The sequence below is a fragment of the Dendrobates tinctorius genome, unplaced genomic scaffold (genome assembly GCF_039654945.1).
Source record: "Dendrobates tinctorius isolate UK_male_01 unplaced genomic scaffold, ASM3965494v1 ptg000040l, whole genome shotgun sequence".
Lineage (NCBI taxonomy): Eukaryota > Metazoa > Chordata > Amphibia > Anura > Dendrobatidae > Dendrobates > Dendrobates tinctorius.
Window position 1 is genome coordinate 15994714 of NW_027361708.1, and position 226565 is coordinate 16221278.

At 45.2% G+C, this 226565-nt stretch overlaps 1 protein-coding gene across 3 annotated transcripts; it reads right to left on the reverse strand.

Moving 5' to 3' along the window:
* Positions 1 to 67706: 67706 nt before the first annotated feature.
* OGDHL (oxoglutarate dehydrogenase L) lies at positions 67707 to 209789 on the reverse strand. 3 transcript variants are annotated; one of them, XM_073574835.1, is made up of 23 exons: positions 209667 to 209789; positions 184646 to 184871; positions 179081 to 179272; positions 175944 to 176046; positions 163433 to 163548; positions 163130 to 163284; positions 162583 to 162729; positions 162043 to 162133; positions 161767 to 161946; positions 161471 to 161599; positions 161213 to 161392; positions 160924 to 161076; positions 127883 to 127985; positions 127669 to 127797; positions 113079 to 113229; positions 102816 to 102943; positions 80307 to 80485; positions 78088 to 78159; positions 77675 to 77800; positions 77515 to 77587; positions 72801 to 72964; positions 70920 to 71074; positions 67707 to 68481 (listed from the first exon to the last, which is right to left on the reverse strand). In XM_073574835.1, exons 2-23 carry the CDS (start codon positions 184847 to 184849, stop codon positions 68358 to 68360), a joined length of 3054 nt encoding a protein of 1017 aa, XP_073430936.1. In that variant the 5' UTR covers positions 184850 to 184871; positions 209667 to 209789; the 3' UTR covers positions 67707 to 68357. The 3 variants fall into 3 exon arrangements, with proteins under 3 accessions (XP_073430936.1, XP_073430938.1, XP_073430939.1); XM_073574837.1 differs by lacking the exon at positions 175944 to 176046 and adding an exon at positions 176126 to 176225; XM_073574838.1 differs by lacking the exon at positions 179081 to 179272.
* Positions 209790 to 226565: the final 16776 nt, after the last annotated feature.

Below are 226565 nucleotides of genomic sequence, written 5' to 3' on the forward strand. Positions count from 1 at the left end.
CCGTTATCCTCTAGTGACATTTTTCACACCTGTGCCATCGAGCCTGTGACATAGCGCTCTGATATTCAGTGGGCCTCACACAATCCAAAAGTGTCCAGTGTCCACTAGTGTGTGCAGAAATTCAAAATCTCCGTTATCCTCTAGTGACATTTTTCACACCTGTGCCATCGAGCCTGTGACATAGCGCTCTGATATTCAGTGGGCCTCACACAATCCAAAAGTGTCCAGTGTCCACTAGTGTGTGTAGAAATTCAAAATCTCCCTTATCCTGTAGTCACTTTTTTCACACCTGTGCCATCGAGCCTGTGACATAGCGCTCTGATATTCAGTGGGCCTCACACAATCCAAAAGTGTCCAGTGTCCACAAGTGTCTGCAGAAATTCAAAATCTCCCCTGTCCTATAGACACCTTGTAGCTTGTTTTACATTACTATATAGTTTGTTGGATTTTGTCTACATTTCTACCAAAAATGAGGAAGGCTGGTGGAAGAGGCCGTGGAATTGGGCGGGGGTTGGCAGCTGGTAATGATGGTGTTGGTGGTGGATCTGATGGTAGTGCAAAAGCAAAATAGGACCGAATGCAGGAGGTGTTGAGCCTGCGTCATCGTCTGGCTCCACAAGGCCTCGAAGGCTTAGTTTTCTAGGAGTTGGCAAACCACTTTTAAAGCCAGAGCTTCAGGAAAAAGTTTTGTCTTACATTGCTGACTCAGCCTCCAGCTCTATCGCCTCCTCTTCTGAAGTTGTAAAAAATAAAAGCACTGAGTCGTCATTGGAGGCTCATGTTCATGAACCACCCCTTTCCTTGTGTCCTTCACCCCAACCAAGATTGAAGGATGACGCAGGCCATACTACTGATTACTCCATGGAGCTGTTTTCACATACCATGCCTGGATTATCAAGTGAAATGGTGAATTACCCAGGCCAAGATGAATCTGACACGGAGTGCACTGATGCACAGCCGCTGATAGATGATTCTGCTGGTACATTCACTCAGAGCACTACATTGTCCTCGCAGTGTACAGAGCCAGATTCTGACCCTGATGAGACTCAGGTGCCCCTTCCCGCACACTATACCACCATACACGGTGACACAAAGGAAGGTGCACATGACATTGAAGAGGAGGTGATGGATGACCCAGTTGTTGACCCAGATTGGCATCCATTGGGGGAAGAGGGTGCTGCTTCCAATAGCTTAGATGAGGAGCATCCACAGCAGACCGACATCGCAACAGCTGTTATCTGGCAGGCCCGGAGCACTCCAAAGACAGGTTCCAAAAATCAAAAGAGTTGCTGGACAGCTTGTCCAGAGGGTCAAAAGATCACAGCGTGCTAGGCCGCAAAATGTCTGCCAAAGTAGGAAGAGTGCAGTGTGGCACTTTTTTGGACAAAATCCTCATGATCAGGCCAAGGTTATCTGTAAGAAGTGTGCAAAGACCTTTAGCCGAGGGAAAAATCTGAAAAATTTGAATACCAGTTGCATGCTTAGACATTTAACCAGCATGCACTTGCAAGCGTGGACACAACACCAAACCTCAAGGGCCACATGTGCAACTGATCACAAAGAAGGTAATCAGCAACGCTACATTGTTTCCCCCACTGTAAGCCCACCGGTTAGCACAGCAGCAAATGTTGAGGTGTCGTTGCAAGGCCACAGCAGTCAGGGAATCCCACTGTTATATCAACGAAATACTGAATCTAGGCCATCAGAAAGAACACGAACTCCATCCCCATCATCAACCCTCTCTCAGTCCGCCCTGTCCACCGCTACTTCCACCATATGCAGCTCTCAAGTCCAGCTCACCCTCCCAGACACTATGAGTAGGTCAAGAAAGTACTCAGTCTCTCATCCTCGTACACTGGGTTTGAACGCCCACATTGCAAAACTAATCTCGTTTGAGATGATGCCCTATCGGTTGGTGGAAAGCGCAGCTTTCCGCGAACTCATGGCCTATGCAGTACCACGCTATGACCTACCCAGTCGCCACTTCTTCTCTCGCAAAGCCATCCCAGCCCTCCACCATCATGTAAAAGACCGCATTGTCCATGCACTCAAGCAGTCAGTGAGTGGAAAGGTGCACCTCACAACTGATGCATGGTCCAGTCGGCATGGCCAGGGCCGTTACGTGTCCATCACTGCGCACTGGGTTAATGTGGTGGATGCAGGGTCCACAGGGGACAGCGGTGGTGGGACAGTGCTGCCTAGCCCACGGTATAGGAAACAGTTGGCTGTAGACGTTCGACCCTCCTCCTCCTCCTCCTCCTCCAGAAGCGAAAGCTCGTCCACAGAGCGCAGTCGTACGAGCACTCCATCTGCAGCTGCCACTGTTGCACACGAGGTGTCCCCCTATCGAGCAGCTAGTGGAAAGCGTCAGCAGGCTGTGTTGCAGATGATGTGTTTGGGCGACAGACACACCGCCGAGGTGCTGGCCGAGTACTTGAAGCGACAAACTGAGTCATGGCTGGGCAGTGTACATCTTGAGGCAGGCAAGGTAGTTAGTGATAACGGCCGTAATTTTGTGGCAGCCATAGCCCTTTCAAAACTCCGCCGGTCGCCTGTACACTCCGTTCGTATGCAGAAGCTGCAGCGATTGCTCCACCTTCCCAACCACCGCCTCATTATCGACATTGCAACAAGGTGGAACTCGACCCTGCACATGGTGGAGCGGCTGTGCGAGCAGAGGCAGGCCATAATGCATTTGTGGGAGGATACACGGCCAGGCACTTTGAGAGCAGACATGGAGTTGACAGGTGTGCAGTGGTCGAAGGTGAAAGACCTCTGTAAAGTCCTTCAGTGTTTTGAGGAATGCACACGGCTGGTAAGCGCAGACGACGCCATCCTAAGCATGAGCATCGCACTTATGCGTCTGCTCATGCAAACTTTGACGCACCTTAAGGAGCAGGCGTCTGCAGCCAATGTTGATGAGGAGGAAGAGGAGGAGGGAATCCTTGATGACATTCAGCCATTGTCTGCTCAGGGACCTCTCCTGGACGAGGTGGAGGAAGAAGAGGAGGAGGAGGATGATGATGGGGATGATTACTTAGGGGAGGAGGATGCATCTCGTGGGACAAGTGAAAATGTTGGCGTTTCAAGGTCTGGTACAGGGTTTGTGCGTGACTGGAGGGATGTGGATTTGCCAGAAAGTGCTCCTCCAACCAACACTCACAGTGCATCATTGACACCGGGAACATTGACCCACATGTCAGATTATGCCTTGCAGATCCTAAAAAGGGACCCCCGCATTGCCAAAATGATGAACGATGACGACTACTGGTTGGCCAGCATCCTGGATCCACGCTATAAAGGCAAATTACAAAACATCATGCCACAGGAGAACCTTGACCTAATATTGGCTAATAAACAAGCAACTCTGGTAAATCGGTTGCTTGAGGCATTCCCAGCACACAGCAGCGGTGATGGTTCTCACACGAGCCGTACGGGCCGGGGGCAGCTTGGCAGAGGTGTTCATGTTGCACACAGCAGAAGTGGCGTTGGAGACAGGGGTTTCATGACAATGTTGTGGACTGATTTTTCAAGTACTGCTCACACAACTGGTAATACTGCATCGATGGAAAGTGACAGGAGACAGCAGTTGTCAACTATGGTTACAAACTACTTTTCCTCCCATATCGATGTTCTCCCACACAGGTCATTCCCCTTTGACTATTGGGCCGCTAAACTGGACACCTGGCCTGAATTGGCACAATATGCCTTACAGGACCTCGCTTGCCCAGCTGCAAGTGTGCTATCGGAAAGAGTCTTCAGTGCAGCTGGATCAATCCTGACAGAAAAAAGGACCCATCTGTCAACCCAAAATGTGGATGATCTAACCTTCATTAAAATGAACCATGCATGGGTTTCCAAGGATTTTGTCCCACCTTCCCCTGATGACACATAGGGTGACAGAAAAATGGCTTGCTTTGGTCCACCTCTTCCTGGGACTAGACCTATTTCGCCTTTTGCATCAGCTGAATGTCCAACATCAACATATGCCACTTTCTAAAACTCCCTAACTGTGCTGCCTCCCCCTCCATGGCCGGGGTCACCACCTAGCGCACGACACCGTGCGAGTGCCGTTGCCCTGGACAGGTGGGTAGGCCGACTCTTGGGCGCGGGCACTGGCACAGGGTCCCTCATAGTGCAATCAAGTGTCTCTGACGGTGGTGGTGCACACCCGCCGTCTGACACACCGCCGTACTATGAGGGGCCCAGTGCCAGTACCGACGCCCACGAGTGGGCCCCCCTTGCTTGGGCAGGGCCCCAGCATTTGCAATCTTTACCTCTCCCTGCTCCTCTGCTGTGTAGTTTGGGCCGTCAAATCCATACTGTGCCTGACACCGTCTGAGCCTGCCTCCTGATGTATAGACATATATTTTGAATGTGTACGCTATCCATACATGTTATCCGGGGATACGGTACCCTTTCTCACCTTTGTGCAATCACGTGCAATCCATACTGGGCCTAACACCGTCTGAGCCTGCCTCCTGATGTATAGACATATATTTTGAATGTGTACGCTATCCATACATGTTATCCGGGGATACGGTACCCTTTCTCACCTTTGTGCAATCACGTGCAAGCCATACAGGGCCTAACACCGTCTGAGCCTGCCTCCTGATGTATAGACATATATTTTGAATGTGTACGCTATCCATACATGTTATCCGGGGATACGGTACCCTTTCTCACCTTTGTGCAATCACGTGTAATCCATACTGGGCGTGAGAACGGCAGGCGAGCTGTTAAGCAAGCTACAGCACCTGTGGTTTGCACACGTAAGTTTTTCATTTTTTCAGGAATGACGGTTAGGCCTAATTCCGGAACTGCGGTTGACCTGCACTTACTGGGAAATCATCGTTCGCAGGTAATAATTGTAATCAGTGATCCCCATCACTAACGTTGTTCAGCGGGTTATCTGCACCTGTAAGCGACAAACGCTGGCCTTTTCAGTGTAGCGCACATGCAGCCACGGACATGTAAGGGCATGACACACCAGTTATTGGCCAATCTCATGTGCCAGAGCCTCACGTGTCCCTCTAGTAAGCCGGACTCGGACCGCGGGGCATGACGGAGTCTCGTTCGTTAACGGAATTAAGCTTGCAATGTGTGCATCTGTTCTGTAGCTGGCATGGTTGAGGTTTCCCAGGTGGAGTCAAATTTAACCGTAGGCTCCACTCCTGGTGGTGCCCTTCTGGACATTGCTTTAAGGTTCAGCTTTGCAACCATACTGCCCACGTAAAACAAACACTTTGCCTTCATGAACGCTGTTTGGAGGGTCATGACTCGTGGGAATAACGCCGCCCAATCAGTTAACCTGCTAGAGAGATCCTTCGTTGCTCCCAAGCATGACATCACACTCCCTAGGAGGAAGGTAATGCCACTGTGGCGACCGTACTCCTGGGGGCGACACAAGTGCACTGATGCCCAGCCACTGCTCGATGAATCTGCTGGTACATTGACCCAGACCACTACATTCCCCTCGCACGCTACACGGCCTGAATCTGACCCTGATGAAACTCAGGTTACCCTTCCCATATACAGTTCCATCTTACACGGTGACAAAGAGGAAGCTGCAGATGAAAGTGCAGGTTCGGCCCACCCGCCATCAGACACACCACCGTACTATCAGGGGCCCTGTGCCAGTGCCGTCGCCAATGAGTGGGCCCCCCCTGCTTGCTCAGGATCACAGCACTTGCAAGGTTGAAATACTGTGCAGTGAGATGGAAGATGGGGACGACGAGGAGTCCAGACTAGTACAGGGATTCCCTAGCGAGGAGACTTATTTGATTGTTTTCAATGTTGGGACAGCAATTTTTGGGGAGCACTATACTCTGGAGAATGATAGATGGGGCCCACCATACACTGGAACATTCCAAAGGTGGACATCAGACACTGGAGCAGCATTTACAGGGCCCATTATACACTAGAGCATTAGAAATGGGGCCCATTATGTTTGGAGCATTATTTGGGCCCATAAGACAGTGGAGCTTCATCCATGGGGACCAACATATACTGTAGCATTATGTGGAGCTCATCATATACTGTTTCAAACATTATATGGGACCAATGATTCTGTATGGAGAAATAGATGGGCCTCGTCATGAGATGTAAAAAGTGAAGTATTTTTCATTGTACTGTACCGCTATTTCTCTGCCGTATCGGAGCATGATGAGTTGTGGTATGTGTTAAAGGGGCGCTCTTTCGCCCAGGGCACATGAAAACCTGGAGCCAGCCCTACCCCCCCACAACTTTAGCCAAATAACCCCCATTTTTCAGTGCGTAACTTGTATTATGAAGTTAATTAAGGTTGACAAGCTTAAGTAAGAAGAATTGATGCTTTTGGCATTCAAATGAGCACTGTAGGTGTGTTTCCTGTCCTCCTCTCACTGCCGACTTTTATTCCCCATTGACTTACATTGGGTTTCGTGTTTCGGGACGACCCCGACTTTTCCCTATAATCGGACGATCTTGCTCGACCCGACTTTTGGAAAAGTCGGGTTTCACAAAACGAAACTCGACCCTAAAAAACCAAAAGTCGCTCAACTCTACCCACATTACATTTGTGCAGTATGTTTAGGCTGAATCATCAGAATCTTGAAATTGCACAAGACTTCAAGGTCTGTTTGTTATAGCCTACTACAATCTTAGAGTTTGTTTGCACCAACCAGAGATTCGTTTGCCATTAGCATGTCTCTTAACAATAGCACAATGCATCAGGGTTGTTTTGCTACTGATTATAACCCAAGATCTGTTTGCCTCTAACAATCAATGCTGCCTGTCCAGGTCCAACATATGTTGGTTGTTATAAAGTTAACTCTTCATGCTCATAGCATAACGCTCTAAGATGGTAGCATATGGGCAGCATGACTTCCATAATCACCTATTCTGAAAACTGGATACCTATCGTAACCCAGGCACACACGCATACTTGTCCCATGTGTATCACAATTGGTCCTTGATGATGTCATGCATGATCATTGCTACACGAGACCATAAAACATTTTGGTCTCCCTTGTCTTCGAGCATCATACTATTATTGAACACAAGACTTCCTTGTTCAAGCAGCATAAATATTCATTAAAGAAACAGTTGTTATTCCTATTGTCTTTGTAATTTTCCTAGCACATGTGTAAGAATACACCACACAGAATTAGTTGGAAAGCTCCTTCCCATCAACCACCCCACAATTGGCAGGGTATAGTAAAGAGAAAGTATTCAGTCAAAGCAATATCACTTGTGTGCAAATCAGGATAAGGAATCTTTGAAACACACAGCTTCAAAGACCAAAGAACAATAAACCTTATCAACCTTGTCTTACGGTATTAACACAGAGCAAACACTTTGTGGTTCAGTATCTAAGTTCATCTTTAATTATATTACACCATAGTATATTGCAATATATACGGTTTGGATTCAAACAACCATATTTCATATTTGCAATACTTTCCACCCTTGGTCTAATGACCACACTATATCAAAGCATATAAATAATATATTACAATATGTAGGCTATAAGATATCCATATTTTTATTAGCAGCACAGTGCCTTACATGGCAGGTGTAAAGGCCGGTGTTTGGCCCCTGGTGGCCATAACAACTCTTTGGCACACAATCGTGGGGCCTACTGCCGGCCTTTAGGCCTGCCATGTATGGACACCTGCTGTAGTTCTTAGTGGAGGGGATGCAGCGCTAAATCGGATGTGATACGTAGCGGAATATGTCTTCTCCCTCAGGACCAGCTGCAGTCATGGATACGAGGAAACACCAGTAAGTGTGCCCGCTCCATATTTATATTTGATGAAATGGACAAGCTCCACTCTGGTCTTATCGACGCCATCAAGCCTTTCTTGGACTACTATGAGCATATAGATGGCGTCTCCTATCGCAAAGCCATCGTTATTTTTCTCAGGTACCCCCGCCATCTCCACGTGTCACAAGTTTCCATAGAGGCAACTAAAACTTTCTCTTCCAAAGAACAGTAAAGCAGGCCCTGTTGCTCACAGCAACCAATGAGAACACAGGTTTCATTTCTTAGACTGCTTTGAAAAAATGAAAGCTGTGTTGTGATTGGTTGCTATGGACAACGAGGCCTAGTCTTCATCTTTGACATTTGAGACCCACTGATCGTGGTGAAAAGGCCAATTGTAAGGAACACTGTTTCTTAGTAAATTATGGATGATAATGGGCATGGCTGTCACTTGTAACTAATGCCCTGTGCCCGTCTGGTACTTGCCATTTTGGCTGTAGTAAAATTAGGTGGTGAGCACTGTGGACTGACAATTTTCCCAGAAACGGATATAATTACTGACTAATGTACTAAAATATTGACCAGTTGTGAAATGGCAAGTCCTGGGAGCTGTAGACTGACAGGACATGCTGGGAATTGTAGTGTCAGACAAGTTAGAGGGCCGCAGGTTGAACCCCACTGAACCTGACAAAAGGGGAAGCGTCAGGGAATTGTATTCACTGGGAGATTGTCAAACGCCTATTTGAGTATGTAAAAATGTAATAAATGTATAAATCAGATTGGAATATAACCCTTATCGGGGCATTTTCTGTGTCATTTTCCCTCAGCAATGCTGGTAATGATCTCGTCAATAGACTGATGCTGCAGTTTTGGGGTTCTGGAAAAAAGAGAGAAGATCTGGAGCTGAAGGATGTGGAGAATGTGCTGTCAGTCGAGCTGTTCAATAATAAAAACAGTGAGTGCGTCCATGCAAGATCTTAGAGAAGCCCTCCTCCCATCAACGTATCCTCTTAATATAGTGCAATCATCATATTATATAGCACTGTGTACTTACAATTGTCATTTTCTACCCAGATTATTCATCTCTTTTCTATGCTCTATGTAGAAAAAGGAAGTCTCTTGTCCCTGCATTTATCTTTCCCCTCTACAACTCCTGACTCATCTTCCCCCCACTCTGCCTGCCAGGGACTTTTGCAGTGACTCATGACTCATACAGGGAAAATTGACCTCCTGTTTCTACATGGAGTTTAGAAGGATTCAGCTGGTCAGTTATTAACCACGTGATGTCATAAACCTAATGGAAAAGAGAAGAATTATCTAGGTAGAAAGGCAAAATGAGCAATTTTAAGTACACAGTGCTGTATAATATGATGACTGCAATATATTAAGAGGATAAAGCCTTTGATAGGAGGAGTGCTTCCTTAAATGGTTGCTGTATGTTGTTGTAAACTCTAAATTGTTTAAGTAAACTTTTTATAAATCAATAGTACAAGTGAACATAAGCCGTGTAATATAGTTTATCAGAGAAATCTACTTCTACACTTATGAGCCGCTTCTCCACTCCCACCTCCTTTTAAAATAATCAATCGCTCGGAAAAATGGTTACTTGGTCAAAACAAGATGGAAAGCCAGCTTACTGAAGGTCCAATTTACAGTGAGGAGGAGAATAGTTAGTCAGCAGGCAGAGAGAGCCAACTTACCTTTTTAGTAAATGTTTTATGTCACCCCAGAGCTGGATTCACAGCTACACTCACTACTGCTGTATAATGTCCTCCATGCTGCTGCTTCTGAACATGTACTGCATAGAGACAATAGAGTAGGAATCCCTCATGCCTGTGTTTGCTGTGTATGGTAGACATAATAGCAGCTAGTCTCTATCCACTAGGTCAGTGACAACTGATAATCAGAAATAGAGCCTGCAGGGGAAAACTGGTGAAAAATGCAGGATACAAAGTATATAATGTCCTTCTGATGTGCTTTATACATAAAGGTGTCTCATTGTTTACAAGATCTCTGATTACTTTCAGTGAATGGGAACCTGTCCTGATCACGCCCTGCTGACGGGTAGTACGTTTGTTGAGAGCTGTTTGCTTTGATGTGATCAGGACAGGATACCAGATTCTTCGCTGACAACAAGCAGAAATCTTAAAACCTTAACAACCGCCGATACACCTTTTAATAGCGGCAGTTAAGGGTACTTAATGGCGCTGAGAAATAAGGTTATAGCAACCTCCCCGTCCCTTCAGTGTTGGAAAATCTCTGGGGTCTTGGCTACCGCAAAAAAAAGTCCCATTTCCTATTTATTTCTCTCTCCCCTGATATGATCTAGCACATCAGAGGAGAGAGAAATGGGGCCCCCCCACCCCCAATACCTGCGGTGTCCTCTGGTCCCTCCGGCTGTGTCCCCCGGCCCTTGGCATTGTCTTCCGGGAAGAGATCTGCCGGCTGGCAACAATAGGAGATTTTTTTCTATTGGTTCATTTTGATCACTGTGATAGACCCTATCACAGTGATCAAAATAAGAAAAGAAAAATAGTAAATCAAATTCCCCTTCATCGCCCCCTTAGTTAGGGAAAAATAATAAAGCAAAAAAAAGTTTTCTCTTCCGTTATGGTTGGGGTTATAGCTAAGGTTAGGACTGGGGTTGGGGCTATGGTTGCGGATGAGATTAGGGCTGTGTTAGGGTTGCAGTTAGAATTGGGGTGGGGGTCCACTAGGTACATCATGGGGTCTCCAAACATGACATGGCACTCACCAATGATTCCAGACAATTTTGTGTTCAAAAAGTCAAACGGTGCTCTCTCCATTCTGAGCCCTGCCATGCGCCCAAACAGTAGCTTTCCCCCACATACGGGTTATCTGCTTACTCAGGAGAAATTGCACAACAAGTTTTGTGGTCCATTTTCTCCTGATACCCTTGTGAAAATAAAAAAGTTTGGTTCCAAAGTAAATTTTTTTTGTGAAAAAATTAAAATGTTCATTTCTTCCTTCCACATTGCTTTAGTTCTTGTGAAGCACCTGAAGGGTTAACAAGCTTCTTGAATGTGGTTTTGCGCACCTTGATGGGTGCTGTTTTTACAATGGCGTCACTTTTTACGTATTTTCTGTTATATTGAACCCCAACTCTCTTCAAATGAGAGGTGGTCCCTAAAAAAATGGTTTTGCAAATTTTGTTGGAAAAATGAGAAATCGCTGGTCAGCTTTTAACCCTTATAATTTCCTAATAAAAAAAAATTGTTTCCAAAATCGTGCTGATGTAAAGTAGACATGTGGAAAATGTTATTTATTAACTATTTTGTGCAATGTGACTCTGATTTAAGGGCACAAAAATTAAAAGTTTGAAAATTGCAAAATTTTAAAAATATTTGCTAAGTTTTCACTTTTTTCATAAATAAACGCAAGTTATATAGCAGAAATTTCACAACTTTCATGAAGTACAATATGAAAAAAACATTCTCAGAATCAGTGGGATCCGTTGAAGCATTCCAGAGTTATTGCCTCATATAGTGTCAGTGATCAGAATTGTAAAAACTGGCTGGGTCATTAAAGGGAATCTGTCACCCCATTTTTGCCCCATAAGCTGGGGCCACCGCCATCAGGGGCTTATCTACAGCATTCTGTAATGCTGTAGATAAGCCCCCGATGAAACCTGAAAGAGAAGAAAAACACGTTAGATTATACTCACCGGGGGCGCAGTCGGGTGCGGTGGGTGTCGCGGTCCGGTCCAGCACCTCCCATCTTCATACGATGATGTCCTCCTGCTTGCTTCTCCTTCGGCTCATGCGCATGCGTACTTTATCTGCCCTGTTGAGGGCAGAGTAAAGTACTGCAGGGCGCAGGCGCCAGGAAAGGTTAGAGAGGTCCGGCGCCTGCGCACTGCAGTACTCTGCTCTGCCCTCAATAGGACAGAGAAAGTACGGTACGCCTGCGCAGGAGCTGAGGGAGAAGCAAGGAGGAGGACATCATCGTATGAAGATGGAAAGTGCCTGACGGGACGGTGACACCCATCGGACCGAACCGAACGCCGGGGTGAGTATAATCTAACTCTTTTTTCAAATCTTGCAGGTTTCATCGGGGGCTTATATACAGCATTAGAGAATGCTGTAGATAAGACCCTGATGGCAGTGGCCCCAGCTTATGGGGCAAAAATGGGGTGACAGACTCCCTACATACTTATTCTAGAATACCTGATGCATTAGAATTTCTCAGATACTGCTGCAGTGGTGACTAGAGTTGAGCGAAACTGGTCGAAAAATTTCAAAAGTCGCCGACTTTTTGCAAAGTCGGGTTTCATGAAACGAAACCTGACCCTAGGATGAGGTCGGCCACGAGGTCGGCGACTTAAGCGCCAAAGTCGCGTTTCAAAAGTTTGTTTTGCGATCTGTTGTGAGTTCATTTTCCCCTTCATTACTGAGGCCCGAGGAACTCCCTCTTCTGGTAAAGAAAGGTAGTGAGCCTGATTATCAAACACCTGAGGCTGATGATGATGACTGGCTGAGTGGAGTTACTGACTGGATATAAGGCTGCCGACGCCCTTCTGCCCTGCGGGTGATTTCTCTGTGGGATCCTTGGAGACCAGTCTGAATTCCTGCTCCTCTAAAGCTAAGTTTGCTGCTCGGCCTTTTGCATTGGTGCTTGACTTTGTTTTGCTTTGTTTTTCTGGATTTCTGCCTTTCCCTGCTGGGGTGTGCTGAATTCCTTTAGCTCTGTTTTCTGAAAATCCCTGAGTGCTGATTTAGTTTTTGAAGCCTAGCTGCTTCAGGGCCTTTTTCATATCAGCTTGTTGGCTTATGTCTTTGATAGGGTTTTTGCAGATTGCAGACAGCAGCCTTCCTGTCCTTTCCTATCTAGGTAGTTTTGGGCCCCGGCTTTGCTCAGTCTATCTTTCTGTCTGTGTTGGTGTTTTCATCTTGCTTCACCGTCATTATATGTTGGGGGCTGCCTATTGCTTTGGGGTCTGCTCTGAGGCAGTTTAGATTTCCCCTTTCTTTCATTAGGCCTATTTAATTCTCCGGCCATGATCGAGGGGTCTAGGGCATCGTAGGAACCCCCCACGGCTACTGCTAGTTGTGTTGATAGGTTCAGGGGTCTGCAATCTGATAGTTTCCAACTTCTCTGGTTTTCTGGACTTAGCTTGTATTTCTGCTTTTGCCTCCTACGGTGACTCATTCATAACAGAATCACCCGCCATACCGCAGATCCTAGGGTACTCAATAGCAGGAAAGAATTGTTAAAAAAAAAAAAAAGTGTGTTTATTTTTTCCTCTATATCTCTGAGGCCGTAGGGGGAATTTTTTTTTCTCTCAATGGAGATAAAGCAATTGTCTGATCGTGTGGAGCAGCTCGCTGCGGAAGTGCAGGGAATTTCCACCTACCTTGCTCATTCACATGCTGTTGAACCAAAGATTCCTACACTTGATGTATTTTTTGGGGATCGGTCTAAATTTTTGAATTTCAAAAATAATTGTAAATTATTTTTTGCCTTGAAGCCTAACTCGTCAGGGAGCTCCGCGCAGCAGGTTAAAATTGTCATCTCTTTGCTGCGTGGCGATCCCCAGGATTGGGCATTTTCTTTGAAACCAGATGATCCTATTCTGACTAATGTGAACGCATTTTTTCAGGCCTTGGGGTTGTTGTATGACGAACCTAATGCCATTGATCAGGCTGAAAAGACCCTGCTGGCATTGAACCAGGGTCGTGATTCTGCAGAATTGTACTGTCAAAAATTCCGAAAGTGGGCAGTACTTACTACCTGGAATGATAATGCCTTGGCTGCTCTCTTTCGGAAGGGGTTGTCAGAAGCCGTAAAAGATACTATGGTGGGATTTCCTGTTCCCTCTGGTCTTGACGATTCTATGTCATTAGCCTTTCAGGTTGATCGGCGTTTGCGCGAACGCATAGCTGCACGAGAGGTGTTGCCACCTGTTGAACAAATGTCTGAACCTATGCAATGTGATAGAGTTTTTTCCAGAGAGCAGCGTCAGGAGTACAGAAGGCATAATAAGTTGTGTTTTTCCTGTGGAGATGCCTCGCATATTATTTCTGTCTGTCCTAAACGAGAGAAACGCTTTGCACATACGTTTTCTGTTGGGGGTGTTCAACCTAAGTTTCTTCTGGCTATTACTCTGATCTGCTCCCTGTCCACATTTTCCGCCAAGGCTTTTGTGGATTCGGGAGCAGCCCTAAACCTAATGGACTTGGATTTTGCTAAACGTTGTGGATTTCCGATGACACCTCTGCAGACGCCTATCCCTTTGAGAGGGATTGATGCTACTCCTTTGGCTAAAAATAAACCTCAGTTTTGGACCCAGGTGGTAATGCGGGTCGCCCCAGACCATCAAGAAAATTGCAGATTTTTGGTGTTGCATAATCTGCATGATACTATTGTTCTGGAGTTTCCCTGGTTACAAATTCATAATCCAGTTTTGGATTGGAAATCTGTGTCTGTGGTGAGTTGGGGTTGTCGGTGTGCCTTTAGTGAGGCTCCGGTGTTTTCCACCTCTCCTCAGTCGCATGATGTTCCTGATTATTTGGCGGACTTTTATGATGTATTTAGTGAGAATGAGTCTGCGTCTCTGCCTCCTCATAGGAGTTATGACTGTGCAATTGAACTGAGCCCGGGGTGTAAATTTCCCAAGGGTCGGCTCTTCAATTTATCTGTACCCGAGCACGAGGCTATGCAATCCTATATTAAGGAGGCGTTGGAGAAGGGTCATATTAGACCATCCTCTTCACCCTTAGGTGCCGTTTTTTTTTTTTGTAGCCAAAAAGGATGGATCATTAAGACCTTGTATTGATTATCGTGCCCTCAACAAAATTACTGTTAAATATCAGTATCCGTTACCCCTGATTTCGGATCTATTCTCCAGAGTTAAAGGTGCTTGCTGGTTTACCAAGCTTGACCTCAGGGGGGCGTATAATCTTATTCGCATTAAGCATGGGGATGAATGGAAGACGGCGTTTAATACTCCGGAGGGACATTTTGAGTACCTGGTGATGCCTTTTGGGCTCACTAATGCCCCTTCTGTCTTCCAGTGCTTCATGAACGATATTTTCCGAGATTTTGTCGATAAATTTTTGATTATCTATCTGGATGATATTTTGATCTTCTCCAAGGATTGGGATTCTCATGTGAAACATATTCGGACTGTGTTCCGGATCTTGAGGGAGAATTCCCTGTATGTCAAAGGATCTAAATGCCTTTTTGGAGTACAGAGGATTTCTTTTTTGGGATTTATTTTGTCCCCGTCAACTATTGAAATGGACCCGGCCAAGGTACAGGCCATTTACGATTGGGTTCAGCCCACTTCTTTGAAGGCCCTCCAGAAGTTTTTGGGTTTTGCTAATTTTTATCGGAAATTTATAGCAAAATTTTCTAGTATTGCCAAGCCATTGACTGATTTGACTAAGAAGGGTGCTGATGTGTTAAATCGGTCTCCGGAGGCTGTTTCTTCCTTTCAGGAGCTGAAGCGAAGATTCACCTCCGCCCCGGTTTTGCGGCAACCTGATGTCTCACTTCCATTCCAGGTAGAGGTGGATGCTTCTGAGATTGGTGCAGGAACTGTTTTGTCCCAAAAGGATCCTGTAACATCTAAAATGAATCCCTGTGCTTTCTTTTCCCGAAAGTTCTCTCCATCTGAACGTAACTATGATGTGGGGAATAGGGAACTGTTGGCCATGAAATGGGCATTTGAGGAGTGGAGACATTGGTTGGAGGGAGCTAAGCATCAAGTTGTGGTCCTCACTGACCACAAGAATTTGATTTACCTAGAGTCGGCTAAGCGCTTGAACCCTAGACAGGCTAGGTGGGCCTTGTTTTTTACACGTTTTGATTTTTTGATTTCTTTTCTTCCTGGAATGAAGAATGTCAAGGCAGACGCCCTCTCTAGGAGCTTCTGTGCTGATTCTCCTGTGGTGGCCAAGCCTGCTACCATCTTAGGCGAAGGGGTAGTTCTTTCTGCCATCTCGCCTGATTTGAGACGTGCTCTGGAAGAGTTCCAGGAGGACAAACCTGAGCGTTGTCCCAGTGGAAAGTTGTATGTTCCTGACCAGTGGAAGAAGAGAGTGATGAGTGAAGTTCATTGCTCTGCTTTGGCTGGTCATCCAGGTATTTTTGGTACTAGAGATCTGGTGAGTCGGTTTTTTTGGTGGCCCTCCTTGTCTCGTGATGTCAGGAATTTTGTGCAGTCCTGTGGGACGTGCTCCCGGTCTAAATCGTGTTCTCGCTCTAGTGGGTTGTTGATGCCTTTGCCTGTCCCCAAGAGGCCATGGACCCATATTTCAATGGATTTCATCTCTGATATGCCAGTCTCTCAAAGGATGACTGTTATTTGGGTGATTTGTGATAGGTTCTCTAATATGGTTCATCTTGTACCACTCCCTAAGTTGCCGTCTTCCTCTGAGTTGGTGCCCCAGTTTTTACAACAGGTGGTTCGTTTGCACGGGATTCCTGAGAACATTGTATCTGACAGAGGAGTCCAGTTTGTGTCTAGATTTTGGAGAACTTTCTGTTCCAGGCTGGGAATTCAGTTGTCCTTCTCCTCTGCTTTTCACCCTCAGACCAATGGGCAGACAGAGAGAAGAAACCAGACCTTGGAGTCATATTTGAGATGTTTTATTTCTGCTGATCAGGATGATTGGGTTTCATATTTGCCCTTGGCTGAATTTGCTTTAAATAATAGAGCTAGTTCTGCCACTTTGATGTCATCTTTTTTTTGTAACTTTGGGTTTCATCCTTGATTTTCTTCAGGGCAGGTGGAGCCCTCTGCCTGCCCAGGTGTTGACACTGTGGTGGAGAGAATGCACCAGATCTGGGACCAAGTGGTGGATAAGTTATCTCTCTCCCAGGAAAAGGCCCAGCGGTTTTCCAATCGACATAGGACCATTGGTCCCCAGTTTAAGGTTGGTGATATAGTGTGGTTATCATCAAAAAATATTGCTATGAAGGTGGCTTCTCCTAAGTTTAAGCCTAGATTTATTGGACCTTACAAGAATGTGGAGATTATTAATCCGGTCTCTTTTCGTTTGGCTCTTCCTGTCACATTTAAAATCCATAATGTGTTCCATAAATCTTTGTTGAAGAGGTTTGTTGAACCTGTTGTTCCGGGGGTGGCACCTCCAGACCCTGTATTGGTTGAAGGTAACATGGAATATGAGGTAGAGAAAGTACTGGATTCCCGTCTGGCTAGACGGAGACTCCAGTATTTGGTTAAGTGGAAGGGTTATGGTCAGGAGGATAATTCCTGGGTCTCTGCCTCTGATATTCATGCCAAAAGATTGGTACGTGCCTTTCATCGGGCTCACCCAGATCGCCCTGGTGGCGTAGTTGAGGGTTCGGTGACCCCTCCTCAAGGGGGAGGTACTGTTGTGAGTTCATTTTCCCCTTCATTACTGAGGCCCGAGGAACTCCCTCTTCTGGTAAAGAAAGGTAGTGAGCCTGATTATCAAACACCTGAGACTGATGATGATGACTGGCTGAGTGGAGTTACTGACTGGATATAAGGCTGCTGACGCACTTCTGCCCTGCGGGTGATTTCTCTGTGGGATCCTTGGAGACCAGTCTGAATTCCTGCTCCTCTAAAGCTAAGTTTGCTGCTCGGCCTTTTGCATTGGTGCTTGACTTTGTTTTGCTTTGTTTTTCTGGATTTCTGCCTTTCCCTGCTGGGGTGTGCTGAATTCCTTTAGCTCTGTCTTCTGAAAATCCCTGAGTGCTGATTTAGTTTTTGAAGCCTAGCTGCTTCAGGGCCTTTTTCATATCAGCTTGTTGGCTTATGTCTTTGATAGGGTTTTGGCAGATTGCAGACAGCAGCCTTCCTGTCCTTTCCTATCTAGGTAGTTTTGGGCCCCGTCTTTGCTCAGTCTATCTTTCTGTCTGTGTTAGTGTTTTCATCTTGCTTCACCGTCATTATATGTTGGGGGCTGCCTATTGCTTTGGGGTCTGCTCTGGGGCAGTTTAGATTTCCCCTTTCTTTCTTTAGGCCTATTTAATTCTCCGGCCGTGATCGAGGGGTCTAGGGCATCGTAGGAACACCCCACGGCTACTGCTAGTTGTGTTGATAGGTTCAGGGTTCTGCAATCTGATAGTTTCCAACTTCTCTGGTTTTCTGGACTTAGCTTGTATTTCTGCTTTTGCCTCCTATGGGGACTCATTCATAACAGCGATCTTTTTCAGCCAACCAGGATCCACGGACACTGTGGGCAACGTCATGACATAGGCAGGGGTCACCACCATCTTTCAGAAGGGCATGCAAGTGATTGGCTTGCTTTGGTGGGCGTCACAGGGGGTATAAAAGGGTGTGCATGCCAACGGCATTGTTACTCATGCTGATCTCAGAATAGGGAGAGCTACTGCTGCTGCTGATTTTGTAGGGAGAGCGTTAGGCAGGGAAGAAGACACCAAAAACTGCTTCTGCTGCTAGCGATTTTGCCTGTACAACACACCAGTCACTGTGTGTGCAGTGCAAGTGGAGGCTGTATTTTGCTGGATCAGCGGTGTTGGTTGTTAGGCTGCCTTCTAAGGCTTCCTGACGGCTGCATTGCTGTTTACCCACTGCTCTACAAACTGCTTTTTTAAAAGCAATCCCAATTTTTTTTTTGTCCTGGTGAGGTACTGAGCATGCATTTTTTCACACCATACAGCGGTGCACACTCCTCACCCAGTACCGTGTAACGGCTGTTATCACAGCCACAGTGAAGCTATCTGTGTATCACTCTGTAAGGATAAGTCGAGGACATGTTCCGTTCTTACAGACCTGCACCTTCTAGTTTTGTCTAGCTTTCAAACAGTTAAATATATTTGCTGTTTGATCACATTCCAAACTATAGAGAGACAGCGTGTGTCAGTCTGTATACTTAAAAAACACGGAGCTTGACAATTTTACGTACACCGGACAGCCGTGTACGTGCAGGCTCCTCTCTCGGTACCGTGTAACGGCTGTTATCACGGCCACAGTGAAGCTATCTGTGTGTCGCTCTGTAAGGATAAGTCGAGGACATGTTCCGTTCTTACAGACCTGCACCTTCTAGTTTTGTCTAGTTTTCTGTTATGAATGAATCACCGTAGGAGGCAAAAACAGAAATGCTAGCTAAGTCCAGAAAACCAGAGAAGTTGGCAGCTATCGGATTGCAGACCCCTGAACCTATCAACACAACTAGCAGTAGCCGTGGGGGGTTCCTACGATGCCCTAGACCCCTCGATCACAGCCGGAGGACTATATAGCCTAAAGACAGAAAGGGAAATCTAAACTGCCCCAGAGCAGACCCCAAAGCAAAAGGCAGCCCCCAACATATAATGACGGTGAAGCAAGAAGAAAGAACACTAACACAGACAGAAAGATAGACTGAGCAAAGACGGGGCCCAAGCTAACTAGATAGGAAAGGACAGGAAGGCTGCTGTCTGCAATACGTGAAAAACCCTATGAAAATAAGAGCCCCCAAACTGACAGTGAAAAAGGCCCTGAAGACGCTAGGCTTCAAAAAGGCTATGTCAGTACTCAGGAATATTCTGAAGACAGAGCAACTGGCAAAAGGAGATTCAGCTCACCCCAGCAGGGAAATGCAGAATCCAGAAAAGCAAGGCAAACAAAAACAAAACAAAAATGCTAACAGGCAAAGCAGAAAACTTAGCTTTAGAGGAGCAGGAATCAGACTGGTCTCCTAGAAGTCAGAGAAATCACCAGCAGGGCAGAAGGGCGTCGGCAGCCTTATATCCAGTCCGTGACTCCACTCAGCCAGTCATCATCATTAGGCTCAGGTGCCTGATAATCAGGCTCATTACCTTCCTTTACCAGAATAGGGAGTTCACCAGACCTCAGTGACGAAGGGGAAATTGAACTCACAACAGTTTTCAAACAGTTAAATATATTTGCTGTTTGATCACATTCAAAACTATAGAGAGACAGCGTTTGTCAGTCCGTATACTTAAAAAACACGGAGCTTGACAATTTTACGTACACCGCACAGCCGTGTACATGCACGCTCCTCTCTCAGTACCGTGTAACGGCTGTTATCACGGCCACAGTGAAGCTATCTGTGTGTCGCTCTGTAAGGATAAGTCGAGGACATGTTCCATTCTTACAGACCTGCACCTTCTAGTTTTGTCTAGTTTTCAAACAGTTAAATATATTTGCTGTTTGATCACATTCAAAACTATAGAGAGACAGCGTGTGTCAGTCCGTATACTTAAAAAACACAGAGCTTGACAATTTTGCGTACACCGCACAGCCGTGTACGTGCACGCTCCTCTCTCAGTACCGTGTAACGGCTGTTATCACGGCCACAGTGAAGCTATCTGTGTGTCGCTCTGTAAGGATAAGTCGAGGACATGTTCCATTCTTACAGACCTGCACCTTCTAGTTTTGTCTAGTTTTCAAACAGTTAAATATATTTGCTGTTTGATCACATTCAAAGCTATAGAGAGACAGCGTGTGTCTGTCCATATACTTAAAAAACACGGAGCTTGACAATTTTACGTACACCGAGAGCCGTGTACGTGCACGCTCCTCTCTCAGTACCGTGTAACGGCTGTTATCACGGCCACAGTGAAGCTATCTGTGTGTCACTGTGGAAGGATAAGTCGAGGACTTGTTCCGTTCTTACAGACCTACACTCTAGGGAGATTCCTATTCTGCCCAATTCTATATACACCTTGTAGTTTGTCATACACTAGCCAATTTCTGCCTGTGACATAGCGCTGTGATATTCACTGGGCCTCACACAATCCAAAAGTGTCCAGTGTCCACAAGTGTGTGCAGAAATTCAAAATCTCCGTTATCCTCTAGTGACATTTTTCACACCTGCGACATCGAGCCTGTGACATAGCGCTGTGATATTCAGTGGGCCTCACACAATCCAAAAGTGGCCAGTGTCCACAAGTGTGTGCAGAAATTCAAAATCTCCGTTATCCTCTAGTGACATTTTTCACACCTGCGACATCGAGCCTGTGACATAGTGCTGTGATATTCAGTGGGCCTCACACAATCCAAAAGTGTCCAGTGTCCACAAGTGTGTGCAGAAATTCAAAATCTCCCCTGTCCTATAGACACTTTGTACCCTGTTTTACATTACTATATAGTTTGTTGGATTTTGTCTACATTTCTACCAAAAATGAGGAAGGCTGGTGGAAGAGGCCGTGGAATTGGGCGGGGGTTGGCAGCTGGTAATGATGGTGTTGGTGGTGGATCTGATGGTAGTGGCAAAAGCAAAATAGGACCGAATGCAGGAGGTGTTGAGCCTGCGTCATCGTCTGGCTCCACAAGGCCTCGAAGGCTTAGTTTTCTAGGAGTTGGCAAACCACTTTTAAAGCCAGAGCTTCAGGAAAAAGTTTTGTCTTACATTGCTGACTCAGCCTCCAGCTCTATCGCCTCCTCTTCTGAAGTTGTAAAAAATAAAAGCACTGAGTCGTCATTGGAGGCTCATGTTCATGAACCACACCTTTCCTTGTGTCCTTCACCCCAACCAAGATTGAAGGATGACACAGGCCATACTACTGATTACTCCATGGAGCTGTTTTCACATACCATGCCTGGATTATCAAGTGAAATGGTGAATTACCCAGGCCAAGATGAATCTGACACGGAGTGCACTGATGCACAGCCACTGATAGATGATTCTGCTGGTACATTCACTCAGAGCACTACATTGTCCTCGCAGTGTACAGAGCCAGATTCTGACCCTGATGAGACTCAGGTGCCCCTTCCCGCACACTATACCACCATACACGGTGACACAGAGGAAGGTGCACATGACATTGAAGAGGAGGTGATGGATGACCCAGTTGTTGACCCAGATTGGCATCCATTGGGGGAAGAGGGTGCTGCTTCCAATAGCTCAGATGAGGAGGAGGAGCATCCACAGCAGACATCGACATCGCAACAGCTGTTATCTGGCAGGCCCGGAGCACTCCAAAGACAGGTTCCAAAAATCAAAAGTTGCTGGACAGCTTGTTCAGTGGGTCAAAATATCACAGCGTGCTAGGCCGCAAAATGTTTGCCAAAGTAGGAAGAGTGCAGTGTGGCACTTTTTTGAACAAAATCCTCATGATCAGGCCAAAGTTATCTGTAAGAAGTGCGCAAAGACCTTTAGCCGAGGGAAAAATCTGAAAAATTTGAATACCAGTTGCATGCTTAGACATTTAACCAGCATGCACTTGCAAGCGTGGACACAACACCAAACCTCAAGTACCACATGTGCAACTGATCACAAAGAAGGTAGTCAGCAACGCTACATTGTTTCCCCCACTGTAAGCCCGCCGGTTAGCACAGCAGCAAATGTTGAAGTGTCGTTGCAAGGCCACAGCAGTCAGGGAATCCCACTGTTATATCAACGAAAGACTGAATCTAGGCCATCAGAAAGAACACCAACTACATCACCATCATCAACCCTCTCTCAGTCTGCCCTGTCCACCGCTACTTCCACCATATGTAGCTCTCAAGTCCAGCTCACCCTCCCAGACACTATGAGTAGGTCAAGAAAGTACTCAGTCTCTCATCTCCGTACACTGGGTTTGAACGCCCACATTGCCAAACTCATCTCGTTAGAGATGATGCCCTATCGGTTGGTGGAAAGCGTAGCTTTCCGCGAACTCATGGCCTATGCAGTACTACGCTATGACCTACCCAGTCGCCACTTCTTCTCTCGCAAAGCCATCCCAGCCCTCCACCATCATGTGAAAGACCGCATTGTCCATGCACTCAAGCAGTCAGTGAGTGGAAAGGTGCACCTCACAACTGATGCATAGTCCAGTCGGCATGGCCAGGGCCATTACGTGTCCATCACTGCGCACTGGGTTAATGTGGTGGATGCAGGGTCCACAGGGGCCAGCGGTGGTGGGACAGTGCTGCCTAGCCCACGGTATAGGAAACAGTTGGCTGTAGGCGTTCGACCCTCCTCCTCCTCCTCTTCCAGAAGCGAAAGCTCGTCCACAGAGCGCAGTCGTACGAGCACTCCATCTGCAGCTGCCACTGTTGCACACGAGGTGTCCCCCTATTGAGCAGCTAGTGGAAAGCGTCAGCAGGCTGTGTTGCAGATGATGTGTTTGGACGACAGACACAACACCGAGGTGCTGGCCGAGTACTTTCAGTGACAAACTGAGTCATGGCTGGGCAGTGTACATCTTGAGGCAGGCAAGGTAGTTAGTGATAACGGCCGTAATTTTGTGGCAGCCATAGCCCTCTCAAAACTCAGCCACATACCTTGCTTGGCTCACACCTTGAACCTGGTGATGCAGTGCTTCCTCAATAATTATCCAGAGTTAACAGCCCTGCTCCAGAAGGTGCGAAGACTGTACGCATACATCCGCCGGTCGCCTGTACACTCCATTCGTATGCAGAAGCTGCAGCGATTGCTCCACCTTCCCAACCACCGCCTCATTATCAACATTGCAACAAGGTGGAACTCCACCCTGCACATGGTGGAGTGGCTGTGCGAGCAGAGGCAGGCCATAATGCATTTGTGGGAGGATACACGGCCAGGCACTTTGAGAGCAGACATGGAGTTGACAGGTGTGCAGTGGTCGAAGCTGAAAGACCTCTGTAAGGCTGGTTTCACATTTGCGTTTTTTAGCGCTGGAAAAAAACTCATACCTGCGCATGCGTTTTTCCCCTATATTTAACATGGGTGCGCATACCTGCGCACTGGCATGCGCATGTATGCGATTTTCATGCGCTGCGTTTTTTTGGGGTGTGCGTTGGTATTTTCCAGACGCAGCATGTTGCATTTTTTGGCCCTGCAAAAAAGCGCATGCGCACATATGCGCACGTTTTGCGCTAAAAAAGGCCATTATAGCCTATGGGTGCGCATATGTGCGCATTGGCATGCTTATGTATGCGTTTTTTTGCACAAGCGTTTTTTTTTTAACCATGGAATTTAGGGGTTTGGGTTAGAGTTAGGGTTAGTTAAAGGGGTTTAGGGTTAGGGTTAGGGTCAGGGTCAGGGTTAGGGTTGGGGTTAGGGTCAGGGTTAGGGTTAAGTATGGTTTGGTTAAGGGTTAGGGTCAGGGTTAGGGTTAGGGTTAGGGTCAGGGTTAGGGTTAAGTATGGTTTGGTTAAGGGTTAGGGTCAGGGTTAGGGTTAGGGTTAGGGTTAGGGTCAGGGTTAGGGTTAGGGTTAGGGTTAGGGTTAGTTAGGGTTAGGGTTAGGGTTAGGGTTAGGGTCAGGGTTAGGGTTAGGGTTAGTTAGGGTTTAGGGTTTGGGTTAGGGTTAAGTATGGTTTGGTTAAGGGTTAGGGTCAGGGTTAGGGTTAGTTAGGGTTAGGGTTAGTTAGGGTTAGGGTTAGGGTCAGGGTTAGGGTTAAGTATGGTTTGGTTAAGGGTTAGGGTCAGGGTTAGGGTTAGGGTTAGGGTCAGGGTTAGGGTTAGGGTTAGGGTTAGGGTTAGTAAAGTCATGGTTTGGGTTAGTGTGAGGGGCCACCTAATGTTGGAAAAAAACGCAAACGCGGTAAAAACGCACTAAAAACGCATACAAACGCATAAAAACGCTGCGTTTTTTTCATGCATGCTCATAAAAATGCTTGAAAAAAACGCAGCAGTTGTATGCTTTTGTATGCGTTTTTTTAATGCGTTTTTTTGCGGGAAAAACGCGCTGCAAAAAAAAGCAAGTGTGAAACTAGCCTAAAGTCCTTCAGTGTTTTGAGGAATGCACATGGCTGGTAAGCGCAGACGACGCCATCCTAAGCATGAGCATCCCACTTATGCGTCTGCTCATGCAAACTTTGACGCACCTTAAAGAGGAGGCGTCTGCAGCCAATGTTGACGAGGAGGAAGAGGTGGAGGGAATCTTTGATGACATTCAGCCATTGTCTGCTCAGGGACCTCTCCTGGACGAGGTGGAGGAAGAAGAGGAGGAGGAGGATGATGATGGGGATGATTACTTAGGGGAGGAGGATGCATCTCGTGGGGCAAGTGAAAATGTTGGCGTGGCAAGGTCTGGTACAGGGTTTGTGCGTGACTGGAGGGATGTGGATTTGCCAGAAAGTGCTCCTCCACCCAGCACTCGCAGTGCATCATTGACACCGGGAACATTGGCCCACATGTCAGATTATGCCTTGCAGATCCTAAAAAGGGACCCACGCATTGCCAAAATGATGAACGATGACGACTACTGGTTGGCCAGCATCCTGGATCCACGCTATAAAGGCAAATTACAAAACATCATGTTACAGGAGAACCTTGAACTAATATTGGCTACTAAACAAGCAACTCTGGTTAACCGGTTGGTTGAGGCATTCCCAGCACACAGCAGCGGTGATGGTTCTCACACGAGCCGTACGGGCCGGGGGCAGCTTGGCAGAGGTGTTTGTGGTGCACACAGCAGAAGTGGCGTTGGAGACAGGGGTTTCATGACAATGTTGTGGACTGATTTTTCATGGACTGCTCACACAACTGGTAATACTGCATCGATGGAAAGTGACAGGAGACAGCAGTTGTCAACTATGGTTAACAACTACTTTTCCTCCCATATCGATGTTCTCCCGCACAGGTCATTCCCCTTTGACTATTGGGCCGCTAAACTGGACACCTGGCCTGAATTGGCACAATATGCCTTACAGGAGCTCGCTTGCCCAGCTGCAAGTGTGCTATCGGAAAGAGTCTTCAGTGCAGCTGGATCAATCCTGACAGAAAAAAGGACCCGTCTGTCAACCCAAAATGTGGATGATCTAACCTTCATTGAAATGAACCATGCATGGGTTTCCAAGGATTTTGTCCCACCTTCCCTTGATGACACATAGGTTGCCAGAAAAATGGCTTTCTTTGGTCCTCCTCCTATTCAGCGAACTTGACCTATTTCGCCTTTTGCAGCAGCTGAATGACCCACATCTACATATGCCACTTTGTAAACCTCCCTAAGTGGGCGGCCCCCCCATGGCCTGGGTCACCACCTAGCGCACAAAACCGTGCGAGTGCCGTTGCCCTGGACAGGTGGGTAGGCCGACTCTTGGGCGCGGGCACTGGCATAGGGTACCTCATAGTGCAATCAAGTGTCTCTGACAGTGGTGGTGCACACCCGCCGTCAGACACACCGCCGTACTATGAGTGGCCCAGTGCCAGTACCGACGCCCACGAGAGTGCGCCCCTTGCTTGGGCAGGGCCCCAGCATTTGCAATGTTCACCTCTCCCTGCTCCTCCGCTGTGTAGTCTGGGCTGTCAAATCCTTCACTGGGACTGCCACTACAAATTGATTGAACTGAAAGATGATGGTTAAGATGTAGCTATGCCCTGTCCTGCTGGCCGGGCTCTAGCTCCAGATGATCAGTGGCTTCCATTTCTTATGGACGTCGACTCACAATTACATGCAGTGGTGGTTTATCATCAGCTTTCACAGTTTTCCTACTCACAAACGTGTGACATTCCAGCGCACATTTCAAAATGTGCCCTCTCATGCCAATCAAATAGAATCGCCTACGGCCTGTGGCTTCTGTCTTTTGCACTCCAAAGTTACGTGACAGATCATGATAGCCAGTGAGCACCATGTTTACATCACTCCCTGTGATAAAAATTGGATTGAGATGAGTAACATTGATGGAATCAACAGAAGTGCGATACAGCAAGACTTTATTCACAAAAAAATGTTTTCACTATCTCAACACACAAATTAATTGAGGGTCAGCATCGCCTATGAGAATTGTGACGGAAGTTTTTCCCGTGAATAATAATTCCTAGATTTCTGCAATCAATAGCCTTTATGTCACTAATTGTATGCATCTCATTTCCTATTGCGGAGAGGCTGTACTGTATTACTGAGATATATATGAAAATGTAAAAATAACACCAAAAGTATATAGTTGTGTACGCCTTAGGCTGGTTTCACACTTGCGTTTTTTTCGCGGTATTTTAGCGCATGCGTTTTTTTTCCTATACTTTGCATGGGATGCGCTTATGTGCGCATACACATGCGTTTGTACGCGTTTTACCGCGCATGCGTTTTTTTGCGGTATGCGCTCGGGCGCACAAAATGCAACCTGTTGCATTTTTTGGTGCGTCCGACTTGCCTCAAAAAAACGCATGCGCGCGCAATGCGTTTTTTTACAGCAAGACACCCATTATAGTCTATGGGTGCGCATATGTGCGCATTGGCATGCTTATGTATGCGTTTTTTTGCACATGCGTTTTTTTTTGTTAACCATGGAATTTAGGGGTTTGGGTTAGAGTTAGGGTTAGTTAAGGGGGTTTAGGGTTAGGGTTAGGGTCAGGGTCAGGGTTAGGGTTAGTTAGGGTTTAGGGTTAGGGTTAAGTATGGTTTGGTTAAGGGTTAGGGTCAGGGTTAGGGTCAGGGTTAGGGTTAGGGTTAGGGTTAGGGTCAGGGTTAGGGTTAGTAAAGTCATGGTTTGGGTTAGTGTGAGGGGCCACCTAATGTTGGAAAAAAACGCAAACGCGGTAAAAACGCACTAAAAATGCATACAAACGCATAAAAACGCTGTGTTTTTTTCATGCATGCTCATAAAAATGCTTGAAAAAAACGCAGCAGTTGTATGCCTTTGTATGCGTTTTTTCAATGCGTTTTTTTGCGGGAAAACGCGCTGCAAAAAAAAGCAAGTGTGAAACCAGCCTTAAATGCATTTCCTTTTTTCCACTTTTTAGATTGCTGTGTAATCCATACTGAGAACACGGAGATTTTACATGTTTAAACTATGCTATATATACCTGCTATCCAGTGATAAAGTACCCTTTCTCAACTTTGTACAATCTGGTCAAATCCATACTGGGCCTGAGAACATCTGAGTCTGCCTCCTGATCTATAGACATATATTTTTAATGTGTAAACTAGGCTACATATATACATGTTATCCGGTGAAACTATACCCTTTATCAACTTTCTACAATGTTGTTGAATCCATACTGGGCCTGAGAACGGCTGCCGAGCTGTTAAGCAAGCTACAGCACCTGTGGTTTGGACACGTAATTTTTTCAGGAATGACGGTTAGTCCTAACTCCGGAATTGCGGTTGACCTGAACTTACTGGGAAATCATCGTCTGCGGGGAATAATCTGAATCCCAGATCCCCATCACTAACGGAGTTCAGCAGGTTATCTGCACCTGTAAGCGACAAAAGCAGGTCCTTTCAGTGTAGCGTGCATGCAGCCCCGGACATGTACTGGAATGCTAGACCTGTTATTGCTTGATCTCACGTGCCACAGCCTCGCGTATCCCTCTAGTAACCTTGACGCGTACCGCGGGGCCATGCCGGAGTCTCGGTCGTTAACGGAATAAAGCTGAGAAATCGCTAGCACAACTACTAACGGACATACCACACCACACACAGAATCGACAAAGCTTGCAATCTGTCCATCTTTTCTGTAGCTTGTATGGTAGTGGTTTCCCGGGTGCAGTCCAATTAAGCCACAGGCTCCACTCCTGGTGGTGCCCTTTTGGACATTCCTTTAAGGTTCAGCTTTGCAATCATACTGCCCCCGGAAACCAAAAACTTTGCCTTCAGGGATGCTGTTTGGAGGTCCGTGGGAATAACGCCGCCCGATCAGCAGTCGACATATGGGTCGCCCTCCCAGGGCTGTGGGGTACTCGGTACCGGGCTGGTGTCAGTGGGATGTGTCACAGCAGCGGTGACCCAGACGGTGGCCCTGTGCGCCCATGTAAATGGCGTGGTATAATGGTAAAGAGTTTATATAGATAGTTTGACGCCACCTGTGGTGTTCGGCAACATAGATGTTAGGCCGACACTGCATGCAGATCCTCTGGGACTGATGGTGTTGTGCAGCAAAGATGGTGAAGCTCCCCACAGGTGGAGCTGGAGTCCCAGGGAAGTGTAGATGTAGTGATGGGGGAAAGGCACAGGCGGTGTAGGTGCTGGTACCCAGATGTAGCGGTGCTGGAATAACTGTAGGACACCAGAGCGTGCAGTTCCAAAGCTTTACTCACAGTCTGCAGCAGGTTACACAGATGCCTGCCTCCGTGCTGTGTCCTCCGGGTCAGGACCTCTGCCAACCTCCAGGACCAGAATGGAAAGCTCCTTTCCAACACTCCGCCAACATGTACCTTCCTGAACGTCTCCTTTCTAGCGCTTGTGGGGGAAGCACTCACAGGACCGTGGTTCACTGAAATGCCTCCTGTCTAACAGATGTTCCTCAGACTTTACTTGTATGGCAGACAGCTGTAGCCTTTTCCTTCTGCCTCGCACACGTCGATGCTGGGGCCTCCAAGCCTTAGTTGGGTACAGAGCATTTATAGCTGCTACTTCCCCCGGTCTCTGCTGCAGGAACGTCAGTGTCCCTACAAACTCGAAGACCGGAATCCGGACCATGCGCTCCAGCTAGGAGTGAGCCTTAACTCTGCTCATCCTCCAGCTCCCCTTCTCACGTCCACACACTTCCCCTTCCCTGCACAGAGTGCCCTAACTTACCTCCTCCCGACCACAGAGAGCAGCTCCTCAGCAGTCAGGTTCAGAGGTCTCCCTGCTGGCCTGGAGTGGAAATGTGTTGTGTGTTGGTTTCACTGCTAGAGAGATCCTTCGTTGCTCCCAAGCTTGACAACACACTCCCTAGGAGGAAGGCAATGCCACAGTGGCGACCGTACTCTTGGGGACGCCACAAGTGCACTGAGGCCCAGCCACTGCTGGATGATGCTGCTGGTACATTGACCCAGACCACTACATTCCCCTCGCACTCTACACAGTCAGAATCTGACCCAGAGGAAACTCAGGTTCCCTTCCCGCATACTATACCACCTTACACAGTGACAAAGAGGAAGGTGCAGATGAAAGTGCAGTTTCCTTGAGCAGGTGGGGGGGCATACTCATGGGTGATGGCACTGGCACAGGGCACCGCATAGTACGCAGAAGTGTCTCTGCCGGTGGGAGGGCCTAAACAGCCAAGTGCAGTGAGATGGAAGATGGGGACGACAAGGAGTTCAGAGTAGTGCAGGGATTCCCTAGCAAGGAGACTTATGTAATTGTTTTCAATGTTGGGACAGCAATTTTTGGGGAGCACTATACTCTGGTGAATGATATATGGGGCCCACCATACACTGGAGCATTCCAAAGGTGGATCAGACACTGGAGCAGCATTTACAGGGTCCATTATACACTAGAGCAGTAGAAATGGGGCTCATTATATATGGAGCATTATTTGGGCCCATAAGACAGTGGAGCTTCATCCATTGGGACCAACATATACTGTAGCATTATGTGGAGCTCATCATATACGGTTTGAAACATTATATGGGAATAATGATTCCGTATGGAGAAATATATGGGCCTCATTACTCTGTATAGCGTACTAAGCGCTGGCCATAATACTGTATGGAGTTATATACTGTCCGTTTTTGGAGGTATTGGAGAATTTAAAATGGATATCAGTCATGAGATGTAAGAAGTGAAGTATTTTTCATTGTACTATACTGCTATTTCTCTGCCGTATCGGAGCATCATGAGTTGTGGTATGTGTTAAAGGGGCGCTCTTTGGCCCTGGGCCCACGAAAACCTGGAGCCAGCCCTCCCCCCTCCCCACAACTGTAGCCAAATAACCCCCATTTTTCAGTGCGTAACTAGTATTACGAAGTTAATTAAGGTTGACAAGCTTCAGTAACAAGAATTTATGCTTTTGGCATTCAAATGGGCACTGTTGTGTGTTTCCTGTCCTCCTCTCACTGCCGACTTTAATTCTCCATTGACTTACATTGGGTTTCGTGTTTCGGGACGACCCCGACTTTTCCCTATAGTCGGCCGATTTTGCTCGACCCGACTTTTGGAAAAGTCAGGTTTCATGAAACGAAACTCGACCCTAAAAAAACAAAAGTCGCTCAACACTAGTGGTGACTTCATGACTGTAGCAGGTGACTGCTGCTGCTAATTGGAGGAAGACGGCATGAGACATCTACCTTGGTATTACCCCTGATCCCATTAGTTGAGCACTCTGCGGGATTGTCAGCATAGATTGGGGGCAGCGATGGAGCGATCTGGGGCAGTGTCAAGCATATTTTTCTTTTTAAACAGAACATGCCTGTGCAATTAAAAGCTGAAAGAAGAAAACCCCCATTAACCTTCTGGTGCACCATGCCGCTGTCATTGACCTGTCTACAATCCAACAGGTGGCCAACTTTAACTGTTTACAATCTGACCACCTGTGTGCCATGGTGTACAAGAGCACTTACCTAATGGGGGTCTTCAGTCATGTCATGCAAGTGCACAGATCTCCACTGTACCCGGGTATAAGTGGGACTAATTGTGTTAACTTCCTTGCCCAGGTGGCTTCCGGCATAGTGGCCTCATTGAGAAGAACCTGATAGATTACTTTGTCCTGTTTCTGTCACTGGAGTTCCTTCATGTGAAGAAATGTGTTTTGGCGGAGCTCAGACTTAGGGGCTTTTACGAGGATGAAACGTTGGCATCTCGGGTCGCTAAGGAAATGACATATTTACCAAAAGAAACAAAGCTGTTTGCTGACAAAGGCAGTAAAACCGCGTCCACCAAGCTGGACTTCATAATTTAGCTGCACTGACCCGTGCTGCCTCAAACTTGCAGAACTTTACTGTGCCCCAACACTTCACCTCCCTCTGTTCTGTTTATGAATGGCAGGAATTGAGGAGGGTTTTATTCACATTGAATGGCATTTTATACCTACAGATCTCAGAAAACACTACACTTATTGTGGGTATCATTAGTTACCATTTGCTTCAGTGATTTAATGAGTTTTTGATGGCTCCTCCGTTGCCCCTTTGGACTTACAGCAGAAGCATTCTGGTACCCTGGTGAATGCCACCTAGATACAGCGCTGAAGGAGCAGAGGAGCGATTACTGGACGACTTCCCCTTTCCTTGCCCAGCTCATGTGCAGGACATCCAAGGACCACCCTACCAGTGCTTCAAGGGTTGTTCCTATCAGATATTTAAGGCATAACCATCAGATATGCCATGAATGTATAACAGATGAGGTCCCCTGCCTGCGGCTGTGAATGGAGAGGTGGTCGTGCATATGACACTCTCTAGTCACTGTTATTAGAGCTGCAAAAAGTAGAGCTTGACTTTTTTGGAGGGACTCCCATAAAAGTGACCAGAGAGCATTTCTGTGCAGCCACCTCTCTATTCACATAAGCTCCAGCTGTGAATGAAGGGGTGAAGGCTTCCCCCGTTCTGGAGATAGGTGGGATCCGCACTGATTTAACGTTTATGGCTTTAGATCCACAATGGCTGGGTGGGCATGATTGGCATTACCTGTACACTTGTCCTGTAATCCTCTACAGCACCTCAACTAGAGCCGGCACCAGTGGACAGGAGTGATCTGGGTTGGCATCAATAACCACTTATGTATACCACTACCATTTAATGGATAGTTTGCTTCCTACTCAACACAATCTTCTTATCCATTGCTTGACCTCTGCCATCCAGCCTTGTGATGCTGGATTCCAGTGGGTAGTGCAGCTTGTTTTTTATTAAATGGTTCCCTGCACTTTTTATCTTACAGCCCCCCCACCACCAGTAATGAGTGTGGGGGATATCAATATAGAAGCAATACAAGCTGCCGCCTAAATTGAACTTGTGAACAGGCCAGGTCTATTAAAGCTGTATAATGGGGTGCCCTTCAATCCTTTAACAACTCCATATATCCCAGTAGGAACCAGAGGAAGAGGACAGCCCCTCTAAGTTGCACTCCTAGTGGCATGACCGAATCCTGTATCCTATAGATGCCATTATCGCATGACTTTGGGTGTCACTACATTTCAGATTATGTTCTACCTAAACATTATAATCAGGAACTTGTTAATATATATAAAATTTTGATATATGCGTAATAACGGATTTTTACGGATTGGATGCTGCACATTTCCACTGAAAAGCAAGAGAATGTAGAATATGGCACTCTTTCTGTGGGATAAACTTGTTTTGGGGATATATATATGTTTTTTTCTCATACATTTCATGAACTACTACAGGTAATATATACAGTACAGACCAAAAGTTTGGACACACCTTCTCATTCAAAGTGTTTTCTTTATTTTCATGACTATGAAAATTGTAGAGTCACTCTGAAGGCATCAAAACTATGAATTAACACATGTGGAATTATATAATTACCAAAAAAGTGTGAAACAACTGAAAATATGTCTTATATTCTAGGTTTTTCAAAGTAGCCACCTTTTGCTTTGATTACTGCTTGGCACACTCAATGTTTTTAATTTTTCTTTATTGCATTTTTGTAGGTAGGAGTGACCGAAAAAAATTTTTTTGCTTTTCATTACAGCATCTTGTGTATGGGATAATTAAATTTATATTTTGATAGACCTGACTTTTTCGAGACTCTACGATTTTAAATATCTGCACTTTTTTTTTATTTCTTATGGGAATGATTTTGCATTTTTGTTTTAATTTTTTTTATTTTTGCGTCTCTTCCAGGTACTTTTAATTTGGGGATGGCTTTATCAAACACTACTGTGTGCAAGAAAGTAATGAACTTCAACGTAGCAAAGCAACTCTTTTGTAGTTATTTCTGTAGTAAGCCAGCCATGATGGAGTTGCTGTATGGAAAACATCTGTATCGAAATCATAAGTTTGCATACATTATCTCCATTCTAGTCAATCCTTTAGTAATACCGCTAGATTGGAGGTGCTGTATGGAGGATGTCCTATAGACACCACTGTGTGCACAGAAATCATGAGCCTCCATACATTATCTCCATTCTAGTCATTCCTATAGTGATACCGCTAAATTGGAGGTGCTGTATGGAGGATGTCCTATAGACACTACTGTGTGCACAGAAATCATGAGCCTCCATACATTATCTCCATTCTAGTCATTCCTATACTGATACCGCTAGATTAGAGTTGCTGTATGGAAGGTGTACTACAGACACCACTGTGTGCCCAGAAATCATGAGCTTCCATACATCTTCTCCATTCTAGTCATTCCTATAGTGATACCGCTAGATTGGAGGTGCTGTATAGAGGATGTCCTACAGACACCACTGTGTGCACAGAAATCATAAGCTTCCATACATTATCTCCATTCTAGTCATTCCTATAGTGATACCGCTAGATTAGAGTTGCTGCATGGAAGGCGTACTATAGACACCACTGTGTGCACAGAAATCATGAGCTTCCATACATCTTCTCCATTCTAGTCATTCCTATAGTGATACCGCTAGATTGGAGTTGCTGAATGGAGGACGTCCTATAGACACCACTGTGTGCACAGAAATCATGAGCCTCCATACATCTTCTCCATACTAGTCATTAGTGAGCCAGCTAGATTGGAGCAATCGTCTTTTCTCTTTGTTCGTGGCGCTCTACGTTCTGCTTCTTCCATAGCACACTATATTCTAGAAATGATTGCCTACAAAAGCATTGCTTCATGGGTAGAAGTCCGCATCTCCTGGACGGTACCAGATATGTGTGGTTTTGTAATACGAGTCTGATGGGCTCCGCTGATTTTATGTATCTCACCACCTCAGCATTAATATCTATTTAGTAAACCACAGTGTGACTCCACCAGTAGAAGAGAGACCCCATGCTTGGACTCCAGTTAAGAAGAGGTTGTTAATGATTACAAAAACTTAGATGCTCGGTTCCGTTCTGCGTGTGGCTTCTGCTGCGGCTGGCTACCTGCTATGTTCTAGTTCCCCTGCACAGTACTTGGCTAGGATTATCTTTGTGGAGGTCACATTTGTAAATGAGCCAAGCGCTGCTCCCACAATCTGAAAGTGATTGGACATTGTAGCTGCCCCACAGAAATAATTATGACCTCTCCATAAACATGCACAGAGTAAAATGATGTAACCTTTCTAAGGTTGTAATGTGGCCGGACGGATCAGAACCACTTTTATTGAAATGCTTAGAAAAGCAATAAGAAATTAATAAAAGCAGAGGAAGCCTCATCTTTTCTTCCTGCGAATTTTGGTCTTTATATTTTTCTTCAGCATTGTGGTCTTCAGTTTCTTCAGTTTGGGACGCTTGGCCATCTTTATTTCCTTTAGAATTTTCTGCTTCCTTTCTTGTTTTGCTGGTTTCGCTTGCTTATACTCTTCTGACTTTGTCACATTTTTATCCTTTCTTTTGGAGGTCCCTTCAGTTGTCTTCAGAAGTTTCTCTGTCTTTCGTGCTGATTTATTGTCTTTTTTCGATGTCTCGCCATCTTCTTTCTTCTTGTGGTCACCTTTATCTTTCTTTTTTAATGGATCTGACATGTCAGAGCTTCTCTTCTGTTCTGTTTTCAGTTTTTCCTTAACCTCCGTCATATTCCGATCTTTGCCCAGCTTTCTTAGGTCTCCATCATCGAACTGCCTGTCATCTTCGTCGTCGTCTCTCATTTTTCCTCTCGTCTTCCTCCCCAATATGTTTGCCAGGCCTTGAAATGTCTTTTTACACCGAGTATAGCTGTCATCATCTTCGCTGTTATCACTATCCTCATCCTCTTTTTCTGTTCTCCAAAATGTTCTTAGTGGTGCTCTTCTGAAAGGAACTGCTATATAAAGTACAGTGGTTAGTTTTACAGGTATATGTAAAGCAGAGCCCCCCACCTTTGTTTTAAAGGATTGGTCCATAATCACAACTTAAGATAAGTGTCTGATAAGTGGGAATCCACTGGTTAGGGAGATGGGTGTCATGTGTGACCTGTTTGCATTTGGTTGCTGCTACACTAGTGTCTTTGTGATGGATGAAGATAGCTGAGCTATATACATGACTGTCAAGGATCGCAGTCTGGGAGGTCCCGCAGATCCACCCGCTGTTATCTTTGGAGCAAACAGCTCTATGCTGTCCCCTATCGCTTGGACAATTATGCGACTGACCGGCAATCAACAGAGGAGGCCGCAGGCTGTTTCCACTAATGGGAAGCTGACAGTGAGCATATGGTGTATATATACCTCCGACTCCAACTCATGGAATATATGTATTTACCCTTGTTACGGTCACTGTGAACCCCACGACAACTCGCTGCCACCACCAGTCGTGTTTTACAGGCTGACTGGAGGCCTGGTTCTGGTAGTGTAAGGCTTTGGTAAGCGGGTTACAGAACAAAAGGAACAGAACTATTAAAATTTATATAAAGGGGACAAAACAATACAGCATATACAGTTACATAAAATGAATAAAACATAAGAAACTTACTGCGCTGATCAAAGATTTGATTTGGCCTAGTGAAGGAGAACGCTTCAAATGAAAGACATCCAGCGAGTGAAAATCACGCATGCACTGATATGTACAGTTGAAACCAGAAGTTTCCATATACTATATAAAAAGACACATCTGCATGTTTCTCTCAATCTCTGACATGAAGTCAGAATAAACCTTTCCCGTTTTAGGTCAATTAGGATTACCATAATTATTAACCCCTTCGCGACCCAGCCTGTTTTCACCTTTCTGACCAGGCCAATTTTTACAATTCTTTGTCCCTTTATGAAGTTATAACTCTGAAATGCTTCAACGGATCCCACTGATTCTGAGATTTTCTTGTGGCATATTGTACTTTATGGTAGCAGTAAAATTTCTTCGATATGACTGGCGTTCATTTGTGAAAAAAACTGAAATTTGGCAAAAATTTCGCAATTTTACAACTTTTCATTTATATGCCCTTAAATTGGAGTGTCCTATCACGCAAAATAGTTAATAGGTAACATTTCCCACATGTCTACTTTACATCAGCACAATTTTGGAACCAAATTTTTTTTTCGTTGGGGAGTTATAGGGGTTAAGAGTTGACCTGCGATTTCTCATTTTTTTCAACAAATTTTACAAAACCATTTTTTTAGGGACCACCTCACATTTGAAGTCACTTTGATGGGTCTATATGAAAGAAAATACCCAAAAGTGACACCATTCTAAAAACTCCACTCCTCGAGGTGCTCGAAACCATATTCAAGAATGAACCCTTCTGGTGCTTCACAGGAATTTTTGGAATGTGGAAGAAAAAAATAAACATTTACTTTTCTTTCACAAAAACTTTAATTTAGACCTAATTTTTTTTTACTTTCGCAAGGGTAACAGGAGAAAATGGACTATACATTTTGTTGTGCAATTTCTCCTGAGCATGCAGCTTTATTCTTTGGGTCAGTACGATGAAACAGTACGATGATTACAGTGATGCCTAATTTATATCATTTTTAATGTTTTGGTGCTTTTACACAATTAAAACTATTTTATTGGAAAAAATATTATTTTTGTATCACTTTATTCTGAGAGCTAAAACTATTTTTCTGATGGAGCTGTATGGCGGTTTGTTTTTTTTCGGGACAAGATGACGTTTTCAGCGGTACCATCATTTTTATTTACATCCGTCTTCTTGATTGCGTTTTATTGCACTTTTTATTTGGTATGATGTTTTTTATTATTTACTGTGTTTACAGAAGGTGTTAGCTAGTTTTATAGAGCGGGTCGTAATGGACGCGTTGGTACCAAATATGTGTACTTTTATTTATTTATTTTTTATTTACATGTATTTATTGATAAACTGTTTTATTTTTTTTATTTGGGGATTTTTCACAAAAAAATTTACATTATAAAAGTTTTTTTTTTTTTAATTTAGTTACATTGTCCCAGTATGGGACATTACTATATAATGTCAGATCACTGATCTGACACTTAGCACTGCTGAGTGTCAGAGCAGTGATCTGACAGGCTGGGAAGGAGGCATGCCGACGCAATCCACCTCCCTGCAGGACCCGGTTGGTCCCCGTGGCCATCTTGGTGCTGGGGGTCTCCATGGAGACCACCAGAATGACGCAATCACATTGTGTTGTTCTGATGGAAGCGCGCAGGGAGCCCCCTCCCTGCACGATGCTTCTCTATGCTGCTGTCACTGACAGCAGCATCAGAGAGTTTAAATGCTCACGATTGGTGCTAGTGCAGATCGTGAGCATTGATGAGGGGTGTCTGCTGTCACATACAGCTGATACTCGCACCTGATCGCCGCGATGATCGTGCTGCCGTACACTAGAACTGCTTCGGGCAGAAATACAATTCCCGCAGAGCAGTACTAGTACGGTGAAGGTCGTGAAGGGGTTAATATTTGATAAATTCCACAATAATGAGAGAGAAAATGTTGTAATTCATTTTTATTACTGCAAAGTCAAATGTTTACAAACGCTAAGATTACTATGTCTTTAAACGATTCTGGACCACCCATATGATGGCATCATGTTTATGGAAGCTTTTGGCAACATCTGAGTTAGATACACACGTGTGGATGCATTTTAATGCACATCTAAAACACAATGCATCTTTGTTTAGCTTCATGGGAAAGTCTCAAGAAATCATCCAAGATACCAGGAAGAGAATTGTGGACTTGCACAAGTCTGGCTCATCCCTGGGTGCAAATTTTAAGATACCTGAAGGTGCCTTGTTCATCTGTATAAATAATTATATGCAAGTACAAACAAGATGGGAATGTCCAGCCATCATACCGCTCAGGAAGGAGATGGGTTCTGTGTCCCAGAGATGAATGTGCTTTGGTCTGACATGTGCATGATGATGGCGGAAGCATGTAAGATTGTGTCAATATCCACAGTGAAACGAGTACTGTATCAACATGGAATGAAGGCCACTCTGCCAGAAAGAAGCCATTACTCCAAAAGAAACATAAAAAAGCCAGACTAATGTTTGCAAATGCACACAGGAACAAATACCTTAATTTTTTCAGACATGTCCTGTCGTCTGATGAAACTAAAGTGGAACTTTTTGGGCATAATGACCTTCATTATGTTTGGAGGAAAAAGGGAGAAGCTTAGAAGACAAAGAACACCATCCCAACTGTGAGACACGGGGGTGGCCGCATTATGTTGTGGGGTTGTTTTGCTGCAGGAGGGACTGGTGCACTTCACAAAATAGATGACATCATAAGAAAAGATTATGTGGCAATACTGAAGCAACATCTCAAGACATCAGCCAGGAAGTTAAAGCTTGGGCGGAAATGGGTCTTCCAAATGGACAATGACCCGAAGCATACTGCCAAAATGGTAACAAAATGGCTTAAGGATAACAAAGTCAATGTTTCGGAGCGAACGTCAAAAAGCCCTGATCTCAATCCTATTTAAAATTTTTGGGCAAAGCTGAAAAGGCCGGTGCGAGCAAGGCGGCCTGCAAATCTGGATCAGTTACCCGTTTTGTCAGGAGGAATGGACCCAAATTTGGACCAACTATTGTGAGAAGCTTCAGGAAGGATATCCCAATTGTTTCACCCAAGTCATTCATTTTAAGGGCAATGGTACCAAATACTAATGAAATGTATATGTAAACTTTTGACCTTGCAGTGAGAAAAATGCCTTAAAACATTCTATTTCTCATTATTCTGGCATTTGGCAAATATTAATAATTATGGTAATCCTAATTGACCTAAAATGGGAAAGGTTTATTCTGATTTCATGTCAGATATTGAGAAAAACATGCAGATGTGTATTTTTATATAGTGTATGTAGACTTCTGGTTCCAACTGTATCTCTCTACATTGGACACAGATCATAATATGTCTTGACTTTTTTTCAGCACCTGAATTACATCATTCCCCAGTGATGACGTCCCGTGGGCCGGGTTGTCAGATGTTCTCAGCCCTTCATGATTTTATGAAATTCCCAACTTATGCAATCACTTCACTTCTGATGATTGCACGCCCATCCTTTTGTTTTCAGCGTAGATTAGCCGCTGCCAAAGGAGGCTGTTGACAGCTCTCTCCATTGAAAAAACAAGATTGCTAAGCCGAGTGCTCGTGTATATGGAGGAATCAGGAGAGGTATCTCTCAAACTAACAATTAACTAATAATACAATGTAATTAGCTCAAAATAATTAATAGAACAAGTGGTTTCTCCAAAATTCAGTATAAAATGCCACTTTTACTGACTACTCCATTCTCAGGATTATTCTCCCCTTTAGTAGCAGAGCCCCTCTGGCTGTTATAACCTGCGGCAGACACGGTACAAGTGCTTCTCAATTAAATTAGAATATCGTCAAAAAGTTAAATTCAGTTCTTCAATACAAAAAGTGAAACTCATATATTATGTAGTCATTAGAGAGTGATCTATTTCAAGTGTTTATTTCTATTACTGTTGATGATTATGGCTTACAGCCAATGAAAACCCAAAAGTCATTATCTCAGTAAATTAGAATACTTTTATAACACCAGCTTGAAAAATTATTTTAAAATCCGAAATGTTGGCCTACTGAAATGCATGTTCAGTAAATGCACTCAATACCTGGTTGGGGCTCCTTTTGCAGCAATTACTGCATCAATGTGGCGTGGCATGGGGATGATCAGCTTGTGGCACTGCTGAGGTGTTATGGAAGCCCAGGTTGCTTTGATAACAGCCTTCAGCTCGTCTGCTTTGTTGGGTCTGGTGTCTCTCATCTTCCTCTTGACAATACCCCATAGATTCTCTATGGGGTTAAGGTCAGGCGAGTTTGCTGGCCAATCAAGAACAGTAATACTGTTTGTTTGTAAACCAGGTAGTGGTACTTTAGGCAGTATGGACAGGTGCCAAGTCCTGCTGGAGAATGAAATTTCCATCTACAAAAGGCTTGTCGGCAGGGGAATCATGAAGTGCTCTAAAATTTCCTGGTAGACGGCTGTGCTGACTTTGGTCCTGATAACACACAGTGGACCTACACCAACAGATGACATGGCTCCCCAAACCATCACTGATTGTGGAAAGTTCACAATAAACCTCAAGCAACATGGATTGTGTGCCTCTCATCTCTTCCTCCAGACTCTGGGACCTTGATTTCCATATGGAATTCAAAATTTACTTTCATCTGAAAACAACACCTTGGACCACTGAGCCACAGTCCAGTTCTTTTTCTCCTTGGCCCAGGTAAGAGGCTTCTGGCGTAGTCTATTGGTCATGAGTGGCTTGACACAAGGAATGTGACACTTGTAGCCCATGTCCTGGATACATCTTTATGTGGTGGCTCTTGAAGCAATGACCCCAGCAGCAGTCCACTCCTTGTGAATCTCCCCCAGATTTTTGAATGGCCTTTTCTTAACAATCCTTTCAATGCTGCGGTTATCCCAGTTGCTTGTGCACCTTCTTCCACTCAACTTTCCATTAATATGCTTGGATACAGCACTCTGTGAACAGCCAGCTTCTTTAGCAATGACCTTTTGTGGCTTACCCTCCTTGTGGAGTGTGTCAATGACTGCCTTCTGAGCATCTGTCAAGTCAGCAGTCTTCCCCATGATTGTGGAGCCTACTGAAACAGACTAAGAGGCCTTTTTAAACGTTTAGGAAGCCTTTGTAGTTTTTTTTTAGTTATTTATTCTAATATACTGAGATAATTACTTTTGGGTTTTTATTGGCTGTAAGCCATAATCATCAACATTAACAGAAATAAACACATGAAATAGATCACTGTTTGTAATGACTATATATAATGAGTTTCACTTTTTGTATTGAAGAACTGAAATAAATTAACTTTTTGATGATATTCTAATTTAGTGAGAAGCACTTGTACATAGCAAGACACCGGCTTCTGGCAGCGTTCCAGAGGAATCTAATTCCTCATAGGCAATGGCCTCCTGATTGTTATATCTACTGTGGCTTTTCATCTTTCATCACTGTCAGTTAATCGGGTTCAGCTTGATTCTTTTTAAATGAAAGATCGAGCTGCTTGTACTGGACTGATGTGGCGGTGACCATGTCCCACCATGTCCCCTCCTCCCTTTACAGACAGAAGAATAATCCATTCTATGACCATCCCGAGCCCAAAAGCCTTACCGTTCCTGTTCTATATATTGTTGCCGCATCCACTGGGTGCAAGCAAAAGTAGAATTGTGCAAAATAAAATTGAATCAAATTAATTTGCTTAATCACCCAGTCCTATATGGATTTTTTTTTTCTAATTTCACACAACCGTTTTTAGAACCATGGTGTCCTAATGTTACCTGGAGTTGTCTTGTATGTAGGTAAACCAGCCTCCACATCTTCTAACTGTGGCTTAAAACATCGTCTTCGTGACAACAGACCTTCTTCGAGATCGGCATATTCATCCTTGTGTCTGCAACTAAATTGTAAAAGTGGTGAGATGCCCCGTCATAAAGCATGATGGCTATTGCCATCAGACACTGCACTGAGAAGAACTTACTAGATATAAAAGAAAAGAAACAGTCCAGCAATCACAGCCGCCAATATGAAGAACGTTCCTGCAACAACCACTCGGGCCAAGGTTGGATGTCCGGGGATCACTGCAAGAGAAAAACCGTGTAATTGGGGTAAGAGAAGCAGAATCCATGACCTGGAAAACAGTCTTTCATGAATTCTACATGGGGTATATACAAAAATCAGACTAACCCCAAGCTTGGCGAAATGTGCATTGGGTGTGGTGGACAAACTGGACTCCTGGTCACCAGCATCATAATTGGTATATCAGTCTCTTACCTTTTCCTTTTTTTTTTCACAAAGAGGACCTGTCACCAGGTAAAAAAAAAGGCCTCTTTTTTTTTTATTTTGTTCCCACTGTTCCCCTTGGTATATCGCTGATTCTTTTTCTGTAAATCTACCATATGGTCTTTTTTATAGTCTTTACAGAGGTAAAGTGTTTTGCATGGACCTCAGGGGCGTGTCTTCAGGCTGCTCTGCATTATATTAACCTGTGAACCACGCCCCCTTGGTAAAGACCATAAAAATTAGCATTAAAATTAAAAAGAGCCCATACAAACTTATGCATTCAGAGATGCCAAATAAAATATTTAAAAAATAGTTTAGTTTATCTGTTTTACGCAAAAAATGGCTATATATGAACTCAATATTTTTCTTTCTACATTATTATTGGTCCTCCTTGGGGAACTGAACCTGTGATCACTTTCACTTGTGCTTTAATATTGTAATATTGCAGTGTATTGTAAAATCACCAAACTACTATAAAGCCTAGACACAAGCTAGGCAGACATGGTTGTACAAACATGGCAGACATACAGTAGATGTCTTCAGTGCCATCTGCACTCCACAATCACCTTCCCACCATTTCTAACCTCTTAAATACATTTGTCACAATTGCCTAAAAGTTTAAACTGCAATGATCAGAGCTTGCTGCAGTCCCAGCAGTACAACTCAGGAGCTGGCTGTAAAACACAGCCGACAGCCGTCCGGATACACATGCATGTCGGATGCTGCAAACTGAGACTTGGGGGAGACGGAGCTCCCCAGGCGCAGTGGCCCCTGCACTTTCCTGAGGTTGCCAGGTGCTGCCCTGGTCTATAACTTCCCTTTCAGGTGTAAGCTGGGCCTAGAAGTTTCAATCATAGTCAGACATATTGGATGCAATGACATAATAAACCGTTGAGTATATGGCACTATAAAAAGATGAAGATTGCAGACAAACAATATTTACCTTTATTCCAGCATCGCTTGACCAGTTTGTGATAATGGGAAGTTGCTGTAGATCCTTTGAAAATACAGAAATATTAGTTAACTAGCTGAAGAGCCCGGCACTGCCCGGGCATAGTAACTAACTGTGGTTAGTTATAGCAAATTATAATTATCCTCCATCCCATAGTCCCGTGCCCATATACCCATCATACATATCCACGATCCCATAGGCCCGTGCCCATATACACAGCATACATATCCTCCATCCCATAGTCGAGTGCCCATATACCCATCACACATCCTCCATCCCATAGTCCCATGCCCATATACCCATCACACATCCTTCATCCTATAGTCCTATGTCCATATACCCATCACACATCCTTCATCCCATAGTCCCATGCTCATATATCCATCACACATCCTCCATCCCATAGGCCCATGCCCATATACCCATCATACATATCCTCCATCCCATAGTCCCGTGCCCATATACCCATCATACATATCCGCCATCCCATAGTCCCGTGCCCATATACCCATCATACATATCCGCCATCCCATATTCCCGTGCACATATACCCGTCATACATATCCTCCATCCCATAGTCCAGTGCCCATATACCCATCACATATCCTCCATCCCATAGTCCCGTGCCCATATACCCATCATACATATCCACCATCCCATAGTCCCATGCCCATATACCCATCATACATATCCGCCGTCCCATAGTCCCGTGCCCATATACCCGTCATACATATCCTCCATCCCATAGTCCAGTGCCCATATACCCATCACACATCCTCCATTCCATAGTAAACCATTATGACATCATAATGAGCGGCAGGGCTTGCAACCTATGATGACATCAGCGTCACCATGCGCCATGGCAACCATTATGACATCATAATGAGGGGCGGGGCTTGACGCGCACACGCTGTTTCCCCAGTATGTTAATAGTGGCATTATGACATAATGAGGGGCGGGGCTTGACACGCACACACTTTTTCCCCAGTATGTAGACAGGGGCAAAATTGGTTGGTGAATTGGAACGCGCGGGGTTAAAATTTCGCCTCACAACATAGCCTAGGACGCTCTCGGGGTCCAGACGTGTGACTGTGCCAAATTTTGTGGCTGCAGCTGCGGCGGTGCGGATGCCTATCCCGGATATACACACATACACACATACATACATACATACATACACACACTTGAGCTTTATATATTAGACTAGCTGAAGAGCCCGGCACTGCCCGGGCATAGTAACTAACTGTGGTTATAGAAAATTATAATTATCTTCCATCCCATAGTCCCGTGCCCATATACCCATCATACATATCCACGATCCCATAGGCCCGTGCCCATATACCCATCATACATATCCTCCATCCCATAGTCGAGTGCCCATATACCCATCACACATCCTCCATCCCATAGTCCCATGTCCATATACCCATCATACATATTCTCCATCTCATAGTCCCATGCCCATATACCCATCATACATATCCTCCATCCCATAGTCCCGTGCCCATATACCCATCATACATCCTCCATCCCATAGTCGAGTGCCCATATACCCATCATACATATTCTCCATCCCATAGTCCCATGCCCATATACCCATCATACATATTCTCCATCTCATAGTCCCATGCCCATATACCCATCATACATATCCCCCATCCCATAGTCCCGTGCCCATATACCCATCATACATCCTTCATCCCATAGTCGAGTGCCCATATACCCATCATACATATTCTCCATCCCATAGTCCCGTGCCCATATACCCATCATACATATCCACGATCCTATAGGCCCGTGCCCATATACCCATCATACATATCCACGATCCTATAGGCCCATGCCCATATACCCATCATACATATCCTCCATCCCATAGTCGAGTGCCCATATACCCATCACACATCCTCCATCCCATAGTCCCATGTCCATAAACCCATCATACATATTCTCCATCTCATAGTCCCATGCCCATATACCCATCATACATATCCTCCATCCCATAGTCCCGTGCCCATATACCCATCATACATCCTCCATCCCATAGTCGAGTGCCCATATACCCATCATACATATCCTCCATCCCATAGTCGAGTGCCCATATACCCATCACACATCCTCCATCTCATAGTCCCGTGCCCATATACCCATCATACATATCCACGATCCCATAGGCCCGTGCCCATATACCCATCATACATATCCTCCAACCCATAGTCGAGTGCCCATATACCCATCGCGCTGCCCGGGCATAGTAACTAACTGTGGTTATAGAAAATTATAATTATCCTCCATCCCATAGACCCGTGCCCATATACCCATCATTCATATCCACGATCCCATAGTCGAGTGCCCATATACCCATCACACATCCTCCATCCCATAGTCCCATGCCCCTATACCCATCACACATCCTCCTTCCCATAGTCCCATGCCCATATCCCCATCATACATATTCGCCATCCCATAGTCCCATGCCCATATACCCATCATACAAATTTGCCATCCCATAGTCGAGTGCCCATATACCCATCACACATCCTTTATCTCACAGTCCAATGCCCATATACCCATCATACATATCCTCCATCCCATAGTCCTGTGCCCATATACCCATCATACATATCCTTCATCCCATAGTCCCGTGCCCTTATACCCGTCATACATATCCTCCATCCCATAGTCCAGTGCCCATATACTCATCACACATCCTCCATCCGATAGTCCTGTGCCCATATACCCATTATGACATCATCACCATGGCAACCGTTCTGACATAACCGTCACCATTGCAACTTATGATGAATCAGCGTCCTCCCCCATGGGAGATTGAGCTGTTTTCTGCCCCCCCATGGCAGGTCGAGCTGGAATCTGGCACCCCCTTCATGGCAGATTAAGCCATCATATGGGACCCCCTAACCAAACCAGCAGACCCCTTTTGGGCATAGATCTAGGATGTACATAAGTCCCCTAGTTCTGCATCCTTTGGTGACAGTTACAGGGACACTTGTACCAGCTGCCTTGGATAGTGAGGTCTTGTTGCACGTTGGGTTTGTAATGAGGGAACTCTGCATCCTGTGTTTTTTGCTTTTTTGTCTTTAATCCATCACTGTTGGTTTTCATAGAGGGACTTGCTGGCCTTGTTATGGGGTTCCTGTTATAGGCTGGCTCGGTTCTGGCTCAGTGTAAGTGTTGATGTTCTGCAGCATCCCGTTTACCATCTTCAATTTCTATGATTTCTGATCTATGGTCTCAATAAGCACTGACGTTTTTTGGTTGCAAAGTTTATTATTATTATTACTATTATTATTATTATTATTTGGGATAATTACTGTTGGATAATCTTTATATGGATTTTTTTTCCCCAGCTGGAAAGTTCCGCCTGACCCCTGAGAATATCTATCTACTGCATGATGAACTGGACAAGTCTCTGGGGAAGGAGACTCTGAAGCTCGGAGGGAACGCGAGGTATCTGGTCCGTTATTGAGTGAAATGCAGACCACTTGGCCAACTTTAGAGGACTCACCCTGCCCCCTATTCACAGCAGCATTGCATAGACGACAAGCTGAGCTTGAGAAGATCTATTTTTCTGTGACTTAATTAATACTATTTATTTTAGGATTAATAGAGAATGTGGGAGTCCTTGCTCCACCCAGCCAGTGATTGACAACTTACACCGTTTGGGAGGAGCAAGACTCTCAGGCTTCCTCAATAAATACTGAATCAAATCATTGACATCTATAAATCTTTGAACTTTGAACAATTTAAGGACACCAAAGAACAAACAACACGTTTAAAAGGTCTCTTATTGAAAAGAACTAAGTTATGGTGGAATAGAGCCTTTCTGGAGAAATATCTTAGTAAGGGGCTTAAGGGCCTTTTACACTAAGCAACGCACCAGCGATAACGATAGCGATCCGACCAGGCATAGATCGCTGTTGTGTCGTTACGTGATCGCTAGATAGCTTTCAAACAGTCCACTCTCGTCAACGACTCTAGAGAGATCAGCGATCTGCATAGCGACCTCGTTGCTCGTTGAGTACCTTTCACATTACTAAACAAAAAACGATTCAGCCCTCGATGGTGGTGGTGCTTCAGCATTTAATTTACAACGCCACCCAAAGCGCCGATTGGTGGTCACCGCTGCGCTGTCATTGGCCGGCGGCGTCATTAAAGAGGACGTAATAGCGTTACAGTTTAAATCTCTGGAGCGCCGTGGTTAGCTTCTAAACCAGCATTTTTCTCCCTAGAGACAAAAGTGCATTTTTGGTTAGATTTCGCTATTCGACCTTCAGCAACCCTCTTGAAGAATCATCATCGTTGGTTATTTTCAAATACCTCCATTTTGAATATCATCTCAACAGTGCAAATTTTTTTATATTTTTTCTCCCTAACTTTCGGAATTTTCGCAACGTCAAAGGTAAGTTTATTTTGGTTCCAAAGTTTTATTTTTTTTTTTATGCCCTTTTTTTTTTTTTGTTTTATTTTATCGTTTTATTTTAGTTTAGTGTAGAAACCGCGCCCGCCCCCATTTTTGTAATTGTTGAACGGGATACCTTTCTAGGACAGTGACATGGCTTATGCGATTCAAACTCTTTTTTATTGTGTCTATGTTCATTTTGTCCATATGCACATGTCCGAGCAGCCATTTTAGTTTTGAAACCGCGCCCGCCCCCATTTTTGTAATTGTTGAACGGGATACCTTTCTAGGACAGCGACATAGCTTATGCGATTCAAACTCTTTTTTATTGTGTCTATGTTCATTTTGTCCATATGCACATGTCCGAGCAGCCATTTTAGTTTTGAAACCGCGCCCGCCCCCATTTTTGTAATTGTTGAACGGGATACCTTTCTAGGACAGCGACCAAGCTTATGCGATTCAAACTCTTTTTTATTGTGTCTATGTTCATTTTGTCCATATGCACATGTCCGAGCAGCCATTTTAGTTTTGAAACCGCGCCCGCCCCCATGTTTGTAATTGTTGAACGGGATACCTTTCTAGGACAGCGACCAAGCTTATGCGATTCAAACTCTTTTTTATTGTGTCTATGTTCATTTTGTCCATATGCACATGTCCGAGCAGCCATTTTAGTTTTGAAACCGCGCCCGCCCCCATGTTTGTAATTGTTGAACGGGATACCTTTCTAGGACAGCGACATAGCTTATGCGATTCAAACTCTTTTTTATTGTGTCTATGTTCATTTTGTCCATATGCACATGTCCGAGCAGCCATTTTAGTTTTGAAACCGCGCCCGCCCCCATTTTTGTAATTGTTGAACGGGATACCTTTCTAGGACAGCGACATAGCTTATGCGATTCAAACTCTTTTTTATTGTGTCTATGTTCATTTTGTCCATATGCACATGTCCGAGCAGCCATTTTAGTTTTGAAACCGCGCCCGCCCCCATTTTTGGAATTGTTGAACGGGATACCTTTCTAGGACAGCGACATAGCTTATGCGATTCAAACTCTTTTTTATTGTGTCTATGTTCATTTTGTCCATATGCACATGTCCGAGCAGCCATTTTAGTTTTGAAACCGCGCCCGCCCCCATTTTTGGAATTGTTGAACGGGATACCTTTCTAGGACAGCGACATAGCTTATGCGATTCAAACTCTTTTTTATTGTGTCTATGTTCATTTTGTCCATATGCACATGTCCGAGCAGCCATTTTAGTTTTGAAACCGCGCCCGCCCCCATTTTTGTAATTGTTGAACGGGATACCTTTCTAGGACAGCGACCAAGCTTATGCGATTCAAACTCTTTTTTATTGTGTCTATGTTCATTTTGTCCATATGCACATGTCCGAGCAGCCATTTTAGTTTTGAAACCGCGCCCGCCCCCATTTTTGTAATTGTTGAACGGGATACCTTTCTAGGACAGCGACATAGCTTATGCGATTCAAACTCTTTTTTATTGTGTCTATGTTCATTTTGTCCATATGCACATGTCCGAGCAGCCATTTTAGTTTTGAAACCGCGCCCGCCCCCATTTTTGGAATTGTTGAACGGGATACCTTTCTAGGACAGCGACATAGCTTATGCGATTCAAACTCTTTTTTATTGTGTCTATGTTCATTTTGTCCATATGCACATGTCCGAGCAGCCATTTTAGTTTTGAAACCGTGCCCGCCCCCATTTTTGGAATTGTTGAACGGGATACCTTTCTAGGACAGCGACATAGCTTATGCGATTCAAACTCTTTTTTATTGTGTCTATGTTCATTTTGTCCATATGCACATGTCCGAGCAGCCATTTTAGTTTTGAAACCGCGCCCGCCCCCATTTTTGTAATTGTTGAACGGGATACCTTTCTAGGACAGCGACATAGCTTATGCGATTCAAACTCTTTTTTATTGTGTCTATGTTCATTTTGTCCATATGCACATGTCCGAGCAGCCATTTTAGTTTTGAAACCGCGCCCGCCCCCATTTTTGGAATTGTTGAACGGGATACCTTTCTAGGACAGCGACATAGCTTATGCGATTCAAACTCTTTTTTATTGTGTCTATGTTCATTTTGTCCATATGCACATGTCCGAGCAGCCATTTTAGTTTTGAAACCGCGCCCGCCCCCATTTTTGGAATTGTTGAACGGGATACCTTTCTAGGACAGCGACATAGCTTATGCGATTCAAACTCTTTTTTATTGTGTCTATGTTCATTTTGTCCATATGCACATGTCCGAGCAGCCATTTTAGTTTTGAAACCGCGCCCGCCCCCATTTTTGTAATTGTTGAACGGGATACCTTTCTAGGACAGCGACCAAGCTTATGCGATTCAAACTCTTTTTTATTGTGTCTATGTTCATTTTGTCCATATGCACATGTCCGAGCAGCCATTTTAGTTTTGAAACCGCGCCCGCCCCCATTTTTGTAATTGTTGAACGGGATACCTTTCTAGGACAGCGACATAGCTTATGCGATTCAAACTCTTTTTTATTGTGTCTATGTTCATTTTGTCCATATGCACATGTCCGAGCAGCCATTTTAGTTTTGAAACCGCGCCCGCCCCCATTTTTGGAATTGTTGAACGGGATACCTTTCTAGGACAGCGACATAGCTTATGCGATTCAAACTCTTTTTTATTGTGTCTATGTTCATTTTGTCCATATGCACATGTCCGAGCAGCCATTTTAGTTTTGAAACCGTGCCCGCCCCCATTTTTGGAATTGTTGAACGGGATACCTTTCTAGGACAGCGACATAGCTTATGCGATTCAAACTCTTTTTTATTGTGTCTATGTTCATTTTGTCCATATGCACATGTCCGAGCAGCCATTTTAGTTTTGAAACCGCGCCCGCCCCCATTTTTGTAATTGTTGAACGGGATACCTTTCTAGGACAGCGACCAAGCTTATGCGATTCAAACTCTTTTTTATTGTGTCTATGTTCATTTTGTCCATATGCACATGTCCGAGCAGCCATTTTAGTTTTGAAACCGCGCCCGCCCCCATGTTTGTAATTGTTGAACGGGATACCTTTCTAGGACAGCGACCAAGCTTATGCGATTCAAACTCTTTTTTATTGTGTCTATGTTCATTTTGTCCATATGCACATGTCCGAGCAGCCATTTTAGTTTTGAAACCGCGCCCGCCCCCATTTTTGTAATTGTTGAACGGGATACCTTTCTAGGACAGCGACATAGCTTATGCGATTCAAACTCTTTTTTATTGTGTCTATGTTCATTTTGTCCATATGCACATGTCCGAGCAACCATTTTAATTTTGAAACCGCGCCCGCCCCCATTTTTGGAATTGTTGAACGGGATACCTTTCTAGGACAGCGACCAAGCTTATGCGATACAAACTATTTTTTATAAAATGTATGTCCGTACCTAAATGAAAGAGTTCTCACCATTTCCTTTCTTTTTTATTACAGATGGCATCAAGTAATTACGATAATTACTGGACAGCGGGACGTCAGCGATGGAAAAATGTACCTGCACATTCGAGCACGATCAGCGATAGCCGACGGGGGGTCCGGTCGCTGCTACCTTTCACACTTAACGAGATCGCTAGCGTGATCGCTGTCGCGTCACAATATCGGTATCGCTTGAGCGATATCATTAGCGATCTCGCTTAGTGTAAAACCCCCTTTATACCCAGGGGATTGCGGATTCAGTTATTCCCTGCTTTCCCTGTAGACGATGTTTCCTTTAAAGAAAATTGGGAAAGGATCTCGACAAGATCCTCCAGGGAATATATGGAGCTATTAATTAAACTTGATAGTACAAAATTGAATGCACTTGAGACTGAGATTGAGACTCTCCAGTCTGAACTGAAAAAGAATCTATCCCCTGAGGACCTTATTAAACTTCAGGAGGAATTGGATGGAGACTTTACTAATTGGGAACAAGATATATGTAACAATAAATCCAAGAAGTTTCAGAGGGTTGTCCAGGATTTCCAGGACAACAGGGTATACAGGTGGAAGGCGACACCTAAACGTGGCCGGTCACCATCTGCCGTGAGGTCCGAGTCTATGTCCTCCTTTACTTTGGTGGAGGAATCAAGACAGACGTCCAAATCCAGAGTAAATACTAAGGATAGGAATATCTATAGTAGGAGTACACGCAACACCAGAAGTTGGCACGCAGGGAGGAGAAGGGTGAATTCATCACCCTCCCATGTGGCCAATTCCAAGCCCAAAAATATGGAGGTAATCAATCTTTCCAACCATGTCATCTCTGATGATCAACTTGACCTCCTGAGTTTGGGCTTGTCTTTTGCACCAAGTAACGGCTTTAATTTTTTTACAGCCGTGAAAGATATACATTTATTTTGCCGAAAATTAGTACTCACTAAGTTGCACAATGCACGGAGATCTCATATGAATCTGGATGATGTTACTGAGCACCAAGCACTTATGGCCCTTGAGGACCTGTTGAGAGAGCAGCAGGCTGAGCCCACAGGTAAGTTCCCTGATAGTGTCTTGCCCAGATCTATGACGTTCCCTGCCTTGTCTGTTTGCCCACAAATTGAGATATTCTGCAAAATGATAATTGATGAATTTAAAAAGATCCCCACAAATATTTGTGGGGACAATTTGTCATTCAAGCAGAGAAAAGCGCTGAAGGAGTTACAACAAATCGATGATGTGGTGATCAAGGCAGCAGACAAGGGCGGGAATGTCGTGATCTGGCCGATTGATAAGTATGAAAGGGAAGCCTTCAAGCAGCTGAGGAATAAGGATACATATCAGCAGTTGGCGGGTGATCCTACTATAACATTTACCCAGTCTTTGGAAAGGATTTTGTATAATGCTCTAGAGGCTGTTTTGATCCCTAAGAAAATCTTTGATGGGCTCATGACCAGGAATCCCAGGGTGCCAACGTTTTACTTGTTGCCCAAGGTCCACAAGGATCTGGTCAATCCCCCGGGTCGTCCCATTGTTGCTGGCATAAGAGGGCTGTGTGATATGACGTGCAAATTTATTGATTATTATCTGAAATCAATCGTCAAGACATTGCCCTCCTATGTCAGGGACACTACTGATTTACTCAACAAGATTAATGGGATTACCCTGGAAGATGACATGATCCTTGTGGCCATTGATATAGAATCCTTGTATACATCGATTAACCATGTGGACAGTTTGGCAGCAGTACAATTCTATTTGGAGATGACTTATCAGGATGGTCATTGGTGCGAGTTTCTTGTGGAACTTTTGGAATTCGTTTTATACCACAATTATTTTGTTTTCAAAGATCGTTTTTTCTTGCAGAGGCGTGGCACTGCCATGGGTGCGGCCTGCGCCACAAAATTGGACCCTGAGGGGCCACGCCCACAAAATCAGACCCTGAGGGGCTGCACCCACAAAATCGGACCCTGACTGGCCCTGCCCACAAAATCGGACCCTGAAAGGCCATGCCCACAAAATCAGACCCTGAGGAGCCCTGCCCACTAAATCGGACCCTGAGGGGCCACACCCACAAAATCTGACCCTGAGGAGCCACGCCCACAAAAACGGACCCTGAAAGGCCACACCCACAAAATCGGACCCTGAGGGGCCACGCCCACTAAATCGGACCCTGAGTGGCCCCACCCACCAAATCGGACCCTGAGGGGCCCCGCCCACAAAATCGGACCCTGAGGGGACCCACCCACCAAATCGGACCCACAGTGGCCCCGCCCACCAAATCAGACCCTGAGGGGCCCTGCCCACCAAATCAGACCCAGAGTGGCCCCAACCACAAAATCAGACCAAGGGACCCCAGCCACAAAATCAGACCAGAGGGGCCCCAGCCACAAAATCGGACCCTGAGGGGTCCCACCCACAATCTCGGACCCTGAGGGGCCCCAATCACAAAATCAGACCCTGAGGAGCCCCTGCCACAAAATTGGACCCTGAGGGGCCCCTGCCACAAAATTGGACCCTGAGGGGCCCCGCCCACCAAATCAGACCCTGAGGGGCCACGCCCACCAAATTGAACCCTGAGGGGCCCCAACCACCAAATCGGACCCTGAGGGGCCCCACCCACCAAATTGGACCCAGAGTGGCCCCACCCACCAAATTGGACCCAGAGGGGCTCCGCCCACACCAAATCGGACTCTGAGGGGCCCCGCCCACCAAATCGGACCCTGTGGATCCCCGCCCACCAAATCATGGGCGTGGCCTTTCAGGGTCCATTTTTGTGGGCGTGGCCCTTCAGGGTCCGATTTTGTGGGTGTGGCCCCTTAGGGTCCGATTTAGTGGGCAGGGCCCCTCAGGGTCCGATTTTGTGGGCGTGGCCTTTAAGGGTCCGATTTTGTGGGCGGGGACACTCAGGGTCCGATTTTGTGGGCGTGGCCCCTCAGGGTCTGATTTTGTGGCCGTGGCCCCTCAGGGTCCGATTTTGTGGGCATGGCCCCCCAGGGTCCGATTTTTTTGTGGGCGTGGCCCCTCAGGGTCCAATTTTGTGGCCGGGGCCCCTCAGGGTCCGATTTTGTGGTTGGGGCCCCTCAGGGTCCGATTTTGTGGCTGGGGCCCCTAAAGGTCTGATTTTGTGGGTGGGGCCCCTTAAGGTCTGATTTTGTGGGCAGAGCCCCTCTGGGTCCAATTTGGAGGGCGGGGCCCCTCAGGGTCCGATTTGGTGGGCGGGGCCGCTCAGGGTCCGATTTAGTGGGCGGAAACCCTCAGGGTCCGATTTTGTGGCAGGGGCCCCTCAGGGTCCAATTTTGTGGGTGGGGCCCCTCAGGGTCTGATTTTGTGGGTGGGACCCCTCAGGGTCCGATTTTGTGGCTGGGGCCCCTAAAGGTCTGATTTTGTGGGTGGGGCCCCTTAAGGTCTGATTTTGTGGGCAGAGCCCCTCTGGGTCCAATTTGGAGGGCGGGGCCCCTCTGGGTCCAATTTGGAGGGCGGGGCCCCTCAGGGTCCGATTTGGTGGGCGGGGCCCCTCAGGGTCCGATTTAGTGGGCGGAAACCCTCAGGGTCCGATTTTGTGGCAGGGGCCCCTCAGGGTCCAATTTTGTGGGTGGGGCCCCTCAGGGTCTGATTTTGTGGGTGGGGCCCCTCAGGGTCCGATTTTGTGACAGGGGCCCCTCAGGGTCCGATTTTGTGGCCAGGGCCCCTCAGGGTCCGATTTTGTGGGTGGGGCCCCTCAGGGTCCGATTTTGTGGCCGGGGCCCCTCAGGGTCCGATTTTGTGGCCGGGGCCCCTCAGGGTCCGATTTGGTGGGCGGGGCCTCTCTGGGTCTGATTTGGTGGGCGGGGCCACACTGGGTCTGATTTGGTGGGCAAGGCCACTCTGGGTCCGATTTGGTGGGCAGGGCCACTCTGGGTCCAATTTGGAGGCCAGGGTGGCTCAGCCTCTGATTTGTAGGCCATGGTCAATCAGCCTCCGATTTGGAGCCTGGGGTCACTCAGCTTTCGATTTGGCGCGACGGCCCTTTAAGACTCATTTTGGTGCGTCGGCCCTTTAAGAATTACTTAGGCGCGTCGGCCGTTTAAGAGCAAGTTTGGCGCACTGGGCTTCTAAATCCACTTTGGCGCATATTCTCTCTCAGGGGCATGCGTCATGTGATGAAGCTAGATTTGCATTTGTGCTGAGGGTTTCGCTTTAATGCTGATATTATGTGGCAGAAGCTCTGTCCTGGGGGCGTCATGTGACGTTCATTGGCGTTGGCATAGTAACTGGTGTGCCTGCGCATATCAATGAGCTTTACTGCCATTTGAATTGCCTCAGGGCACGTTTTAAGTTTCCCATTGAAAAGCATTGAGACAGTGCATTCCAATGACGGGAAAAAAAATTTTCAGATGCAAATTGCGCAAAAACTACAAATCCGATCGACACGAAAAATACTTAACACACATCTCGTGGACGCTGGCTTCGAAACGACACCTCAGCGTGAGTCTGTGCATGTAGCGGTTCGGGCCGCATTAATTGCGGAAATCAACTTAATAATAATAAGAATAAGTTAGCAGCGTTCGGATTACAATATAGTGTTTTTTTCAAACCACTATAACTAGATGTGTATTTCCTGAAGGAAGTACAGATAGTGGTTTGAAATGGTGCCTGGGCTGCCCCTTTTAAGAGAGACTTGCCTGCTGCCCCTGCAAGACTTTCAACTCAGGATCCGTTTTAACTGTGGGTGCTTCTCAGGGGCCACTTTGGCCTCAGGATCCGATTTGGTGGGTGGGGCCCCTCAGGGTCTGATTTTGTGGGTGGGGCCCCTCAGGGTCCGATTTGGTGGCCTGGGCCCCTCAGGGTCCGATTTGGTGGGTGGGGCCCCTCAGGGTCCGATTTGGTGGCCGGGGTCCCTCAGGGTCCGATTTGGTGAGTGGGGCCCCTCAGGGTCCGATTTGATGGGTGAGGCCACTCAGGGTCTAATTTGGTGGGCGGGGCCCTTCAGGGTCCACTTTGGTGAGCGGGGCCCCTCAGGGTCCGATTTGGTGGGCGGTGCCACTCTGGGTCCAATTTTGTGGGTGGAGCCCCTCAGGGTCCTATTTGGTGGGTGGGGCCCCTAATGGTCCGATTTGGTGGGCGGGGCCCCTCAGGGTCCGATTTGGTGGGCAGGGCCTTTCAGAGTCCGATTTGGTGGGCGGGGCCCCTCAGGGTCCGATTTGGTGGGCAGGGCCTTTCAGAGTCCGATTTGGTGAGCGGGGCCCCTCAGGGTCCGATTTGGTGGGCGGTGCCACTCTGGGTCCAATTTTGTGGGCGGAGCCCCTCAGGGTCCTATTTGGTGGGTGGGGCCCCTAATGGTCCGATTTGGTGGGCGGGGCCCTTAAGGGTCCGATTTGGTGGGCAGGGCCTTTCAGAGTCCGATTTGGTGAGCGGGGCCCCTCAGGGTCTGATTTGGCGAGCGGGGACCCTTCAGGGGCCACTTTGGCCTGTGGGGCCCCTCAGGATCCAATTCGGTGGCCTGGGCTCCTCGGGGCTTGAATTGGTGGCCGGGGCCCTTCAGGGTCCGATTTGATGTGTGGGGCCCCTCTGGGTCCGATTTGGTGGGCGGGGCCCTTCAGGGTCCAATTTGGTGGGCGGGGCCCTTCAGGGTCCGATTTGGTGGGCAGGGACACTGAGTCTGATTTGGTGGGCGGGGCTCCTCAGGGTCCGATTTGGTGGGCTGTGCCACTCTGGGTCCGTTTTGGTGGGCGGGGCCACTCTGGGTCCAATTTTTTGAGTGGGGCCACGCTGGGTCCAATTTGGAGGCCGGGGTGGCTCAGCCTCCGATTTGGAGGCCGGGGTGGCTCAGCCTCCGATTTGGAGGCCGGGGTGGCTCAGCCTCCGATTTGGAGGCCGGGGTGGCTCAGCCTCCGATTTGGAGGCCGGGGTGGCTCAGCCTCCGATTTGGAGGCCGGGGTGGCTCAGCCTTGGATTTGGAGGCCGGGGTCGATCAGCCTCCGATTTGGAGGCCGGGGTCTATCAGCCTACGATTTGGAGGCCTTATTATCTTATTATTGGTGGGCGGGGCCCCTCAGGGTCTGATTTTGAGGGCAGGGCCCCTCAGGGTCCGATTTTGTGGGCGGGGACCCTCAGGGTCTGATTTGGTGGGCGGGGCCCCTCAGGGTCCAATTTTGTGGGTGGGGCCCCTCTGGGTTCGATTTTGTGGCCGGGGTCTCTCAGGGTCCGATTTTGTGGCCGGGGCCCCTCAGGGTCCGATTTTGTGGTTGGGGCCCCTCAGAGTCCGGTTTTGTGGTTGGGGGCCCTCAGGGTCCGATTTTGTGGACGGGGCCCCTCAGGGTCTGATTTTGTGGTTGGGGCCCCTCAGGGTCCGATTTTGTGGCCGGCGCCCCTCAGGGTCTGATTTCGTGGCTGGGTCCCTCAGGGTCCGATTTTGTGGCCGGGGCCCCTCAGGGTCCGATTTTGTGGTTGGACCGCTCAGGGTCCAATTTTGTGGCCGGGGCCCCTCAGGTTCCGATTTTGTGGCCGGGGCCCCTCAGGGTCCGATTTTGTGGCCTGGGCCCCTCAGGATCCGATTTTGTGGTTGGGGCCCCTCAGGGTCTGATTTTGTGGCCGGGTCTACTCAGGGTCCGATTTTGAGGGCGGGGCCCCTTAGGGTCCTATTTTGTTGTTGGGGGCCCTCAGGGTCCGATTTTGTGGGTGGGGCCCCTCAGAGTCCGATTTGGTTGGCGGGGCCCCTTAGGGTCCGATTTTGTGGGCGGGGCCCCTGAGGGTCCGATTTGGTGGGCGAGGCCCCTCTGAGTCCGATTTTGAGGGCGGGGCCCCTTAGGGTCCTATTTTGTGGTTGGGGGCCCTCAGGGTCCGATTTTGTGGGTGGGGCCCCTCAGAGTCCGATTTGGTTGGCGGGGCCCCTCAGGGTCTGATTTGGTGGGCGGGGCCCTCAGGGTCCGATTTTCTGGGTGGGGCCCCTCAGAGTCCGATTTGGTTGGCGGGGCCCCTCAGGGTCTGATTTGGTGGGCGGGGCCTCTCAGGGTCCGATTTTGAGGGCGGGGCCCCTCAGGGTCCGATTTTGAGGGCGGGGCCCCTGAGGGTCCAATTTTGTGGCCGGGGCCCCTCAGGGTCCGATTTTGGGGTTGGGGCCCCTCAGGGTCCGATTTTGTGGTTGGGGGCGCTCAGGGTCTGATTTTGTGGGTGGGGCCCCTCAGGGTCCGATTTTGTGGGTGGGGCCCCTGAGGGTACGATTTGGTGGGCGAGGCCCCTCTGGGTTCGATTTTGTGGCCGGGGTCTCTCAAGGTCTGATTTTGTGGCCGGGGCCCCTTAGGGTCCGATTTTGTGGTTGGGGGCCCTCAGGGTCCGATTTTGTGGGTGGGGACCCTCAGAGTCCGATATGGTTGGCGGGGCCCCTCAGGGTCCGATTTGGTGGGCGGGGCCTCTCAGGGTCCGATTTTGAGGGCGGGGCCCCTCAGGGTCCGATTTTGTGGTTCGGGCCCCTCAGGGTCCGATTTTGTGGTTGGGGCCCCTCAGGGTCCGGTTTTGTGGTTGGGGCCCCTCAGGGTCCGATTTCGTGGCTGGGGCCCCTCAGGGTCCGATTTTGTGGCTGGGGACCCTCAGGGTCCGATTTTGTGGCCGGGGCCCCTCAGTGTCCGATTTTGTGGTTAGGCCGCTCTGGGTCCGATTTTGTGGCCGGGGCTCCTCCAAGTCTGATTTTGTGGCTGGGGCCCCTCAGGGTCCGATTTTGTGGCTGGGGCCCCTCAGGGTCCGATTTTGTTGGTTGGGCCCCTCAGGATCCGATTTTGAGGGTGGGGCCCCTCAGGGTGCGATTTTGTGGCCGGGGCCCCTCAGGGTCCGATTTTTTGGTTGGGGCCCCTCAGGGTCTGATTTTGTGGCCGGGTCTACTCAGGGTCAGATTTTGAGGGTGGGGCCCCTCAGGGTCCGATTTTGTGGCCGGGGCCCCTCAGGGTCCGATTTGTTTGGCGGGGCCCATCAGGGTCCGATTTGGTGGGCGGGGCCTCTCAGGGTCCGATTTTGAGGACGGGGCTCCTCAGGGTCCGATTTTGTGGGCGGGGCCCCTGAGGGTCCAATTTGGTGGGCGGGGCCCCTCAGGGTCCAATTTTGTGGGTGGGGCCCCTCAGGGTCCGATTTTGTGGTTGGGGCCCCTCAGGGTCCGGTTTTGTGGTTGGGGGCCCTCAGGGTCCGATTTTGTGGCCGGGGCCCCTCAGGGTCTGATTTCGTGGTTGGGGCCCCTCAGGGTCCGATTTTGTGGCCAGCGCCCCTCAGTGTCCGATTTCGTGGCCGGGGTCCCTAAGGGTCCGATTTCGTGGCCGGGGCCCCTCAGTGTCCGATTTTGTGGCTGGGGCCCCTCAGGGTCCGATTTTGTGGATGGGCCGCTCAGGTTCCCATTTTGTGGCCGGGGCTCCTCAGGGTCCGATTTTGTGGGTGGGGCCCCTCAGGGTCCGATTTTGTGGCCGGGGCCCCTCAGGGTCCGATTTTGTGGTTGGGGCCCCTCAGGGTCTGATTTTGTGGCCGGGTCTACTCAGGGTCCGATTTTGTGGTTGGGGCCCCTCAGGGTCCGATTTTGTGGTTGGGGCCCCTCAGGGTCCGATTTTGTGGGTGGGGCCCCTCAGGGTCCAATTTTGTGGATGGGGCTCCTCAGGGTCCAATTTGGTGGGCGGGGCCACTCTGGGTCTGATTTGGTGGGCGAGGCCACTCTGGGTCCGATTTGATGGGCGGGGCCACTCTGGCTCCGATTTGGATGCCAGGGTTGCTCAGCCTCCTTTTTGTAGGCCAGGGTCTATCAGCCTCCGATTTGGAGCCTTGGGTCACTCAGCTTTCGATTTGGCGTGCCCGGCCCTTTAAGACTCATTTTGGCGCGTCGGCCCTTTAAGAGCCAGGGTGGCTCACTGGGCTTCTAAATCCACTTTGGCGCACACATTCTCTCTCAGGGGCATGCGTCATGTGATGAAGCTAGATTTGCATTTGTGCTGTGGGTTTAGCTTTAAGAGCTGATATTATGTGGCAGAAACTATGTTCTGGAGATGTCATGTGACGTTCGTAGGCGTTGGCATAGTAACTGGGTCTGCCTGCGCATATCAATGAGCTCAACTGCCATTTCAATCGCCTCAGGGCACGTTTTAAGCTTCCCATTGAAAAGCATTGACACAGTGCATTCCAATGACGGGAAAAAAAAATTTTCAAACGCAAATTGCGCAAAAACTACAAATCCGATCGACACGAAAAATACTTAGCACACCTCTCATGGACGCTGGCTTCGAAACGACACCTCAACGGAGTCTGTGCGTGTAGCGGTTCGGGCCGCATTAATTGCGGAAATCAACTTAATAATAAGAAGAAGAATAAGTTAGCAGCGTTCGGATTACAATATAGTGGTTTTTTCAAACCACTATAATAAGAAAGTGGATTACAATATGTTGCTTGAAACTAGAGGTTCAAGCACCATAATTAATTACGTAGCTACCCATCAAGAAAAAAGCAGCTGCTTAAAGTTACAAATTTCCACACTACACAGCAATGCATACCTGCTACCAGGGCTGTGGAGTCGGTAAGCCAAACCTGCGACTCCGACTCCACGACTCCGACATATTTTGCTTATATTTAAGTGAAAGATTTATTGTAGTACAATGTGAACATCAGACATTGAATCATTTTTATGATGCAATAATCAAGATATTTAGATAGAACATTATATATTTATTGGAATACAACTTTAGAACACAAAAAACTGTAATAAATTGTAAATATGTAATACACTATGTAATATCGAATATATATACATATAATAAACTATGTAAGTGGCAAAAAACAGTTTTCACCAAAAACATACTAAATAACATTTGTGCAGTCTATGAATTGGTTGTAAGAAAGAGAATTGCCTCCATCAGATCCTCCTTCATAGATGACCTCAAATCTGACCTAATAATTTTAAGGCTAGAGAACAACCTCTCTACACTAACTTGGGTTGGAGGCAAAGCCGTAACCACATGGGCAACATCTCTAACAATTTGCGGGTATAAAGGAATTGCCTCATGCAGTCAGTTTTGATGAACGGTTGAATTTTTCTATTTCTTTGAGAGCAAGTGAAACATTTTACTGAAATATGGTCAATCTCTGGTTGCTATAGGAGACGGCGTGAAATGTTTTTTCTTGCGGCAACGCTTTGGCTGATCCAGGTCATCCAAATACTTGTCAAAGTCAAACTCCTCATCTGATGAGGATGAAGATGATATGGCAGCAGTAGCACTGTCAGGACCCAAGTCCTCTTGCGCCTGGAGGTCCTCCTGTAGGCCACTCATCCTAACTGCTACCTCAGTCAGAGCTTCTTTTCCTTTAGTAAGCTGTTGATCATCCAGACATATACAATGACTTGAGTCCACATAAACAGCTGCCAGAAAAATTTTATTTTCCAATAGCTGTGTCTATCTCCGCTTCATTGAAGCAGAAATGCCACGTGCGATTAAACCTCCTCTTTGGGACAGGCAAAATAGCAAGTTCTTCCACTCCCTTATGAAAATGCCAGGAGTTAAATCCTCAGCTTGTAATTTTTTAGTCACGGTAAATGGGTGATTAAGCAATTCCTTCAATTCAGCCACCTGTGTCCATTAACGTTCATTTAGGGTTACCTGAGGGTTCGCCATATCAATAAGAAACGGTTTTATTTCAAGCAATCGCTCAATCATTACATAAGTGCTGCCCCACCGAGTGGCTTGATCGACAATTGCCCCTTTCCCTGCACATCTCTTCAAGATGGAATCAATTTTAGGGGGTTCCGGCAGCAATAACCAATTTCCTCACTTTTCCAATCAGATTTCCAGCATGTCCTTCTTGCAGACTATCTCTTATTGCCAGCTGCAGCGTGTGCACAACACAGCGCATGTGAAGAATATGAAAATGTTTTGAAGCAGCTTCAACAAGATCATCTATTTCTACAGTATAATTTTGCTGTTCTTCTGTTATAATATCTGATTGTTCCTCAGTTACATGAACACTGTGGCCTTCCATCAAACATACTGAATCCTAAAAATTTTCTTCTAGCTGTTGTTCATTACTCTCTCAGTTTAATTGTACTTATCATGTTTGAAGCATTGTCCCTTACAATAGCAAGAACCTGTTCTTTTTTGAGTTCATAATCTTGCAGGACTTTTTCCACTACGGCCTGGAGAAACTGGCTGCTGTGATGAGCTTTAGTATCTTTTACTGCCAGCGTCTTGGTAATAATTTCTTTGTTGTCACAAACATATCGAGCATTGATGGCAAAATAGTTCACTCTGTGATGTGTGCAGGCATCCATTTTAAGAAACATGAAGCATCTTTTGAGAGTCTTTAAGATCTTCCTTTTGGTTAAGGTCTTCTTCAATCCCTAATTTTCTAATACTTTCTCTTTCAAGAGAAACACCAATGGCTAGATAGAGCAGATTTCTAATCTGATTTTGCTATTGAAAACGTTATCTATGAGCTCAAAAACCTTTCAGGTGATGCGGTTTTTAAAAAGCCGATCTGCTTTTGCAGCTGAAAACCAGATCCTCAAAAATGGCAGCAAAAATGCTGTGTGTGAATGTAGCCTTAGATCAGGAATAGAACAGCCATTTATAGGACATTTCATAACTTTCCCAAATTCTTATGAAAAAATATTCTGCATTGAACTACTGTACCCAATTTATTATATATTTTAGGAGTCGGAGTCGGTCCATTTCATACCGACTCCGACTCCACAGCCCTGCCTGCTACAGACAACCTAGTAGTTAAGGCGATTGTTTTTAGAGCAGTGTCCCTGCTTTTAAAAGATATTTAGGCGGGGTGACCGTTTTTTTGCTTGTTACGTAAGTATGACACAATTCAGATATTAGATTTGCCTTTAGCAATAGCTATAACAATATCCAACACATGAAACACATCAGGTAGGAGGGCAGTGTACTCCCCCCTCCTCATAGTGTGGCCTCACTAAGGAAGTTTCCTAAAGGCTCTGTTAGTAAAAAAGCATCTTCTTCAGAATCTGATTTTTGTGATGAAATTGCTTCTTCAGACTATGAGCCAATAAATACTGTCTACTCAAGGATCCACCATTCAAGGATCTCTCTCAACAGTGTAACCATAGTGTCTCTTTAATCCTTTCCCGACCCATGACGCCTACGTAGGCGTCATGGTATAACTCGCATTCCTGTTGGTCGGGTGATCGGGGTCACTGAAAGGACACCTGACCCGCAGGTTCAGGAGGCCTTGCACTTCACCCTGGGGGAGTGGCTTTGCCCCCCCATGGCTACGATCGCTCTGATTGGCTGTTGAAAGTGAAACAGCCAATCAGAGCGCTTGTAATATTTCCCCAATGAAACTTGGAATATCATCTGCCATGGCTGGAGACCTCGATCTGACCCCCCCATGACTGACGGGGGCGATCTGCCACTGTCAGTATTTGCTGCCCCTCCCCTCCACCTTCTGATCCACCCTCCCTCCCCCAGTACCTCCTGAGTCCCGATGTCCCTCCCGGAGTCACTTTTCTGCACTGAAAGTCAAACGGCACTCCTTCCCTTTAGAGCTCTGCCGTGCGCCCAGTGGTTTACCCCAACATATGGGGTATTGGCGTACGCAGGACAAATTGCCCAACAACTTTGGGGGTCGAATTTCTCCAGTTACCCTTGTGGAAATAAAAATTTGGGCCGAAAAGATCATTTTAGTGGAAAAAATATTTTTTATATTCACGGCTCAACGTTATAATCTTCTGTGAAGCACTTGGGGGTTCAAAGTGCTCATCACACATCTAGATAAGTTCCTTAAGGGGTCTAGTTTCCAAAATTATGTTACTTGTAGGGGGTTTCCACTGTTTAGGTACATCAGGTGCTCTCCAAACGCAACATGGCGTCCAATCTCAATTCCAGCCAATTCTGTATTGAAAAATTCAAACGGTGCTCCTTCCCTTCCAAACCCTGCTTTGCGCCCAAACAGTGGGTTACCCCCACATATGGGGTATTGTCGTATTCAGGATAAATTGCGCAACGCATTTTGTGGTTCATTTTCTCTTTTTACACTTGTGAAAATAAAAAAAATGGTTCTGAATTAAAATGCTTGTAAACAAAAAATTTAAATGTTAATTTTTTCCTTCCACATTGTTTCATTTTCTGTGAAGCACGTAAAGGGTTAATAAACTTCTTGAATGTGGTTTTGAGCACCTTGAGGGGTGCAATTTTTAGAATGGTGTCACCTTTGGGTATTTTCTGTCATATTGATCCCTCAAAGTGACTTCAAACGTGAGATGGTCCCTGAAAAAATCGTTTTGTAAATTTTGTTGTAAAAATGAGAAATCGCTGGTCAACTTTTAACCCTTACAACTTCCTACCAAAAAATTCCAGAATTGTGATGATGTAAAGTATACTTGTGGGAAATGTTATTTATTAAGTATTTTGTGCGACATCTCTCTGAATTAAGCACATAAAAACAATGTTTGAAAATTGCTAAATTTTAAAAATTTGCCATATTTCTGTTTTTTTTTCATAAATAAAAGCAAATCATATCAAAAGAAATTTTACCACTAACATGAAGTACAATATGTCATGAAAAAACAATCTCAGAATCAGCGGGATCCGCTAAAGCATTCCAGAGTTATAACCTCAAAGTGACAGTAGTCAAAATTGTAAAATAATGGGTTTCCTCCGGGTACCATTCCAAAGATATACTGATAGGCAATTTAGGCCTGTTTCACACTTCAGTTTTTTTATGTCAGTCAAGATCCGCCCCTTTTTTGGCGGATCCGTTTTTTTCCCCATAGACTTACATTAGGCTGGTTTCACATTTGCGTTTTTTTTCGCGGTATTTTAGCGCTAAATAGCGCATGCGTTTTTTTTTCCTATACTTTGCATGGGATGCGCTTATGTGCGCATACACAAGCGTTTGTACGCGTTTTTCCGCGCATGCGTTTTTTTGCGGTATGCGCTCGGGCGCACAAAATGCAACCTGTTGCATTTTTTGGGCGTCCGACTTGCCTCAAAAAAAGCATGCACGCGCAATGCGTTTTTTTACAGCAAGACACCCATTAAGTCTATGGTGAGCATATGTGCGCATTGGCATGCTTATGTATGCGTTTTTTTGCACATGCGTTTTTTTTTTACCATTAGGTTAGACAATGGAATTTAGGGGTTTGGGTTAGAGTTAGGGTTAGTTAAGGGGGTTTAGGGTTAGGGTATGGTTTGGTTAAGGGTTAGGGTTAGGATCAGGGTATGGTTTGGTTAAGGGTTAGGGTCAGGGTTAGGGTCAGGGTCAAGGTTAGGATCAGGGTATGGTTTGGTTAAGGGTTAGGGTCAGGGTTAGGGTCAGGGTCAAGGTTAGGGTTAGGATCAGGGTATGGTTTGGTTAAGGGTTAGGGTCAGGGTCAAGGTTAGGATCAGGGTATGGTTTGGTTAAGGGTCAGGGTTAGGGTCAAGGTTAGGGTCAGGGTATGGTTTGGTTAAGGGTTAGGGTCAGGGTTAGGGTATGGTTTGGTTAAGGGTTAGGGTCAGGGTTAGGATCAGGGTATGGTTTGGTTAAGGGTTAGGGTTAGGGTCAGGGTTAGGGTTAGTAAAGTCATGGTTTGGGTTAGTGTGAGGGGCCACCTAATGTTTGGAAAAACCGCAAACGCGGTAAAAACGCACTAAAAACGCATACAAACGCATAAAAACGCTGCTTTTTTTCATGCATGCTCATAAAAATGCTTGAAAAAGACGCAGCAGTTGTATGCTTTTGTATGCGTTTTTTCAATGCGTTTTTTTTGCGGGAAAAACGCGCTGCAAAAAAAAGCAAGTGTGAAACTAGCCTTAGCTGCGAATTTTGACTGATGGTCATCCGTTGCTTGTTTTTTCACAGATCCGCTAAAATTTTAGCGGTTCCCGGGCGGAATAGACGGACAATGAAATGTTTTTTTACACTGGTGGACCGCTTTTTCTGACTGCGCCTGCCCGGGAGAATTTATCGGCAATGCTTTTTAACCCTATACGCCGTTCTGGAAGCAGCGTAAAATCAATCTCTCTCACTCATGTCACTTTAAATTTCATTAACTTAGCAGCTATAACGGATCCATCAAAAAACGGATCCTGTGGCACCCGTTTGTGACAAAACGGAAACGAATCCATTTTTTCACACTCTGGCGGATTTTGACTTGCGTCAAATAACTGAAATGTGAAACAGGCCTTAGACTGTGAGCCCCATCGGGGACAGTGATGATGATAATGTGTGCAAACTGTAAAGCACTGCGGAATATGTTAGCGCTATATAAAAATAAAGATTATTATTATTATTAAAAATTGGCCTGGTCATTAAAGCTGCAAATTGGCTCCGTCACCAAGGGGTTAAACCTATAATTATGGTGGTTCTGAATTTGGCACGTAGAGTTAGTGACATTAAAGGTCTTGTACATTAATTCTCCATTTACACGAATTCTAGAAGACGGTAGTTTTGAAATCAGATCCAGCCTAGCTTCCGAAGGTGGCATCCAAGGTCCATAGGTCAGGAAATTCTGCTCCCTTCTTTCTGTGCTAATCACCACGCTGCCAACGCCAGTTTCATCTAACTGCCTTCTCAATTAGAAAGCAATTACATGAAACGAGCGTCGGGGTAGCGTGGTGTGCCCATCTATCCTCACTTATTATGGGTAGGCAATGAATCTTATATTAAAGACCATATGCAGTTTTCAGTTTCACTTCAGGTTATGGTCTCTTTAATGCTGTAGCAGAATGATTGTCTATAAGAACTGTACACGTGGAGAATGCTGGTATTTGTGTATAATTTTGGATACTTATGTATTCCCATCATTTTCGCTCTAGACCTGCATGTCTAGAATCTTCAATATTTCCAAATAAACTTTTTTTTAATACTGTATTGTGGCTACTACAGTTGGTCTTTTTGGTGTCCACTAATATGAATAAATATGAAGGAGCCATTTCTGATCCCAGCTGTTAAATTGCAAGCCAGCATTCCATCCAAACGAGACAAAGTGTACCCAATCAGAATGGTCCCTAACTCTAGTATCTCACCTCGCTATCTGCCAACAAGCCTCAAAATAGATAGGGAAGGGCAGGACCTGAGCATGTTTTGTTTTGTAAATTTATTACTATCAATTTATTTACTGTTTTTAATCTAGGTTTTGTCTGTTAATGGCTGTGGTGTGAGTGTGCACCTACACATTTCACTTATTCCAGAGGTAGGTGCAAAAAACCCCCCAAAACAATCACATCCAGTTTCTGCTCTGCCCCGTCTATTTTGAGGCCTGCTGGGACATAGAGAGGTGATATACTAGAGGTAGGAACCATCCCGATTGGGTTCACCTTGTTATGGTGGGATGGCTTTTATGAACTTTTGATTAAAATAGTGTCAACTAAGTACCTTAGAATCATAGAATCATAGAATCGTAGAGTTGGAAGGGACCTCCTGGGCCATCTGGTCCAACCCCCTGCTCAAAGCAGGATTCGCTAAATCATCCCATAAGGGATTAATCATAAGGTTTAAAAACCTTATGGTTTTTAAATGTATCACTACTATTTAATAATTTTTTTTGGAAGTGTTCACTGTGTGGTAATATTACATTCACTTTATTTTGTCATTTAACTTGATTATAGAGATAATGTTTATTTTACATTTTACTAATTCTGCACCATAAAACATTTTCTGTTGCCAGAGCCAATTTTCTACCAGTGGAACTTGTGTGAGAACCAGTTTATTGTAGGGTAAATTCACATTTTTATTGGCATCATTCTAGCATTTTTTCTTTTTAATTACTCACTCATCCTGAACAAACAGATACAGAGAAACTACAGGAAGACCCAGGCAATTCTTTATTCACAAGTATGTTTTCAACCAAGAGGCCAGTTTGCAAAAAAAAAAAAAAACACAAAGTCAGTCTGGAAAACAACAACAACAGTGAGGAATAGATGTAGATTTATTAACTGAAAAACATCCGATACAGGGATTAATATTAAAATAAAACAAAAACTGGATGAACATTCTGCCAGAAGAGGCACTTGTACATCTTACAAATGATAATAGAATTTTTACTACAAATGTACATAACTATTGTCATCGAGATGATCAGAGAGCTGACTGGATGTAGTAAGCCAGCTATCAACATCCACCAGCCATTTCACATTCACCAGACGACCAATATCAAGAATTAAAGGTAATAAATAAATGTCCAGTGCAAATATACTTATCAGGTTTTATTTTTATTATTATTTTGCTTTTCCTCAATGGAAGTGCCCAAATAGTTTATCATTTAATTTGCTTGGCAGTGAACAGTGTTAATGACGTTTCGACCCCATACACATGACTAGTAAGTTCCTGGGTATGAAGGACCTATAGGAGGTCCATGCCACTGGAGAAATATCCCCAAATCCTGCATTTAATTAGAAGACCAGGCTTGTTTAAGTGTGAACAAAAGAAACAGAAAAGGAGCAAATAAATTACACAAGTATGGTTGGATACTACAAGAATCAACCCAAAATGTCTTCATTTGGGCAAAGAGGTATTCACAAACTAAAATACTATAATACTAATAGTGATTTAAAGTATTAAAATATCATTCCTTCAAAACACTGCAGATTAAAAGCACTATCCAAAAATCTTCTTAGTTCAACATGATGGGTGTTTTTATTGCCTGTGGCAGGTGCAGCAGCCGGGTCACGACCAACATACCTAGAAAAAGAGACTACATTAAAATCAAAGATTGAAAACGATATTCTACTCTTGAAACATTCAACAAAACTCAACAGATTAACCATTAGAGGGGTTTTCCCACGAACAAAGCACATTTTAATTAATAGATCTTGGAATAATAACTTCCAAAATTGGATGTGTTTAAAAAAAAAAATGTTCCTGTGCGGAGATAATCTTATAAATGTGTCCCTGCTGTGTACTGTGTAATGGCTGTGGAAATACAGCTCTGGCAAAAAAATAAGAGACCATCACATCAAAACCCTGACATGGGCAGCCAATTCTCCAGACCTGAACCCCAATGAAAACCTCTGGAATGTAATCAAGAGGATGATGGATAGTCACAAGCCATGAAACAAAGAAGAACTGCTTAAATTGTTGCGCCAGAAACAGTGTGAAAGACTTGTGGAAAGCATGCCAAGACGCATGAAAGCTGTGATTAAAAATCATGGTTATTCCACAAAATATTGAGTTCAGAGCTCTTCCTGAGTTAAAACATTAGTATTATTGTTTCTAAATGATTATGAACTTGTTTTCTTAGCATTATTTGAGGTCTGAAAGCTGGGCTTTTTTAATTTTGACCATTTTTCTTTGTCAAAAAAAAAATACAAAATTTATTGCTTGGAAATTTGAAGACATGTTGTTAGAAGTTTGTAAACTAAAAGTACAATTTACATTTTACTCAAAAATATACCTGTCATGATCCAGGACGGGGTTTTGTCTTTGGCCCGTCCTAGTCAGACAGGGGTTAATTGTTTCTGCCTCTCTCTGGCAGAGGGCGGCTATTTAGTGGCCACTCGACCTAGGTCCGGTGTCAGTTATACTCCTGCCCTCGGCTGAGTTAGTTGACCTCTTGCGTACGTGTGCCTTGTACCTGTTAACTTGTTGTTTGTTTGGTTTTGATCCGGTTCCGTCCCTGTTACGAGTTCTGCCTGTCCCTCTTGTACTGCGCTACCCTCTCTGTGTATGACTCTCTGCCTGTGGCTTGACTATTCTCTGCTCGTCCCTCTGGTACCGCACTGCCTTCTCCGTGTATGACCTCTGCTTGTCTGACCTGCGTTTCCCTCTCCTCTACTACAGTATCTCTGCAGTAAGTATATTACATCATCTGCAGCAGTAGGACGCTAAGCCCCGCCCCCTGCAGTCACATGATCGTAGGTCCTTGTACTCCTTTCTACTTTCAGTGTCGCAGGTCCTGTCTGCTTAAACTTTCACTGCAGTATCGGACCCCGGGCCCTCCCGTAGTGTGGGTAAGTCACCCTGCTCAGCTGTGGCAGTTTGCCGACACTGACAGGGTCCTGACAATACCTATAAAGAGAAAAATCAGACAAACTGAACATTTGAAAGAGGTCTCTTAATTTTTTGCCAGAACTGTATATTATTACTTCCAGTTCAGTGAATATTAAAATGAATGGCATCATTCAAAACTACAATATGTCCAGTGAAAACAAGCCCTCATCTAGCTAAGGCGATGGAGAAAAAAAAAAGTTATGGCTCTTGAAAAAGAAAAGAGGAGGGGAACACAAAAATGAAAAATAGCCATAATCAGGAAACAGATAATGATGTGCGTTTTAGTGAAAGCACAATAAAAATTTACAGACCACTTAGGGCCCCGTCACACACAGCGAGATCGCTAGCAAGATCGCTGATTTTGTGACGCATCAGCGATCTCTCCAGTGATATCGCCGTGTGTGATGGGGGTCAGCGACCTCCCCCCCCCCCCCCCCCCGGGTATCGCTGATCGTGCCAGATCGTCCTGGGTCATTTTTTTCATTGTTGGTCTCCCGCTGGCCAGCATGCCTCGCTGCTTGTGGCAATGAGAGACCAGCGATCAGCGACGCTGGTTTCCAACGTAAACATCGGGTAACTAAGAGCCGCGCGGCTCTTGGATAACCGCTGTTTACCCTAGATACCAGTGCACGCTGGTATCTAGGGTAAACAGAGGGTATCCAAGAGCTGCGCAGCTCTTAGTTACCCAATGTTTACGTTGGATACCAGCGTGCACTGGTATCTAGGATAAACAGCGGGTATCCAAGAGCCGCGTGGCTCTTAGATACCCGCTGTTTACATTGGAAACCAGCTTGCTCGCTGGTCCTGATCGCTGGAGGGGCTGTCTATGTGACAGCTCACCAGCGATCAGCCTAACGATGTCCCAGCGATCCCATCCATGTCGGATCGTTGGTGGGATTGCTGGGACATCGTTATGTGTAATGGGGCCTTTACACTCCCAACTCAAAAAAGTGTATTTTGTTTTTCCTCAATAGAACATTGTTGTGCTAACTGCGCAGTTGTACTGTAAAGATTTTAGCAGAAGTCTATAATCTAAGAATAACAACCTGGGGAGAATAAGTGAAAGTACTTACTATGGTTTACATCTGATTAAGGAAAAAAAAGAAAAGTATCTATATGCATATATTTACCAAATTGGTCTAGTATGATTCAAAATGGTGAGGAATCGGGGTTGGATGTAATCATAGTAACCCATATTTTTGTGCTCCTCCTGGCACCATACCAATTCTGCATTGTGATACTTCTCAACTTCTTGATTCACCAAGTCAAATGGAAAGGGAGCTATCTGCAATATAAAAGTGAAAGAAATAAATGTTAAAGGAGTGTGGTAATCATCCATACTGAATACTGTCAGGTCAGACCAGCGGCAGTGCTGGGGAGGTGGTCCGAACTGAGCGCTCTCCCATGTGAGCAGTTTCAAGGGGACAGAGACTGGATGGATCTAGTGATAAGACAAGCTTCAGAACAGCACTTACACGCTGTACGGCCTAAAACTTGCAAGCGGAGCACAACTTCAGGGTGACCGGTAACCTAGGCAATGAAAAGTCTATCTGTTCTTGAGAATGGAGAGGATTTTCAATAAGTAGATTGCCAAGTTATGTTTACAAGAGCTTTGCAATATTAACTGTTTAACTACTTGTGACAACCGCTGTAAATTGGACTGCACTCGGCCATCTCCTTTACTAGAAGAAACAGTGAATGGAGCAGTGATGCACAATGCTTCTCCTCCATTCAGGCAGGACACTGCAAGATCCCTGTTCTCAGGATCGGTGATGGTCCCAATGGTGGATCTCTTAGCAATCAACAAGTTATCAATTGTCTAGCTGATTGTACCAAGATAAAAAGTTATCACCAAACATTTTAAAGAGTATTATTAATATGGCAGATTGTCCCAGTCATCTGAATAGGGCATAAAGACATCCAAGGGCATAAAGACTTCCAAGGGCAAGAAACAAGACCACCCCATTTAAAGTAGTTGTGCCAAGAACAAAAGTATATTTTAATCAACAGATCTTGGAATAATAAAAATTTCTACAACTGAATCTGTTAAAAAAAAAATGTTCCTGTGCGGAGATAATCTTATGAATGTGCCCCTGCTGTGTACTGTGTACTGGCTGTGTCTGACCGTACAGGGACATGGTCTGGTCATACCACATCCCCTGAGCAGGGGAGAATGCAAAAGAGCATACAGACATTACAGCATGTGATCACATACGTCAAGTAGTACAATGTTAATGAATTCAAATGTTGCAGATTAATTCCATTCATTTCAAGGGGTTTTCCCTAAGAACAAATCTTCTACATTTGAATTCATAAAAAAATAAAAACAAAAAACACACAGACAAAAACATAATGATTAAATACACTGTAGTAAATTAAAAAAAAAAAAAAAAGTGAAAGCCATCCCACCATTTCACGGTGATCTCAATTGGGATAGTCCCAACTAAAATATTAAAAGCCTTTACATTTGTCAAGTGACATGCATGTGGATAAGGGCTTTTTTTCACTTGAATTCATCAACATTGTATGACTCGATAGTTGTGTATTAATTCCGACTAGCCAGGCCCCTGGAACATTATACACGCTGCTAACAAGAATCTTTTTCTGAGCTACGAGTCTTCACCAACAATTCCCTGATATTTAGAACAAAGGACAGTATCACAAATCTGAATGACATAAAGTGACACCCAGACATCTTCTCTTCCTAAACAGCTTTCTCCATATGTTCCCATTGCATCTGCATTCCAGTATTTTTGGCTCACGCCTCTTAGCTCTTCTTCATGAGTATATGTTTGCTGACAGGCTATCCACCTAATAAAAAATTAACCTTCTGATTTGGGTATTCCTGCCATGTAACTAATCGGGGTCGATGCATCAAGTACGTAATTGTATTAGCATGATAGGAAAAATATCCCATTTCCTTGTCACATGTGGCCCGATAATTCATTTGTAACAAATCTTGCTGTCAAAATATTCTATGCCAAACAGATTAAGGCTGAGAAATATGTTACCTGCTCCAGCCTTGTGATTGCTACTTGGCTTTCCAACTGTTTTTGATGTCTTTCCTTGACAAGCTCATAATAAACCTTCCCGGTGCAGAAAATGACCCGTCTCACATTCTGAGGATTCTGACAAGCTGCTCCACTTTCAGGAATCACGCGGCGGAAGACGGTGCCTTCACATTAAATAATGAAACTAATAGTTAATGCTCCAAAATAAGAAAACAATCGGCACAAGGGAAAATAAAGGAAAATCTGCATCCTGCAATAAGCAGAGTATACGGTAAAAGAGTATGGACGCTCACGCTCCCCCGTGGTGCCGCATTCATACAGTCACAATGAATAAAGTCCTGTTTTCTTGACTGTACAAATTACGACATTGAAGAATCAAATACTTGTACATATTACCACAACCACTTATTTCACACACTTCCATTAATACTTTAACCCTTTAAAAGACCAAGAAAGGCTAAGTGTGAGCTTCACAAGAGAACAGAGATAATAGTGACTTGGCCCATCAGCAGGCTCCCGGCTGGAGGTCGGTTCCGGCAGTTGGAGACAGATGGGGGCGGCTATATAACATGGCCAGAGGGTGGCAGAGTGTGGCCAGAGCGTGGCAGGACTGTTGAGCCCCCTCCACACATGCGGAGCCCTTCCCAGGAAGTTAATGCACGTCTTAATGCTATAACCTGATTAGATGAAAATAATCCTTGAATTTTCTTTTCTTTTATTCTATACTCCGATCTCAACCCAAAATACAGTTTAACTCATTAGATGCCATGGTCAAAAGTCACCACAGCATTTTAGTTGTTAGACTGAAGGCTCACCCCTCTGTCACCCCAACATCTCCCACAGCATCATCATGGGTGGGAGGCAATATTGTCAGGCAGCCTGATAGATTACAACCTCTGCAAAAATACCTGCCTATGTGGCTAAAATATTAACCCCTTCCCTACCGATGAAGTAATAGTACATCATCGGTAAGGTCCCCCGCTTTGAGGTGGGCTCCGGTGGTGAGCCCACCTCAAAGCCGCGACATGTCAGCTGTTATGAACAGCTGACATGTGCCCGCTGTTATGAACAGCTGACATGTGCCCGCAATAGGCGCGAGCAGAATCACCGTCCGCCCACGCCTATTAACTAGTTAAATCCCACTGTCAAAGCTGACAGCAGGCATTTAAATAGCACTTCCGGCCACCGGGCCGGAAGTGAGCTCATCGCCGACCCCCGTCACGTGATCGGGGGTCGGCATCACGTTGCCTGGACAACCACAGGTCTCATAAAGACCTCTATGGTTGTTCTAGGCAGATGGCTTTGAGCACCGCCCGGTGGTCGGCGCTCAAAGCACAGCAGTAAATCTGCTACATATGGGCGATCTGCTCATCGCCCATATGTAGCAGAGCCGATCGGGTTGTGCATGCTTCTAGCCTCCTATGGAGGCTATTGAAGCATGCCAAAAGTTAAAAAAAAAATTTTAAAAATAAAAAAAAATCACCCCCCTTTCGCCCCAATCAAAATAAAACCGTAAAAAAAAAAAATCACACATACACATATTAGGTATCGCCGCGTTCAGAATCGCCCAATCTATCAATAGAAAAAAAGTATTAACCCGATCGCTAAACGGCGTAGCGAGAAAAAAATTCAAAACACCAGAATTACGCTTTTTTGGTCGCCGCGACATTGCATTAAAATGCAATAACGGGCGATCAAAAGAACGTATCTGCACAAAAGTGGTATCACACAAAAAATAAGGCCTCACCCGACCCCAGATCACGAAAAATGGAGACGTTACGGGTCTCAGAAAATTGTGCAAATTTTTTTTTCTTTTTTTAGCAAACTTTGGAATTTTTTTTCACCACTTAGATAAAAGAGGACATAGACATGTTTGGTGTCTATGAACTCGTAATGACCTGGAGAATCATAATGGCAGGTTAGATTTAGCATCTAGTGAACCTAGCAAAAAAAGCCAAGCAAAAAACAAGTGTGGGATTGCACTTTTTTTGCAATTTCACCGCACTTGGAATTTTTTTCCCGTTTTCGAGTACAGGACATGGTCAAACCAATGGTGTCGTTTTAAAGTACAACTCGTCCCGCAAAAAATAAGCCCTCACATGGCCATATAGATGGAAAAATAAAAAGTTATGGCTCTGGAAAGAAGGGGAGCGAAAAACGAAAAATCGAAAAAAGCTCTGGTAGTGAAGGGGTTAAAGAATTGCTATGTATTTTTCAAGCACTCAGTTCCTAGGACTACAAAAATATTAATGTAAAAAATTGCTTAAATGAAAAAAAAAAAAAGTTATTTTACGTATACCGTATATACTCGTGTACGAGCCGACACGAGTATAAGCCGACCTCCCTAATTTTGCCACAAAAAACTGGGAAAACTTATTGACTCGTGTATAAACCAAGGGTGGGAAATACAGCAGCTACTGGTAAATTTCAAAAAAAGATACCAATAAAAGTAAAATTAATTGAGACATCCGTAGGTTAAATGTTCTTGACTATATTGAATCAGGAGCCCCATATAATGCTCCATACAGATCATGATGGCCCCATAAGATGCTCCATACAAAATACACCCCAAATATTGCTGCACAAAGGTTAATAATGGCCCCATAAGATGCTCCATAGAATATGCCCCATATGCTGCTCCATAAAGGTTATGGCCCCATAAGATGTTCCATAGCTTATGCCCCATATGCTGCCCCATAAAATGCTTCATAGATGTATGCCCCCATAAGATGCTCCATAAAATGCTCCATAGATTATGCCCCATAACATGCTCCATAAAATGCTCCATAGATTATGCCCCATAAGATGCTCCATAAAGGTTATGGCCCCATAAGATGTTCTATAGAATATGCCCCATATGCTGCCCCATAAAATGCTCCATAGATGTAAGCCCCCTTAAGATGCTCCATAAAATGCTCCATAGATTATGCCCCATATGCTGCTCCATAAAGGTTATGGCCCCATAAGATGTTCCATAGATTATGCCCCATAAACTGCTCCATAGATGCATGCCCTCATAAGATGCTCCATAAAATGCTCCATAGATTATGCCCCCATAACATGCTCCATAGATTATGCCCCATAAGATGCTCCATAAAATGCTCCATAGATTATGCCCCATATGCTGCCCCATAAGATGCTCCATAGATTATGTTCCCATATGCTGCCCCATATAATGCTCCATAGATTATACCCCATAAGATGCTCCATAAAATGCTCCATAGATTATGCCCCATAAGATGTTCCATAGAATAGGCCCAATAAGCTGCTCCATAGATTATACCCCATATGCTGCTGCTGCAAATTAAAAAAAGACATACTCACCTCTTGTCACTGGGGGCCAGGTGCCGGTGACCTGAGCAGGCAGGGACACCGACGCGCTATGGGGGACAGGTGCCAGTGTCACCGCTGGCTCAGGGCCCTGGCACCTCAGATATTCACCTGTCCCCGTTCCACCGCTGCCGCTCTGTCTTCCGGGTCCTCTGTCAGTGACTGTTCAGACAGAGGGTGCGGTGCACACTAACTACGTCACCGCGCCCTCTGACCTGAACATCACAGCCAGAGGACGCAGAGGACAGAGTGGCTTGCAGCGGTGGACCGGGTACAGGTGAATATTGAATATACTTACCCCCTCCTGGCGCGGTCTCTGCAGCCCCACTTCTCCCAGGTCTCAGACTCCTTCCTTCAGCGGTCACGTGGAACCGCTCATTAAAGTCATGAATATGAGCATATTCATGACTTTAATGAGTGGTACCACATGACCGCTGAAGGAAGGAGCCTGAGACCGTGGGAGAATCGGGGGGGCTGCAGAGATGCGCCGGGGCAGTAAGTATGATCTGACACCCCCGCCAACCCCCTGGTATAGTATATGACTCACGTATAAGCCGAGAGGGGGGACTTTCAGCCCAAAAAAAATGGGCTGAACATCTTGGCTTATATGCAAGTATATACGGTAAGTTAAAATCACCTCCACTTTTCCCATTCTTATTTATATGTATAAAATACATGTGTGGTCAATAGAAAGGACTGGCAAGTGATTTATTTTTCCAAAGACCATACTTCGGACTAGGGAGCACTCAAGAAGGTGGTTAGGGTTCTTTACAGTTACACTTAGAGGAGTCAGACTGTGGAATGCCCAACCACAAGAGGTAGTAATGCCAGACACTAACTGCTTTTAAAAAAGGGCTGGATGATTTCCTCAATACACATAACATTGTGGGTTCTCGATAACTTAGTGACAAAATGTGTAATTGGTGGAGAAAGGCTGCACTTGATGGACCCTGGTCTTTTTTCAATCTATGTACCTATGTAAAAAAAAATATTTCCTTGGGATAAAATGTGGAAAAAGCAGTTTTTTTGTTTTCTTTCATAGCTTAATAGCATGTGTTCAATTATTTGTAACCCCATTAGAAAAATGAAGCCTCATCCCACAAAGAAAAAAAACAAAAAAAAACCAGAAACCTTTCTAAAGCTATACAAACAAAAAAGTTCTGATTCTTTGAAAACATGCCATGGTTTGTGTGAGGTGGGGCGGAGAAGTTCATGAAGGTCAAAATTTGCTGTGTTTTTTTTAGGATTCAAGCAGCAGATTGATATTTATAGCAAAGAAACATGTAGAGTTAAGAGACTAATCTGAAGACAGAGCTGATGGATTGGGAGATCCTTTTTTATTGCTATAATTTTAACTTCAGATTTAAATTAACTTTTTACCAACCTGTTTTCATTTCTTCAAAACTTGATTTTGCCTCTGGGTGCCTCAGCAAAGACTTTGGTGTAAAAACAATGAGCTGAAAAGAAGATTCAGAATATTGGTGAGCTGTAATAAACACTTGCACATTTCTGATTAACGTTCGGAAGACAATTGTGTAAGTTACCGGCTTGCGAAAGGGTAGTAAAATTTGGCGCCTGAGGACATGAAAGTAACTGGCAGGTGTTGAACAGTTCACCACAATCCAGTTGCAGTCATACAGTTGGGTCACCTCATAATCTTGGGTAAATTCCTACGAGAAGAAAGAAAAAGCAAATAAATACATAAATGCCTAAACACATAAAATAAATCAACAATTGATTTGTTGGAGTAGGTAAAACCTGCCCACACCTCAGCTGAATCTCATGATCAGAAGTCACCTACATGTATTTTATTACACAATAACCAAATAGATATTAAAATAACATTGTACAAACAAAATATAGCAGAGCTAAAAAAAATAATGGTTTTTGAAGGCTGGTACATTGAGAAAATGAGGTCACGATGGAATACAGAATAGCTCTGGACAAATCAACTTACAGGATAAGCATCACAGTCATCATTGCTCATCTGCAGGAACCTCTCGGGTCTGGCTGAAGAATGCTCTGGCCCCTGGTAATAGTATTAAGCAGAAGAGTTTAAGAATGCTTGTCTCAAAATCACATTATTGAAAGCAAGGGAAAAGAAGCAGCATTAAAGCCTTCTAGGAAGCAATTTATTCTGGTGCAATATGAGATGTCCCTTAAGAAATATGAACCACCAGCTGGAAAGGGTAGCCAAGGTTATCATTAGGAAAAAATGAAACTCAATTTGTATACCATTGAGATTCACTAGACTGGTTAATACATTGGAGAATCACTTTAGGATGAATCATATATACTCAAGTGACATTAATGTATTGAGAGGTTAGAAAGGAACGTAAAGGGTACACTGGTTGTAATGAAAGAAATAGAACATGCACTTATAAAATGCAAAACGGATGTCTTGGCGTCTACGAAGGGCCAGCATTGTAGTGGTAAGGAAAGAGTAAGCGTGTACAGCTCTTATAACCACAGCTACACGGCTGTCTCATAAGGACAGTATACTGACATGTTATACAGATCATATAGATGATCGCTGCGGAGCTAAAACCCCATCCACCACTTGGTATCACAGAGGAAAACTGTGGGCAGTCACATACATCTACAGGTCAAATGTAGTTTACTATAATAAAGTAACTTGGCACTCAACTGAATGATCCTTTTTGAAAATAAGTTTTTATTGTGGCAGTCACAAAGGACGTTTCGGCCTACAATTGGCCTTCGTCAGTCTGCTGTAATTTTTTTTTAACTCTATCTTTCTCTCTTTCCAAAATGAGCTACTACTAATTATTCACTCATCTCTTTATATTTGATAGAGCACTACACGTGTTATAGACAGTTGGTCATTGCAGTAACCTCCAAAATCACTGCCTTGTAATAGGTATGACTTCTCCAGTACTGCACTCTATTGCCATGCTCACTCAATTACACAATCTCAAAGCACTTTCTTTCACTATAGGATCTTATATAATTCTCCACTTTTAACTTCATCACCTGCAGCAGTCGGGTAGGCCGCCATTTTCTATTTCTTTCTTTTTCCCCCCACCTGGTTTTCTGTGTATGCCTCCACAGGTTATTGTGTTTCACTATTTTTTAAGTCTGTATATATGAATTGTAAACACATGTTACTCTATGGTACCAATTTGAGGATATAATTTTTATTTTGTCTTCTGTATGTTGTTTTGTATGAATTACAGCAGACTGACGAAGGCCAATTGTAGGCCGAAACGTCCTTTGTGACTGCCACAATAAAAACTTATTTTCAAAAAGGATCATTCAGTTGAGTGCCAAGTTACTTTATTATTCACTTGGGTCTGGGTAACCTACCTGTGCACCTTGTAGTAGTGCCACGCTATACTTTACACAAAATGTAGTTTACTATGGCACCCTCCTAAGTTAATATAACCATGTATTACCGGCATCCTGTAATTCAGGGATCCGACAAGTCCTCCAGAGTGGGAGAACTTATAGCAGGCAGTCTTCATTTGAGCCTATATAGGACAATCCTGAATACCCAGCACGTAGAGGACATGTCATTGATCCGCATTTTGCAGGGTTTTTTCCCACGGGGCTAATGGTGAAAATCGTGTTAGGGTTTGGTATGCTCGCACTGGGGTCACGGTGATACTGTACAGTGCCGTAATTGGAGCTTACATACCGTATCTGCAGTGGCCTGTATGCCTCATATGATTCATAATGCGCACAGCACTTTGTACTCCATCTTTATAAAATCCCTTACTTCTATACATTGTTACAATGTGATCAATTTTTTATCATTTTAGTTCTATGTTACGCAATATAACAAATTCACATTTTCTGTTTTTCATAATGTGAGCTACTAAGAATAGATTACATGCTTAGTTTTAGGAGCATATTTTTGGTTATATATTTATAATTTTCTTTAAGGAGAACACTCTAACAGACCATCTCTAACTGCAATTCTGGGTGGCTGCCTCAAAGCTTCACTATAAATTTTATTTCATCTGTTTAATTATACATTGTTCAGAAGAAAAAAAAATATAGGTGGAACTAAGCAATCATGATAAAAAGCAACTGCGGATGGATAAATTATTCATGAGTTTACCCTCCCGGGGCACTTAGCCTTTATTAACCTCCCCACTGTGTAAATCAGTCAGTGACTCTGTATGATGAGCAGATGTGAGATCAGCATTCCCTCACCATTCCTTCCATGCCATGCGGTAGGAGCAGCACGATTCCGTTGTGACGCACCCACTTGGCCTGTCCAGGGCTGATAAACTGGTCAATTATACATTGTGCAGTGTTGTGAAAGTCGCCAAACTGAGCTTCCCACAATACCAAGGCATTAGGACTAGCCATGGCAAATCCAAGCTCAAAGCCTAAAAGCAAAAGAAACCTTATTAGATAATTACGTGGTTATGGATATTTCCAGCTCTGGCACTTGTGTGACATTATAATAATACACTTGATAGAATATCTTTCATGCCATTCTATTGCATCTGATCAAAGGATATGACTGCCGTCGTGATGGACCACACCACATCTGGAGACCCCACGTTACCGAAAGCCTAACAAATTATTTTCTTTAATATAACCCATTCACTCCTAGGCAATTGCTTGTTTTTGCGCTTTTGTTCCTTTATGGCTGCCCATCTAGTCACTTGTCTTCACAGGAAAACAAAGATGGCATCCCTTCAGAAGGCCCTCGGATGCTAACACAATCCATTGCCCCACCAATTAAGTCACAGAGGGTCAATGAGAGCTGATGTGCACACGCATACCTTTGATCACGCCATTTAAATGCCACTATCAGTGATTGACAGAGGCATGTAAACGACTAATCAGCACTACTCGCAGATAACATTGGTCAGTTACAGCAAGATTCCGGCTGCAAATCATAGCCTGTGTCTCCCGGGTATACTCAGCTCGATCCATGCTATCATGTCAGATATAATCGGTACTTGGTTAATTATCCTGCATGCAAATTTAGGAATTTTTCTAATTTAATTCATTACCTTATTTTTGCTTCCTCCTGTCCCTAACACCATGCTGCAGTGCTATTTTAATGCCCAGTTCATGCTCCTTTCAACCGGCAATCAGCAAGATCTGAACAATATATTCAAACAGTCCATGTACAGGACCTGTCTGAGCCCACTGCTGTACTCAAAACTTAGACAGGTATAGTCTATGGAGCAGTCCTAGACTGACACACTGCATGCGTATCGGAATTTACAGAAATAAAACTATATACGTCACCACATGCGCAAGCAATACATAAACTTTACTGTGCACACTGATGGTTGACTTTTCCTTTCAGACAGTAAAACCCCTTTTAACCAATTATGGACACAATTCAGTAGCCTGCAGACCTTTGTTTTATGTCCAGAAAACCCCTTTTAGTCTATTTGTAGTTGAAAATCGATACCCATATTTAGCAGTGTCATCAGCATAAACCTTATTAATAGAATTTCTATGAACGTCAAAAAGGTGTTAGAAAGTTTTTGGCATTTATAGGACCATTTACTTTGCTCTCATCTCCCCATGAGTTCCTATGCTTCCCGTTTATTCATTTTAACAAAGGTTTCCCTTAATCTCAACATTTTTTGATTGAACAGATATCTGGTAACAAAGTGGCATCCATACTGTCATGCCTCTATTAGGGTCGGGGTTCTCATTTCTTTAATGCATGGGGTCTCACTTACAAGAGATAAGTGGATATTAAGGGTAGCATTTGACTAAAAATTTTCTCAAAATGGTAACTCTTTAGTTTACATTTGTTCATTAAATTCTAAGTATGACATAACATTTTCAATATTGTGAATGTGACATATGCCACAAACTTTGGGCAAGAATGAGTTAAAAATTAATAGTTATACATTTTTAAAAAATAAAATAAAAATCGACAAAACAAATACCCAGCCTTTTTTTTTCTAGGAGACAATCAGTGATGCAGTCAACCCTCAATGCTTGAGAGACTAGTACAAAAAGACAGAAGCCTGGAAGATCGGGCCTCTGTACTTCCTGATCCGGCCATATGGAGGCGTGACCGCTGCAGCCAAATACTGGCAACAGCAGCAACAGTCACATGTCAGGCAATGTTAAAGGAACGTCAGGCGGTGAAGGGAAGTTCAAAAGGTGGAAAATCCATTTACGGTAAATGCAAATCATTCTGCATAGTCCTGACCATCCAAAAGGGCGTCAGAAAAATATACAATAAATACAAAGCATAAATTTTATGCACCAAGTGTGTGTTCTGCCTCTTCATTTTCAAAAAGTTTATCCACTTCCTGACATCAGTTCAGCCCACTCCTTACAAATCAGGTGTGCTGGGTTTTTCAGTACATTATATGGTGATATGTACATGGTCATTCAAAACTTAAAACTTTCCCCCAAGAAAAACAAGCATTCATATGGCTATGCTGACAAAACAAAAGTTGTTCCAGTCAGTAAGTGATTAAACAATGAAGTCAAAAATACCAAGAAAACATATATTTGGTCATTTACATCTTATAATCCTCTCATTCTCGGATCCTCTACCAGAGGCCTGGGAATTTGAGGGTTCTGCGTAGGATCTTGGTTGTTGCCAGTATTGCGCATTTCTGGACAGAGAGTTCAGATGTTGCTCATGGCATCTGTTGTAGCCATTTTCCCAACTTAGGGGTCACTGCTCCAAGTGCTCCTATCACCACTGGAATCACTGTTGCCTTCACCTTCCACATTTTCTCCAGTTCTCCTTTGAGGCCCTGGTATTTCTTCAGCTTCTCATATTTCTTTCTGATGATGTTGTCACTTGGCACTGCCACATCTATTATCATTGCTGTCTTCTGATCGTAGTCCACTAACACAATGTCTGGTTGGTTAACCAACACCTGCTTATCTGTCTGGATCTTGAAGCCCTACAAGATTTTAGTCCTTTCATGCTCCACCACTTTTTCTGGGGTCTCCCATCTGGACTTAGCCCATATGCTGCGCAGATGTTCCTGTATACAATTCCAGCTACTTGGTTGTGGCGTTTGGTATATGTCATTCCTGCTTGCATTTTGCATCCTGCCACTATGTGTTGGACTGTTTCTGAGGTTTATTTGCATAGTCTGCACCTTGGGTCTTGTCTTGTGTGGAAGATTCCTGCTTCTATGGATCTGGTACTTAGTGCTTGCTCTTGTGCCGCTATGATTAGTGCCTCCATGCTGTCTCGGAGTCCAGCTTTCTGCAGCCATTGGTAGGATTTCTCCATGTCAGCCAACTCCATTATCAGTATACATAAAGAGTTTCCTATATTTTCATGACTATGAAAATTGTAGATTCACTCTGAAGGCATCAAAACTATGAATTAACACATGTGGAATTATAAAATTAACAAAAAAGTGTGAAACTGAAAATATGTCTTATATTCTAGGTTCTTCAAAGTAGCCACCTTTTGGTTTGATTACTGCTTTGCACACTCTTGGCATTCTCTTGATGAGCTTCAAGAGGTAGTCACCGGAAATGGACTTCCAACAGTCTTGAAGGAGTTCCCAGAGATGATTAGCACTTGTTAGCCCTTTTGCCTTCACTCTACAGTCCAGCTCACCCCAAACCATCTCGATTGGGTTCAGGTCTGGTGACTGTGGAGGCCAGGTCATCTGGCGTAGCACCCCATCACTCTCCTTTTTGGTCAAATAGCCCCTACACAGCCTGGAGGTGTGTTTGGGGTCATTGTCCTGTTGCAAAATAAATGATGGTCCAACTAAATGCAAACCGGATGGAATAGCATGCCGCTGCAAGATGATGTGGTAGCCATGCTGGTTCAGTATGCCTTCAATTTTGAATAAATCCCAAACAGTGTCACCAGCAAAGCACCCCCACCATCACACCTCCTCCTCCATGCTTCACGGTGGGAACCAGGCATGAAGAGTCCATCCGTTCACCTTTTCTGCGTCACACAAAGACACGGTGGTTGGAATCAAAGATCTCAAATTTGGACTCATCAGACCAAAGCACACATTTCCACTGGTCTAATGTCCATTCCTTGTGTTCTTTAGCCCAAACGAGTCTCTTTTGCTTGTTGCCTGTCCTCAGCAGTGGTTTCCTAGCAGCTATTTTACCATGAAGGCCTGCTGCACAAAGTCTCCTCTTAACAGTTGTTGTAGAGATGTGTCCGCTGCTAGAACTCTGTGTGGCATTGACCTGGTCTCTAATCTGAGCTGCTGTTAACCCGCGATTTCTGAGGCTGATGACTCGGATGAACTTATCCTCCGCAGCAGAGGTGATTCTGGGGCGGTCCTCATGTGAGTTAGTTTCTTTGTAGCGCTTGATGGTTTTTGCCACTGCACTTGGGGACACTTTCAAAGTTTTCCCAATTTTTCGGACTGACTGACCTTCATTTCTTAAAGTAATGATGTAGTGATGGCCACTCGTTTTTCTCTACTTAGCTGCTTTTTTCTTGCCATAATACAAATTCTAACATTCTATTCAGTAGGACTATCAGCTGTGTATCCACCAGACTTCTGCACAACACAACTGATGGTCCAACCGCATTTATAAGGCAAGAAATCCCACTTATTAAACCTAACGGCACACCTGTTAAGTGAAAACCATTTCCAGTCACTACCTCTTGAAGCTCATCAAGAGAATGCCAAGAGTGTGCAAAGCAGTAATCAAAGCAAAAGGTGGCTACTTTGAAGAACCTAGACTATAAGACATATTTTCAGTTGTTTCACACTTTTTTCTTAATTATATAATTCCACATGTGTTAATTCATAGTTTTGATGCCTTCAGAGTGAATCTACATTTTTCATAGTCATGAAAATAAAGAAAACTCTTTGAATGAGAAGGTGTGTCCAAACTTTTGGTCTGTACTGTACATACATACATTCCTCAATAAAAGAGAATATCAAAAAGTTAATTTATTTCATTTCTTCAATACAATGAAAACCCAAGAGTTATTACCTCAGTAAATAAGAATACTTCATAACACCAGCTTCAAAAATTATTTTAAAATCCGAAATGTTGACCTACTGAAATGTATGTTCAGTAAATGCACTCAATACTTGGTTGGGGCTCCTTTTGCATCAATTACTGCATCAGTGCGGCGTGGCATGGGAGGCGGTCAGCCTGTGGCACTACTGAGGTGTTATGGAAGACCAGGTTGCTTTGATAGCAGCCTTCAGCTTGTCTGCATTGTTGGGTTTGCTGTCTCTAATCTTCCTTTAGACAATACCCCATAGAGAATCTATGGGGAGGTCAGGCGAGTTTGCTGGCAAATCAAGCACAGTGATACTGCTGTTTTTAAACCAGGTATTGATACTTTTGGCAGTGTGGATAGGTGCCAAGTCCTGCTGGAGAATTAAATTTCCATCTCCAAAAAGCTTGTCGGCATAGGGAAGCATGAAGTGCTCTAAAATTTCCTGGTAGACGGCTGTGCCGATTTTGGTCTTGATAAAACACAGTGGACCTACACCAGCAGATGACATGGCTCCCCAAACCATCACTGATTGTAGAAACTTCACACTAGACCTCAAGCAGCTTGGATTGTGGCTTCTCCACTCTTCCTCCAGACTCTGGGACCTTGATTTCCAAATGAAATGCAAAATTTACTTTCATCTGAAAACACTACCTTAGACCACTAAGCAACAGTCCAGTTCTTTTTCTCCTTGGCCCAGGTAAGACGCTTCTGGTGTTGTCTACTGGTTATGAGTGGTTTGACACAAGGAATGTGACACTTGTAGCCCATGTCCTGGATACATCTGTGTGTGGTGGCTCTTGAAGCAATCACTCCAGCAGCAGTCCACTCCTTGTGAATCTCCCCCAAAATTTTGAATGGCCTTTTCTTAACAATCCTTTCAAGGCTGCAGTTATCCCGGTTGCTTGTGCACCTTTTTCTACCACACTTTTTCCTTCCACTCAACTTTCCATTAATATGCTTGGTTACAGCACTGTTAACAGCCAGCTTCTTTAGCAATGACCTTTTATGGCTTACCTTCCTTGTGGAATGTGTCAATGACTGCTTTCTGGACATCTGTCAAGTCAGCAGTCTTCCCCATGATTGTGGAGCCTACTGAAACTGACTAAGGGACTTTTTTTTAAACTCTTAGGAAGCCTTTGCAGGTGTTTTTGGTGAATTATTCTAATTTACTGAGATAATGACTTTTGGGTTTGCATTGGCTGTAAGCCATAATCATCAACACTAACAGAAATTATCACTCTGTTTGCAATGACTATATGAGATTCATTTTTTGAATTGAAGAACCGAAATAAACTTTTTGATGATATTCTAATTTAGTGAGAAGCATATATATATATATATATATATATATATATATATATATATATATATACATACATACATATATACACACACATATACACACATATACATACAATTGAGGCCAAAAATTTACATCTAATGTACAAAGCTCAATGTGGATGTGTATGTATGTGTGTGCGTATGTCCGGGATTGGCATCCGCACCGTCGCAGCTACAGCCACAAAATTTGGCACAGTCACACGTCTGGACCCCGAGAGCGTCATAAGCTATGTTGTGAGGCGAAATTTTAACCCCACACGTTCCAATTCACCAAACCATTTTGCCCCTATCTACATAATGGAGAAAAAGTGTATGTATTGGCATCTGCACCATCGTAGCTACAGCCACAAAATTTTGCAGTCACACGTCTGGACCCCGAGAGCGTCATAGGCTACGTTGTGGCCAAAAGTATTGACACCCCTGCAATTTTGTCAGATAATACTCAGTTTCTTCCAGAAATTGATTGCAATCACAAATTCTTTGGTATTATTATCTTTATTTAATTTGTCTTAAATGAAAAAACACAAAAGAGAATGAAGCAAAAAGCAAAACATTGATCATTTCACACAAAACTCCAAAAATGGGCCAGACAAAAGTATTGGCAGCCTCAGCTTAATACCTGGTTGCACAACCTTTAGCCAAAATAACTGCGACCAACCGCTTCCGGTAACCATCAATGAGTTACAATGCTCTGCTGGAATTTTAGACCATTCTTCTTTGGCAAACTGCTCCAGGTCCCTGATATTTGAAGGGTGCCTTCTCCAAATTGCCATTTTTAGATCTCTCCACAGGTGTTCTATGGGATTCAGGTCTGGACTCATTGCTGGCCACCTTAGAAGTCTCCAGTGCTTTCTCTCAAACCATTTTCTAGTACTTTTTGAAGTGTGTTTTGGGTCATTGTCCTGCTGGAAGACCCATGACCTCTGAGGGAGACCCAGCTTTCTCCCACTGGGCCCTACATTATGCTGCAAAAGTTGTTGGTAGTCTTCAGACTTCATAATGCCATGCACACGGTCAAGCAGTCCACTGCCAGAGGCAGCAAAGCAACCCCAAAACATCAGGGAACCTCCGCCATAATTTCAAAATACCTAAAGGTGTCTTGTTTATCTGTACAAACAATTATACACAAGTACAAACAAGATGGAAATGCCCAGCCATCATACCAATCAGGAAGTAAAGGTTTAGTACATCACTTACATAAACGTTTCGGTCATATCTTGACCTATCTCAGTGTACCGACTGCTCATCTAAGGACATGGACATGTAAGAGGGAAATAATCTCTTCTGCCATGTGGTACCTAAATGTCACTAATAGATGAGAACAGCCAAGATATAATAAAGTTGAAACTGACCGTTATCCACCAGAAATCAGGTGAGTGGCCACGCGATAGTGTAGCCCAGTGACTGCCGGAAGATTACCACACAAGGACGCCATTGTTTGGCCATGGGATAAGACTTCTGGTGCATACCGGGTCTAATTAAGCTCCATCATCTTACATTGGGCTACACCCATAAGTGAGCTTTTGAACATTCAAGTTGAGTGCCAAGTTTATTGTATTTTCTTTTTTGTTTGGGACCCTACTTGTGCACCTACATGGTAGTGCCACAATTTGCCATCACCAATCAGGAAGTAGACGGGTTCTGCGTCCCAGAAATGAACGTGCTTTGGTCTGACATGTGCATATCAAAAGACCTTGTGAAGATGGTGGTGGAAACTGGTAAAATTGTGTCAATATTCACATTGAAACGAGTACTATATTAACATGGGCTGAAAAGCCACTCTGCCAGGAAGAAGCCATTACTCCAAAAGAAGCAAAAAAAGCAAGATTAATGTGTGCAAACGCACACAGGGAGATAGACCTTAATTTTTGGAGACATGTCTTGTGGTTTGATGAAACTAAAATTGAACGTTTTGGGCATAATGACCATCGTTACACTTGGTAGAAAAAGGGAGAAGCTTGAAAGCCTAAGAACACCATCCCAACTGTGAAACACAGCGGTGGCAGCATCATGTTGTGGGGATGTTTTGCCACAGGAGGGACGGCTGCACTTCACAAAAATAGATGGCATCATGAGTAAAGAAGATTATGTGGCAATACTGAAGCAACATCAAACAGAAAGTTAAAGCTTGGGCGGAAATGGGTCTTTTAAATGGACAATGACTAAAAGCACAATGCCAAAATGTTAACAAAGTGGCTTAAAGATAAAGTCAATGTTTTGGAGTGGCCATCACAAAGCCCTGATCTCAAGTCTATTGAAAATTTATGGGCAAAGCGACCTACAAACCTGGATCAGTTACACCAGTTTTGTCAGGAGGAATGTGCCCAAATTCCGACCAAATATTGTGAGACGCTTGTGGAGGGATATTCGAAAGGGCAATGGTACCAAATACTAATGAAATGTATGTAAACTTTTGATTTTGCAGTAAGAAAGAAAAATGCTTTAAAACATTCTCTCTCACTCTGGCATTTGGAAAATATTACAGTAATTATAGTAATCCTAAAAGACCCAAAATGGGAAAGATTTACTCTGATCTCATGTCAGATATTAAGAAAACATGCATATGTCTTCTTATATAGTGTACTAGCTGAAGAGCCCGGCGTTGCCTGGGCATAGTAACCAACTGTGGTTAGTTATAACAAATTATAATGATTATATTGCACATAAAACCATTTCACATCATATATTCAACACTACAGATATGCAACACAAATTAACTAAACGATTACCCAAGTATCTTCTCCTGTGTGATACTTTCTGCTGAGCTGTGTATCTAATCCTATCGTGTGTTACTGACACAAAAATTTTGTGGCTGTAGCTACGACGGTGCAGATGCCAATACATACACACACTTTTTCCCCATTATGTAGATAGGGACAAAATTGTTTGGTGAATTGGAACGCACGGGGTTAAAATTTCTCCTCACAACATAGCTTATGACACTCTCGGGGTCCAGACGTGTGACTGTGCCAAATTTTGTGGCTGTAGCTGCGACGGTGCGGATGCCAATCCCGGACATACACACACACACACACACACACACACACATCCACATCGAGCTTTATATATTAGATGTAAACTTCTGGCTTCAACTTATATATACACACACACACTAGAAAAAGTGGCATATTGATTATTGAAATAGCTATAATTAAGGACACGCTCTGTATGAAATTAAAGGACTGCTTTCAACTAGAGAATATTAGACAAACTTTTCCTGTAATGTCCATAAGTTTATGGTGGCTTTTAATTAATTAGTCCTCTCTTGCCAAGTGTATTGTGCATACTGGGGAGGATGACAGGCAGGCTCAGACTTATTATTCTACACATGTGGAGAAGAGCAGAAGCCACCACTAAGCTTTCAGTGGCAGGTGTCATGTATCTGTCATTTCTACCATTACTAGGTCAAATTCCCTCTGGGAAAGAAGCCTGCGAGTGTCTATTTTCTCATTGTGTTGAATAAACCTTGTGCCATCTGAAAGGAATACTATAAATGAATATGAAAAATATTAAGATTTAGGGGGAAAAAAATGTACTAAAGTTTAGATGTCAACAATATTATGTTTTAATTACTATCTAAAATGCGTTTTACAGTTTACATCCAAGTGTAAAAAAAAGCCCAAAACCAAGACAAATTCTATGTATAATTTGGCTGCTGCCTTGATCTGTCAAACAATACCCATGACCAAAGGTTGACAGCTGTCATTCTCCTAATACTAAACGAGCGTCTCTCTCAGTAAGTGCTGCCAGCCACGCTCTTTTCGCTTGGATTCTCCAAATATTGGTCTAAAGGGTTTTGCGGCAAAAACCTCTCACCATCAGCAATCGCTAGGTTAAAGTATTAAGCTATGGTTAGAATGGCCCTCCCCAAAGCCAGCGCTGAATCTGCACCGCTGAAGCGAAGACATCACAAGCACAGCACAAGGGACAGCTGAGACAAGTGAGCTTAACGGCTCATGCCGTGTACATTGGCCAATTTCAGAGACCTGACTTCTCTGGTCAGCGCATAGACATGGATCAGATACTGTATGTCTCTGTCAACCATGAAAAGCCAAAGATGGAAATAAATACCCCATTATAGCATTGCTGACAAGATATGCAATATTTGCGGTAAGGCCGGGGTCACACTAGAGTGAAATACGGACGAGTGAGAGGCGTTAAAACCACGCATTACACACAGACAAATGAATGTCTATGGGTTTGCTCCCAACAGCCGTAAATTTCTCGTCCGTATTCTATGGTCCGTGCCAATCGCAGCATGCTGCGATTGTCAGTGTACTACGCCCATAGTACGCCAATGCAAGTCTATGGGTGCGCAAAAAATACGCATAACACATGGACCACACGTGTGACTTGCGAGAAATACGCAGGTCTTTTGGCAGGTGACAGGAAATTGGCCAATCCATCATCAGGAAGCTTAGACATGCTAATTAGCTCAAAAAGCGCTCCAGACATCCAGGAAGTACGCCTCCACGGAGTCCTGCAGCGTCATGGCACCATATTTCCTTAATGTGGAGATGCTTATTGTATTAGTGCAGGAGCGGCCAGAAATCTGGGACCAACGTGATGCCCATTATGCCAACAGGGCAAGAAAGGAGGCGTCATGGAGGCGCATAAGTCGCCAGATGTTCCACGATTTTGGTGATCAGCCACGTGAGGAGCAACAGCAAATGAGTAAGTACAACCCAAAAAGTGTTTAAAATTGCCTCACATCAAAAAAGGCATTTAGAATCAGGACCCCCCCCTCCTGTGCTTAGCCTTTTTGACTCATGAGGCGTGTAGATTTTTATGTGATCCATTGTTTTACACTGACATAATTTGGCCCAGGCCACAAGCTCCTCATCCTCCTAGCCAACTAAGTTATTAAGTGTAGTTACTTGATCCCTGAACTATTGTGACCCTGTGTATCTGGGCTGGATGCCCCAATTATATATGCCACCCTGGGTAGAACGCACACCTTAGAAGGACACATGCCTAGGCTACTGGTAGCAAATTTGACCTAGCAAATATGTGAAATTGAGAATATTTCCTGTCACATTGCAGTAGAAGATGTGATGAGACGCTGGCGCAGCATCCGCGACCAATACAGGCGGGAACGTCAACAGCGTGCCAGGAGTGGTGATGCGGGCCACATAAAGAGGAAATATATCTATTATGACCGCCACTCCTTCCTCGGTCCAATTCTGGATCTGAGACTGTAAGTAGATACCTCACACCACATTACACAGATACTTTACAGGGCCACAAAAATGTATTTCATTTTGGCTCTGTTCTATTTCATAACAGAACTCAGTCCAACCTTACTGAGAGAGAAACTGGCTCAGATACCGAGCCCATCATAGATCCTGGGGCTGTAGGGGAAGAGGTGGCTGGCCCATCTTCTCCCCCTCAAAGAAGCATGGGTGAAGATTCCTCTCCGGAAAACCCAGTGCCTGCACCACAAACCCCACCACCAGGACCACATCCACAAGCAGGACTGTCTGCTGCTGCACCATCCGCCATACAGGAGCAGGGCAACATCAGCAGCAGCCCAACTGCCCAGATCCAGGGCTCACCGCAGCCTGCTGGACCATCCCGGCGAGGAAGAAGGCGCCAGATCCCTGCCCAAGATACCCGTACCAAAGTTGACACAGGGGTACTGAACTATCTGGCTAGAGTCAATAATGATGATGGCGAGGAGGCGTACTCACGCAGCCTGGCCCCTTATCTTCGGGGCCTTTCCCGTGAGGTGAGGCTACGTATTCGAGGATGTTTTCGGATCCTGCTTGATGCAAGCACACACCCCAATACCTCATATGAGTTGTTTGAACATCTGGAGAGGTGGCAGCTTTACCCAAGGAATCTGATGCGCCTTAGACACCCCACACACATGCTTGCTCAAGTAGGCTCTGAGGATCCTCAAATACGTGGGCCTACACCTCACCCCCTTCCTCCCCCTACCCAACCTTTCCCATAGCAGCCACATATGTCTGCCTCTAGCCAACCTCACCAATATGGCCACTTGTCCACCCAGTGTTAGAGGCTGGTCCCAACCTGGTTGGGGACGACATGGCTATTTTGGTGGGTATTAGCCAAGGGCCTACCAGCCCCAACAAGAGGCCCCTCTACAATTTCAGTTAGTCCAGTACCCACCACAATCCCAGGAGGCAGTACACTACCCACATCATGGGCAACAGTATGCCCCCACACAGGGCGATGGCCAAGTTGGGCAAAGTAGCCTGCAGCAAACACAGGCTAGTCTTCCGCCTTCTCCTCCCCCGACCTACCAAAATTTGTAATATAGCCATTTTGGTCTTGCATAATGGTTTTGTTGTATTTTTGTTTTTCTGCAAACGTTTTGTTTCAAAATTTTCACATCTGCAAAAAGGCCACTTTGGGCCATTGCCACATTTATCATATGGCAATAATGTTTTTCAAAACAAACAGAAAAAAAAAAAAAGGCAAAAGTAAACATTTGTCTACTACATTTTACGTCTCTGTCTCAATTATAAAAAAAGGTATCAGCATACTAACATACGCTTACCAAGGCAATTAAACAGTCAGAGAATCATAAGGCCTTGAAATATATATATTTACACAGACAGAAATAAAAAATTTATAACATACACAGCTTGCTCTTGCCAAGAAGTTTCCCTCTCAGATGACAAAGTAATTTGTGAAAATATCACGCACTTTGAGCCCAGAGAGCGGTCTACGTTGAGGGTTGATATGTGATCTCGCCCTACGCACATTGTCCGACCCACGCACAACACCAGCAGAGGAGGAACAATCATGTATCCTGGTGAAGTTATGAATAACGACACATGCTTTAATAACTTCATTAACATTTTGTTCACTCAGCGAATGGCACACTGGAGTACCCGCCATTTGGCAGAAAGAATGCCAAAGGAACACTCCACCAGTCGCCGAGCACGTGATAGGCGCAAGTTAAAAATTCTGCGCCAGTGGTCCAGGTTGCGCCGGGGATAAGGCCTCATGACACTGCGCGTTAACTGAAACACCTCATCTGCCACAAGGACATAAGGGACTGATTCTTGAGTGGATCCTGGTAGGTGGCATGGTGGGGGTAGATCTAACTGGTTGGTGCGTTGCCGCCGACCCATAATGGAAGTATTGAAGACTCTAGAGTCTCCCGTTCTTCCATAGGTCCCAATGTCAACAATTATAAACTTGTATTGAGGGTCGGCCAGAGTCAACAATACAACAGAAAAGTATTGCTTATAATTGAAGAATTGAGAGCCAGAGTTCGGCGGCTTACGCACCCGGATATGTTTGCCATCAAGGGTTCCAATACAATTAGGAAACTGGCATTCCTCCTCAAAGTCCCTTGATATCCTCAACCAGTCTTCCATCCTGGGTTCGGGCATGACGAGTTGATGTAGTCTTGACCATATTTCACTACATGTCGACCTGACTATGCCAGAAATGGTAGATCTTCCAATGAGAAACTCATGGTGGAGGGCAGCATAAGACAGGCCAGTGGACAGGAAGCTGAAGAACAACAGAAATAGAACATTTTAGAATGCAAAAATAAACAAAACACCAGGTACATACATACCAAACTTTTTATTGTTTCATATCTACTAACACACATATTTTTGCTTGCACAAGGACTATATGATATTCAGTACATATTACACATAACATTCTGCTCTGTAAGTTTAAATATATCTGGACTAAGATGAGGCCAAAACAAACCAAAATAATCAGAAAATACACATACTTTGGGCAACACATCATGATCATAGAGAATGTGGTTGTGTACTACATACCATAATGTGAGTAGAAGTCGCTCCTCTGCAGATATGGCTTTGCGCATCCTTGTGTCCTGAAAGGTTATCCCAGGGCGCACTGTCTCCAAGAGTAGATCAAATGTTGCAAGGCTCAAGCGACAGTATTGGTAAAATTTTTCCGGATGATCCCGCAGAGAAGAATAGAGGCAGTGAAAATGACCTCTTGTGAGTCGTTGCCTCAAAAGTGCATGGACCCACATGCGTCTCCTCCTCCACGGATCCACTATCACTGGGTATGGGTGACCAAAGCGGCGTGACAAAAGCCAGTTGAAGAGAACCTCCTCAGTTGTGTTGAAACTCAGACTGCCATGTTGCACATACAACACCAACACACCTAGTGAAGGCAAGGTCACAAGTGGACAGAATGGAGGCAGCCACCTGTTCCAGAGCCAATAAATAGGGTGTAGGCTAATGATTTAAATAGTTAGCAGGCCTCAAAACCGTTAAATGTCCATTTTGCAAGCCTGCAAGAAAATCTCGCCATACGGATGCCATACGGATTACATACGGATGTTTACATGCGCAAAATACGTGACCACACCTTGCTTACGGATTACATACGGAGCACTATTTAGGGGTCATTCATCCATATTACGCATGTAAATTACAGACCGTATTTTGCGTTGGTTAGTGTGACCCCGGCCTAATATTTAACATTCTGACACTTCACTACCAATGCAGAAATAGTGCAGGGATTTTTATTTAGCGGCGTAGAGCTACTTTTGAATCTATGTAATAAAAGGAATGTGCAGAAATGTCATTTATTGCTCTTGCAAAGCATAACATTTACTCACTGCAGTGTTCTTAACTTAAAGGGGTTGTCCGGGCTTTTCACATAATCTCAGTACATATCTGGGCTGCAGAATTATGACAATAAGTAATTTACTTTCTGTTTGCACGGTTTTCTAGATATTCTGAACAGAACATCCAAGGGGGGGGGTGTTATGGCATTGAAATGAGAACTAGTCGTAACCTCCTACTCTACTCCAAACATGCCCTCTATAGCAACAACCCCAACCTCCATAGCTACAGGCCCTCCCCGCCCACATGAAGCAGCCCTCATCACACAGTAACGAATTCTTCCCCTCCAGCAGCCTCAGTGCAGAGAGCAGAGAGTTGCTCCTCCCCCAGACACACACTGAACAGTTATCTATGGAAAGTGAAACTAGTGAGGAGGAGGGAAAATCGTCCTGTATTCTGGGCCACTCCATGATTACAATACATAACTTATTATCAGTAATTCCGTCCCTCGTTGTCCCAGGCTGCTGGCAGCAGTGAGAACAGACTGTGTGATGGACAGTGATGGGGGTCTGCAGCTTCTAATCTGCACAGGGGATGGCAGTCACTGATGTAATCTGTTGTGTGACAAAGCCTCTGCTGTGATAATGAGACAGCTCTGTGTCACTGATGTCTTCACACAGCAGCAGATTTGGTGCAGTGTATGTGTGAGCACTGTGTCTCTAATGACACAAATACTGATGGGAGCAGCCTGTCCAATCAGCAGCTGTAACAGTGTGAAGTGTTGAGGGGTGTATGTACAGTATGTATGTATTGTGCTGCTTTCACAAATACAGGATCACTGCTGTGTTCTTTCCAATGCTGGAATAATGATAAAGATGAGTGCTGGTGCAGTTTACTGCCAGCCAATGAGTGGACAGTGGGTGGTGCTGGACACTGGAGCTTGCTGGGAGTTTGGTGGAGCTTCGCACATACACTGCACCAAATCTGCTGCTGTGTGAAGACATCAGTGACACAGAGTTGTCTCATTCACACAGCAGAGGCTTTGTCATACAACAGATTACATCAGTGACTGCCATCCCCTGTGCAGATTAGAAGCTGCAGACCCCCATCACTGTCCATCACACAGTCTGTTCTCACTGCTGCCAGCAGCCTGGGACAGTGAGGGAAGGAATTACTGATAATGAGTTATGTATTGTAATCATGGAGTGGCCCAAAATACAGGACGATTTTCCCTCCTCCTCACTAGTTTCACTTTCCATAGATAACTGTTCAGTGTGTGTCTAGGGGAGGAGCAGCTCTCTGCACTGAGGCTGCTGGAGGGGAAGAATTCCTTACTGTGTGATGAGGGCTGCTTCATGTGGACGGGGAGGGCCTGTAGCTATGGAGGGTGGGGTTGTTGCTATAGAGGGCATGTTTGGAGTAGAGTAGGAGGTTACGACCAGTTCTCATTTCAATGCCATAACACACCCCCCCTTGGACGTTCTGTTCAGAATATCTAGAAAACCGTGCAAACTAGTGACAGAAAGTAAATTACTTATTGTCATAATTCTGCAGCCCAGATATGTACTGAGATTATGTGAAAAGCCTGGACAACCCCTTTAAAGTAGGGCCAGAAAAAGCAATGTGTGGTCCCAGAACCATGACTCATATCACTAGTCTCATTTCCATAATGTAAAATTCACATTTTACTAACTTTACATATTAAGGTCTAGTGCTCCTTTAATTGGTGTTCAAAAAGCCACCAAACAATAATGGACCAAACAGCTTTTTCTTTTTAATATTCCTGTATGAAGAGAGAATAAATTCACAACAAGACCCAGCAACATTTAAGTTATCACAATGAGAAGTTTTCCAAAGAAATTACTAAAAAAAATAGAACAGTCTACTAAAATCCATGAGCCTGAAACGGAGGGGGTTTTTCGACATTTTAAGAAAAAATTGGTACGAATTATAGACGTAATCTATGCCGATATATTTAATCCCATCATGCAATGCTCCATCAATCCCCACCTGTCACTGCAGCAATGACATCCTGCCCTTGCGTAAATGACCATCATAGTGGATCACTGGCCTCATCAGTTATTGCATCATATATGCCATGGCTGAGAATTAGAGGTTACTTACAGGTGCTTCTCACAAAATTAGAATATCATCAAAAGTGAATTTATTTCTGTTCTTCAATACAAAAAGTGAAACTCATATTATAGAGTCATTACAAACAGAGTGATCTATGTCAAGTGTTTATTTCTGTTAATGTTGATGATTATGGCTTACAGCCAATGAAAACCCAAAAGTCATTATCTCAGTAAATTAGAATAACTAAGAAAGAAACCAGCAAATGTTTCCTAATCATTTAAAAAGGTCCCTTAGTCAGTTTCAGTAGGCTCCACAATCATGGGGAAGACTGCTGACTTGACAGATGTCCAGAAGGCAGTCAATGACACACTACACAAGAAGGGTAAGCCACAAAATGTCATTGGTAAAGAATCTGGCTGTTCACAGAGTGCTGTGTCCTAGCATATTAATGAAAAGTTGAGTGGAAAAAAAAGTGTGGTAGAAAAAGGTGCACAAGCAATCGGGATAACCGCAGCCTTCAAAGGATTGTTAAGAAAAGGCCATTCAAAAATTTGGGGGAGATTCACAAGGAGTGCACTGCTGCTGGAGTCATTGTTTCAAGAGCCACCACACAGATGTATCCAGGACATGGGCTACAAGTGTCGCATTCCTTGTGTCAAGCCACTCATGACCAATAGATAATGCCAGAAGCATCTTACCTGGATCAAGGAGAAAAAGAACTGGACTGTTGCTCAGTGGTTCAAGGTGTCGTTTTCAGATTAAAGTAAATTTTGCATTTCATTTGGAAATCAAGGTCCCAGAGTCTAGAGGAAGAGTGGAGAGGCACACAATCCAAGCTGCTTGACGTCTAGTGTGAAGTTTCCACAATCTGTGATGTTTGGGAAGCCATGTCATCTGCTGGTGTAGGTCCACTGTGTTTTATCAAGACCAGTCAGCGCAGCCGTCTACAAGGAAATTTTAGAACACTTCATGCTTCCCTCTGCCAACAAGCTTTTTGGAGATGGAAAATTTTATTCTCTAGCAGGACTTGGCACCTGTCCACACTGCCAAAAGTACCAATACCTGCTTTATAAACAACAGCATCACTGTGCTTGATTGGCCAGCAAACTCGCCTGACCTTAACCCCATAGAGAGTCTATGGGGTATTGTCAAAAGGAAGATGAGACACCAGACCCAACAATGCAGATAAGCTGTAGGCTGCTGTACTACAGGCTGATCGCATCCATGCCACGCCACTTTGATGCAGTAATATATAGAAAAGGAGCCCTGACCAAGTATTGAGTACATTTAATGAACATACATTTCAGTAGGCCAACATTTCTGATTTTAAAATAATTTTTCAAGCTGGTGTTATAAAATATTCTAATTTGCAAACAGAGAGAAACAGCAAAACGGCACTCAAGCAAAGTCTACTCACTGGTGGAGATATGGATGTCTGAAATCCGGGCGTCTGGGTGATATTCAAAACGATTAATCCGGTGCTTGCATGACACCACACGTAGTATAAAGCCAAAAATTGAAGAAAAATGCAGCACTCGTGGAATCCGTTAAAAAAAACCATAGTCCTTTATTGAATTAGTTGGACAAGGTCAGCATGAGGGCTAGGTGCGTGAACAACATGTAGGGAAAAAGACTACAGCTGTTTCACGTGTGTAACGCGAAACAGCTGTAGTCTTTTTCCCTGCATGTTGTTCACGCACCTAGCCCTCATGCTGACCTTGTCCAACTAATTCAAATAAAGGACTATGGTTTTCTTTTAACGGATTCCACGAGTGCTGCATTTTTCTTCAGTTTTTTGGCTTTAAAGTATTCTAATTTACTGAGACAATGTCTTTTGGGCTTTGAAGGCTGTAAGCCATAGTCATCAACATTAACAGAAATAAATACATGAAATAGATCACTCTGCTTGTAATGACTCTATAAAATATGAGTTTCACTTTTTGTATTGAAGAACTGAAATAAATTAACTTTTTGATGATATTCTAATTTTGTGAGATGCACCTGTATTTATAATATATATTTATATATGATATTATACCCAATGTGCCAATCTACAGGTTTAAGTCTAATTCACGCATGTGACCTGTGATTTTCACAGACAGAACACATACCCATTATAGTCCATGGGGCTGTTCACATGCCCGTGCTGTTTTATAGGCCATGTGTCCATGCAAAAATCACAGCAAGATGTCGGTTACCGGCATCACTGGGGAAAAGTGCAATATAGATCTATGGATTCATGAAAATCACAGCACATGGATGGAATTAGTGTACAGTCCCTGCACAGTTTGTGAGTAACATTGTAATGTATAAATGTTTTGTAATTTAATTTTATATCCATACAAAAATAATGGATGAAACACTGATGGTAAAAACTAACCAAGACTGAACGCCGATGAAACTCGGGACCAAAATACTATTGACATTTGGACCATTTTTTTTGCATACAAGAACAAATACGAATGTCTGAGGCCTTAGGGTTCTCTTCTATACGAGCAGGTAAGCCATATAGAGTGCAGTCAAACTGCTGTATAAATCGCAGAGATCGGAACGTAGTGCACAGACTGGCCGGTGACTCTTCTGACCAGAGCGAGACTGCTACATAGAAATACAGGAAGCTGTCACACTTGGGTCATCCATCGGCCAGTTCATGCACTGCATTCAGATATCAGTCTGATTTATATGACTGTCTGACTCTGACTAGCTATATGGTCTATTGGCTATTGATAGGGCAATCAGAACGCTTTATTTTCACTTTTATGTGTGAAAATCATGAACTGTTTTTGCGGTCATCCACCTTTACCTTGTGGTTTACATTATTTTCAGCAGCATACCACCTGCTTAGGCCTTTTTCAAATGTCCTTCAATTTTCACATACACGGAAAAATAATATGAGTTTACCGTATTTTTTGGAATATAAGACGCACCGGACCAAAAGACGCACCTAGGTTTTAAAGGGGGAAATTAGGAGAGAAAAAAAATTGAAGCAAAAATATGGTCAATTCTGTAATTAATATCCCCTATCCTGGTAAATATGGTCCCCTCATCACCATATTAATAAACAATGCCCCCTCATCCCTTATCCTGGTATGCGTGGCCCCCTCATCCCTACCCTGGTAGGAATGGTCCCCCTCATCCTCATGATGGTATGCAGGGTCCTCATCTTGTCGTAGTATGCATGGCCCCATCCCTATCCTGGTATGCGTGGCACCCTCATCCCTACCCTGGTACGCATGGCTCCCTCATACCTACCCTGGTATGCATGGCTCCCTCATCCCTATCCTGGTATGCATGGCTCCCTCATCCCTATCCTGGCATGCAAGGTCCCCATTTCGTCCTAGTATGCATGGCCCTATCCCTATCCTGGTATGCAGGATCCCAATCCCTATCCTGGTATGCAGGGTCCCCATCTCATTCTAGTATGCATGGCTCCTCATTCCTATCCTGGTATGCAAGGGCCCCATCTCGTCCTAGTATGTATGGCCCCATTCCTATCTTAGTATACAGGAATATTTGCCACATTCCACTCCCATGGGCGTGGAGAGAGGTGAATATTAATTTCTCTAAAGTAGTGGCACCCATGACCGCCGGCAGCTGCAGGAAGGCTCCGGCTGAAACTGTGCGCACTACTGAAGAGCAATGAATACTCACTGCTTTGCGCGCAAACTGTCCCCGCGTGCAGAGCAGTAAGTATTCCGGCAACTGCCCTTCAGCTTGCAAGCAGCGCATGACGTCCCTGCCACGCGCTGCCTACAAGCATTAAGCAGCTGCTGGCAACAGAGCAGGATGCTGCAAAGGAGCGCCGAAAAGGTGATGGGGGTGGGGGCTAATCATACCAGGATAAGGATGGGGCAATGCATACCAGGACAGGAATTGGGGTCAATCATACCAGGATCCAAAAGAGAAGTGAATATTCATTGCCATCAACGCCCATGCCACTCCCCACCACAACTATAAGACGCACCCCCATTTTCCTCCACATTTTGAGGAAAAGTGTGTTTAATTTTCATGTATGTAAAAAAACAAATACATACATACATACATACAAAGGCTTCTCCTATACATTTATAACAATATCGATGTTAAGTGCAGCATTATAACAAGCCCCAGAAGAAGCTGTAAAAGCGAAACCGAGGGTCAGGTAGCTCTCTAGTGTGCCACTGCAACTCTATACTTTTATATAATGCATGGGGTTTTTATATAATTGCTTTTGACAATATAATTCTAAATAAACTTTATTACCCAAGTATAAGGCCAGCTGCACTACGGTATTATGCTAAATATATCGCTAGGGTTATCAAGATCAAAATAGGGAGTTTTTGTTAAGCTGCATTGGAGGACCACAAGTACCAGTGAACAATCATTGCAGCAGAGCTGTTCCACTTTGGAGACCTTTTTCTACGAATGTTTGCAATGTTTATCATGGACAAGTCACAGATTGCACACTGATGCCATCCGTGATTTTCATGGACCCATGGACTTGTATGGCTATATTTAATCTTTGGCTCGGATCGAAAACGAACATGTTCATAAACATTTGTTTAGGTAATTATTATCCCATATAAAAATCCTGCTAGTCATAATTCTGATCTTGAGCTTACAATGTAAGACAATGTAGAAACAGGTTAAGTACAATAATGGGGAACTTCCTCTTCAAATCTTAATGTAGTGATAGAAATACTGGTATTAAAACACAACATTTCATTATCAATTCAAAGCCATTGTATATTCTCTCCAAAATGAGAAAAGGTGCAAACAAGACAATGCTTTACCAATCCTGGATATTGATTTATATGTCCTGAATTTCACTTGTCTTATCCCACGATGTCCCTGTCCTAACATGGGCACCCCGGCACACTGGCTAGGGAACCTAGGCCCCAACTATCCATTCAAGATGCCCTTTGGTTTTCCTGAATAACCTTTTATGGGGTAATGGCAGTTTGTAGGACCTCACATGTCAGAAGCTGGCTGGACAATCAGAAATAAATGTTCATATAGAAAGTTTGGATAATCGTTGCCCCATGTGCAAAACCATCAAGCCCCAATTTCCATCTTGAGCTGAATTCAAGAGTTGTATCCAGACCTGTTATCTACCTCTATTTTATATATGTTTACAAGAAATGCAAAATTTCATAATGAGCTTTCCGGAGGGAGCACACCAAGACATTTCCCCTGCCAGCTCTTAATCCAAGTCTAATTTTATCTCCAGCGTTACGAGCCCATTTGTGGTGAGGGGGAGATATGGCTGAGGAGCTTGCAATATGACAGATCTGCCGGGGCTTTTTCGGCACATATGTTGTTCTTTATTTAGGCACAGTTATCGATGTAATCATTTCTAGGTGATAATTTAGTCCTGGGGTGTATTTTGTGTGTAAAGCAGCTCAATAGCAGTAGAATTCTGGCAATATTCAGGAGTACTACGATTCACTTCATGATGGTTTCCTTTCAAAAGACTGATCTAAAAACCAGAATGAAATGTTGTTGGTTGTGTCTGTGTTCTTGTATTTTTTTTTTTTTTTTTTTTTTTTACAGAAAAAGAAAAAAGTGTTTTGAATTTTAAGTCATAAAAATAGTGGAAATTTAGATGGACCCCAATGACTGTTGTGACCAAACCTTACGTTTGTGCATTGTAGGAGAACGAAAACCTTCTTGCTATTTCAATAGTAACTCCTAGATAGCAGGGTATAGGTTGGATAATGGGTTTCCTCTCATGTCTTTATCGTCTGTAATGTAAAGTGCTGAAGAATATGTTAGCATTATAGAAATAAATTATTATTATTACACCAGCGAAACTGGGCCATGTGGTTGACTTACCCAGGACCCCATACTCCGAGAGAGAGCTGTTACACACAGTGTATGGAGCTTGGTCCGGCCACAGATGATTCATGGGAACGCAGGTTCGCCGATCAACATCCTGGTCATGTAAAACATGATGACGATGGCTTTCAGGGAAGAAAACAATTACTTTACTTAACCTTATTGACATTTCAAGCCATTTTCAAATTAAAACAGAAAAGCAGCCCTAACGACACAGCATACATCTTAGCTTCAGCTAATTACTTTCAAGTTTGATTAGTGCTTTAAAAGGGAACCTGTCAGCAGGCTTTTGCTATCTAATCTAAGAGAAGCATTATGTAGGGACAGAGACCATGATTCCATCAATGTGTCAATTAGTGATGTTATCAAAAATGCAGCAAGCACACCAGTGTATTCTCTGCAAGAGCTCTCTCAATGCCGAGCTCTGTATAACCCCGCCCACACCACGGATTGGCAGCTTTCTGGTGTGGGTGGAGTTAAACAGCTCAGGAGGACTACATGGCACAAGACAAGCAGTCCTCTAGTGATAATCTCCTGCTGATAAATCATAGATTATATTGAAAAGTACAACACACAGCCTAGTAAGTGACCCATCACCGGATTCAGGGTCTCACTGCTCTCAGATTAGGTAGCAAATACCTGATGAGCGATTCCCTTTAAAAACCATGTATAACCCACCAGAGAATTCTCTACTTTATCTTTAGCCATCTTGGTAATGCACAATAAATGTTGTGTATAATACAGATGGGTCCAGAAATATTTTAACAATGACCGAATCTTCACTCTGCAGGCCACTTTTTTTTTTATTTAAAATTAAACAACTGAGAAGCAATTGAAGTGAAGATTTTCAGGTCTAATTTAAGGGGATGAATAAAAGTATTCTGTGAAACGTTTAGGAATTGCAACAATTTTTCTACAAAGTCTCCTCATTTCAGGGGCTCAAAAGCAATTGGACGAGTTTACTTTACCATAACTAAAATGTTCATTTTTTTTTATACTTCGAAGTGAATCCTTTGCAGACGATGACTGTCTAAAGTGTGGAAGCCATGGACATCACTAAACACTGGGTTTTCTCCCTTGTGATGCCTTGCAGGCCTCTTGAGTGTAGCTGACTTCAGTTGTTGCTGGATTAAGTTAAGTTTTGCCTTAAGCATGTGAAAGGCATGCTCAATGGGGTTGAGATCTGGTGACTGACCAGGTGATTGCAAAATATAAAAACTCTTATGTTTTGGTCATTGTCCATCTGTACTGTGAAGCGCCGTCCAATCAACCTTGCTGCATTTGGCTGAATCGGAGCAGAAAGCATCGCCCTGTACACTTCAGAGTTCATCCGGCTGCTTCTGTCTTTAGTTATCATCTATGTGACAATGCCATAACACATAAGACTAATCTGGCCTTTCTATTTTTAAGGCTGAGTAATCGTTTGAACCTTGTGATGAACCTTCTGTATTTGCTCTCAAAATCTTCTCTTATGGTAGACTTTGATACCGAAACATTTACTTCCTTGCAGAGTGCTCTTCACTTGGGTGGATGTTGTGAAGGGGTTTTTCTTGACCAAGGGAAGGATTCTGCGATCATCCACCTACCGTCTGTATTCTGGGGTTTGCCCCTTTTTAAGTCGTATCCACTATTCTAGGAGGGGCAGTTTTGAGTTTTGTGGCTTCTACAGAACTGCTGGGCACATATTGGTAAAAAGTTTAAGCCTCAGTGATCGGTCCAGTGTTGACGTGTCTTCCATGTTAACGACACTTGAGGCTGTGTGCCCACGTAAGCGTTTTTTTCGCGTTTTTTAAGCGTTTTTACTGGCAAAAACGCTTTAAATCGCTCAAAAGAAGCATCCCATTCATTTTAATGCATTTTGCACTGTTTGTGCATATTAATGCGTTTTTTTCCGTGAAAAAAACGCTTCGTGGTAAAAAAAACGCAGCATGCTCATTAATTTTGCGGAAAAGTCCGCGTTTTTAGCTATTTTCTATGTGTCTGGGGACGCGAAGAAAAAGAACACGAGTTTTATGGGAAGGAGTCCGGTTTTCATGCAGAAATTTTCTGCTTACGTGGGCACATAGCCTGTCATCATGGTTAGCTAAAGTCTGAAAAGTTGACATCACCATGGAAGACAAATTCCACAGTAGTTGGTAAAGTTGGTTTGCGTTCCCCTGACCTGAAGAGGTTTAGGAACCAGAACTCCAAGATAAAAAAAAAATGTATGCCCATGCTGAGACTGAGGTACTGGGTCATATTCAGGCAGTGGTTGGACTTCATATAGATGGTTTACAAATTAATTCAACACAAAAGATTCAAGCACAATATATTGGACACAGCCATACAGGGGTGTAAAGTAAAAACCAGGATTCTTTATGGTTATGTTCTCTTCATTGAACTTGCTAAATAATGTCTGATCATTAGGACATAAAATATCCCAGACACTAAAGGGCGAAACAAGTGTGCCATCAGCTCTGAATAGAAGTATGGCAACCCCAGTAGGGAAAGTTCGAAAATGACAAATTTTTATATGGGCTATTTTTTTTTGCAGCCATTAGCTAAATAAACTAGGCTCCCTTCAGTGTCATTTGACTTTTGAAAGCCTGGAGCTTGTGGTTTATTGAGGTTTATGTCTGGCATAACATTTCTGAACTAGCGTTGAGGAAAAGTTGCACAAAAATAAAGTAAAGACAGTTATAGGGGTGGAAGAGGCTTAAGAAAAGACGACACAAACCCCGTGTATATAATATTTGTAGAAATAAATGTAATAAATGGGATTAACAGCATACATTTTCAATTAGATCAGTAAACCATAGCAACACAAACTCCAGTCCTCACGGCCCCCAACAGATCCGGTTTCCAGGACTTTCATAGTATTGCTTAAGTGAAAGAACCTGTGGCAATTTCCAATGCCTTGATAATACTTCCATCTCCTGGGCAATACTTAGGAAATCCTCAAAACATGAACTGTTGGAGGCCGTGAGGAATACAGTTTGGGAAACACTGATACATACATATAATTTGCTTTAGTCATTAAACTACTGTAGGAAAGGTTATCATGACTCACTGACCATCAGCTTGGTAATTTAACATCAGCCAAACGTGCAAGTGTTAAAGAAGTACTCCCTTTGGCTGGCACTGAGTAAATGAATATGTAGTGTGGTGTAGATTCATTAATGTACTCAGCGATTGCAGTCTTCCTGGGTTTTCAGCACTGCACAAGTCCTCTCCCGAGTCACGCGATATCGATTCTGACTTGCCGGCTCACACTCATCTCTATGTGCGAGCTGGAAGTCGCTTTTAGGGGACATTCAGACATCTGTGCATATCTGTCAGAGTTTGGACTGCATGCACTGACTGGCCGAGGGTCTCCAGACCCAAGCGTGACCGCCTCATACATTCCTATACTGCAATCGGTGGCTATATTCAAGGGAACCTGTCACCTGAAAGACACTATTAACCTGCAGATATGGGGGTGACCTGCAGGTTAATACTTTTGTGATCCTGCCCAGCACCCATACTTGTAACCACATTGCTGTGAGGAAATTAACATTATTCACCCGTTTAGCGTACTGGTTCCAGATATAGGGGGCATCTGCGCAGGCTCAGTCACTGCTCTGTACATTGAGAGCGATGGCCGAGACCCTGCCCCCAGCACGGAGTGACAGCCAGCCCTAATACGGAGCAGTTGTTTGTCAGTGTTGGACCCATGCCGGAACCACCCATATGACTGGAATGTGATCATTGCCGGGAAGGGCAATTAAAAGTTTCTCCTTCCAACAGCACCAGTCTAAAGCTAGGTTCACATTTGCGTATGGAGGATCTGCGGCCGTCTGCGGACTTCCTCCGTGAAGCTCCGCCCTCCGCATGTGTCATTTTGGCAATGCGGCGCCCGTATAAAATTCCAACATGATGTGTTTGACGCGGGTCGCCGCATCGTCAAAACAACGCATGCGGAGGCACCCGCATACATCCACACAACCTGCGTACCCAATGCTAAGGATAGGGTAAGCAAGGCGCTTGCAGAAGTATGTGGCCGTAGGCGGAGCTGACCGATGAGGTGCGGCCGTGGGCGGAGCTTCACGGAGGAAATCCACAGATGGCCGCAGAACCTCCATACGCAAAGGTGAAGCCAGCCTAAGTGCCCGTGCATGGCAGGTTAACGCTACTAACCTGCAGATTAACCACATATCTGCAGGTTATTATTGCTTTTTCAGATGACAAATTCCCTTTTAATGAAACTACACAACATACATATTTACATAGGTTCATCCAATTAATGGTTTAAATAGAGTGCTTATTAAATTTGGCGTAAAGTTACATTTTTTATGCCATCATGTCTCAGTGCTGTGTTATCTAAGTCAAAGTTACTTTTGCTAGATCTGCATCTGGTTTCAAACACATTCACCTTCAGGCTCGGTCAGACAACTGTATTATAAAGTGGAACCCTTAATACTACATAAAAATAATCTTTTATTAAACTATTTTTTTTAAACCAATTAAAAGTTGACCCAGTGTGGAGCGCATTTTTTAGAAAGACTAGCTGAAGAGCCTGACGTTGCCCGGGCATAGTAACTAACTGTGGTTAGTTATAACAAATTATAATGATTATCCTCCATCCCATAATCGAGTGCCCATATACCCATCATACATATCCTCCATCCCATAGTCTAGTGCCGATATACCCATCACACATCCTCCATCCCATAGTCCTGTGCCAATATACCCATCACACATCCTCCATCCCATAGTTCAGTGCCCATGTACCATCGCACATCCTCTATCCCATAGTCCCATGCCCATAAACCCATCATACATATCCTCCGTGTCCATAAACCCATCATACATATCCTCCATCCCATAGTCCCGTGCCCATAAACCCATCACACATCCTCCATCCCATAGTCCCATGCCCATATACCCATCACACATCCTCCATCCCATAATCCCGAGCTGGGTGGCACTGAGCAGGGAGTTCCTGGAGATGTGCTGCTATGTAACCTGGCAGTGTGTGCGGACACTGATTTTCTACACCAGTAACAATAGAGCGCGACAGTAATAGAGGAGGGGGTGATTCATTTCTGCCATGTGCTCTCTGCTCCTTTCTAGGGGGCAGACAATGGCTGGGAGCTACATTTCTCCCACCCGGTTAGTGTCTGCTGAGGTGTTGTGGAGCGGGAAAACTGTTGCTCATAGCAACCAATCACAGCTCAGCTTTAATCTTTTAAACAGCTCTGGCGAAATGAAAGATGCTTAGTGATTGGTTGCTATAGGCAACATATGCAGTGTAATCTGTTGCGGTCAAGAAGGTGCACCTATGAAATAGATATAATAGATATTTTGTAATATATATGATTAGATATTTATTATATATGTATATATTAGATATTTATTATACGGGCCTTTGCGTATGGAGTGAGTGTGGCTATGTGGAGTGGGCGAGCTTGATACACACACACACACACACACACACACACACATTCATTTTTATATATATAGATGGCATGAAAATTTCATAGTGTGGATTAAAAAGTTGAGAATTTTGAGATTTTCGGGTCCAGTGGGTGGTCACATCAGTGACTGGCAGCTTTTTTTGTATGAATGTACACAGAGACTGTTGTCAATCACTGATAGGACCTCCCACTAAACGCAGACATCCCAAAAGAGCAGAGGATTAAATAAGTAAAATCACAGGTTATCCTGAATATGTTCTCATAAAACTATATATCAATCGGCTCAGGTCCCCTTACGCTATAACATGATGCCTGCAGACTAAGCTGCATGTTCACGGTAACAGGTTCCCTTTAAAATGGGACTATTTGGGTAATGTATGGCACTACATATATTTCTTTAAAGCATTAATTTAATGGCAACTGGTCGGGAAAGCCAAAACTATACTGCTGATGAAAGGCTTATGGTAGCTTTAGGGAGTAGTTACATTGTTATATAACTTGGACGAGGATCGCAACGCAATGCTCGGACTGGCTGTCTGCATAAAAATACATGCAGTCACACTCAGGTCAGCAGATCAGATGGCCAGTCCAAGCCGCCCCTTAGTGTGCAAATAGCCAAAATGCAGCAAGGATACCTTTGAAAAAAATATTCATCCTTATCAACATATTTTTATTTTCAGAATTTTACTTTTTACTACTAAAATTAGACGTTTCAGAATTTTATAAAATTATATTTTGGCAACAATATAATTTCCCTTCGATTATTTATCAAGAATTACATTGTTAGTTAACATTTCCATGACCTTTAAATTACTGCCTGCTAAATAAATCTCAATAATGTATTTCGTGACATATGCAGCACGTGTCGGTCATTTGGGCTGCACCATTACTGATAAATCTGGTGAATGAACTATATATGTCTTATTACAAGAGAAACTGGAATTTTAGCAACCTGCAGTCCAATATTACAGGCATACTGCATGGCCTTTTAAAGTGCCTGGTGGGGATATATTAGAGCGGGGGATATTTCCACTCCACCTCCTTTCTGCAGATCTTAGAGGGTTCATTAATCAGCATTAGAATGGGAGGCACAGGCACATTATGAAAACAGAGATGACTGAAGCAATTACTGTAATCCATTAACTCCCTGAGTAATGAGTGAGGCTAACTGAGTGCATCACACCAATATGTTCAGCTCCACACGCACCCAGGCAAAATGGACTATTACACTGATAATACCTATTATGTGTATTACTTGCTCTGTAGCTGCCAGTGTCAAACACAGTGAAAGCGATGCCCCCACCTCTGCCATAACGCGCGTCGGGGAGAAATTGCCCTCTTTACATGTGTGAATTACCATCATAAGTAAAGACAGTTGGCTAGGTACAGGGTTAAGTACATTTCATTTGGAGCAGTTTAAAACGGACTCAGCTGAGATAAACAAATGGATTTGTAATTCATAACATCAATATAAACCTAAATAAACTGGAAAGTGTCCACGTCATCTAAAAACCCCAGTATGTGTGCTGTGACTATTGTAGAGGACCCGTGTGACTAGGCAGAAAGCACATGAGCATAATAAATGTCCTCCAAATTTACTGAAAGAAGTCTACAGCCTTCCAATAAATGAGCAGCAAGGAAAAATTATTTCCAAGCAACATGTCCTCCAGCCAATTAGTTTATGATGGCTTAGTGCATCAAGATGGATGTTGCTGGGGCACAGAATAAAAGGAAACTGTGTAGGCATACACACACCAGCCAAATATTGTAGAAAGAGAGAAGCGGTTATGGCTGCAAAGCAGAAACAAGCTCCATATTCATGTATATGGATTTAGAATGGGAGGTTGTAAACGCTCCTGTATGTGACCAAAAGATATTTTCCATGTAATACTTGGAATATGGAGTTGGTCCATTTGCATTCAAAAAGGCTTCCACTCTTCTGGGAAGGATTTCTAAACGACTCTGGAGTTGTCTGTGGGAATTTTTGACTCTTCATCCAGAAGAGCATTTGTAAGGTCAGACACTAATGTTGGAGGAGAGGCCAGGCTCACAATCTCCATAGTTCATCACAAAGGTGATAGATGGGGATTATATCAGGGCTCTGTGCGGGCAAGACAAGTTCTTCCCAAGCAAGCCTTTATGGACCAGGCTTTGTGCAATGAGGTACACATTCTGTAACAGGAAAGACCTTTACCACCAACTTTTTTTCCACAAAGTTAGAAGCTGCAATTGTCCAAAATGTATTACTATGCTGAACCATTAGGATTTCCCATGACGAACTAAGGGGCCAAAGACAACGCTTGAAAAAAACAACCCAACGCATTATTCCTCCAAACAGTTGGCACAATGTAGTCAGAAAGGTAGCGTTCTACTGACATTTCCCAAATCCAGACTCGTCCATCGGACACTAGTGAAGCCATTTGTCATTACGAAAAACAAGTGTATAGAGTCCAGTGGCAGCGTGCCTTACAACACACGTCGTCTGACTACGGGCTTTTTGCGTTTTTTTTTTTTTACAGTTACATAGGTTGAACAAAGACATAGGTCCATCAAGTTTAACCTTTCTCCACCAATTATACATGGTCACTAAATTGTTATGTTATAAAATAAATAACATGTTATGTGTACTGAGGAAATCATCCATCCAGCCTTGCTTAAAAGCTTGTATAGTGTCTGCCATTACTACATCTTGCGGCAGGGAACTCCTAACCACTTTGAACACACCTGTGCATGTAATGACTTTCTTTGGATCTTATTAGAATGTGCACATTGTAGAGTCAAACTGAAGGCAGCAAAGTCACAAAAGAACACATGGAAACAAAACAGATGTGTTAACACTTAGATTCCATAAAATACCCCTCTTTTACTCTAATGTCCGCTTTACACCCTTTTGGCATTCTGACAAGCAGCTTCAATAGGTTATCAACTGGAATGGCTCCCAACAATCTGGAAAGGTTTCCCAGAGGTGCTTAGCCTTTGGCCAATTTTCTTTCAGTCTGAGGTCGTAATATTTAGCTAGGATATTTTACCAGAGAAAATTAGGGAGTAGCAATTAGGGTAAAATATAACTTTCATTAAATTAAAGCGGTAAAAAGGTTAATAACTTATTAAAAAAAGTGCTAGAGTGCAAATAACGTATACTGTGCAATAAATGGATGCAACCATTAATAGTATATGAGTTTGTAACACAGATAACCCAAATCCACTATCCACATACTGTAGCCAGGGTACAATTAGGACAAATGGTATCTCATATACAAGAATTAAGGTGTTTGCATTGGGTATCCTGCTGGAATAGAAACGACCTATTGTCACTATAGACATGCGCAGGTTAAGGTCATATCACTGCAGGTCCAGACTAAAGGTACTGTCACACTTAGCGATGTACCAGCGATCCCGACCAGCGATATGACGCGGTCAGGATTGCTGGTACATCGCTAAATGGTCGCTAGTGAGCTGCCACATAGGCAGATCTCATTAGCGACATCGCTGGGGTCGGGGATCGCTACTTACCTGTCACACTAGGCGATCCTGCGTCCTCCCACCCGGCTCCACGCGTTGCTCGTCGTCACAGCAGGAAGCGCCGCAGGAAGCTGACGACGAGAAACAGTCCTGGAGGTTCTCGCGCGATCAGCGATAATCAGCGGGGGAGCCGGTCGGAGGTAAGTATCAGACACAGCGATGTCGCTAGCAATATCGCTATAACGTCACAAGTTATAGCGATATTGCTAGCGATATCGCTTAGTGTGACAGGCCCTTTAGAATGCTATGAAAGCAACATCAAATTACTGCAATCTTCATTAAACCGTAACAACACCAAAAGCATAGAACAATAGTCTGACTGGTATCCCCACACAAAAAATGCAGCAGAATATAATGCATATAATCTACCAACAATGACCATATTTCCTGCAGTCAGATTAGTAGAAAAAGGAACATTCTCACCGGGAGAGGTAGGTTTCACATCACCACATTATTCCTCTATTAGCATGCGGTGGATGTCCCAGTCATAATCTCCCGACGAGTTTCGTCACCTTAGACTCATCAAGGGAGCCGCACAGAAGGCATGTGTATGCAGGGCTGCTGGAAGTGCTGCATATGGACTGAAATTACTCTATACTTAGTTAAGCGATTCTTGCCGCAACTGTTCTAACCCACAATATGACATGACATCAACCTGAGCACTGTATGCAACTACGGCAGGTATCCACACTGCCTCTACAAAACACGCCTTAAGGTCGCACATACTTTCTGACGTCCAGTGGTTCCAGGACAGAATTCTTGATGAGGCATACCTGTTCATTGGAAGCCACTCCAGGTGACTACTAGATGAAGCAGCTTGAGAAAATGAAAAGGCAGTGGAGGAAGAACTTTGAAAAACTAAGGTTTAATAGAATTTCTGGTTTGTTTCACAAGTGTTTCTTTACTCATTGTTTCCACATGTGCTAAATTCTGGAAACAATAGGCACATTTTACAATATTCACATTCCAATACAAACAATGAAAACCATTCATGAGGTTTGTCCAAACTTTTGACCAGAATTTTACATACACACATTTATTCTGTATGTAAATGAACAACTTCTACACGTCTCAATAATATTGTGGCCATTACAGTACAATAGGGACCACAAAGTCTCTGCATTTGTTGCAAGCACTGAAGTACAGGTATACAGCATATACTGTACAGTGCCCAGAAATCATGCTTGGTGTACATTTGTAAAGCTAGCCTCTATGGAGTTTATTCGTTATCACACAACTGCTACTTTGACATCAACTTCATTCAAGGCGCAAGTATATACTTAAAAGAAAATACAGAAAGTACCTAAATGTTCCTCTTTCCACGTCTTGGCCACTTAGACGGACATGAATTCCTTCTTTTAGTAATGAACCAAATGCCATGTATTCAGCTAAGGCCCAATCTACTAGGCAATTCATAGTCATTTCCAATCTTCCCTTCAAAATTCTGGAGAGTCCTGAAACACAAGATTCAATTAGTTTCTACTAAATTATCAATGTCTATTGTGAAAAATACAAATATTAACGCTATGGATTTGTACAGTCATGGCCAAAAGTTTTGAGAATGACACAAATATTATATTTTCACATGATCTGCTGGCCTCTGGTTTTTATGTGTGTTTGTCAGATGTTTTTATCACATACAGAAATATAATTGCAATCATATTATGAGTAACAAAAGGTTATATTGACAGTTAGAATGAGTTAATGCAGCAAGTCAATATTTGCAGTATTGACCTTTCTTCTTCAGGACCTCAGCAATTCTCCCTGGCATGCTCTCAATCAACTTCTGGATCAAATTCTGACTGATAGCAGTCCATTCTTGCAAAATCAATGCTTTTATTTTGTCTGAATTTGAAGGTTTTTATTTGTCCACCCGTCTCTTGATGATTGACCACAAGTTCTCAATGGGATTAAGATCTGGGGAGTTTCCAGGCCATGGTCCCAAAATCTCTATGTTTTGTTCCCTGAGCTATTTAGTTATCACCTTTGCTTTATGGCAAGGTGCTCCATCATGTTGAAAAAGGCATTGTTGATCGCCAAACTGCTCTTGGACGGTTGGGAGAAGTTGCTCTTGGAGGACATTCTGGTACCATTCTTTATTCATGGCTGTGTTTTTAGGCAAGACTGAGAGAGAGCCCATTCCCTTGGCTGAGAAGCCACCCCACACATGAATGGTTTCAGGATGCTTGACAGTTGGCATGAGACAAGACTGGTGGTAGCGCTCACCTGGTCTTCTCCGAATAAGCTGTTTTCCAGATGTCCCAAACAATCGAAAAGAGGATTCATCAGAGAAAATGACTTTACCCCAGTCCTCAGCAGTCCACTCCCTGTACCTCTTGCAGAATATCAGTCTGTCCATGATGATTTTTCTGGAGAGAAGTGGCTTCTTTGCTGCCCTCCTTGAGACCAGGCCTTGCTCCAAGAGTCTCCGCCTCACAGTGCGTGCAGATGCACTCACACCTGCCTGCTGCCATTCCTGAGCAAGCTCTGCACTGCTGGTAGCCCGATCCGCAGCTGAAACACTTTTAAGAGACGGTCCTGGCGCTTGCTGGTCTTTCTTGGGCGCCCTGGAGCCTTTTTGGCAACAAGGGAACCTCTCTCCTTGAAGTTCTTGATGATGCGATAGATTGTTGACTGAGGTGCAATCTTCCTAGCTGCGATATTCTTCCCTGTTAGGCCATTTTTGTGCAGTGCAATGATGACTGCACGTGTTTCTTTAGAGATAACCATGGCTAACAGAAGAGAAACAATGATGCCAAGCACCAGCCTCCTTTTAAAGTGTCCAGTGGTGTCATTCTTACTTAATCATGACAGATTGATCTCCAGCCCTGTCCTCATCAACACCCACACCTGTGTTAATGGAGCAATCACTGAAACGATGTTAGCTGGTCCTTTTAAGGCAGGGCTGCAATGATGTTGAAATGTGTTTTGGGGGATAAAGTTAATTTTCTAGGCAAATATTGACTTTGCAAGTAATTGCTGTTAAGCTGATTACTCTTTATAACATTCTGGAGTATATGCAAATTGCCATTAGAAAAAATGAAGCAGTAGACTTTGTAAAAATTAATATTTGTGTCATTCTCAAAACTTTTGGCCATGACTGTAGGTCCATAGAAGATTACAACATAGATCCAAGGGCAGCTACAAAACTTGTGCAAGCACGTATGTGGTCCTATTGGCCTGGTGATAAAACTACTGACCAAGAACACAAAAGGTCAGTGCATTCTGGCTACTAGCACAGTGGCTCGCTTACAAAAATATATATATATTGTGCTACATGCAGTCCAATCTGTGAACAGCATGGTACGGAGAAGGAGAGGCTGAGCAGAATGATATGCAGGCTTGTATTTCATTGAAATTCATGGTATTTGTATCAATAAGAGTCCAGTGGGCGGTTCTATTTAGTGACAAAGGTAGCCGACAGTCATTTTGGGAAAACTGTCAATCACTGAATAGTACCGCCCACTGGACTTCTATGGATTCAAACACCAGGGATATCAATTAATAAAATGCAAGTTTTACTCAAAAATTTCCCCCAAAAATGTATAATCAATAGAGAGTTCCTTCTGCCTGTAGATAAGAAACCATGACAGATTCCCTTTAAAGCTTAAAGGCATTGGACGTTGCAGATTGCTGGGGATCTTCCGCAATTCCCTTTCTGAATGGAGTGCTCTACTCATTGTCTAAAAAGGACTGTCAGATATAATCAGGCGTTGTACTCCACATTTCCAGCAGTCCCATACACAACATATCGAGCGGTGGCATGCATGCTTAACCGCCGCACCTTGCAAAATATTCCGTGCTGAGCACCAATCTTAGGGTCAGTGGGGTTCCCACAGCATCACCTATCCTGTGAATACCAAGTCTTCAAGACACACATAGTGACTACACACTGATGTCAGTTTGCAGCCATTTCCAAACTGCACCTATAGAATATACTAAAATGTAATAAAATCAACAAAGAAATGCTTGTACCATTGTTTCCACCATACAGAATTACCGATAACGTTCTCCAGACACCTCAAAATAATGTCCCAAAAAATCAATCCAATTATATAGTAATTACAACTCTGATATAAGTGCTGCAGCTGGAGAATTAGCAGAATTTATTAGTGAATCATGTTCTAGCAAGGGCACTGCAAATACATATATTAATAATATAGCATTTCTTACAAGGTCCTGCATGACGCACTCCTCCTCTAACAGGAACCATCATGCTGAAAGGCCTTCACTTGATTTGTGCTTCTCTTTTAGAGCAATATGGACATCTTGGATGGGGTCCCTACTCAAAACCCCCTTTATGAGCCAAAGCAAAAAAAACAAAATGACAAAACAGCAGTGGTTTCGAGGTGGCTTCCAGCTGGCCTGTCTTTATTTCAAAAAGATGTAGGGTTCAAGAGATCCCATTAACTGTTTTAGGAAGGCTTTTATATTGATCAAGGATTAAAAGTTAAACTTTGTGGATTAAAAAAAAAAAAAAAAGTTACAAATTTTGGGGGGTGAGCATTGTTGTTAATGTATGGTTACAGGTTTAGTGACCCTGACAATAAAAGATTCTGATCAAGAATTAAAAAGTGAAGTGTAAGGATTTGCCGATCAGGATGAAGGAAGCATGACTACGCAAATGAAGCCACGCTGGACCACAAATGGATATTACTGAAAACTTCATTTATAATAAACCTCAAATGTGGTGTTCAACACCAAGATAGGCATATAAATTATACCTCATCACTAGCAAAAGGCCACAGCTGTTAAAGGTTCACAAAACTTACAACGTTTAATTAATAACAAAAAGGGAACATTCCATTAAATAAACATGTATGGTGATTTCCAGTCTATTTCATAAGCCTCGGGACATCCCTGATAAAACGCGACTGCAGATATTTATTGCATTACAACTTTGCAACAATTGAATCAAAATGTTTTTTTCTTTTTTTTAAATCTAAATCCGGTATGTATTAATCTATCTTACAACCAAACATTTATCACATGCCCAATGAGAAGTGTATAGAACAATTTATAAGAAAATTCAAAAATAATCTATAGCATGTGCAGTACCAGACAAAAGTTTGTAACAAGGAGTTAAAGAAACACGTGTGAAACAAAACCACAGTGTGGGTAAAAACGTAAGGATTCCTCAACTGTCCCCCCTTCCACTCTGATACCTGCTTAGCAGCTTCCTCGGGTCATCACCAGGAATGGCTTCCAACAAACAGGTATATGCTTTGTCAAGAAGTCATTTGTGGAATCGCCGGCCTTCAGAAAGAGCTTGCGACCATCAAATATGTTTTGAAGAGAGTGTTGGCACACAGTTCAAAATTAGGCGATCCCAGACACCATTCCATTGTACATGCAGTCTTGCTGTAACTACCCATAATGTTGCCAAATTGATAACAATCCAAAATATCCAAAGCACATGTTCTCCTCCACAAATATCTTTACCGGTCACAGCATACATATGATAAAAAGCAAATGAGACATTTCGGCCACATGGGGCCTTTTTCAAGAGATATTTAAAAAAATATTCATGCATCTTCCTTGAAAAAGGCCCTATGTAGTCAAAACGTCGCATTTATCATTTTTTATTATGTGTATGCTGTGACCAATAAAGGTATTTCTGGAGGAGAGTGACTGGTGCCTGGAATATTTGGAATTTCAGTGTAAGAACAGTTTTGTAACGTCTCAGCACTTTATGGAACTTTGTACTAAGACAGAAAATGGCAAAAACTATTCAACTAAGTAAAGAGAAAGAGTCAATTATTCAAAGATATGAAAGTCAAAAAATTGCTAGAACATGGAAGGTATTCTCAAGTGAAGTCATGAAAACCCAATAATCGCCATGATGAAAACTATCTCTAGAGGACCACCTAGGAAGAGAAGACAAAGAATTACCTCTGCTGCAGAGGATAAGTTCACCAGAGTTCACAGCCTCAGAAACCTCAAATTGCTATAACCTCAGATGACAGCCCGCCCTCATAAATGGAGGCACAGATATCAACAAGCAGACACATTAATATTAACTGCCCAGAGAAGACAGAAGCAGGCTTAATGGTTAAATTGCTGCAAAGACACCACTGCTAAGGACTGCAAAGAAGAAGAGGAGGCAGAACTCTGTACTGTGGTCTAATGAGTAAAAATTTAGAGATTGTTGGTACCAACTGCTGTGTCTTTGGGAAAAAAGGTGAGCGGATAGTTTCTACATGTGTGGCGCCAACAGATAAGCATGGAAGGGGATGTGTGATTGTATGGGGTTGCATTATTGGTGACACTGCTAGCAATTTATTCCAAATTCAAAGCAATCTTAGGGTACCGCTACACCTAGCGACTCACCAGCGATATGACGCGGTCAGGATCGCTGGTGAATCGCTGGGTGGTCGCTAGTGAGCTGCCACTCAGGCAGATCTCACCAGCGACATCGCTGGGGACGGGGATCGCTACTTACCTGTCAGACGCGGCGATCCTGCGTCCTCCCGCCCGCCTCCACGCGTCGCTCGTCATCACAGCAGGAAGTGCCGCAGGAAGTGAGCGACGAGAAATGATCCAGCAGCTTCTCGCGCGATCAGCGATAACCAGCGGGGGAGCCGGTCGGAGGTAAGTATCACATGCAGCGATATCGCTAGCCAGATCGCTGTAACGTCACAAAATCGGTGACTTTACAGCGATATTGCTAGCGATATCGCAGTGTGTAACGGGGGCTTTACCCAGCATGGCTACCACAGCACTCTGCAATGACATGCCATCCCGTCAGATTTGCATATAGTGGGACCATTGTTTCTGTTGCAACAAGACAATGACCCTTACCACAACTCCAGGTTATGCAAGGCTTCTGTAAACAAGGAGCAGAATGGAGGCTGTGTCAGATGACACTGCCTTCACAATCACCCAACTGAGATTGTTTGAGTGGGAACTCTGAGTGAAAGCATATCAAGGATAGCCAAGTGCTCAGCACAAATTTTTCAAGGCTGTTAGAAACCATTCCAGGTAACAACCTAATGAAGCTGCTTGACAGAACACCAAGGGTATGTACAGCTACCATATGAGAAAAATGGAGCAGACTTTGAGGAATCTAATGTTTAACACATATTCTGTCTTATTTCACATATGGTTTACTCCTTGTTTCCATATGTGTTAGTTTATGAATTTGCTGCTTAATTCTGAATTTGCACATATCAATAAGAACAAGGCATGAGCAGGTGCGTTAAAACATTGCACCATTACTGTGTATTTATGGCATAAAACATAACTGAATATATTTTAAAACATTTTGAAAATATTTATGTTTTAACACTAGCCATACAAGAGACCACCATAGGCCGATACTAGCAGCAATGCGGACAAATGAGCTACAGAGACTGTGCAAACTGAGTCAAGCGGAGCAGAGTCATCTCATTATTAAACGATTAGCAAGATAATGACAGCTGATTATAATGGACAATGGAGACAGAGATGCGAAGTACTATTGTCAACAGAGTTTGCGGTGATTGTAAAATTGAGAAACTGAATGTACCTATATATGCTTGAGTATAAGCCGACCCAAGTGTAAGCTGAGGCACCTAATTTTGCCACAAAAAACTGGGAAAACTTATTGACTCGAGTATAAGCCAGGTATGCATATTTCCCTCATCCCCATTCTTGTCTGCATGGCTCCTCACATGGCCCCCATGAGAAAAGCATTAAAAAAAAAAACAAAAACAAAAAACACATCCTACTTACCTTCCTTCCCTGCGTGCCCTCGCAGCATCTAGTTCCAGTCCCAGCAGCTCCTGCGGCCGGACAATCACGTGTCCCCACTCATTAAGGGAATGAATATTTACTCCACGCATATCAGAATGGAAATAGGTGAATATTCATTACCCTAATGAGTGGGGTCACGTGATCAGACCGCCGCAAAAGGCACTTGAAGCTAGAGGCTGCAACTATGCGCGCTATAAGAGAAATTAATATTAATTGCCAGTGCAGTAAAAATCCATTTCTCTTTAGCAGCGGGCCGACTCGTGTATAAGCCCAAGGGGGGGTCAGCGCACAAAAAGTGTGCCGAAAAACTCGGCGTATACATGAGTATATACGGTATTTGTAGAAAATTATATTTCAGAGGTGTTTTTACACAATGTTTGCCTTTCCAGAATAGATTACCTAGATACGAGATATCAGTGGCACATAAAGATATGAAAGAGACACATGACAAGTCAGGCGAGAAAAATAAAGCATCCAAGTACAGTGAGAGGTCAAGTGGCACATCACAGGATACAGGCAGTGACAGGTGAAAAGAAAAACAGGGATTTTTGTGAGTACTCACCGTAAAATCCTTTTCTCCGAGACGCTCATTGGGGGACACAGAGACTGTGGGTGTATGCTACTGCCGTCTGGAGGCTGACACTAGGTATACAAAAAACAAGTTAGCTCCTCCTCCGCCACATACACCCTCGCTCCGGTACCGGGCGGAAACCAGTTTAGTGCAAAAAGCAGTAGGAGGACATAAACATAATTTTAACTTATGCCAAACATATGTCTGAAAAAGGACCACCCTACCTTAAATAAGGAATTATACTAATTAAATAAATAAGAGCCAACTGGCTATCAGGGTGGGTGCTGTGTCCCCCAATGAGCGTCTCGGAGAAAAGGATTTTACGGTGAGTACTCACAAAAATCCCTGTTTCTCCTTCGTCTCATTGGGGGACACAGAGACTGTGGGACTTCCTAAAGCAGTCCCTGGGTGGGAAGACAACTCACCGCTCCAAGCCGCATGCCCTCCTGACTAAAGGTGTGCCACTGCTGCCTGGAGAATTTTCCTACCCAGGCTCGCATCAGACGAAGCCTGAGTATGCACATTGTAATGTTTACAAAAAGTGTGCAGGCTGGACCAGGTTGCTGCCTTGCATACCTGCTCTGCCGAAGCCTGGTGCCGAAGCGCCCAAGAGGCGCCCACTGCCCGAGTAGAGTGCGCCCCTATTCCCGTAGGAATCGGCGTGCCTCTAAGACGGTAAGCCTCCTGAATAGTTAGGCGAATCCATCTGGCTATGGTTGACCGTGAAGCTGCGAGCCCCTTCCTGCGCCCTTCGGGGATCACAAACAGCGAGTCTGTCTGGCGGAAAGGTGCTGTCCTTGACACATACCTCCTGAGAGCTCTTACCAGGTCCAACGTGTGGAGCGCTCTCTCCACTCTGTGAACTGGTGCCGGACAAAACGAAGGCAGAACAATGTCCTCATTAATATGGAAAGAGGACACGACCTTCGGCAAAAGAGGCGGTGGCGGTCTAAGGACTACCTTATCCTTAAAAAAAGTCAAAAATGGAGCTCTGCAAGACAATGCCCCCAATTCCGAGACCCGCCTAATGGAAGTTATGGCTACCAGAAACACCACCTTCCTGGAGAGATATGGCAACGAAACCTCCTGTAGCAGCTCAAACGGGGCCTCCTGCAGGACACCCAGTACCAGATTCAGGTCCCAAGCCTCCAAGGGTGCCCTAAAGGGGGGTACCAAATGAGAGACCCCTTGAATGAACGTCCTGACCTGCATGATGGTAGCGATCTTTCGCTGAAAAAGGACCGACAAGGCCGATATCTGCCTCTTAAGAGAACTCGGAGCCAACCCTGCGTCTAGGCCGGACTGGAGAAAAGCCAGGATGTTGGGGACCGAGAAGGATAATGGCGCAACTCCGCGTTCTCGACACCACTGAAAGAAAACCTTCCAAGTGTTATGGTAGATTCTCGCCGAGGCCGGTTTCCGGGCGCTAACCATTGTAGCCACCACATCACGCCCGAACCCCGCCCGGGTCAGAACCCAAGATTCAACGGCCATGCCGTCAAACACAGGGCCCCTAAGTTCGGGTGGCAGATCGGCCCCTGAGACAGCAAGTCTGGACGTTCTGGTAGCCGCCAGGGTACGTCTGCGAGGAGCTGCACCAGATCCGCATACCATGCCCGACGGGGCCAATCTGGGGCCAGCAGAATCGCCTGAACCCCCTCGGTCTTGATCTTTCTGATGACCCTCGGGAGAAGTGGCAGCGGGGGAAATAAGTACGGGAGCCGAAACTGGTTCCATGGTAGGACCAGCGCATCTACTGCGAGCGCTCGCGGGTCCCGAGACCGGGCGACAAACACGCCCACCTTGGCATTTTCCCCGGAGGCCATCAGATCCACGTCTGGAGTCTCCCACCGCTGGCAAATTTGCTGAAAAACATCAGGGTGCAGAGACCATTCCCCGGCCGCGATCCCCTGCCGGCTTAGGAAACCTGCCGCCCAATTTTCCACGCCTGGTATGTGGACTGCTGAGATCATCGAGTGGTTCCTCTCGGCCCAGCGGAGTACATGTTCTATCTCGCGCATGGTTGCCTTGCTGCGCGTGCCTCCCTGGTGATTCACATATGCTACTGCCGTGGCGTTGTCTGACTGAATCCGGACTGGGCGCCCTGCCAGCAAGTGCTGAAACTGCTGCAGTGCCAACCGCACTGCTCGAATCTCCAACAAGTTGATAGGGAGACGCGCCTCCTGAGGCGACCATTGCCCCTGGGCCGTGTGGTGGCGGAAGATTGCCCCCCAACCGAAAAGACTTGCATCGGTCGTGATCACTAACCACTGATCCGGGGGAAAGGGCCTTCCCTGACGGAGAGAGGAGTCGCGCGTCCACCACTGAAGCTCCCCTCGGACCTGAGAGGACAACCTGCACTTATGATCGAGCGAGAACGGGCTTTTGTCCCATGTCGCTAAGAGAGCATGCTGCAGGGGGCGGAGATGAAATTGCGCAAACGGAATTGCTTCCATCGCCGCCACCATCTTCCCTAGAACCCTCATCCCAAACCGGATAGTGTGGGGCCCCGGCTGTTGAAGGGTTCGAACTCCCTGCCGCAGTGCTCAAGCCTTGTCCTGAGGGAGAATCACCAACCCTCGGGAAGTATCGAAAATCATCCCTAGAAATAGAATCCTCTGGGATGGAATAAGGGATGACTTCTTCCCGTTGATCAACCACCCTAGGCGAGTTAGGGTGTCCAGAGTAATGCTGACATTCTCTTCGCAAGCTCGAAAGGTCAAACCCTTTACCAGGAGGTCGTCCAGGTACGGCATAACCACTATGCCCCGAGAATGTAGGGTGGCCATAACAACCGCCATCACTTTCGTGAATATCCTGGGGGCTGTGGCCAACCCGAAAGGTAGGGCCACAAACTGGAAATGTCGCCCATTGATTGCGAACCTCAGGAATTTTTGATGCGGGGGAAAAATAGGGATGTGCAGGTAGGCGTCCTGGACATCGATGGAGGCCAAATATTCTCCCTGCTCCATGGACGCTATGACCGACCGGAGAGATTCCATGCGGAAATGCCTGACCCTGATGAACCTGTTCAGGAGCTTTAAGTCCAGAACCGGCCTTACTGTTCCATCCTTCTTGGGTACCGCGAATAGGTTGGAACAAAAACCCCGGGTTTTCTCGCCCTCTGGTACCGGGACAATGACCTCGTTGCGCTGCAGCACTTTGATGGCCTCTAGCAAAGCCTGTGCCCGAACTTCCGTCTTGGGAAGCCGAGAAAGAAAAAATCGTTTTGGCGGATCCCTCATAAATTCTATTTTGTACCCGGAAGACACTAATTCTGCCACCCATGCGTCGCGCGCCACTGCGACCCAGACGTGGCAGAACCTGAGCAGACGTCCGCCTACCCTGCTGTCCCCGGGTACTGGATGTTTCGAGTCATTTTGTTGAGGTCCTTTGAGACCTGGCCCCCCTTGATCTGGGCGGCCGGCCCCGCATTCTGCCCAAGGGGTTGGCCTTGTACGTAACCTGACGCTCTTTGTCTTGGCCATAGCGAGCTGGTCCGGAAGTACCGGCCGCTGCCATCCCTGGGGTACGAAATGCTCGAAAGCGCGTTTGTGGTTGACGAAACGGCACTTTATTCCTCTGTTGTGGAAGAAAGCTGCTTTTTCCCCCCGTGGCGTCTGAAATAATCTTATCCAATTTCTCCCCAAATAACCGGTCCCCCTGAAAGGGCAGAGAAGTCAACGACTTTTTAGAGATTGAATCAGCTCGCCACAGCCTTAGCCATAAGGCTCTCCTAATGGCGATTGCGTTTGCTGCCGCTAGCGCTGCGCCATTAGCTGCATCTAAAGATGCATTGATTAAATAGTCCCCTGCCATTGCGATCTGACTTGCTATCTCGCCTACTTCTGTCGGCACCTCTCTATCCTGCAGGATTTTGTTCAAAGACTCCGACCACGACATCATGGCCTTGGCTACCCATGTCGCTGCAAAAGAAGGGAGGAGCGCTGATCCTGATGCCTCATATACCGAGCGGGCTAAGCCCTCTATGAGCCGATCCGTGGGGTCCTTAATGGCGGAGCCACTGGGAACTGACAACAGGGATCTTGAGGCTAGGCGAGACACTGGGGGATCCACTACCGGGGATTCCGCCCATTTTTTACAGAGCTCTGACGCGAACGGATATTTCGCTTCTAGCGTTTTCTGTCCCGAAAACCGCTTATCAGGACGTTGCCTGTGCCGCTGCACAATGTCCTCGAACTCAGGATGGGAGCTAAATACTCTGTGTGGTATCCTGGCCCTTTTAAAAGATACCTTATGACCTATAGCTGGGGAGACATCATCCTCAATACCCAGAGTCTGATTAACAGCTTCAATAAGACTGTCTACCGTCTCCCGACACCCCGGTATATCCAGGTTCAAGGGTTCCTCTACGTCGTCACCCGAACTCTGCTCGTTCCCGGAAAAAGGTGACGGTGAGCGTGATGCCACTCGCGGATGCTGACGCACCGGAGGGGCCTGGAGACACAGTATGGGTTCTTTTCCTGTGCGTCTGCCTAGAGAGTGTGCGGCCCCTGCAGGCCGGAGGCTCCTGTGAGGTGGACGACCCCTCCCAAACAAGCGAGCCATCGTTTCTACCCCTATCCGGGGCCTGAAGGGTCTCAATCGCTTTCGTAAGTGAAGCCATGGACCGAGACAGTGATAACGCCCATTCCGGGGGATCCAGACCCCTGGGCTCTGTCGCAGGGGAGGGCTCCTGGGCGCGTTCGGAGTCGCAGGCTTCACACAATTTGATAGTCTGTGCTCGTGGGAACATAACCCCACAGGAAACGCATGCGGCATAAAGGAACGTGTGCGTTTTCCCTTTTCCAGACATAATGCCGCTTACTCCTATCACAAGCTAAAGGGGAAAGGAGGAGGAGGGTAACTTTTAAATGTGCCCCGGGCAGTCCAGGACAGGGTCGCACTTACCCACAGTCTGTGTGCCCCCCTTCCAGCGTGACTCCTTGCACTGGCGGATGCTCAGCATGGTGCCGATCCTCTGGGTAGGTTGCCCGTGCTTTTTCCGCATGCGGCCTACCCTGCTCTGAAGCCGGGGCCTCGATTTAAGCCAGCGCCCGCCCTAGGCTGAGGGGCGGCGCCGGATCTGATGTCACGCCGGGGCGGTGCCGCTGTGACGCCGCGCCGTGGGCGGCGCCGACCGTGACGTCGCGCCGCGGTGCGGTGCCGACCGCGACGCCATCCTGATGAGTCCAGTTCACCCCCCAACGGCGCCCTTGGCCTACTCCGGCCCTACACCCTCGCCCTTCCTGCAGGTAATCTTAGGCGAGGGGCGAGCGAGGAACGAGGGGCGCGAGGAGGAGGGGGGGGGTACCTGGCTCCTACTCCTTGCCCAGAGCCCTCCCCAGCTGCAAAAACTTACCGGGTATTTTGCTCCGTGGACGGTGCAGGCACCCTAACTCCGTCTGCCCAGCAGGGGCGAGGAGAGGGACCGTCCGCTGCCATGCAGCACCGCCGTCTAGCGTTGGTGGAGCAGTGGGGGCGCACAGACTAGTCTTGTGCCACTGTGGAAGCCCATGGTTTCCATACCTAGGGGTGGACAGGGCTAAGTCTGGCATAATGTCCCACGTCGCGGGAGAGGAAACGTGGAGGGATACTCGCACGTGGTCGCCCGTTGCTGGTTTGGGGAAATCGGATCCTTTCAATAGGATGCGTTGCCCCTGTCTCATCTTCAAAAAATAATAAACACGGAAAAAATAGATGTCTGGGGAAAAGTCCCAGAGATGTCCCTCGGTGCGGGAAAGGATACGCGGAGCGATGCTCAACGCGTGCTCGCCCGTTGTTGGTTTGGGGAGATCGGACCCTTTCTATAGGATCCGTCGCCCCTGTCTCCTCTTCATAGCGAGAGAACCGAAAAGCAATTAAAAAAAAAAAAAAAATAGTCTGGAGAACTCCAGACTGCGTGTGCCTCCAAAGACACTAAGCATAAAACTGGTTTCCGCCCGGTACCGGGGCGAGGGTGTATGTGGCGGAGGAGCTAACTTGTTTTTTGTATACCTAGTGTCAGCCTCCAGACGGCAGTAGCATACACCCACAGTCTCTGTGTCCCCCAATGAGACGAAGGAGAAAGATAGGATAACATGAGAACAGATCATATCAGGTGGGTGAATTAAAAACTGGCAAATTAACAGAATTTCACAGGACTGGATATATTGTGATAAATTGGATGCAAATAAATTATCTTTTAATAAATACTATCAGCATAAAGGAGCTGAGCACCTTTAGGCTGTGTGCACACGCTGCGGATTAGGTGCGGATTCATCCGCGCGGATTTTGTAAAATCCGCAGGTGAAACCGCAGGTCAAAATACCTGCGGTTTTACCTGCGGATTGCTCTGCGGTTTTGCCCTGCGGTTTTTCATCTCCTCAATGGAGGAGATGGCAAACCGCAGCGGAATCCGCAGAAAGAATTGACATGTCAATTCTTTCTGCGGATTGAAAACCGCAGATAATCCGCGCGGAAAATTCCGCACCGTCTGCATTGCGGTTTTTGATTCCCATAGGGAATCATGGTACTGTACACCGCAGCAAAAACTGCTGCGGGTCCGCAGCGGCCAAAACCGCTGCGGAACCGCAGCAAAATCCGCAGCGTGTGCACACAGCCTAACCAGTACAATGTATGGCATATCTTGCACTCCTCTCCAGTCACAGCCCGTATTACAGCCCAATCACAGTTCTGCTAGCCCCTAGCTTGTCTTCTTCCAACATTGCATTGCTTGTTTAGGGTCTGTACACAGTAGGACTATATAAGAAATGCATTCTTTACACATTATTCCTACACAGTTAAGCCCCCGTTACACACTGCAATATCGTTAGCAATATCGCTGTAAAGTCACCGATTTTGTGACGTTGCAGTGATATTGCTAGCGATATTGCTGCATGTGATACTTACCTCTGACCGGCTCCCCCGCTGGTTATCGCTGATCGCGCGAGAAGCTGCTGGACCATTTCTCGTCGGTCACTTCCTGCGGCGCTTCCTGCTGTGACGACGAGCGACGCGTGGAGCCGGGCGGGATGACGCAGCATCGCCGCGTCTGACAGGTAAGTAGCGATCCCCGTCCCCAGCGATGTCGCTTGTGAGCTCTGCCTGAGTGGCAGCTCACTAGCGACCACTTAGCGATGCACCAGCGATCCTGACCGCGTCATATCGCTGGTCGGGATCGCTGGTGCATCGCTAGGTGTAACGGTACCCTAAGAGAAAACAGTTTCTTCCATAATGCAATGCAGCAGAGTGTTATATTTATCCACTATTCTAGAAATGTATCTACTGACAGGCTGTCAAGCAGCAATCAGCTGAAATATCAATGCAGCTCTGAACTACACTACACTCTATCTTTAAAAGGAGTACAAGTGAAGGATCTGCAGTTACTGAATCTTTGGAATAGAATAAAAATCTAAAATATACAGCAACGTCTGACACAAATACTCAACACATGCACATACCCTAAAGCATTCTCCAGATAGCAGGTATATAAAACAATATTGCTCAGTTAAAACCACTTCACATGGATTATTCGAGTTCTAAAGAACAACGCTGCTCCAATACTAAAATGGAGACCACATATGAGCATTTTTTGATACCAGCTTACCTGCATGAATCTTAAAGTTGTCCACTGGCACAGAACTGGCTATGTTTCCAATATGGGAAAGCATGTCCTCAGAAATCCCAGTGGGAGGACAGGTCATGCTTTTGGGTTCACCCTCTAAGGTGAAAAAACCTGTAAGGAACACAACAAACATTCAACACTGCGGTTATGAGAATATCACTTAAAGCTTCTATTCAGATGGGAGAATTTCTCCTACCAGGCCACGGAGAGTCCAACCAATGTTTTATGTTCAGTATTTTCTTGTCTTTGGACTGGGTATACGACTCTTCGCAGATCTTGTCATACTTGGCAATCTCTTCCTGGGACATAAACATTATGAAAGAATATAAAATATACTGTTAGATAGTTAGGACTCCATATGCAACATCTATACAATGACACTAGACGCCTGTACCATCATTGACAAGCATGCAAAACATCAGACTAGAAAAGAAAACAAAATGGGCTGAAAATGTACCTGGACCATACATTACAAAAACTACCAAGCATGGTACTGACAGCATAAACATGTAAATGGGCCATACTGTACCTCCTAACAGGAATTAGGAGTTTATCCGATCTGGCTTACATCCTTCATTTGCGCATCCATTATCACTTCAAATAAACAGCCAACTTTCTACTTTGCACAACCACCTCCTCCTATAAAGAGCTTTTATCTGTGTGAGAAGCTTGGTGCAACTGTCAGTCCAATGATTAATTTTACAGATCGATCCTGGTATTTAAAGTTCACCCGATCCGGGCTGCAACATCCCTGATGAAGAAGGCCGGAGCTTTTGAAACGCGTTGGATATGGCTTCCTTACCAATTCGACTGAGTCAGGACTTTAGTGTCTTCACTCTCCATGATCTGTAAGCGGTGCATTACCGCTCGGGTCAACCGGCAGTGATCCCTCAGCGCACACCCCCGGCTGGGGCTGCGCTGCTGCACTCTTACCTATCTTGTCAAACATGTTTACATATATTATGCGTGAATGAGAGCTGTTCTACCAATCTACTGAGCAATTACTTATGCGACTATCTACAGGGACCTCATCTGAACACCGATCTCCCCTTATACTACATGTGCACACCTTAATATGCCTGAAGCGCCAATGGACGTCTTTTAACTTTTTAAACAGTTCACCATTAGCCTCCCATGGCCACTGTATTACACTGCCTATTGCTGGCTGCAGAATGAGGCAAGGAACAAAAAAAAAAAAGCCCCCCTAAAAGGTAGACAACCCCCTTAAGTTTTTTCTCTGCACAGAGAGTGATTTGAGGATCACCCACTGAACAGCAGCTCTATTGGGCTCTGTGCACACGCTGCGGATTTTGCTGCGGTTCCGCAGCGGTTTTGGCCGCTGCGGACCCGCAGCAGTTTCTGCTGCGTTGTACAGTACCATGATTCCCTATGGGAATCAAAAACCGCAGTGCAGACGGTGCGGAATTTTCTGCGCGAATTATCTGCGATTTTCAATCCGCAGAAAGAATTGACATGTCAATTCTTTCTGCGGATTCCGCTGCGGTTTGCCATCTCCTCCATTGAGATGAAAAACCGCAGGGCAAAACCGCAGAGCAATCCGCAGGTAAAACCGCAGGTCTTTTGACCTGCGGTTTCACCTGCGGATTTTATAAAATCCGCACAGATGAATCTGCACCTAATCCGCAGCGTGTGCACACAGCCTTGGGTGGGGAAACTGGGTTGCGCTTGGAAAAACTGTGATGAGAACGCAATGGTAACTTTGCACTGTGGCTCATTCGCTGGGATTCCATGAAGTAAGATTCCTAGCAATCGTGAAATAATGGCTCACCCTACTAATATGCCCTCAACCAAGATGGAATTCCTCTTTATCTGAATTCAGACATGCAGTTATTACTGGGCACAGGAGAACGTCAATTATTCAGACTGAGCTTTTTTTTTACCCATAGTGATGTATCCTTGATTCTAAATATGAACATCATGGAAAACAAGTATGCAGATGCATTGGGATCACCATATGAAAAAAATCTTTATTACAAATAGCATGAAGGAGACAAAAAAAAACAACATAAAACTATAAAAATTTATATTTTATATTTAAAGTCAATAGGCTGTGTATACACAAAAAAAGTTTGTGTGGAACAACACTACCACCTATCCTCATCTGCCTGATAAGTATCAGTTCACAGAATACTTAAAGAATTCAGAAATCTAGAAGCTTTCAAAATCGAATACAAATAATCAAGGAAAAACAACATACCCAAAATATATTAGATACTATAATCTCAACAATATTGTTGAATAAAGAATTATAAAAGTGTTATGAAATCTCATATACTAGACCCCAAATTTTTATGTTATTATTTGCATCTGTATATAGGGGGCATAACTAGACACCATGATTCACTTTTACCCCTGAGAAAGCCACAAAGAGGTGGCGAAACGTGTGAGGTCTATTCCTCATCTTATCCTTTTTGCCTCATCCCACAGGTTCCCTCCATATTCATTCATTCAGCTTCTTCACACTTAGCTATTCATCTACTTTGCTGGTCACTCTTATGATCGCTTACCAATGTTCTTGGCTGTTCATATGCATTCGTTTTCAGAACACTCAAGTTTATTCACAGCTTAGATAGATTTTCTGCCTCATCTTGGTCATTTATTTGGGCCGTTTCGAGAGTTTCTGATATTTCATGACATTTATATTACTTTATTCAACATCATTTATAGTGGACATATTTTTTGTACCATCTTATTAATTTTGGCCATTTTCCTATTTCAAATTGTGTTTATTTCCTTGATTATTATTTGTATAAGGTTTTGTAAGCTTCCAGATTTATGATTTTTTGGTTGGGTGTCCTGTGAGCTGATATACATCAGGCAGATGAGGACAGATGGTAGTCTTAGGCTGGGTTCAAGATTGCGTTTGTGGGCTGCGTTTAACGCATCCGTTACATAGCGGCATTAACACTATGTAAAGGATGCATTAATGCACCCATACACTGCTATAGATGAGCGCATCACTAACGCATGTTATAATATGCATGCATTAGGCTGGTTCACATTTGCGTTTGGAGGCGCAGCAGACGCTCGCCGTGAAGCTCCGCCCTCTGCCACACCTTCTCCGTATTGCATTTTGGTGCGACAGCCGCACCGTCAAAAAGGCGCATGCGGCGGCAAAAGCAAACCTGCGCACGGCCTGCATACCCAATGCTAAAGATAGGCGGAGCTGACCGGAGGAGGCATGGCAGGGGCGGAGCTTCACGGCAAGCATCCGCTGCACCTCCAAATTCAAATGCGAAACTAGCCTTAGCGATGTGCCGTCATTCTGTGACGGCCCTTCGGACTCGGTTTGCAGCGTCCGATGGTCCGTCACTGCTTGCGAAGATGAAGCATCTGCGCTAGCACGATCGCATAACGAGATCCATAAAAGGCAGTTCCGCTAGCACAGTCGGTTTAACGCATACGTTGAATGGACTGCCCTAACGCAATCTGAACCTGGCCTTATTCCACACACACATCATTCGTAGCCTATTGGCGTTGTAAATGTATATAGGTAAATAAATTATATATACCGTATATTCGTATTTCCTTCAAGCTATTTCTGATTAAAAAAAATAAATAAATATCATGCTGGTGATACCAATGCATTGCATACTTCCTTTCCATGATGGTCGTTTGTAAATACCGCATGTGTTCATTAATCCCATGTATTCCAGATTTAAAGACTTTAGTGGAATATCCCAAACAAAATAGTGAAATTACAGAGCAAAATTGTGACCAGTTTAGCAAGTTGAATATGAAATTATCTCTAAAAGGCCTAAAGTTAAAGACGACACATTTCCTTTGTATTTAAGGCAAAAATAAAATGAATATCTATGTATAGCTATATCATCTTTTACATTTTAAAAATTACAAAAAGGAAAATGAGCAGATGCAAAGTTTGGGCACACTGCTTGGTTAGTACCCCATTTGAAAGTATCCCAGCTTGTAAACACTTTTTGTAGGCAGCCAAAAGTCTTTCAATTCTTGTTTGAGGGATATTCATCCATTCTTCCTTGGGAAATCCTTCTAGTCTTGGGAGATTCTTGGGTCATCTTGCATGCACTGCTATTCTGAGGTCTAGCCACAGACTTTCAATGAAATTCAGATCAGAGAACTGTGAGGGAATTGTAAAACCTTTGTCTGGCACCTTTGGGAGCATTCTAATGTGGATTTTAATGCGTGTTATCCATTTATAGAAGCCATCCTCTTTTCAACGTCAGCATTTTTACAGATAGTGTTATGTTTTGTCAAAATGTCCTTAAATCCATTCTTACTTCTACTTGTGAAATGTTCCCCGTGCCATTGGCTGCAACACAACCACAATGCATAATTGATCCACCCCCATGCTTAATGGTTGGCGAGATGTTATTTTCCTGAAATTCTGTGCCGTTTTACCTCCACACATACCTTTGATCATTGTTGCCAAAGAGTTCTATTTCACCCCTATAAGTCCATAGGACTGGTTTCCAAAATGCATCAGACTTATTTATATGTTCTTTTGCATTCTTCTGACACTGAATTGTATCGTGAGGACGCAGGAGAGGTTTTCTTCTGATGACTATTCATGAAGGCCATATTTGTGCAGATGTCTCTGAACTGTAGAACAATGCATCACAACTCTAGTGTCTGTTAAATCTTTATGATGGTCTTTTGCAGTCAAGCGGGGGTTCCGATTTGCCTCTCTAGCAATCCTACGAGCAGTTTTCACTGACATTTTGCTTGGTCTTCCAGACCTTATCTTGACTTCCAACAGGTCCTGTTAACTAGCATTTTTTAATTACATTTCAAACTGAGGAAAGGGCAACTTGAAACCGCTTTGCCATCTTCTTATAGCCTGCTCTTGCTTTACGGATCTCCACCATTTTCAGAGTTAGGCAGCCGCTTAGAAGAACCCATAACTACTGTTTTTGGGTACGAGGTTAGAGGGTGGGTTTTTATAAAGCTAGGAAATTTGCATCACCTGGTCTTTCTCAACGATGATAGGGTTAGGACTTGTTCACTAACAGTTGGATTAAGGCCTGAAATCTTGGTCAAATTTATCTGAAAACACAAATCTCCATGGGTGCCCAAACTTTAGCATCAGCCCATTTTCCTTTTTGTAATTTTTTAAATGTAAATTATTAAAATATACATCTTTCTTTCCTACAATACAAAAAGAAATGTGTTGTCTTTAACTTTAGCCCTTGTAGAGATCATTTCATCTTCAACTTGCTTAACTGTTCACAATTACAGTAATTTTGACCAGGGGTGCCCAAACTACATGCCACTGTAGGTATACACCAATTCAATCACACGTGCTGCTTACTGCTCCACACTGGGCTCTGGTAAAAATATGCTAAGTGAGTCTTGTATGAAATACCCAGACTGAATAACCTTTGAACCATAATAATGATCTATTACGGCTTTATGTACCATAGGTGAAGGCCATGCTCACAACATCTATAGATAAGCCTATAATATGCATCCTGCACATGACTTGACTGCCAGTTGACGTAACTAAATGTAACATTAACAAACACACACACTTGATCTTTATAGTAAAATATAGTATGAATGCTCAATTACAGACTCCTATCCAACATGAACAAAAAAATATATATATTAATTTGGTCTTTTATTCATGGTTACTATAGATTGACTGAGGGACTAGATAATTATGTTGAGTAAATGCTTGTTTTCATTTACATTTTGTAACAAGCTGAGTTATATAAATTTGTATGGTTACTTCAGCTTTATAATAATGAAATAATATATAAGAACTTGGTTTTATTTTACAGAAGCACTGCCGTGAATAATTTTTTCCATTAATTATGTGCGTATGTAGTGTAGTAATATACACCTCTAAAGCCGCATTCTTCGCAAACCAGCGCAATCCCGCTCTTCTTCTCAATGACGTCACCGCACTAGAGACTACACAGATCACACTAAGCTCTAGGTGTGAGCTGTAAGGGCCCGTCACACATAGCGACTCACCAGCGATCCCGACAACGATATGAACTTGTCAGGATCGCTGGTGTGTCGCTACATGATCGCTGGTGAGCTGCCAAACAAGCAGCTTTGTGGTAATAGCAGGTACACAGGATACAGTGACGAGACGCGAGACAGATATGACTTTAAACGTTAACTTTTATAGATAAATGCCGTTAAGGCTATTGTTACGCAACCAGCAGAATAACAGTAGTTGTCAAAACACATAAACAAGGATTGGGAGAACACGACTAATCCGGCAAAGACCGGTCACTATATGGCCGATTACGGGTCCTTAGTCACTATGTATCACTTATCCGTCCTGACGTCCCTCGGCGTTCGGTTCCACGGGATGTCTGCGTCGTAGCCACTGGGCCCAGCCGCTGAGGATCTGGTGTTGTCTTTGGGCGTTCCGACACCCAGGAGGAGCAGGAGCACAACAGGCCCACGGAGAGTCCTTTGGCTGGATGTCCCCCGGCGGAGGCAGCGGGATACCGCCTGGGAGTGGGAGAGTGGAGGCCGCAACTCCCTGACATGGACTGGCAGCGGCGGTGATAAGTAGCGGTTGATAGGCCACAGGCGCAGTATGAAGTCGCACTGGAGGATCCGCAGCGGGCACAGGCCCAGTCTCCACCGCGGACTGGAGCGGGGCGGTGGCAGCTGCGGGCGACAAAGGAGGAGTCACCGCCATGGTCTGAAGTGAAGCGGCGCCAGCTGCGGGCAGCAGCGAGGAGGCCGCAGCCGCGAGCTGGAGTGAGGCGGCGTCGGCCGCGGACAGCTGCGAGTAGGCCTCAGCTGAGAGCTGGAGTGAGGCCGCAGTCTTCTTTTGTCAGTAAGCTCGGCGCCGTCTCCCTGCGGCCCACCAAGAGTCTCCCTCCTGTCGCAGTTCTCCTGTCTGGTAGCTGCTCGTGGCTCTCACTCTCTGGCCCTCCCCAAGTCTCCACCTCCTTCTCCCTCGTTCTGCTGACTCACCCAGTCTGGCCCACTCCGCCCCTCTTCTCTGGACTCCTCCCCCAACTGCCCTGTCAGTCTCATCAGTCCATCCCCTAGTTCTGTTCCCTGGAAACAGATACCCCAGGAACCAGGAAGATAGTCCCCTCGGTCCCGGCCCGGGTACTCGGTGGAGGCCTCCCCTCCTACACTCCCCCATCCTGTATGCTCGCCAGTAGAGTTGAGCAAAACGGGTCGGTCAAATTCATAAGTCGCCGACTTTCGCTAAAATCGGGTTTCATGAAACAAAACCCGACCATAGCGTGAGGTCGGTGACCAGAGCGCCCACGTCGCGTTTCAAATGATGCTTCCAGCGCCCTTTTTCAGCCAATGATGGAGGACGCACACTGTGGGCAACGCGATGACATGAGCAGCGGTCACCACCATCTTTGAGAAGGGCATGCAAGTGATTGGCTTGCTTTGTGTGGCGTCACAGGGACTATAAAAGGGCATGCACACCGACTGCCATCTTACTTCTGCCAATCTTAGAATAGGGAGAGGTTGCTGCTACTGATTCTGAATAAGGGAGAGCGCTAGCCAGGGAAGAAGAAAAAAAAAACTGCTTCTGCTGGTAGCGATTTTCACTGTACAACACAACAGTTTGTGTGCAGTGACAGGGGAGGATATATTTTTGTGCATCAGCTCTGTTGGTTATTAGGCTGCCTTATAAGGCTCCCTGATAGTTGCATTGCTGTTTCCACACTGCTGTGCAAACCGCTTTTTTAAAAGCAAAAATACTTTTCTTCCTCTTTTCTGCACAGTTACCAAGCGTTCATTTTTCCACACTTTTGTGTGCAGCAGTCCTGCTTATTATGCTGCCTGCGTCCATACTTGGACTGAGAGCATCATTGTCAGCCTCCACCTTGTACTTTGTCATACACCAGCCAATTTCAGCCTGTTAAATTGAAATGTAATCTATAGTGGGCCTGAGATAATAGTTCAGCCTCCTAAAATTTCTAGGGAGATTCAAATTCTCCCCAAAACTATATACACCTTGTACCTTCTCATATACCAGCCTATTTCTTTTCCAAACAATTTTATTAACATTTTATAACAGAGCATACATAAATGCAATATCATGAGGCATTCATGACACATGAAAGAAAAAATAAAAAAACACAACCAGACTATAAATAGTAATAATAAGAACTCATGGAAACATTTCCAGCCAGCGAGACCATTTCTTTATAAAAGGAAGGAAGACAGCCATTCAGCAACGCCAATTTTTGCTCATATGACTTATGTAAAGTCAGCTTTGCAATAATATCGAGTGAAGAGGGCACTCGAGTGGATTTCCAATAAAACGCAATTTCATTTTTAGAAACCAAAAGTAAATGAATAACCAATTTCCTAACAGAAGGATTCAAACGACTTGCATCCAACGAGAGCAGGGCGAACTGAGGAGTCAGTAAAAAATCTGATTGATTTAAAATATGAGAAATAAGAGAGGAGATGTCGTCCCAAAAATGCCGAAGACGTGGACAAAACCAAAATAAATGGGAAAGGCTACCATGATGCCCGCAATCCCTCCAACAGAGAGGGGAGATGACAGGGTTGATAAAAGCTAGACGAGATGGCGAATAGTACCATCTCGATATGATTTTAAAGTAGGACTCATGGAGAGCCATAGACATGGTAGCAGAATAGGTTAGAGACATGGTCAGTTCCCAAACATCTGGGTAACAGAAAAATTCAAAACCGATTCCCATTTTTTCATATATGCGGATTTTATAAATGCAGAATCGTTGTTGAACCACTGGTAGATATAACGAGTGGACCAAAAAATATTATGGCCTGAGTTGCATAAAATATTGACCGCTGGCTCCGATAGCGGAGGGCAACGAGTCACCAGTGGAGTCAAAAATTCTTTCAACATAGTAAAGTGTAGAAAAGCAGAGAAGGGAATCCCAAACCTATTCTTAAGATGAGAAAAAGATACAAATTTATGACCATCAAAGATGTCATTTAATTTAGAAATACCCCAGTCAGCCCAAGTAGAATGCAAATCAAATGAATAAACAGAGGCCAGAAAAGAGAGAGGAAGCCTCAACAGGAGCTGAATCCTAGAAAAACCACTCTTAAATTTAAAAAACTTCCTCCAAACCACAATAGCAGCCATAAAAATTGGATGATTAGACTGAGATAAATGCTTACATGTCAATAGATTCAAAATAAGAACAAGGAGGGGAATTTTTATTAAAATAAAATTCCAAGTCCGCCCATGAAGGTATATGGCCAGTTGACCACCAACATAGACTTTGCTTAATAAGATTAGAGTAATAATAAGCTGAGATGTTAGGCAGTCCCATACCTCCACGTAACTTATGCTTGTATAACTGATTCGAAGCAATACGGGCCTTTTTATTTCCCCAAATAAATAAATTAAGGCGTGTCTGCAGACTAGTTAAATAAGAAGTGGAAACAAGCAGGGGAAGGGATCTGAAAACAAAGGATTTTGGGAAGAAATATTGATTTGGCTACTAGACATTTTCCCCACCAGGATAATTCTTTGCGTAAAAATTAAGGCCTTTAGAAATGGAGGCAATTAGGGAATCTAGGTTAGTGGAAATCAGAGATCCAAGGTTTCTAGAAAACCGCAGACCTAAATAAACAATTTCCCTCTCCGCCCAACCCCAAGAAGAGACAGCCTTTATACTACTGATTTGAGAACTGGTGAGATTAAATTGGAAAATTTTGGATTTGGACTCATTAATCTTAAAAAAGGAAAGGGAGGAACATTTTTGAAGAAGGGATTGTAAATGTGAAATAAAGGAGCAGGGATTAGTGAGAGACAGGAGGATATCATCAGCATATAGACTGATCTTAAACTCCTGACGAACTGTTCGAACACCCTCTATGGAGGAATGATCTCTGATTAATTGGGCTAGCGGTTCTATTGCAAGGCCAAAAAGCAATGGAGAGAGGGGACAACCCTGCCGGGTACCATTAGAAATTGGAAATGGGGAGGAAAAGTCATTATTAATGTACATTTTTGCTTGAGGGTCAGAATATAAGGCCATAATTTTGGTGATAAAGTCTAAATTAAATCCAAATTTTAGTAGGGAGCATCGGAGAAAGGTCCAATTCAAGCGATCAAACGCTTTTTCTGCATGTAATGAAATTAGAGAAGGAAGTTTTTGGGAATTGATTAACTTTATAATATTTATCAGCCGTCTTGTCCCTTCAATGGATTGCTGATGTTTGATAAAGCCAATTTGGTCCGTGGAAATTAATTTAGGCAGTATAATATTAAGACGATTAGCTAAAACTTTAGAATAAATTTTGAGGTCAGTATTTATTAATGAAATGGGACGATAATTAAGAATTTGGTCAGGATTAGTATTGGGTTTGGGAATCAGTACGATTATAGCATCTAAATTTTCTCTAGGGAAGAAACCAACGGACGCAGCGGCATTAAAAAGTTTAGCTAAATGCGGGACAAGAATATCGCGGAAAGACTTATAATAATTGTTACTATAACCATCGGGACCAGGGGCTTTATATGATTTTAATTGACTAATGGTGTCACCAATCTCTTCAGCAGTAAAAGGAGTAGATAAAAAGTCTGCGTCCACAGAGTTGAGATTTGGAAGGTTAACCGAAGATAGAAAATTATTAATAGAGTCCGCATCTGGAGCACGAAGAGAGGGATCAGACCTCAAATTATACAGTTGATTGAAATATTTTGCAAATTCATTTGCAATGTCTTGTGGGTGGGTGAGGGATAATCCCTTAGCAGAAATAATTTTGTCAATGCAGTTGCGTACTCTAAGCTTCTTTATTCGATTAAACATAAAACGGGTGGGTTTATTAAGGGACATGTAATGATGAACTTTTGATTGCTTTACTGCTGAATCAGAACGAAAAAATTGTGGCCTTTAATTCATTTCGAAGACGGGATAAATCAGCTAGAGATGTGGAGCTAGAGGGAGGATTCTTAGATAAGGACAATTCCAACTCTTTCTCCTTAATCAAAGCCTGCAAATTTTTAATTTTTTGACGGTTAAAATTTTTTATACGGGAGGAAATACGAATAAGAGTGCCTCGTATAACCGCCTTGTGAGCATTCCACTGGAGGAATGGTTTGGAAGGATCAAATATATTTTCTGAAAAATAAAAATTGAGAGATTTAGATATTTCCTCATGGTAAGTAGGATTTTTTAAAACAGAAGCATTACACTTCCACAACTTCTGATTATTAACAGAGTGCCCCTCATCCAACTTGGCAATAACAGGAGCATGATCTTAAATAGATTTATTTCCAATTGAAACTGAGGAAAATCTAGGGAGAGAAAATACGTCTGACAAAATGAGGTCAATACGAGAGGCATATAAATGAGAGTCAGAAAAAAATGTATATTCCTTTGAGGTGGAATGGAGACAACAAAAACCGTCAAAAAATTCATTAGTGAAAAGCGAATTATTTAGGCTGTGTGCACACGCTGCGGATTCTGCTGCAGATCCCCAGCGGATTTGGCCGCTGCGGATCCGCAGCAGTTTTTGCTGCGGTGTACAGTAGCATCATATCCTATGGGAAAAAAAAAACGCTGTGCAGATGCTGTGGAATTTTCCACGCGGATTTGCTGCGGTTTCAAAACCGCAGAAAGAATTGACATGTCAATTCTTTCTGCGGATTCCGCTGCGGTTTGCCATCTCCTCCATTGTGGAGATGAAAAACCGCAGGGCAAAACCGCAGGCTAATCCGCAGGTAAAACCGCAGGTCTTTTGACCTGCAGTTTTACCTGCGGATTTTACAAAATCCGTGAGGCCAAATCCGCAGAGCATTCCGCAGCGTGTGCACATACCCTTAAAGAAGAAATTAAGTCTACTGGAAGAAGAGGCATCAAGCGTATTATCGGGTACCAAGTTAAAATCACCTAAGAGTAAAAGAATGCCTCTCTTTAGCGGTTCAAGTTTTTTTAGTAATTTGTTCAAAAACCTAATTTGACCTTTAGTAGGAGCGCAGATATTGACAATGGTATAAATTTGGGAGTCTATAGAACAGACAAGGACATGAAAATGACCGTTCACATCAACCAATTCCTCCAGCAGTTCAAACGACAAGGAGTCCCTGAGTAAGGTCATGACACCTGCCTTTTTAGAGGGACCCGAGGCCTCAAAAACATGAGGGTAATTTTTTAGGGAAAATGTGGGATGATTATTAATTTTAAATTTAGTCTCCTGGAGGCGCACAACATCTGCTGCAGATTTATTAATTTCTCTCTGAAAGGAAAAACGTCTATTTGGACTATTAAGCCCCTTAACGTTATAAGTAACTAATGTAAGTACCATAAAAAAAAGAGAAAAATTGGCGTTAAAAAACAATCACCAGCTGGAAAGTGTCAAAAAAAGAAAACACTACAAAAATAAATAACCAAAGAATAAGTACAAACTTAGAGTTCTAACACTGTACAATTTTAAGAGGAAAACCACAGAAAATGGTTCTCCTACTTGCGCCGGGGGAAAAGTCCGTGCAGCGCAAGGCTAAGGAAACCCTCATTAACACCTATATCAAATAGACAAATATACAAGCTAGCTAAGCACAATATTAAATCATATAATATCATATAACCCATAGACACACATCACAATAGGCTCAGGTGACATGTCCTTGACCAGCAGAAGAAACTGTAGGAACAGAGGACAAGACACCCTGAGATTTCAGAAATTGGAACCCCTCTTCAGGTGAAAGAAAAGTTGCATTCTTCCCTTTGTAATTAAAAAAGAGGTGTAGAGGAAAGCCCCACTTATAAGGAAGGCCTCGCTCCCGCAACATGGAGGTCAGTGATCGAAAGTGTTTCCGACGGTCTATAGTTGCTTTAGATAGATCAGAAAACAACTTTAGATGCTGATATGGTTCCGGGAAGCCTCCCGTAATTCTGAAGAAATTCTGAATTTTCTCTTTTATGTGGTAGAAATGAATTTTCATAATTACATCCCTGGGTAGGTCTTTAGCGATGGAAGGAGGCTTAGGAAGACGATGAATACGATCAATGATAAGATCCGTATCCGAAAGTTTGGGAATCATCCTCCTAAAAACTCCCTTAACATAGTCAGAAAGCTTGACAGGTGAAATATCTTCCGATATACCCCTGATTTTAATATTGTTGCGGCGGGAGCGGTCCTCCAGTCGCAACTGGTGTATCTCAGACTTGGACTCCAAATGGTGTTTTAGAGATATCATTTGTGATTTTTCCAATTCCCTCAATCTAGACTCATGGTTATCCAACCGAGCAGTAAGGCTGAGTTCACACGTGGCGTTTTTTTCGCATTTCCGCGGCAGTTTTAACCGCGCGATTTTGCCACGAAAATGCAAAAAATAAGCATCCCATGCAGTCCCATGGGATTCTGCAATACTGTGCTAATGCTGCGGTTTTCACCGCGGCGGAATCGCTTCACAGTAAAAAACGCAGCATGCTCATTAATTTCGCGGAATCGAGGCGATCCCGCACCCATAGGAATGCATTGTTCTGCTTATTTTCCGCATGTGGCTGTCCACACCATGCGAAAAGTAAGCAGAACATTTGCGGATGGTACCCACGGTCCGGAGGAGAGGACACTGTCCTCCAGGCTTTGGGTACCATATCCCTGTAAAAAATAGAATTTAAAATAAAAAATATTGTTATTCTCACCTTCCGACGTCCCGCGCCGCAGCCTTCCCACCTCTCTCCACGCTCCCGGTCCCAGTAAGCCTTTGCGAGCGATGACGTCCATTCTCGCGGGATTGCAAAGTCTCGCAGTCATTCGCGCGACGTCATCGCGAATGACCGCGAGACGTCGCGATCCCGCTAGAACAGACGTCATCACGATAATTGTCGCAAAGGATTACTGGGACCGGGAGCGTGGAGAGAGGTGGGAAGGCTGCGCGGGACGTCAGAAGGCGAGAATAAAATATATACTTTTTAACTATTATTTTTTACATTCTATCTTTTACTATTGATGCCGCATAGGTGGCCTCAATAGTAAAAAGTTGGTCACACTCGTCAAACACTATGCTTGACGAGTGTGACCAACCGGTCAATCAGTTCTCCAAGCGATGCTCCAGATCGCTTGGAAAACGCTAGCAATTCTGTAAGCTAATTACGCTTGCAAAATGCTAGTTTTTCCACGGGAAAATCGCGGGAATTTAAAATGCGATTTTCCCGCGGAATTCCGCAATTCTCGCGGTAATTTCCGCTACGTGTGAACCCAGCCTAAAGTGTTCAAGAGTGTCTTGAAAAAGTTTTGTTTGGTTAGCCATGTCGATACACATCCTGGCACTAAGTTTTTCAACTAATCTGTTCATACATGCCTCAAGGGTTCAGGGGCTGGCTGGCAAATTTTAGCCTGGGGGCAAGCACACAGCAGTGGCCCATGAGTAGCGGCCCATCCTTAAAGGGGTTGTCAGATCTTAAAGGGAACCTTTCAGCAGTTTCGGCCACTATAAGATGCAGCCACCCCACCGCCTTTCAGGACTTATCTACAGCATTCTATAATGCTGTAGATCAGGCCCCCTCCGACCTGCAAGATAAGAAAAATAAGTTTTATTATACTCACCCGGGGGGTGGGGGAGTCCGGTCCGATGGTTGTCGCAGGTACAGCGCCTCCCATGTTCTTGCGATGCCGCCTCCTGCTTGCTTCCTCATCTCTTTCCGGTGCAGGCGTACTTTTCTGCCCTGTTGAGGGTAGAGCAAAGTACTTCAGTGCGCAGGCCCCGGGAAAAGTCAGCGAGGCCCAGTGCCTGCGCACTGCAGTACTATGCTCTACCCTCAAAAGGGCAGATAAAGGACACCTGCGCCGGAGCCACGACAGAAGGAGGAGGACGACATCGCATGAAGATGGGAGGCGCCGGACTCAGATCTGCGACACCCATCGGACCGCATAATCCTGCCCCCCCGGGTGAGAATAATAAAACTTATTTTCCTTATCTTTCAGGTCGAATCAGGGGCTTATCTACAGTGTTATAGAATGCTGTAGATAAACCCTGAAAGGCAGTGGCCGCTTGTTATAGCGTCCAAAAGAGGTGACATGTTCCTTTTAATCTACATGTCTACAGTCACTATGTGTGAATATATATACTGTATATATACACTGCTCAAAAAAATAAAGGGAACAGTTTAACAACAGAATATAACTCCAAGTAAATCAAACTTCTGTGAAATCAAACTGTCCACTTACGAAGCAACACTGATTGACAATCCAATTTCACATGCTGTTATGCAAATGGAATAGATAACAGATGAAAATTGCCAATTATCAAGATACCCTCAATAAATGAGTGGTTCTGCAGGTGGGGACCACAGACCACATCTCAGTACCAATGCTTTCTGGCTGATGTTTTGGTCTATTGAATGTTGGTTGTGCTTTCACACTCGTGGTAGCTTGAGACGGACTCTACAACCCACACAAGTGGCTCAGGTAGTGCAGCTCATACAGGATGGCACATCAATGCGAGCTGTGGCAAGAAGGATTGCTGTGTCTGTCAGCGTATTGTCCAAGGCTGGAAGCGCTACCAGGAGACAGGCCAGTACACCAGGAGACATGGAAGGAGCCGTAGGAGGGCAACAACGCAGCAGCAGGACCGCTACCTCAGCCTTTGTGCAAGGAGGAACAGGAGGAGCACGCCAGAGCCCTGCAAAATGACCTCCAGCAGACCATAAATGTGTATGCGTTTGCATAAACGGTTAGAAACCGACTTCATGAGGATGGTCTGAGAGCCCGACTTCCACAGATGGGGGTTGTGCTCACAGCCCAACACTGTGCAGCCCTCCAAAGAAATGCCACCCCACACCATTACTGACCCACTGCCAAAACGGTCATGCTGAAGGATGCTGCAGGCAGCAGATCGCTCTCCACGGCGTCTCCAGACTCTGTCACGTCTGTCACATGTGCTCAGTGTGAACCTCCTTTCATCTGTGAAGAGCACAGGGTGCTAGTGGCAAATTTGCCAATCCTGGTGTTCTGTGGTAAATGCCAAGCACCCTGCACGGTGTTGGGCTGTGAGCACAACCCCATCTGTGGATGCCCAGAAGTTTGATTTACTTGGAGTTATATTCTGTTGTTTATGTGACCACTTTATTTTTTTGAGCATTGTGTGTATATATATATATATATATATATATATATATATACACACACACACACACACACACACACACACACACACACACACACACACACACACATACACTGCATATATATTCACAGCCACATTCCTACCAGACTGCTTGTGTCCTTGCTCAATACAGTTGCATTAGGCCGGGCAAGTCTAGTCGGCATGTGAGCGCATGTATGCAAATCACAAACTTGCAGTCACACAACCGCCGAATAACCACAGCACTGCGAGCAATGTGAAGTTTCACAAGTGTGCAGTCACATAGAATGGCACTGAGTGAATGCACCAATGACACACACACACGCACAGCCCCATTGTACAGTGACACACACACCACAGTCCTTGAATCTGCGCTAGCAGTAAAACACTTTGCGCAATACTCCCTTCCCTCCTCTCCCCTTGTCAGGCCATATAATCTTCAGCTCCTATGTGGATCACTGCTCACGATTCCTGCCATCCGCTGCCCATACAGTCCCTCCATAACAGTACCATACAGTCCCTTTATAACACCACCATACGGTCCCTCCATAACAGTACCATACAATACCTCCATAACACCTTGTCCACCATACAGTTTCTCAACAGAACAGTACACTGCCTGACTAAGACCAATGAACAATGCTTTACTAATACCACAATGTGCCTCAGCAAAACCAACACACAGTGTGTGACTTTAACCCCTTCCTGACATCAGACGTACTATCCCGTCCATAGGACCCGGGCCCCTATGCCCATGGACGGGATAGTACGTCTAGCGCGATCAGCGGCGCCCACGTGGTGAGCGCCGCTGATCGCGGCCGGGTGTCAGCTGATTATCACAGCTGACACCCGGCACTATGTGTCAGGGGCGGTCACGGACCGCCCCCGACACGTTAACCCCTTGCACACCGCGATCAAACATGATCGCGGTGTACCGGGAGTTAAAGGGAAGCATCGGCAGGGAGGGGGCTCCCTCCGTGCTTCCATGAGCCCCCCACGGCAGCGCAATGTGCAGCGCTGCTACGGGGGACTCCTTTCCTCCAGGCCCCCCGGATCCAAGATGGCGACGGGGGCCTTCGGGGGCCTGGAGGAAGCTGGCTTCCTCAGTGCCTGCAAAGCGCAGGCATGAGGAAGCCTTGTGCACTGCCTATGACAGATTGCTGATCTGTCACAGTGATCTGTGATGTGACAGATCAGCGATCTGTCACAGGACAGTGATGTCCCACCTGGGACTATGTAATAAAGTAAAAAAAAAATTAAAAAAAAGTGTAAAAATAATTTTAAAAAAATCGCCAAATAAATTAGTAAAAAAAAAAAAAAAATATTCCCCAATAAATTCATTTTTTGAAAATAAAAAAAAACCAAAACAATAAAAGTACACATATTAGGTATCGCCGCGTCCGTAACGACCCGCCCTATAAAACTGTCCCATTAGTTAACCCCTTTAGCGAACCCCTTAAAAAATAAAAATAAAAAACGAAGCAAAAAATAATGATTTATTATCATTCCGCCAAACAAAAAGTGTAATAACGGGCGATCAAAAAGACACATATAAATATCCATGGTACCGCTGAAAACGTCATCTTGTCCCGCAAAAAACGAGCCGCCACACAGCATCATCAGCGAAAAAATAAAAAAGTTATAGCTCGCAGAATAAAGCGATGCAAAAATAATTATTTTTTATATAAAATAGTTTTCATTGCATAAAACCGACAAAACATAAAAAAACGACCTAAATGAGGTATCGCTGTAACCGTACTGACCCGAAGAATAAAACCGCTTTATCAATTTTACCGCACGCGGAACGGTGTAAACGCACTCCCCCAAAAGAAATTCATGAAACGCTGGTTTTTGTTCATTCTCCGTCACAAAAATCGGAATAAAAAGCAATCAAAAAATGTCACGTGCCCGAAAATGGTACCAATAAACACGTCAACTCGTCCCGCAAAAAATAAGACCTCACATGACTCGGTGGGTCAAAATACGGAAAAATTATAGCTCTCAATATGTGGTGATGCAAAAACTATTTTTACAATAAAAAGCGTCTTTTAGCGTGCGACAGCTGCCAAAAATAAAAACCGCCATAAATAGGAAATCAAACCCCCCGTTATCACCCCCTTAGTTAGGGAAAAATAATAAAATTAAAAAAATGTATTTATTTCCATTTTTCCATTAGGGTTAGGGTTAGGGCTAGGGTTAGGGCTAGGGTTAGGGCTAGGGTTAGGGCTTCGGTTAGGGCTGAGATTAGGGTTAGGGGTGTGTTGGGGTTCGGGTTGAAGTTAGAATTGGGGGTTTCCACTGTTTGGGCACATCAGGGGCTCTCCAAATGCAACATTGCGTCTGATCTCAATTCCAGCCAATTCTGAGTTGAAAAAGTCATATGGTGCTCCTTCCCTTCCAAGCTCTGCCATGCGCCCAAACAGTGTTTTACCCCCACATGTAGGGTATCAGCCTACTCAGGACAAATTGCAAAACAATTTTTGGGGTCCAATTTCTCCTGTTACCCTTAGGAAAATAAAAAATTGGGGACAAAAATATCATTTTTGTGGAAAAAAATGATCTTTTTATTTTCACGTCCGAGCGTTATAAACTTCTGTGAAGCACTTGGGGGTTCAAAGTGCTCACCACACATCTAGATAAGTTCCGTGGGGGGTCTAGTGTCCAAAATGGGGTCACTTGTTGGGAGTTTCAATAGTTTAGGTACATCAGGGGCTCTCCAAACGCACATGACACCCGCAGACCATTCCATCAAAGTCTGCATTCCAAAATGGCACTGCTTCCCTTCCGAGCCCCGACGTGTGTCCATACAGTAGTTTTCTCCCACATATGGGGTGTCAGTATACTCAGGACAAATTGGACAACAACTTTTGCGGTCCAATTTCTCCTGTTACCCTTGGGAAAATGAAAAAATCGGGGACTAATTGATCATGTTTGTGGAAAAAATACGATTTTTTTATTTTCATGCCCTGGCATTATAAACTTCTGTGAAGCCCTTGGGGGTTCAAAGTGCTCACCTCACATCTAGATAAGTTCCTTAGGGGGTCTAGTTTTCAAAATGGGGTCATTTGTGGGGGGTTTCCACTGTTTAGGTACATTAGGGGCTCTCCAAAGGCAACATGACACCCGCAGACCATTCCATCAATGTCTGCATTCCAAAACGTCACTACTTCCCTTCCGAGCCCTGACGTGTGTCCATACAGTAGTTTTCTCCCACATATGGGGTGTCAGCTTACTCAGGACAAATTGGACAACTTTTGGGGTTCAATTTCTCCTGTTACCCTTGGGAAAATAAAAAAATTGGGGAATAATTGATCATGTTTGTGGAAAAAATACGATTTTTTTATTTTCATGCCCTGGCATTATAAACTTCTGTGAAGCACTGGGGGGTTCAAAGTGCTCACCACACATCTAGATAAGTTCCTTGGGGGGTCTAGTTTCCAAAATGGTGTCATTTGTGGGGGGTGTCCACTGTTTAGGTACATCAGGGGTTTTCCAATCGCGACATGGTGTCCGATCTCAATTCCAGCCAAAAACGTCAAATGGCGCTGCTTCCCTTCCGAGCTCTGCCATGCGCCCAAATAGTGGTTTACCCCCACATGTGGGGTATCAGCGTACTCAGGACAAATTGCACAATAACTTTTAGGGTGCTGTTACCCTTGGAAAAATAAGAATTGAGGGTGAAAAGATCATTTTTGTGGAAAAAATATGATTTTTTAATTGTACGGCTTTATGTTATAAACTTCTGTGAAGCCCTTGGGGGTTCAAAGTTCTCACCACACATCTAGATAAGTTCCTTAGGGGGTCTAGTTTCCAAAATGGTGTCATTTGTGGGGGGTTTCCACTGTTTAGGTACATCAGGGGTTTTCCAATCGCGACATGGTGTCCGATCTCAATTCCAGCCAAAAACGTCAAATGGCGCTGCTTCCCTTCCGAGCTCTGCCATGCGCCCAAATAGTGGTTTACCCCCACATGTGGGGTATCAGCGTACTCAGGACAAATTGCACAATAACTTTTAGGGTGCTGTTACCCTTGGAAAAATAAGAATTGAGGGTGAAAAGATCATTTTTGTGGAAAAAATATGATTTTTTAATTGTACGGCTTTATGTTATAAACTTCTGTGAAGCCCTTGGGGGTTCAAAGTTCTCACCACACATCTAGATAAGTTCCTTAGGGGGTCTAGTTTCCAAAATGGTGTCATTTGTGGGGGGTTTCCACTGTTTAGGTACATCAGGGGTTTTCCAATCGCGACATGGTGTCCGATCTCAATTCCAGCCAAAAACGTCAAATGGCGCTGCTTCCCTTCCGAGCTCTGCCATGCGCCCAAATAGTGGTTTACCCCCACATGTGGGGTATCAGCGTACTCAGGACAAATTGCACAATAACTTTTAGGGTGCTGTTACCCTTGGGAAAATAAAAATTGGGGTGAAAAGATCATTTTTGTGGAAAAAATATGATTTTTTAATTGTACCGCTGTACGTTAAAAACTTCTGTAAAGCCCTTGTGGGTTCAAAGTTCTCACCACATATCTAGATAAGTTCCTTGGGGGGTCTAGTTTCCAAAATGGGGTCACTTGTAGGGGGTTTCCACTGTTTAGGTACATCAGGGACTCTCCAAACGTGACATGGCGTCCGATCTGAATTCCAGCCAATTTTGCATTGAAAAAGTCAAACGGCGCTCCTTCCATTCTGAGCTCTGCCATGCGCCGAAACAGTCGTTCCCCCCCACAAATCAGGTATCACCGTACTCAGGACAAATTGCACAATAACTTTTGCAGTCCAATTTCTCCTGTTACCCTTGGTAAAATAAAAAAAATTGAACCTGAAGTATTTTTTTGGTCAAAAAAAGTTAGATGTTCATTTTTTTTTAAATATTCAAAAAAATTCCTGTGACGCACCTAAAGTGTTAATAAACTTCTTGAATGTGGTTTTGAGCACCTTAAGGGGTGCAGTTTTTAGAATGGTGTCACTTTTGGGTATTTTCTATCATATAGACCCCTCAAAGTGGCTTCAAATGTGATGTGGTCCTAAAAATAAAATGGTGTTGTAAAAATGAGAAATCGCTGGTCAACTTTTAACCCTCATAACTTCCTAACAAAAAAAAATTTTGGTTCCAAAATTGTGCTGATGTAAAGTAAACATGTGGGAAATGTTAGTTATCAAGTTTTTTGTGTGCCGTATCTCTGTGATTTAAGGGCATAAAAATTCAAAGTTGGAAAATTGCGAAATTTTCAAAATTTTTGCCAAATTTCCGTTTTTTTCACAAATAAACGCAAGTTATTTGATGAAATTTTACCACTAACATGAAGTACAATATGTCACGAGAAAACAATGTCAGAATCACCGGAATCCATAGAAGCGTTCCAGAGTTATGACCTCATAAAGGTACAGTGGTCAGAATTGTAAAAATTGGCCCGGTCATGAATGTGCAAACCACCCTTGGGGGTGAAGGGGTTAATGAGCGGTACCAAGTGACCGCTGAAGGAAGTAGCCTAAGACCGTGGGAGAAGCGGGGGGGCTGCAGAGACCACGCCAGGGGGGGGTTAGTATGATCTGAAACCCCCGCTCCCCTCCCCCGCCGACCCCTTGGTATATGACTAGCGCATAAGCCGAGGGGGGGACTTTCAGCCCCCAAAAATGGGCTGAAAATCTCAGCTTATACGAGAGTATATACGGTAATAATAGTTATATATCAGTAAATACATGGAAATAAGCCATAGAGAAAAAGAATAAGTAAAAGGTTGTGTGCCCACGTTGCGTTTTTTAAGCGTTTCCGCAGCGGCAAGGCCACCGCGCAAACGCTTAAAAAACGCTAGTTAAAACACATTCCCATGCAATCCTATGGGATTCCGCAGTTGCTGTGCCAATGCTGTGGATTTTTCCACTGCTGAATCGCATTGCGGAAAAATCTGCAGCATGTCCATTCATTTGGCGGAATCGCGGCGATTACGCCGCCATAGGATTGCATTGAACCGCTCACTTTACGCATGTGGCTATGCCCACCATGCATTAAGTGAGTGCTTCATGTGCGGATGGTACACAGGGTCTGGAGGAGAGAAGACTCTGCTCCATGCCCTGGGTACCATATCCCTGTAAAAAATAGAATTAAAATAAAAAATACGGATATACTTACCCTCTGTTGGCCCCCGGAGTCCTCCCAGTCCTCAGCGGTGCATGCGGCGGCTTTGTTCCCAGGCGTGCTTCAAGCCAAAATGACCGCTACGTCATCAGAGGTGATTCTTGCATTGCTGCATCACTGGGAACGGAACTCGCCTGCAGCGCCAATGAGGACCGAGAGGAGATCGGGGGCCAACAGAGGGTAAGTATATCCGTATTTTTTATTTTTTTTTATTATTTTTAACATTCTGTCTGTTACTACTGATGCTGCATAGGCAGCCTCAATAGTAAAAAGTTGGTCACACTAGTCAAGCATTATGCTTGTGTGTGACCAACCTGTCAATCATTTTCCAAGTGATGCTTCAAATCGCTTGGAAAAGCGCAAGCATTCCGCAAGCTAAAAACGCTTGCAAAACACTTGTGTTTTGCAGGAAAATGCATGCGAATTCGGCATGTGTTTTACCCGTGGCGGGGAGTTGCGGAAATGCTGAGGAAAATTCTGAAGCATTTCTGCAACGTGGGCACAAAGCCAAAAATGCAGAAAAAAAAAAGAAGACAAGGAAGGTGGGAACAAATATGATATGGACTACAATGAACATGGAATGGCAGTAAAGGTGAGGAGAAGAGTAATTGATAAGGCGCATAAGGATTAAAGTAGGTGAGAAAACGGGGTGATAAATAATAATTATAACAGAAGGGGTAAATAAAAGTAAGAATGAAAAAAAAAAGAACAAAAAAGCCAGCAATAAAATGTAGTGCACAGGCTAAAATATGTAATGCAGCAAATGATTATGATGGAAGATGGAGGCAAACAGGAGGGAACTAGGAGCGAGGAGAGATGAGGACTGCAATGCAATGAATGGAGAAGTGTCTACATGACCTGGTAAACGAGCAGGGGGAGGAGGCGCCACAAGCACTCACCAGGCAGGCAGGGGAGACAGATGGCCATCTGCTGCTGAAAATGCAGGAGGATGAGGTGTCAACAAGCCTGGTTTACTTTGAATAAGCCGCTCGTGCAGATGATGTCATGCTGCGATTCATTAGAAGTGTGGCAGAGAGCGCTCACTGTGCAGGACGGAAGTGGGGCAGGGGGAGGGCGGAAGTGAGGAGGCACATAACCCACACTGACAAAAGTGCCCAATGCTCAGTCTGGCCCTGTCGTGCCGATCCTCCAGCGGCCCTGTGCAGCTGCTTAGGCACCGGCCCGGGAGGGCATATGCCCTCCTGCCACCCGGCCCAGCCCACCCCTGCAAGGGTTGAAGCACCAGGGAAGGCCCCGGACAACTCCTCAGGTTTCGGCCTGGATTTCTTTGGAGTAGGGTTGGGGGAAGAAGAACTACAATCCTCCCCCAAGGAATTGGCACTGGAAGACCGCGTACTCCCCCCACCCGAGGGACCCTTCCTCTTTGAAGAGGAACAAAGATCCATTGTCTCAGTATGAGAATTTGAGGAAGGAAGATCTCCACTTAACGTTGTCAAACAAGCACCATTTGTGGACAACGAGAGAGACACATTGTCGGTAGAAAGCTGCGAACAGTCTCTGTCAATGGGAGAACGGGACTTAAGCGGAGTCAATAGATTAACCGTGTCCCTGGAAGAACCACAAGGAGACTGGGTTCTTTATTTTGCTTTTGTCCTCTAGAGACACCTGTAGTTTTAGCCATAGGTAATTTTGAGTTGAAATGACTCATTTTGCCAAGTAATATAACCAGGAACTGAGAAAGAGTAGAAAAGTAACTTTATATTAAATAAATTAACCCGGGAGATAATGTCACAGAAGTGTATAGGGTTGTGTTATTTTGAGGTGACCAGCTAGGGACCACCGCTACCCAACGTCAATTTTTACTAAAAATTTTTATTTATTTATTGTTTTATTTTTTTTTGTATTTTATTATGTTTTATTAATTATTTCTAATATTATTGTTTCTTCTGTTTCCTCTCTCTCCTCTCCCTCCAATTTATATATTAAATATTATAATTATACTTTATAAACTTATTTAGTTTTAAATAATTAATATTAATTATATAGTATATTTGTTATTTATATATTAAATGAGCAACAATCCCCTATACCAATCAATATGATGAAGTATGTGTATACACTTTTCAATGCAAGAACAGCAAATAAAGCAACATCAAATATTGAGTTCAAACCCACCAAGAAAATGGCCACCCCCAGCAGCTGCGACACTCGACCCACCAATAAAATGGCCGCTACCATAGGCGGCGACTGCAGTCCCCCACAGCTTCCAGACAGGCTGCAATCAACTGCGATGTCACAGGCGGAGGTGAGGAAGCCTGTGGAGCAGGAATATACAGCGATCCGTGCCTGTCACAGCCAGTCACGTCAGAACAATGTAGCTGGGGAGCTCCACTTCATTCAGAAGAAGGCCCTGGTCCATCGATGATGTCACAGGAGGAGGAGCAGCCGGAGTATAAAGGAACAGTGCGAGCTGACAAAGGAACTTCTCGGGCAATGTGCCCTGTAAAACAAATTTTAAAAAAATCCAAAGCCCCCCGGTCCATCAGGGGCAACCCCATAAATGGGGATAAATTTTTATTCAATTTTGAGCCCAGAAAAAAACCGCATATAGTGGTGATGTCACTGGGAGGGAGGCGGCACTTGCAGCAGTCCCAATCCAAATCTTCACCTGCGATGTGCCCAGGCAAAATAAAGTTAAAAGGGGGCGCAAACCCCCCGGTTAGACAGGGGCAGATCTATAGAAGGTCACAGGGGGGTTCCAATGTATTTTGTGACGCCACCCGAATAGCGGTGACGTCACTGGCAGAGGAGGAGGATCCGCAGCGCAGCAGAGCCCAGCGGTCTGTGGGGGGAACTTCCACAGCAGTGTGTCCAATGAAAGCACACACAAAAGAGATCCCCGACCCCCCGGTCCACAAGGGGCAGCCCCAAAATAAGAGTTAAAACCAGTCTAGTTCAAATTTGATCAGAGGAAAAAAACTGCTTATAGCGGTGACGTCACTGAGAGTGAGGGAGATGGCGCCTGCAGCGGTCCTCAGTCCAAGTCTTCACCTGCGATGTGCCCAGGCTAAACAAAATTAAAAGGGGGCGAAAACCCCCCGGATTGGGTAGGGGCACACACACAGAAGGTCCCAGAAGGTGTTTTGATATGTTTTATGATACCCACCGAGAAATACTCCCAGAGAAATTTCTGACAGGATCTTCACCCCCGCTGTGCCAGGGTATAACACAGTCAAAAGGGGGCTAAAACCGCCTGGTTGAACAGGGGTACATCCAGAGAGGGTCCAAGAGGAAATCTTCCAATAAATTGGCGCAATATCAAAATAACGAAAATGTCACTGAAAATTGATAAAAGCTCCAAAAGTCAAAAAAAATTGTGGGAAAATTAATATTAATCCACACCAATGTGATGAAAGGTGAAAAATAAAATATTTATAAAGAAAAAAGAGGCAGTCTTTGAGTCTTTTTTACCTCAGACAGGATCTCTCACAGTGACACGGCATCAACCGACGCCATTTTAGCAGGCCGCAGTCTTCGCCACAGGATAAAATGTCCTAGGTATATCTGATTTTGACAGGAAACGTCTTAAAACGTGCCAAACAACTTGCTGAATAAAAGTATGAATGAGAGCGAAAATTTAGAAATATAGTTGTGTAGTCAGTAGCTGTAGAGGGTTACCTCAGGAGCACGTACGCAGTGCGACTTACATCACCTGCGCCAAGGCCACGCCCCCTACACCAGCCTATTTCAGCCTGTTAAATTGAGGTGTAATCTATAGTGGGCCTCAGATAATAGTTCAGCCTCCTAAAATCTCTAGGGAGATTCAAATTCTCCCCAATACTATATACACCTTGTACCTTGCCATACACCAGCCAATTTCAGCCTGTTACATTGAGGTGTAATCTATAGTGGGCCTGAGATAATATTCAGTCTCCTAAAATCTCTAGGGAGATTCAAATTCTCCCCAATACTATATACACACCTTGTACCTTGATTTACAGCACCATATAGCTGGTGGTATTTTGGGTACATTTTCCCAAAAATGAGGAAGTATGGTGGAAGAGGCCGTGGAAGTGGGCAGGGGTTGCCAGCTGGTACTGATGGTGGTGGTGGTGCATCTGCTGGTAGTGGCAATAGCACCTAAGGCAGGAGGTGTTGAGCCTGCGTCATCGTCCGGCTCCACAAGGCCTCGAAGGCTCCCTTTTCTGGGAGTAGGTAAACCGCTTTTAAAGCCGGAGCTTCAGGAACAAGTTTTGGCTTACATTGCTGACCCTCCAGCTCTATCGCCTCCTCTTCTGAAGTTTCAAAAAATAAAAGCACTGAGTCGTCAGTGGAGGCTCCTGGTCAGGAACACCACCTTTCCTTGTGTCCTTCACCCCTACCAAAAGTGAAGGATGCGGCAGACCACACTACAGATCACTCCATGGAGCTCTTTTCAAATACCATGCCTGGGTTATCAAGTCAAATCGTGAATTCCCCAGTCCAAGATGAATCTGACATGGAGTGCACTGATGCACAGCCACTGCTAGATTTTTCTGCTGGTACATTCACTCAGAGCACTACATTGTCCTCGCAGTGTACTGAGCCAGAATCTGACCCTGATGAAACTCAGGTTCCCCTTCCCGCATACTATACCACCTTACACGGTGACAAAGAGGAAGGTGCAGATGAAAGTGCAGGTTCCTTGAGCAGGTGGGGGGGGGCATACTCATGGGCGACGGCCCTGGCACAGGGCCCCTCATAGTACGCAAAAGTGTCTCTGCCGGTGGGAGGGACCACCCGCCGTCAGACACACCACCGTTCTATGAGGGGCCCTGTGCCAGTGCCATCGCCAACGAGTGGGCCCCCCCTGCTTGCTCAGGATCACAGCACTTGCAAAGTTGAAATACTTACCTCTCCCTGCTTCACCGCCGTGACGTCTTCCGCGTTTCCTGACAGTGACATTCAGGTCAGAGAGTGCGATGACATCACGTCTGTACGCCCTCTGCCTAAACAGTCCAAGTGCAGAGAGATGGAAGATGGGGACGACGAGGAGTCCAGAGTACAGGGATTCCCTAGCAAGAAGACTTATTTAATTGTTTTAAAGGTTGGGAGCAATTTTTGGGGAGCACTATACTATGGAGAATGATATATGGGGCCCACCATACACTGGAGCATTCCAAAGGTGGACATCAGACACTGGAGCAGCATTTACAGGGCTCATTATACACTGGAGCATTAGAAATGGGGCCCATTATATACAGTATGGAGCATTATTTGGGCCCATAAGACACTGCAGCATCATCCATGGGGCCCATCATATACTGGAGCATTGTAAATGGGGAAGATTATATATGGAGCATTATTTGGACCAATCGTACACTAGAGCATCATCCGTGAGGCCCATCATATGCTGGAGCTTTCCAAATGGGAGACATCAGACACTGGAGCAGCATTTACAGGGCCCATTATACACTGGAGCATTAGAAATGGGGCCCATTATATATGGAGCATTATGTGGGCCCATAAGACAGTGGAGTTTCATCCATGGGGACCAACATATACTGTAGCATTATGTGGAGCTCATCATATACTGTATCAAACATTATATGGGACCAATAATTCTGTATGGAGAAATATATGGGCCTCATTACTCTGTATGGCGCACTATGCGGTGGCCATAATACTGTAAGGAGTAATATACTGTCCGTTTTTGGAGCTATTGGAGAATTTAAAATGGATATCAGTCATGTGATGTAAGAAGTGAAGTATTTTTCATTGTACTATACCGCTATTTCTCTGCCGTATCAGAGGATCATGAATTGTGGCATGTGTTAAAGGAGCCCAGTGATACTCTTCGGCCCTGGGCCCACGGAAATCTGGAGCCAGCCCTACCCCCCCCACAACTTTAGCCAAATAACCCCCAGTTTTCAATGCCTAACTATTATTATAAAGTAAATTAAGGTTGACAAGCTTAAGTAATAACAATTGATGTTTTTGGCATTAAAATGGGTACTGTAGGTTTGTTTCCTGTCCTCCACTCACTTTTCTTCCCCATTAACTTGCATTGGGTTTCGTGTTTCAGTTGGCCTTCAACTTTTCACGATAATCGGCCGATTGTGTTCGACCCGACTTTTGCGAAAGTCGGGTTTCATGAAACCCGACTCGACCCGAAAAAAGGCAAAGTCGCTCATCTCTACTTGCCAGTCCTCGGGCGAGGGTCTTGGTACGCCCGGGTTGGCCTTTTGAGACAAAAGTTCCTGTTGCCATACGAACTGATCCTGTTCATAGCGTTCGGGGGGTTTGCCGGCTGTTGACCGCTCGGAGCATCTTGGTTCGACTGTGGTGGAACTTTCTGGGGTGGTGGCCGGCGGTGGACTGACCGATTCTGGTGGGCTGGCGTGACTTGCTGAGATATTGTTCCTTGGATGGCCCGCTTGTACCGCTGGGCTATCTTCTTCGTCATCTAAGTCCCAGACCGTTTGCATTGGTTCGGGGGCCTGAGGAGTGGGTTCGGGTTGCACGGGATCGTTGGATGTACAGGGCCGCAACATATTACGGTGCACAGTATGAGTGGGAAGTGTCCCGTCCCTTTCAGGCCGTATCTCGTACACAGGCCCATCGGGCTTATTCGGCGCAATACTCGGTACGGACTCTCTTTCCACTGGAGTTCGAGCTTGTTCTGGGGGCGCTGGTCTAGTACGAGTACTCGATCCCCAGTCTGAAAGTCGGTGGGTGCAGGTAGAGTCCCTCATGGGTGCTCTAGGTCCTGGAGTTTTGTCTGGATGATGCGGTGAAGGGTCTGTAGCCGGTGTCGGTGGTTTCAGACCCATGATGACACTCCAGACCAGGGTTGGGGTTCCTCCGGGTTTAGTTCTACCTCCGTGATCCCTTTGCCTTCTCGCCCGAATAGCAGTGAGTAGGGGGTATAGCCGGTAACCCGGTGCACCCGATTGTTATAGACCCACACTAGTTCAGGGACATACTCAGGCCAGCGGGCCTTCCGGTCACTCTCCAGGGTACGCAACATTTGAATTAGTGTCCGATTAGAGCGCTCGCAGGCCCCGTTTCTCTGTGGGTGGTATGGTGTGGTCCGAGACTTATTGATACCAGAGAGACGATGTAGCTCCTCCATGACCTACCCAGGAAGCAGGCACCCTGATCTGAATAAATCCGTTGAGGGCAGCCGTAAACTTGGATAAAGTTCTTGCAGATTGCATAGGCGGCTGAAACCGCAGTTAGATCTCGGGTGGGGGTTACCACGGCAAATTTGGTGAAATGATCCACCATGACGAGACAATGCTCATACCCCTGGTATGCAGGGCCAATGGTCACATAGTCCACCGTCAAGAGCTTGAGGGGTGCTGATGTCACTATTGTTTGCACCGGGGCCCGTTGTGCGGGTGGTTTAGCTAGTTCGCATAGGCGGTAAGCCCGGCAAGTTTCTTCCACAGCAGCGTGCAAGCGCGGATGGTAAACTATCTGCTGCAACCACTGCAAGGTTTTCTGGACTCCGAAGTGAGCCCCCTTTTCGTGGGCTTCCCGTGCCAGTTCACTGAGTTGGGCTCTGGGCTCGACTACCTGCCAAGTTGTTGAAGACATCGCCCGTGATACTGTCTTACGATACAACAGTCCTTTCTTGATGACTAGTTTCTCCCACTGGCGTAGCATTAGCAACATATCCTGAGACGAAGTCTGTCTCTGGGCGTCGGTGGGCAGTCTGCCGGTGGTCACCCATCGGCGTAGGAGCCCAATTTCTTCATCTTCTTGCTGCTGTTGAATCCATCTGTCACGTGATCGTGATTGCTCCAGCACACCCCTTGGGGGTCCTTCTTGCGTGGCAGCCGTGAGCACGGCGGCGGTGAGGGCATATGGTGTCTATTCTCCTTCCAATTAGTCGTCTCGACTTTTCCCTGGCGTTGTGTGCCGGATCCTGGAGAGAGCATCCGCGTGCATATTTTCTGCTCCTCTTTTGTAGATGATCTTGTAGTTGAACTTGGCCATCCGGGCCACCCATCGCTGCTCCAGAGCCCCCAATTTGGCATTTTCCAGGTGGGCCAGCGGGTTGTTGTCGGTCCGCACCACCACTTCGGAGCCCGCCAGGTAGTCATGGCCCACACTACCGCGAGGAGCTCGAGCTTAAAGGAGCTGTAATTGTCAGTGTTTCGCTCAGAGTCATGAAGTGATCGGCTACCAAACGCAATCACTCTCTCCCGGCCGTCCTGAACTTGTGACAATACAGCCCCTAGCCCATGGAGGCTCCCATCGGTGTGTAGTATGAAAGGTTGCAAGAAATCCGCATAAGCTAACACTGGGGCACCCGAGAGCGCAACCTTAAGGTCTTGGAAGGCCTCTTCTTGCGGTTGTTGCCACTGGATTTTCCGTCCACTCGCCCCGGCAGAAGCCGCCTTTAGCAGGTCCTGCAGGGCTTGGGCCCGGCGTGCAAAATTCTTTACGAAACGACGGTAGTATCCAGCCAGCCCCAGGAAGTCTTTTATCGTCTCGGGGGTAGGCCATCCCTGAATGGCAGCAACCTTTTCTAGGGACGGTCTAACACCCTCGGCAGAAACGACATGCCCCAAATATTCAATCTGGGTGCGAAACAGGTGGCATTTCTGGGGCTTCACCTTAAACCCGTACTTCTGCAGCCGGCCGAGCACCTGCCCCAACCGACGCAGGTGGTCCTCAAACGTGGCGGCATAGATGATTATGTCGTCCAGGTATATCAGCATGGCCTCGAAATTGAGATGCCCCAGACACCGCTCCATCAGCCGCTGAAAGGTCCCCGGGGCATAGGCCAGCCCGAATGGCATTCGATTGAACTCGAACAGTCCCATAGGAAGAATGAACGCCGTCTTAGCCCTGTCTTCTTCTGACACTGGCACCTGCCAATACCTGCTGGCCAGATCTAGCGTTGAAAAGTACTTCGCCTTCCCCAAGGCGGACAGGGATTCTTCTATACGAGGTAACGGGTAAGAGTCTTTGATGGTACAGGCATTCAGCTTTCTATAGTCCACGCAGTACCGCAGGGTGCCATCCTTTTTGCTGACCAACACGATGGGAGCCGCCAAGGGGCTCTGGCTCTCTCGTATGACCCCCTTCCACAGCATTTGGGCCAGTAAAATTTTTACCTCCTGGTATAGTTGTGGGTGAATTTGCATCGTTCCCGTATGGCGGCCGTTCCTGCAGTGGGAATTCCGTGCGTGATGGCTGTGGTGCATCCAAAATCATCCTCGTGGCTAGCGAATACCCCGTGATACTGTCCTAGTAGTGTTTCTACCTGGAGAAGTTGGGTGGGAGCCAGGCCAGAGAGTTCAGCCCACATTCTTTCCAGGATGTTTTGGCCCTTTTCCTGAGTCGAGGACTCGGCAGCCTGCAGAGTTCGAATAGTCACTGCCCAAGGGTCCTCGGGTTGCACCTTCAATTGGACCGTAGGGGCTGGCAGCACCTCTTCCAACGGCCTCACCAGCTTGGCCATCTCGACCTGGGGCCTTAAGACGATGTCTTGGTCTTCTAGGTTGACACAGCGCACCAGGAGGGTCCCTCTCCGCACAGTGGCCAGGAAGCGGGCCACCAGTATGCCAGGAGGCAGGTGTTCCGAGTGGCATGGCTCCACCTGCATCTCCACACTCTCCAAAGGCACCGGGGCCTGGATGGGCAGGGCTACCACTGTCTGCCCGGGGGGCAGTATGAGCGGGGGAGCCGCTGGCGCAATGACTTTGCCCAGTGCCTCGCCCTCCTGACAGTCCTGGAGAACTCACGCCTCCCGCACCAACTGCTGGAAGACCTGCCCTTGGAGCGTGCGGGAAATCCACTGGTTAAGAGTCTCTTGCGTGGGGTCATTGAGGAGTAAATTGCCAAACTCCCGCAAGATGTTCATGCCCAAGATAACTGGATGTCTGTCATTGGCTTCTCCATGAGTCAGGACCACTCCCCAGTGGCCGAGGGATTTGCCACACAGCGTCATCTGCACCCAAACCACCCCGGCGACAGGGACCGGTAATTGATTGGCGGCTACCAGTTTTATCATGGGTCCCCACTGGGGTCTCACTGCCTCAGGGAAATGCTGCCGAAAGTTGCAGGCACCCGCGCGGCGCTTAGAAACCCGATCTGTACCTTGGTTACCAGCCCCCTGCACCAGCGCGCTGGTATCTAACGTACACATTGGGTTTCTAAGCGCCGTGCGGCGCTTAGAAACCCGATGTGTACCTTAGTTACCAGCTCGCTGATCGCTGGTCTCCCGCCTGCCACACACAGCGATGCGTGCTGGCCAGCGGGAGACCAGCGATCAAAAAAAATGTCCTGGCCATGCGAGGACAATCAGCGATACCTGGCAGGGGGGCCGGTCACTGATAAGGGTCACACGCAGCGATCTTGCTGGTGAGATCGCTGTTGCGTCACAAAACTTGTGACTCAGCAGCGATCTCGCTAGTGAGATCGCTGTGTGTAACGGGGGCTTAAGTCTCTTTTACAAGGCAAGTCATGGGGCTTCATTCTGATACTCCATACACCTACATTGTTAAAGCCACTTCTGGCTTATGCATAGCTCTTCGCATGGCCCATTAAGTCTGCAGAGCGGTGATGCCATTGAGAAGCGAAACCGAATGGAGCTGGATCCTAGAGAGATCGGCAGTAGGAGAATTTATCAATGGACTCACACTACATATACAATATACAAATATATAATATATATTCATGGGAGTGCTCCTTTAAGCATACCTACACATTCTTAAGAAAACATTTACTGTATAGTGCAGGACATTGCAGTATAATAGTTTTTAGAAAATGCTTAGTGTTTTCTGCCGTTCACTCGCAGCACAGACCGCAACAATTCTGTGTTGTGGGCTGCACCACACTGGGCAGTGTCCTGCTAGTTGCTCTTCGCTTCATCTTCAGCTAATGATGCCTAGGTTAGCGCAGCCTCTGCAAAGAGTTCGGGTGGTCTGTTAACAGCTAAATTCTCTAATGAAGTGATTTATGAGAATTATACTGCAAAGTCCTGCACCATAATAGCTGCCCTCAGCTTTAAACAGGGGAAAGAGCAAGGGGGGGATTGAGCCTCGGTGCCCATGAATATTGACATCAGTTGATTTTCGTCAGGCATTTGTTTTTAGATTAGCGTCCTGCACCTCAAACTCCTGAAGAGAAACGATGCCCTCGGAAATCAACTTGTCAGCATATTTCTTCAAAACGGGAACTTGCTTGTGGATCTGCTTGTACATGAGCGGTTGCGTGAACATGGGCTCGTCCATTTCATTATGTCCACTACGACGGTAGCACACCTGAAAAGAAATAAACATAGAAGGAGTCAGCTATAAGGATAAAATAAAAAGACTGCAGCACACTGCCAATAAATCCAGAGTAAGGTGTTAGTAATAGTGAATACTTATTATAAAGAGGTCAGCGAGAAAAACTTACCAAATCTACCACTACATCTTTATTAAAAGTGTTCCTCCACTCTGCTGCCACACTGCACACATACATTACCGCTTCTGGATCATCTGCATTCACATGGAATATGGGAGCATTAACAACACGAGCCACATCAGTAGGGTACGGAGAAGAACGAGCCATGCGAGGGTCAGTGGTGAATCCGATCTATAAAAGTGTAATTGGATATAATCTGAATCTCTATATATCATATACAGTGTGGACATTCAAAAATAGTAACGTTACCTGGTTATTCACCACTACATGAATGGTTCCATTGGTGGTGTAAGAAGGAAGATCACTAAGATGGAAAGTTTCATACACGACGCCCTGCCCTGCAAATGCCGCATCCCCGTGGACAAGAATGGACATGACCTACAGAAATAGTAAGAAACACTACCGGATGTAAATGTAGATTATATTGTGTATATATATTTTATACACACACTTTACAGAAGAAGTGTACTGCTTTATGTTATGCACTATATTATATGCATACAACCACACATTCACTTTGGTGTGTCTTATATCGGAGAACTCACCTTTTTACCTTCATTGTCACCCCTGTAGAACTGCTCTGCTTTGGTCTTTCCCTGTACAACAGGATCTACTGCCTCCAGATGAGATGGATTTGCAACCAGAGATAAGGTAATTTTCTTGTTTGTGGCTCGGTTAATGCGCTCATGGTACATACCCAAATGATACTTCACATCCCCAGATCCCTTGAAAAAGAACATTTACGATATATCATTACAAATAAATAAAGATGCACACAGAACATTTATCATTCAATAAATAAAGAAAAAGACCACAATTACCTCATCCGAAGCTTCCAGCTTGGGGTCAAACTGGCAAAAGATCTGTTCTAAATCTTTCCGAATTACGTTTGCCAAGACATTTAGTCTGCCTCTGTGAAAGAAAACAGTCATAACATTCTTAGCAATATAGAAGAAAAGAATAAACGTATGATCACTGGGATTTGCAGTACTCTTGCACACTGCAGTACTCTGCTCTGCCCTCAACAGTGTGCCTGCACCAGAGCCGCGATGGGGAGCAAAGAAGAGGACATCATCGCTAGAAGATGGGATGCCCGGACCGCCCCTGGGTGAGTAGAATATCACTCGTTTTTCTTCTCTTTCAGGTTACATCGGGGGCTTATCTACAGCATTACAGAATGCAGCAGATAAGCCGCTGATGGTGGTGGCCGCAGCTGATAGTCCAAAAAATAGATGACAGATTCCCTTTAACAATTTCATGGAAACCAACAATTATAATCTGAGCAATACCCTCTAAGTAAATCTTCACTACGTTTCAGGAACTTTTAGGTTTAATATGCTCTAGGCTAGTAGTCTGAATACCTATGGGGCATTCCCAGGATGACGTACTCCAGACCCATCTCACTGGACTTATCAATGATGGCTTTCAATGCTGGGATCATCACTTCACATCCTTCTAAGCCAAATCTCTTCTCTGATGACCACTTGCGAGCTAGAAAGTCCTCAAACCTAAAGAAAAGAGGATGCAACAGTCTGAATAGTCTACATATTAAGAATGGCAATGCACAGAGAGACTCCTGGTAAATAAAGGAAGCGATGCCTAAACCACATTGGCTTCACAAGACTTGTCCGTTATCACCCACATTACATGCATTGGCCACTTTGTGGTATGCAGTCTACCTCTCTTTGGAGCCTGGGGGTTGTCCTCTCAGTCCCACAGCACTGTATGCAAAGAATATACTATGCAATACATCATCTACAAACCGACAGCTTATTCAGCCGATGGATTTCTCTCAAGATAACCTATAGGCCCAGGAAATACAGGTCTTCTAAAGGCCAACAGAAAGGATGCTTTGCTTTACTGTAAACCCAAAGAGAAGTATGGGTAGACCAAGAATGCAACCAATACCTGGTTGAACGCACTAGTCTTGCTAGAAGCGTTCTCTTTTCATCATATGTAAATTTCATGATGCCGGGGGTCTCAAACTTTTGTCTGATCCACTGGCACTGTTCCACATCATTGATAAACATAAATTCCAACCCGATGTGCTGGCAGTATGAATGCTGAAAGACAGTCCCAGGCAAAGCAGGGAAGTTAGAGCGAGTTGGGTAATAAACCTTGAGGGATGGACAGAAGTTCATAGAGAAGTAACCATCCATTACACGAATGTAACGTGATGAATGTGGAGATTGCACTCACAAAATAACTTACCTCCAGTCTTCTAATGATTTCTCTCAAAGACAGGGATGTTTCACTTCCTCCAATGTAAGTGGTAGTTGGAAGGCGAAAAACCTTATCTAGATCACCCTCATGCAAGCCATAAAAACCTAAGATTTTTTTTTTTTTTTTTTAAATAAAGACAAAATGTAAGAATGCAAAAAGATACAAAAAGTAGCATCAATCAGAAGCTAGAGATCTAAAAGGATCTAAATTAAGCCATGCAAATCTGGTTTATTGATCCTAATAGAAGAGGAAACATGCTCATCACAGACATGCTTGTTAAAGGCGGTTATACACATAAAAAAGGACGTTGGAACGGATGGAGAAAAAAAATGCACAAACAAAATCACGCCAGACATCACAGTAGGGGATTTCTTTTTTTTCTGCCCAAAATCTGTCAAATGTTTAATTTCAAGGTAAATTTCTAGAAGATTGGGAGAAAACTAAAACATCTGTCTCCGTCGATGTTCTCCATCGGACAGCACAGACTGAGCACATTGATATGTCGGTGTAGAGGATGCTGAAGAAAAATGCTGAACCCCGTACAGATCCTGCTTAGAATACTAATGTGTATCGCAACACACAGAGGATGAAGGGCACGGAGGAACTCCAGAAGTTCACACTGGCTTTCTAGATTTATAAATTACTGGAATGGATATTAAAAAAAAAAAAAGCATAAGGTCACCGCTTAATGGAAACTAACTTAAGCTGTCAGTTTAAATACACTATGAGTTACTGTCCTCTTAAAACCCGGCACAAAACGATCAATACCAGAACGACTGTGCTCACAGTCTCTGTACGTAATGTAAGTGATAAGAAAAGATGAGGTGGCCTGTATTCTACGTCACATGAAAAAAAAAAAACTATGCAAATACTGTAACCAAATTAGAAGCTTCTAGATACAAAGAAGTATACAGAAAAATGGGTTTTACTAAAAAATGTTGTTAGCACCTATTTAAAAACATCTTCTAGGGCACAAAGTAAAAATGTCGGAAACAAAGGAAAAGCTATAATTGACATTTATTTCAATCGCACAGAAAAAGGTCATGTTCTAGATCTGTATGACGACAGCAATCTATGAAAAAAAAAAAGTAAAATCATAAATCAACTACTCAAAGAAGGGAAAAAAAAAAAAAAAAGAATGAAGTGGGTAAAATGAAAAACAACAAAGCTTGTTGAAGCGTTGTAAGCAGCTGGAGTTCATTAATCCAGAGGTTTATTATGCACAATACCATTCAGCCGCTACAGATCATCCACCTCTTTATGACAGATGCAATACCTTACACTCAAAAACACAGCCATCAATCACTCACACAGACTTCTGAGAGCGAGACAGTTCATAGCCCCGAGAAATAATACAAGGAAGGCGATGGAAACACAAAAGCTTTTGAGACAGTCTGAATAACTAATCCTGGAAAAAAATAAAAGTAAATTAAACCTCAGTAAGTACAATCTGCTTCTTGGGGTCAGCGCAAACACGCCAGATACTACAGTATCAAGAAATGATCTTGGCGTGTGAGAGAAAGCTAATACACTTGAGGTCACAAATGTTATTGCTTGGGGCCACAACTTAAAAGTGGACATGTCACCACGTGAAAAGAAGCCACTTTTTGCCATTTTATTCACTCTCTTCCTTAGTGAAAAAAAAAAAATGTAAATCCACCATACGGTTCTAGAGATCTGGGCCTTTACATCTAGTGGTAATACTTATGGTCTTTACAGATGCATGTAATGCAGAGCAGCCTACAGTCACCCCAGAGAACTCTGAGACCAAAGCGCCCTTGTAGAAATCCTAAAAATCAGTGCTAAATAAAAAAGCCCATATCTCTAGAACCGTTGATTTAACAGGAAAAAATAAAAGCATACAATATTTAGCAGAGCAGCGGGAATAAAGTAAGCCAGTTGTGACATAGTGACAGGACCCTTTAACAACGAGCCCCTAGCAGAAGGCGGCCAGTGCTGTTTTCAGCTGATGTGCATCCTTGTCCCCAATTTTTGATCGGGGGCCCGTAGGACTCCGTTACATCTCTGCATCTCACCCATTTCTAAGAAACGTTATTGCATATATTGCTCTTGTCTCAGAACAGTCTGATGCTCATTTGTGCACAGATGTGAATGTAAAGGTTATACCAACAAGCTCTCCAATGTCAGCATGTTGACCAAGCTGCTAAATAATGAATCACAGGAGAATGCATGCAATCCCTAATAAATATTCAAAATTGTTCAGACACATACAGAAGAAATCCAGCAGCTTACTATACCCATATACAGTACATAGACACACATCACTCTTAAAGGGAACCTGTCAAAACATTTAAAGTGAACCTGACAGCTGATACATGCTGGCTGTGGATCGGGGGCGGGGATAAGCCAGGAGATCTTCCTGTCCGACAAGTCTCCAGCACGGCTTGGTCACCAGTGATTGAAAAACTATGTTGTTCTCTGAAACGCTGCAGCATTTCAGAGTTAAAAACCATATGACTGAAATTGTGCAGTCACAGTCTGACACATGCTGACAGTGGAACAGGCAGCATGTATCAACTAACAGGTTCCCCTCCCCCCTAAAACTATAACTGCATAGCCCTTTAAAAGATAAGCCAGTTGATCCCTTTATGACCACAAAGCGCTGGTTCAGCTAGCATAAATTGCATTTTGAAGTTGTCTGGAAGTGCATTGGGTTGGGACGATGCACTTACAGCTTCTCAGCCGCCATTGTATTCCTTAGCAAGCAGTCTCCCTTGATCTGTTAATCAACCAGGCTTCTAGTTCAGGAACAAAGTGGAGGATAAGGAGATGTATGTGCATCATCACGCCCTCATGTACTTCCAGACAACGTCAAAACGTGATTTGTCCCTGCTAAAGCACCACTTTGGGGTCATAACCGGAGAAGACAATAATACCAAAACGTGAGACAGAAAACTGAGTGAGGGGACAGACCGGGTCATACACGGGAATCAAACAAGCAATGCAGTATCCACGCACACCGGGGGGGGGGGTCAGACACACAGCCAGAATAACAGTATAGCTGACAGGGAATCCTAGTCTGGAGTGAGTATAAATACCCCTCCAAGACCCAAAGAGAGGCCGGCAAAAGTTAACCCTGTGAGAACAGGACATTAACCATGTCCTAACCATGACAGTACCCCCCTCTTAATGGGGGGCCACTGGACCCCCAGGTTTCTCAGGGTATCTGGCATGAAAAGCCTGCACCAGTCGATCAGCGTACACCGAACTGGCCGGAACCCATGACCGATCCTCAACGGAATACCCCTTCCAATGAATAAGGTACTTAAGTCTCCGGTGTACCCACCGTGAATCAATGATGCGCCTTACTTCATACTCCAGTTGATCCGCTACCAACACTGGTGGAGCCACAGATGAGGGATCTTCTCTAACTGTCCCCACAGGTTTTAATAAGGACCTGTGGAAGACGTTAGATATTTTGAAGGCGGTGGGCAACTGTAATCTGTATGCCACCTGGGTTGATCACCTCTACAATCTTGTATGGGCCAATAAATTTTGGGCCCAACTTCATGGAGGGTATTTTAAGTTTGATGTTACGGGTTGTGAGAATCATGTGGGAATAGTGGATGAGGGCAGGTATATCTCGCCCAGATTCCTTTCCTATGTGGCCTAGTCTGGTCAGTATCGCACCTGCTTGCTAATGAATAATGGGAGGTGGATATAAAAGGATGCCAGGTGGTTGTGTGAGTGTCTCAGCCTGGGAACACAGAGAGCCTGTCTGTGTGAGAGACACACGTGAGTGAAAGCAGTGCCCACTGCAACTGTGGTTTGGCTGGACGGGAGAAGCCCGCCAGTTGGTAGTTAGGTTGTCCATTGTTTAGTTAGTGCCGGACAGGCAAGGATTTGTTTTATGTTTTATTTCCTTTTGCATTGCTTTCACCGTTAATAAACCTGACCCAGGGTCAGTTACACCCGAATCCCAGCTCTGCGCCTGAGTTTCATGCTGAACGCACGTGACCTTTGACCCCAGCAAAGCCGATCCCGGAGTGTTTTATCACAGGGTGGACAACCAGACTTTTTCCCCCACTGTTAACGCAGGACCCAACCCCCTCCTCCTGTCCGCAAAATGTTTAGACTTCTTCTGAGCTTTGGAGATGTTCCCCTGCACCTCCCTCCAGAGGGTTTTTAACTGTTGTACCATCCCCTCGGCACCAGGGCAATCCGAAACCATACGGGAAAATTCCCCAAACTGCGGAACAAACCCATAATTGCCCTGAAAGGGAGACTTTCCAGTAGACTGATTAATACGACAGTTGAATGCAAATTCTGCCATGGGCAATACCTCACACCAGTCTTCCTGTCTGGAGGAGGCCAGGCATCTCAGAATCTGCTCCAACGACTGGTTGGTGCGTTCAGTCTGTCCATTGGATTCCGGGTGATAGGCAGAGGAGAATGACAACGTGACCCCCAACTTCATACAAAACGCTCTCCCAAACCTGGCCACAAATTGCACACCCCTGTCCGACACCACGTTCATGGGCATTCCATGCAATCGAACAATGTGCTGTATAAACAAGCGGGCCAAGGTTTCAGCAGATGGTAACGCAGGTAATGGCACAAAGTGGGCTTGCTTAGAAAATCTATCAACCTCTACCCATACCACTGAGTTGCCCTTGGAAGATGGAAGATTAGTTATGAAGTCCATGGACAGGTGTGTCCATGGTTTATCCGGAACTGGCAAAGGCACCAATTCCCCAGCCGGCCGAACCTGCGAGCTTTTAGAACAAAAAAAGGAAAAAATGCCAGCTTACCCAGTTGGTTCAAACCATAAGCTGCTATACTGTATAGGCTCTCAGCAACGGATAAATGACAGGAGCTCTTGCCAACAATAGATGCGAAAAGGAGATGAATCCAGCGAGCCAGGTTTGAAGTACGTAAAAAATCTTTTTCTTTATTTCAAACGTAGATTAAAAATATTTATCCATAGCAGCATATTATAAATATAGGCAGAGATTGGAAAAATTACTGCTGTAAAGCGCACGGCAAGACGCGTTTCGGCTAAACCTTTATCATTGCCATGGTTTATCCGGAACTGGCAAAGGCACCAATTCCCCGGCCGGCCGAACCTGAGAGCTTTTAGAGCGCGCGCACACCCCACAAGTATTTATAAACCTTTTTATATCAGTTCCCATAGAGGGCTACCAAAAACCCCTAGCTACTGCCCCCCCAGGTAGCTGCGATACCAGGGTGTGCACTTAACACAGAATCATGAAATTCTTGAAGGAGTGTGAGACGGAATTGTTCGGGTACAAACAATTTACCTGGGGGTTTATTCCTGGGAGCTTGTGCTTCCAGAATCTCTCTCTGTAACTCAAAGGAGATTTCGGCTACAACCACTCCCGGTTGAAGAATGGAGGAAGGAGGTTCTAGAGGGGACAAAGAATCAAAACTTCGGGATAAGGCATCCGCCTTTACATTTTTAGACCCTGGTCGAAACGTGATGGTAAAATGAAATCGAGGAAAAAAAAAAAAAGTGCCCATCGAGCCTGTCTGGGGGTCAATCTCTTAGCAGACTCGATATAGGCCAGGTTTTTATGATCAGTGATGAGCGGCCCCCTCCAAAAAATGCCTCCATTCTTCGAAGGCCAATTTAACCGCTAACAATTCCCTGTTACCGACATCATAGTTTCTCTCGGCCGAAGAGAACTTCTTAGAGAAAAAGGCACAGGGTTTGAGGTTAGTCAGGGTAGAGGGGCCCTGTGACAATACAGCCCCCACCCCCACCTCCGAAGCGTCAACCTCGACAATAAAAGGTCTTGACGAATCGGGTTGGACCAACACAGGGGCTGTGGTAAAAGTAAAACACTTCTTTAATGTAAGGAAGGAATTTTTTGCGGCCACGGACCAATTGTTTACATCTGCCCATTTAAGAGTGAGGTCCGTCAAGGGTTTCACCACCTGCGAGAACCCTTTAATGAACTTCCTATAATAATTAGCGAAGCCCAGAAATCGCAGCAACCCCTTCAGGTCATGAGGCTGCACCCAATAAGTAATGGCCTGAACCTTCCCTGGATCCATGCAGAATCCCTCCCCGGATACAATTACACCCAGAAAAGACAGTTCTTGCATAAAAAATGAGCACTTCTCCAGCTTAGCATACAAATGGTTCTCCCGGAGTCTCATAAGAACCATACGTAAATGGTGTAAGTGTGACTGACTGTCCTCAGAGTATATCAAGATGTCATCCAAGTAGATGACTACATAACGCCCAATCAAGTCAGAAAAAATAACATTAATGAAGTTCTGAAAAACAGCAGGAGCGTTAGTGAGACCGAAGGTCATAACCAGGTTTTCAAACAGCCCTTCAGTTATCAGGAACGCTGTTTTCCCATTCGTCCCCCTCCCGGATCCTTATAAGGTTATAAGCCCCCGTAGATCGAGCTTAGAAAACCATTTGGCCCCGTGAGTTGGTTGCATAAATCAGGAATCAACGGGAGAGGGCATGTGTTTTTAACAGTAATTTTGTTCAGTTCCCGAAAGTCGAGGCACGGTCGCAACCCACAATCTTTTTTCTTTACAAAGAAAAATCCCGCTGCCACGGGTGAGACCGAGGGCCGAATATGCCCCTTGCGAAGGCTCTCTTTGATGTACTCTTTCATAGCTTGGCGCTCAGGCCCGGACAAATTAAACAAACGAGCCTTGGGTAATTTGGCTCCAGGTACTAAATCGATAGCACAATCAAATGGTCTATGTGGTGGGAGCGCCTCAGCCTCGCTTTCGGAAAATACGTCTTCAAAGTCTCTCAGGTACTCCAGAATACCCTCCAGACCGACAGACGACACAGATACAGATCTTATCGGATTGACAAAAGGAACCGGGTTACAACACAGACCATTATCATCACATCCCCATCGGATGATCTCCCCCTTCACCCAATCAATGAGAGGATTGTGGCGTTGCAACCAGGGCATCCCCAATACCAGTCCTGCAGGCAGATTATTCATAACAAAGCAACTTAACTTTTCCACATGAGTGGAACCCATTTTCATAGAAAAAACTTCAGACATAAAGCAAATTCCATTCCGGGTAAGAGGGGATAAATCCACAGCCACAATTTTAACAGGGTCTTTTAACCTGACTGGCCCTATCTTATTAAGATTCACAACTTGGGCATCAATCAGATTAATGGAGGAACCACAGTCAACAAAGGCGGTGGTCATAACAGGACCGCCAGCAAGTTCCAATTCAACCTACAGCACCATCTTTGTACATGAGAAAAAAATGTACCTGGGAGTCTGGACAACCTCCTCGATTGTTGCCCAGACTCAGCCGTTTCTCTGATGGTTTCTCTGAAGAAGAGCAGGAGGGGCAATTCCTTTTCCAATGTCCAGAGGCTCCACAGTAAAAGCATAGTAGATTGTCTCTACGGTGCCTTCTCTCTTTCTCCTTAACCGAGACTGACCCAACCTCCATGGGCTCAGATACAGGTGCGGTGTCACACAATTTATGGTACAAGGGAGACTCTTGTTGCATCATTCCTCTAGCACGGAGTCTCCGGTCCATACGGACCACCTGCATCATGGCATCCTCCAGGGTTTCGGGAGGAGGATGTAATGCTAGAGCTTCCTGCAGACGGTTAGACAGGCCCCTGCGGAACAACCCACTCAGGGCGGCGTCGTTCCAGGATACTTCGGCGGTCCAACGTCTAAACTCTGAGCAGAACCATTTAGCAGAGTTGCTCCCCTGTGTCACACTCATCATCATATCCTCTGCCAGACGACCTGAACTCCCTTTTATCCCGAGAAAGGGTCTGGCAATTTGACCGGAGATTCGGGGGATGCCAATGACACATCTCTATCCCCAGCACTAGGAGCCCCTGCAGCGACAGCCCCCTGCACAGTAACCACCAACTGTTGCTGGGTATGGGCCATCGTGCGTTGTTCCACATTAAGTTTGTGGAACATTTGGGTCAGGTGCTTGACCTGATCAGCCAAAGCTTGTATGGGATCCATGAGGATAACACACTTTTTTTTTTTCATTCAGAGGGAAAAAAAACTGAAATGGTCAGCTATAATGTCTGAAACACCGCACTGCACTTGCTCACTGAGCCAGTGCGCGTGTCCTAAGTACAAAAACAGTGCTCAAAGATACATGTGGAGCAGGGCAGCAGCGGTGACGATGCGTGCTTCAGACTATCAGGACCTGAAGCACATGACTGCTAGGGGCGTGACCTAAGCTCCACAGAGCTAGGAGCTGCAGGGAAACTCCTAGAAAAGTAACTACGGGACAAGTTACCAAGGGACATAGACAGAGACGTAAAACAGATCAAGCCGGGTCAAAGCACGAGATAGCAGGACAGTACCAAAGGGTTAGACAGAGCGAATAGTCAGGACGTAGCAATAGATCAGAAAACCAGAACGGGCAATGGACGGTACAATAGGGACAAACTGTAACAGAGTAACAATAGCCAAGCCAGGAGGTCAGAACCGGAGAAGACAATAATACCGAAACGTGAGACAGAAAACTGAGTGTGAGGGGACAGACCGGGTCATACACGGGAATCAAACAAGCAATGCAGTATCCACGCACACCAGGGGGGTCAGACACACAGCCAGAATAACAGTATAGCTGACAGGGAATCCTAGTCTGGAGTGAGTATAAATACCCCTCCCAGATCCAAAGAGAGGCCGGCAAAAGTTAACCCTGTGAGAACAGGACATTAACCATGTCCTAACCATGACAGTATGCTTGATCGTCGCTCCATTAACATTCACTCCCGGAGCGGCTGCCTAGCGCAGCGCTCAGCTTTTCCCAGCAGCCTCATGGACAAGAACTGGAGTGGCAGTTAGCAACTGTGTTCGGAACACGATTTTGTGGCTATATATATATATATATATATATATATATATATATATATATATATATATATATATATATATATATATATATATATAACTGAATGTATGTATGTGTGTATCACCAACCAATCACAAAGCATCTTTCATTTCACCAGAGCTGTTCAAATGAAGCTGAGCTGTGATTGGTTGCTATGAGCAACAGTTTTTCTTGCAACCAATCACTAAGCATCTCTCATTTCACCAGAGCTGGTTAAAAGAAGCTGAGCTGTGATTGGTTGCTATGAACAAGTTTGCCCACTTGACAACACCTCAGCAGACACTGACATGGTGGGAGAAATCTAGCATCACTGGGAACATAAGCTCCCAGCCATTATCTGCCCCCCATAAAGGAGCAGCGAGCACATGACAGAAATGAATCCCCCCTCCCGTGCCTATATACCCATCTCACATCCTCCATACCAAACCGTCAAAGTGTGAAAAAACGGATCGGTTGCAGATTTGCAAAAAAGTGATGCACTGGATCCGGCTTTTGGACGGATCCGTCGCAACAGCCAGTGTATGAAATTTAAAGGAACAGAACTCTGGAAAAGGAGAGAGAGAGACCCCAGGGTCTCTTAAAAGGATCATTGGTATGGAAGTTAGGGCAAATCCACACTGCGCTTTGGTACTGACCCAGGCCTTTCTTAAAGGGATCTCCGGTATGGAAGTCAAGGCAAATCCATCCAGCGCTTTGGTTCTGACCCCAGGCCTCTCTTAAAGGGATTCCCGGTATGGAAGTCAGGGCAATTGCCTTCAAGTGCTCTGGTACTGACCCCAGGCTCTCTTAAAGGGATCTCCTGTATGGAAGATACGGCAAATCCCTCAGGGCTCTGATTCTGACCCCAGAGTTCTATTAAAGGGATCATTGGTATGCAAGTAAGGGCAAATCCACTCAGCGCTCTGGTTCTGATCCCAGGCTCTCTTAAATGGATCCCCAGTATGGCAGTTGGGGCAAATCCACTCAGCGATCTGGTTCTGACCCAAGGCCCCTCTTAAAGGGATCCGCGGTATGGAAGTGAGGGCAAATCCACTCTGCGCTTTGGTACTGACCCCAGGCCTCTCTTAAAGGGATCCCCGGTATGGAAGTTAGGACCGTTCCACTCAGCGCTCTGGTTCTTTTTCTTTTCAAAATTCTTTTTATTAAAGAGTAAAAATAAGGCATTCACATAAAGGTTACGATTCCTACACGTGAAACGGGATTAGGTAATGTGAAATGAGCGGTTGATAGCAGTTCTGACCCCAGACTGACGGGATGATGTGGGATATTAGGGGTAGTAGTCCGGTGGCTCTGGCTGATGGGATGATGTGAGATATTAGGGGGGAGTAGTCCGGTGGCTCTGGCTGACAGGATGATGTGGGATATTAGGGGTAATAGTCCGGTGGCTCTGGCTGACAGGATGATGTGGGATATTATGGGTAGTAGTCCGGCGGCTGTGATGGGATGTGGAATATTAGTGACAGTTGTCCGGTGGCTCTGGCTGATGGGATGATGCGGGATATTAGGGGTAGTAGTCCGGCGGCTGTGACGGGATGATGTGAGATATTAGGGGTAGTAATCCGGTGGCTCTGGCTGACGAGATGATGTGGGATATTATAGTGAATGTGGCTATGCGGAGTTGGTGTGGCTCTACACTCAGCTTTACATTATATATATATATATATATATATATATATATATATATATTTTTTTTTTTTTTTTTTTTTTTTTTTGTTATAACTAACCGTAGTTAGTTACTATACCCGAGCAGCGCCGGGCTATTCAGCTAGTTACTAATATTTAGCATCACCAGCTTGTTACTGCAGTCTTGCTCACAGACTACACAGTGCTTCTGTCCTCAAAATGACAATTACGGCCCATCATTGTCCTCCAATTGAAAAATGCTACACATGGGAAAGCAGATTTTCAGATGGTGCGCCTGATAGTCGTGAATCAACAAGGAAGGCTGTACTAACAATTACAAGAAAAGAGCCCATTTGTTAGGGCCACAATATTGCGACAACAAAGTGGCCAAACTTTTTACATTTTCTAAACTGCACTAGATTTATAAGAAATCTGTCCCTTTATAACTTTCCATAAAAGTTAATGTATAACCCTTCAAGGCCAAGCTGGAGACCGACCCCAACTACAGACAGCTGCAGTGGCTGCCCCTCATCAGGGTACAACAGAATCTGTCTAGCAGAGTAAGAAGGCCTTAAAAAGTAACTTTGCGATGGCTCCACTTATCCAAGTTTGAGCATGTTAAACTGGCCACATTTTGATATAGTGGCTGCAGAGCACAGTAATACAGATTTTTCTTTAATTTTTCCTTTTGTTTGCACAGATAGATTGAACTATAACAAATTCTAACCTAAACTTTACAATCATGCTTTACCATAGGTTTATTTCAGGAGGCATGTACTTCTTCCTTGGCACAAAGTTGACCAATAATAAAGCAGGAAGTGTCATGCAGAGGAGAAAAGAAAACGCCCTCCTATCCTCACTGATCTCTGCAAAGAAAACACCCTCCTATCCTCACTGATCTCTGCAAAGAAAACACCCTCCTATCCTCACTGATCTCTGCAAAGAAAACACCCTCCTATCCTCACTGATCTCTTGTGCAGACACACAACAGAGCTGAGTTACCGTATATATTATTGAAAACACTTCGAGATCTCAACTGAAAGGTAAGAACGTGGGAGGGTGAGAGCTGTGCGCATTGTGAGAGATCTGGAAGTGTTTGTAATGATACATAACTCAACTCTGCTATTTCTCTATATACTAGTTGTAGAGAACAGTAAGGAGTGAGGTAGTGAACTTTTCTTCCCGTTTACAACTGATCAACATTATGCAGGGTAAACTCCGCCAGGCAAAGATTTGCACCTCAATTTAAATCAGGATCTGGTGCAAATTATATCAAATCTGTCAGGCAGTGGGAGGCTCAGCTATTCAACAAAGTCCCATTCACTTTTTCAAAAAATAGCAAGCATGACATAAAACCAAAGACATGTTCATTTTTTGTGCAAAACTTGGTGTTCCAAGGGTTATATTGTTTTATTTTGTGGCTTTATGTTACATTTTGAATAAGCATAAAAAAAAAAAAAAATATTCAGAACATACTGTCCACTGAAGAGGGGAAAAAACCCTACAAAACAAGATAGGCTTCAGTACAAGCTAACATTAGGCATGAAGGAAAAGATTGCAGGACAAAAACACTACTAAAAGCACCGCCAAAAAAATTGTGTTTTTCTGGAAAAGATACTACACATTTAAGCCGCACTTGACTGACAGAACAACATGGTGAACATAAAACATAGGCTTTATTACCTATAAACGTAGCCATTGTTCATTTCAAATAAATTAGGACATAACTTTTGTTTCAATGCATACTATTTTTAGGTTTACAAAATTTGATATTTTCCGTACATAAAAAATAAAAAAAAGTTATGGCTACATCTATAAGCAAAGGCAAAAAATATTGTCATAATCACTAAACTAAGCAAAATCAAAAACACATGGCATGTGTGTAATCCGCGTGATCATCTATACAACTATGCAGTAGAAGCACACAGAGGCAAAACACAGCAAAGTCACAGAGAAGGCACAAAACCACCAACAGCACTCGCATCACTGCCTTCAAGACAGTTTAGTCCTCAACTCTCACCAAGTTTATCAAGAGTAGTGATAAGATCAGACGGAACAAAAGAGTCCAAGTCGGCATCCAAAATTCCAAGAGGGTCCAGTTGAGCCACATGATGTCCACGGATCTGTCCAATTTGAAGAGGTAAGCCAAAGAAAACAAAAATCACAAAATAGGGTCATCAAGTGGCCTAGTATGCAGCTTACCAATGTCTGTGTGCCCCACTGAGTCTTCCTCCACAGAATCACCAAAAAAGACTTGATTAATTCCTAATGGATCCAACCTTGCAGCATGGTGTCCTCTGATCTGCAAGTAAGGACAAGACTGCTGGCTGAAACCTCTGCCTTCCACTGAGACATTACACCCATCACCAGGCCGATAAAAGTGCATTTTAAAAGAATTACATTGACTACATAAAATGATGTATGAAATTTTCCTTCCATAAATTTAAAAGAACATTTCCACAGCTCTCTGAAACTCAAGTCATTTCTGTTTAAGTAGGTTAGGAAGAGAAAACGGAGTCTCCTTAAGGAAACCACACATGTATTGGCAGTGCTCCATGTGAATAACATGCAAATTATTTATACGTAAGGAAAAAAATCCATCTACATCTCAGAGGTGCCTTCAAAGAGAAGTAACTACCTTGTATGTCAATGTATGACCCATTAATGAGTCGTGCAACATAATTAAGGAACCTGCTCTGCATGGATGAGGGGAAAGTAGCTCAAACCAGTGGTCTGTAGATGGCCATCTGACTTGGCTAATAGTCCTAGTCATATAGCATAGTTCACAAAAGAGTCAAACACTGACTTTCAGAACAATACCTCCTATAAGAGGAATTTTCAAGACAGCTGAAAGATAGATCAGTGATGGCAGAGTTGCACTGCAGCATTGAGGAGATGAACTTGAATCTGACCACACACATTAAGATCTGGAACTACGTCTACGAAACACTGAGCACCTACCGAAATAAAAAGGTAGGTGACCTGCCCCCTATTTTACATACTGAATATAATATGGTTTGAAAACAAAATTCACATTCATCAGACAAGCAGCAGCGCTGTAGAGAAAATATGCAGATTTTTGTTTTATTTAGACATATAGTTTTAAGAAATTTTCTTAAAACAAAATGGCGCAGTTGCCCATGCAGTAGCATCTATAGAGTTCTGATAGATGCTGCTACACCATCTTGATGAAGCCCAATTTTTTTTTTCGGCCAAAATTGTTTGAAAAGAAAAGTTTCATAAAAACAAAACTATATGTGTAAATAAAATGAAAATATGCATACTATCTGCCAGAGGTCGCATTAACGCCTGTCTGGGCGTCTGACGCACAGGCAGGCGAAAAAACGCCTTCAGATTAGTACGATACGTCCACGGGACGCATCATTCTAAGCTACAGTGGCAGCGAGCTGGACAGAGCTGGGGAAAGGGCAGTATCAGATGTTGCGGCTGGAAGACCAGGCTGTACCACTGGCAGGAGAGGGGGGGCGGGGAGGCGAGCGTCTCCCACCTGTTGCGCTCCGCGGTCGGGCTCATTGTCACACACGCTCCGCCTCCCCCTGCTCCCGGGCGCAGTGGAATGTTCCGCTCCTCGCTCTTGTGCTGGAGCCCCCGCAGACAGCGGAGAGTCGGTGCCAGGTGCTGCCCGGGCTGTGAGCGTGCACCAGGCGCTGCTGGATTGAAGCGGCCCCAGGACTGGGCAATGGCGGCCACGATACTGGGCTGCATGGCTCTGCTCTGTGCCACAGGCAAGTACTGCCTGGAACTTTGCTCCCCTGCGGGCTGCAGCTGGCATCTGCCCCGGGGGCATTGGGGGTGGGCATTGCCCCCTGCTCTCCCCATTATTGGGTCTCCTGTGCCCATGGTTCATTGGGGGCAGTAATAAAGGCATGGGTCTGACCCCTGGGCACGGTGTCATGGTGGTGGGCACAGCGGGTGAGGTGTTTCCTAGGCAGCAGGGTGGTCCGCTCTCTGGTGGTCCGCTCTCTGGTCTGGGCATCGCATGGCTTTTGTTCTCATTTCCAGGGGCATCAATCAGTTCATTGTGGCTGGTGACAAATGGCAGGAGGTGCCCCGGAGAGTGGGTACTGGATGTGGTGCGGACCGGGGGGACATCCAGAGACCCCTGTGGGCATTATCCGAGGATGACCTCTGGGGTCCTGTCCTGACCGTGTGGGTGTGGGCACAGTCCGCTCAGTCTGGGTTCAGTAAATCAACAGATGGCTGGCACCGTGCACCCTGTGACGTGTAGCCAAGGTGACAGCGGAGTGTGGGCACGCTGTAAGGACTATGCACACTGCGATGGCACTATATACGGGGGGCTGCACCGTGCCTTTCATTAGCTGCACATGATGTGTAGGACATTGTGGTCTCTGGATTTTGGGTGCAGGGTATTCTGTGATGTGGGCACTGCTGATTGTGTGCTGGAACATTCATATTATGTGTTGGCGCTGCTATCTGGGCACCGGACACTCTTAAGAGGGAGCACAAGCTCACTGCCCGTCATGTAGTTTGCTCCATGACATTACACCCACAATCTCACCTAATGTTTTTTTTAATAGCACGGCAATGTATACCCCTGTATGGCCAATTTTAATTCATACAAATTGCGTACTCCTCCGTGGTGAAAAATACTCCTCAAAAATATTGGGAGGAGTATTTTTACTCCTCTGAAAAATATGTAGCGCGACCTCTGCTATCTGCCATATCATGCTACAGCTAAGGCGCCGCTGTCACATGCCTGATGAATGTGAATTATTTTTTTTTCAAAACCATATTACATTCAGTATGTAAAATAGGGGATATGTCTCTGAGGGACCAGTGACCTGTCAGAAGTCATACAGATGAATATGTACGCAGAGCACCACAATAAGACCCTTCCCCCCCACCCCGGAGCACGAAAATCTCAAACTGAAAATAAAGATTAAACAACCACAAGATGGATTTCATCAACCCAGGTATCATTTTGATCAGTATAACGGCGTCGACCTGACACTGTAGGTAACTGAGCACAACCCTACTGACAGGTTTACTTTAAGGCAACACATAGACTAATCTTATGTGTATTTACCTGGTGGACAGTTTGAAACTCTGGGTTAAATTATGTAACCAAACAAATAGTCATTTTCCAGGGATGCTATTTCATTATAAGGAGCTTACCTGGTATGCTCTGATTAATGACTGCACTGCCAGATGGTCCTCCACCAGTTTCTCTGCTTTGGCTGGAGCCATAGCAAGACCTTGGCTGCGAATCAACAATGCTTTATTTTGCATATCTGCTGCATTTGCTATCTGATGGGCTTCACCTGGCGAGGAATCAGCATCAGCATTGCGGAAAAAAGAATCCCATGACTGTTCACAGAAAAAAAAAAAAACGCACAAGAAAACAGTAATCTCATTGAATGTTATTTGGAAACCTAGTTTACTACTTAATGTGGATTAAAGAATATTCAATAGCAACAAATCTATTTATATACCGTAGTTTTCATTTATAAAACGCACCTGATTATAAGATGGCGCCACCCTGTCCCTATATTCCCCCCTGCTGGCATGCACACGCCCCCCTGTCCCTATATTCCCCCTGCTGGCATGCACACGGCCCCCCCGTCCCTATATTCCCCCCTGCTAGCATGGACACGGCCCACCCGTCCCTATATTCTCCCCTGCTGGCATGGACACGGCCCACCCGTCCCTATATTCCCCCCTGCTGGCATGGACATGGCCCCCCCCCATCCCTATATTCCCCCCTGCTGGCATGGACACGGCCCCACGAATCCGTACATTCCCCCCTGCTGGCATGGACACGGCTCCCCATCCCAGGGCCCCTCCGTCCTTATATTCTCCCCCTGCTGGCATAGACACGGCCCCCCCGTCTCTATATTCCCCCCTGCTGGCATGGACACGGCCCCCCCGTCCCTATATGCCCCCTGCTGGCATTCACACGGCCTCCCCCCATCCCTATATTCCCCCCTGCTGGCATGAACAAGGCCCCCCATCCCTATATTCCCCCCTACTGGCATGGACACGGCCCCCTCGTCCTTATATGCCCCCCTGCTGGCATTCACATGGCCTCTCCTTCCTTATATTCCCTCTGCTGGCATGAACACGGCCCCCCCGTCCCTATATTCCCCCCTGCTAGCATGGACACGGCCCCCCGTCCCTATATTCCCCCCTGCTGGCATGGACACGGCCCCCCGTCCCTATATTCCTCCCTGCTGGCATGGACACGGCCCCCCGTCCCTATATTCCTCCCTGCTGGCATGGACACGGCCCCCCATCCCTATATTCCCCCCTGCTGGCATGGACACTGCTCCCCATCCCAGGGCCCCTCCGTCCTTATATTCCCCCCCAAGCTGGCATAGACACGGCCCCCCGTCCCTATATTCCCCCCTACTGGCATGGACACGGCTCCCCATCCCTATATGCCCCCCTGCTGGCATGGACACGGCCCCCCTGTCCCTATATTCCCCCCTGCTGGCATGGACACGGCCCCTCCGACCTTATATTCGCCCCAGCTGGCATGGACACGCCCCCCCGTCCCTATATTCCCTCCTGCTGGCATGGACACGGCACCCCCCCGTCCCTATATTCCCTCTGCTGGTATGGACACGGCCCCCCGTCCCTATATTCCCCTCTGCTGGCATGGACACGGCCCCCCCGCCCCTATACCCCCCCCTGCTGGCATGGGCACGGCCCCCACGTCCCTATATTCCCCCCTGCTGGCATGGGCACGGCCCCCCGTCCCTATATGCCCCCCCGCTGGCATTCACACGGCCCCTCCGTCCTTATATTCCCCCCTGCTGGCATGGACACGCCCCCCCCGTCCCTATATTCCCCTCTGCTGGCAAGCACATGATAAAATAACAGATGATGGCTCCGTGCTCCCAGCTCCCCCACGGCTCTTCCTGTGTCTGTGCTGACATCCAGGAGCTGCTCATACAGGCAGTTCATTGTAGCTTCAGGACCTTCCATCACATGACCGCAGTGCGGCACACTGGGAGTCACGTGACCGTAGGTCCTATTGGCACAGACACAGGAAGAGCCAGGGGGGAGCTGGGAGCACAGAGCCATCATCAGAAGGTGACTGTATTTGCCACATAGGTAAAACAGGTGTCTCAGAAGCTTTACAATAGGTTTCCACTCTCTTAGACCTATTGTTATTCACATATTTCCCCCCCCAAAAAAAAACCACGCAAGTAATTTATGAATTTATGGCACGGTCACTAGACCACATTTGACAGACAGGGAAATGAGGCACTTTGGAAAATTTTACATTGGATTGTGGCATTCCAATTCCTATCGTTCCCAAAATAGTTGCCAAACAAATGGAACACAAACATTAATTTGCAGCCAAACGACTGGACCAATTCGCCCCAAATTTGTCAACTAGAGTGTTGAAACCAAAGCTAAAAACCTTTCGAACTCTCGAAGTGCTCAGTCTACTTACCGTTGTCTAGATTTACAAAAAATATATACATTTATAAAAACAAACTGGATAGAAAAGCAAATATTAATTTAAATCTCTTTCAATCACCACTAGAGAGAGGTAGAATTTCTGCACACAACACGAGTAATTCTATTAGTATTCCATACATGTCATCCTAATGGATTAAATATTAGACATGAAATATCTATTCAATTACAAAACATACACCAGTTATCAATTCTTAGGTGAATCACACTTGGCTCCCATACGCGTGACTCGCCAACCAGATGTAACTACTGGTGTCTATTAGATCATAACACGATTTTATAACCTTTTTTCCTATTGACTTGTGCTATAACTATTTGCCATGTTGGCCTGAAACACAAGATATAGTGGAAATCAGGTCTATGGACCATGGTTTTTCCAAGATGATAAAGCTGGAGATCCATCTACATAAAATATTGAACGTCCACATATTTACCCTGTGGAAAAATTTGATATTAAACAAGTCTAATTTTTAGAGTTTTCTAGTCCTAGCAAATATTCTAGGGTCCTGAGCAGGGGGCTGATGTAGATGACGTCCAGGTGCCCTAATAAACGAGATGTTTCAATGATCCAACCAGCTTTATTTTACCTAACTGTAGAGTGGAGCGATAGAATAAATGATAATATTAAATCTGGAAAATGAAACGTTTGAATAAAACAGGTTGTGGCGAAAGGATCAAGTTGTAGGATGCACAATAAATAAATCAGACAATTGTGGAGGATTTACTGAGCTGCAAAGATTGATTCCTGGTCTGAATCATGTCTCCAAATAGAATTAATATGCCCCAGACAAAGGACCGCTGGAACAAAACTGTTTAAAGTCACATTGAGCAGCTTAAAATGCTTGAGTATCATTCAGACAGAAATCCATCAATGTCATAAATAGAGTTAATGGAACATTCCGCCATGAGGCCTAGAATGCTTTATAAAACAGGCTTTCAGGAGAATAATGCCAATGCTGGAGACGCCTCTGGAATAAAAGAGAAACCCTCAATATAAAAATGGAAACTCATTTCACAAAAGGTCAAAAACAGAGTTAGACTAAAAGGAAAGCGAAAAGTAAAACTAACAATAATATCGTACATATGGGCATCAGGGGCATCGAGGCATCATAGAGGCCATCTAACCACATGCAGATATGTCCAGACAGCTCACAACGGAGTAGAGCAACACTTTGCTTATCAATCCCCTGGTCACCCACTAGCATCTTTTTTACCAGGTTCCAGCAATGACGTGATGTGTTGACACAAAACCACTGCTGCCAATCACTGGCTGCATCAGTCAAATGATGACACCAGTCAGGTCACCACTATGACTACAGTGGTCATGCATTCCATGAATACATAGTCAATGGAATCGCCTGAACAGACCTATGGGAGCCCAGTGAAAAGTAAAAAGGTGTGGCAATCATTGGTGAGGTCTTAGTTCTCAAGTTATTTAGACTGATGTTGTGCATGCCAGTCTTAATTAATTAAAAACATGCAAAACACAAGCCGCGGAGACACCATCACATGTTTCTCAACGCAAGCAATGACTAGCCAGGTCTTTACCCGGGAAGGAACAACCACGGGAAGGGCAGTCTCCAATGAAGGAAACCACCTATGCCAAAACATGGTATCCATCCACAGACAGCTGTTTCAGGGTATTGCCCCTCATCAGTGTGGAGTAGGAAACTGGCCAGTAGGAGCAATGCCTAGTAGAAGACTGTGAAAAATGAGGATGAATGAACTCATGGAGATCAACATCCAACACTGCGGAGACACCATCACATGTTTCTCAACGCAGTGATTCTAGAGCAATGCCCCCATCCCTTATGGGAAATAGTCTTCTACTAGGCATTGCTCCTACTGGCCAGTTTCCTACTCCACACTGATGAGGGGCAATACCCCAAAACAGCTGTCTGTGGATGGATATCATGTTTTGACATAGGTGGTTTCCTTCATTGGAGACTGCCCTTCCCGTGGTTGTTCCTTCCCGGGGAAAGACCAGGCTAGTCATTGCTTGCGTTGAGAAACATGTGATGGTGTCTCCGCGGCTTGTGTGTTGCATGTTTTACATATTTCTCATAAGGGATGGGGGCATTGCTCTAGAATCACTGCGTTGAGAAACATGTGATGGTGTCTCCGCAGTGTTGGATGTTGATCTCCATGAGTTCATTCATCCTCATTTTTCACAGTCTTAATAAATTAGGCGCATGTTACACCAGCAGCTCCATTCATTATGAGGTGGGGGCCACTTAAAGAATTAGGCGCATATTACAAGTGCCGACCGCTTTCAGCAGAAATGTTATTCCAGTGAGGGACTAGAATACATTTCCGAAGTAAGATATACCGCTAACGTGGCAGAACTTTTCATGCACTCATATGATTGGGCGTAGCTGAACCCCATCCATGCGCTGCCTATTTTGGGGTAGCTGGCCAGAATTGGGGTGAAAACACCAAAAGTCACCATATTTTTGAACAACTTCTGAGATATACAAAAATATTGCGACTTAAGGTATTTTACACCAGAATTCATATGTAACTACCTTAATGAATCGGCCGCTTATTCTTTGTTTTACTCCAAAATAAGTCAATGATGTAGCTAAACCAAGGATTTCTGAACCTGTAGAAAACACTGCACAGCTTCGGGTCACTTATGTGAAGACCACCGCCCCAGATGTGTCTCACCAAATAGGGGGCGCCTCACAGCTTTGGAGTTATCTTGAGAAGTAGAGGAAAAAAAACACAGGTGTTCCATAGTGTAGAATTGTTTACAGTATACTGTAGATAAATCGGTGATAAAGGGGTTGTCCAGGCACAACAAACAACACCCCCAGCAATCAGCTGTCATTTGCTCCATCACCCACAGGACATCATCACTTTAGCATTATCAGTGGTAGCGGGGTTTACACAACAACCCCCATTCTTCTTGGTAGGAGCAGTTATGCAGAACCCAGCAGTGGCCCCTACACACTGAATAAAGTTGTGTTTAGCAGGGCGGGTTTCTGTGACAAGCGATACCACTACTGACCAAGTGTGAAGTCTGGTACAGCAACTCTTAAGTAAATGGAACCGAACAGGATCATTATGCCTAGCTTATGGTCATGGATGGGACCATTTCTGATAGAAGCTAGCCATGCTCTTCCAATCCTGGACAATCATTTCTACTCATTGGTGTTTTTGAGAGAAAGTCAGGTGTCTGTAACGAGTTTGGAGAAAGCTGCCTCCATTTTTTGCCCAGCATCTAGAAAGCGCCTGTCCCATGCCACTTACCTTATGGACACTTTTCGGATTCTCCAGCCATGCGTAGTACATCTCTTCCACATAACTTGAGTTGATTCCACTTAAGAATGGCTCTTTGGCCCCAGATGACTGTACACTGCAACTCTGTATCCAGGAGGTCTTGGAAATGACATTCTGTTTGGTCAGCAAGCCAATGCAGCACGGTTTTAACTTAACAGCAAATGTCCTGATCATCTTGTTTCATTTAGTGATTTACCTAGAAAAAAAAATGAATTAAAAATCATAACGAAATAGAACTATAAGGTCACACAACTGTTTAGATTCACACTGGTGCTTTGTCTTGTCTATATACAGTATAAAATTGTATGTGTGTATCACCAACCAATCACAAAGCATCTCTCATTTCACCAGAGCTGTTTAAAAGCAGCTGAGCTGTGATTGGCTGCTATGAGCAACAGTTTTCCCACTCCACAACACCTCTGCAGACACTGACCTCGTGGGAGAAATCTAGAATCCACGGAAATATAAGCTCCAAGCAATTGTCTGCCCCCCCCCCCCCCGAAAGGAGCTGAGAGCACATGACAGAAATGAATGCCCCATTCCCTGCCCATAGTGTATACCCATCACACATCCTCCATCCCATAGGTAAATCTTCCCTCTTAAAGGGATCACTGGTATGGAAGTTAGGGCAATTCCACTAAGTGCTCTGGTTCTGACCCCAGGCCTCTCTTAAAGGCATCCCCGGTATGGAAGTTAGGACCGTTCCACTCAGCTCTGTGGTTCTGACCCCAGGATCTCTTAAAGGGATCATTGGTATGGAAGTTAGGGCAATTCCACCAAGCGTTCTGGTTCTGACCCCAGGCCCCTCTTAAAGGGATCCCCAGTACAGAAGTGAGGGCAAATCCAGAGGCAGCATTAGCTGACAGCTCCTCTTTCCATCATTTGTTTCAACTATGAGTTTGATATATGTGCCCTAAGGTGATGACAATTCTTTTCAAGGTTTAAAAATACTATAATAAGTTTAAAAGTTATGAGTTCCATCACTGATATGAGTTCCATCACTGATTTCAGTTGAATGTGCTTAAGTACCGTAAATTGCATAACTTAATTTATATACTTAATTTCAATAAGATGCTCTAATCTGCAGCTAAAACTTCCAGTCTAGCAGCTCCACTCCCAGTTTGTGTGCTTTTTGTTTAACACATTATAAGGTTTCCTTCCAGAGAGTCAGTTAAGGCCCTTTTACATTTAGCGATGCACCAGCGATCCCGACCACGATACGACCCGGTCAGGATCGCTGGTGCATCACTGAATGATCGCTAGTGAGCTGCCATACAGGCAGATCTCACAGCGATGCAGCAGCGATACAGCGGGCGATGCTTACCTTTCAGACGCGGTGATGAAGACGTCCTCCCGCCCGCGTCCACACGTCGCTCGTCGGCGCCACAGTAAGCCCAGCAGGAAGCGCCCAACGAGAAAGGGAGCCGGCCGATCTCACGCGATCAGCGATGGACAGCGGGGGAGCCGGTCGGAGGTAAGTATCACACATAGCAATATCGCTAGCGATATCGCTATAATGTCACAAAATCGGTGACGTTATAGCGATTTTGCTAGCAATATCGCTATGTGTAAAACCCCCTTAAGTGACTTAAGACAGAGGTGGAGGATGCTGGCTGACTGCTCATTTCAATAGCTTGTGAGGCAGTGACCCCTGTTACAGCAAGGGGGCGCTGTATGTTCTCGCCAGGATATGCACAAAGGCGTACTGAGGCTATGGGAATGCATTGCGGTCACAGGCGTAGTGTGATTGCAATGGTGAAGCAGTGACCGATGTCACAGGTAGGAGTCACTGTGTAGTCTCCCCAGGTTATGCACGGAGGTGTATGAAGGCCATAGGTGTGCATGGCAGTCACAGGCATAGCTGTGACTGCAATGCAGACTGATGATAAAAGTAAGTGTTAGCCTTGGACATGTTAGTGTCCAAGGCAGAGGTACGGAAAACCTGCTCCAGATGTTGTGTTTGAAACAGACTGCAGTGTGATAGTGTTGCAGTCTGTTCCATTCCGGACCCAGGTTTTCCATGTGGCTGAAAGCCACAGGTTTCTGTGATAAAAGCCCTGCAGGAAAGGGTTACTGAGGGCTGAGTGAGTTTGAGGAGTCTCAGGGCCAGAGTGGGGCCCGGCAACCCACAGCATACACAGTGGTGCTGCCATCCACGGTGACTGGTATCGGATGGGGATGTCTTGTGCCTGGAGGTGAACCGGAGGTAGACCGTTCCTGTGCCTGAAGAAAGACTGGCATGCAACCAGATGGATATGGTGTCCGGCTGCAATCCGGAGGATATAAAGTCCTGTGTACCGCTGTGTGCGTGAGTAAAGAGACTAAAGGTGGCTGTAAGTGAGAGACATTGGCACAGCGTGCATTCGCCCATGGAAACGAGACAAGGTGAAGTCTGGCATGTTTAGGCACTGTGATGCAAAGCCATGCACTATGTAGTGAATTGAATATGGATAATATGCACTGAAGTTATATGCAATTGTGTGGATTGGAACCTTTCTGTGTGAAGATAACATATTAAAGAGACTTTTATGTTTGAACTTTGTGGGTCACTGCCTCATCACTGCGTACAGTGCTACCGCTGCACTACAAGCCCTATCTTTGCATTGTGATTAAAAAGGGGCTGACTAGACTAGAGGGGTGGACTGTGCAATAAGGAAGGACTCTAAACATATCAGGGGAAGTGGGGGTGGGAGAGAAAGATTTGCATAATTGAGTCTCCATTGCACAGCCCTTGACTTGCTGCTAAATGATACTGTTAAAGGAGAAAATAAGGTCAGGTAATACAAAGATAATGCCACATGACAAAAATGTAATGCGTTCCTTGGCTAAAATGTATTAAAAAAGGGTTCCACTACTCAGACAAACCATCTCTTCTTTATCTCATTTCCCCAAAGTAAAGCAATAACAGCTATAATCAACTCCGATGCCATTCCAGCGGTGTCGGCACTGGCTCTCCCGGGGTTTGCGTGACATTATGTCACATGATCCTTCCAGCCAATGAGCAGACACTTCATGGTCCCTTCTTTCATACAAAATTAATATCCAGCAAGAGAAGTCGCAGCTCTGACTTTCTCCAGAGATCAGTCACATTCGAAAGAAGACAAAGTAAAGCAGCCGCAGATTGTGTCATGTTATGCTTGCGACCAATGTCATGTGAGCACTGGAGAGCCAGTGCTGACACTGCGCTGGAGGAGAGTACAACGTGTTATTATTGTACTTGGAGTAAACAATGATTGAGAAGTTGTCCGAGGAGTGGACAACTCGTTTATGGAGAAAGGGACTTTTTGTGAATTAAGGGATAACAAACTTGCTCAAATTAATTTCTTACCTAAAATTCACAAAAATGTCAGAAAAAAAATAAATAATTTAACTCCTTGTTAAAGAAACTAGACCTTCATTTCAGCCTTTGGTTTCCATTTGAAAGCCACGTGGGCAATGCCACAAAGAGGCTTTCACGAGGGGACATCACAACTATCCAAAATTGTGGTACGGGGTGGTATAATGTACGGTAGTCAGACCCCTCTATTTATTCCAGGTATACTCCGTGTTACATTGAATTGATCGTCACAAACATTCCAATATGGTCTGCTGGGTCTCCAGACTTATCTGCCATCAGCACATCTGGGATATCATTGCAAAGGGAGCTGCCAGCAGAGGATCTCGATATTCCCAAGTGCATTTATCCCGACAGAACATTCTTCAGACAACCATTAACCCATTTCCAGACCTTTGACGTACGGGGTAGGTCATGGAGAAAATGCTGCATCGCGACCGGAGTTGCAGTGATCACATGAAGGCACGTGGGCTTGTCATCACAGGGAAGTTTCAAGAACAGCCAATAACAGCAATTTCAGAGTTTCAGACAATGTCCAGCCTATGATCGGTGCTGTAATATCAGCATCGATCAGAGGCTAGTGCTAGGCATCACCAGCCCCAGCACTGATTGGTGCGTCAGGACAATGATGCAGTCTTGAACTCACAATGACCGTTCTCTGCCCTTTGTCATTCCGGCTTGGGAATGCTGCAGAGCGGTCACTGTGCGGTTCTGTTGCATTGTGCTGTGCCTTATGGTGCCACAGTTTCTCGAGCCTGTGCCATCACTTCTGCTGCTGCACTTCCTGTAAGAAAGAAAGAAAGACAATCCTGATCCATTCCTGTTCCCTGATCTTTCCTAATCCACCCCAATCCCCCTCTCCCTATCCACAACCCCACCCTTTCTGCCGCCGAGAGCTGATCAGTACTTAATCACTTCTTTTTTTAGCAGTTTGTTTTTTGCTTTTTTTATTTGTTTTGTGTGTCTGACAAAATGCTGATCGGCACCATTTTTTTCGCTCACTTTTTTCCAGCACCCCCCCCCTTTGCAACACCTCCGTACGTGCTTCCTGCAGCCACTGATCAGAAATGCAGATCACTGATCAGCCTCTGTGCTCACTATTGGCCTGGACTTTTTCCCCCCATTTTTGCCACCATATCCGTGCGTGCGTTCTACAGCCGTTGAACACTAGTCAGTGACGCACATCACTCATCGTGATACAATTTTTTTTGTTATGGCGTGAAAAAATAATAAATAAAAAAATCGAACAAAGATACTGAGCACTTGCAAGTAATGTTTTTTTTTATTAAACTGACGTCCATTTAGCAACTTTGTTTCTTTATTTTATTAAATGTTTATATTCTTTTTATTTTATTTTGATATATTTCTTCTATTCTTTTCTAAATAAAAAAAAAAAGTTTATACCAAATACATACACACACACACTTGAATAAAATTTGATACACTCACACGTGAAAAAATGTCCCACTCTTCCCAATCACGGTATTCAGCAGAGGAGGCATATGCCTTCCTTGCCTCCAACACGAATATTGAGAGGATCCTAACTTCCGACTCATCCTCTTCCTCAAGTGATACCAAACACCCACGCAGATGCCTCGGGGCAGAAAATGAAACAGCGCCCACAGTTAGTGAACCTCTATCGACCTCACCCCCAAAAGATTATGAGCCACAGATTCCTGATTTTGTGGTACAACCAGGAATCAAATTTGACACCATCATCCTCACAAAGCAGACTTTTTCAGAGTCTTTTTTTCTTGAGAATTTTGTAGATTTCATGGTGGCAGAGACAAATTTGTACGCCCCGCAATTTTTCCACACAGAACCACTCCATTTTCTAACTGGACCCCTGTAAACGCAGTGGAAGTTATGAAGTTTTGGGGCCTTGTTCTTCAACATGGGGTTAGTGCAGAAGCCAGAGCTTCAGCAATATTGCAGTGTTGACGTTTTGTATAGCACTCCACTGTTCCACATGGCTATGACCGTAATGATAATGCACGGTGATCTCCCAGAGATGACTCCAACTTTGACTGATTTTTTTAAAAGATCAGCCGGTCATTGATTCCAACAAAACCTGCCCAGTAATGGGGCCAGGTACAGAATTAAACTCTACAAGCCGTGCAAGAGTACATCAGGGTACACCCACAGGTTTAGAGTTTATGAAGGGAAGGACACCCAGCTTCAACCCTCTAAATGCCCCCCTGTCCTGGAAACAAGTGGGAAAATTGTGTGGGATTTGGTGACCCACTGCTGAATAAGGGTTGTCACCTCTATGTAGATAACTTTTAACTTTTACACCAGTATCCCTCTCCAAGTCCCTCTCTGCCACAGCTACCACAGCATGCAAAACACAAGACGCGGAGACACCATCACATGTTTCTCAACGCAAGCAATGACTAGCCAGGTCTTTCCCCGGGAAGGAACAACCACGGGAAGGGCAGTCTCCAATGAAGGAAACCACCTATGCCAAAACATGGTATCCATCCACAGACAGCTGTTTCGGGGTATTGCCCCTCATCCATGTGGAGTAGGAAACTGGCCAGTAGGAGTAATGCCTAGTAGAAGACTGTGAAAAATGAGGATGAATGAACTCATGGAGATCAACATCCAACACTGCGGAGACACCATCACATGTTTCTCAACGCAGTGATTCTAGAGCACTGCCCCCATCCCTTATGGGAAATATGTAAAAACATGCAAAACACAAGCCGCGGAGACACCATCACATCTTTCCCCGGGAAGGAACAACCACAAGAAGGGCAGTCTCCATTGAAGGTGAACTCATAAAATAAAGTTAAAAAAGGGCAAATAGTATGATTTGGGAGCAAAGGAAAAAAAAAAAAAAAAGAGAAAAAAGAAACAGAACTGGTGAAATCGGCGCCTTTAGAATTTATAATTTCATATACATCATGTTTCAGGACCTCCACTGACAATGATAACTCTGCCAACTAGTAAAACTATAAATGCCGCAGCTACTTACAGCATAACCCAACTGCAGTAATTAAACATCTGATTTATATGTGTGGTACAGCACTGCCAAAATATGCATTTTCACATTTTAATTCTATTAAACAGTTTTTGGGCAATGCTTTCAATTTCTCAGCAGCAGCATTCCCTAAATAATAAGATGACAAGTTCATTATGATAAAACATGGCAGCACAACTGACAGTGCAGCAAAACTTTATTTCATTTCATTAACTAAATGGAGCCGAGAGACGGCTCAGCCAAGTCCAAGAGAATTTATTTTCTTTAGGACAAATGGAAACGGAGTGCAGGTGTCATCTGTCTCAAGGCCATTCAGTAATGCCAGGAAACGTACACCGAGCACAACTTGTATTAAAGGAAACCAGTCAGCAGGATGATCCCCTTATCGCTCCGTTCCCAAGTTTGCAGCTCCACTCCGAACCTCCAGCAGCAAGCCCTCATCACGGCACGCTCACAAGAAGTATACGGATGTGAATTTTGGAGTCGATTCGGCTTTTCTTGCAATGATTTTTTTCCCACTGTGGTTTTAAAAAGTACAAACAGGATTTCCTATAAAAACCACATCAGGGATTGGAGAAGCAGGAAGCCGATCTGCATATTTCCGGTGCATTCTGGGAAGAGGAGAAGAGTCGCCTTAAGCTGATCGATCACTGGGACTTGCCGGGTCTCGCTGTTTGAGGACATCGCAAAACCCACCCATCATAGCCTGCATCAGCAATATGGAAGAGAAGAAAATCCACATGGTCACCTGCAACACATGCTACATGTTTACGGATCTTCCGGCCCAAAAACTCAACTTTACCTGTCAGAAGCGCAAACTTGTTGCCCTCTTAGAGGAAAAGGTGCAGGGACTGGAAGAAAGAATAGCAACATTGAAGGTAATTAAAGAACATGAGGACTTCTTGGATGAAGCAGAAGCAACCATTCAGGATACGGAAAGTGAGAAAAGCTTCAGAGCACATACAGAGGCTGAAAAGTGGAGCCATGTGACGAAAAGAAGCAAACGGATCAAGTGGTCATCACCACCCACACAGCTTAGCAACCAATATGAAGCCCTCATGCTGGAGAACGAAAATGGCACAGCTCAGGATGATACCGTACCTACAAGAGAAGACACACTATCAACAAAAGTTACTCTGTCAACAAAAGCAGAAACAAATGACACTCAAAAACACTCACGAGCAACAAGCAGTGCGTCCGGAAAGAAAAGAAGAGTGGTAGTTGTGGGCGACTCACTACTAAGAGGCACGGAGGCAACTATCTGCAGGCCGGACATAACCACACGAGAAGTATGCTGCTTCCCAGGAGAAAAAATCAAGGATGTGGCCGACAGGATACTAACTATCCTCAAATCCAAGGACAACTGCTCTTTCCTACTGATACATGTAGGCACAAACGACACGGCAAGAAATGACCTACCAACTATCTGCGAAGACTTTGAAATTCTGGGGAAAAAAATAAAGGAACGGAACGTACAGGTTGTTTTCTCATCAATCCTCCCAGTCGATGGCCATTGCATCAGAAGAGGGAATAGGATACTAGAGGTGAACAACTGGCTACGACGGCGGTGCAGGCAGCAAGGATTTGGATTCTTGGACCATGGCGTGAATTACCTCTACGATGGACTTCTCGCAAGAGATGGGATACACCTCACAAAACCTGGGAAACACACATTCGCCAGAAGACTTGCCACACTCATCAGGAGGGCTTTAAACTAGAAGAAGAGGGGATGGGAGGAAAAACAGCAGACAAGAACATGCAGCAGAAGGACAAACTAATCAAGGATACTAGATGTGGTAAAGAGGACCCAAAACAGGGTACTCAGAAGGAAGCTAAGAAAAATGAAGCAAAACTTCTTTCCTGCATGCTGACCAACGCAAGAAGCCTGACCAATAAGATTGAAGATCTGGAGTTGGTAATGTATGAGGAAAAATACGACATAGTAGGAATAACTGAGACATGGTTAGATGACAGCTATGACTGGGCAGCTAACTTGCAAGGATATGATTTGTTTAGGAGGGATCCTAAAAAAAAAGGAAAGGGGGTGGAGTCTGTCTATATATAAAGTCCACTTTAAAGCCCACACTAAGAGAAGATATACATGAGGGAAATGAAGAGATGGAGTCTCTATGGGTGGAGATACAAGGAGAGAAAAGTAATAAAATCCTCATAGGGGTTTGTTATAGGCCACCAAATATAACAGAAACCACTGAAAATGTATTATTGAAACAGACAAAGTAGCAAATCACAATGAGGTGATTATTATGGGGGACTTCAACCTCCCCGACATAGACTGGGAAACTGAAACCTGCGTATCTCAGAAAGGAAACCAATTTCTGTCAGTAACCAAGGATAATTATCTGTCACAACTTGTGCAGGGCCCAACTAGAGGGACAGCCCATCTGGACTTAATTTTAAGCAACAGGCCAGATAGAATAACAGAAGTACGAGTCGATGGGCACCTAGGGAACAGTGACCACAATATAATACAATTCCACTTGTCCTTCAGTAAGGTGCCCTGGAAGGGGGTTACGAAAACGCTGAATTTCAGGAAAGCAAAGTTTGATCAGCTTAGAGAGGACCTTCGCCGAATTGATTGGGACAATGTCCTCAAAAATAGGAGCACAGAAAATAAATGGGAAATATTTAAATCAGTTTTACACACCCACTGCGAGCTAGCCATACCGTACAGAAACAAAAAGGGCTAGGAACAGGAGAACACCAATGTGGCTAAATAAGGATGTAAAAAGGGCAATAAATAACAAGAACAAGGCATTAAGGAAGCTAAAACAAGAAGGCAATGAAGAAGCATTAAAAAGTTAGAGAAAAAAATAAAATGTGTAAAAAACAAATACATTTAGCAAAAGTGGAAACTGAGAGACTCCTTGCTAAGGAAAGTAAAACAAACCCCAAACTATTCTTTAATTATATAAACAGTAAAAAGATTAAAATTGATGGTGTTGGCCCTTTAAAGAACAATGAGGGTGAAATCATAGAGAGCGATGTGGGAAAAGCAAATGTTTTAAATACTTTCTCAACAGTGTTCACACAAGAAAAGGATTTGTCAGGGGAAATGCAGAGTGATAATGTAAACTCCCCATTAAGTATTACCTGCCTAACCCAGGAAGAAGTGCAGAACCGCCTTAGTAAGATTAAAATTGACAAATCACCAGGCCCTGATGGCATTCACCCTCGGGTATTAAGGGAGTTAAGTAATGTGATAGACAGGCCTCTATTCCTTATATTTAAAGACTCTATAGAAACAGGGTCTGTTCCTTTTGATTGGCGGCAAGCAAATGTGGTACCAATATTCAAAAAGGGGTGTAAAAGGGAACCTGGAAACTATAGGCCGGTAAGCTTAACATCTGTTGTGGGTAAAATTTTTCAAGGGTTTCTAAGGGATACCATTATGGAAAATCTCAATGTTAATAAATGTTTAACTCCATATCAACATGGATTTAAGAAGGATCGCTCCTGTCAAACTAACCTGATCAGCTTCTATGAGGATGTAAGCTCTCAAATGCACCAAGGAGAATCATTGGATGTCATTTATCTCGACTTCTCTAAAGCTTTTGACACTGTCCCACATAGAAGATTGGTAAGTAAGATGAGAAAGCTTGGGCTAGGGGAAAATGTGTGTAGATGGGTAGGTAGCTGGCTTAGGGATAGAAAACAAACAATGGTTATTAATGGTGCATACTCAGATTGGGCCAGGGTTACTAGAGGGGTACCACAGGGTTCTGTATTGGGCCCCCTACTATTTAATATATTTATTAATGATCTAGTGGATGGCTTACACAGTAAAATATCAGTATTTGCAGATGATACAAAACTATGTAAGGTAGTTAACACAAAGGAGGACAGTTTGCAACTACAGACAGATATGAGTAAATTGGAGAATTGGGCTGAAAAATGAGGTTTAACACAGATAAGTGTAAGGTTATGCACATGGGAAGGAGAAACAGATGCTACAATTACTTACTAAATGGGAAACTGCTGGGGAAATCAGACATGGAAAAAGACTTAGGCATCTTAGTCAATAAGAAGCTACATTGGAGTGCCCAGCGTCAGGCAGCTGCCACCAAAGCAAATAGGCTCATGGGATGCATTAGAAGAGGTCTGGGGACACGAGATGAAAACATACGGTAATTCTTCCTCTATACAAATCACTCGACAGACCACACTTGGAGTATTGTGTGCAATTTTGGACGCCGGTGCTCAAGAAAGACATTACTGAACTTGAAAGGGTTCAAAGGCGGGCTACTAAAATGATAAATGGTTATCAAAATTAGGTCTATTTACTCTAGAAAAGAGAAGACTTAGGGGAGACTTATGATGAGTCACCGAAGGAGGAAAAAACAAAAATAATAGCTAAGTCCAGAAAACCAGAGAAGTTGGCAGCTATCCGATTGCAGACCCCTGAACCTATCCACAACAACTAGCAGTAGCCGTGGGGGGTTCCTACGGTGCCCTAGACCCCTCGATCACAGCCGGAGATCTAAATTAGCCTAAAGACAGAAAGGGGAAATCTAAACTGCCCCAGAGCAGACCCCAAAGCAATAGGCAGCCCCCAACATATGACTGTGAAGCAAGATGAAAAACACTAACACAGATAGAAAGATAGGTTGAGCAAATGATGGGGCCCAAGCTAACTAAATAGGACAGGATAGAAAAGCTGCTGTCTGCAATCCGCAAAAACCCTATCCAAAAATGTACCAACAGACTGATAGGAAAAACAGGCCCTGAAGTCGCTAGGCTTCAAAAAGACTATATCAGCACTCAGGTATACTCTGAAGACAGAGCCAGAGATCAACAGATCAGAGACAAAAATGGAATTCAGCTCACCCCCTGCCAGGGATGGCTGAACTCCAAAAAACAAGGCAAACAAAACCAGAACTAAAGTGTACAAAAAGCAGAGCAAAACTTAGCTTTGAGAAGCAGAAATCAGACTGGTCTCCAAGAATCCAGCAGGAAAATCACCAGCAAGGCAGCAGGGCGTCGGCTGCCTTATATCCAGTCATCAGTTCCTGTGACCCAGTCATCATCTACCTGCTCAGCTGTTTGGTAATCAGCCTCACTACCTTCCTTCGCCAGAAGTGGGAGTTTATCAGACCTCACTGGTGAAGGGAAAAATGAACTCACAACAGGAGACCTAATATATATGTACAAGTATATCAGAGGGCAATACAGAGATCTCTCCAATGAACTGTTTGTACCAAGGACTGTGACAAGAACAAGGGGGCATTCTCTTTGTTTGGAGGAAAGACAATTTCTGCACCAGCATAGAAGAGGGTTCTTCACGGTAAGAGCAGTGAGGCTCTGGAATTCTCTTCCTGAGGAAGTGGTGATGGCCAACTCACTGAATGAATTTAAGAAAGGAATGGATGCTTTTCTTGTGAGTAACAGTATAGAAGGTTACGAATAAAAGAATATTATAGGTAGATGGTTGACCCAGTTTAGGGGAAGGAATTTTTTTCCCTATGGAGAAAATTGGCTTCTACTCTGTGGATTTTTTGCCTTCCCCAGGATCAACAATGCAGAACAGCTGCACTAAAAATAGGCTGAACTAGATGGACATAAGGTCTTCCTTCAGCCTTCAAAGCTATGTTACTATGCTATGTAGACACTACTCCCTCATGTGAACATTCCCTTATAGAAACCCATTTAAAGGGAACCTAAAAGCAAATATATTCCACCCAATCCACGAGCAGCATGGATCAGGCACTACCTGTATGATTTCATACAGGTAGATTTGACCTGAAAATAATCATCACTTCTTTTAAAAAGGTAAAAACCATGGCAAGCAAGGAGAACATACCAAGAATGTGCTGAAATCGACAACCATTGCATGCTTAGCAGAACAGCGACTAGTCCAGCCAGAGACGGGTGTCACAGATTAAGTCCCGTTTCAGAAGACAGCAGCTACGGTTCCCTGATGACCTGTTTCAGGTCGGAAAACGGAAAAAAAAAAAAAAAGCAAATGAGGGCAGCCCCAGCCCCACGATAAGGCTCTGCTTGATAATCCCTAGTGCATTCTGGGCGACTCATGAGGTGTGTATACAGTGGGGAAAAAAAGTATTTAGTCAGTCAGCAATAGTGCAAGTTCCACCACTTAAAAAGATGAGAGGCGTCTGTAATTTACATCATAGGTAGACCTCAACTATGGGAGACAAACTGAGAAAAAAAAATCCGGAAAATCACATTGTCTGTTTTTTTTCATTTTATTTGCATATTATGGTGGAAAATAAGTATTTGGTCAGAAACAAAATTTCATCTCAATACTTTGTGATATATCCTTTGTTGGCAATGACAGAGGTCAAACGTTTTCTGTAAGTCTTCACAAGGTTGCCACACACTGTTGTTGGTATGTTGGCCCATTCCTCCATGCAGATCTCCTCTAGAGCAGTGATGTTTTTCGCTTTTCGCTTGGCAACACGGACTTTCAACTCCCTCCAAAGGTTTTCTATAGGGTTGAGATCTGGAGACTGGCTAGGCCACTCCAGGACCTTGAAATGCTTCTTACGAAGCCACTCCTTCGTTGCCCTGGCGGTGTGCTTTGGATCATTGTCATGTTGAAAGACCCAGCCACGTTTCATCTTCAATGCCCTTGCTGATGGAAGGTTTGCACTCAAAATCTCACGATACATGGCCCCATTCATTCTTTCATGTACCCGGATCAGTCGTCCTGGCCCCTTTGCAGAGAAACAGCCCCAAAGCATGATGTTTCCACCACCATGCTTTACAGTAGGTATGGTGTTTGATGGATGCAACTCAGTATTCTTTTTCCTCCAAACACGACAAGTTGTGTTTCTACCAAACAGTTCCAGTTTGGTTTCATCAGACCATAGGACATTCTCCCAAAACTCCTCTGGATCATCCAAATGCTCTCTAGCAAACTTCAGACGGGCCCGGACATGTACAGGCTTAAGCAGTGGGACACGTCTGGCACTGCAGGATCTGAGTCCATGGTGGCGTAGTGTGTTGCTTATGGTAGGCCTTGTTACATTGGTCCCAGCTCTCTGCAGTTCATTCACTAGGTCCCCCCACGTGGTTCTGGGATTTTTGCTCACTGTTCTTGTGATCATTCTGACCCCACGGGGTGGGATTTTGCGTGGAGCACCAGATCGAGGGAGATTATCAGTGGTCTTGTATGTCTTCCATTTTCTAATTATTGCTCCCACAGTTGATTTCTTCACTCCAAGCTGGTTGGCTATTGCAGATTCAGTCTTCCCAGCCTGGTGCAGGGCTACAATTTTGTTTCTGGTGTCCTTTGACAGCTCTTTGGTCTTCACCATAGTGGAGTTTGGAGTCAGACTGTTTGAGGGTGTGCACAGGTGTCTTTTTATACTGATAACAAGTTTAAACAGGTGCCATTACTACAGGTAATGAGTGGAGGAAAGAGGAGACTCTTAAAGAAGAAGTTACAGGTCTGTGAGAGCCAGAAATCTTGATTGCTTGTTTCTGACCAAATACTTATTTTCCACCATAATATGCAAATAAAATGAAAAAAAACAGACAATGTGATTTTCTGGATTTTTTTTTCTCAGTTTGTCTCCCATAGTTGAGGTCTACCTATGATGTAAATTACAGACGCCTCTCATCTTTTTAAGTGGTGGAACTTGCACTATTGCTGACTGACTAAATACTTTTTTTCCCCACTGTATGTATGTATATATATATATATTTTGTGATAAAACACTCCGGGATCGCCTTTGCTGGGGTCAAAGGTCACGTGCGTTCAGCATGAAACTCAGGCGCAGAGCTGGGATTCGGGTATAACTGACACTGGGTCAGGTTTATTAATGGTGAAGGCAATGCAAAGGGAAATAAAACATAAAACAAATCCTTGCCTGTCCGGCACTAACTAAACAAAGTACAACCTAACTACCAACTGGCGGGCTTCTCCCGTCCAGCCAAACCACAGTTGCAGTGGGCACTGCTCTCACTCACGTGTGTCTCTCACACAGACAGGCTCTCTGTGTTCCCAGGCGGAGACACTCACACAACCACCTGGCATCCTTTTATATCCACCTCCCATTATTCATTAGCAAGCAGGTGCGATACTGACCAGACTAGGCCACATAGGAAAGGAATCTGGGCGAGATATACCTGCCCTCATCCACTATTCCCACATGATTCTCACATATCCCCCCCCTCTGCTCAGACCTCTCCGGTCGAGCAATGACACCCGCCAAACAGTGCACTCGGGACAGGGCATCTGCATTTCCCATCTGTACCCCTGGGCGGTGCTCCACCGTAAAAGTATAGGCCTGCAGGGCAAGGAACCACCGGGTCACCCAGCTATTCCGTTCCTTGTTCAAGTGCATCCACTTGAGAGGGGCATGGTCAGTGATCAGCCAGAACTTTCGGCCCACCAGGTAATATTTGAGGGCCTCTAGAGCCCACTTAATGGCGAGGCACTCTTTTTCTACGACTGCATACCTTTGCTCGTGTTTATTCAGCTTCCTGCTGAGATAGAGGACTGGGTGTTCCACTCCGTCCCTCACTTGTGAGAGTACGGCCCCGATACCGGTATCAGAGGCATCTGTTTGTACCACAAACTCGCTGCAGAAGTCCGGAGTCACCAGTACGGGCTGAGAGCAAAGTGCCCGTTTTAGGCTATGGAAGGCTTCTTCAGCCGCTAAACTCCATTTAATCATGACGGAGACTTTCCCTTTTGTAAGATCTGTCAGGGGGGTAGCGATGGCTGCAAAATTGGGTATGAACCGGCGATAATAGCCGGCGATCCCCAGGAAGGCTTGCACCCGCTTCTTGTTGACAGGTTGTGGCCAGTCCTGAACCGCCTGAATCTTATCAACCTGGGGTTTAACAACACCCCTCCCAATTACATACCCCAAATACCGGGCTTCTTCTAGCCCGATGTGACATTTCTTGGGGTTCGCGGTTAGACCTGCCACCCACAGGTCGTCAATCACAGCTTGTACTTTCTGGAGATGAGTCTCCCAGTCCAAGCTGTAAATGACAATGTCGTCCAAATAGGCCGAAGCGTACTGCCTATGTGGCCTCAGGACTCGATCCATCAGTCTCTGGAAGGTCGCCGGTGCTCCGTGCAGTCCAAACGGCATATACACATACTGAAATAGACCTTCAGGGGTAGTAAATGCCGTCTTTTCTCTGGCAGCCTCCGCCAGAGGGATCTGCCAATACCCCTTTGTTAGGTCTAGGGTCGTAATATACCGGGCTTTTCCTAACCGATCTATTAACTCGTCGACCCGGGGCATAGGGTAGGCATCAAATTTTGAAACCGCATTCAGTTTCCTGAAGTCATTGCAGAACCGGATGGTGCCGTCCGGTTTAGGAATTAGCACAATCGGGCTGGACCAAGCACTGTGTGATTCCTCAATGACACCTAACTCTAACATTGCCTTCACCTCTCGGGAAACGGCTTCACGGCGCGCTTCCGGGATTCGGTAGGGCTTTACGTGAACTGTGACACCAGGTTCTGTTACGATGTCATGTTTCATTAGCGTAGTCTGCCCGGCTTTTTCTGAGAAAAACTTTTGGTTGTGAAGTAGAAACTGCCTGACCTCAGTCTTTTGCCGCTCCGAGAGTCTCTGCAACCCATACCTCCGGTACGGTATGCGAGCAGATGGGACGGGCCAGCTCCGCTGACAAGGCAGACCGATCTTTCCAGGGTTTTATCAGATTTACATGATAAATCTGTTCAGGTTTCCGCTTACCTGCCTGGTATACTTTGTAGTTTACGTCACCAACTCTTTCCTTAATCTCAAAGGGGCCCTGCCACTTTGCCAGGAACTTACTGTCCACCGTGGGGACCAGGATCAACACGCTATCTCCGGGTGCAAACGTACGGATCTTGGCGCCCCTATCATAGATTCTTTTTTGGGCTCCTTGAGCCTGCATCATGTGTTCTTTGACTATAGGCATAACAGCCGCAATACGGTCCTCATTTGTGTGACGTGATCTATCACCGTTTTAAACGGAGTGACCTGACCCTCCCAGATTGCTTTTGCAACGTCTAACAGTCCGCGAGGACGTCGGGCGTACAATAACTCGAAAGGCGAGAATCCCGTGGAAGACTGGGGTACTTCCCTGATGGCAAAAAGCAAATACGGAAGTAAATAGTCCCAGTTCTTCCCATCCTTGTCTATCACCTTTCTCAGCATCTGCTTCAGAGTTTTATTGAACCGTTCGACCAACCCGTCTGTTTGAGGATGATACACGGATGTGCGTAACGGTTCGATTTGTAACAATCGGCAGAGCTCCTTCATTACCCTGGACATAAAGGGGGTCCCCTGGTCGGTGAGTATCTGTTTTGGTATACCGACCCGACTAAACACATGCACCAGTTCCTTGGCAATCGTCTTGGTGGCCGTGTTACGCAAAGGGATGGCCTCCGGGTAACGAGTGGCATAATCCAAGATGACCAGGATATGTTGGTGTCCACGTGCAGACCGTGGAAGGGGTCCAACTAAATCCATCCCAATCCTCTCAAACGGGACTTCAATAATAGGTAGGGGTACCAAAGGGCTACAGAACCGGGGCTTAGATGCAGAGGCTTGGCAGTCAGGACAAGACTCACAATATACACGAATATCGTGATGCATGCCTGGCCAAACAAAACAGTGTAATATCCTTTCGGTGGTTTTCTGGACTCCCAGGTGACCTCCCATCACATGTCCGTGGGCCAGGTCCAGCACCTGCCGCCGGTAGGGTTTTGGCACAACTAATAGTTGCACCGTACCTTCCCCCTTTTTCTCTATCTGATAGAGTAAATCATTCTCCAGAACCATGTAAGGATATGCCAGCCTAGAGCCAGGTTCTACGGGTACCCCGTTTATCACTTTTACATTTGTCCTCCTAGCCTGAGAAAGGGTAGGATCCTTTATTTGCTCGCTTTGGAAGTCATCTTTCTGAACTTCTAAATCTGGCAAACGGGGAGGTGGACGGCTGTCGGCCTCCTCCTCTTCCCTGGTCTCCTCCGTATCACCCGCCATGACTGAAAACGGGAACTGCAGGTCATTTCCCGCCGACTCTTCCCCCGAGTCTTCCGGGGAGACCTCTTCCAGGGGTTCGGGACCCCCACGCGCCCTGGGAGAAGAACCATGTACACTATTACCCGAGGGCATCAACTGATTCTCCCACAATTGCCAGAAGTGGGGAAAATCCTGGCCCAGGATAACATCATGCAATAACGCCGGGACGAGTCCCACTTTATGTTGCACAGACCCATAGGAAGTAGTAATGCATATGACCGTGGTGAGGTATGAACAGGTGTCTCCATGCACACACGTTACAGAAAATTTGTCTGATGGTCCAGTCGGGGCTGACACCAGACTGGCCTTCACCAGAGTCACCACACTTCCCGAGTCTAACAATGCCACCACATTTTTGCCATCAACAGTTAAATCACACAAGTGTTTTTCCACATCCTTTTGACCGGCATTCACACTCACTACCCGTGCAACCATAGACATGCGGTTTTTAGAGTCTGTGACGTCGCACTGCATGGGTTCAGTAGTGACCGGACAGTTCGCAGCAATACGTCCCATCTCTTGGCAGCGGAAACACCTAACGGGCCCCTTGCTTAGACCATAGTTCGTTACTCTCGGCCTCGCAGTGCGGGCAGTCCCATTTTCCTCCCCCACTCTCCTAGGGATTTTTCCATCTCCCCTACTCCCTGGAACAGTCTTACCGGTTCCACGTGGAGATGATGAAGAACGAGGTGGGGTAACGTCGTCTCGGAGTCCTTCCGCCACGGAGTAACGTTCAACCAGATCCACCAGTTGATCTGCCGTCGTAGGATTTCCATGGCTTACCCACTTCCTCAGGGCTGGCGGTAGAGCTCTCAGGTACTTGTCCATGACGACTCTCTGGATTATCTCTGGCGCTGTCAGCACCTCGGGTTGTAGCCACTTCTTCGTCACATGGATCAGGTCGAACATCTGTGACCGCGGTGGTTTATCCGGCTGATAAGTCCATTGATGCACTCTCTGTGCACGGACAGCGGTCGTCACTCCCAGCCGGGCCAAGATCTCGGCTTTCAGTTTGTCAAAGTCCTGCGCAGCTTCAGGCTCCAAGTCATAATAAGCCTTTTGGGCCTCACCGGAAAGAAACGGGGCAATCAGGCCGGCCCATCGTGCCTTCGGCCATTTTTCTCGTACCGCCGTCCGTTCAAACGTGGTCAGGTATGCCTCGACGTCATCTTCGGTCGTCATCTTCTGCCAGTACCGACTCACGTGAATCACTCTCGACTCGGCTTCCAGGTTAACCTCATGTAGGCTTGCCAGGCGCTGCGCCACCTGCTGGAGAAGCGAACGATCGGTAGCTGTCATGTCCACCAACTCCTTCAGCTGGGCCATCATCACCCGATTAGCTTCTTGCTGGACGGCGGTGGACTGTACCAGCGCTTTCACCACGTCCTCCATGCTCATGCTTGCAACGTGATGCCCGCGTTCTCCACCACAATGTGATAAAAAACTCCAGGATCGCCTTTGCTGGGGTCAAAGGTCACGTGCGTTCAGCATGAAACTCAGGCGCAGAGCTGGGATTCGGGTATAACTGACACTGGGTCAGGTTTATTAATGGTGAAAGCAATGCAAAAGGAAATAAAACATAAAACAAATCCTTGCCTGTCCGGCACTAACTAAACAAAGTACAACCTAACTACCAACTGGCGGGCTTCTCCCGTCCAGCCAAACCACAGTTGCAGTGGGCACTGCTCTCACTCACGTGTGTCTCTCACATAGACAGGCTCTCTGTGTTCCCAGGCGGAGACACTCACACGACCACCTGGCATCCTTTTATATCCACCTCCCATTACTGACCAGACTAGGCCACATAGGAAAGGAATCTGGGCGAGATATACCTGCCCTCATCCACTATTCCCACATGATTCTCACAATATATATATATATATATATATATATATATATATATATATATATATATATATATATTCGCCAGTTCGGACTTCCAGTTGCTGTCCCAGAATCCCATAATTCACCGCGGCAGTGTTACTTGCGCAGGCGCAGTTCGTGGCCACGTCGTTACTGCGCATGCATGGGAATAGAGGTGATGTGTAGATCTGTGCAAGTGACATTCACGACACCGCTATTCCCGCGCATGCGCAGTAACAGCCACAACTACACGCTCTACCCGCGCATGCGCAGTAACGACGCGGCGGTTACTGCACCTGCGTGGGGAATAGCGATGACATCTATGGTTTACTTGTGCAGGAGCAGTAACAGCCTTACGGCCACAAACTGCGCAAGTGACAGATATACGTCATTGCTATTCCCAGTAACAGCCATAACTGCGTGGTATCTAGTATCATTATGAGTGTGTGTTGGGGGGGGGGCAGACCTAGGAAGTTAAAGTACAGAAGGAAAATTACGGAATATTTCATTGATGTACATTACAGCTAGTTTTTAATTTTAAAAAAAGATATTATTAGTCTATGTTCACACATTGCTTTTTTTTCTGCAGCAAAAATCTGATCTCTTGGCAGTGTGAGACATATGCGGAGGCCGTTAGAAGCATACTGAACTTGCTTGAGTGCATTGTACTCACAGCCACCACTGTGGTTAACATGCAAAACAAAAGGAAGTATAGATTGAGTCAAGTAATTTGACCAAGTCAGTTTAAGAAAACCTGTATTGGGCTTTTATTTGTGAAGAGATATATAGGATGGTGATGGGATGGATCTCTCCCTCCAGTCCGGGTGTGATGGCATCATTCTGTCCTATGTTCACATTTTTACTGATTTTAGGAGTGTGGTCTTGTTGCTCTGTATCATCCTGTGTATCCCCTCTAATGTGATGACACAATATTTAATGTTAATTATCCAGACATCTGTTTTCTTTAGCTGAAGAATCAGACTATCATATTAGTATGCCAACAATACGGGGTGAAAATATGAATGAGAGTTTTATAGGATAAACCAGAAGCCAACAGAAATTAAACCACCCAGGAACCAAATATTTAGTTTTAAATACCGTACTCTGGATATTTTTGAATGGGTGCTTTTTGTCTGTTATAATCAGCTCCTACAGGGTATTGCATGCTATCTTTGCAAGACAGGGACGCAGGGTCATTGAACAATGGACGTCTGATATATGATGAGTAACCATTATGTGTTTTCCTGAGGCTTGTTGACCTACAGAGCAGAGGACAAACTGTGCATATTGATTAAATCCCCAAACAATGTGAGATGAGCCCCTGACCCGTCCCCCCACGACCTGTGGAGGATGATCTAAAACACAAATGTGGGAATAAAGAGGAAATTTCTATCCTGAGGAGAGAACAGTAACATAGATCCTTTGTGGGATGCTGATGCTAAGGCCAGCACCCCAGAGAGACTTGGAGAAACTCGGATTAGCCTGGAAATACTGCTGGAGGAACCTATACAGAGAATTAGCTGGAGCCCCCCTGCCATATGGATCTCTAAGCGGAGGATTGTGACTCTCTCCAGAGCATTAATCCCATTACTGGACTGTGTCTGTGTTCCTGAATTATTTTAGCCTCGGAATGGTGGATTGTTTTATGGACCTTTCGGCTTGCATGTAAAATATTTTTGGAACTGTTCACTCATCTCTCGCTCTGTTGATTGTGTGATACTGTAGTAGGATCCTGTGACACAGAGTCTTACATGTGGCCCGTGTCCAAGGTTTTCATTTAAAACCACAGTTAAGGATGTGTCAATTTATAATTGGTGTCTACATGTAGCAGAGCCGTATATGCTATGGATGTATGCCTAGCTGTGTGAATTTAACAGACCAGAGCCAGTGACGTGGGCAACCATGAAAGCACCCAGAAACCTTACAGGGGTACAAGTGCCAGCGTCACCGGACTTTATTTACCTGCTCCCAGCTGTGATCCGGAGGGGAGCAATTTCCTGTGTGCAGGATTTGTACAATAAACCATGTTTGATGTAACTTGCCTGGGTCACTGGCTTGCTAAATTCACTGTCGGAAATGCCGCTGCCTTACAATAGTAAAATAAGCAGGTTTGGCTGCATTTTTCAGGATCTCAAAGTTCAGCTATGCTTCCAGCATAAAAAGCATGAACGCGGCTGCAGAAATGCTGAAAGAATTGACATGCTGCAGTTTTCCAATTCAGTAAAAAAAAAAAAAAAAAACAAGTGTGTGCATGAGATTTCTGAAATCTCATAGTGGCTGCTGGTACTAGAAAAACACTTACTGCCACTCAGATCTCTACACCAAGAGAAAAAGGAGGCAGAAAAAACACAAGAATCATATTTTATCTCTTTAAAAAAATGTTGTTTTATTAAAATTTATAAAATAATTACAAATGCCTCCAAAATGTTCAGGAACACCTTTTGGCTAGGGACATCATTACACACACCAATAACCAGTAAAAAATTATGCCAATTTGTAGATTCTAAGATAAAGCCCTATTTAGAATACTAACAAAGGCGCTATTCAGACCAGATTAAGTAATGCTAATAATAAGCACCTCCCATATAATTTCCTCAGCCAAATTACTTTCCATCAAGATTAATGCATATAATGACAGCGTCATAATGACAAAGGGCATAGAATTAAAACAGCATAAAACACTTACAAGATGTGTGATGTCCGAGCCACGTTCCTCCACCCCGACGCGCGTTTTGTCCACACTTCTTCAGGGGGCGTGTGGATGAAACACCCCCCTGTATTAAGACTTGTCCAGTACATGGCTTTGTACACCCACCACTTGCTTACAAGAAAAAATACACACAGCTCCAGCGTACATCTTCCCATACAGTGCATAAAGAACTGATCAGACACTGCGGAAATCTGTCAGTATGATCGTAGTTCTTAAGCCGTCTAAACTGGCATAAAGGTCACAGGAAGCAGAATAAAGTGATGCTGGATATCAAGGGGTCTTCTCTCAGAGAAATCCATGTTTTTCTTGGATTTCAATGGATACCAGTGTGGTGTGTGCCCTGGTTACCAGTGTGGTGTGTGCCCTGGCCATTCTCTGCTCTCCTGTCTCGCACTGGTAATGCCCCCTTTCATATACAATAAAATCTGGAGGCAGATTCTCATGCAGATCAGTGTCCGGCCCATAGATTTTAACAGATGATTTACATATTAAAATGTGTTTTTCTCTGGAATAAGACATTAGATCACAGATATCAAGGTATCATTTTATTCAGCTTCCTGTGACTTACATGCCCAAAATACACGGCTTAGGAGGGTTCATCCTACTGATAGATTCCCTTTAATCCATAAGGCCATGATTGCTGGGTGATCAGTCATGTAATCTCGCCAACCCTCTTTACAATTTTTATACACACACAGTATTTAGCAGTGGGATTTTTTATTTGTCAGATTCGATACGAATGCAAAAGTAGTAAAAAAAAAAGAAGTGCCATATTCGATCAAACGCAATATCATGTGGCGTTCTCCCCTAAAAGAAGTTTGGCACCATAATACAGCATTGTGGTGCTTCTAATGTAAGGTCCCGGACTCTAGTCTTAGGCTGCGTTCACATGTTCAGGTTTTTTCTCATTTTCGCGGTGGTTTTTACTGTGCAATTTTGCCACGAAAACGCAATAAAAGACATCCCATGCATTCCTATGGGGTTCCGCAATGCTGTGCTAACGCTGCGGATTTTCCAGCGGTGGAATCGCATAGCGGAAAAATCCGCAGCATGCTCAATTTGCGAAATCGCAGCAATTCCGCCCACATAGGAATGCATTGTTCTGCTTACTTTCCACATGTGGCTGTGCCCACCATGCGAAAAGTAAGCATAACATCTGTGGATGGTACCCACGGTCCGGAGGAGAGGAGACTGTCCTCCAGGCTCTGGGTACCATATCCCTGTAAAAAATAGAATTAAAATAAATAAATCGTGTTATAGTCACCTTCCGATGTCCCGTGCAGCGTCCCCAGGTTTCAGCAATACATGTGGAAGCTCCCGTTCCCAGTAATGTATTGCGATGACCTTTACTGACGTTGGGTCTCGCGAGACCGCGACGTCATCAAAGGTCATTGCCGCAATGCATCACTGGGAACGGGACCTGCCGGAGCATCGCAGAGGCCTGGGGATCCTGCGTGGGACATCGGAAGGTGAATATAACACGATTTTTTTTATTTTAATTCTATTTTTTAATTCTATTTTTTTAATTATTTTTAACATTAGATCTTTTTACTACTGATGCTGCATAGGCAGCCTCAATAGTAAAAAATTGGTCACACTAGTCAAACACTATGTTTGACGAGTATGACCAACCTGTCAATCAGTTCTCCAAGCGATGCTACAGATCGCCTGGAAAACGCTAGTGTTCTGCAAGCTAATTACGCTTGCAAAAGTTTTTCCGTGGGAAAATAGCGGGAATTTAAAATGCGATTTTCCCGCGGAATGGAATTCCGGAATTCTCGTGGTAACTTCTGCTACATGTGAACTTAGCCTTAGACATTCCCAAAGCCATCTTCACCATTTTTGGTGCTGCTCCGGTCCCGCGATGCCATCTTGTGACAGCAGAATGACGCCACAAGCTCTCAATGAAACTCTATAAGAGCCCTCATAGGCTAGCATTGAAAAGTGACCTCCAGCAAACCCTGGAGCATGTCACAAACTGCTGGAGACCGGCAGGAAGAACAGCAATAGACATGAAGATGGTGGTGGGTAAGTAGAAGATTAAGTGCAGGAACCTTACATTAGAAGAAGCACTTCGGCTCCGCATAAAAAAACAAAAAAAACAAAAAGACACTAGTGTGGTAATGAAAAGTCTACAAGAGCCTCATACTACGACTCAGAAAGAGCCAGCCAATTACAGGATGCAGGAGAGGACCAGAGGGCGTTGGTAGCGGCAGAAGACGATGACCTGTAAGGACTGTCTTGCACACATTTCTGATCACTAACAGAGAGGGCAGTTAGAGGGGCGGTCCACTACTAGGAAAATCCCTTCTCAGTCTGTTTGTCCCCAAAATCCCCTACACCCCCCTCCGGGCCTGCGCTGCTCCAGGGCTCACATGATAGAACATTACGTGAGCCCTTTGCCTATTTAGCCCCGGCGTCACGGTCCCCGGCTTTGGCGTACGGAACATCAACAGGAAGTCAGATGAGTGGCAGCCCTGACATCACGCAGACCATCGATAAGTCTGTGGCGAGGACAGTGACGCCAGCGAGGATTGGGCACAGGGCTCACGTAATGAACGCCACGGGCACCGGAGGAGACTATAGGGGGTTTAGTTTAATGGGGGCAAACACTTGAGCTTGAGAAAGGGTCAACCCCTTTAAAAGAAAACCTCAAAGTCACAGTGCGCCTTTAAGCACGGCCTCTTCTCATTTCCCCTGAAGAATGGCACCGCAGCCATAATGGGGGAGTAGGACAAAGCTTCAAGGTGGGACCCCTCCGGGCCGGCACACAAGGAGTCAAACTCACATGCTCAATCAGAAATAACCCGCGTCTGCGGCCATGTTTAGTCCTGGCACAGGTGGAACCATGACAACAGGTCACTGTGAGCGGCCCTGTGCACCTCCATCACAGGCCATGTACACACAGCGGGGGCCCAGGCCGCCGGCATACACCTACACCCGGCAGAGAGGCGCCTGCAAGACTATGGCTGGAGCTCCAGACCCGGCAATGGTGCCCGGCCGGAGGGCAGTTCTCACCGCAGGCAGCTGCCACACAGTGACGGGGTCTCCGGCGCCCTCATACGTTTCCGAGTGACAGTTACCTGAGGGCGGCTCACGTGACCACACAGCCAGACTCCCGGCGGAGCTCCGTGCAGAGACCAGGGAACGGCAGTGAGGTGAGGCGGGCGCTCGGCGTAACACTGAGGGGGCGGGGCTACAGGGGCGGGGCCTGGGCTCAGAACACAGCTGTCCTCGGTGCTGAAGTGGTGAGCGGCAGCCGCAGCGTGTGCTCTGTGCTGTTCAGCCTGTGGTGTGTGTGTCTGTGTACTGTGGTGTGCGGCTCTGTGCTGTGTGCTCTGTGCTGTGCCGTGTGCTGTGGTGTGCGGCTCTGTGCTGTGTGCTCTGTGCTGTGCCGTGTACTGTGGTGTGCGGCTCTGTGGTGTGTGCTCTGTGCTGTGCCGTGTGCTGTGGTGTGCGGCTCTGTGCTGTGTGCTCTGTGCTGTGCCGTGTGCTGTGGTGTGCGGCTCTGTGCTGTGTGCTCTGTGCTGTGCCGTGTGCTGTGGTGTGCGGCTCTGTGCTGTGTGCTCTGTGCTGTGCCGTGTACTGTGGTGTGCGGCTCTGTGGTGTGCCGTGTACTGTGGTGTGCGGCTCTGTGGTGTGCCGTGTGCTGTGGTGTGCGTCTCTGTGCTGTGTGCTCTGTGCTGTGCCGTGTACTGTGGTGTGCGGCTCTGTGCTGTGTGCTCTGTGCTGTGCCGTGTACTGTGCTGTGCCGTGTACTGTGGTGTGCCGTGTGCTGTGGCGTGCGGCTCTGTGCTGTGTGCTCTATGCTGTGCCGTGTACTGTGGTGTGCGGCTCTGTGGTGTGCCGTGTGCTGTGGTGTGCGGCTCTGTGCTGTGTGCTCTGTGCTGTGCCGTGTGCTGTGGTGTGCGGCTCTGTGCTGTGTGCTCTGTGCTGTGCCGTCTACTGTGGTGTGCGGCTCTGTGGTGTGCCGTGTGCGGCTCTGTGCTGTGCCGTTTACTGTGGTGTGCGGCTCTGTGCTGTGTGCTCTGTGGTGTGCGGCTCTGTGGTGTGCGGCTCTGTGCTGTGTGCTCTGTGCTGTGCCGTGTACTGTGGTGTGCGGCTCTGTGGTGTGCCGTGTGCTGTGGTGTGCGGCTCTGTGCTGTGTGCTCTGTTCTGTGGTGTGCGGCTCTGCTGTGTGCTCTGTGCTGTGCCGTGTACTGTGCTGTGCCGTGTACTGTGGTGTGCCGTGTGCTGTGGTGTGCGGCTCTGTGCTGTGTGCTCTATGCTGTGCCGTGTACTGTGGTGTGCGGCTCTGTGGTGTGCCGTGTGCTGTGGTGTGCGGCTCTGTGCTGTGTGCTCTGTGCTGTGCCGTGTGCTGTGGTGTGCGGCTCTGTGCTGTGTGCTCTGTGCTGTGCCGTGTACTGTGGTGTGCGGCTCTGTGCTGTGTGCTCTGTGGTGTGCGGCTCTGTGCTGTGTGCTCTGTACTGTGGTGTGCGGCTCTGTGCTGTGTACTGTGGTGTGCCGTGTACTGTGGTGTGCCGTGTACTGTGGTGTGCGGCTCTGTGCTGTGTGCTCTGTGGTGTGCGGCTCTGTGCTGTGTGCTCTGTGGTGTGCCGTGTACTGTGGTGTGCGGCTCTGTGCTGTGTGCTCTGTGGTGTGCCGGGAACTGTGGTGTGCGGCTCTGTGCTGTGTGCTCTGTGGTGTGCCATGTACTGTGGTGTGCGGCTCTGTGCTGTGTGCTCTGTGGTGTGCGGCTCTGTGCTGTGTGCTCTGTGGTGTGCCGTGTACTGTGGTGTGCGGCTCTGTGCTGTGTACTGTGGTGTGCCGTGTACTGTGGTGTGCGGCTCTGTGCTGTGTGCTCAGTGGTGTGCCGTGTACTGTGGTGTGCGGCTCTGTGCTGTCTACTGTGGTGTGCCGTGTACTGTGGTGTGCGGCTCTGTGCTGTGTGCTCTATGCTGTGCCGTGTACTGTGGTGTGCGGCTCTGTGCTGTGTGCTCTGTGGTGTGCCGTGTACTGTGGTGTGCGGCTCTGTGCTGTGTACTGTGGTGTGCCGTGTACTGTGGTGTGCGGCTCTGTGCTGTGTGCTCTGTGGTGTGCCGTGTACTGTGGTGTGCGGCTCTGTGCTGTGTACTGTGGTGTGCCGTGTACTGTGGTGTGCGGCTCTGTGCTGTGTGCTCTGCGCTGTGCCGTGTACTGTGGTGTGCTATATGGTTCATTTTCTCCAGTTAACCTTGTGAAAATGAAAAATTTGGGAAAAAACAACAATTTTTCTACAAAATGTTTTTCTTTTTTCATTTCCACAGCTTAACATTATAAAATTATGTGCAACACCTGAAGGGTTTAAGGTGCTTACCACACCTCCAGATAAGTCCCTTGATAGACATAGTTTCCAAAACGGGGTCAATTGTGATGCGTTTCCATTGTTTAGGCACATTGTCACGGGGTTACTGTGACAGTGTGGAGCGAAAAGACCGCAGCATCTGATTGTTCCCACTCCGGCGCTGAGAAGAAGCACTTCTCCTTCATTTTAAATGTGTTTATTTCTTCTGGCAGAACAGGGGTTAATCAGCCATGTTGGAAATCCCTGTGCTCACAGCTGAGTTTGGTTAGCCACCCCTTTCCCCTTTATAATCTGGGTTCTGTTACAAATCTTTGTCAGAGATAGCATTTGCTGCATGACTAAGGGAGAGAGAGGAGTTCTTATGAGGAGAGTTGGAGGAGTTATCTGTGACTGTTGCTTGGTTTGTATGACTTGTAATTCCCGATCCTTCCCTATTTTGGTTTATTCCCCTACCTCCACGCCCAGATGCATTCCTCTGTTACAATTGCGCTCAAAAGTTTACATACCCCTGCAGAATTTTTGCTTTCTTGGCTTTTTTTCAGAGAATATGAATGATAACTAGTGATGAGCGAGTATACTCGTTGCTCTGGTTTTTCCGAGCATGCTCTGGTGATCTCCGAATATTTTGGCGTGCTCGGAGATGTAGTTTTCGTCGTCTCGGCTGCATGATTTGCGACTTGTAGACAGGCTGAATACATGTGGGAATTCCCTAACAAACAGGCATTCCACACATGTATTCAAGCTGTCTAGCAGTCGCAAATCATGCAGATGAGATGACGAAAACTAAATCTCCGAGCACGGCAAAATACTCGGAGGACACTCGAGCAACGAGTATACTCGCTCATCACTAATGATAACACCAAAACTTTTTCTCCACTAATGGTTAGTGATTGGGTGAAGCCATTTATTGTCAAACTACTGTGTTTCCTCTTTTTAAATCGTAATGACAACCCAAAACATTCAAATGACCCTGATGAAAAGTTCACATACCCTGGTGATTTTGGCCTGATAATATGCACAGAAGTTGACACAAATGGGTCTGAATGGCTACTAAAGGTAACATCCTAACCTGTGACCTGTTTACTTGTAATCAGTGTGTGTGCATAAAAGCTGAGTGAGTTTCTGGAATCCAGACAGACTCTTGCATCTTTCATCCAGCCACTGACGTTTGTGAATTGTGAGTCATGGGGAAAGCAAAACAATTGTCAACAGATCTGCGGGAAAAGGTAGTTGAACTGTATAAAACAGGAAAGGGATACAAAAAGATATCCAAGGAATTGATAATGCCAGTCAACAGCGTTCAAACTGTGATTAAGAAATGGAAAATCAAAACCATGGTCAGGTAGACTAACAAAAATTTTGTCCACATCTTCCAGGAAAATTGTTTGGGATGCAAAGAAAAACCCACCAATAACATCAGCTGAAATACTTGACTCCCTGAAAACTAGTGGTGTGGCTGTTTCAAGATGCACAATAAGGAGTCACTTGAAGAAAAATGAGCTGCATGGTTGAGTCACCAGAAGAAAGCCATTACTGCGCAATGCCACAAAGTATCTCACCTACACTGCGCAAAACAGCACAGAGACAAACCTCAAAACTCATGGAACAAGGTAATTTGAAGGGACTGATGAGACCAAAACTGAACTTCTTAGCCACAACCATAAACGTTACATTTGGACAGAGGTCAGCAAGGTTTATGATGAAAGGAACACCATTCCTACTGTAAAGCATGAGGTGAATCGCTGATATTTTGGGGATAAATGAGGTACAAAGGCACAGGAATCTTGGTCAAAGTTGAAGGGAAGATGAATGCAGCATGTTATCGGCAAATACTGGAGGCAAATTTGCAATCTTCAGCCCTGAAGCTGCGCATGTGATGTACTTGGTCGTTCCAACATGACAACGATCCAAAACACAAAGCCAAGTCGACCTGTCATTGGCTACAGCAGAGCAAAGTGAAAGTTCTGGAGTGGCTATCTCAGTCTCCTTACCTCAATATCATTGAGCCACAATTTCAAGCATGTTGTTCATGCTAGGCAGCCCAGGAATTTACAGGAACTGGAGGCTTTTTGCCAAGAAGAGTGGGCAACTTTACCATCTGAGAAAATAAGGAACCTCAGCCATAACTACCACAAAAGACTTCAAGCTGTCATTGATGTTAGAGGGGGCAATACATGGTATTAAGAAATGGGATATGTAAACTTTTGATCATGGTCGTTTGGATGTTTTGGGTTGTCATTATGATTTAAAAAGAGAAAACACAGTAGTTTGACAATAAATCACTTCACCCAACCACTAACCATGAGTGGGGAAAAAGGTTTGGTGTTATTATTCATATTCTCTGAAAAAAGGCCAAGAAAGCAAAAATTCTGCCAGGGTATGTAAACTTTTGGAAATAACTGTATATGTGAGTGAATATTTTGTAAGCCTGCAGTTTTCTATTAACCCTTGTTGGTGTTGCCTTGTTTGTCAGGTTGGTGTACTGTGGTGCACAGTAGCGCCCCTCTTCCCTGGGTGGGGGAAGAGAACAGACGGAGGGATAACTCAAGAGATAAGGCAAGAGTGGAGGCCCTGGCATCTTCACCTTCAGAAGTATCCCATGGAGTAGGGCGAGCTAGGGCCTTGGTCCCGGGTCACCTGACATCTGTGGTGTGACACACATCTGGGGATCTCCAAATACGACATGGCGTCCACTATCGGTTCCAGCCAATTTTGCACTTCAAAAGTCAAATATAGCTCCTTTCCTTCCGAGCCCTGACGTGTGCACAAACAATAGTTTTCCACCACATATGGGGTATCGGCGTACTCAGGGAAAAATTGCACACCTATGCTTGCAGGTTGGAGGAATGCAAATTCCAAGGACTCTAAGCGAGGCTGCATTTTAAGTGGAAGGCTGCAGACAGAGTCGGACCGGGACACCGAAGAATGGGCCAACCCCCCAGCCCCAGCTCCTGACAACCACAAAAGGGGCCCCTGCATCTGCAGCCCCTTTATGAACTGCACAGACAGTGTACAGCATTCCTTACAGTGAATGTCGCTGTACATCCTCTGAAGTCCTTGATCGTCTTTTCCTAACCCCCCTGCATTCCTCCTCTCTCTCTCCCTGCAGTGTCAGGAGGTTAAGTTGAGAGTGAGGGGGGAGTCTTACAATACAGCAGAGGTCAGAGCCGGGTCGAGATCAAGAAGATCAATTTAAATAGACATGGCACACACCAAAAAGATTCTGATGCAGAAAGGTGGTTTTAATGAATTGCAGTACATACAGACGTTTCGGTCTAGGACCTTCATCAATGTACAATAAGTTGTACTGTGAGCTCTTAGTGACTGGGCTTTAAGGGAGACACCAACACTGCAAGGAGGCACCTGCGGCCGTCCCACGTGGTTCTATATAACAAATGGACGCAGTATCCACCGCGAATCCAGCACCCTTGGATTCGCTGTGGATACTGCGTCCATTTGTTATATAGAACCACGTGGGACGGCCGCAGGTGCCTCCTTGCAGTGTTGGTGTCTCCCTTAAAGCCCAGTCACTAAGAGCTCACAGTACAACTTATTGTACATTGATGAAGGTCCTAGACCGAAACGTCTGTATGTATGTACTGCAATTCATTAAAACCACCTTTCTGCATCAGAATCTTTTTGGTGTGTGCCAAGTCTATTTAAATTGAAGTTCACGGATTGGGATCCTACTTGTGCACCACCTCCGCTTACCAGGGTTGTGCCAACGGTTTTGTTCTAATACTGAGATCAAGAAGATGTCTGCAGTACAAGTGAAGCACCAGGACCTGGTAAGTATACATATTTACTGTATGTGTATCTGTGTGTGTATATGTGCAGTATACAGTGTGTGTGTCTGTTTATGTGTATATAGTATGTGTGTACATATACACAGTATATAGTATGATTGTGTATATTTATATATACACTCACTGGCCACTTTATTAGGTACACCTGTCCAACTGTGTGTTAAGACTTAATTTCTAATCTGCCAATCACATGGCGGCAACTCAGTGCATTTAGGCATGTAGACATGGTCAAGACAATCTCCTGCAGTTCAAACCGAGCATCAGTATGGGGAAGAAAGGTGATTTGAGTGCCTTTGAACGTGGCATGATTGTTGGTGCCAGAAGGGCTGGTCTGAGTATTTCAGAAACTGCTGATCTACTGGGATTTTCACGCACAACCATCTCTAGGGTTTACAGAGAATGGTCCGAAAAAGAAAAAAAATCCAGTGAGCGGCAGTTCTGTGGCCGGAAATGCCTTGTTGATGCCAGAGGTCAGAGGAGAATGGGCATACTGGTTCGAGCTGATAGAAAGGCAACAGTGACTCAAATTGCCACCCGTTACAACCAAGGTAGGCAGAAGAGCATCTCTGAACGCACAGTGCGTCGAACTTTGAGGCAGATGGGCTACAGCAGCAGAAGACCACACCGGGTACCACTCCTCTCAGCTAAGAACAGGAAACTGAGGCTACAATTTGCACAAGCTCATCGAAATTGGACAGTAGAAGATTGGAAAAACGTTGCCTGGTCTGATGAGTCTCGATTTCTGCTGCGACATTCGGATGGTAGGGTCAGAATTTGGCGTAAACAACATGAAAGCATGGATCCATCCTGCCTTGTATCAACGGTTCAGGCTGGTGGTGGTGGTGTCATGGTGTGGGGAATTTTTTCTTGGCACTCTTTGGGCCCCTTGGTACCAATTGAGCATCGTTGCAACGCCACAGCCTACCTGAGTATTGTTGCTGACCATGTCCATCCCTTTATGACCACAATGTACCCAACATCTGATGGCTACTTTCAGCAGGATAATGCGCCATGTCATAAAGCTCGAATCATCTCAGATTGGTTTCTTGAACATGACAATGAGTTCACTGTACTCAAATGGCCTCCTCAGTCACCAGATCTCAATCCAATAGAGCATCTTTGGGATGTGGTGGAACGGGAGATTCGCATCAGGGATGTGCAGCCGACAAATCTGCGCCAACTGTGTGATGCCATCATGTCAATATGGTCCAAAATCTCTGAGGAATGCTTCCAGCACCTTGTTGAATCTCTGCCACGAAGAATTGAGGCAGTTCTGAAGGCAAAAGGGGGTCCAACCCGTTACTAGCATGGTGTACCTAATAAAGTGGCCAGTGAGTGTATATGCATGTACATACAGTATATAGGATGTGCAAGTGAAAAGTATGCAAAAAAGCAGAATATTTCCTGCCAACACTGTAGATCAATCCGCAGCAAAAAATGGTGCGTGTGAACATAAAGCATGAAATGATAAATCCCTTGCGGCTCCAGCACTGATGCTACGGGGGTCTCTGTCAGTCTTAGCACTGGGCTGCAGTGGTCTTGTAGCTCAGGGGGTCTCTGACAGTCTCCACACTGGGCTGCAGTCATTTTGTAGCTCCGGGGGTCTCTGCCAGTCTTAGCACTGGGTTGCAGTGGTCTTGTAGCTCAGGGGCTCTCTGCCAGTCTCCACACTGGGCTGCTGTCATTTTGTAGCTACGGGGGTCTCTGCCAGTCTTAGCACTGGGCTGCAGTGGTCTTGTAGCTCAGGGGGTCTCTGCCAGTCTCCACACTGGGCTGCAGTCATTTTGTAGCTCCGGGGGTCTCTGCCAGTCTTAGCACTGGGTTGCAGTGGTCTTGTAGCTCAGGGGGTCTCTGCCAGTCTCCACACTGGGCTGCAGTCATTTTGTAGCTACGGGGGTCTCTGCCAGTCTTAGCACTGGGCTGCAGTGGTCTTGTAGCTCAGGGGGTCTCTGCCAGTCTCCACACTGGGCTGCAGTAATTCTCTAGCTCCGGGGGTCTCTGCCAGTCTTAGCACTGGGTTGCAGTGGTCTTGTAGCTCAGGGGCTCTCTGCCAGTCTCCACACTGGGCTGCAGTCATTTTGTAGCTACGGGGGTCTCTGCCAGTCTTAGCACTGGGCTGCAGTGGTCTTGTAGCTCAGGGGGTCTCTGCCAGTCTCCACACTGGGCTGCAGTCATTTTGTAGCTCCGGGGGTCTCTGCCAGTCTTAGCACTGGGTTGCAGTGGTCTTGTAGCTCAGGGGGTCTCTGCCAGTCTCCACACTGGGCTGCAGTTAATTTGTAGCTCTGGTGGTCTCTGCCAGTCTTAGCACTGGGTTGCAGTGGTCTTGTAGCTCAGGGGGTCTCTGCCAGTCTCCACACTGGGCTGCAGTCATTTTGTAGCTCCGGGGGTCTCTGCCAGTCTTAGCACTGGGTTGCAGTGGTCTTGTAGCTCAGGGGCTCTCTGCCAGTCTCCACACTGGGCTGCAGTCATTTTGTAGCTCCGGGGGTCTCTGCCAGTCTTAGCACTGGGTTGCAGTGGTCTTGTAGCTCAGGGGGTCTCTGCCAGTCTCCACACTGGGCTGCAGTTAATTTGTAGCTCTGGGGGTCTCTGCCAGTCCATGTGCATGTTTTATAAGGACGTGTGAAGGGGGCCTAACAGTGTTAATGGTGGGGCAAGTTTGATGTGCTGCTTCAATGATGCTGCTGGGTGACCCCAGCATAATCTCAGCATACTTTGAGCTAATTGTGTGTATTTGCATTTCTCAGTAGATGCTAAGAATATGCTGAGATGGCTTGTAGGCAAATTTGATTTCCAATTTTTAAAATTGAGAAAGGTGAAATTCCTATTTCTTTGGAAATTATACATTTTGTTCAGTAATGTCAGTTTTATATCATATTTATTTTTATCTAGTAAATACTCATTTTTTGTTATTGCATTTTAATGAGTACTCCCATATTTCCAGGATGTGCCACAACAGTAGATGTGGTTCTCACAAATGGAACAGGCATCTCTTTCGCTGTTAGTGGAGAGATGGTCAGAATTTTCTATACCTCACCACTTACTGTACATCACTGTGTAACGGGGCACCGTGCTCAAAATAAGATGTAAGTTCCATTTGTGGGACTTATACTTTTAGGCTGTGTGCCCACTTTGCGTTTTTTAAGCGTTTTTGCTGTTTTTTTTCCCCAGCGGAATCGCTTAAAAACGCTATTAAAAAGGCATCGCATAGCAGTAAAATCCGCAGCATGTTCATTATTTCTGCAGAATCGTGGCGATTCAGCCGCCATAGGATTGCATAGAAACGCTAACTTTACGCATGTGGCTATGCCTACCATGCGTAAAGTGAGCGCTTCATGTGCGGATGGTACCCAGTGTCTGGAGGAGAGGAGACTCTCCTCCATGCCCTGGGTACCATAACCTGTAAAAAAAATAGAATAAAAAATAGTGATATACTCACCCTCTGATGGCCCCCGGAGCCTTCCCGCCTCTCAGCCATGCTGCCAGCATCTTCCGGTCCCAGGGATGCATTCCGCAAATCACCTGAGATGATGTCGCGGTCTCGGGAGCGTGACGTCACAAAGGTCCTTCGCGCAAAGCATCCCTGGGAACGGAACGTACCAGGAGCGTCACTGAGAAGATCGGGGGGGCCGACGGAAGGTGAGAATAACCTTTTTCATTTTTTTACATTCTATCTTTTATTATTGATGCCGCATAGGCAGCATCAATAGTAAAAAGTTGGTCACACTTGTCAAGCACTATGCTTGAAAAGTGTGACCAACCTGTCAATCACCTTTCCAAGCGATGCTTCAAATCATTTGGAAAGTGCAAGCATTCTGCAAGCTAAAAACGCTTGCAAAAAGCTTGTGTTTTGTGGGAAAACGCATGCAAATTCCGCATGCGTTTTACCCGCGGCAGGGAGTTGCGGAAATGCTGCTGACATTTCCACAGCATTTCTGCAACGTGAGCACTTAGCCTAAGGACATGTATCTTGAAATTTTCATTTATTGTTCTGTTATGCAACCTTAGAACAGGCCCTGAACGAGACATACCGTATTTTTCAGACTATAAGACGGACCGGACCATAAGACGCACCCTAATTTTAAGAAGGAAAATAGGGAAAAAAATAATAATGTGTCAAATGGGGGTCCGTCTTACAGTCCGAATTCAGCTTGCCTGGGAAGGGATCCGGCACAGGTGGAGGAGTGGTCACAGAGGTCATTCAGTGCTCCAGGCTGGTGCGGTGGTGGCGGCTCTGTGCTGGGGCAGGTGGGCTGTGCTGGGGCATCTGGGCTGTACTGGGGCAGGTGGGCTGTGCTGGGGCAGCTGGGCTGTGCTGGGGCAGCTGGGCTGTGCTGGGGAAGCTGGGCTGTGCTGGGGTAGGTGGGCTGTGCTGGGCTGGGGCAGGTGGGCTGTGCTGGGGCAAGTGATCTGTGCTGGGGCAGCTGGGATGGGGCAGGTGGGCTGTGCTGGGGTAGGTGGGCTGTGCTGGGCTGGGGCAGCTGTCCTGGGGCAGGTGGGCTGTGCTGGGGCAAGTGGGATGTGCTGAGGCAAGTGGGCTGGGGCAGGTGGGCTGTGCTGGGCTGGGGCAAGTGGGCTGTACTGGGCTGGGGCAAGTGGGCTGTTCTGGGCTGGGGCAGCTGGGCTCTGTGGTGTGAGGGTGGCGGCGGGCTGTGCTCCAGTGCAGGGGCGGCGGCTCCGATGGCATTTCCTTGCAGCCCGGAGGCCCCCGCCCATCCGTTTCTGGCTGCCGCCATGTTGCGGTGGCCTCCCGAACATGGACGCCGGGAAGATGGCCGCTGGTCCGGGGACGGCGCATGTGCGGGTTCAGATCTCGTCCCGAGATCTCGGGAGACGAGATTCAAATCTCGGCAACGACATCTCGTCCCTCGAGATCTCGGGACAAGATCTGAACCCGCGCATGCGCCATCCCCGGACCGGCGGCCATCTTCCCGGCGTCCATATTCCCGGAGGCCACCGCAACATGGCAGCAGCCAGCAACGGATGTGCGGGGGCCTCCGGGCTGCGAGGAAATGCCGGCGGAGCCGCTGCCGCCCCTGTTCCGGAGCACAGCCCGCTGCCACCACCGCACCGCAGAGCCCCGCGGCACCCGCACCAGCCTCCAGCCATGATTGGAGGATAGTATATTGCGACCATAAGACACACCCCCCACTTTCCCCCAAAATTTTGGGGGAAAAAAGTGCATCTTATGGTCGGAAAAATACGGTATTTCTTTTTTGCCTGGAGTGTTTCTTTAGTTTGTTATTTATACATTGAGTTAAATTGGTTATTTGTTGGCTAATTATTATTATTATTCACTATTATAGCGCCATTTATTCCATGGCGTTTTACATGTGAAAAATGGGCATACACAGACAAGTACAGTAAACATGAGCAATACAAGGCACACACAATTACAGAAGGAGAGAGGACCCTGCCCGCGAGGGCTCACAGTCTACAGGGGATGGGTGAGGATACACTAGGAGAGGGTAGAGCTGGTCGTGCGGTGGTTCATTAGACTGAGGATCACTGCAGGTTGTAGGCTTATCAGAAGAGGTGGGTCTTCAGGTTACTTTTGAAGGTTATTGTGGTAGGCTAATAAACACTTTGTTTGATATTACCTCATTTTGCAACAGAATTGGTATTGTTTCTATATATCTGCAAGGTGGGCCCCAAGAATGATTTTTCTCTGGTGGGCCCAAGGTACTCCAGTCCGATGCTGGCTGCAGATAAGTGTATAGTTAAACACAATATCGTAGTTTAACACAAGTGCATAATTTGGTGTTTTATTTACTAGTTTTCTATTGTTTTTCTGCTTTTATCTGTATGGTTTATCCCCATTAGTATGTGCTCCATGGATAATGCTAACAGGTGTGCATGTTGTGAGATGTATATACAGTTGTGGCCAAAAGTATTGACACCCCTGAAATTTTGTCAGATAATACTCAGTTTCTTCCTGAAAATGATTGCAAACACAAATTCTTTGGTATTATATCTTCATTTAATTTGTCTTAAATGAAAAAACACAAAAGAGAATGAAGCAAAAAGCAAAACATTGATCATTTCACACAAAACTCCAAAAATGGGCCAGACAAAAGTATTGGCACCCTCAGCCTAATACTTGGTTGCACAACCTTTAGCCAAAATAACTGCGACCAACCGCTTCCGGTAACCATCAATGAGTTTCTTACAATGCTCTGCTGGAATTTTAGACCATTCTTCTTTGGCAAACTGCTCCAGGTCCCTAATATTAGAAGGGTGCCTTCTCCAAACTGCCATTTTTAGATCTCTCCACAGGTGTTCTATGGGATTCAGGTCTGGACTCATTGCTGACCACCTTAGAAGTCTCCAGTGCTTTCTCTCAAACCATTTTCTAGTGCTTTTTGAAGTGTGTTTTGGGTCATTGTCCTGCTGGAAGACCCATGACCTCTGAGGGAGACCCAGCTTTCTAACACTGGGCCCTACATTATGCTGCAAAATTTGTTGGTAGTCTTCAGACTTCATAATGCCATGCACACGGTCAAGCAGTCCAGTGCCAGAGGCAGCAAAGCAACCCCAAAACATCAGGGAACCTCCACCATGTTTGACTGTAGGGACCGTGTTTTTTCTTTGAATGCCTCTTTTTTTCTCCTGTAAACTCTATGTTGATGCCTTTGGCCAAAAAACTCTACTTTGGTCTCATCTGACCAGAGAACATTCTTCCAAAACGTTTTAGGCTTTTTCAGGGAAGTTTTGGCAAACTCCAGCCTGGCTTTTTTATGTCTCGGGGTAAGAAGTGGGGTCTTCCTGGGTGTCCTACCATACAGTCCCTTTTCATTCAGATGCCGACGGATAGCACGGGTTGACACTGTTGTACCCTCGGACTGCATGGCAGCTTGAACTTGTTTGGATGTTAGTCGAGGTTCTTTATCCAACATCCGCACAATCTTGCGTTGAAATCTCTTGTCAATTTTTCTTTTCCGTCCACATCTAGGGAGGTTAGCCACAGTGCCATGGGCTTTAAACTTCTTGATGACACTGCGCACGGTAGACACAGGAACATTCAGGTCTTTGGAGATGGACTTGTAGCCTTGAGATTGCTCATGCTTCCTCACAATTTGGTTTCTCAAGTCCTCAGACAGTTCTTTGGTCTTCTTTCTTTTCTCCGTGCTCAATGTGGTACACGGACACAGGACAGAGGTTGAGTCAACTTTAATCCATGTCAACTGGCTGCAAGTGTGATTTAGTTATTGCCAACACCTGTTAGGTGCCACAGGTAAGTTACAGGTGCTGTTAATTACACAAATTAGAGAAGCAGCATCACATGATTTTTCGAACAGTGCCAATACGTTTGTCCACCTTCTTTTTTATGTTTGGTGTAGAATTATATCCAATTTGGCTTTAGGACAATTCTTTTTGTGTTTTTTCATTTAAGACAAATTAAATGAAGATAATAATACCAAAGAATTTGTGTTTGCAATCATTTTCAGGAAGAAACTGAGTATTATCTGACAAAATTGCAGGGGTGTCAATACTTTTGGCCACGACTGTATGCCTTGAACAGCAGTTTGAGGGTGAATATATCTGCACTTGATGTCAGCAAGTTGCATGTCTGGAAGCCCAGGTAATGGATATAAATGTGCAGCTTGCAACACTCAGCAGCATTGCAAACCTGGAGAGGGGTTTAGACCTCACTGACCATGCACTGGCTGGGGCCAGTGATATGGAGGAAGGTGGAAGTGGGGAAGATCAGGACCCAGAAGTAGGTAGTTGGGTAACAGAAGAAGGGGTCGGAGGAAAAGTGTCAGGGACCCTAGATCTGATCTGGCACAACATACACGGCACAAAAAAATAAAGGGAACACATAAACAACAGAATATAACTCCAAGTAAATGAAACTTCTGTGAAATCAAACTGTCCACTTAGGAAGCACCACTGATTGACAATCAATTTCACATGCTGTTGTGCAAATGGAATAGACAACAGAAGGAAATTATTGGCAATTATTAAGACACCCTCAATAAAGGAGTGGTTCTGCAGGTGGGGACCACAGACCACATCTCAGTACCAATGCTTTCTGGCTGATGTTTTGGTCACTTTTGAATGTTGGTTGTGCTTTCACACTCGTGGTAGCATGAGACGGACTCTACAACCCACAGAAGTAGCTCAGGTAGTGCAGCTCATCTAGGATGACACATCAATGCGAGCTGTGGCAAGAAGGTTTGCTGTGTCTGTCAGCGTAGTGCCCAGAGGCTGGAGGCGCTACCAGGAGACAGGCCAGTACACCTGGAGACGTAGAGGGGGCTGTAGGAGGGCAACAACCCAGAAGCAGGACCGCAACCTCAGCCTTTGTGCAAGGAGGAACAGGAGGAGCACTGCCAGAGCCCTGTAAAATGACTGTGAGCACAACCCCCATCTGTGGACGTCAGGCACTCAGACCATCCGCATGGAGTCGGTTTTTAACCATTTTTGCATACACATGCAAACTTCTGACAAAGGGGATGATACCGGTACTAGAGAAAGTCACTGTATTATTGCTTCTTCTAACACAGGCCCTGGCATGTGTCTCCAGTTCTTCCAGCTAGGCCGTAAGTCCTCCTGACAAAGTCTAACAAAACTCACAGTGCCGCCAAGTCTTCAGTAGACCCCCACCCTGTCTGTTGTACTAGCCCAGACCAACCCCTGTACATTTCATTGGTGCTGGAAGAAAATGCCTGGCTCACTTGCGCCTCCTGTTCATTACCGCATGAAACCACCCCTGAGTGGAGCCTTCACCATGATCTTCGGTGCTTGACCGATGGCAGCTGTATCTTGTAAATCCCCTAAAAACCAAATTTATTCAAAGATGCATTAAAAAACACCTATCCCAGTGAATCCTTGGCAAATGCCACAAATAAGAAAAGACCTATTCTGGGATGCTACACAGCCCTACATAAGGCTTTCTGATACCTTCCTGGCCGTGGAGGTTGGCACCCTAAAAGTACGAATTTTGGCACCCCCACTCAACGAGGACTGTCCCTCACTCCCCTACCAGTCCCTAATAAGACCAGGTCTTTTGACCTGCTGATTTACCTGCGGATTTTACAAAATCTGAGCGGCCAAATCCGTAGAGCATTCCGCAGCGTGTGCACATACCCTAAGAGTCACCAGACAACATCAGAGTATGAGGCTAATTCTTGCACTTGCCTGTTACATCAAATGTAAAGTTGTTTAAAGGGGTGGTCTGAAACTAAAATTTATTTTAATCATAAATATACACTGTGCAATCACTCGCCAGCTCTAGTGAAAAGTGGTGCGCCTGCAAGATGGCATTCTGTCAGTGCATGCTGTAAGAAGAATTCCCATTGTATAGGAAAAGCAGAGACCAGACCACTTCCTGGGGAGGTACTGGTCTCTGCTCTATCACTCTCTCCTTACAATGCACAGTGACTGAGCGCTCTTGTGATATAGAATATTAGTAGAATACTGCACAACTGTAAGATCCTACTGAGCATATGTCGGAATTGACAACCGGCCCATGCTCAGTACAGCAGGGACTAGCACAGCCGCCGACATCATTGATGACACTTCAGTTCAGGGTGGGGCCAGAGGCTGCATTTGAGTAATCTAGCATGCACTGGGGATTCTGTAGCTAAGAATCATCACACAGGAAGGAGTAAAAAATACAAATAAAGCAGTTAGTGTAGAGAGGGAGCATTAGGGACTTTTTCATTAAAGTGTATTAGAAAAAAATTAGATGATTAGATTAAATAAATAGATCTTTTGGAATAAAATACATTTTACGTAGTTTTGGACCACCCCTTCAAGTTTTCATTAAATCCGCTTACAATCCACATGCAATACTTGTAAATAGAGTAATTTATACTCCAGTTATGTAGCAGAAAGAAAACTCATGGAATTATGGCCGCACCGCAGATCTCCAGCATGTTTATCATATCAATGATAGTAAGGTTAATCCATGTGCAGATACACTGTCACAATCACAGAAATCAAAGTGTCAAAAATACACATTAGATTTGCCATGAGCGAATCCTGAGATTGTAAAAATACCCAAAGAATGAGTAAGGTGTCTGCCAGATTATATGAAGGCGAGCATGTGGTTGATGAGTTGTTAAGTTGATGGCTGCCTGCACTCGCAGAACTGACGTGCTTGTTTATACACCATCACCCATGAAATAGACAGTTGTTTTAATTTTTATGCAAATAGCATCTGGAGGGAATACATAAAATGAGCAAACGCCAAATGTCAGTAGGCCTGCACACTTGCTCAGTAAGTAGGACAAAATTTGCACTTCAGATATAGAATGTCATATACAGCATCAAAAGATTCTTCTATCAAACCAAAAGACATTGTTCTTTTTATTTTAAATTGATCCCTCATTGTATCTACTGCTATTAACTGATTTGGAGCCAATTTAAGAATATATTATGGGCATTCCTAGCAAGCAATTACTGTACCTAATATATGCAAATTGCCTCTTCAGAAAGAAAGAGGACTTTTACTCTACAGCGCCACCTATTGGTAGTAGCGATCCTACAAGTCACAATCAACCATTTAACGAGTCTTGTAATGACTTAGGCCTGTTTCACACATACGTTTTTTACATCAGCTGCAATCTGCGAAAATGGCGGGACACGGATCCGCAACCGTTTTGAAAGCAACGTGTGCTACCGGACCGTTGCTTTGACGGATCCGGGGAATGCAGAAATTTAAAGGTACCCGTGCCCAGGGAGGAGAGAGAGAGAGAGATTTTTTACCAGCCGCCAGAACGGGATTAGGGTTAAATTTCCGGCAAAGGCAATTCTTCCGGGCATGCGCAGTGACAGATGCGGATCCGGCCAGCCTAAAAAACGTTTCATTGTCCGTCCTGTCATGTCAGCGGACGCCAAAATTTTGG

What these genes read in the sequence shown, in the direction of transcription:
- OGDHL (XM_073574835.1), bottom strand. Translation starts at nt 184,849, where the DNA reads ATGATCAGGACATTTGCTGTTAAGTTAAAACCGTGCTGCATTGGCTTG. An exon ending in GTGACAATGAAGGTAAAAAG is followed by an intron (nt 161,600 to 161,766) that starts GTGAGTTCTCCG and finishes CTATTTCTGTAG; the next exon opens with GTCATGTCCATTCTTGTCCA. An exon ending in AAGATGTAGTGGTAGATTTG is followed by an intron (nt 161,077 to 161,212) that starts GTAAGTTTTTCT and finishes ATTTCTTTTCAG; the next exon opens with GTGTGCTACCGTCGTAGTGG.